Source organism: Acinonyx jubatus, chromosome E2, assembly GCF_027475565.1.
Source record: "Acinonyx jubatus isolate Ajub_Pintada_27869175 chromosome E2, VMU_Ajub_asm_v1.0, whole genome shotgun sequence".
Classification (NCBI taxonomy): domain Eukaryota; kingdom Metazoa; phylum Chordata; class Mammalia; order Carnivora; family Felidae; genus Acinonyx; species Acinonyx jubatus.
This window is the reverse complement of record NC_069396.1, coordinates 18,334,002-18,608,056: the sequence shown is the minus strand read 5'-3', so window position 1 is coordinate 18,608,056 and position 274,055 is coordinate 18,334,002. Positions and strand designations below refer to the sequence as shown.

Sequence of the window (274,055 nt, the reverse complement as noted above, 5' to 3'; positions counted from 1 at the left end):
AAACATTAGAAATTCTTGGTTTTCAATTCACTTTGTCCTAAGAGAAATGGATCCTGCTTTCCTTCTCTCATTAATTGTTGTTTTACTTACCTATCTGTGCTGCCAGACTATATTTTTCATAGCGAGAACTCTATCCTTCACTCCTACATCCTTAGTGGTACTAAAGAAGCAAACTGAGCACGTGAACATTCATTGGAATTTCTTGGAATTTTTCATTACTGTCATACTTTAATCACACTTCCTCTTGTGGGTTCTCTCAATCTCAGAATCATTTCTGCAGGTGGGTAGTCCTATTCTTTGCATTGTAATTCTTCTTAATACCACTCTCAGGGGAAGTCTTCCTTTAGTTTTGGTGTTTGGGGTTACCTTGTTGTCACCCCTTACCTGCAGTGCATAATTACAAATGGTTCCTAGTTTTTGAGTAGTGGTTTATGAAAACAGCACTGTTTTCTGCTGTCAGCTTATCTCTTTATTGTCATTATTACCTGGGCATATTTCCAATGCTATATTTAGAATATAAAGTGACTAGAAAAGATCCATTAAAGTAATCATTCAGTTATGTTATGGGTCTACTATGTGAGAACATATTAAAAACAGTAAGAGTCTTCCTTAAAAAAAAAAAAAGTAAGGGGCACCTCGGTGGCTCAGTCAGTTAAGCATCTAACTTGACTTCAGCTCAGATCATGATCTTACAGTTCATGTGGTCAAGTCCCATGTCAGGCTCTGTGCTGACAGCGTGGAGCCTGCTTGGGATTTCCCCCCCCCCCCCCCGGCTCATGTGCACACATGCCTTCTCTCTCTCCCTCCCTCCCTCCCTCCCTCTCTCTCTCTCTCTCTCTCTCTCTCTCTCAAAAATAAACATTAAAAAATTAAGAAATGTAAGTTTCCTTCAGTAAAAGGAAAAGAGAAAAAAATGTATTTATTAGTTTGTAAAAATGTTTAAATATTCTACGAATTGACATTCAGATCACATAGTATTAGACATTGGTTGTTGGAAAGTGATCTGTTCAGGGGTGTCAGGCTGGCTCAGTCAGTAGAGCATGTTACTCTTGGTCCTGGGTTGTGAGTTCAAGCCCCATGTTGGGCATAGAGCCTTCTAAAAAATAAATAAATGATCTATTTAAATCACATAAAAGGCAGTACTGCTTTTTAAAGCCTTTGATAAATTTCTAGATTTGTCAAAACAAATTTATATAGAAAACAAGCTATTACATATGTGAGGTATTTTGTTTTTTAAGAAAAAAGTATCAATATGCACAGCCCTTTGGCCCTGTGTATAGTCACAATATAGTAAGATTTGATATGCAAAGGAATCTTGCTTGGGTCAAGTAACTATTAATTCTGTGGCCTGTACTTGACAGAACATTGAAGTTTATTTATTTAATTTTCTAATGTTTATTTTTGAGGGACCGAGCACAAGAGGGGGTGGGACAGAGAGAGATGGAGACACAGAATCCAAGCTGTCAGCACAGAGCATGACGCGGGGCTCAAACTCACTAACCATGAGATCATGACCTGAGCCAAAGTCAGACACTCAACTGACCGAGCCACCCTGGCTCCCCACAGCATTGAAGTTTAAAAGATGTTCTGTATTTTTTTTTTTTTTTACACCAAGAGTTGAAGCAGACTTGTGTTTTTATTAACTTTTGATCCATAGTGATCAGAATTTATAAACTAGGGATAAAAAAGAATTTGTATTCAAAAGAATCACTCACATGGGTAATTAAGAGAAACTAAATGTTTGGCACATGTTTCCAGTATTCTGGGGTTACTGTTAGAAAGTCGACCAGGCCCTCCCATAGCTTTTGGAGCTACTCTCAGGCTGGTACAAGATTGTTGAGATGACCAGAGTTCAGCATCATGCAGTTTTGTGTCACATGTTGAACTGTCATTAATTGTGCCCTTGATCTTGTCTTCCTTTTATAAATTACTTTCCCTAGGTACTCGTCCTCACAAGTGCCCAGACTGTGACATGGCCTTTGTGACTAGTGGAGAATTGGTGCGGCATCGTCGTTATAAACACACCCATGAGAAGCCATTTAAGTGTTCCATGTGCGATTACGCCAGTGTAGAAGTAAGTGTTCAGCTCCTTGTTGGTTCCTGTCTTAAGACCATGATTCTAGTATAAGGATAAAAACTAACCAAACTGACTTAAGATGAGATGGAAAATCTTACCAGATTATTAACACTCCCACTCCCTTTCCCTGGCACCAAAAACAAAAAAACTGTCATGAGTGTGAAAGATTTACCCATTTTTTAAAAAAAGCACTAGTTCCACATGTTATTAACAGATACGTTCTACCAAACATCAAAGAAATAAATAACTGTACCTAGAGTATTTAAAAATAGAAAATTTTATCTCCTTTACTATTTGAGGTTATACTGTTACCAAAACTGAGTAAGAATGCTACCAAAAACAAAAGGGTATCTTTTTCTCACAGAAAAATTAAAATTACTAAGTAAAATTATTAACCAAATTTAGTAATATATTATGAAAATAAGTGATTATGAGATAGACTATATCTAAAATGCCAGGATAGTTGAACATGAAGAAATTACTGGATTGTGCTATATTGAGAGGTTAAAGAAAACCATATGATCATTTCTATAGATGACTGAAAAACTAAAATTCATTATTTATTACCATTTAAAGTCCTAGCAAGTTAAGAGTAGAAGAAAATGGCTTTACTATAAGGAGTGTATACCAGAAACCTGTAGTCAATCCATCCTAGTTAACTCTGAAACTTTGGGAGTATTCCCATTAAAATTTGGAACAAGACATCTCTTACCATTACTGTATCAAAATTGTATTGGAAATCCTAGCTAAATAAGAAATGAATTATAAATGGAAAAACAAAAAATGGTATTTGTGGCAGACATATTTGCTTACATAGAACATCCAAGAATATTAGCTGAAAAACTTAAAACAGAGTCCATTTGGATGGCCAGATATAAGACAAATACACAGAAGTCAGTAACTTTATACGATCGATAGTAGGAAACAGGTTTACATTCTAATAGCAATAAAATCATTTAGGGATAAACTGAACAAAAAAAATCTGATACCTCTGTATCTGGAAGGAAATTACCTGTAAATAAGCATATATTATTTATTTAAGTTCCTTAAATAAACTATTAAGGAAAATTTCAAAAGTGGAAACATATATAGAAATAGATAAAATAGGGTAATACACCCCCCATGAATCTGTCCCCCAGCTTAAATAGTTACATAATAACCAATCTTGACTCATCTGTGCCCCAACCATTTGTTTACCCTCTTCCTTTGGACTATGATAAGGATTTGAGAAACAAAGGTTACAAGTAATGAGGAAGAAATATTATATTTTAGACTTTTTCTGTATTGTGAGCTTCAGTGCCCAAAAGCTAAGCTTTTGTGCCTAACCCACAGCACTCACATTACAATCAATGTTAACAGAAGTAAGAAGTTTGATTGCTCTCGTGTTTCAGGTCAGCAAATTAAAACGTCACATTCGCTCTCATACTGGAGAGCGTCCATTCCAATGCAGCTTGTGCAGTTATGCCAGCAGGGACACATACAAGCTGAAGAGGCACATGAGAACCCATTCAGGTAGGACATCTTCCCTTGTTGTGTTAATGAGCTGCTTTTCAGTGGATTCCATGGGACCCTGTGAACCACCTCACGCCCCTATTGTTTACCTGAATGGAAGCTAGCATGAAAGTAATGGGATTAACAGATGCTTTTCTGGAATATCTTCTGAATTCATTGCTCTGAATATACATTGGAGAATGGAAAGTTTCACTATTAGGAGTCGTCTGGGTCGAATCCCTAATGAGCTCATTCAGTTTTCCCCGTACTATCTTTTTCTAAAAAAGAAAATCTTGTAGGGGCGCCTGGCTGGCTCAGGTGATAGAGCACATGATTCTTGATCTCGGGGGTTGTGAGTTCAAGCCCCACATCGGGTGTAGAGATAATTTAGAAAGTAAAGAAGGAAAAAGAAAAGAACTTGTAGGTCCTCCTGTCCTCCATCTCCTGCCCCCCAAAGGCAAGCCTTGTCATAGGAACTGCTCTCTTTCTCATGTGAATGACTCTGGTAGGGCTGGCAGAGCAGGGGTGGCGGCAGCAGTTTAGGACTTTTCCATCTCTCAAGACAGGCGCAAGCCATGCAGTGGGCCTGAGCCCTCTGGGTAATACCCAGAGAGTCTCTGTAGCTTAGCTTTACTGCCTCCTGAATTACCCTCCAATTAAATGGTAATATTCATTTCATCTAATTTGTTCATTCTGTATTTCCTTTTAAGGGGAAAAGCCTTATGAATGTTATATTTGTCATGCTCGGTTTACCCAAAGTGGTACCATGAAGATGCACATTTTACAGAAGCACACAGAAAATGTGGCCAAATTTCACTGTCCCCACTGTGACACTGTCATAGCCCGAAAAAGTGATTTGGGTAAGTAAATGAAAACTATTTTTGAGGATGTGTGAAAATACGAAGATCATAAATAACTTCCTTTTCTGATTCATATAAGCTTTGTGTATATGAATGGCCTGCCGCTTAATAAAAGCCATTGCTGGGGCTCCTGCATGGCTCAGTTAGTTAAGCATCTGACTTCGGCTCAGGTTGTGATCTCATGGTTTGGGAGTTCGAGCCCCACATCGAGCTCTGCGCTGATGGTAGATGTATTGCTCCTTGAATATTATTCTTCTAAATGTTTTTATATTTAGGTAAAATGCTATACTTTACAAAATATCTTTTACTTTAACTTTTCTTTTTGAGAGAGAGAGACCAAGTGTGAGTGGGGGGAGGGGCAGAGACAGAGGGAGACACAGAGTCCAAGGCAGGCTCCAGGCTCTCAACTGTTAGCATAGAGCCTAACACAGGGCTCTAACCCAGGAACTGTGAGATCACGACCTGAGCCGAAGTCGGACGCTTAACTGACTGAGCCACCCAGGTGCCCCAGCTTTGTTTTACTTTTTAACTCATTTGATCTTCACAACAACCATATGAAGTTACCAAGGCATGTGTATTTTAGTATTATAGGTGATAAATTTGATGCTCCAACAGGTATCTTGACCAGAGCTGCTACACTACACAGCTTATAATGGCAAGCTGCTCTTGAGTGCTGTTAAGAGCCTCTAGCTCTACTGAGGAACATAGAAGTACTTGGGTCATATGAGGAGCATACTGAGCCATAGCATAAACATGCCCTATCTTTCTGCAACATTGGTTTTACTCAAAGATTTTATGTAAAGTTCTATAATTTAGCTGGTGTCTTAAATCATTTTTATATTAACATGACCATATTAAGCAAAATGCAGACTAGCGCACATTTTTTCAAGTTGTAAGATTTTTAATTTTTTTAACATCTAACATTCATTTTTAAGATGAAACCACAGGTTTGAAGCAGAGGACTTTGGGCTCCACATAAGACCCATGTGTCATGTGTTCGTCCTACTCTGCTGTTAAGAGGACTTTGTTGGAAAGATTTAAGAGACACTGTCCTCTGATAAATGAGTGAGTTTTTCTATTCTTACGGTACAGAAACCAAAATCTAAATTAATAATATCTCATGGCAATGTGTGTGAGCTACTAGACCACTGTCTGGATTATTCAAAAAACATTTTAATGTTTATTTTTGAGAGAGAAAGACAGCATGAGTTGGGGAGGGGCAGAGAGAGAGGGAGACACAGAATCTGAAGTAGGCTTCAGGCTCTGAGCTGTCAGCACAGAGCCCAACGTGGGGCTCAAACCCAGGAACTGTGAGATCATGATCTGAGCCGAAGTCAGAAGTTCCACTGACTGAGCTACCCAGGCACCCCTAGATTATTCAATTTTTTAAAATTATTCACTTTTATGATATAAATAAATATCTTGGATGTTTTATATTTGCATGATACCCCTTAGGCCCTACATAATTGCCTAGGAGCTGTCAAATAATAGTTATTTCCCAAAACCAGTTCCAAAGAAGTTTGTGTTCCCTCTTCAAAGCAGGCCTGATTTCACACTAATATGCCATAATTAAAATTTATCACTTTGTAGGGCACCTAGGTGGCTCAATCGGTTAAGCATCCAACTCTTGATTTTGGCTCAGGTCAGGATCTCACAGTTCATGGGTTCACGCCCTGAAAAAGTAAGGATCGAAACTCCCAAATTCCTGTTATCAAATCTGTAAGCCAGTTTGCATTCATCTTCTCGTTCCTCATTTGCTGCAAGAGAGTTGGCATCACTCCTCTTGTTGGTGGCCTGTCCTTTGCCTTAGTCTTGATCCTACTGTCTTGTCTTCTTTGCATCTTTTATACCATCCTGTACCACCTCCTTACCCTCATCTTCACACTTTCTTTCCTGTCTTTCCCCTCAACTCTAAACACGCTTACATTTCTCCTGTCTTAAAAAAAAAGAAAAAGTATTGGGGGTGCCTGGGTGGCTCATTCGGTTGGGTATCCAACTCTTGGTTTCGACTCAGGTCATGATCTCACGGTTTATGAGTTCAAGCCCTGTGTTGGGCTCTGCACTGACTGGAGCCTGCTTGGGATTCTCGCTCTCTCCCTCTCTCAAAATAAGTAAATTAAAAAAAATTTTTTTTGAAGATTAAAAGAAAAGAAAAAGTCTTAGGGTGCCTGGGTGGTTCAGTTGGTTAAGTTACTGACTCTTGATTTTGGCTCAAGTCATGATCTCAGTGGTCATGGGATTGAGCCCCACGTTTTGAAGCCCGCTTGGGATTCTCTCTCCCTCTCTCCTTTGCCCCCTTCCCTGCTCACATCCTCTCTCACTCAAAATAAATAAATAAACATTGAATAAGGAAAAGAACAGGTTTTCCCCCGCTAGGTTTGACTTTTTTTTTATAGTCTCTAGTTTTTCCTGTTAGAACATAATTTGGGGGTGGGGCGCCTGGGTGGTTCAGTTGGTTGAGCGACTGACTTCGGCTCAGGTCATGATCTCACAGTTTGTGAGTTCGAGCCCCGTGTCGGGCTCTGTGCTGATAGCTCAGAGCCTGGAGCCTGCTTCTGATTCTGTGTCTCCCTCTCTCTCTGCCGCTCCCCCACTCATGCTCTGTCTCTCTCTGTCTCAGAAATAAGTAAACATTAAAAAAATAATTAAAAAAAAACATAATTTGGGGGTGACTGGGTTGCTCAGTCGGTTAAGTGACCGACTTTGGCTCAGGTCATGATCTCACTGGTTTGTGGGTTCAAGCCCCACATCAGGCTCTGTGCTGACAGCTCACAGAGCCTGGAGCCTGTTTCAGAGTCTGTATTTCCCTCTCTCTCTGACCCTCCCCCACTCACGCTCTGTCTCTTTCTCTCTCTCTGTCTCAAAAATAAACATTAAAAAAAATTTTTTTTAACCAAATTTGGAAATTTTTGTACACAGAAACTTCCTTTTTTTTATTTAATTTTTGTGATAAGAACACTTAAATAAGATCTACCTTCTTAGAAAATTTTTTTTCCTTCTTAGAAAATGTTTAATATGTAATAGCAGTATTATATACTGGGAATTCAGGGCACCTGGCGGGCTCAGTCAGTAGAGTATGCAACTTGATCTCAGGGTTGTTAAGTTCGAGCCCCATGTTAGGTGTAGAGATTACTTAAAAATACAGTCTTTAAAAAAATTTAACTATGGGAATTACGCTGTACAGTAGATCTCTAGGAGTCATCTTTGGTTCATTTATTTTATTTTTTTATGTTACTTGGGTGTTTAGGTTTGACTCTTGTCTCTTTCTCTGCCAGCCCTCATAAAGAATTCTGTCCCTCACAGTATTCCCTTCCTCAGCTCTTAATTTCCGTCCCATCTGACTTATACCCTATTGTGTAAAGTGACTCTTCCTAAGATCAATAAGAACACCACATTGCTGAATGCAGGGAGCATTCTACTTCCCATGTCTCTTGATCTCTTAAGAGTGTTCTTCATAGTGGACTGTGCCATCCTCCTTAAAACACTTTGTTCCTTGGCTTCAATAGCACTATAGCTTGTTATCTGTCTTCTCTATTCCTTCTCAGCCTTCCCTTGTTTTAACCTCTTTTCCTCCCACTAGCATTACCTGTTAGATTTTTTTTTTAAGTTTATTCATTTGTTTTGAGAGAGAGAACCAGCAGAGGAGGGGAAAAGAGAGGGAGACAGAAGATCCAAACGAGGCTCTGCGCTGACAGCAGAGAGCCCAACGTGGGGCTTGAACCCACGAACCATGAGATCATGACCTGAGCCAAAGTCAGATGCTCAACCAACTGAGCCACCCAGGCACCCCTTACCTATTAGATTTTTTTTTTTTAACCTAATAGATTTCTTAAAGCAAGACCCTAACTCTTCTTTTTCATTCTTTTTGCCTTAGTGATTTCATCAGCTCCCATGGTCTAACTCAAATCCTAACAACTCCAGTTCATACTCTGAATCTTTCCTTTGAGCTAGGCTTATCTAGCCCTTGCCATACCTATCCTTACTTGGATATCATTGGCATCTGAAATTTGACATATCTAGAACTGAAGGTCTGAAAGTCCCCCCAACCCCCTTTCCCCAAAATAAACAAAGGGCTTCAGCCCTTTTCCACTGTTCCTTGTCTCAGCAAATGGTTATACCACCTACTTGATTTTCGAAGCCAGGAACCTGGAGATCGTCTCTGACACCTACCTTCTTCCTTGCTCTGTATTTGGTCACTAAATCCTGTTGATTTCACTTCCTGAGTCTCTCATCAGTTCTCCCTGCTCCTTCCAGGCCACCATCTTCTCTCACCTGTCTCTCTTCTCCTTTTAATTCATTTTCAGTACAGCAGCCAGAGTAATTATTTTAAAGAAGGAGAAAAAATGTTGTTTGTGGTTTCACAAGTTAGACTGGGCTTTGTGTTTTGTTTTCAGGTGTCCACTTGCGAAAGCAGCATTCCTATATTGAGCAAGGCAAGAAATGTCGATACTGCGATGCTGTGTTTCATGAGCGCTATGCCCTCATCCAGCATCAGAAGTCACACAAGAACGAGAAGCGCTTTAAGTGTGATCAGTGTGATTACGCTTGCAGACAGGTAGAGACCTTCATAGTTAGAAAGCAGTTGATTCCCTGTCAGTGTCAGGTTTTATCAGAGGGTTTTTATATTCCTTGTATGGTGGCTCTTTTTAAGGATGGTATTTTCAGACTGATGTATGAGGAATGTCACCACAGGTTTCACTCATCAATTTTATCATCTCAGTCCCCACCTGATGTTTTATTCGGTCACAGCTTACCTCCCCCTCAGGCCAAATACTGGCTGCTTTCTCAGAACTGAGGGAATTAAGTCCAGGACTTGAGAAAAGAGAAGAATCTGTTCCTGGGGCCTATTGGTTGGGGGAGATCAAGACAAGCAGCCTAGGAGCGGGGAGCATATTTATACTAGAATTGATGGAAGCAGTTTTATACCCCAGTAGAGACAACTTTATCCCCTGGACAGGTAGTTTTGAGCCTAGATCCTTCAGAGGGAAAGGCCTGTCAACCACATGCATGTAGGTTGTGGCTAGTGTAGCAGCCCTGTGACAGGCTCTGAGGCCTCCCTCCCCTCCCCCCCCCCACCTTCTTTCAGGAGAGGCACATGATCATGCACAAGCGCACCCACACCGGGGAGAAGCCTTATGCCTGCAGCCACTGCGACAAGACCTTCCGCCAGAAGCAACTCCTTGACATGCACTTCAAACGTTATCATGACCCCAACTTTGTCCCTGCAGCCTTTGTCTGTTCTAAGTGTGGGAAAACATTTACACGCCGGGTAAGAGTCAGAACTTTATTTCCCTTGTTGTGGTTCTTAATACCATGTTCTTGATTTTCCACTGAGGTTGTTATAAGCACAGGGATGCCTTATCATTTGGAAAGGGCCACTCATCCCCACCTCAAGGTTCTCTGTGCATGTGTGAACCCTTCTGCTGAAGGGGAACTCAGTATCTGTGAATAGATCTGTCCTGGATCTTCCCTTAGAGCCATTCTGCACAGGACAGGGAGCTGGTCTGATCTCCCATGTTCCTCTTGTCTGCAGGCTGCTGAGCCCCTGTTCAGAGGATGCAGCCTCCTCTTCTGATGGACTTTGCTTTGTCTCCCTCTCGCTCCCTTCCTTTCCCCCCTCTGTCTCCCCCCTCCAGAGGGAGGCCATTTCCCCTGAATGAGGAGAATATGTTCAGAATGTGCTTATTAACACATACTAGAACATTGGACTTAATATGGTTACCCCAAATTTTTATTTATTAAGCTAAAATAAGAGAACGTCTAATTCTGATATCAACTTTTTTAGTAATATGAATGAAGGTTTTATTTCTTTTGTTAGAATACCATGGCAAGACATGCTGATAATTGTGCTGGTCCAGATGGCGTAGAAGGGGAAAATGGAGGGGAAACAAAGAAGAGTAAACGTGGAAGAAAAAGAAAGATGCGTTCTAAAAAAGAAGACTCCTCTGACAGTGGTGAGTACCTTGTTTCTTGATTTAGTTACACAGATTTTGGTGCCCAGCTGCCAGTACATTTATGTAGGATGTGCTGGGATATAGAGATAGACCAATCACTCTTAATTTCTGTAACCTCTAGTCTTCCTAATGTGTGTATGGTTTTTTGTGGGGGTTTTTTTTGTTTTGTTTGTTTTTGTTTTTTTGTTTTGTTTGTTTGTTTTTGAGGGAAAGAGAGCCGGGGAGGGGCAGAGAGAGGAGAGAGAAAATCCCAAACAGACTCCACACTGTCAGCGCAGAGCCTGATGCGGGGCTTGATCCCATGAAACTTGAGATCATGACCTGAGTTGAAACCGAGAGCGGACGCTTAACCAACTGAGCCACCTAGGCGCCGCCCTAATGTGTATATTTTTACAGCAGCAGTTAGTATGTTTCTGGGGCCATTTTTTTTTTCTCCTGGTATTCCATTGCTTGATAATGTCTTATATGTTACATGTTCAGTTAAAGCCAAAGCAAAATTAATATCTTGACTCAGTTTACTCAGATTAGTAATATTCTAAGGCCAGCAGAGTTTCTTTTCTATGTTCATAACTTTTACATTTAGGAAGCTGGTCTAGATTTGAGCAATGAATCTAATGGACGTGAAGAAGGTTGCTTAAGCATCTTGACCAACTTCTGGTTTGACTGCCTGTGTCAGCCTAGCCTTGAGATGTGTTGATCAGATCCATGAAGGTCAGCCTTTCTCTTCCTACCTTAATCTCTGAATTTTAAAATGTAACACTTTGCCTATTTTCCTACCGTTGATGCTTTCTGGGGTGTTTTTGCCTTTCTAGTCATGAAATCCAGGTGCTCTGGTATGGTTTTGAGGTGCTAGAGTCATGAAGAGGGAGGGAGAACAAGAGTGTCGGTAACATAGGAGTCACATTTGATTGTACACACTTTTTCATGGTGGTAGGCTTTTTCAATGTGGATACTTGGACTACTGGCCAAGTAGTTGAGAAAGCACATTTGTGACTAAAGATTTAAGTTTTTTATGGTAAAAGATGTATGTAAAGGGGTTTTGTTTTGGGGAATACACTACCCCAGAAGCACCATCGGACTGGAAAGATTATAGATGGCGCCTTATGTGTTTCTAAGGCTCTTCATTTTGTCTTTTGCATGCTTGTTAGAAGTAATGGGGAGCGGGGGCAGCTGGGTGGCTCAGTTAATCATCTGACTTTTGGTTTTGGCTCAGGTTGTGATCTCACAGTTTGTGGGTTCATACTCCACATCGGGCTCCACACTGACAGTGCAGAGCCTGCTTGCTTGGGATTCTCTCTCCGCCCCTTCCCCACTCAGTGTGCACGCACATGCGTGCGCTCTCAAAATAAACAAACTTGGGGGGGAGAAGCTTCAGTAATAATGGGGAGGGATTGAAATTTTTGAAGGTTGAACATGTTTGAGAACTTCAGTGACTTTATTGATTTTATCTAAAACTTGCTTATGAAAGTACTGATTTTTTATATTTAGATCTGTAACAAGGTCCTTTTTAGTATTTGTGTATTTTGTATATTTTAATAAAGGCTTTACTTTTCTATTTAGAACTTTTCTGAGAGATTATTCATCCAGTAAGCATAAGAGTAATTTATTTTTTGCTGTCTTTTCTAGAAATCTATTTTAAGCATTATCTTCATCACTGGGTTTTAAGTAAACAAACCAAAAAATGTTGGTTTGCTTTAATCTTTATAAAAGCATACCACCCTTGGGGCACCTGGATGGCTCAGTCAGTTGAATGTCCAACTCTTGATTTCGGCTCAGGTCATGCTATAACAGTTTGTGAGTTTGAGCTCCGCATTGGGCTCTACGCTGACAGTGTGGCGATTCTCTCTTTCCCTCTCTCACTTCCCCTCCTCTGCTCACACACTCTCTCTCTCTAAAATAAATAAATAAACATTGGGGCGCCTGGATGGCTTAGTTGGTTAGGCATCGGACTTCGGCTTAGGTCACGATCTCACCGTTTCCGAGTTCCAGCCCCGCATCGGGCTCTGTGCTGACAGCTCTGAGCCTGGAACCTGATTCAGATTCTGTCTCCCTCTCTCTTTCTCTCTGCCCCTCCCCTCTTCCCCCACAGTCTCTCTCTCTCAAAAATAAAATAAACATTAAAAAAAAAAATTACAAATTAATAAACATGAAAAAACAAAAACCCCACACCACTCTTTACTGAGAATCTTTGTGGGACCCCTTTGTTTGGCTAAGAAATGAATGAATGGACTGTTGGGAGAAGCCAGGGGAAGTCACAGGCTCCAAATGCCACCAGAGATCCATGGGTAACCTTGAGCTCAAGGATGTCTGTAAGTGCTTCTAGTTACAGAGCCTCCTCCTGCCACAGACGTTGGCTCTTAGTTTTCTTGGTGATGTGCACCATCAGCCTCACTCCCTAATTATGTTTCACCAGAGCATCTTTCAGCTAAAGATTTTACTGATGGTTCCCAGTAGATTTCTGCCATTCCTCCTTTGGCTTCTGCACTGCTGGCTTGTAGAGCACAGTTTGGGTCTGGGCCTTGTACCCAGTGTCTTTGTATCCACCCCCCCCCCCCCGAAAGTCAGGGCCTTCCATCCCTTTGCTGACCAAGGCCACACAGTCATATTTGTTCTCTCCCAGAAGTTCTGCCTGCAGAGATTAACCAGCAGAGTCTACTGCTATTTTCAAGGCTTTTTGCCAAAATCTCTCCAAGCCAGTAAGCCTTTGACCCTATTAACCTTCTTTGTGTGGCTTTTTCCCCCAATTCTGACTGAATTTGTTTGGTTTTCTAGGCATTATGCCAACTTAGGCAATAGGGGGCTTGAATAAGTTCAACAGGGAAGCATCTTGTTCTTGACACACTGCCACATACCAATGTATTCTTCACATTTTCACTTAGGATTTGACAAATAAGGCATTTTGTCCTGAAGATAAAGCATTTAGTCTTTGATATCTAAATTTAAATGTCTGGACCCAGGGGAAGACTGTATAACCTGTGCTTCTGAGAGGAAGGCAGGGAAGGCGCTTTGTGTGCTGTGGTGAGCAGGGAGGGGCAGCAGGACAGCCCCAGACAGAGGCCAGAGGTGAATTCTGTCTGCTGCAGTTCACCCGTGCCTTACAAATCACTTGGCTTTTCACTTTTTCTATAAAATAAGGGTAACCCCTCTTATTAAATGAAGTAATGAAGCCTGAATGGAATAATGGAGAATTTAAAAACTGTGATCTGTGGTGTAAATAAGAGCTATGTCTGTGCTAGAAAGTGTAAGTTATAAAGCATGATTATATGTGTTGTTAGTTCAGTCCTTTTGATCCTCAAATCAGCAGTAAGTGTAGAGATCATACAAGGAAACTGGGATTCACTGTGGTAATTGTCCCTAGTAAGGGACACCTTACATACACCTAGTAAGATATGTGGGATTCAAAGCCATATCATCGGGCTCCTTGTCAGTATTCTTTCTACAATAGTCCTGTCTCCCTATATGTGATCATGGCATCAGAGAGAAAATTAGAGAGTTGAGAATGACCCATTGAATCTGACATAGCTGGGAATTAAGTCCAAAAACTTGGCTTTAAAAAAAAAAAAAAACATCAATAATAGTCCTAAAAGAACTCTTCACTGCTTATCCTAGTAATAGGATGTCACAGTGCAATAGAAAGTTATGTCTTGCTCTCTGACACACACACACACACCTTCCTCTCAGAGATAAGCAGGAGCACATCTTCAAGGGTCTGTCTCAGGCTAGGTGTCCTGCTTTGTCCTTGTATAATAGAGGGAACGTATGTTTTCAGCTTAAATACTGTTTTTTTTGTCTATCTAGCATATGATGGAGTTGCCTGTTAAGAATTTGAAACTCAATATTCTGATGTCTACAGCTAAAAGAAAAAAGTAATATCCAGTCCATATAAAGTATGAATAGTAGTCTTCAAGCTGATTTGCTTATTAATTCTACCACAATACCAGTTTACTCTGTCAGTGTTGATAGCAAAAATTCTAGCAAAAGCATTTTTACATGGATTTCTATTAAAATAAATACGTAACTAGACATAACAGAATATGTGATATGTGTGTGTCATATTTTTCTTCCACCATACTTCTTCTTGCCCCACCACCTGTTATTCCTGATTTCGTGAGAAGAAAATGCTGAGCCAGATCTGGATGACAATGAGGATGAGGAGGAGCCTGCTGTGGAAATTGAACCCGAGCCAGAGCCTCAGCCTGTGACCCCAGCCCCACCACCTGCCAAGAAGCGGAGAGGACGCCCCCCTGGCAGAACCAACCAGCCCAAACAGACCCAGCGTAAGTTACTTGTCTCAGTTCAGTAGGCTGGCATCCTCTCCCAGCATGTGGAGGAGCCAGATGGGTCCTTGTTTTGGGGAAAGATAGGAACTAAGCCATGAGAACAAGTTAAGGTCACACCCTGAACAAACTCTCGGGAAGCAGTTGTTTAGTTTTTACTGGGTAACACCTGAGGAAGATGCTAGAGGCCTCTTCTTCCGTGAGAAGTCCAGAGTAGAAGGGTACTCGTGCTGTACAAGATAGGTACTGCTAATGTGGTAGGGGTTACAAGACCATCACAGTTAGAGTCAGCTGGCAAAATTGATGTGGCAGTGAATATAAAAGAGCTAAATTTTAAAGGATGGAGGGATAAAGCAATTTCTGTGCTGAGATTGTTCTTAGGAAGAACAATGTTTGGATTCAACCTTTGGATTCAAGTGCTCGCCTTCTGATTTAAGAGCGGACACAGAAGAGGTATTTAGCCTGTACCCCACATCACAGGTGGCAGTGGGCAGCAGTCCTGTATTGGACACTGCCCCCATGACAGCAGGCTCTGGGGGACTCAGGTCTCTATTCTACTCATTGTCTGGATACCTGAAAGCCGGTGGGGTTTTTTTCCTTAACAAATGCAAGATTTAAGAAGTTGTTTTTAACGTACTTCCTGAACCCCATGTATAGATGTCTGTCACAGGAGAGTGTGAGGTTGGTTAACTATAGGTCCTGGGAACCTCTTTGCCTACACATACTTGAGTGAAAAAACTGGTGGAGGGCCCTGGGTGTGGGAGACCTTCAGAATCAGGAATGGCATGTTCTCGCTAGAGGCGGGTCGCCTCTAACACAGTCCTGCATCACACAGTGTGAGGTATTCTTCGTCATGTGCTGTCTGCATCTTTTGTCTATCTTGCATTGGTGTAAAGCTCAACTTTATGATATAAAGGAAATCTAAGGCTTATAATATGTAATTTGGGAGGCCTATAAAGATGAATGTCTGCCTTTTGTTCACTGATGGTTTCTAGAGTATTGGGGATTTTTGAATGGCCACATTTTAGGTCATTGAGCGTTTTTTTTTTTTTTTTAATTGGTTTTCTCTGTGTTCTTACTGAGGCTTTCCTGCATTGCTGACATCCATTTAGTGTCAAGTCTGAAAGGACCCTTGCAATCCTCAGGGGCTTTAATGGAGCATTTGTTTTGTTCATGCTCTTTCTTGCCAGCAACAGCCATCATCCAGGTGGAAGACCAGAATACAGGTGCAATTGAGAACATTATAGTTGAAGTAAAAAAAGAGCCAGACGCCGAGCCCGTGGAAGGGGAGGAGGAGGAGGCCCAGCCAGCCGCCGCAGACGCCCCCAACGGAGACCTCACGCCTGAGATGATCCTCAGCATGATGGACCGGTGATGGCAGGGCGTTGCTCATCGCCAGGACTGCTCTGGGCTGTGTTTAAACGGCCTGCATCTTAATTTTTCTCCCTCTTTCTTCTTTTGGCTTTGGGAAAAGCATCATTTTACACCATTTTACCAAACATACTGAGAACTAAAACTTCAAGGATGATGTTAGAAAAATGTGATTTAACTAGAACTTGCTGTTTGATGTTAGCAAATCATGGAATGTTCTGAGTCCCTGAGGGTTTACTGTGAAGTGCTGAGGACAGTGTTGATGCCTGACTGGTTTTCTTAGACGGAAACAGAGACATTGAACCCTCTCTCTTGGCTATGGTAAACCACTCCAGAATGGCCACCAGGTTTCCCAGAGTTCTAGGTCTTCTTCCCAGGAGAGTTTTTAATTGTAAATGCAGACTTGGGAAGGACTTACACTTTTAAACTGGTTTTTGCTTCTGCTTCTTCCTGACTCCCTTTGCTCGGAGCCAGCTGCACACCAGTAGTACGGCATGCTGCGATCGGTTTCTGTCCTGAAGGCTTTGCCTCTTTCTTGGCAGAGTTTCTGGTATGGTCAAGCTTGTAAATAACTTTTTTTACATTTTAATCTTTTCCATTAATTAAGAGGTTGAAAAGAAGTGCAGTGTAAGAAAACCCAGCATTTTAATTACTTGCAAATTAAGTCACCACAGACTCTGTAGTGTGTAAATGTTGACGAGGAATTGGATCACAATCATGTAGCAGAACGGCACCCAGACTACTGCCGCTAGTGATGGACACCCACGTGGAAGATCGGATTTCCAGCCCATGGAGCCAGCATTTGAACCTTGTACAATTAACTTTCAGTTATGATTTCCCATCCACATTTTCTTTGCTCTGTTTGTAGCTGAATTTTGTGTTTCATAACTCCTCTGTTCAAGCAGAAGGATGATTATGAGTGGGTCACAGCAGCCCTTAAAAGCTGGGCCAGAAAATTTCACTAGGTCAGTAATTTAAACTTTGGATCTGCAAAAAAAAAAAAAAAAAAAAAAAAGTAATAATAATGTGAAACAAAACCAACTAAAAAGTGATTCTTGCACATGAACTGTCACATGTTTAAAATGTGTTTTTTAGAGAGCCTCAGTCTTGCTGATTTCAAACACTTTTTTCTTCTGTGTATTGCTTTTAAAAGAGCCATCAGTTAGCTATCAAACTCTAGGTTGATGCATTTTGTACTTAGCTGTACTGTGTGATATTTTTCATTATTTTAGGACGCCAACATGAGACCTGTAATAAAATATGTAATGGGGTTGAAAGCTGGGGAGGAGGACCTACTGCTGTACAGCTAATAAATCATAACGGATTAACAAGTGCTCCAGATACTCCGTCGTGTGTGATCTCTGCCTGATGGGGGCCCCAGAGGGCCCACACTCATGGCCTCAGGCAGTGCAGGCCTGGTCACCTTTCAGAGGCAAGCTCTGTACCACAGGATGGCCACTTCCTCCCTAGCACTTAGGAGATGATCTTCGTAAATGGTTGGATCGAGTGCATCCTGTCACAGGTTTTAACTCCCCAAAGGTGTGTGTGAGTAGTGAAGTGTGGATGGACTGCTATCAGCCCCCATGGTCCACCTTAGGAGTGGGTTCCTACAGCAGGGGTAACCACAGATGTTAGAGAAGGGGCTCATGGGAAGTTCTGCACTCTGGATCTCCGCTCACTGAGGGCTGGGCTCACTTGAGCCCAAGTGCAGGACAACAGAAGCTGGGCCCAGTTTGCTCTAGAGAGGCTAATTTAGGAGGGGGAGACACATGTAGTCTAGTCACCAGGCTGCAGGGAGAGAGACTCAGATGGCGTAGCTTGTTAAGCACTGCAGGAGAGACAGGGTGGAAAGGGAGTTGGAATAGGAAGTTGATGCATTAGTGAAACATCTTGATGCTGCTGGCCGTTTCTGGGCAGATAGCTTTGGCAAACCCATTTTAGGTAAAATCTTCAGCCACTAATTATAGGGCTTTTAAACCAGAATCCGAAATTAGCGGTTTTCAGTGAGAAGTAACAAAAGTTGAGATGTGTGTGGCCTTTGGCTGCTCATACTGTCTACATAGACCCGTCTCCCAGGAAAACAGGTAGCTGAGGCCTCAAACTCTGAGCCTTGCAGTCAGTTCCTTGGGTCGAAAGTTGTCAGAATATTGGGTCTCTGTCATCCATGGGCCAACCCTCGTGAGGGCCAGAGTACCTCCTTCCAGAATTGTTCCAGTGGCCATAGAGTTTTGTAAACTTTCTTGGTGTTTATGACAAAATCTCTGCAGAACAGTGAGGCCTTTATCTGTATTTTCAGCATAGCTTTTTCTCATTGTGTACAAATTGAAAGTGTAAAGTATGTTTGGGATGGGGAGGGGGCAAGAAATGTCACATTCTGATGGAAGAGACGCTGAAAAGTGATTCCTCATTGCATAGCCCATGATGTATCCTGTGTGAGTCCATTATATACATACAGCCTTATACTTAAAATATAAATCGGGACACCTGGGTGGCTCAGTTGGTTAAACTTCCAACTTTGGCTCAGGTCGTGACCTCACAGTTGATGAGTTTTGAGCCCCTCGTCAGGCTCTGAGCTGACATCTCAGAGCCTCTGCTTCAGATTCTCGGTCTCCCTCTCTGCCCTGCCCTGCTTGCTCTCTCTCAAAAATAAACATTTAAAAATAAATACAGGGGCGCCTGGGTGTCTCAGTCGGTTAAGCGTCCAACTTTGGCCCAGGTCACGATCTCATAGTTCATGAGTTCGAGCCCCACGTCAGGCTCTGTGCTGACACCTTGGAATCTGGAACCTGCTTCAGATTCTGTGTCTCCCTCTCTGCCCCTCCCCAGCTCATGCTTGCACACTTGTCTGTCAAAAATAAATTTAAAAAAAATTAAAAATATATTTTCATTATATTTATATATAAACAAAGTACAGAAGCCAATTCTCATGGTTAGTCCTCACCAGAGAACTTTTGATGCAGAAGTTCTCTGACCTGTCTGCTCTTCCCCATTATTAAGCCAATAGCAAGTACTGGAGTAAAATATTCTCTTTCCACACCTGGATTGGTACCACCCTCTCCTGCTGCCCGGCAAGGTGCCCAGCAAGCACCTGAGTCCTCTTGCCTTTGGTCAGGACCTAGCTGGTTTTTTTTTGTTTTTTTAACCATTTGTTTTTGGGAGAGTGCAAACAAGGGAGGAGCAGAATGAGGGGAACAGAGGCTCTGAAGCGGGCTCTGCGCTGACAGGCTGAGAGCAGTGAGCCCGATGTGGGGCTCAAACTCATGAAACCACGAGATCATCACCTGAGCCGAAGTTGGAAGCTCAACCCGCTGAACCACACAGGCGCCCCAGGATCTAGTCTTTTAAAACCATCTGAAGGGAGCCTTGTGGCAAACCTGGGAGGTGCAGCCTGGCCTGGCCTCATCCTGTGCTGCTGGAGCAGGCGGGGCTTATGCTTCCTTGTGAGCTTTAGCATTTCCTGAGCGCCCACGGAGTGTCACACCATCTAGAACACAGACAAGCTGAAGGGCCTGTCCCCTTCTCACTGAGTCACTCAACATGTTAGGAGCTGAGTCCCATGTGTTCACTTGGTTTCTGATAGCAGTGTGGTAGTTTTGTCACTGCCGCCCTGATCTCCATGCTGATTCTGGTTTCAGCAGCCTGTACCCACCCCAACAGCACTCATCAGACTGGGGTAGATGCCACCAATGTGTTGCTGGCCTTGCAAGTCCCTTTTGGCAGACATTCCCTCTTGTATTTCTTATCCTAGTCCATTCTAAACAGAGAAGTCCCACTGAGGTGGGTTTTCTATTACGGAGTCCTGGGGTTGCCATGGCAGACTTGGCAGATGTGGGTATTCACTGAGTGCCAGGCACTGTTGTGAGCACTTAAAAAGCATTTAATCCTTATAGCAACACTTTGAGGCAAGTTAATAGCTCCAGCTTATGAAACAGGAAAGGAAGTCCGAAAAGGTTAAGTAACTTAGTGTGGAACAGCTGGAAAGAGTTGGGAGTCAGGACTTAAATTCAGGCAGTCGGCCTTTAGAAGCAGCATTCTTGTACCACTTGGTCACGCTTCAAGTGCAAGAGACCTACTGAGTTCTCACCCTAAAAGTAGCTTGTGGGTTCTATGTGGTTTTAGAAGGAATCCTAGATCTTAAACCAAACTCTTCTTTCAAACTGGGAGACGGCAGAGTAGGACTATCTCTTGCCTCTGTTTGCAGAAACTCTCAGCAACTTCTCCCGCTGTATCCTCCCATCAACCCTAGTCAGCCCTGTGCTTTCACACCATTGGCCTTTTGCTTGAGGGTAGGCTTTGCCCAAGCTGCTACTGTTCAGTTTCTACTGCCACTTTGTGTCAATCTTTGGTAGAGATGAGATTTTGTTAGGTGAGGGGGTGGAGGTGGGGGTGGGGTGGCGGGATGATCAGGTGACTGGAGGATGTTTCCACTTATCTCCAAGCCCTGAAGTGGGGAGGGATAGCTACATGAGAATGAGACCAAGGCACCCTGCTCAGCATCCCTCATCTACTTTCAAGATTATGTCTTTCACCTCTGCCTGGCTGAGCTGTGGGCAGGGCAGAGGGCTGTTCCTAATAAGTGGAGTTTAATTGGATTGTAATGGAAGAAAAAAACAGTAATTCTTTTCCTGTGAACACTCCAGAATCTAGGTCCCTGGTCTTTTATCTGGCAGCATGCTCTGGTTAGCAGGACCTCACCCCATGACCTACTGACCCCTCCCAGCCCTGGAGACACTAACTTTTTCCTTCAGTGGTTCCCCCCTCCCTAAACTCTAGCAGAGGTAAGGGCGTGCAGGAGGGAGAAGACACAGACACAGGAGAGGACTCCCATGTACCTAGCCTTTGCTCACCCCTGCCTGAAACACTTGGGGTTCAGGCCTTAGCCCAAGGCTACCCCATGAAGGTACTCCCCACCTTCCAGCCCAAACCTGATGAAAGCTGGGGACTCTGTGCTCTAGAAAAGGGTATCTGAGCCCATCTGGCATTTTTTCGGCCTTTCAAAAGTTAGTGGATCTCGGGGGCACCTGGCTGGCTCAGTTGGTAAAGCAGGTGACTCTTGATCTGGGGGTTGTAAGTTCTATCCCCCCCCATGCAGATTGCTAAAAAAAAAAAAAAAAAAAAAAAAAAAAGTTGGTGGCTATCCCACGGGGTCACATACTCCAGGTTAGGAGCAACAGATTAGGCCCTTCAGGCTAGGACCCAGGTGTTGGGAGAGCTACTGAGAGAGATTCGTTGCTCCTTGCTGAATAGGCACTCCTCCCGGCCCGCCCCTTGTCCACCTCCCCAGCTAGGTTTTGGAGGGGACCAACGCGGGTGGGCCGCAGGGATCCCCGAGCGGGCAGCGCCCCCTGGTGCTCGCGACAGGCACTGCGGTGAGGGGTGGAAGTAGGGGGCTAGAAATGGCAAGAGGCGCGCGCCACACGCACGACCCTCCCGGCCACACCACTCCTACCCGGTGTCTGTCTTGCCAGAGTAGCTCCTGCGCGACTGGGTGGGCGGACAGCTGGGACTCTGCCCCGCTCCTACATCTCCTGTCCCGCGGAGGCCGGGGCGGGGAGGAGCCGGGCTGGGGGCGGCCCGGCAGGAAGCAGCGCGTACCTTCCGCTGCAGGAGGAGCAGGTGGCTACAGTGAGGGCCAGGGCCCCCAGGCTTCCTGTGTGTGCGCCCGCCCGCTACTGTTTCTTGTCGGAGCTCGTTGGGCCATCCGGCGGCCCGGCCCGGCCCCATGGCCCAGACCCCCGACGGCATATCCTGTGAGCTGCGAGGTAAGCGCTGGCCCTTCCCGCGTACTTGGCTCCAAAGCCAGAAGCCCATCCAGCGTCCCGGAGCACCTGCAAACAGTTCTCTCTGCTTCTCGGAAGAGTTTGGTGCCCCCACATCCACTCCACTCCTTCCTTACTGGCCCATAGATGAGCCCAGGCCAGAAGCCTGGTGCAGACCATGGGCCTGAGTTGACCTTCCCAGGAGGACCAAAGTCACCCAGCAGGCTGCCATTCCACAGGCGAGATCACCAGATTCCTGTGGCCCAAGGAGGCTGAGCTGCTGCTGAAAACCTGGCTACCAGAAAGGGAGGGTGCTGAGCGAGGTCATGTCTTGGTATGGCAGGGGGCAGAGCTCGGGAGGGCCACTGGGGCCCAGGAAAATAGAGTCTCTTGCCCTGCCCAGGGGGTGAGACACTCTCTTCCCCCAGGCACTGCTACGATGGAGAGCCTACCTGCTCCACACCTGCCTTCCCCTGAGGGTGAGTGCCAGGGGCTGACCACCACCCCACACCCCTTGCCCTCCAGCAGCTTTTTTGATGAGGGCTGCCTCCGCTGAGTTGTCTGTGCTCTGTGGGCTCTGCCCTGCCAATAGCACTGGGCTCCCCACAGCAAGCAGGGCGGGCTCTGAACTCTGGACTGCACGGACTGGGGTCCCAGAAGGGCAGGGCTAAGGCCTTGGTTCCAGCTGATTCAGGCACTCCACAGGTGGACTGCACATTCAGCTACCTGGAGGTCCAGGCCATGGCACTGCAGGAGACACCCCCTCAGGTGAGACACCTGGTACCCCACCACAGCCTGCAGCCTGGTCTTTGCCTCCTTTTCCACCTGCCCCCACACATGCCCAACCCAGCAGCCCTCCCTCCCCAGGTCACTTTTGAGCTAGAGTCTCTGCCTGAGCTGGTCCTGGAGTTTGCTGGTGTAGCTGCCCTGGAACAGCTGGCCCAGCACATTGCTGCAGCCATCAAGAAGGTCTTCCCTCGCTCGAACCTTGGGTGAGGCCAGACAACTACAAGGGACCAGCAGGAAAGGAGGGCAGCAGGGGGTGCTCTGAATGACGCAAGTGGGTTGCCTCCCATCCTAGGGGCTACAAGTCCCCTGCCTCCTTTTCCCTTATCCCCTCCCCAGGAAGCTATTCCGGAAGCCCACATCCTCCTCCATGCTGGCTCGGCTGGAGAGAAGCAGCCCCTCCGAAGACACCTTGCCCAGCAGCCCCTGTGGTAAGGACCAAGAAAAGGGCACACAGAACTTTCAGCCTCCCCCCATCCTGCAGCCCCAGACCCCTGGATTGGGCGTCCCCCAAACTGAACAGTCACTCGAGGCACAGCCACCACCCAACTCGAGTCTGATCTTCCTCCATCTCTGACCTTTTGTCTCTCTCCTCTTCCTCATCCATTTCACCCCTGGCACCTCCCCCAGGTGGCTTCTTGGAGACGTATGAGGCTCTGTGTGACTACAATGGCTTCCCTTTCCGAGAGGAGATTCAGTGGGTGAGAGTAGGGCCCTCCTTGTGGAGCTCTGGAGACATCTGACCCCCCACATGCATTGGGTCCCCTCTACCCTTTATGGCCCAAAGCCAGTTGCAGACACCTTCTTCCCATCCAGGATGTGGACACCATCTACCATCGTCAGGGCTGCCGCCACTTCAGCCTAGGCGACTTCAGCCATCTGGGCAGTCGGTGTGTGGCCTTCCAGGACTGGGAAGGGAAGGAGATCCCATGACCCACATTCCTGGGCCTCAGCCTCTCCATGGAGGGGGGTGGTGGGCCTAGGAGGACCCTGAGCCCTGCCCCTTCCCCTTCTCTCACCCAGCGACCTGGCGTTGAGTGTGGCTGCCCTGTCCTACAACCTGTGGTTCCAGTGCCTCTCCTGTGTGGACATGAAGCTGGTGAGAGTGTAGGGGCAGGAAGGAGCCAAGGGTGTGGTGGCCAGGGTGCAGCTCATTGAGCCTCCACTCTGGTTCTCAGAGCCTTGAGGTCTCGGAACAGATTCTGCACATGATGAGTCAATCGTCCCACCTGGAGGAGCTAGTGCTAGAGAACTGTGGCCTGAGGGGGTAAGGGGGAAAGGGTAGGGCTTGGAGACAGGAGTCTGGGGGCTTGGGTTTGGGCTTGGGAGGCTAGTGGCCTGGGGAGGAGATGGGAATCCAGGGTCAGAGTCTCACACCTGGGGTCTCGTCCCCAGAGACTTTGTCCGGCGACTGGCCCAGGCACTGGCAGGGCACTCGAGCTCTGCCCTCCGGGAGCTTAGCCTGGCAGGGAACCTGCTGGATGATCGAGGTACGGATGAACCTAGGGACCCCCAGGAGGCTGGTGCTAGAGGAGGTGAGAGCCACACAGCTGCCCCCATTCCCCAGGCATGGCCGCTCTCAGCAGACACCTAGAGTATCGTCCTGGAGCCCTGAGGAAACTCAGCCTAGCGCAGACAGGGTTGACAGCTCGAGGTAGGTGGGGTGGTCAGAGCGGGGAGGGGAGGTGAATCCGCCTGATTGCTGAGCCACTCTCTCCACCACAGGAATGAGGTCTCTGGGCCGGGCACTGGCTTCCAATGTGGCCTTTGACTCTGCCCTGACCCACTTGGATCTTTCCGGGAACCCTGGGGCGCTGGGGTCCTCGGAGGACAGTGGGGTGAGTGGCTGTCTTTAGGGCCAATGATTGGGGGCGCTGCAGACAGTGGGATGTCAGGAAGCTCTTGGTGAAGTGATCCCTGACTCCCTCCCTCCCACGCCCATCCTCCCACCAGGGCCTCTATAGTTTCCTGAGCCGTCCTAATGTTCTGATGTTCCTGAATCTCGCGGGCACCGACACCGCCCTGGACACTGTGAGAGGGTGGTCAGTGGGGGGATGATCGGTAGGGCCGGTGGCCGGGCCCGAGACCTGAGGGTAGACCCGTGGGGGGGAGGCGGGGGGCTCAATCTATCGCCGGTGTAGCCTACACACTCTTCCCGCAGCTCTTCGCAGCGCTGGCCGGCGGCTGCAGCGCTAGCCTCAGCCACCTGGACGCCTCGAGGAACGTCTTCTCCCGCACGTAAGGGGGGCGGGTCCGGGCGGGGTAGGGGGAGACGGCGGGGAGCCGCCTCCTTGCGCCCGGAAGCCCACTCCTCCCGCTCGCCCACCCCAGGAAGTCCCGGGCTGCGCCCGACGCGCTCCAACTCTTCCTCAGCCGGGCGGAGACGCTTCGGCACCTGGGCCTGGCGGGCTGTAAGCTGCCGCCCGACGCGCTCAGGTCAGTGTCGCTGCCTACGGTTACGCCCCGGTGTGTGCGGCCACCACCCAGGCCGGGGCCCCAGAGCTTCACCCCGCTCCTATCGCCCCCTCGACCTTCCGGTATCCTGCCCCTTCCTTCTTGGTATTCGTTCGCGCCCTGGGGCCCCCTTTCCCGGCTCCCGCCACCCCCTGTGACATCCTCTCCCAGGGCCCTTTTGGAAGGCCTTGCGCTAAACACGCACACGGGCGACCTGCACCTGGACCTCAGCGCTTGTGAGGTGAGCGCCCGGCCCGAGACGTGATCAGGCAGTGGGCGCACGCGGAGTGGGGCCGCGAGGCGGTGAGCGCCGGCCATTGGGCGCCTGAGCCTCTGCACCTGTGGCCTGTCGGTCTGAGCTTGTTTCACTTTCCACCTTCAGCTGCGTTCAGCGGGCGCTCAGGTGATACAGGACTTAGTGTGCGACGCCGGCGCAGTGAGCTCCCTGGATCTGGCGGATAATGGTGAGGCTGCCCGGAAACCCACCCTCCCACTGCCCAACCAGTTCCCACCTCATCCCCAGCCTCGCCGTATGCGTGATCCGAGCCACCCCTAGGCTTCGGCTCAGACATGGTGACTCTGGTGCTGGCCATCGGGAGGAGTCGGTCCCTGCGACATGTGGCACTTGGAAGGAACTTCAACGTCCGGTGCAAGTGAGTCCCCATCCCACTCACTCCCGGGCCTCCCAGACAGCACCCCACCACCCCACCACCCCACCCAGGTCCTTCCAAACCGCGGCCCCTGCCCCACAGGGAGACCCTGGACGACGTCCTGCACCGGATTGTCCAGCTCATGCAGGATGATGACTGTGTGAGTTCTTGGGACAATGTGGGATCCTCAGGCAATGGACCCCTGTGACTCCTGCTCCCTCAGACTCTGTAACTTGCCCTCCTTGCTGACCGCTTTTCTTAACTGCAGCCCCTACAGTCTCTGTCGGTGGCTGAGTCGCGGCTGAAGCTGGCCTCCAGCGTCCTGCTCCGGGCCCTGGGCACGAATCCTAACCTGACGGCGCTGGATATCAGCGGCAACGCCATGGGGGATACCGGCGCCAAGATGCTGGCCAAGGCACTTCGGGTCAACACTAGGCTCCGGTGGGCGGGGTCGGAGGGGGGAGGAGTGCGTGGTACGGGGTGGGGTGGGGGGCTTACTGGGCTAAGGGGCGGGGCTGAATGTGAAGGAACAAATGCTGCGGCCTCCGCCTGTGTGCGAGGCGAATGGACGAGGCCAGCGGGTTGGGTGCAGCTTGTGGAGCTCCGCCCTTGACTGAAGCCGGGCCTGGCCCAGGTCTGTCGTCTGGGACCGGAACCACACGTCTGCTCTGGGCCTGCTGGACGTAGCGCAGGCCCTGGAGCAGAACCGCAGCCTAAAGGCCATGCCTCTGCCACTGAACGACGTGGCCCAGGCACATCGCAGCCGCCCGGAAATGACCACACGTGCAGTGCATCAGGTGTGGGTCCCTCTCCTCCCTTGCCCTGCTCTGCTTGGTAGCCCCGCTTCCTACCACTTCTCAATATCCCTTGTCCCCAGATCCAAGCCTGTCTTTTGAGGAATAACCGTGCGGACCATGCCTCTTCTGACCGCACTTCCTGTCCGCAGCCACCGGGTCTGGTCTCCCACCCTTCAGAGCAGGTTAGTGTCCCCTCCCTCAACCTTGAGTAGGCACAGGAGATAGGGGATGGGATGAGCTTTGGCCCTCGAGATCCTCTGTGAGTTTGAGGGTCTGACTTTCTTGGGGCTAGGGTGCCTGAATTATGCTGTCCCGGACAAGTCCCTCTTCTTAGTAGCTCCCCCAAATAATACCCCTGGATGCCTTTTAAAAGCATTTAAATAGGGTCTCCTGTTCAAGATGGGAGCTATTTTGAAATCCTCCCTTAATCCTACCGGCCCCTTACCCGCCACCCCAGGTGATTATAGCCTCATGTATGACTTCCTGCTCACAGGGCTCTTCTGCCCTCTCCACCCACCTCTTCTGGGGCCAAACTCAGCGGCACTTTTTCTGGTTTCATCTCCCTCTGCTACCTTGGCTTTGTGAGATCGTCCACCCATCTGTTCTCAAATCCCAGGCTTTAGAGCTCAGGCATCTCAACCCAGACATCCTTCAGGGGCTTCACATTCTAGATTTTCAAGTGATCTCATCACCTTGCACAAACTCTTCTCTCTATCCTGGAACCCAATCTCAATGGTGCCCATACTCACCAAGTGTTGTGGACAGAGGTTTGGACCAGGTCTCTCCAGGCCACGTTAGAGCCCCCACAGACCTCCTTAGTCCTCCCTCTGCTAACTCTCACACACACTGATCCTTACCCCCACCCCAACTATCTCTTGCTCCCCCTGATCTTTCATCTATGGCTCCTCACAACCATTTCTTTTTTTTAATGTTTATTTTTGAGAGAGAGAGAACAGGGGAGGTGCAGAGAGAGAGAGAGAGAGAGGAAGAGAGAAAGAATCCCAAGAGAAAGAATCTGACGATGCAGAGCCTGACTAGGGTTGTGATCCCACAAACCATGAGATCATGACCTGAACCAAAATCAAGAGTTGGATGCTTAACCGACTGAGCCACACAGGCACCCCACCTCACTCCCGTTTCTGCTCATCACTAAGTCTGTCTTCTATGTGGATGATAAGCAGATCAAGCTTCTGGAATACAGACACGACTAACAGCTCCTTTTTTTCCTATTCAGGACAATTAGGGAGTATATATAAAGTCTCTAAAATGAACCAAAGGAGACACTGCTTGCCCTCCTTGAACAGATAGGTTTCCTAAGTGACTGGCCTGATGGGATTGGCTTCAGGACCTTACCACCCTGTTGGAGACACTGGGAAGGAGGTGGGGGCTGGGAGGGACTAAGATGGGACTGATTCTTGATGCATTCCCCCCCCCCCCCCCAGGAAGTGAACGAACTGTGTCAGTCAGTGCAGGAGCATGTGGAGCTACTAGGCTGTGGGGCTGGACCCCAGGGTGAAGCTGCTGTGCACCAGGCTGAGGATGCCATCCAAAATGCCAACTTCTCTCTCAGCGTGAGTACTCCCCTCCCCACCACTGCAAAAAGACCCTCCCCCACTTAATCAGGTGTCAACTTGCAACTCCTTCTCCTCCTTGGCCTCCAGATTCTCCCAATTCTGTATGAGGCTGGAAGCTCCCCAAGTCATCAGTGGCAGCTGCGGCAAAAGCTAGAGGGCCTCCTGGGACAGGTGGGCGAGGTCTGCCGTAAAGATATTCAAGTAAGATGGTATCCTAGCCCCAACCCCATCTCCACCTCCATAATAGGCTTGACCCCTATCCCATAGGTTTGACTGTGATATTCCTTGAATCACTGGTCTGTGAGGGTTGGAGCTTTAGGCCACACCCTCCATGTTCTGATCTTTACCCAGGATTTCACTCAGGCTACATTGGACACAACAAGGAGCCTCTGCCCACAGATGCTACAGGGACCCAGGTGGAGGGAGCAGCTAGAGGGGGTTCTGGTGGGCTCAAGGGGCCTCCCAGAACTGCTCCCAGAGCACCTGCTGCAAGATGCCTTCACTAGGCTCCGGTAAGCTGGATGGGACTGGGCTAAACTGGACTAGACAGGACTGGGCATAGATAGCACACTAATCTTTGCTCTCTCTTGCTCTCAGGGATATGCGGTTGTCAGTCACGGGGACCTTGGCAGAGAGCATTGTGGCTCAGGCCTTGGAGGGGCTGAATGCAGCCCGTGATCGGCTGGTGAGGGAGAATTGTGCACGCAGGCATGTGCATGCGTGCACAGGCACACATACACAGCGACCTGGCCACTGCCTTGCAGGGGTTCTTTAATGTCTTCTGGGGTCATATAGCCCAGGGTTATTTCAGGGTTTCCTTAGGACTGATGGGACTATGGCTGAGGCCCTACCTGCCCATCTTTAGGGTGCCTTATTGCAGGTGGAGAGTCTGGCTCAGCAGGCAACAGTGACAATGCCTCCTGCCATACCAGCACTGGATGGAGGTGAGCCCAGCCCCCTTGGGCCTGGGGAATTGGAAGGTCTTTTCTTCTCTGAGGAGGTGAGGGAAAAGCAGAAGGATGAAGAGGAACAGAAGGTAGGTGGTCCCAGAAGTTTGGAAGGCAGGGAGGCAGCTCCCCTGGTTCCCAGGCTGAGTTTCTGCCCTCCCCACCCAGCATGACAGTCCTCCACAGAAATGGCCTGAGTCCAGCCAATGTTTTCACCTGGTCCTCTCCACTCACAGTAAGTCGGTCTGGGGGAAAGGGAGTTAACCAGGTTGAGCTGAAGGTCCTCCATTAGATCTGGGGACCTAGACACATGGTCACATTCATTTAGTCTTGTCCTAGGAACTACCTGACCCTTGACTGAGCCAGGCCAGGTTCCCCAGGCAGACTTGCAGGTTGGGGTCTACTGTGGTCAGCATGGAGCAGGACCTGAGCATACCAGGATCTACTCTCTTTTCGTCTCCCCCGCCCCTTTCCCTACCCCCAGGATGCGCATGCTTGGCGGCAGCGCAGAGCCGCGCCGCTCGGGGCCGCGCTCAGCACCACGGACAGCGGCGACGGGGGGAGGGGCGGGTGTGGGGGGGTGGGGGTGGCGTAGTCGGGCCCCTCCCCGCGCCCTGGGCGGGTCCCCCGCCGCCCCAGCGCCGCTGCTGCCGCCACCACCTCCCCAGGCTTGCTCCTCGGTACTCCTCTGGTGCTCTCCCTTTAGGTGCTGCTGAGGAACCGGAGCCCGAGCTGGCGGCTCCGGGGGAAGATGCAGAGCCGCAGGCGGGGCCTTCTGCCCGTGGCTCTCCGAGCCCTGCCACCCCAGGTCCCCAGGCCGGCCCACTGCCTTGCATGGACCTGCCACCCTCTGGGGAGCCCCTACGCCATCCGACCCGGGCCCGGCCGCGGCCGCGGCGCCAGTACCACCACCGTCCGCCACCGGGGGGCCCCCAGGTGAGTGCCCTTCCCCCATTCCAGAGCTCGTGGAACTAGGGGGTCACGGGTGCCTCATTTGTTTCTCAGGAGAGAAGCAGCTAGGGAGGTGGGTTGTCGGGACTCAAGAGTACCTGGTCGTGCTGCCTAATCTTGGCTTATTCCTGGCCACCCCTTCCCCAGGCCATTCCCATGCAGGGTCATGAGCTTGTGGATTTAATTTGGGGTACATCTCAGTTTAGAACTGCATCTTAGGTTGGCCCTTTGCATGAATGGATGTGCAAGAGAGGGTGTCCATCTTATCCTCCCTCTCCCAGGGTTACTGAAAGATCCTGGGCCCCCTGGCTGCGGGGACAATCCTGCATCTACTGCACGTCCAGTAGTTGTTTATGTGGGGAGATGTTCTGTGTGGGCTGGGTACTGGTGGGGACAGTGGACACAGGGCAGAAGGCAGGCAGGAGTTGGCTTGAGGCCCCCCAGAGGGTCTGACGCAGCAGCAGGAGCCGCTGAGCTGCCAGCAGGCTGGGTGGGGTGGGGGTGGAAGGTACTGCAGGGAACTGTTTGGAGCAGAGAGGGTAGCAAATGGGAACGTGTGACCCAGGAGCCTGTAGGTTTTAGCCTGCTGGTGACCAGATGGTTCCGGGTGTCGATACTCCATGGGACAAGAACAGGTGTGGGCTGAGTGTGTGTGTCCAGGGCCAGCTTCTGATTAGAGGATATGTGAAACCATCTCTGCCCACCAGTTGGACAGCAGGAATGTTTGTCAGTAGCCCCCTAAGATCACTGCAGCTCTCAGGTACAGAAGTTGCCCAGGCTAGGCTGCTTATCAAGGGGTGGAGAGAATATATGGTTGTGCTCAGTCCTTACCCTATGGTGTCCCCCAGGTGCTCCCAGCCCTGCCGCAGGAAGGGAATGGACTCAGTGCCCGCGTGGACGAAGGCGTGGAGGAATTCTTCTCCAAAAGGCTGATCCAGCAGGATAGCCTGTGAGTGAGGGGCAGTTGTATGGGGTGGGAGAAGGTGGGATGGTCTGTCTGCTTTGCCACTCACTGCCAGCTGTTCCCACAGCTGGGTTCCTGAAGAGGATTCAGCCAATGAAGGGGGTACCACCCCTGTCCCCCGTACACTGAGAAAGAAGCTGGGTACCCTGTTTGCCTTTAAGAAGCCTCGTTCAACCCGGGGGTCACGGCCTGATCTAGAGACCAGCCCTGGGGCAGCTCCCCGTACTCGAAAGACCACACTGGGAGACCTGTTGCGGCCACCATCCCGCCCCGGTCGTGGGGAGGAGCCTGGTGGAGCTGAGGGGGGCACCAGCAGCCCAGACCTGGCCCATAGGAGCCGGCCTCGTTATACCCGGGAAAGCAAGGCCTATTCAATGATACTACTACCTGCTGAGGAGGAGGAAACACTGGGCACCAGACCTGACAAGGTAGGCCTGGTGACAAGGGGTGAGGGCTCTGCTAGGACGGAGGCAATGGGCTCTCTCCTACTTGGGCTTCTGTGTTCTCAGCGGCGGCCCCTGGAGCGGGGAGACACAGAGCTGGCCCCATCCTTTGAACAGCGGGTACAAGTGATGCTGCAGAGGATTGGTGTGAGCAGAAGCAGCGGGAGTGCTGAAGGCAAGAGGAAGCAAGTAAGTTGGGAGGGACACAAGTGCAAAGTGAGGGGGCAGGCGACATGTAGCTTGTGGCAATCTGTGGGTGACATATGTGACCAGAAGGAGGCTCATGACACACAGACGGCTCTGTCAGTTCCACCCCCTCCCCCTCAGAACAGTCATCAGAGTCCACCTTTTTTCCTTCTTGGCTTCTGCCCTGGCCATTGGACTGGGGTGGTCCTTTTTCTGTAGATCTAACAGAACTCTGACCTTGTCACCTGCATTTGAAACAGCAAGTCTTCCAGGTACTTCCTCTCAAGACACTGCCCTGCCTCCTAATCCTGCCCCAAGGCCTCAGCCCTTGTCACTTCTTTCATCTCATCACCCTGCCACGTGTTCCTGTGTCAGGAACTCCTCCCTGGCTGCTTCTAGCCTCTCATCGCCATCTGTAGGTTACATGAGCTTCCTCTTCATCCATCCCTGCATCTCCTGGTGGGCATTTAGTAGTGGTTACAAGAACAAGGCTAGAGTGAAGACAGGACAGGACTGAGCTCGATTTCCCTGTTTCTTACAGAGCAAGGATGGAGAGATCAAGAAGGCTGGCTCGGATGGTAAGTGGGATCCTGTGCTATGGCAGTACATTTTTGGTGAAGGAGCTGTCCTTAGATATAGTCCCCAAGGTACTTGCTGTTCTGGGGGAAGAGGGGAAGAGGCCAGGTTTTTCTTCCCCTCACTCCCAAAGGCTGGTGCCTGAACCCCCAGCCCCTTGCAGGTGACATTATGGACAGTTCCACAGAGGCCCCTCCCATCTCAATCAAGTCCCGCACCCACTCCGTGTCGGCTGGTGAGTAAGGGCCACTGTGTGTGTTGGGGGACATGCAAAGATAGGAGGGGGTCAGACGACTGGTTAGGCTCACACCCTTCTCCCTGTAGACCCCTCATGCAGACCTGGTCCAGGGAGCCAAGGTCCGGAGTCCACCACCTGGAAGACACTAGGACAGCAGCTGAATGCAGAGCTCAGGGGCCGTGGTTGGGGCCAACAGGATGGTCCAGGCCCCCCCTCCCCTTGTCCCAGCCCCAGTCCACGAAGAACCAGCCCCTCCCCTGACAGCCTGGTCCTCCCAGAGGACCCTTGCTTGGGCCCTAGGAACGAAGGTAAGCAGGCACCTAGCCCCCACCCCAATACTGGGCTGGGGACCCTGACGGTGGAGGGGGAAGCAAGGGCTGGAGTGGGGAAAGCTGTTGAGACCATACCCTGATACCCTGGCCTTCCCCAGATGGCCAGCTGAGGCCGAGGCCTCTCTCGGCAGGGCGACGAGCAGTGTCTGTGCATGAGGACCAGCTCCAGACCCCTGCTGGTGAGGGGGAACACCTCCCTGTGTGCTTGAGTGCAGGAGGAGATGGGGAGGGTAGATTCCATGGCTCCCTTTGTGGTTTTGGTCCTTGGAGGAGGCCATCAATGGTGTAAGGGGTTGAGAAGTTAGGGGGCCAGGAGCACGGGTCTGACAAGCCCTTCCCACTAGTCCTGGCTCCACCTCCAGGAGAACAGCTTTTGCCAGGGGTGGGAGGATGCAGGGGAAGGAGGCGGCTCTGAAGCCAACAGTGTGTGTTCACACACGCACTGGAGGTGGGAGAGAACGCTTGGGGACAGGCAGTAAGCCCCTAGCAACCTCCTCCCCTGCCAAGTGTTTCTGTGTCTTTCAGAACGGCCCCTGCGGCTGCAGCGCTCCCCTGTTCTCAAGCGGAGGCCAAAGCCTGAGGCACCCTCATCTCCAGGCCTAGGTGAGAGGAAGCTAGGGCCAGTTGGGAGGGTGGCAGGACTGCTCAGTCCAGTCCTGACCCCTCCTCTCCCTTCCTCCTTCCCTTGCAGGATCTGGCCTTGGAGCCCAACCTCTGCCCCCACAGCCCACAGAGCCCTCTAGTCCTGAGCAGAAGCCACCCTCCCCAGCCACAGACCAAAGAGGCGGCGGCCCCAACCCCTGACCCTCTCCTTTTCCTGCCGCATGAGATTATTTTATTAAAAAACTCGAAGCAGAGTGGGGAGTACTTTTGGTTTATCCCCAGCCATGGACCTGTGTGCACACATCTTCCCACATGTTCACATGACCCCTCACACCTGGGTGAGCTGAGACTCCAGCTGTGGCTCCATCAGAAGGTGCAAGGCCCAGGCCACAAGCTGGGGAGGAAGCCTGGGAAAAGAACCATGGCTGTAGGTCAATGGAGACTGGGCCTGGTGACCCAAAGAATAGGGGCAGCCCCAGGCACTCACCTGACAGCTTGCACCTGGGCACAGAGGGAGGTGCAGGGTGGCTCATACTCATATTGGAAGGCAGAACCATCACGATGCTTCTTTGGAGGGTCCTGAAGGTGGTGTGGTATCTGGAGAGGGACCTACAAGGACCCCTAACCCCATCTGATGCTACTCCCCACTCCCAGCTCCACCCAAGACCCATCCCATTCTACTATCCAGTTGTAGAGAGGCTATACTCACCCCAACAGGGCTGGACCCCAGGGCTCCTGTGATCATTTTTGTCCTTGGAGAGTGTTGCCGGTTCTTGGGGGGCAATCCTAGCTCCTTGAACTCCAAGCTAGGTTTTTGGGCCCTGGTCACAATGGCCTGACGTGGACTGGGTACATGACCAAGGGGTGAGAGACTTGGGGTGCAGCTCAGGAGTGGGGATCTGGGTCCATGGCTAGGGTGTATGGAACTGGGGGGCAGGGGGCCAGGGGCTGAACAGATGGCTGGCACAGGCCGGAAGCTGCCCTTCTGCACTGGGTCTGAAGCAGCCAAGGACAGGGCAGGCAGAAGGCTGATGCTGGCACCGCTTTCCTCATGGGACATGTGGCTGGGTAAAGCAGGGGTTCCTGGAGAGGAGGGCACCGACTGTGGGCACAGCCCTCTCAGTGGCTCATTAGCTTAGGCAGGCAGACAGGGATTGTGTTCATCCCCCCACGTGGCTGATAGCAGTGAATGCCTGTGGCCTGCGCACCACCTTACCTGAGGACGTAGGTGAGGAAGGAGAGATCAGGGTCAGCGATAGGTCTTCCAGAGCTGGGTCTGGTGGGGGCAGCTCACGGTCTGAGGGTCAGGGGGAGCTTATTAGCACCGTGGGCACTAGGTCCCCAGGTACTCCCATCTTGACCTCTCCAGTCCTTCTTACCCTGTGTCCTCTGACCTGGACCCAGAGAGCTCAGAACTCGCTGGTCATTCTCAGAGATGTGCAGCCATGAGCTGGGGACAGTGTACACAGCTTCTCCCTGTGGGGCATAAACTCTCAGCCTAGCCCTTGTTCAACTCCTCTGACATTTCCCAAAGGGAGCCCCAGACTGACCGTGGTCGTATGGTGGGAGGAGGCCCAGCGGGTAAGAGGGGGTGCTGTGTAAGGGCCTGCCAGCATCAGACAGCTCTCAGCCAGGTGCACTAACGCCCCCCGATGCTCCTGGTCCTCCTGCACCTCATCCAGAAGTTGGGACAGTGAAAGGCCTGAGGGCAGGGGACCAGAGGATGGGCCAAAACTTAAAAAAGAAGAAAGGCAGGGTGGGTAGGAAGAAAAGCTTACTAAAGAAGCAAGAGGTGATGGCTGGGGAGGTCACTCTACAGGGAGTTAGGGTCATTGGCCAACCCCTATAAATACCTGCACTGGGGGAGATGGACTCTGAAAGGTGCTCCCTATAGAAACAGAGAGGACAAGCCTGAGGAACAATCCTGAGGCCTGTCTGCACAAATTTGCCCTTGACAGAGCCACACTTGGCCCCAGAGCCCAACCCTCTACTCACTCCAAACAGTCATAGAGCTTTTTCTGCACATCCGGGTCTTGGTTGCTGGGGGAAAAAAAAGGGAGGTAGTTGGCAATGTTGTTTCCAGCGGCCTAAGCCCTCCCACCCAAAAGACCTACACCAAAGTCAGCGAGGCCTGAGTAGAGAGAACAGCCGGTGGGGGGAGGCATCATTTACCAACCAATCACCCGTTCCCGGGGCTGCTCAGTGGGCAGCAGGCTGAAGCGGTTCACCTGGAGGTAGAACTCCGCGGGCTGAAGGATTGAATTAAGGGACGGGTCTTAGGAGTTGTCACGAAGAGGCTCATTAACCCACCCAAACCAGCCTCACCACTCACCGCGCCGCCTTCGGCGACTTGGACGCGGACCCCACAATCCTGCAGCAGCAGCAGCCGGCCTTCTGCCCCTCGGAAGCCGAACTCCTTCTCCTCCCTGCGGCAAGCACGACTCTTACGGCCACGGCCCGCTGGAACACAGCCCGGCCCGCCTGCGGCCCTCCCACCTCCGCCTCGCGCACTCCCACTAGACTCCGATTTCCCCAGACCCCGCGGCTCCTCTCTCACCAATCCGAGGCGTCCAGGGTCCCCCACGTCACTAGGCATCGGACACTGTGGGTCCCATCAGACACAAGCAGTGTGGCCGCGACATCAGACGAGTCAGGGGCGCGGGACGGGCCCGGAGCCTCGGCCTCTCGTAGCACCTGACGGCGTCGACCGGCGTCAATCCCACCGCCCTCGGGCCCTGCCCTGGTCTCTGAGAAGGGTGGCGGGACTCACCTCTAGCAGCTGCCCCGCCTGCGGACTTGAGAGTGTATCTGACCCCAGGACCAGCTCTCGAATCCAGGGCCGCAGTACCAAGCTCCCCGAGCCTGCCATTCCCGGTATGCACCTAGTGGAGCACCACCAGCCTGGTTTTCCCGCGGACGCCGCGGCCCCGCCTCTCGTCGGAAGAGGAAACGCACCGCGGCTGGGCGGAACCTAAGGTCGAGGCCACGCCCAAATGCGTGTCCGCGCGTGCGCACGAGCCCGTGTTGTTCGGATATTTGCGGGCAGATTCTTGTTGGGAAGATTGGATGCCAACCTGCTTGGTCTTACCAGGGTATCTCCGAGCAGGGGCCCGGCGTTTGGGCCATTCGTCAAGACTTCTGTGGCACCGGCCGGGATGGCTCGAATGGAGAGGGAGGGATCTAGGGCTTCAGGCTGCCGCCAGGAGTGGTCAAGCGAGTTGGCCCAAAGCCACTTCACCTTGTGAACCGAAGAGTTGAGCAAATATTTATTATGGCTCAGTTTCTCATCTAAAACGTGCAGTCTTATAAGGCCAGTAGAAGTAACAGTACACAGACTACACTCAGTAAATGTCACTTCCCCCACCCCTTCCCTCTGATTGGCCACGCCCCGCCCCCAGACTCCAGAGACTTGCGCACCGCAGCGTAATGACGTAAGAGCAAAAGAAGACGCCTCCATCCCCATCTCCGTTTCCTAGGAAACGTAGACTCCACGTTCCACTCTCTGTCGCTGCCCCCTTGACGTCATGGTCAGGATGGGAGGGCGGGGCGAGTGCTACCGCCAGGGGCGGGGCAGCACGGGCCGGCCGGCCGGGTCTGTGCACCTGCGCCTCCGCGGGCCGCCTGGGGCACCGTCCCCAGCCCGCCCGGCCCCACCATGGCCAGGCCGCAGAGGACTCCGGCGCGCAGTCCAGACAACATCGTCGAGGTGAAGAGCAAAGTAAGGGCCCCTCTGGCCCCGGCTCCGGCCTCGGCCCTAGGCGCTTCCAATTCCCTTATTCTCCCTTTTCCTGGCTCCTTAGTCCCCACCACCTTTTTCTCGCCTCCATCATTCATGTCCCATTCTCTGGCTTTTCCTCTCGCTTTCCTCCATCTATCCTCCTTTCCACTGCCGGCCACTAGAGTCCTGTGGCCTTGGTACCTGGAGGGCGGGGAGAAGACCTTGGACAGCGTCCCTTGTACTGGAACTGAGGTCTGGGCGCAAGGCTGCAGCTGTTGCGACAGCCCTTTCCGACCTCTAACACCCTCGGACCTGTGGTGGGAAAGGGCACGGGCTCCGTGCTGACCTCTCCTCTCACCCACCCCCTGCCTCCAGTTTGATGCTGAGTTCCGACGCTTCGCGCTGCCCCGCGCTTCGGTGAGTGGCTTCCAAGAATTTTCGCGGTTGCTGCGTGCAGTGCACCAGATCCCGGGCCTGGACGTGCTGCTTGGCTATACAGATGCTCACGGCGACCTACTGCCCCTCACCAACGACGACAGCCTGCACCGGGCCCTGGCCAGCGGGCCCTCACCGCTGCGCCTGCTAGTACAGAAGCGGGGTGAGGAGGATGGGGTACAGTGGGCAGCCTCTGTGGGGTAGGACAGCAGGGCAGGTCTGCAAGGGTTAGTCCATGCCCAGGGCGTCCAGGCTTCACCCTCTGCAGTCCCTGCCCTTGCCCTGACCTCCAAGTGGTAGGAAATAGCTACAGTGCCCTTTTCCCCAGGCCTGGGCCTGATGGAAAAGGGTTCAAGTGGGAGAGCAGAGTCTCTGATCTCAGCGCCCCCCTCCCCCTCTCCTGCAGCAGAAGCCGACTCCAGTGGCCTGGCCTTTGCCTCCAACTCTCTGCAACGGCGCAAGAAAGGGCTTCTACTTCGGCCAGTGGCACCCCTGCGCACCCGGCCACCCCTGCTAATTAGCCTGCCCCAAGATTTCCGCCAGGTTTCTTCAGTCATAGATGTGGACCTACTGCCTGAAACACACCGAAGGGTGCGGCTGCACAAGCATGGCTCTGACCGTCCCCTTGGTTTCTACATCCGAGATGGCATGAGTGTACGTGTAGCTCCCCAGGGCCTGGAACGGGTTCCAGGCATCTTCATCTCCCGCCTGGTACGAGGGGGCCTGGCTGAGAGTACAGGGCTGCTGGCAGTCAGTGATGAGATCCTCGAGGTCAATGGTATTGAGGTCGCTGGGAAGACCTTGGACCAAGTGACGGACATGATGGTCGCCAACAGCCACAACCTCATTGTCACTGTCAAGCCAGCCAATCAGCACAATAATGTGGTGCGTGGGGCTTCTGGTCGTCTGACAGGGCCTCCCTCTGCTGGGCCTGGGCCTGCTGAGGCCGAAAGTGACGATGACAGCAGTGATCTGGTCATTGAGAACCGCCGGCCTCCCTGTTCCAATGGGCTGTCTCAAGGGCCTCCATGCTGGGACCTGCGCCAGGGCCCCCTACTTCCCAGTGCCCGCAGCTCTCTGCCCTCCCTGGATCAAGAGCAGGCCAGCGCTGGCTGGGGAAGTAGCATGAGAGGAGATGGTAGTGGCTTTAGCCTCTGACAGGCAAGGATGCAGCCCCTTGCCACTCCAGGCTGCTGAGACATGGCAGGGACTTCCTCAGTGGGGGTTTTTAGCTTGCTCGCAGGGGCCTCTTCGTCTGGGGAACATTAAAAGTTTTCTACAAATGCAGTCATGGTCTTTCTGTGTCCCAGCCCTAACAACTTCCATGGTCTAACAATTTTGCCTCCTGCCCTGGACCTGAGGCAGGAGTGATAAGGACAACAGAGAGACCTCCCTGCAGTTGAGCAGCAGGAGGGACATCAGGCTTTGCATTTCTAGGGTAAGAAAAGCTCTTATGGAAACAAACCCCATTGTGTACAAAAGGTTTAATTTTGACAAAGGGATTAAGAGGCTGGGCTGGCCCTTCTACAGCCACTGGTGGCTGGGAAGAGTGCTCTGGGGATACTGCCCACACCACTGCTCCTGTCTTTGGACCCCCATTCTCTGATGGGGCTTGATCCTGCCCTCTGCAACTGTGTGGCAATCTTCACTGAGGACCCCCATAAGTGCCCCCACAAAAGGGCTCAGACATCCATCTTCACAAAGACCTTGGGGCGGGAAAAGATCTTGATGGCCTCCTCTACCTGCACCAGCTTCTGGTCCAGCTCAGCATGGTGGCCCTGGGCCCTCAGTGAGTCTGCCCCAGCAGGCAGCAGCACCAGCTCACGTAGCAACTGGCTCTGGCCTATGAGGGATCCAGGAAGAGTGAGTGTTGGGCAGGGGTGTGTGGTCCCCAGTGGGTTCCTCATCTACACCCCCCTACCTCTTGCCTATGGACTCACTCTGGAGCAGATTGCTCAGTGTCTCCAGCCGCTGGTTCTCAGGCATGCAAGTGTGACCAGGGGGCATGGCAGGGTCCGGCTGGCTATGCTGGCGGGCCTCAGCCTCCCGCCGCCACAGATCCCTGCGTTGCAACAAGCTGTGGATGCACAGGCTCAGAGTTGATGGTCCCAGGGCGTAGGTTTTCTCCCACCCTCCACAGGAACCCCTCACCCTGGGTGTTGGGCAGTGGGACCTACTAATGGGGTACGTGGCCCTTCTGCGTGGTGTTGTAGTGCTCTTGGGCTTGCCGTTGCTGCTCCAGCACTTGTGCCAGGACCTGCAGGGAGCGGGAATGCCGCCGGGGGGCCCTCTTGGCAGTGCGGGCATTGTGGCTAATGAAGTCCACATCCAGGCCTGGCCCCTGCAGGACATGGCAAGCCTGATGGGGCAGACAGTACTGTGTTGTGCTCCTGAACCCCTCAAGATCCCTGCCCCACCTCCCGACCCCCACACATCGTCTCACCTTAGCATTGGGGCCTGGTGGGTTTAGCTGAGGACTGGGGGCACGGGGTGGTGGGATCCCAGGGCCACAGCGGGAGTGTGCCCGAAGGAAGTGGGTGGGCTCTGTTCCAGAGGCTGGGCTGGGCTCCTGGAGGGTAGGGCATAGCAGAGGAATCAGCCAGGCTGAGGTCAGAGTCTTAAGCTGGCCGTACAGCTGAGCTTCTGTTCCTTCTGCCTGTGAGGATATTTCTCTGTATCTAGCCCTATGGGCCTCCTCCCTCTTGAAGAAGCACTTCTATCCATGAGCATTTAAATATGTGTGTCTCTCACATCTTTAAGAAAACAACAAACCATTCCTCCTTCTACCTCAGTCCTGGCTTTTGACTACCATTCTCTTTTTCTCTTTCCCTGCCAAGCCTCCTGGCTCTGTCCCCACCAAGGTCACTCACAGCTGGCTTCCAAGCCATTAAATCCAGGGTCACTTCCCTGGTATCATTGTCCTCAGCCCAATGCTCAATAACTCCTGGGTCTCACTCCTCAGATCCAGACCTGACTCTCCATCTGCTTCCTGGACACACTCCTACCCCCTGGGAATCCCACAAATGCTTCAGCTTCAACAAATTCACATATGACCTTATTGTCTCTTTTCTCAATTCTGCTCCTCCTTCTGAGAACCCTGGACAGAGAAATGGTACTACTATCTACCCAAGACAATCCCACCACCATACTCCTGCACTTGCCCTTCTCACTGCCCTTAGAAATAAAGGTTGAAAAAAAAATTTTTTTTTTAAATGATGTGGGTCCAGCTGACTTCTTAGCCTAACCTCATGCTCTTCTCCCTTCACAATGATCTGAACATAACACCCCACTGCGCATACTCCCTCTGGTCTTAGGACTTCTATCTGTGAGGTTCCATCTCACTAGAATGGTTCTCTTCAATTCTCCCCTTGCCTAATACCTATTTGTCCCTCAGGATGACCCAAGCCATCACCACTCCTGAGGAAGCCCCCAGCCCGACTCTGCAGCAGGCCGGCTATCTCTTAGCCCCTGTTTCCCTAGTCCCCTGTGATTTTCATCTCCATAACTCAGATCAGAGTATAACTGCTTGTTGGTCAACAAGATGAACAATGCTTCTGGCTCTCCAAGGCAGGTACCTGCAGCTGGGCCTTGACCCGGGACTCCACCTTGTCATATTTGGGTGAACGCCACAGAGCCTTCAGGGGCCTGGGCTGGCCCTGCTCCCGGCTGCGCTCCTGCTCACGGAAGCGCTTCTGGATCTCTCTGATCCGCTTCAGGTTCTCCTTCTCATAGTCTTTAGGGTCCTTCCCTGGGAAAAAGATGTTGCCAGACTCTGCCCTACATACAGCCCATGAGATCCAACTCCCATCAGTTCACACAAAGGCCCACACCTTGCCTCCTACAGAAAGATCTCCATGACCTCTCCATCTAAAACAGTATACACATACTCTGCCTCATCACTTTGTTCCCTTCCTGACATAGTCATTACCTTCTTCTGTCCCTGATTATTTTCTACATTTTTATTGTGAAGTAGACCATTAATCATTTTGTCTATCATAGCCATCTCTTTACTTGTTTACTGTTTTTCTAGCACCTATAAAGAGGGCACACAGTAGGCACTCAACAGACCACGTTTTGCTGATGCATGAATTCATTAAGCTGAGCTTGGGTTTCCCAGGGACTACTGCATTCAGTCCTCTTCTTTGAGGAAGTAGCGCATTTCCCCCTCCTTTCATAGTTGGGGAAACTGACACTCAGAGAGGCAAACCCTGAGCCCAGAATCTAGCAAGGAGAAGCAACGCTTTTGATCTCAGCGTTTGACCTCATCGTACTAGCTTCATTGCCTCTTGTATCCGAACTTACTCTTGGAAGAGGCCTCTGGGCTTAGGGAGATGCCCCCAAATTGCAGCAGCACTCCTCCGACGCCATGCCTGCCACGGTCCAGGATCTGTCTGGCTCCAGGACCGCGCGGAGGGGTGGCGTCCAAGTCGAGGTCCGAAGTGACCAGGTCCAGCTTCAGCGCGTTTCCCTCAAGGCGTCCTTGGGCTGAGAAGCCAGATGGGGCCGAGCGCGGGGCTCAGTGGTGGATCAGAGCCAGACCCTCACTCGGGCCTCACCCAGCCGTGCCACCCCCTAACTCACCCGAGGCCGGCCGCCGGTAGTAGTCAGGAAAGAGTGTAGGGTCTGGGGGGATTGGCCCCGAGATACGGGACGGGCCCTCGCACATGCCGCCTTCGTCACCCTGCAACGGTGTACCGAGGCCTGCTGGGCTGCACATTTCCGGCCCCTGGCCCCTTTTTCAGCCCCGTGCCTCCTCCCGGATTCTGGACCCAGACCCTGACCCCAACGGTGCCCCTCCATTCCCTGCCTCTGCCCCGCCGTCTCACCCCGCAAAGCGCTCGCCGCCTCAGCTCCTAACCCACTTCCCTGCTTCGTTCGCGACCCCTTCCCCGCAACACTCTGACAAGGAGCTCACCGGAGCAGTTTTGCCGCCGACTGCTGCGACCCGACGGGCTTGCTGTTGCCGGGCAACAATAATTTCCGTCCCTGAGGTCAGGGGCCAAGGCCCCCTGGCGCAAAGCCTTCTGGGGCTTGTAGTTCCAGCTTTGGGGAGTGAGGCACAGAGCCACGGTCAGGCACCCTTTCCACCCGCCTGCCCTCGCCGCCCGGCCGGTCTCTGGGGTCAGCGCCAGGTCCACAGGTCCGGCCCCTCGCTCCGCTCCCCGAAAGCAACCGTCGAGGAGGTACTGACCCTGAGCAGCCGTAGCTTCAGCAGGGGTCGAGAGGCGGCCAGGGTCCCAGGAGAGGACGGCCGCGGGGCAGGCACAGCTCGTAGAGTCGCCTGGCGGCCACGCTTAGACCTCCGAGGTGACCGTCAGGCTGTGGTCTCCAAGCGACTGTCCGCGGCGCTCTGGGAGGCCAAACTCTGTGCGAGGCCCCCCTAAATGCCAGGACAAGCTCCTCCTCGGGTGTCTAATTACTGATCCCTGTGTCCTTTGCCTGGTGACCAGTTACCTATGTGTCACCCTTAGTGTCCAGTGATGGCAGACCAGTGCCTGGTACCACACTATGAGGCTTGCCAGACCCTGGGTGAAGACAAGTGCCCAACAGTCCATGTCTCAGAGCCAGAGCTCCAGGAGGAACGACTCAAGCTGAAGGAAGAGAGGCTCAAGCCAGAGGTGGAGTCACTAGAGGAGAGAGGCCCTCCCAGGCCTATGGCCTCCATTGTGAGGCCCAGTCCTGGTCCGAAGAGGAAGCCAGTCAAGTGAGGGGGCTTTCAGAGGGAAGGAGCTATAGGGCTGGTGGGGAGGGTGGGCTCACACTCCAGCAGGATCCCTAAATCCTGCACTCTTACATAGTGCATCCTTATCTCCTGCTACCACCATCAACTCCTCACTCCTTCTGTCCCTGAGGAACCCTGGCATGGGGAGCATCCAGAGGAGGGGGTCTCAGGCCTTGTAGGGTACTAAGCTCACATGAGCTTTAGTTCCCTGTCCAGCCCAGAGCCTCGCTGACCAGGAAAGGGACAAGAATCTGGGCCGGGGGTGGTGAATAGGCAGGGTTATTCCCTATGGTCAGGGCACAGGAGCCAAAGCTGGAGGCTGGCTCCTTAGGCCTCCTGTCCCCCAGCCTCCCAGGGCCTAGCCACCAAGTCCATCCCAAAGCTGAAGCTGAGATGCCACAGGGGCTGCCACCGCAGAGGGAGGAGCCAGAGGGTAGCCAGACTGAGCCCTCACCATCTGCCAAACAGCACAAAAAAGCCAAGAAGCGCAAGAGTCTGGGAGCTCCAGTGCTCCCAGCTGTGGCCAGCACAGTGTCTGCACCTCCAGAGACCTTGGGGCTGGAGCGTGAGTGGCAGCCCCTGGGCCCTCCCTTTTTCTCCTGCCTGATGGACCCCTGTCATGGCACAGCTTGGTGCTCCAGCCCCTGCCTTGCCCTGGCTGTTTGCAGGAAAGGCCCACCGCCTGCGGCCCCTGTACCAGTACATCAACTATTGTAATCCTGAGCTGAATCAGGCAGGGGAGGGGGACAGGGAGGCTGAGGTGGACGTGGAGCCTGAGTTGGAGTTGGCCCTGGTCCCCGAGGAGGCAGGTGTGGAGCAACTGCAGGCTTTGCTGCCCGTGACAGGTGAGCTGGGGTCAGGCCTCACTCTGCCCTGCCCCAATACATTCGTGTCCCCCACCCATGCACTGGCTCCCCTGGGAGAGGAGGTTGGAGAAGAGCCAGGGTGTTTGCCCAAGTTGGGGATCAGTGGCCGCCTCAAGGCTGAGGTGGATAAGTCAACCCAGGTGGACATCGATAAGATGCTGAGTGTTTGTGCCGCCCCACTTGTACCTCCACTCTCTCCTCAGTACAAGTGACTTTCCCGCCTCCACTGGAGTCTCCCCTTCTCCCAAGCCCAAACCAGAGCAGCAGCCTAGGCCTCAGGAGGAAGGGAAAATTTGGCCCTTCTCCCTACTTGGGGCCTTGGACTTACTGAAAATAAACATTTTTCCTTTTCTCAGACTTCATGATTTCCCAAAATAGATGGCTGAAGAGAGGCTGGGAAGGTGGGGGCAGGGTGTGAAGCCTGACTGGTCACCTGGATCATCCAAGAACTTGACAAACATACAGGTTCTTGGGCACTATCCCAGACATAACTGAATCAGAATCTGCAGGGGTGGGGCCTAGTTCTGTGCATTTAAAGGCTCTTCACATGAACCTGAAGGTCAGATAGGGTAACAGTGGGGATGCAGAGAGAGGTGATAAGGGAGAAACGAGGCAGAAAAAGGAAAGGGACTGTCAGGTCACAGCAATCAGGTGCTTGGCTTTGCTCCTTGTCTTCCAGGGAAGGGGCCTGCATTTGGTCTGACCTCAGGGGATCAATACTTGGGATCTCCCACCGAGGTGTCAGAGTTCATTTGCCTGCCCCAAAAGTGGTGTCTTTGGAATGTTTTCCACATACTGGGGACTACACCTGGACCAGACTTTGCCCCCAGAGTGGCCCTGCCAACAGAGGCATCTGTGACTTTTTCCTAGCAGCCAGGGGGTGGTGGTGGATGTGAATGTTCTCCTGGAGCCCTGCAGCCAAGCCACTGGATAACTGAAATTATCCAGTTTGGCCACTTTGGAAACCCTCATATCGTGCCACCTCCTCATCCTCCTGAACGTACCTCAGATACCTTAAACATAAAGAATTTAAAATTAAATGAGTAACTTCTCCCTCCAATCTGCTTTCCCTCCTGTGTCTCATCTACACAATTGTTCAAGCCAAAATCCTGGGTGTCACCCCAAACCCCATCCTGTTCTTTGCTCATTGACTCCTACAAGCTAATCAGGCATCAAGGCTGGTGAATGTGCCCTCTAGATTGAGAACCTTTCGTATCTCATAGTCAGCACTTTTGCCTTGGGACACTGTTATTCCCCGGTGAGAGCTCACTAGTTTTTCTGCCTGTGGTTCCTTCCCCAACCAATCCACCCCACTGATCCTGGTACACACACACCTGAACCTGATGGTGTTGCTTCTCCCTGGCATGTTGCTCCTCTTGCTCCAAGTGCCTTAAAAACTTTCCAGTGGTGGGGCGCCTGGGTGACTCAGTCAGTTAAGCATCTGACTCTTGATTTCAGCTCAGGTTATGATCTTGTGGTTGATCTTGCGGTTTGGGAGTTCGAGCCCCACATCGGGCTCCAGGCTGATAGTGTGGAGCCTGCTGGGAATTCTACCTCTCTCTTTGCCCCTCCCCTGCTCTCGCTCTCAAAATATATAAACTTAAAAAACAAAACAAAACATAACTTTTCAGTGGCTTCTATAAGTCCCTGACCAGCCACAACTTTCTTACTTTCACTCTGCACATGGGCCTTCTCCTGCCTAAAGTGCCTTCATTCCTTTACCCCTCCACCTGACTAGTGCACTCTTACCTTGAAGACTCGGGCACTTTACTCCGTGCTGAGCCAGGCAGCACCCAGTGTTGCCCTACGTCATAGCATTTACATATTACTGCCGTTGTGGGTTAGAAATGTTCTTGGAACTAGGTTGTGAACTCCCCAAGGGCATACATCATTGCATTGCACCCATCTAGTGGAGAGCCCCCATAAAAGACACAAAGATAAGGAGACCGAGGTGGGGAGCTGAGGAAGTCGCAGAGGGCAGGTCAGGATCTGAAAGGCTGAGGGCATCCAAAGTCCAGAACCATGTGCAGGGCCCCTCGAATACTGGTTTGGCAAGGTCATTGGAAGGGATAGGGTGGGCAAGCCCAGAAAGAAGTAGGAAGAAAATGCGCATCATCCCAGGCTGCTTCTATGTTTAGGAATCACTTGGAAGCTCACTGGCCTGGTGGCAAGACTACAGGGCAAGTCATGGGGTCAGGACATTTTTGCCCATACGTTTCCCTGGTTAGTGACTGAACCACCCCAGAAGATACTGTCCACAGGGACCATGCAGACCAAATCTTGTCCATAGGGATGAGCATGGATTCTTTGGAATTTCTCAGAGGTAAAGGACTCTTCACATAACTGAGTTGACTGCCTCACTTTATGGCTGAGGGAGGAGAGACCTGGAGAGAAGTGGCCTTGCATGAAATCACACCCTGGGCACCAGGGAGGCAGCACTCTTTCCTGAACCTTGTAGATTTGTGGACCTGAAAACTCTGGCTAAGGCCTGACCCAGGCCAGCACTGACAAGGAAACTCTGTTCCTCTCTTCCAACAAGTGGCACAGGAAATACTCAGTAACCAGCAAAGAACTGATCTATATTTGCAGGTCTATTACCTGATAGGTTTTCCTAAAGCAGGGTGGGTGACAATAGCCACAGAAAGGAACAAGTAACTACTATTGTTCCTAGAAGCTCAATCTAAGGGGGAAATGCTGAGTAGGATGCAAGGAGACAGGTATCACAGAAGAGCAGAGGACCAAGGCTGTGGGACCTTGAGGTGGGTGTGGGTGTTGGGACTGCTGTTTTGCCTAGGGAAGCAATGAAGAGGCAGCCCTTCAGCTGACTCTTGAAGGAGATTTGGGTGGCCTTCCAAGCAGGGGATACACCAGACACAAAGCCTTGCTAATATAGAAGTCAGCCTCACTCAGGAGGGCCATTTAGCATGGCTGAAGCAGAGGCATGGACATCAGGAGACCAGGTTAGACAAGTCTGGGAGTGATGAGAAAGGGTGCAGGCAAGGAGGGATCTTGGCCTGATATTTTGGAGAGGTCATGTGGGCAGCAGTGAGAAGGGTAGAATGAGGAAGGGAGACTGGGAACAGGGAGGTGAGGAGACTGCTGATTGTCTGAGTGAGTATGAGGCCTACAGTTGGTTGGGGGGTTGAGAAATAAGCAAAAAGTATTTTGAAAGTTCTTTTCTGGCTCTTCCTGTAAGCGGCCTGAGGTGATCTCTGAAAATGGTTCGCTATTCACTTGACCTGGAAAACCTGACAAAATCATGCCAACAAAAGTTTCAAATCTTTGTGTTCACTTTAAGAACACATGTGAAACTTCCCAGGTAATCAAGGGTATATACATCCGAAAAGCCACCAAGTATCTGAAAGATGTCACTTTGCAGAAGCAGTGTGTGCCATTCTGTCGCTACAATGGTGGAGTTGGTAGCTGTACCCAGGCCAAACAGTGGGGCTGGACACAGGGTTGGTGGCCAAAAAGAGTGCTGAATTTTTATTGCACATGCTTAAAAATGCAGAGAGTAATGCTGAACTTAAGGGTTTAGATGTAGATTCTCTGGTCATTGAGCACATCCAGGTGAACAAAGCCCCCAAGATGTGGCATAGAACTTACAGGGCTCGTGGTCAGATTAATCCATACATGAGCTCTCCGTGCCACATTGAGATGATCCTTACTGAAAAACAAAAACAAAAAACAGATTGTTCCTAAACCAGAAGAGGAAGTTGCACAGAAAAAAAAGGTACCCCAGAAGAAACTGAAGAAACAAAACTTATGGCCTGGGAGTAAATTCTGCATAAAATAAATGCAAATAAAAGCAAAAAAAAAAAAAAAAAAGTAAGTTATTTTCTGGTTGTTGTTAGAGAGAGGAAAAACAAACTCCATTTTCAGAAGCCTGGAAAAACTTCATTCACTCTGACTCCAGGAAGATCCTGAAATTTAGGAAACGGGACCTGGGAGGTGATGCTGCTTTCCTCCAGGAGGGGGCGGTGCAGGACAAGCCTGAACCCACGTGCAGGCACAGTCCATCCTGAGGGCCAGAACCCTGCTGACTTCCTAGGCCACAGGCACTTGGGCCATTTTAAGGTACATCTCCTCCCCAGGACCAACCCAAGAAATTTATAATGGTAAAGATGTCTGAAGGATGGCCATGGACCTAGGCTCTAGCGAGTACCAACAGAGGACCCCAGGGCCCTCACAAAAGTAGCTGTGCACCAAGCCCACTGCACTCTGCCCTAGGACTTCTGGGAACCTGTCTTTGTCAACAAGGGATTTGTTGTAGAGCCCTATAAAACCTAAGAAATGCCACTGTGGGGCAGTAAACCTGAGTCAGGTACAATTGGGAAAGGTGCATGAGCTTTCTTAGTAAATCCCCCAATTTAGGAGGGATCCCATCTTCCTAGTAACACACAGAGGGACTGACCTGGAGTCAGGAGGAAGGGAACAGCCTCTCTGAACTCTACCAGCATCCTGCCTCGCAGGGCTCTCTGTAGTCCTTCCTTCTCCTAGTTGAGGGCAGACAGATTTCTGCTGCACAGAGAAGGCAGTAACCTGGAGGGCAGGACCTGAGCGGGGAGGGGCAATGTCTGGGCACTCAGTCTCTAAGATCTTTAAGTGCTGGGGAAAGAGTAGGTCAGGGTCAGTCTCTGTAGTCAGATGACCCTGACCATGCTCCTCCTTGGCTCCATCACTTTTAACTTATAGGAGGCAAGTAACTTTGCCCCTCTCTGGCTCAGTTTCATGATCTGAATAATGAGAATATTAATAGTAGGACCTCACAGAGTGGTTTGGATATCAAATGAAATATGTGTGAAGTGTCTCCGGGGGAGGAGCATTCAGTAAGCACACTCCCCAGCACTAGTCACTGTTATTTTAGCTCACAAGGACAAAGTTTTAAATCAGGACCACACACAGGAAAATAGGCCTACTGACTTCTAGAAAGGGTGCCAAGAAGAGGGAGATTTCCCTGAGCCTTTCTCTCTCTGGCAAGGAGCCCAGGGCAAGGCAGAGAGAGTGAAGTTTAGAGAAGGGAAGAGTTCAGTCTAGGCTTAATCCTGGCAGGCTGGCAGAGGAAACGAAGGGGGTGTATGTGTCCACTTCCCCGAACCCCCGACCCACCTCACCTCTGATTGACTTCGTTAAAAGGCAGTCCCAGTGTAGAATAGTTAATAAAAAGCATGGTTGGTGACTGGCTATCTAGGTCAGGCAGCGTTAGGCTGTACCTACTCCAAGGGCAGTGCATCCAGGCTCCCTGGGACCACTTCTCACCTCCCCTCTCCCAGGGTTTCCCGGAGCCAAATCCATGGTTGTAGGAACAGAACTCTTCCTGACCTCCAGCCCGGGAAGGTCTTAAACTCTCCCTATCTCCCTGACCTGCCTACCAGGTCAGGGAAGTCTTGAGGTTAAGGAAGTCTTGAGTCTTGTTCCCTGAGAAAAGACTTTTCCTTGGAGGACTCCTGGGATTCTGTCACAAGGGAATATGCCCACCAGACCATGATGGATCCAGGGCAGGCCAGATCTGCTGTGGCCACAAGGAGAGAGAAAAATATAAACAAACTACAATAAACAAGCCTCTCATTATTAAAGAAACAGAACTTACCAAACAACCAATTGCCATAGTGTCAGACTTTCTGATTTATTAATATTTATCAGATATTCCAGACTCTCCCCGTCTCCTCTCCACCAAATCAGGGACCCTTTGCCCCAGGTCAATAGCCCCTGAGAGCTCACCCAATGAAGAACCCACTCCTCCCTGCCAGGGAAGGGGCAGCCTGGAGGCTGGAAAGGCCTGGGCATATGGGAAGGAGGGCAGGTACGGATCCCTGAGGGATGGCTTGCTGCCCTCACCATTCCTGAGATGCTCTAGCCCAGGAAGGGCATGAAAACAAGGCTTCTTGTCGTTTTCCCTCAGGCCTGAGGAATCAGCCAAGCTGGGTCCTTGCTGTGCTTTCTCACCTAGTTACAGCCACAAATAGGCTGAAGCAGCCTCCAAGTCAAGCTTTTGCTGGCTCTGCTCACCAGCATGACTATGCAGAGACCTGGGGGCAGCTCTACTTGGCTACACTGTGGGAGCTGCTAGCCCTCAGCTATACCACCACCCTCCAAGTCTTGAGCATTGGAGGGGGTGTTTTCCCAAGGCCACCTTGGGCTTCACCTGGACCCTGCCCAAGTTGACTCATGAAATGAAATACACTATGTATGCAATGGCCAAGACCTCCTGTCTCATCCTTCTGGTCCCTTCCCATCCCTTCTGCCCCATGGCAGGGAGCCCACGTGCAGGCTCACAGGTTATTTCGTTGGAGAGCTTCGCATAGGTTCTGGTTGGCGTCAGGTTCTTCCGTCATCACCTCCACGGCCTCCCACTCCCCAGATCTGCTCGACCTTTTGATGGCATCCACCACACTCTGCATGTACAGCCCATCCTCGAACGAGGCGGCCATGGAAACAGGGATGTGGTCCCATGTGCGGCGGTCCCCCTGCCCCTGGAAGGACTGGCGCAGGGCCTGCACCATGTAGACCATGCCCTTCAGGTAGAGCAGTGGAACATCCTGGGGCCCCTGCTCAGGCAGCCCTGCACCCACAGCCAGTGAGTCCCTCAGGAGCAGCTCCTCTTGTGTGGCAGAGTTCTTTTGCCCATACAGGTCAGCTCCTCTGGCAACAAGACGTCCTGCAGAGCCCACCACCATGACCTCGTGCACAAAGGCACCTGGCATGTTGAAGTTAAGTGTTACCGTGCTGCACACGCCTCCATCCATGAGCATCTGGAAGAAGCAGAAGTCATCACTGGTGACATGTCGGATGCCACGGATGGCTGCATTCTGCCTCACAAAGGTCTTGAGCAGCCCATGCACCTTCTCAGCTCTCCGGCCAGTCAGGTGGGTCAGCAGGTCCACGATGTAGGTGCCCATGGTGTGCAGGCCCCCACCACCCATAAGCTCGTCGCAGATCCAGCCATAGTTGGGGCTGAGCAGGCTGCCTGAGTAGATGCGCGCATCGCAGATCATTACCGCGCCCACGTAGTGCTCCGCGATCAGCTGCTTCATGCGCACAAAGGCAGGCAGAAAGCGCAGCACATTCCCCACCAGACTCATCAGCTGTGGGTAGTAGCGCGAGGCTGTCACCATCCGGAATGCATCCACCGAAGTTGCTGCCTTCTCACAAACCACATTCTTCCCAATACCTGAGAATAAAACACACCAAAAAGTCTCAAAGTTCCAAGGGATTTACAATGAAGGAAAAAATATTTTCTTGAAGGCAAATGAACTCGGAAAAGCCTCCTGTATCAGATGATGGCCTGGGACAAGAGGAAAGGCAACAGCTTGGATAAAAATGGTACCTGGTGACTGGGACTGGAGAACAAGCTATAGACTGCAGAATGAAGAGTAAATTCTTAAGGGGAAATGAAAGGAGTAGAGGTAGAAGGTGCAAACCAGGAATGGCAAGTAAAGAGAGGAGGTATAATATGTAATTTTATGGGGTGCCTGGATGGCTCAGTCGGTTGAGCGACCAACTTCCGCTCAGGTCATGATCTCACAGCTGGTGAGTTTGAGTCCCGTGTCAGGCTCTGTGCTGACAGCTTGGAGCCTGGAGCCTGCTTCAGATTCTGTGTCTCCCTCTCTCTCTGCCCCTCCCCCACTCACGCTCTCTCTCTCAAAAATGAATAAACATTAAAATTTTTTAAAAAAATCTGTAATTTTATGTGCCAACCCAGCTAGGCTGTGGTGTCCATCAAATACCAGTCTGGACATTGCTATGAAGGTATTTTTTAGATGTGAATAGCATTTATTTTAAAACTTCTTTAATGTTTATTTTTTGAGAGAAAGAGAGAGAGAGGCAGAGAGTGAGAGGGAGACACAGAATCCGAAGCAGGCTCCAGGTTTGGAACCGTCAGCACAGAGCCCGACGCGGGGCTCCAATTTATGAATTGTGAGATCATGACCTGAGCGAAAGCCAGATGCTCAACTAACTGAGCCACGCAGGTGCCCCTATTTTATTTTTTTTTTTAATTGAGAGAGAGAGATGGCACGAGTGAAGGTGGAGAAAGAAGGAGAGAGAGAAAAACCCACAAGGGGGAGAGGGAGGGAGGGAGGGAGAGAGAGAGAGAGAGAAGCAGGGCTTGTGTTCACCCAAAGCAGGGCTTGAGCTCACCCGATGCAGGACTCAAACTCACGAACCATAAGATCATGAACTGAGCTGAAGTCAGATGCTTAACCAAATGAACCACCCAGGAGCCCCTAGATGTGATTAGCATTTAAACCAGTATATTTTGAGTACATCAGATCACCTTCCACAATTTTATCTAATCAGTTGAAGGCCTCAAGAAAAAAGACTGGGGTTCCATGGAGAGGAAGGAATTCTGCCTTCAGACTCAAGTTTGCAACATCAACTCTTGTTGGAATTTCCATCCTGTTGTCCTACCATGTGGATTTCAAATTTGTCAACTCCTACAATCACGAGAGGATTCTTTAAAATAAATTCCTTTCTCTCTATATATACGCTCATTGGTTCTGTTTCTCTGAAGAACACCGCCTAATACACATGGGCTGGAGAGAGGACATGCTTGTGTACCTTCATACATTTAGTAGATCACCAGCTTTGGGCAAAAGTATTTAATCTATACTCTAGGGGATGGGCTCTGTACTCTCAGTTGCAATTGCAGAAAGGGCTCTAAGATTTCCCAAAGATTGTTCTCTAAAAACACTGATCCAACAATTTAGTGTAGTCAAAAGGCCAGAAAATGTTTGGCTCTGGTAGGAAGGGAAAGAAAGTAAAATTAACCCTTATGCTCTCATGCCTGTTCCGAGTATACTATAGGTGGGATGGACTAAGAGAGCAAAAAAAGCCTTAGAAAAAGCCCCGAAGAGAGCTAGAACTGGGCAGCTTCTGTTTTAGGAAGCAGAAAGGATCACTATTTTTAAGATGTTTTAAGATGAAAGCTCATGAGGGTATGAGCAGTCCACAAGACAACAATACCTGGGATACTCCTGAGAGCTTGGGGTGGTTCCCTATGTTAATACCTCCAAAGAAGTAGTGGGTGCCAAACCAAGGAAAGAGGTCCTTACACTGGGGTCTTGCAGGAGGGGGCCCTTCGGGGAGAATAGCCCCTGACTGTTATCATGATCTGCTCTCGGAGAATCTCTAATGCTTCCTTACACATGTGAGATTTTAGGATTAGGGACTGGAGAATCACCATACTGGGTGACAATTTGGCCACCTGAGTGCAGAACACATATTGCTGACCAGGAAAGTAATGAGGAAATTAGATTCTCAGACACAAACACCTCATCTGAGGGCTGTAGCTCTGGCCAACCCAGAAACTACCTGCTGTAACTATTCACTGTAGGAACTGGGGTGGACACTGCAGCATGGGGCAGAAAGGAGGTGGGCAGGGGGGAAAAGGACTTTTGTGGCTCCTGGGAGTTTGGTGACGGTAAAACCAGGATAAGGAAATTTCAGTTCCATGTCATGAGAGGTCAGGGAAAGGGGAGAGACCTCCCATTTTGAGCCCAAACAACAGGGATGCTTTTTAACTTAAGACTCAGTAGTATCATCAGTAGGGGAGCTAAAGGCCATCTTAAACAGGCTCCTGCAAGGCCAGCCGCACAGGGTCTTTAACTTTAGGAGGACCTGGGTTATCTTGAAAGACATATTTAAGTTATCTAGCATTCCCGGGGTACCTGGGTGGCTCAGCCGGTTATGTCCAACTTCAGCTCAGGTCATGATCTCACAGCTCGTGAGTTCGAGCCCCGTGTCGGGCTCTGTGCTAACAGCTCGGAGCCTGGAGCCTGCTTCGGATTCTGTGTCTTTCTCTCTCTCTGCCCCTAACCCCCTCACATTCTGTCTCTGTCTCCTCAGAAATAAATAAACATTAAAAAAAAAATTTTTTTTTTAAAGTTATCTAGCATTCCTGCTAGGAAGCCAAAGGAGAGATCAGAGAAGCTGGGAACTGATTTTTGTCTCCAGGGAGTGGGAAAAGCATGAATGCTGAGTGCTTATTAGCTCAGATTTTTTGGAGGGTGAACAAATTTCAAGCTGCAATCTTTTCTCCAGCTCATATTCTCCAGATTACCCAGGAGTGAAGTGCCCCAGAGCACCTCTTTGTTCACAGGAAGTAAACTTCATGGTCACAATATGCTCAGTGACTCCTTTGGGGTTTGAGTGGGCAGTGCCTCAAGGCAGGTCCAGCTGACATGGCTCTCCCAGTCCCACCAACTTGACCCTGGGACTGTGTGTCTATAAGAACAGACCAAGGACTCATTCACACCCTCTTCCTCCTGACAGTGAGAAGACAGATGACCCTGCTTCACTGAGGGCTGGGACATAAGATTCCAGAAGCCTCTGGTCATTCCTGTCCTTCCTATTTGTATTAAAAGATCCAAAGTCTGGTGCTTTCCTATACCAGGAACCAGAAAACAGCAGGCTTGTAGCCAAAGAACTTGGGATTTCCTCTTTCTTCCTACACAGCTTGGCAATGGTCTCTGTGAGAACCCTAATATATAAGCAGACTGAGAGCCTCTAGAACTCTGCCTCTGGATACACCTGGCATCACCAGCCTGTATTCATGTCACAGGGATGGCAGGAAGTCAAGTGACCACAATAGCTTGATCCCCCTGAATTAGCTTTCTGTTAAAGTGTTGGCATAGGCCTACTTCTAAACTCAATCTGAAAGCCATTACTTGCCCTCCTAAGAATCTAGTGTCCAGTGAATAGCTCCAGTGTCACACATCCTTAGAGTGCTCTCTGGAAAAGACAAACCATCTACAATTTTTGGCCAAAATGTACATGCATGCCCCCAAATCAACAACCAGACACTCATGTTCTTACTCACTCCAATGAACGTTTGTCCTTACCAATGCATTAGGCAAGAGGTGACAGACATTCTCTTCTCAGAACAAGGGAAGCAAGTAGCAATGGCTTGGACTCTCCATCATGGTAGTGTCCAGGAGGAGTGGTCAAGCCTAGTGGCATACCAGTTTCTGGGCCCAGAGATCTCTGACTGCATCAGAGAAATATTTTGCTCCTATCACCTTCATTAAATAATTTCTCTGTCGGGGCGCCTGGGTGGCGCAGTCGGTTGAGCGTCCGACTTCAGCCAGGTCACTATCTCGCGGTCCGGGAGTTCGAGCCCCGCGTCGGGCTCTGGGCTGATGGCTCAGAGCCTGGAGCCTGTTTCTGATTCTGTGTCTCCCTCTCTCTCTGCCCCTCCCCCGTTCATGCTCTGTCTCTCTCTGTCCCAAAAATAAATACACGTTGAAAAAAAAAATTAATTTCTCTGTCAATTAATTATATGCTACCTGAATTGTCTCATTTACTTTGTAATGTGTGTTATCTCTAGTCTCTCCAACTGAACTGTGAAATCTGAAGGCAGGGAGGGCTCTGATCCAACACTGCTTTGAATGTCCTGAATGACATCAGGACAGTGCCTGGCACCTAGAAGGCATTAAAAAAACAAACACCAAACAACAACAACAACAACAAACATGCTGGATGACTATTTACTGGCTTGTTTTCCTACTAAATTAGATTCTGATTTACATTAGAAAAAGAGAAAAGGTCGCCCAGAGTTGACTGGGAAGAGATGCCCAACAGGATTTGCAGGAGAACAGCTCAGCAAGCCCTATACTGCCTTGTGCTTCCCAAGGGGGCAGACATGTGAGCTGGCTGTCCTGTGGATCCTGTCAGGGAAGCCCAGCACTGTCCGAGGGCCTTCCTGACTTCTGGAACACAAGATTGCAAAATGTGGCAGGAAGGGTGTGCACTCAATCTAGTGAAGGACTGACAAAACATGGGAAATGGCAGCCTCGTTACACCCTCCTCTCCATCCTTTCTGAGGTGCTACGTGCCACGGAAATGGAAGAACAAATACATCAGTCACAATTTCCCATTGCCCAAGTCTTTGAACTCCGACTTCAAACAGGCCAACTTTACATTGCATGAAGTGTAATGATCTCTGGTCCCTGTGACAAGACAACTCTTGGCATATGCTTAATTTTTGCTCAGGGAGTTACTTATGGGAGGCAGGCAAGCCTGGAGCATTTCTTTCCACAGCTGTAACACCCCCAGTGTGCCCTCCCCAGGACGGCTCTAAGGGTGAGTGTTGTCCCAGAGTACCATTACCTGCAGACCAAAGCCCAAGAAGGACCACAGAGGCCCAAGAGGAGAACAGTGACACACAAGACACCACCCAGAGGGAGATATATCCTACCCTTGCTATCGTCTGACTATCCGTACCTAGAGCCTTCACAGATATTTGCCGGGTGAGTGGAGGGGGGATATTGATGCACACAAGATCCACGTCTTGATGCAGCAAGACATCATCGGTCCGGCTGGTGTAGAAGGTGATGTTCATCTCCTCGGCAAGCTGCTTTGCTTCCTCCTCAGTCTTCCCCCACAGGGCCTCCACGGTGAACCCTTCTGCCCTCAGCAGTGGGACCAGAACCCGGGCAGAGCTGCCGGTCCCAAACACGCCCACTCCTGGGAGCATCTTCATGCCGGCTTCTCTGTTCACCAACTCATCTCCTCACAAGAGCCTCCAGCATGAATACGACCTTCCCACAGTCCTGGTCAAACATGGCTCCTGGAACAGCAAGCATTATACTGGCTATTAGTGGATGGCATACTCAGCCGAGGCTATCTTCTGGACTTATTTGGAAGCAACAAGTTCTCTGCCACAAAAGCACAAATGAAATACTGCTCCAAAATGAAAAGCTGCAAAAGCTTTTCCCATGGAGACTTAAGGATATTAGCAATATACATCTACTGAAAGGAAGAAAAATGAAAAATGAGTAAAGCTGGGTTAAATCTCTGTTCTGTTACTTAATGTTTTGTGTGACTCTGGTCCAATCATTTAACCATCAGGGCCTTAACTGTAAAAGTTCATGATTTTATGATATTAGATTATAAAAAGGAAAAGAGGAGTGGGAAACAAAAACCAATACAAGTTGGAAGAGAACTACCTAAGTGCTGTACAGATTATAATTTAAAAGTTTATGGTACCAAGCATAGAGAATGTTCACTAGAAACAAACAAAAATTTTTTTTCAACTACCAAACTGGCAATAATAGTAACAGGAAGTTTAAAATGGTATTTTTTGTATAAGGATATTCACTCCAACATTGGCTATGATAGGTGAAAAACTGGGAAACAATCTAGATGCTGAATAACAGTAATGGGTAAGATAAATAACATTATGCAGTCACTGAAAACCAAGGGGATAGAAAGCCCTCAATGACCTGCAAGACATCACCATATGTTCACTGAAGAGGGAAAACAAAACAATATGTGAAGTATATCCATTTTTTTAAAGCACAGAAAAAAATAAATATATATGAATGAAAACATATAAGGATATCTATAATATTATCTGTAAATATATTTCACACCTGATACTAGAAGGACCAGAATACACCTGAATTTAATAATGATTACTCAAATTATGAGATTATGGATGAATCTTGCTTTTCAAACATTGCCAAATTTTATACAATGAATATGTCTTACTGTGGAATTTTTCCTTCTGATCACAAGGGTTATTAAATGAAATAACAAACAAACAAAAGTCTTCTTGGAAACCAAGATGAGATTTAGGTGTGCTTAGGGTATCAGGTTTCCCCATACAGCAGCCCCTCTGCTAAACCAGTGGTACCCACTCTGGCTGTGTGTTAGGTCAATGGTAACTCCATACCCACTGAGTCATATAAAGGGATGAAGCTGTGTCACTGTCATTTTCTTTTCATAGTAAATTAAATTCTTTTTTTTATGTGTGGTAAAATACACATAAAATTTACCATCTTAAACTTTTTTTTTTTTTTTTTTTTTTTAGAGAGAGAGAGAGAGAGCGAGCACAAGTTGGGGAGTGGAGTAGGGCCAGGGGGGAGAGAGAATCTTAAGCAGGCTCCATGCTCAGTGGGGAGCCCCACAAGGGGCTCGATCTCATGACTATGAGATCATGACCTGAGCTGAAATCAAGTCGGATGCTAACCCAACTAAGCCACCCAGGCACCCCTTAACACATTTTTTAAATTTTAACTTTTTATATGTTTATTTATTTTGACACAGAGAGAGAGAGGAAGAATACGAGAGACGGAGAACGAGCAGGGGAGGGACAGAGATGGAGAGAGAATCCCAAGCAGGTTCCGCTCTGTCAGTGCAGAGCCCAACATGGGGCTCAAACCAACAAACTGCACGATCATGACCTGAGACAAAATCAAGAGTTGGATGTTCAACTGACTGAGCCACCCAGGTGCCCCAAATTTTAATTTAAGTAGGCTCCACACCCAGTGCAGAGCCCAACACGGGGCTTGAACTCACAACCCTGAGATCATAACCTGAGCTGAGATCAAGAGTCAGACACTTAATTTACTGAGCCCCCCAGGTGTCCCATCTTAACTATTTTTAAGTGTACACGTTCAGTGATACATTCATATTGTGCAACCATCACCACCACCTACCTCCAAAACTTTTCATCTTGCAAAACTGAAACTCTATACTCATTAAACAGTAACTCCTCCTTCCAGTCCCTCTCCCTAGTCACTGTATATATGTGTGTGTGTGTGTGTATATATATATATATATATATATATTTTTTTTTTTTTTAAAGTAATCTGTACACCCAACATGGGCTTCAAACCCAAGACCCTATTACCTCAAGATCAAGAGTCATATGCTCTACTGACAGCAGCCAGGTGCTCTAACCATTCTACTTTCTGTCTCTATGACTCTGACTATGCTAGGTACCTCATAGAAGGGGAGTCATAGTGTTTGTTTTTTTGTGATTGGCTTATTTCACTTAGCATAATGTCCTCAAAGTTCACCCATGTTTTAGCATGTGTCAGAACTTCCTCCCCTTTTAAATTCAAATAATATTCCATTCCATATGTATATACCACATTTTACTTATCCATTCATCTGTTCAGACACTTGGGTTGCTTCTGTATTTTAGCTACAACAGATAACGCGTCTATGAACATGGATGTTCAAATACCTCTTCAAGATCCTGCTTTCAATTCTTTTGCATTTATACCCCGAAGTAGAATTGCTAGATCATACGGTAGATTTTTAAGTTTTTGAGGAACCACCATACTGTTTCCTATTGGGGCTGTACCATTTTAACTTTTTTTTTTTTTTTTTTTTTTTTTTTTAATTTTTGAGACAGAGAGAGACAGAGCATGAACAGGGGAGGGTCAGAGAGAGGGAGACACAGAATCTGAAACAGGCTCCAGGCTCTGAGCTGTCAGCACAGAGCCCGACGCGGGGCTCGAACTCACGGACTGCGAGATCGTGACCTGAGCCGAAGTCGGCCACTTAACCGACTGAGCCATCCAGGCGCCCTATTTTAAATAATAATTTTATAAACACTTTACATTCCCTTAGTCTTCCAACTATCTTTTAAAAACCTTACCACTGATCTTGCTCACCACAAATCCTAAATTTTAAGAAGTTTTATCCAAACACACAACTTTGCTGTTCTACTTTAATCCACAATAACACTGCTTCATTTGCATCTCCTCACAGATCAGAGTCCACCTATTTTCAGTTTTTTTTAAGTTTATTTATTTTGAGAGAGAGAGAGAGAGAGAGAGAGAGCAAGCGGGGAGTGGCAGAGAGAATCCCAAGCAGACTCTGTACTGTCAGCGCAGAGCCCAATGGGGGGCTCAAACCCATGAACCAAGAGATCATGACCCAAGCCCAAACCAAGAGTCAGACGCTTAACTGACTGAGCTACCCAGATGCCCCAACCTATTTACAGTTTAAAGGAGACATGGTGTTCCTTTAGTAACTCCAAGTACTAGGGATATACATCTCTTCCCTCCCTATCCACAACATCCTCCCACCTTTCTGGTCATTTCTGAGTGCCACTTTTGGGGTTCCCAGCTCCTTCAATGCTGAGGTTTTTGAGGTTCAAGTCATAGGTGTCTTCTTTTCTTCTTGTTCCACATACTCTTTCCACTCATGTCCAAAGTTTTATCAGTATACCAGGGACTCCCAAATCTGCAGAATAAGCCCAGATTTCCCTCCAGAGTTTCACACCCACATATTCTACTCCTGAATATACACTGATGTTCTATAGTTTCCATAACCCACACAACCACATGACTAAATCTGAACAGAAAGAGTAAAGTGAGATGGTGAGAGCACCTGAAGTGAAGGCTTCAGAGATACCTGAGTTCAATTTCTGGCTTCACCAGTTCTTATGCAACTCTTTTCATGGGTAAAACAGGCCTAATGCTATTTAGCTCCCAGGGTCTTCTGAAGATTAAATGAGGTCAAGTTTTTTTTTTTTTAATTGTTTTTAAACATTTATTCATTTTTGAGAGACAGAGTGTTGAGTGGGGGAGGGGCAGAGAGCGGGAGACATAGAATCCAAAGCAGGCTCCAGGCTCTGAGCTATCAGCACAGAGCCCGACGTGGGGCTCAAATCCACCAACTATGAGATCACACTCTGAGCCAAAGACAGACGCTCAACTGACTGAGCCACTCAGGTGCCCCAAATGAGGTCCAGTTTTAAGTGCCTAGCCAAGTATATATGGTCAGCATTTAATAATTATCATAAACCCTCACTCAAACATTTTCTTTCCATATTCTCTCTCTTATGGAATGTTACTATCATCAACTCAATTCTTTAGCCCAGAAAGCTGGCCATCATCCATAACTTCTCTATTCTCTTACCCGTACAAGTAACTCATCAAGTCTTATTGATTCTATCTCTTTATTATCTCTTAAATCCATCCCTTCATTGTTATCCCCTCTGTCACTGCCCTAGTCTAGCCCCGAGTACCACTCACCTGGATGACTGCAACAACGTTCTACTTTATCTCTCTTCCTTCCATCCTTTCCTTCCTTCATCTAATCCTCATATTGTAAAGAGATCTTTCTAAAATGCAAATGGGATCACATCACTTCCTTCCTTTTTAAACCTTTTTTGACTTCTCACTGGACTCACTATAAAGTCCGGGTTCTTTAAAAAGATTTTTTTGTTTATTTACTTTTGAGAGAGAGAGAGAGAGAGAGAGAGAGAGAGAGAGAGAGAGAGAGAGAGAGAGAGAAGCTGAAGCGGGCTCCAGGCTCTGAGCTGTCAGCACAGAGCCGGACGTGGGGCTCGAACTCACGAACCGTGAGATCATGACCTGAGCCGAAGTCGGAAGCTTAACCGACTGAGCCACCCAAGCGCCTCTATAAAGTCCAGATTCTTAAACAGCACCTGCCTGGGTAGCTCAGTTGGTTGAGTGTCCGACTCTTGATTTTGGCTCAGGTCATGATCCCAGGGTTGTGGGATTGAGCCCCTCGTCAGGCTCCAAGCTCAGTGTGGAGCCTGCTTAAGATTCTCTCTGTCTCCCTCTGTCCCTCTCACCCATTTGCATTCTCTAAATAATAATAATAATAATAATAATAATAATAATAATAATAATAATATAAAATGGATCCTTAAAACAAACAAACAAACAAACAAACAAACAAACAAACAAACAAACCACTTCACAAAGTCCAGATTCTTCAGTATGACTTATAAGGTCCTGCATGATCCAGAAATCTTCAGACAGGTCTAGCTTTGTACAGGGTCACTTTCAAAGATTATCTCAAAGAGAAATGGGTTTCAAAACACATACTTAAATAACAGAGTAAGAAGAACACTCTGCAAAATTGTCAGGTATAAATCAACTAAAAGTTGGGGAGACAGTTACTCAAAATCACAAAAATGGCTTCAGAGTAACTGATGAAGAGTATGTTTTTTCTTTCTGAGAAAATTAAATAGTGGAGAACAGTTGTTTATTTGGACCCTTTTATATCATATTAAAAGCATATCATCTCACAAAAACTTGTACATGAATGTTCATAGGACAATCTTTCTTAATAGCCAAAAAGTTGACACCTAATGTCTATCAACTGCTGAATGGGTAAACAAAATGTGGTATATCCATGCAATGTAGTATTCTTCAACCACAAAAAGTAATGAAGTACTGATACAAATTACAACAAGGATGAACCTTCATTATGCTAAGTGAAAGATGCTAGTCACAGAAGGCCATTTATTGTATGATTCCATTTATAGAAAATGTTCAGAACAGGCAATCCATGAAGACAGAAAGTAAATTAGTGGCAGGGGATAGTGGGGATGGAGGATTTGGGAGGTATGGGGGGGGGGGGTGTCCAACTTTATTCTTCCTCATGAGGTTATTCAGTACCACTTGTTGAAGAGACTATTCTTTCCCCTGGATGACTCTGATATCTTTGTTGAAAAACAGTTGACCATAAATGTATGGGTTTATACACAGACTCTCAATTTTATTTCACTGCTCAATTTGTCTGTCCTTATGCTAGTACCACCCTGTCTTGATTACTTTAGCTTTACAGTAAGTTCTGAAGTCAGTGTGAGTCTTCCAACTTTGTTCTTTTTCAATATTGTTCTTGCTATTCTGGGTCCTTTGCATTTTCCTATAAAATCTAGGTTCAATCTGGGATTTTGGTAGAGATTGTTTTGAATCTGTAGATCAATTTGGGGAACGCTGTCATCATAATATTAGGTTTTCTGATCCATGAACACGGTATGCTTTTCCATTTACTTAGGTCTTTAATTTCTTTCAATGATATTCTATAGTTTTTAGAGAGTAACACACTTTTTGGTTAAATTTTTTTCTAAGTATTTAATTTTGTTTGATGCTATTGTAAATGGAATTGTTTTCTTAATTTCATTTCAGTTCTTTTGCTTCTAGTATAGATACAAATGTACTATGTAAACTACATGTCTATCTTAGGGGTTGGTTGGCTGGTATTGCCTAATACAGAATCCTATACTGCTTGACCCTACCTGAAGGACACCTGTGCCTCTGTGAACCACTGAAACAAGCATGACTGGGGCTAACTCCAGACCCCAGTCAGCTTCCTGTGCTCCTGTCTCTATCCTCTGGGGCTGTGGATCTTGGCTTGCCTCCTGTACTCTACCATTGGGTTTTATCTTAATCATCTTTCTTTCTAATAATGATGAATAATGTCTGTGGACTCTCAGCTATGTCTCTTTCCTCTTTGCTGATTAATTCTGCCCTTAGAGGCTTCCTTTCTAGTTAGAAACAGGTAAGTCACATAGTGTTTTCTATAATTATCATGTCCTGGACTTCTCCTCTTCAGCTATTTTGGTCACCTTCTGCATTTGCAGTTTGTTATTGTTTTTGTTGTTGTTGTTTTTCTACTTTCAGATCATGGATATTCTGGGAGCCTGAGTGTCAAATCTGTAGCACTAGACAAGTAAGGTTCTGCATAAATTTTATGGGTCATTAATTACCAACAGCTATAAGGGCCAGAGGAGTGAAACACAGCCACTATAAGCAAAGACGTCCACGTTCTGTCACAATTCATGCCCAGGGCACACTTACTCCTCTCTCCCACTTCATTCCTTCATGCTGTAGTTATATGTGGATGTATGTTTGCATGGGTGGTTTAAAAGAACAGAATGGATTAGAAGACATTTTAATAACCTCTGTTTTACTACAATGACTTAAAGGGCAGCTTCATCAACACCCATAAAGGGGCATCAGCTGGCCTCTGAGGAAGCCAGATGGCATGAAGCTAGGCAGGCTTGATACTAGGTATTTCCTGTTCAAGCAGGCAGAGCTGGTTTCCCTTTTTTATTTCAGTGACTACCCTTTTCTAACCCCTAAAATTTCCCTACTCCCAGCCCCTAACTTTCTTGTATATATGTAGACCTTTTGCATTCTCCAAAGATCTCAATAAACTCAACCCTACCTAGCTCACATGCATTCCAATCACCACACACTGGTTGGGACAGGACTGGCTATATACACCTTCACAAGGCTATGGGGAAGATAGCACAGAGGTTAGAGGCATGGAATCTAAAGCCACCTTGCCTGGCTCAAGTTTTGACTCTACCACTTACCAGCTAGGTAACCTCAGATAGGTTTCTTAATTCTTAATCATTCTATGCTTCTGTTTCCTCATCTGTAAAATGGGGATAATTGTATCTACCTCATAGGGGAGTTAAGGATTAAACGAGTTAATATTTGTAAAGCATTTCTTACAGGGCTTACTATTATAGATAGTAAGTCACTGTACACACCATTTTTAAAAATTTAATTTAATTAAAAAATTTTTTAACGTTTACTTATCGAGAGAGAGAGAGAGAGAGAGAGAGAGAGAGAGAAAGAACAGGTGGGAGAGGGGCAGAGAGAAAGGGAGACACAGAATCTGAAGCAGGCTCCAAGCTCCAGGCTCCAAGCTGTCAGCCCAGAGCCCAATGCGGGGTTCAGACTCAGGAACTGCGAGATCATGACCTGAGCTGAAGTCAGACGCTCAATCGACTGAACCACCCAGGTGCCCCTAATTTAATTTTTAAAAGTGTGTCAATTTTGTTGATCTTTTCAAAGAACCAACTTTTCTTTTTTTTTTTTTTTCAACGTTTATTTATTTTTGGGACAGAGAGAGACACAGCATGAGCGGGGGAGGGTCAGAGAGAGAGGGAGACACAGAATCGGAAACAGGCTCCAGGCTCTGAGCCATCAGCCCAGAGCCTGACGTGGGGCTTGAACTCACGGACCGCGAGATCGTGACCTGGCTGAAGTCGGACGCTTAACCAACTGCGCCACCCAGGCGCCCCCTAACTTTTCTTTTTTAAGTAATCTCTACACCCAACGTGGGGTTTGAACTCACAACCCTGTGATCAAGGGTCACATGCTCTTCCAACTGAGCCAGCCAGGAAGCCCCATACATCCATAATTTTTAAAAAGATTTCTATGACTGACTTAGATGTCTCCTTTTCAAAAGCTGTGTAGGAATACGAAGATAATATTCTGAACTAATATGCAGTGAAATGCAATAGGCCAAACAATGTTTAGTATAACATATAGTACATCTAAGTCCACACAATCCCATTTTGCAGATGAGGATACAGAAGCTCAAAGAGGCTAGACAACTTTTCCAAGGTTCTGCAGCTGGCTGTGTATGTTAGAGCTGCCACAACCAGCTGTGAAGCCCTGGGCAGATTACTTAGCTTCTCTGAGCCTCTGTAAAAACAGAGGTTTTATATGTGTGGAATAAATCTTTCATTCTTTTGTGAGAAGTACGAGCCAGGAAAGTTCATTCTGTTGCCTGGATCGGCAAGTACTTGCCTCAGATCCACCACTCAAACCAATGTTGATCTGTTCATACATCACACCTTTACTGAGGGCCTAACAGGTAGGCTGTAGAGATAAAAAGATTAAAAAAAACAACAACAAAACACCCCAATTTGGGGGCCAATAAGTCAGAAAAGTGTGTAGGAGCCAGAGCTGGTGGCACCAAGCACTAACCTGAGTTTGGACTTTCTGGGTCCAGCCAACGGGAAGTACCTCAAGGAGATCAGAGTCTTAGCATGACTAAGAGAATTTAATCCCAGGAATGTATGGCTGGTTCAACATTCTAAAATCAATTACTATAATCCACCATATCAATAGTAGTTAGTTATTAGACTGCATTAATTAGAAATGCAAATTAGGGGCTCCTGGGTGGCTTGGTCAGTTAAGTGTCCGACTTCGGCTCAGGTCATGATCTCGCCATCTGTGAGTTTGAGCCCCATGTTGTGCTCTGTGCTGATAGCTCAGAGCTTGGAGTTTGAGCTTTGGATTCTGTGTCTCCTTCTCTCTCTGCTCCTCCCCCGCTCACACTCTGTCTCTGTCTCTCTGTCAAAAGTGAGTAAACGTTAAAAATTTTTGTGTAAAAAGAAGAAATGCAAATTAAAACTTATTTAATACAACTACGCACCTACTAAAATGTCTAAAAATCAGAAAACCTGGTATCAAATACTGGCAAGGCCATAAAGCAACTGTTCATTCTTGGTGAAAATGAAAAATGGTAGAGCCACTTTGGAAACAGTTTGTCATCTTACAAAGTTAAATATACACTTATCATATAATCTAGTAGCCCCACTTCTGGGTTTTTACCAAGAAAAACAAAACTGATTTTTACACAAAAACCCGTATGTGAATGTCTATCTTCTAATGTTTAACACTAGTTTCATTTGTAACTGCCTAAACTTAGAACCAGCAAAAATGTCCTTCAACTGGTGGTTAATGGATAAACAAATAGTAGTGTATCATGCAATGGAATACTACTCAGTAATGCAAAAGAGCAAACTACTAATGGACTCAATGACAAAATGAATCTCCAGTGCATTATGCTAACTAAAAGATGCCAGACTCAAGAGGCTCTATACTGTGTGATTCCATTTACATGACATTACAGAAAAAGCAAACAGGGACAGAAAATAGTGATTGCCAAAGGTAATGAGTCAACTGCAAAGGGCTACAGGGAATTTTGGGGGGTAGGTGGTAAAGGAACTGTTCTCTATCTGCATGTCAAAACTCATAGAACTGTATACTTAAAAGGAGTAAATTTACTGATATGTAAACTATATTTAAATAAATAAATAAATAAATAAATAAATAAATAAATAAATAAATGTGACACCCTAAAAATGACACCGAAGTTCTAAGCATAAAATGACAAGTTGTAGTGTCATTTAGAGAAACAGGGAACCCAAAAGGCCTGGCTTGTTGAAACTTGTGCAGAAGCTGGGATTTGTGGATTCTGCTCTTCCCAGACTGGTGGGATATCATCTTACCTTCTGTATGCCTGGTCCATGGAGCCACAGCTTCTGCAAAATCATAGGAAGAGACCCATTCCCCACCATAGGGGTAGGCCAAATCCAGTCTTACCCGTTTTTATAAATTCTGGAACACAGGTCATATCCATTCCTTTATCTATGGCTACTTTTGTAATATAACAGCAAAGTAGGTGCAACAGTGAGCATATGGCCCACAAAATTGAAAATATTTACCATCTGGCGCTTAATAGAAAAGATTTGCTGACCCCTGCCCTATTCCATGAGTTATGAAGCTAGGAGCTTCAAATGACAGAATTTAATCATGAAGGTAGTCAGGATTATGATTAAAAACCATTCTACCTCATTGTTTGAGGAGTCACAGATTCTGGGAATTCTGGTGTTAACTGAATAATGTCAGAGAGGTCATTCAATCCTAGGCAGCTTGAGTAGGAGTCAGACCCTGGGCAGAAGGTGCCTATGAATACTTTACTACTAGATGCGACATGCAGAACTAAAACCTGTATTTCCCAGCCTCTCCTGCAAAAAAGACGCATCAAAGAAGATAAATATAGGATGAAGATACAGTTTGGTTGAGCTTCTGAGAACATTCTTTAAGGGAGGTAAGGAGGTAATCTCCATTGACAGGCACTTTCCCCCCTCCTTCTCCTTCCTTTTAGCTTTAAGTGCAAGATTCTATGGCTGGAGTTGCCACAGTCAAATGACCACCAGGAGGCAACCTGAGGATGGAACACAATTTCCCACAGACATTGGTACTAAAATGGTGAATCACCCTAAGGAACTCCATTTCATGGACTAGACAGGCATGTAAACACATTTGTTATTCACTACAACAGGTAGAGCAACAAATCTGTGTGTCACATGGAGAACAGCCATCATTAACAACAGGGGCCACAGGTGGTATGCAAGCAGGAAAGGCTTCTTGGAAGAGATGATGTAACAGGTCCAAGTTGGTCAGAAAGACAAGAGGTCACACAGCCTGTCCAACCCATCCAATGACAAAACCTTCCCTTTATTAATGGCCTGATTCTGTTCTGTGGCCATTTCAGTCCGAAAACTCTTCTGTGGATGGACTTGAAGTCCTTGGTCTTCTACACTGTGGAACTATCTGTGATGTTTCTAATGAAACTGTCATGTTTCCTCTAAACTTCATAGGTGGTGGTAGGCTGTTTGCAAAATGGCCACAATAACTCCCTTTTCTGTTTTCATGCCATCAGATAGTCAATCACCTCCCACAGTGACTCTGGACTTAGCCATGCCATTTGCTCTGGCCAATGGGAAGTTAGCAAAATGACACAAGATGTTTGAAAAGTACTTGTGCATGGAGGCTTGCTCTCTCACACTGCTCGTGGGTTCTCTGGGACCATCACCATGTGAACAAGCCTAGGCCATCCTGCTAGATCACAAGAGACATGCAACCAAAGTCATCCTCACTGCCCCACCTGGCACTGAGCCAAACGCCAGTTATATGAGTGAAATCATCTCATGTCATCCAGTTCCAGCTGAGACCACCTAACCCAGAACCATCCAGATCTCCCCCAAAATCATAAGAAAACCGGATTAATACACTGTAAACCTTTACCTTACCCAATGTTATATGTCAATTATATTTCAATAAAGCTGGGGAGGAAAAAGAATCATGAGACATAATATTTGTCTTAAGCTACTGAATTTTGAGGTTGTTTGTTATATAGCAAAAGCTTACTGATACACTCCTTTACAGACAGAACTCTAATTCCCTCGGGCCTTCCTCATACTCTCTATCAAAAGAATAGCCAAGGTCGCTCTGGCTTGCCCAATCTCTGGTTTGCCAAAATCCCCCTGAAATGGGGCCCCCAGAACTAAATGCCATATCCTGAGCATACTGTCTGACCTTCTTCCTTTAGATATTATACTCCTATTAAGCAGCTTACATTCATTATAGAATTTAGACAGCCTTGTCATCCTAATACACAGTAGGAATCACATGTCCTAAGAACTATTCTGTACTTATATCGTTAGGTTTTAAAAATGTTTAATTGTGGCAAAATACACATCAACATAAAATTTGCCATCTTAACCATTTTTAAACATATGGGTCAGCTGCATTAATAACATTCACATTGTTGCACAACCATCACCACCAACCACCACCCACAGAACTCTTTTTACATTGTAAAAGTGAAAATCTAGATCCATTACACAAGAACATCCTATCCCCTCCAACCTTCAGCAACCATCATTCTACTTTATCTCTATGAGTTTGATTCTCTATAAGTGCAATCATATAATACTTGTACCTTTGTGACTGGCTTATTTCACTTAGTATCATGTCCTCAAGGTTCACCCATGTTGTAGGGTGTGTCAGAATTTCCTTCCTTATTTAAGGCTGAATAATATTCCATTTTATGTATACGCTACATTTTTTGTTTATCCATTCATCTGACCAGGGACACTTGGGTTGCTTCCACATTTTACCTTTCTACTTTTCAGCACGAGGCTTCAAAAAGAGTCATTAGGGATTTCTATAGACAAAGTTACTGCCTTGTAATACTATATTTACCCTGCAAGCCACACAAATGCAGTCAACTGATCTTCAACTGAAGTATTAAATCAATTCAATGGGGAAAAGAAACTATTTAAAAAAAAATTTTTAAGTTTATTTAGTTTGAAAGAGAGCACGAGCAGGGGAGGGGCAGAGAGGCACCCAGGTGCCCTAAAAAGAAACTCTTAAAGAAATAGTGTTGGGAGGTGCCCAGGTGGCTTGTTTGAGCATCTGACTCTTGATTTCAGCTCATGATCTCATAGTTTCATGCGTTTGAGCCCTATGTCAGGCTCCGTGCTGACAGCTGACTCTTGATTTTGGCTCAGGTCATAATCTCCATCTCTTGAGATCAAGCCCCGGGTCCAGATCTGTGCTGACAGTGCAGAGCCTGCTTGGGATTCTCTTTCCCGCTCCCTCTCTCTGCCCTTTCCCTACTCTCAAAGATAAATAAATAAACATTAAAACAACCCTGCATATATTAACCCAGTAACATAGCAATTCCACTTGTAGATATTTGCCCAAGAAAACAAAAACGTATGTCCACAAAAACTTACATAAAATGTTCACAGTAAGGGCACCTCGGTGGCTCAGTAGGTTGAGCATCTGACTTCGGCTCAGGTCATGATCTCATGGTTCGTGAATTCAGGCCCTGCATCAGGCTCCCAGTTGTCAGCACAGAGCCCGCTTTGGATCCTCTGTACCCCCTGTCTCTGCACCTCCCCCACTCATGCTCGCTGTCTCTCAAAAATAAATAAACATTAAAAAATAAAATAAAATAAAAATAAAATGTTCACAGTAGCATTATTCATTATAGCCCCAAACTGGAAACAAATCCAAATGTTTATCAATAGGAGACTGGATAAACAAGTTACGGTAGAATCATTCAATACAATATAGTAAAGCAATAAAAATGAATGGACTATGAATACATGCAACAACAGGTATGAATCTAAAAAATACGTTTAGTGAAAGATTCCAGACACACACACCAAAAGAAAAAAAACAACAAACCACCCCATACTGTAGCATTCCACTAATCTGAAGTATAGGAACAGGTGAACTTTATTTATAGTGATAGCAGAAGGTATTGGTGGTGGTAGGGGTATGGGACTGACTGGAAAGGGGCACAAGGAAACATTTTCGAGTGATGGAAATATTCTACATTCTTGTTGCACTGTACTTACATGGTGATGCAACTGTTAACAACTCATCAAACTGAATACTTAAGATCTGTGCATTACTTCTAAGTAAATTATACCTCAATTTTTAATCAGAAGTTGTTGTTTCTAAGAGCACAGAACAACCTGTTCACATCTTGAAGATTCAGGTTCATAATCAAACAAAATGGATACATGTGAACTAAAAGTCTCTTTCCTTAAAAACAACATAAAACCTTGTCAGCTTACTTTTGGAGATATCAACAGTACAGAGACAACGGCTGGAGCCAAGAGAGTTAAGTTTTCTGATGAATTAACTTCAAGGCCCAATGATCTAGTCAGTCTCAGCACTTGCTGAGGGTATCTGAAGATGGCACTTTCCACTAACCAATGCCAAACTGGACAAGCTATTGAGCTTCAGGTATTAGGTAAGTAAGTCCTTACCACTCACGAACAACTCATACTAAGGAAGGGAGGGTTCAAAATGAATTCTTGTGTATTGCTTTAGGCAAATAAAGCTAATGATGGTTCTAAGTGAGAAATGATGTGTAACAGTTTGTGGCTGTAGCTGTACAGGTTGGGCAACAAGACCTGGAACACCACAAGAGTGAGAAGCCTTCACTCAGTGCCCACCTCCATCTTTCCCCGGAACCAGCCTTACACCTGCAGTTCCCCAGTGCAAGCAGCCATCCCAAGCTGTGCATCCTTAGGGCACTCCTTCTTCCTCTGAGATGCCTCTACAGACTGCCACAGATCTCTGACCCTTCAAACATTCCAAAGGGCCAGTATCAAGAGGCCAGCTTTTTCTGTGGATGAGTTTTTCTAGTAATTATATCTTCATATAAAATATGCTAAAATAAAGTACTGTGGCCAGAGGTGAGGCCAGGACCCTAGTTATTAAGTGAGATGGGCCCTCAACCTAGTTTTAAAACAGATTATGACATTATCTTAGCTAATCACAGTCTGTGTTTCAGATGCTCATGTATAAAATGACACCTGTAATTTATGCACATTGATTCATTAATAAATACTTATTTTAATTACGTACTATTGGCCAGGCCAAGGCAACGCACAGGTTATATTGGTGAGCAAAGCAGATAGTTTCTGTTTGCATAGAGTTTACAGTTTAGCAGGAATGAGAAGACAAATCATCGCATAAATACGTCATTATAATTTGAGAAAAGCATTATAAAGGCAAAGAGGGTACTATAAGAGCATTCAACAGGATATGAATTAACTTTATATTTAAAAAAACGTTAGGGGCATCTGGGTGGCTCCATTGGTTAAGTGTCCGGTTTCGGCTCATGTCACGATCTCACAGTTGGGTGAGTTCGAGCCCCACATCGGGCTCTGCACTGATGGTGTAGACCCTACTTGGGATTCTCTCTCTCCCTCTCTCTCTCTCCCCAACCCCCACTCTCACACGCATGCTCTCTCTCTCTCAAAATAAATAAACTTTAAAAAAAAGTTAAATGACATATCTGTAATGCACTCCGAGTTCCACATGAGGAAGGCATTACTCACACTGCAGGATTGACATATGAAAAAACACTGACATACTGGTAGTTCAGTAAAGAGCACAGCAGTCCAAGCACATTAAAAAGTCAATTTGTAATTGGCAGACACTCCCGTCTCCTAGAATAGTGTTCAAGCCTCTACCTAACAGTATTTCCTCAGTATGAAATGGGTCCGGGGCGCCCAATAGCTCAGTCAGTAGAGCATGCGACTCTTGATCTCGGGGTCATGCATTCAAGTCCCACACTGGGCAAAGAGTTTACTTAAAAAACAAAAAAATAAATAAAAGGTAAAATAAAATGGGCCAAAGGAAGTAGGAGAAGAATGAAATGTTCAGAACTTCAAACTGTAATTGTGTATCTTATGTATTCAAGGCATCATGGCTGACAACCCCATAGGAATGGTCATAAATACTTCAGCTACCCGATATTTGTCAAATACAATTAAAATGTTGTAAAATCCAAAATCCAAAATCCCAAAATCCAAGGGCCAATTCTCATCTTCATTCCACTTTGTGCTGACACAGCAGTAGCATCTGATATAGCATGTTCCACCCTCTTTGCAACACTCTTAATTTCCAGAACACAAATTTCTCCTGCTATTCTCCTATCTCTCTGGCTACTTCCCAATCTCCCGTGGTAACCATGATGATCCTATTCAGTCTCATGGCTTAAATACACACTATTTTCTGAGGACTCCCAAAGATTTTAGCTAGGTCCTCTTTCTTCAGCTCCAGACTAGTATAAACAACAACTCCCTATCCGATATCTCTACTTGGATGCTTATTTTAATAGCATCCCAAACTTTAAATGTCCAGAATTAAACTCCTGGAATTCCCATGCCACCCCCTGCCAATCCTCCATCCCCCGACCCGCCAAACTTGTGCACAATGGCTTCATCTCTGAAATTGGTAACAAACTTTCCAACAGCTCAAGTCAAAATCTTGGAGTAATCCTTGATTATTATTTTTCTCTCACACTTCACATTTGATGTGTTAACAAATCTTGCTGGCTTTCTACCTTCAAGATACATCCACTACACCTACTGCTATCTCAGTTCAAGTCACAACCACCTTTCATGACCTCCCAGGTTCTACCCTGCTCCTCCACCCCATACTGCACCCCAATCTAGTCTCAACATAGCACTGAGAATGACTCAAATTAAGTTAGAGTAAAAAGTCATTCCTCTGTTCAAGCTCTCCACAGGCTTCCCATCTCTCTTGGAATAAAAGGCCAAGCTCTTCCACTGACCTACAAGGTCCTACATAGTCTGCACTCATTCCCTTCCTCCTTTTACATCTCTCACCTTATGTCCTATCTCTCTTTCCCTTGCTTATTCTGCCTCCGCAACAGTGGCTCAGTACTAAATATATCTCAAACATGCCAGGTATGCTCCTGTCTCAGGGCCTTTGCACTTGCAGTTCCCTTTTCTGTACAGATATTCACTTGGCTTACTCTCTCCCTCACTTGCCTCATTGTTTGATTCCCCCAATCACCCCTGCTAGAATGTATGCTTCTTTAAGACAGGAGATTTTTTTGTCTGTTTATTCATTGTGGCATCCCCAGTGCCTAGAACAAGCCCTGATATATAGTGGGTATTCAATGCATACTGCTGAAAAAATAAAGATTGCAGATCTTGTTCCTGCACAGTTAGTTAATAAACCAAGATGCATATACTGAACTCATCAAAACTGCATATAATTTAGTAGGGTCTTGGGATATGTTCATCAATATAAGAGAGATTACTTATGTCACGAATTTAAGTAGTTTGGGGCAAAATCTGATTTAATAGTTCAGGAAAGAAAACAAGCATGATATGATAATAGAATAGCTCTGCCTGCCACTTGGGATTAGGAAAACGAGCTGCTACTTTCAGTCTTAAGCTACAATTTGACCTGCTAAGAGGGCACCCTCATCTAGAGCTGTCCCTTCAACTAACCTCCCTCCTCCACATGACATGACTCATGATTACTCGTTAGCTCAATCCCCTTGCAGTCAAGCTTCCTCCATCTAACAGAAGTGTACTGTATGTTAAGGGCCTTACAAGACCACAATGACCCAGTGACTATGTTCAGTCAAACACCAACAGATAATTGTGAAGGGAAGGCAAGTGAGAGTAGCTCAAACAGGTGACAGTGATTCAGTCCTAACCAGTTCATAAGAAACCACTCTGGCTGCAATGAAGCCATTTGCCCCACAGCCAGTCACTACATCTCACCAACTGGATTCAATGCCCCTGGAATTCATCCACTGTTCTGGTCCCCTAACAGACACCTAACGTTTTTCCTTGTCCTGACCATTTCCTTCCCTAGACTTTAAGTGCCCCCAGGATAAACCCTAAATTCCTTGATGAGGTCCACAAAGCATCTCTCAGTATGAGCCGGACCCCTCCCCACCTCTCCACCTTACCACTTTCCCCTTACACTGTACCTGACATGCTAGCAGCTACTACATCTCTTTCAGTCTTGCTCTGAGATTTTGGTCCAAGCTCTTTGCTCTGCTTGGAACAATCTTTTCTTACTTTGGCAGGCTAATTCTCAGGAGATTTGTCAGGTCTCCACTTAAACACTACTTCTTTACATCTTAACCCAGCATGGCCTAGGCTGGGTTAAGTGATTCAGCTTACAGTTCCCAGCAGCCTGGGCTTTGGTTTTCACAGTGCCCATCATGATTCACTGGGATCACCTATTTAGCATCTGTCATGATAGCAGGATCTTGCCTACCTCACACACTGCTGTCACCAGGACAAAAGAGTGCTGACAGAGTAGGTGCTGAGTAATCATTGAAGAATGAATGTACAAATAAGTGTGAGAATGAATAGATCGGGAAGTAGGGTTAAACCTGTATAGATGGTGCACTGGCTAGAGGACAATAGCTTTTTGTGTCTAATTCCTTCTTTGCCTTCCCTGCCTCCCTCCCTCTCTTCAAGTTTATTTATTTATTTTTGAGAGAGAGACAGAGAGAGTAAGCAGAGGAGAGGCAGACAGAGGAGGGGAGAGAGAATCCCAAGCAGAGGATCCCGATGCAGTTCAAACCCACAAACTGTGAGATCAGGACATGAGCTGAAATCAAGAATCAGACGCTTAACCAACTGAGCCATCCAGGCATCAAGCTTAATTTTTGAGCATGATAAAGGAGATAAAATAAAACCATGAAGGTCAATTTTAATTGTTGTTTTGCAAAACTTAGGACCTATTGGGGAAATAAGCAGGAATGCCTTCTATCAGGCCTTCAACGCCAGTCATGTACCAAGAATTAATTAGAAAGAGGTGTCTAATTGTCCCCCAGCCTTCCTTTTGGCCCCTCCTAACACCTGGAATTGAGCCAGTATGGCAGACAGGCGGTCAGTGCCTGAGTACAAGAGCCAGACCCAAAGAGAAAGACAACCACACCCCATCATCAGAGCATAAACATGAGGGGGAGTGGGGATATGCAGCCTGAGTTCTAAACTTCAAGTTCATAGCAGAGGGACTACCTACAGCATGTACTTAAGAGTGTGATATGGTAACATGAATGCTTTCGGCAGGACTGCTTTCAGATAGATGTGTGAAAGTGTTTCTTTACTTGCATTTATGTTCCCATTAAAAAATAAAAGCCAAACTAAAGAAACAGGTGTTGAGTTTTACAAATTAGTTATGATAAATGTTTTGGTCCCTGGGTTTCAAAAATCCAGAGGCTCTCTGGAGAAGGTTTCATTTTCCTATGATTTGTTTTTTAACAGTGCCCACACTGACTCAGTGACATGGTCACAGATTCCTACCTTCTCATTGTCAGCAAAAACACAAACAGGACAAAGGACAGATGTGCTATTCCCTCAGGTCCACAAGCTGATATGATGGTAAACTGTTAGGCAGCTACCACGTGATGGGGCACACCCAGAGCTGGCCAAAGACGACAGTTCCTTGCCCCCCTGCTCCAGTCCACAAAGTGTCCTACGAGGGCACTAATGAAAGACCTAATGACCTGTTCAATGAGGCATAACTACCCAAGCTACAAAAGGGTCAGCTAAATTGGGTCATAAAGAAAAAATTTAACACCCACAGAAATATCTGGATTGCTATCAGGTCTAAAAGTTAGCTTCAGCTGATGATTACAGTAGGAAAAAGTACTTATTTACTGGCTACATTAAGTTTTTTTTTTTTTTTTAAGATTTTATTTTATTACTGAGGGAGAGAGAGAGAGCGCGCGCACATGGGGCGGGAGGTGGGACAGAAGGAGAGGGGGAGAGAGAGAATCCCAAGCAGGCTCCATGCCCAGCATGGAGCCCAACATGGGGATCGATCTCATGAACCATGAGATCATGACCTGAGCCAAAATCAAGAGTTGGACAATTAACAGACTGAGCCACTCAGGCACCAACCCCTCCATATTAGTTCTTTATTGCTTTTGAACATCTGGCAAGAACAAGATTATTTTTTTGCTAAGACTACTTTAACAGTGAGTTCCAGGTTGACATCTACCTGAAAATTCCATCCTCAGTCCTCTCTCTTTTGAAGCAACATAATCTAATCCTTCAATTTCACTATAACCTTCATGCAAATATTAACTTCCAATTCCCAGCCTCAACAACTTGTTCCAGCTCTATCTCTACTAAATGTCTAAGTGTCGACTGGAAATCCCCACATAAGTGACCTACCAGCTGCTCCCATCCCAAATTTGTCTTTCCTCTCAAACACAAACCTCCTTCTGCGCACCCCCACCCATTTCAGTGGCACACTATCCAGTCACCAGAGTCCTCTTCTCATTTATTCCCCAATATTTATAAGCACCACAATGAGTCAGGCATTATGCCAGGAGGTGGGACACAGAGCAGTGATCTAGACAGGCAGGCTAGGTTCCTGGAGCTTAGTTTCTATTTCTTGCTACACCCATAGCCGAATACCAAGGACTGATCTGACACAGAAACACAATGAGTGTTCAGAGATCTTTCACTGTAGCAGGCATGTGAACAAAGACTCTGCCTTTACTTTTAAATCACTTAGGTAAAGCATATTTGGCCGTGATGCATGTGAAACAGCCCACTGTAGAGAGGTGTATTACATACTTTGGTTTTACCTAGGGACCAAGAATGCACACTTAATTTACTGAAGTTTTCTAAGTGTTTTCCACCTTCAACATGGAGAAAAGTACTCTTCTCCTGGGAAAACTGGTTTATCTATGACAGTAATAGACACTGGATTTCAGTTTGGGACTTTTTTTTTTTTTTTAAGATTTAAAATAATCTCCATACCCAATGTGGGGCTCAAATTCGCAACCCAGAGATCAAGAGGTGCACACTCCACCAACTGAGCCAGCCAGGAGTCCCTTGGGTATAGGACGTTTGTAGGGCACCCTGGAGCATAGCAACTCAGACTGTCATTCTCTAACTCTGTGTTACATGGCTTCTGGTCACCAAACAGTTTAAATATGAAGTGGTTCTCTGGTGACTGGAAATGCCCAAAGCCCTTCACAAACATCTCCTTTTTTTTTTTTTTTTTAAGTTTATCTATGTATCTATCTATCTACCTACCTACCTACCTACCTACCTAACCCCAAGAAGGCTCCACACTGTCGGCACAGAGCCCAACTTGGGGCTCAATCTCACAATCAATGAGATCATGAATTCAGCCGAAATCAAAAGTTGGACATTAACTGACTAAGCCACCTAGGTGCCCCACGTATCTCCTTCTTATATGCAAGAAAACTGCTTATCAACTAGGCCATGACCACACTCAGCTGTGTTTTCATTTAACGATCATCTAGCTATTATATGTGAAATCTAAAATAATCTAATCTCAGGACAGTCTTTGTCATACCACCTTTTCTTCTTTTTACCTTTTTTTTTGGGGGGGGACAGGGGAGAGGGGAGATGTTTAATGTGTAATGGAGAAGACCAGTTATAAAACACAGCATGTATATGGGATATGCATTCCTGAAAACAGCCATTCATTTTATATTTTAGGATTTTTTGGTTATTATTTAAATGATACACACAATGTCTTGTCTCACTATTGAGACTATAAGCTCTTTTGGGACCAAGACTGGGTTTTATACGGTTTTAAGAAGAAAACAGGTTCCTCACACTTCAAGGTATTTTGGTAACAATCCCAGAACACTTTGGAAATTACTTAAAGACATTTAAGTGTTCTTTGAATAACAACCTTAGTATATTAGGGTTATTAGTCATTAAAGGAAAAGAGAAACAGAGATAGTTTTAAAAGAATAACCACCATGACCAGAAGCAAGCTCAGGCCTGGAGGAACCAAAACAAGCCATTTAAGCATACTGATTTAATTTTGAAAATAACATCGGATAAGGAATACTATGCTCAATCATTCTCTCCATTGTTCCAAAACATAAGCCACTGGCACAGGATTGTCAACCAATGCAAAAGGCTGAAAAGTAACAGGAAATATGGCTGTCTCTACCACCCCCCCCCCTTCTCCCGGACAAACAAAGGATGCCTGAGAAGACAAACATTCTATCTCACATGCTCCCAGAGCTACTCCCAAAGAGGTCTCCCAGAGATGATAACCATTTCCTAGCAGGAACCACCACACCACCAGGCAGAAAACATTAACCACATGGAACATCCTCTAATATACTTTGGAACACTGTGCTACTAAAGCATCCATCAAAACACACTGAAGAGACCCTCAGGCTCAAGACTATCTATTAACAAGCACCAAAAACAACAACAATGAAACAGTCTTAGGCGGTGCCTAATTGGCTCAGAAGGAAGAGCATTTAACCCTTCATCTCAGGGTTGTGAGTCGGAGCCCATGTTGGGTATAGAGATTACTTACAAGTAAAAAATCTGAAAACAACAAAAAAAGTCTTAGAGAACACATAAGATGTACAGTGTACCCTTCATTTATACACATGAAAATTCATTATCTAGGTAACCACACTACTGTTTGGTTCCCTGACACCTGAGACAGGAAACAATAGTGCTGTCCTCTGCCAGTCCTCCTCCCCAGAACTTTAATACAGTCAGAGAGTATGAAGGGATGAAGGCTTGCAAAAAGAAAGTTCCAAATCATCTTTTACATCAGCAAGAAACTCTTAGGAAGGTTTGTATTTTATTTATTTTTTTTTTTAATTTTTAAATGTTTATTTATTATTGACAGAGAGAGACAGAGTATGAGCATGGGAGGGGCAGAAAGAGGAGGAGACAGACTCTGAAGGAGGCTCCAGGCTCTGAGCTGTTAGCACAGAGCCCAACACGGGGCTCGAACTCACAAACTGTGAGATCATGACGTGAGCTGAAGTCAGACGCTTAACTGACTGAGCCACCCAGGCGCCCCAGGAAGGTTTGTATTTTAAAATATATACTCATCATAGACAATTATTCTGTGTTCTTCTGTTTTTTGGTTTTTTTTTTTTAGATTTGTTTAATATATTGTGATTAAACTGTATTCATAACTTTGTATCCTGATTTTTTCACGTACCCATTCTGACATAAGCATTTTTTATGTTACCACAGTTTTTAAGGGTTGCGTATTTCACTGACTCCATGAACCAGCTTTTTATTTCTCTAGTGTTAGACAACTGTACTATTTTCAATTTATTTTGCTACAAATTATACACATTATGAAATTAATGGTCCACAGGTTGTAAGATTTGCCTAACATTATTTTTTTTTTTAAGATTTTTTAAGAACCATTTTTTTAAATCTACTTATTTTGAAAGACAGAGAGGGAGTGAGGTGAGGAGGGGCAGAGAGAGACAGAGAGAGTGAATTCCAAGCAGGCTCTTGCACTGTCAGGGCAGAGCCTGATGCGGGGCTTGATCCCCCAAGCTGTGAGATCATGACCTGAGCTGGATGCTTAACTGAATGAACCACCCAGTCATCCTAAGATTTTATTTTTAAGTAACCTCTCCACCCAATGTGGGGCTGGAACTCACAACCCCGAGATCAAGAGTCACATGCTCTACTACCAAAAGAACCAGGCAGGTGCCCCAGCATTCTAAGCAAAATGTAATTGTGAAAGTAAATAACAAAAGATTCTGACGTTGCAAAGTGATATGGTAAATCTCAAAGCCAAGTAGAAGTGTTGCAGGTTCTATTTTGGGGTTATCTGTTCTCATGAGAAATTGAGAGCTGACAGTGTGAGAGTACCAGTTATCTCCAGCTAGGAAAAAGGACTGCATTCGATACTCCATTCCCATTCCTCACAGCCTTCATTCCTAATCTTTCATGGTAGAGGACGGGTAGAAACCCTTATGGAATAGCTGTGAGAAGTGGCAGGGGAGAGCTATCTCTCCCGCAATTCCTGTCTATCCTGGGTCCCAAAGAATGTGGCATTTTGTCAATGGCTACTCTGAAAACTGTGAGTATCTAGGACAAAGGCACTACTTGCAACTTTCCTTCTAAGAGAAGGATCTAAAGAACAAGTGCTTAAGGACAGAGTTTGAGTGTATTTAAGTAATGCAGGAATTTTCATTTCTTCCTTCTGAATGTTCATTTAAACTGTATTATCTAAGTGTTTATTCCCATCCCGTGAGACAGAAATATTTACTTCATTTCTCATTTCTTTTGTCTCAGTTTATACAGATAATACTCGAGTGAGCTCATTCCTGACCTAATGGCTAATTCATAGTAAGTGTTAATGTCGGAAGTCTTAATGCTTTCACATTTTCCTCAGTATCTCTTATCATTCTGATTTTCATGAGCCCACTTTTTAAAAACACCCAACATTTAAATTTTTCAGGTAACTTGGATATTTGGACTCTCTTGGAATACAAAGTTGCCACTTTTTAATTTAAGAAAAATAATGTTCCATTGCTATGTTGTACATGAATTCTCAAAAATAGCAAAATCTGAAATGTTTTCCTAGAGACTGTCCTATTCCAACAGTGAATTTATCCAGGAATTGGACCTCCTACTATAAATATGCCTGAGTGACTTGTCAGACATCAGAAAGCCTCTTCTCCTACTTCTAAGTTAGTGGTCTCCGATTCCTGTGTTTTCTGAACACCAACGTCTGTGTTACAACTTCTTTTATCAGATGGCACTGCATCTCTACTGCATTTCTCCTCTTACTGTATAACCAGAAAATCAGTTCAGTGAAAGTAGATCCTGTTAACATTACTGGTTTATCTGGTATGTTGGCCTGTTAAATACTGCTGATTACTTTATTACAGGTCAGATTTGATAACTGCCCTCAGCTGCCCCAGAAAACAGAGCTGATATTAAGCAATTATTTGTCCGAAGTTTCATTGCTATAGCAACGCAGAAACACTTGAAGAGTCTGTAAGTCCGTCTTTTCGTTTGAAAATCGAAAAGAAAATCAGTGTCTTTCTGATTATACAGAGGAGCTCAAAAAATGTACACCAATCAATGGGGCACACTCACCACATTTACGCAATATCTTCTTCAACTGCGCATTCAAGAAAGTATTTGCACTTACATTCAAAGCATCCCACACAGCATCCAGCTCCACAGATGGCAATTACTCCCTTCCATCTTACCTTGATTTTGGCCTATTAGCCTGTCTTCTACCTGGGCCAGCGCTAAAGTAATTTGAGTTTCTACAAAGAATACAATGATTTTCATAAAGCTTTTCTGACAGGATCTGATTAACAGTGCCAATTTTCCGCACAGATTACAAACCCTTCTAATAACACCACATTACATCTCTTGCTATATTTTATACAAAATATTTCCACAGATGAAAGAAAAATCAATAAAATGCACAGCCACAACATCACAGATAAGGTCTGGCAGTGATTTATGAACCTAAGACAAACTTTTGTTTCTTAAACTAATCTGACCTATTAACACCATCATACTTTAAATGTATCTCATCGCTCTGAGGGGGAAAGAAAACATACTGCAAAATCGAATATACGTTGATAATTAGTTTCATCAAGCTAGTAAGAAATTGATTTTGATGATTAGAATCAGGGACCATCTTCTAAAAATCACACACTTCTTTTACCATATTACAAATCTTTATGTCTTTGAAGGGGGAGAAGGGGTGTTATTGCTAATCTTACTACTAGTGGATTCTAGTAATACTTAAAGAAATCATATATCTGAATTTCCCCCTCAAATAAATATAAGTGATCAGACTCAGACCAATCATTCCATAGGAAAAGTAGGACAACCGGGTGCTAAAAGAAAGCCTGACAACAGAATTTTTACCTGTAAAAATGGGGAGTCCAACAGAGCTGTCTGCTGAAAATTTTCATCTCTTGGTCCAGTCTCCATATTCCAAGTCAAAACCCAGTACTTTTTTACATTTTCTGTAAAATGGATGGCCTTAATTAAAAAAACTCTTTTGTTTGGGGTGCCTGGGTGGCTCAGTTGGTTAAGTGTCCAACTTCAGCTTAGGTCTTGATCTCGCAGTTTGTGGGTTGGAGCCCCGAGTCAGCTCTGTGCTGACAGCTCAGATCCTGGAGCCTGCTTTGGTTTCTGTGTCTCCCTCTCTCTCTGCCCCTCCCCCACTCCTGCTCTGTCTCTCAAAAATAAACGTTAAAAAAAAAAGTCTTTTGTTCCCTGGTGCACATAGCTTTTCAGAAGAAAAGGAGTTCACTTATCAAGAATGAATCTAGCTTCCCCAACACAAAGACAACTGTCTTCTCCATATCTCAATAATGTGTTAAGTGTCTTTTCTAACTTAAATAGCGTTCCCTTCAAATGAAGGGTCATACTCTACAGGCTCTTCCTTCTGAGACCTTTATGCCCCACAGCCTACAAAAGTCTTCTGGGCAGTGCCCCAACTTGGTTCTGGATACTCACAGGGCACCCACTTTCTTCTATAAGATGGTTTATAACCTTTCCTGCTGTCTAGCTAATGCAACTTTAAACTTTTCTATTCTTGTCCCGTTCTTTACCTTTGGCAGCAGAGGGAAGGTAAACTTTTCACACAACCATTCACAAGTCCTGATCTCCCCCCCCCCCCCCATTTCCTTCCACCTCATTCGTGTGATAACATCTTGATGGGAACACCTTACCTCACCTTTTGTCTCCGCTAGTCTATTTGCTTCCTTCCTGGGCTTCAAAGCTAGGCCAGGGCCATTGAGACCTGGCCAGTGGGCATTTTGTAACTGGCAGAGCCACCTGCACTTTCTGGAGTGTCCTTTCTCCCATCTGCCACCTGAACTCTCTTTCCTTAAAGTATTTACCTTCTACAAGTCCCATCTCACTCTGAAAGACGATGTACCAGCTACCCTATGCGCCCTTTGTCTGAGGCTTCCACACCTCACATCCTCGTCCACAAAGCGTCAGTCCTCACACAGGTAGGGTCTGTTCGGCACGAGGCAGGGGATCCTAGGTTTCCGCGTCCGGTAAAGGGATGGGTCATGGCCGAGGTCCTTTCAGGACACAAAATTCTACAATTCTATGACCAAATTTGTAGGTCCTATTTCTGCGGTGGGGAGGACAAACTCCGGGGCGACCCCCGAACTCGGCGATCGCGGTGGCAGTTAGAACTGCCCCCTCCAGCCCAGGCAATGAGCAGCCCCGCCTCCGACCTCGGGCGCCGGGCCGCGGAGGCCCGGTCGACGCCCGCTGGCTGCCGCGCCATGCCCGCGCTCTCCTTCATCCTCACCCGCCGCCGCGGGCCCGCCTCTCACCTGGCATGCTGGCATCGCCCGTCCCGCGCTGTACCAGAGACCATGGGTCCGGACCGGTCTCGACCACCACCCGCCCGCCAAGAGGTAGGCTGGCGGGGACGCGCGGGCCCCGGAATCTAAAGCGCAGCCACCGAGAACGCGCCGCCTGGTTTCTAAGGAACCGGGAGCTCTGGAAAGGGAGGGGCGGGACGGCGAGTAGTCTGCGCATGCTCCTTGACGGGGGTGGGCCTGCGCTGGGAGGGGCCGTGATTGAGGGCTGCGCATGCGCGCATGCTCGCACTTTAGGGGCGGAGGTTAAGTGTCTTAGCCGAAGGGCTAGGTCCTTTATTTCCGGCGGTGGTGGCTGGTGGGCGAGTGTGTTACTGCGTCTTACTTGTTTCGGGCCTCCGTCCGGCATCACAAACAACCAGGTTCTGGGAACTGTGGTGGGCCTTGGTTGTTCTGGAATGAAGGAAGGTCTGGTGTTGGACACAACGACCTGTCGTTGCAAGCGGTAGTTCTCTTGAACTCGCCGTACTTCCTGGCCTCCTGACTCCTACTAATGACTGTCTTTTCTGTTCTCTGGTTCCTGTTTTCTTTCCTTTCTCTTCCTTTGCGTGTTCTTCGGTTGTTACTTACATGTTAGTGGTCCTACAGTGACCTCAGTGCCCCTGATATCTTTACTGGAGCCTGTGTCCTCCCAAGTCAATACCGTTTTGTAACAAGACTTCTCTTTAGTTCACCATATTGTCCGCTGGAGTAGTGAAACCTGTAAGCCTTACTGTAAAACAGGCTATGTTGGAAATGTAGGATTAGGGGTTGTTCCTACATGGGGAGCCCCTCCCCTGCTTTTCTGACTCCTGGTGAGTCTGGACCCCCACTCAGGTGGTATTAGGAAGGTGTCCCAGCCATGGTTCCAGAGCAACCTGTGACAATAGAATATGTCAGTTGAGCTGAGGCAGTTATTCTCAGAACTGCTGACCAACCGGGTCCAACTGCTTTAGGAGACAGGACTTCCTGCCACTGCTGCCACCTTATGAGCATGGAAGACTCCCAGAGTGATGAGAAATTGTAACCTCTAACCTCCCTCTTCTGATAGGGTTTTATCCCCTTAATCTTTTCCCCTGGATCCTGAACAGCCATGCAGAATCAAAATGTGCTTGTGCTTGATATTTCTGTTTCTGTCCCAATATTCACCCTAGAACAGGGTTTCTCAACAGTGGCACTGTTGACATTTTGAGCCTGATAATTCTTTGTTGTTGGGAGCTGTCTATACATTGTAGGATGTTTATAGCATCCCTGGCCTCTACCCAGTAGATGCCACTAGCCTAGCACTCCACCCAAGTTGTGACTACCAACAATATCTCCAGTCACTGCCAAGTGTTCCCTGGGGGGGGGGGGGGGGTGGGGGGGTGGATAAAATCACTCCCTGTAGAGAACCACTGGAGAGAAATTAATCTACTCTGGCTTTATGGAACCAGGACTTTTGTTCTTAATCTAACATTCCATTCTTCCCTCCACAGTAACTTTTCCCTAAGAGAGTTCTGTTGAGTAAGAGTCTTCTAAAATAACCGAGTGAAGCACGCATGTACTGTTTCCCTCTCTGTCAAGCCTGCCCTACATGTGCTATAATCCCCTACCTCCGTGGGGTAGGATTAATCACATTTTAAGGGTGGGGAAACTGAAGCTGAGAAAGGTTAATTTTCCAGAGTTAGTAAACAGAACTAGGATTTGGAGTATGAGTGCTTTCTCCTCAAACTGCCTGGAAGCTAATTCAACCCTCAGAAGAGCTCTGACTACCCAGTGTTTGGGATTAGTGTATTTGGAGTCCATTAAAATCTTACCCTGTGGACAGGAGGACCTGTGGCCACCTTTTGGAAGCTGAATTTGCTCCTTGTTTGTCTTAGATGAAAGCTGTCTGGGGGGAGAAAGCTGAAGCCTAAGTTCCTATCCTCCTTGGGTTCTCGCAAACACCTGAAGTCTTGAAGGTTCCTGAAGGGCACCAGGGGCCTGGCAACCTAAGAGGTGGGCTGAGAAGGGGCCAAACTGTCAAAACAGACTGTGCCACACATAGGGTACAAACCCCAATAAGACTCAAAACAGAGATTAGACACTCGTGACTGCTCATGGATGTATATTTTAATAAAAATAATTCTGTCAAAATACAACGGGAGTTTTTTCATTTCTCAAGTACAATTTAATAGGATGTTTTGTGTTAGAATTCTCTCTAAACCCTCCCACAAGTTTCATGCTAATGCCAAGTATCAACTCGCAAGGACAAAGGCAGAACCAGTGTGCACAATGTGGAGGACATCTGTTTCAGCTGTAGTTACTAATGGAGGAAAACCCTATGCAAAGAGGTGGCACCTGAGGCAGCCAGAGTCCATGAACTGGCCACAGGTCCGGTGCACGGGACTGGCAGTCAAGTGGGGGCTCTGCTGCCTGGCTGCCACATGCATGCATACCTGAGTTGTGAGCAACCAAAGGAACTTTCAGCGCTGACAATTCTCTGCCTCATCTTCTTTGTGCTTGCTTAAGGGGTAGGAAGGTGCTGGGTGGCTGGGCAGTCCCCATTTCCCCATCTCTTAGTGTCCCTGTTCTGGCAGCCTACCCCCCAGCCACAGACCCATGTGGGTGAGGATCAGAGGTTCTGGCTTTCTTTGCATCATCTGCCAGTGTCCGCTCTGGAAGGTAACATCTGGTGGCACAAGGGAAAAAGGTAAACAGGGAAGGCTGCTCCCCCAGGGCTGGATGACCCAACAGAGCCAGGTCTTCTTCCTGTCCTCTTGGGTCAGGTCCAGCCCTTCACTGGGGCTCCTCCCAGGTGCCTTCCCCACTGTTGGCTCCCAGACAACAGGCTGGTAGGACTGGGTGTGCATAAGGGGCTCCTCTGGCTGGCAGGCAGCCCTGGACTATCAGCAAGATAGTGGACTCAAGCAGCTTGGTTTTGATCCTCTCCATGGCTTGTGGGGCAAAGGCTTATGTCCCAAAGGTAAGCTGTCCAATTGGGACAGAGAGCCCCTCTGGAGAGGAACAGAGTAAACAACTTGGACTCAGCTGAAACAGAGAGATAAGGCACAGAAAATGGGGAGATGGCCATGGGAACTGAGCGCGAGCCAGGTGGACACTCAACCCCAAGCAGCACACAGCTGTCCCGGGCCCTCTTGGGCCCTCTCTCAGCTGCTCCACAATTCAAGCCCAGCCACCCATCCCCATCCCTGACACACCCCTGAAGATACCAGCTGCTTAGACACTGCTGGGGGCCTCACCAGCCTAAGCCTTTCACTCACCATTTGGCTTCAAGACTAAACAGTGTCGTACAGCCCATGGGGATGAGGTTAGTCCCAGCTCTGCCACTAACCTGCTCTGTGACTTTGGCTAAGTCATTTAATCTCCCAGGCCTGTTTCCTTATTAAACGAGAGGACTGGTGGAGTAGATGGTCTCTGAACCCCATTCCAGCTAAAAAAAGCCTCTGGTTTTAATGCCCAATCCTGCTCAGCTCTGATCATTTTAACACCTTGATGTTTTTAACCTCTGCATTTGGGAGCTAGCCATCCCCAGCCTCGCACAGGATGAGTTTTCCTTTACAGACATGACAACACCTCTCCAACAGGCCATGGTCTGTGGGGTGCCAGCCAAGGCCCAGGTGGGGACCAAGAAAAAGCAGCAGCTTATAGGATCATGCCCCAAGGCAGAATTCGGGGAAAGCACAGGGTCAGGGCCCTTACCCCCATCACGAGTAGTTGGTCCAACTGAGTCACATTTCTTGTCCAGCTATGGGCGTGACAGGCAATGAATCTCAGGCTGTACCAACCATCCCTATGTCTGCTGCCAGAGAGCAGGAGTTTATCTAGCCTTTTCCCAGGCAGGGACTCAAAGTTCAATTTCTGGCCTTGCCCCTTGGCAAGGGCTACCTGTGCACTCCCTCTCACTATGAAGCAGGTAGGGAAAGCCCAGCCCCTCTTGGTGCTCCTCTGGGTAGGCCTCCTCCTTTTCTTCCTCCTAGGCAGTCAGTCCTCTCCACTGATGGCTTGCTCAAGTCCCAACAGTCATCTCAGCCCTTCCTCTCCTGATTCCCTGATGGCAGTACCGGGACTGTTTCTACACCACCAGCTGTGAAGATCCATCTGAAACGGCTGGTGGGACATTTGTAGAGCCCATGAGGTCCCTTCCTCTGGCCAACAAATACTCATAATAGTCTTTTCTAAGAGTGGCTGGGACCAAGCTGCAGGGAGCTGCCTGGCACAGCTGCAGTGAAGCCTGGCTTAGTAGGTCAAGAGTTCCATCCACTCCAGCAACTGGTGGCCCAAGTATCTGCCTCCACAAGGTCCTAGCTTCACAACAGAAAGCATGGATTCCATCAGAGCTGTGCAGAGATGGTGAAGATCCAGGCAGAAAGAAGGCAGTCCCTGTACTCAAGGGCCTCTGTCCTGGAATGGAGACATCCTCCCCGCAGCCTGACACACAGCAGCACTCGAGTCAAAGGCAGGTAGTTTCCAGGCAATCAATTTAGAGTAAATGAATTATTTGGCCATCTTAACAAGGGAAAACAGGATGCTGAGTGGGGGGAGAAAGGGAGGGGCAAGGTAGGCAGTGAGAGGCAGGGTGGAACGGTAGATAGCGTGCTGGCCAAGGACCCTCTACTCCCTTGCTTTGCTGTGTAGCCCTGGCCAACCAACTCATTCCTTCTCTGAAGCCTCAGCCCTATAGTTGTCCACCCAGCCCAACTCTCAGGGGCCTAGGGACCCACACCTTTCAGATGCTGCAAACCTGCCCACTAAGTGGCCCCCCAAAGCCTACTGGGCTTCCAGGAGCTGCAGCTGGGCCTGTGGCTCAACAAAGGGGAAGCCTGAAATAAACAAATCACTTGGCTGAGGTGACAGAGATGATTCTTTTTTAATGAGTTGGTCTCAAATAAAAACATATGGTGTCCGGACAGCCTCACCCAAGAGGTGCTGGATCACTAACACTACGATAAATACTGTGTCTTTTTTTAATATATATATTTATATATATAATCTCATTTTTTTTTTTTTTTACTTATGAAAATAGTAAGCTATCACCAACTTGGATAGGCTTCATCACTAAATGAGCAGAAACCAGCTCAGCACAAGCTCTCCAGAGATAAATACTGGTGGCTCAGTCAGGAGGAAAAAAACAAAAAGATTTAAAAAACCCCAACCCCTCCTCAAAACAAAACCCCCCTTTCAAACTAGAAGGCGCTACATGAGAGTAACCAGCCAATACTGTGTCAGAGGCCGCTGCACGCGAAGACAGAGACTGAGGGCTGGCGGGGGGGGGGGGGGGCGGGAAGGGAGGAAGGAAGAAAGGGAAGAGAAGAAAGAGAAGAAATGAAAGAGAAGAGAAAACAAGAAGAGAAAAGAGAAGAGAAGAGAAAAGAGAAGAGAAGAGAAAAGAGAAGAGAAAAAAGAGAAGAGAAAAGAGAAGAGAAGAGAAAAGAAGAGAAAAGAAGAGAAAAGAAAAGAAAAGAAAAGAAAAGAAAAGAAAAGAAAAGAAAAGAAAAGAAAAGAAAAGAAAAGAAAAGAAAACGGAGTTGGGGAGGCCAGGCAGGAGGAATGGACTCTGCCCATGGCTTCCAGGTCCCTGCGCCAGATGCCTATGGAGGGCAGGGCTGCTCCAGCCCTGGGGCTGAGGAAGGGCCAGGTGGGGCCAGCCAGCGTGGTCAGCTAGTGCAAGTAGTCGTCGACTCTGGCAAAGGAGCAAGATCCCAGGCCCGCTCTGGCCATGAGCCGTAGACATTCAGATGCCTGACCCAGGGCGAGCATCAGAGGGGGCTGCTTTGGCAGGTTCTGAGACTCTGTGAAGGAGAGACAGGCCTGGTAAATGCTCTGCCCAGGAACTGGGCTCACGTCAAAGTTCCCTTGGAAGCACAAAGTAGGGGTAGTGGACAGAATCTCTTAGAACATGGTGTTCACATATCTCTGTGTGAGTATGTCCCAGCCACCAGCCCATGGCCATGCAGCCATGCTAGGAACCTGAGGACCTTAACTTTCTTTAGAGCAATGTGTTGGCCCAGGCCTATAGACACAGGCCAGAGTCTATCATGATCTAGCCAGCCAATTCAGCTGGGCAGAGAGAGGTCAAGATTTAGGTTCAGCCATGGAAGCCCAAGTCCTGTGGGCTACCAGAGAGTGCCTGGGCAGAGCACACTGCCCTAATTTGGACAAATACCAGCAATCCCCAGGGAGAGAGGGAGGAGCCACTCTAGGCATTCATGGACCAGCTTCTGTTTTTGTTAGATCTGCTTACCTAAAATGGCGCTGTTGAGGGCAGCACACACAGGCTCCCTCTGGATGGGGTCAAGCTGCTGGCCAACTGGGCAGCTCCAGGGATCTGAGTATGCCAGCAGGCTAAATGCATCCTAAGGGACAGGACATTCTTGAGAGGACTGTGGCACACGCCATACACATACACACCTCCATGACTCCAGGGGCATACAGAGCCCTGCATGGTGCCCTGTGAGCATAGGGTCAGAAAGGACTGTGCCTTCCCCAGAGCCTAGAGAGAGTAGCATATACCCCCAAAGTCCTGCTTCCCATTGTGGACTTCACTAGAACCCACTCTATCCTGCTGCTGCTGCCCCCACAGCCCTCCCAGAGTCACCCTGCTCCCTCCCCAACAATGGAGGCCTGCTCTGTATGAAGGTCAGGTTGTTCTATACCTGCAGCATCTCCGTGTGGGCCAAATTCTTGCCATACTCCCGGCCCAGCTGCTCACTCAGTGCTTGCAACTCGCGACCAAACAGGATAATCCTTTCTGTGGCAGCCTGGTTGCCCCCACAGAGCTGCCGCCGAGGATGCCCATCATCTGCACCCAGAGCCCAGCAGAGAACAAATCAGGAAGAGTAAGGAGAGAAGGAGAGAACTGGGGTGGGGACCCCAAAAGGAACATGGCGAGAAGGACCTTGGGGAGACTGCCAGAGGCAAGTTAGGGCTGGGAGGAACAGGTGGATCATCTGTAGCTAAGGTGCTTTTAGTTCACCAAGCACATCATCTAGGGGTCTGGACTTAGAACCTTTCCCTTCTCCCACCCCGTACAGATGCACGGGTGTTCATAAGAGTGCCCACCCTCACCAACTGCCTCTAGCCTCAGACACAGGGGCCCTGATCTTGGCAGCAGGCCAGGGGCCTTCCCGTTTCAACCACCCATTCATGATCGGCTAAGGCGGCAGTGGACCAGGTCTGGTTAGAGTTTCTCAGGCTGTCAAAGCCTGCCCTTCCCAATCCCTTCCTGGGGGACAGAAGACATCTGGATAGAGCCATTACCACCCAGGGATCACCATGCTGAGCCATCATTCTTACCCATGCTGGACTCATCTGTCTGCAGGTCCTCATGCTTGTAGGCGCCATTGACAATGTGTGTGGACACACTCTCCAGCACACCATTGGGGTAATGCTCTGCTTCCATCTCCATCTCACTGTCACTGTGGAGAAGGGTTGAGGTGGGAGTTGGCCAGAGGGATGTGGCTGGAGCAACCTGGTTGGGCTTCCATTCAGGCTTTAGCCACAGATTGCTGTGGGTAAACCAAAGGACCCTAGGAGCATGAAAGGCTTCCCAGGCTCCAACACTCGGACCCTAGTGTGACACCAGCTATCCCCAGAGGCCTGTCATTTGCTTCTCACTCTTGTCTCAAAGCTGCCTCTGCGGCTCTCCCCTTCCTGGACTTTCTCTGAGTTGGTGCACCCCTTCTACACATTCCTCCCCTACCCCCCAGTGACCAGAGACCCCTGATAAGAATCTCTAGGTGTCAAACCCAGGTCAAACCTGAGGCATGCCTGGGGGCTGCTGAAAGTCACCTGTAGTCTATAGCCTAATACCTCTGCTGCCCAACCTACCTGACCTCAAGCCCCACCCAGCAAAAGCTTCTTTAGTGTAGACCCTAGGAGTTCTGCCAGGTCTGCTCCCAGGAGACCACATTCTCAGCCTGGCAGTACCAGTGCCTCTGGAAAAAGTCAGGGCCAAGGAAAGTGGCAGCTGGATCATGGGTAGGGCCAGAAGCTGGAGCCAATGCCTGATCTCGCAGGTCAGCAGCCACTACTCCAGGCACAGACTTGGGATGGAGGTGGGGGTGAAAGACAGGGGGTGGCACTTAAAGGACAGGCTGCAGTGAGCCCAGCTGGTGCAGAGCAGAAAGCAGGAGGAAGAAGCAGAGCAGGACAGGCACCTGGTCTCCTGGTTACTGGTGCTGCTGTGGGGCTGGGACTTGGTGGAATCTGTTGAGTTGGACTCGGAGTAATTGACGGAGGATGGGGATGAGGAGGACGAGGAGGATGAGGAGGAGGAGGAGGAGCTGGGTGCAGGGTATTTACTGTGGTTCTGTTTGCTCTTCGTAGATGCGACGCCATTGCTGCAGCTGGGACTGTCTGCTCCTAGAAACCAGGGGGTAGTCAGAAGAAGAGGGGCAGTTTGCCATCAAATGGGGTCTCAGGAATAACCACAGTGGTCCCATTTCCCTTCCCCCAAATCCAGCAGCGAGCCCTGAGCCCAGCCCAGGGAAGGGCATATGGGTGGCCTTTCTTCTCCACACCAGTTCTTCCCCGAGCCCTCTGGAGAGTGGCTGACCTGTGTTGTGCATGTGGGAACTACTAGGGCCGTGTCGGGGGCTGAGGCTGGGGGAGCCAGGGTAGCTGTCCTGGGACTTGGGGCTTCGGGAGCTCAAGCTGCGGACCTCACTGTCAGTCCCATTCACCATCTCCACAAATTGTCGGCACCTGCAGAGGGAGCAGAGCGGCAATGCTCTGGGCTTGGTCTGGGCTATATGTTCCGACCACCAGCTGGGAGGGGCTGGGCTATGGGGCAGCTGGTGGTGCCCAAAACTTACTTGAGCATGAAGAGCAGGTTAGGGTTATGCTCCAGCAGTCCTGGATAGAAGCGTTGTGTGGTCTCAATGGCCTCACCCACACGGCCCTCCAGCACCAGCTTCTGGATCTCTGCAGAGAGCAAAAGTATGGCAGTGAGTGAGGGGCTGTAGAGCTCCTTCATAGTCACATGCCTACAATACTACCAGCCCCGAGCATGGACTAGCCAATGGTCAGGTGGGCCAGCTCAGAGTAGCATGATGGTTGAGATGCTCACAGAAGAGGCTGAAGAAAGAAACTGGCCTCCCAGCCCCAAAATAGACCCTGGTTTCTGTCAAGTGTCGGGAGTCTTCAAAGAATAACAGGGGAAAACAAGTGGGACTCAGTGCAGAGGCAGGAGAGCAAATTTGGAGGCTTGCTCCTGTGGAGGTCAGTTCGCCAGGGACCTGGGCATGGGGAGGGGCTCTGGCTGTGGGAACATGATCTGGGGTTGGGCACCCAGGCAGCTTGGTGGCCCTAGGGGCTCCTCTTCAGATAGACTTCTCTCCTGTCAGGCTTCACAGGGGGGTGGCAAAGGGAGCACAATGGTTTCTGGGCCAGGACCCAAGTCCTGGCAGTCTTCAGGGGCTGCAGAATGCTCCCTGCTGGGAGAGGAGGTCATCCTCCTCACACTGGCATCTCTGACGTTGACACCTTTCAGGCCATCAGCATCTTGCTCTTGCTCTGGGGCCTGGTGCATCTTGCTGGGAGCGACTTCTGGGTCTGAGGCTCTCATTCGTAGATCCCAAGTCTGGGATCCCTTTCCGTCTGTCTGGCTGGGCGTAGCTTCTCTGGGAGACACAGACACATGCACATACACAGAGACGACAGGCTCAGAGAGACGCAAGCAGGCACACACAGACACACATCCACACACACCCATTCTCCCTCACTCTCCTCTCCTCTTCCTATCTCCTTACTGGGCTCTGTTTCCTCTTTCCCAACACCCTCCTTCCACAAAAGAGCCCCAAACACACAGTATGCAGGCCAGTATGTACACTGGGAAAGTTTCCTTTGACTCCTTCCTTCGGTTGTCTGCAAAAGGCAGGACCAGAGGTGGGAGCAGAGAGAGGTGCCACCGCAGCAGCCACTGAGAACCAGCCTTCACCCTGTCTGACTACTTCAGTCCTTTTTCTGGCCAGGAACAAGCAGAACTACTAAAGCTGAGTAAATGGGAAAGGCAGGACATTGGTCTGGTAAGATGCAAACACACTCTTCCAAAAGACCATGAACAGGAGGCTGAGTAGAGGCCAGGATTTGGGGGAAGGAAACAAGCATGGAGGAGTGGGATCCAGCCATACCAGGCCCCAGCCTGTGCTGGGCCATCAGAGTGTGTAGTGAAGAGGCTTCACTGAGAAATTCATTCCCATGCTGCTGTGCTGGGGCTGTGGGCTAGTCTCCTGGTGGTAAGGACCAGAGCTGAATGGACTCCTGACAGGTTACCCAAGGCTGGCATGAGCCAGAGAGCAGAGTTAGGGATAGGTGAGGGAGGGAGGGAGGGAGAGAGGAAAGGAGAATCAACCTTACTTTGTCTGTTCTTTATGGATGCTTGTTCTTCCTGAATCGGGGTTTCAGTCATTCGGGCAAAAGCTGTGGCCGTGGCACAATACCCATGATGCACCAGGTAAGATGAGACCATGCTAGAAGAAAGGAAATGCTCAAGGTGACACTTTAGAACTGCATTTCTCACTGACCACCTGAAGGGACAAACTATCTCCCTGTCTGGGTTTCCTTACACACACCATGGAGGTCCAACCTCCACAGAATAAGAATAAAGAGGCTGAAACAAAATGAAAACTTCCCCCAGTGCTCATGCAGTCAGGCTGGAGAAGGGCTGGTCACCAGAGCTGTCCTGGTAGCTTGGAGGAGGGGATGCAGTTTCTCTGCAATATGCTGCCCACAAGTGGGCAAATATGATAACAAAAATACACACACAGGCACATACCATCTCCTTACAGAAACAGGTGCCTCCTGTGAACTGCAGCAAGCCCAGAGCTGGCTGATAGGCTCTCTGAGGGCTTCCTGGAATGGCAGCTGGCCAATCAGCCCGGGAGCTGCCCAGACAGAGACGATGTGTGCCATGTGCGTACCCTCTGTAGACACAGAAACTCCTCTGCAGGCTGACCCGTGTGCCCAGCATAAGCACTGCAGCTCACCCAGTGAACTTAGCCCTCAGGAGTGCTGGCTCTAGCGGGTGATGGGAAGCTAACCCATGACCCAAATTATTCCACAATATGCCACAAGTCAGGGGCTCAGGAAGCCAAGATATAGGCATCGATGCAGCCAACAGGAACACAATTTTTGGGAAATGGCCTGGAGAAGCCCAACACCCAGTAGCCATTTAATCCCACCACAGCTGGCTGAGTGGTGGCACATGTGCGTATATGTGTATGCACACACGCAGAGCAGAAGGATGAGCCCTCACATCTGATGTGTACGGAAGTGAATACCTTGGTGTAAATATGTGTCTGATGTCCTTATTGTAATTGCCAAACACAAATGTGAAAGGCACAGAAGTTCAGGTGTGTGTCCCCTCATGTTTTAAAGGGTAAATGAGATGATACATATAAAGTGCCCAGCACAAAGTAAGAAGTCAATGAAATAAACCTCCTAAATAATAATTATAATAACTATGTTGTTATTATTATTATTATTATTATTATTATAAACACAAGAGCAAACATTTCTGACAAAACATGGTTCAGATGAATGGTCCACATGCACATCAGATGCCACTAATATGATGGTCCAGTGACTCAATAATTCCACTTCTTGAAAGGACACCAAGAAAGTAATCTTAAATATGAAAAACTCTTTATCTACAAAAATGTTGCCTATACAAGCAAAAGAGAGGAAATAACCTGAACCACCAAGGAGCTCACCAAGCTCACCAAGGAGCTTGTGGTAAATTTGTCTCCAAGATAATACAGCCATTAACAATGTTCATAAAATGAAGTCATATGAAATCACAGGATACAGCTTATATGTAGGTCGTGGCAAACACTCCATATGAACACCCACCGGCACACATATACACACATATAAACAAACACACTGTAAGCTGAGACTATCATTCCCTCCCCCAAATAGCTGGAGCAGCTCCACCTCTCCCCTTGCCTGTCCCAGCAAGCCTGTGTCAGGGACTGGCATATACTGGCTAGTCCTCCAAGGAAGGGCTTCTCAATAGTTCTGAGGGCTGAAAACAAGACAGTGCTGCTCCTCCTGAGAAGGGTCTGGCCACATAGCCCCTGCCTCAGCCCTCCCCTATAACCTGCCTCAACATTAATCCTTTAAGAAAGGAAGACTGCACAAAGAGCCCAGTGTGCAACCCAGCCCCACCTGAGAGACTCTGCTACCTGGGTGCCTCTGTGGGACAATAACCAGGGCTAGCGGAAGCCCAGATCTTCCCTGATCACCCTTGGGAGCCAAGCTAATAAGCTAACCCACCTCCTGGAAGAGAAGGTACTGGTTACTGCCTCACTCAGGCCTGCAGCTGGCAAGTAGAAGGGAGACCCAAACCTCGCCTCCCTTGGGATGCAGCAAGACTGGTTTCCAGGACAGTTTAGCAATTAATCATCCAAGAGCCAGATAGGCTGGCCTCAGGATGATTCTCTTCCCACCACCACTGCCAGGAATGTGTGGAACTTAGCTAGATGATGACCCTGAGAGGTGATCTCAGGCAACAGTCACAGCATGATGGATATTCCCTATGGTGGAAAAAAGTCCACAAATGAAGAGACCACAGGGCATCCTAGTACATCCTCTGCATCCTCTGCAAAATAACGTGGGGAAGGAAAACAGCTCTGCTGGTGATAACTATATGGCAGAGCCTTCCAATCCAGTTGAGGGGGCAAAGGTTTAGTTAGGAACAGATCTGGAGAACTGAGCGGAAGCTGTCTATTCACTAAGAGGGAAGCAAGAGAGCAGCAGGCAGAGTCACCCTGGGAGTGCTTTCCAGAAGGAACAGCTACCCACTAGAGTTCATAGGTGTAGTTTGAAGCAGTACAGGGGCCTATAGGAGGAGAATGAGGCCCTTGGGTTGGGCCAGGGCTGGGTAAGGGTGGGAGTGGGGCACTCACTTCTGCAGCACTGCCTGCCACTCTCCAAGCCGGGCACTGATGGGGAAGCAATGGACAGTGCCTTGGACCTTGGCACGCCACTCCCGCATGTAGTCCTCAATGTCAAACAGGAAGGGCTGCTGCCCAAAGTTGGCGTCCACAATCTCCCCAGGTGTCTGCAGGCCTACGGTGGGGTAGAGGTTGGCCTGAGGAGGAGAATGAAATGTCAGTTGGGCCCTGAGTGCAAAGGGGCAGCAGGACCTCGCCTTACCTCTGGTGCAGAGAGGGAAGGCGCTGGGTCCTGCAGGCCACTACTCCGGCTTTGAGAGAATTGCAGTAAGGCTGGAGGAGGCAGGGCTAAGCCACATTCTGCCCACCTGCCTACCAGAGACGCTATTCCCCAAAGCTTCAGGAGAGAAAGCAAAAGAAAATCAAGCCAGGCTCGAAGTGGAGTCTCCTGCCCTGCATCAGAGGTTATGGTGTCCCCAAAGCCCAAGGTCCCCCTTTGGGGCTCATCCAGGACACATGGGAGGAAGGCCAGACTCCACAACCCTGCAGGTGTACCCATGAAGATCTGCTACATGGGCGGATAATGGCTCCTTTCAGAATGATCTAAGACCAAGGATCCCTTTGCCACAAAAAAAAGGAGTATATGACAGGGCAGGAAGGGATGCGGGAGACAGGAAAGGAAGGCGGGGAGGAGGAGAGCATGGCAAAAGGGGGTAGGTGGTTTGGACCCCCAGATGCTGGCAAAGGGTAAAGAGAGGCCACTGCCCTTCCTGTCAAAGGCTCACTAAGAGGAGGATCTTCTGGCCAGTGAGGTTTGGTCATGTCCCTCTGTGGGTGTGGGGCTCCCTGTTTTCCATTATATGCTGCCATGGCCAGTTTTTGCCAGATCACTCCCTCACTCAGTGCTTCCTGTGGCTCCCCATTGCTAGTCAAGTGTCTCGCCAGCCTCCTCCTCATTGTCACTGGGCCCCAGTCCTCTCTCCCACCTTCCATCCTCTGGCCATTTGTCTGTCATTCCTCAGTATCACGTGCTTTACTTTACTGAACACTGGGTTTACTGAATACTGGGTTCAGCCCACCACAACCTTGAATCCTAAGATCTCTAGCTTCCTTCCTTTCCCCTCCCAACCTCCATGCCATAGGCAAAGCCCACCCTCTCCAGCAAATCTTACCTATCAATGCCCTCAGTGACGCCCCCTACCTTGAAGCAGCCATACACTTTCTAGCACCTGATGACTGCCCACATTCATAGCTCTAAAACTAGACCATTCCCTAGCCAAGGTCAGAATTCTCCGTCTGTTCTCTTTGCCTGAGACCACAGCCCCTCTCTGGTGCTTCCAGGTAAGGAGAGAAGGATTCTGATCTACAGATAAGAGTTTCTAACAGGATCTTGGGAGCTGTAGTCTGGGCTTCAGAAGGCCTCGCAGATACAAGGGCATTGCTAGGGCATCACAGGGGTGCTCAGGATCCCAAGGCTACCACTGGAGTCAGCAAACCTCTCCTCCTTCCAGAACCCAACCAGGGTACACAGAGCCAGTCCAGACTCCCAGAAGTCTGGGTGGAGGCCTTGCATGTGACGAGGCCTGTGATGACTCATAATAATGAAGGACTAGGGTGCAAGAGATGGGGATGAGTCCTGAACTCAGCCAACAAGAAACCTCACCCTTTTCTAAGAAAAGAAAACCTGACAAAGCTCACCTCTCTGGTTTGGGTGAACCTTGTACAGTAGCAGGCCTAGTCCCCCAGGGTAGTGGCCTTCCTCAGGGATCTCTGATGAGTAGGCACTGGGACTGGGCTCCAAGACAGTTCAAGAACAATTCTCTATACACCCCAGTCCACTGGCTGTAAGCCACACAGAACTGGCCCAGACTAGCTAAACCATGGAGCCACCCTCATCTCCACCCATGCCATCCCCCAGCTGCCTTTGGAAATGCCACAAATCACTGTCACCTGCTAAAAGTCATGGAGGAAGACCAGGCCTTGCTGCTGGAGAGAGAGGAAGGCCAAGAGGTACCCCTACTGGTACTCTCAAGCTGAGAGCATAGCATACATCCCTGTTTGGGGAAAGAGCCAGACTCCACACCCTGTACTTGCAGGTTCCACCATACTCCAACCCAGTTAGCCCCAAAGAGCCCAGAGGGAGAAGACCCAATAATAGTACTTACCGGGAGGTCTGTGAAGGCTATACCTGAGAAGGGAAAGAACAGAAATGAGGCTACTTGGTCTCCTACCCCTCTGTGCAACCACAGAGGGTCCATCACGATGGCTGGGGAGGGGCTGGTCACCACATCTCCCTATGATGGAAGCCAAGCATGTGCTAGGGCCTGGTAGGTTTAGACCTTGGCCTTCCATTTGCTGGGTCTGACTGGAAGTAAAGTCAAATACTTGAATATTCACTCACAGTTCTTCCACCCACTCAGGGAAAGCCCACTAGGAAGGACTAAACTCAAATGATCTACCCTAAGGCCTCTTCAAGTCTGATCCTTCTTTTGATCCAACATGTATTTATGGAGACTTACTGTGTATGCCAAGCCCTTTTCCATCCATCATCTCATCTGATCTGCATAACAGCTCTGGGGAGCAGGCTTTCTTATCCCCATTTTACAAATGAGGAAAGTAAGCCTCAGAGGTTGAAAGATTTCCCAACAGTCATAAAGCTAGCTGAAGTGTTTGGCCTGGACTCATTCCTAGTCTAACACTCCAACATCCTAAGTTGACAGAGACAGCTGACAGAGACAGCTCTAGGTGGAGACAGGGAGGGTGGCAGCTGCCGATCTCCATCCCACACCCATCCAGAGTCTCCAGAGGTTTCAAGTTGACAAATGACCTGTGTAATCTCTGAACCCTTCTGCAAAGAGAAGGGGCTGTTCCCAGGTACCTCAGCCTTGAGCTGGAAGTGAGAATGGAGGGAAGTGGGATCTCAAATAAATGAGCAGGGCAGGAACCTCAGAATATCCACCAGAACACTCATGTTCTTTAGAGTGAGAAATGACTCACGGCCAAAGGAGACTCTTCCAAGGACTCACAGCCCTCCCATTTTTAGAAAATTTCTTATGTCTTCTAGAAGCTCCTGAGCTTTTGGACTGAGAAGTTTCTAAACCACTCCTTAGAGGTCCCAGTCTGCTCCCCTAACTCCTACCTAGAAGAGAAACCGAAACCCAGCAAGACAGAAGAACAGGTGAGGGTTTGATAATAGGTCTCCTAGTAAACCTGGCGTCAGAATCCTGACAGCCAACCAGTGTATACCACACGCTTCCACTGAGCTGGGCCCTGGGCTCACTGCCCTACAAGGAACCATTTAATCCTCAGAACAACCTTGGAAGGTGTATACCATCTCTAACACTAGTTTACAGATTAAAAAACCAAGGTGCAGAGAAACTGTTTACATTCTTTGCCAGGTTATTATGCTCCTTAGGGAGGGAAGCTCATAAATTCCATGATCTACCTGCCTGAGGCCACTTCTCAGGCCCACATGCAGAGTGGCAGTCACAGAGCTGGCAGAATGGAATCTGTAAGCCCCTCTGCACCCATGAGAAGACCTCATGTCCACCCTCCAGGTCTGCACAGGAGCTGCCTTTGTAGATCTCAGTGTGGTCAGGCTGCTGCTGCTGCTACACTCCAGTTCAGGGAGAAGGCCTACAGACCCTGGAAGGAGGTCGAGGCTCCATCAGTTATTTGCAGTGTGACCCTGATCATTTACCCCATCTTTCTGAGCCCATCTGAAAAAAGGAGGGAACATTAATCCTAACACTTAAAGAAAGAAAGGAGAAACTGAGATACTTGGTGAAAGCTGCTTCAAAAACTATGAGGTCTTGGTACAAGCTGGCTTCAATTGTGCCACAGGGTAAGGCAATTGCCACATTTCTGGGCAGGGGATGACCTACCCTTGCTTGCCCAGATCTACCTCACAATGGCACTCAGGAAGGACAAGGCCTTGAGGTGCTTCCAGGAAAATGAGGAAAGAGGCCACTCCACCCCCTATTGCACTGGACAAGGGCAACCCTGCTCCCCCAGTCTTGCAGATCTCTGGGAGCCTCTGCAAGGCCAATGTAGTGGCAAGATCTGGGGAAAAGGTCAGGCAAAGATCCAGGATGCAAACAGAACATTCAAACTTGCTGATAAGAAGTGCTCTGAACCAAAGAGTCATAGGTCAGGGGTCAGTGAGGCTGAGGGTATAAAGCCTATAAGCACACAGAACTGTATAAAAATGCAAGTTCATGGACCACTTGTAGGTGAGACATCAGTTTCCTGTCTCCATTCATTTGCTCATTCATCCTTCTATCAAGTATCTGCTGAGACCTCCCAGGAGCCATGCCCTGAAAGTGCTACTGGCTCCATGCAACTAATAATTACACAGGCAACTGACCATTGACACAAAGGGCAAGTGCTATGACAGAGGAACGATGGAGCAAAGCAAAGGAGTGGGGAGGCCAGAGGCAGGAAACATAATTCTGCTTCTCTAAAGGGGAAAGGGTTAGGGTTCTGAGGTTAAGAGCAGTGACTGATTCCAGGTGAGGCTCTGAAGCACAATATTGATAAGCTGGCTTGTGGAAAAGAAACAAGGTCATTAAAAGATTCACCAAGTTGGGAAAACTGGATGGCAACACATAGAAGAATGAAACTGGGCCATTCTCTTACACCATAGACAAAAATAAGTGCAAAAATGGATGAAAGACCCAAATGTGAGACAGGAAACCATCAAAATCCTAGAGGAGAACACAGGGAGCAACCTCTTTGACCTCGGTTTGAGCAACTTCTTTTTAGATATATCACCGAAGGCAAGGGAAACCAAAGCAAACATGAACTATTGGGACTTGATCAAGATAAAACACTTCTGGGCATCTGAGTGACTCAGTTGGTTGAGCATATGACTCTTGATTTCAGCTCAGGTCATGATCCTGGGGTCTTGGGACTGAGCCCCAAGTAGGGCTTCATGCTGAACATGGAGCCTGCTTAAGATTCCCTCCGCCCACCCCACCCCGCTCACACATGTATGTGCACACACTTTCTCTTTCTCTCTGGAGAAAAAAAAAAAAAGATAAAAAGCTTCTGCACAGCAAAGGAAACAGTCAACAAAACTAAAAAGCAACCTACAGAATGGTAGAAGATACCTGCAAACGATATATCCAATAAAGATTTAGTATCCAAAATGTGTAAAAAACTTATCAAACTCAAAACCCAAAAAACAACCCAGGGGTGCCTGGGTGGCTCAATCAGTTAAGCATCCGACTTCAGCTCAGGTCACAGTCTCACAGTTTGTGAGATCAAGCCCCGCATCAGACTCTGCACTGACAGCGCACAGCCTGCTTTGGATCCTCTGTCTCCCTCTCTCTGCCTCTCTCTCTCAAAAATAAACAAACATTAAAAAAAAAAATTAACTCATGGGAATGTAAGCTGGTGTAGCCACTCTGGAAAACAGTATGGAGGTTCCTCAAAAAACTAAAAATAGAACTAGCCTACGACCCAGCAATTGTACTACTAGTATTTATCCAAAGGATACAGGTGTGCTGTTTCGAAGGGACACATGCACCCCCATGTTTATTACAGCACTATCAACAACAGCCAAAGTATGGAAAGAGCCCAAATGTCCAACAATGGATGAATGGATAAAGAAAATGTGGTACATATATACAATGGAGTATTACTCGGCAATCAAAAAGAATGAAATCTTGCTATTTGCACTACATGGATAGAACTGGAGGGTATTATGCTAAGTGAAATTAGTCAGAGAAAGACAAATATCATATGACTTCACTCATATGAGGACTTTAAGAGACAAAACAGACGAACATAAGGGAAAGGAAACAAAAACAATATAAAAACAGGGAGGGGGACAAAACAGAAGAGACTCTTAAATATAGAGAACAAACAGAGGGTTACTGGAGGGATTGTGGCAGGGGGGATGGGCTAAATGGGGAAGGGGCATTAAGGAATCTACTCCTGAAATCACTGTTGCACTATAGGCTAACTAATTTGTATGTAAATTAAAAAAAAATAAAATTAATAAAAAAAAATTAACTCGGTTAAGAAATGGGCAAAAGACATGAATAGACAATTTTCCAAAGAACACATCCAGATGGCTAACAGACACATGAAAAGACGCTCAACATCACTTATCATCAGGCAAATACAAATCAAAACCATGATGAGACACCACCTCACACCTGTCAGAACGGCTAAAATTAACAACACAAGAAACAACAGTTATTGGTGACTTTTTAAAATTATTTTTATATTATTTTTTTAATGTTTATTTTTTGAGAGAGAGAGAGCAGGAGAGGGGCAGAGAGAGAGGGACACAGAGAATCCAAAGCAGGCTCCAGGTTCTGAGCTGTCAGCACAGAGTCCAACGTGGGGCTTGAACTCATGAGCTGTGAGACCATTACCTGAGCTGAAGTTGGATGCTTAACTGACTGAGCCACCCAGGCGCCCTCGTTTTTATTATTATGATCTTTGAGAGAGAGAGAGTATAAGAGAGCAGGGGAGAGGGACAGAGAGAGAATCCCAAACAAGCTCTGTACTGTCAGTATGGAGCCCAATGCAGGGCTTGAACTCACAAACCACAAGCTCATGACCTGAGCCAAAGTTGAACACTCAACTGACTGAGCCATTCAGTCACTCCACAATACAAGAAACAACAAGTGTTGGCAAAGATATGGAGAAAGGAGAACCCTCTTGCACTGCTGATGGGAATGCAAACTGGTGCAGCCACTCTGGAGAACAGTATGAAGGTTCCTCAGAAAACTAACAATAGAACTATCCTACAACCGAGCAACTGCACTATTAAGTATTTACCCAAATGATACAAAAATACAGAGTCAAAGGGGTACATGCACCCCTATGTTTATAGCAGCATTACCAATAATAGCCAAACTATGGAGAGAGCCCAAATGTCCATCAACTGATGATTGCATAAAGATGTGCTATATATATAGAATATTACTCAACCATCAAAAAAAAAAAAAAGCAAGAAATCTTACCATTTGCAACAACATGGATGCAGCTAGAATATACTCTGCTAAGTGAAATAAATCAGTCAGAGAAAGGCAAATACCATATGATTTCACTCATATGTGGAATTTAAGAAACAAAACAGATGAACACATGGAAATCAGGGGGAAGAAGAGAGAGGGAAACAAACCAAAAGAGACTCTTAACAATAGAGAACAAACTGAGGGTTGATAGAGGGAGCTGGGTAGGGGATAGGCTAGATGGGTGATGGGTATTAGGAGGGGACTTGTAATGAGCACTGGGTGTTGTATGTGAGTAATAAATCAATCACAATGAGTTCTACTCCTGAAACCAATATTGCATTGTACATTAACTAAAATTTAAATAAGTAAATAATTAAATAAATAAGGATTCACCAAGTAGTCTATTACTCCAAGTTCACTGCCTTTCTATTAGATTTTGTGATCTAGAAAATGCAGGGGACAGGCCAGATACATTTTTTTTTAATCTTTATTTATTTTTAAGAGACAGACAGACAGACAGCAAGCATGGGAGGGACACAAAGAGAGGGAGACACAGAATCTGAAGCAGGCTCCAGGCTCTGAGCTGTTGGCACAGAGCCCGACGTGGGGCTCGAACTCACAGACCATAAGATCATGACCAGAGCCAAAGTCAGACGCCCAACCAACTAAGCCACCGAGGCGCCCCAGGCCAGATACATTTTTTTAATAAGTTCTCTGATATCCTCATGGACAAGACAGAAAACACAAGTTTCAAACTAACACAATAGAGTGATTCTTAATATATCCTGAAGGGCTCAAATCTCAGCCTGTCCTCCTCCATTATTTTTTATCAAGACCTTAATGAAAACATACATAAACATATTTATCAAATTTTAGGTTAACACAATGCTGACAAGGCTATCAAATATTTGGGAAAGAACAAGGAAGATCATAGAAGATCCTGACAGGCCAGAAAAATAGGCAACAGACTCCTACATGAAGTTTAAATATAAGCAGAGTGAGGTCTTGAAGGAGGTCTATACAACACATGAAATAGGGAGAAAAGTTTAAAAAGAATGAGAGGGTTTGGGCTGACATTAAGGTGGCTGTGTTCCTTATAGAACTAGGGACCCAACTGACAAAGAGCTGAGAGGCTTGGCATGCATGTAGGGCCCAGATGAAGGAGCTGAAGGTGCAGAGAGGACAGCAGGGTATGTCCCAAACTTTTCATCCCATGGCAGGTGCCATGCTCCAAGTAAAGTGCGGACAACCTGGAGGGATGTGATGAGGGCAGGTATCCAGAGCAGAGGGGAAGGACCGAGACTGGGACAGGTACAGGGGGGCGTGGGTAAAGAATAAGAACCCACAACAGAGGCCCCTGGGACAGCAGAAAGAGAGCCAGGAAATAGCTGTAGTAAGAGAGCAGGGTGGGGATCAAGAAGACATCTTGAGACCTTGCCCCTAAATGCTTGCTCACCATCTGGATGCCAGCTGGATGCAATTACAGCTAGGTGGCTATGGATTTCAGAGGAGGGTTTCTCTGGATATGCACCTGGGTCCCCTCTACAGTGTCTGTGCTATGCTCTTGGCTGCCCACTCTGGCATCTATCTGTCCTGCTGAGGAATGCTGACTCCTGGACACCCAGCCTCCAGCAAACCCAACTTCCACTCAGGTTCCCTAATTCAGCCCAGTTTCATCTCATGGAGAACCCACACAGAAGTTGTCTCTGTGGGGACTGACAGCCATCTTTTTACTGCCCCTCAGGCCAGGGATGCAGGCCTCCTAGAATTTAGGCTTCTAAGTAAAATGTCCAATTCTCTTTTTAGACAAGGCCTGTGGCCAGCTTGGCTGGTACGGTTCTGCCAGATCAGACCTCTGCAAACCCAAGCAGGCAAGCCCAGCAGTTAGGCACTACCTCAGGGCCACCGTGGCCAAAGGCTCCTCTCACTACTCAAGGACCATATACCAGTCAGCCTCAGTAGGACAAGGCATCACAATAGCCAATGTCCCTCTATCTCCCAGGCTTTTATCCTAAATCTCTTCACATATACAGGGTTGCTCTTCCAAGAGATCCTCCAGGGCCCCCTCTCCCTCCACTGACTGCTACTCCTCCTGGGTTCTGATCCTGTTCGAAAGCACCATATCCAGCCACTTTCTCATCCTCCTTTCTTGCTAGTGCACTGCATCTGTCACTAAAACCTGCTGGGTCACCCTGGACTTTATCAAGTTTGTTCCCCATGCCCTGCACACATCACAACCTCTTCCCCAGGCCCTCCCTCCAGTCAGTCCATCTTTTGCAGTTATACCAAAGGACCTTTTAAAATATAACTCTGTCCAGGTTGCTATCTGTTAACCAGTGAAAAGGCCAGAAGAGACCTGGCTCCACCTGATTCCAGCCTGTCTGTTTACCTCCTGTACTAGAGCAGACCTCCTATTGCTCGCTCCATAGCAACCAGCATCTTGCATGTCGGAAGGGCCAGGCAAAGTCAGGGCCCAGGCCACGCACAGGCAAACCCCGACCACTGTCAGGTATGTACTCGGGCCCCTCACACTTCTTATGAATGCCAAAACCTGTTCCAACAAGTGTCACACAGGCCAGGAGCATGACCATGACATTGCTACTTTCTCAGCACTGACCTTGGGCTTGATAAATGCTGCTAAATGGATGGATTAACAAAGGAAGCACCACTGCTACCTTCCCTTCACACCTGGCAGGGCTCCAATGCCTGGAAATGGCTGCAGTTCCCCAGAGCTCAGGAGAGCATCAGTGGCATTGCTTTGGCTTTAAAGCCTCCCCTTAGGCCTCTCACCAACCAAAGTGGCTCTACAGGGCAGACCCTCTAAGGTCTCCTGTGCACCCACCAAGGCTGTGGCCATTCTTGGTGTAGAAGCAGGTGCTGTTGATGAGGTTGACACAGCAGCCAATCACGTCTCCTGTGGTGAATGTGGGACCGTAGGGCTGGCCAGTCCCAGAGGAGCAGAACGAATGCCCATCATCGCCGTGGTAACCATAGGAATGTTTATCCCAACCTGTTGGGGAAGAGAATAGCAACAGCTGAGTGGAGGTGCCTGAGACAGCCACAGAAGCCTGCCTGGGTCTGAGCCCTTCTCCCCAGCCTGCCAACACCTCAGTCAGTACTCTTGGACTCTCAAAGCTGGCTGTGGACAGGTTCTGGCTACACCAAAGGAGCAGTGACTCCAGCAGGTCACCACCCCTGAGTAGATGAAGCAGTCAAGGGGGCCAACCTGTGGTTAACAAGAACCAAAACCATGACTAACCTGGAAAAGACTTACCAGAAGGCCATGCACGCGGCAAGGAAGCGGTCAGAGAAAGTCTCATGATGGAGAGGGGGCTTCAACTGACCTTTCACGGTTTTTTTTTTTTGCTTTTAACATTTTTAGTTTTATTTTTTAAAGTAGACTTCACACCCAGGGAAGACCCCAATGCAGGGTTTGAACTCACAATCCTGAGATCAAGATCTGAGCTGAGACAGGATGCTTGAGTGGCTCAGTAGTTAAGCGACCATCTCTTGACTTTGGCTGAGGTCATGATCTCATGGTTCGTGAGCTGGAGGCCCACATTGGCCTCTGTGCTGACAGTGCAGAGCCTGCTTGGGATTCTCTGTCTCCCCCTGTCTCTCTGCTCCTCCCCTGCCCGCTCTCTAGCTCTCTCTCAAATATAAGTAAATAAACATTTTTTAAAAATTTAAAAAAAAAAAAAAAGATCTGAGCTGAGGTCAGGATTCAGACACTTAACCAACTGAGCCACCCAGGGGCCCATGATTTATACACTTTAGATGGGTGGTTTTTACGGCATAAAATCTTATCTCAATAAAGCTATTAAGCACACACACACATATGTATTTGACTTTGTATATATTCACCTGGTGTCCTGAAACCTTGTAAAACTCACCAATTAGTTCTAGTAGCTTTTTTGAAGATTCTTTGGGATTTCTAAACATACTGTCTGAGAAATAAAAACAATTGTATTTTTGCTTTCTACTCTGCATGTCTTTTATTTCTTTTTCCTGCCTGAATAGAAATAGAGCAAAAGTGACACCTCTGAAGTGCACCACACTTTGGTACAGGGAAAAGAGTGAAAAAGGTCATTCCAGGAAGAAGTACAGTAAAGTCATGAGCACAGGTAGGACCAGAGGGTGTGAGCTACAGAGGGACCTGCCTGCCTGCCTGCTTGGCTAAGGAATAGGAGTAGAGCTCATAGAGCCATGGCAAGCCAGGACCCACACAGGGTAGGCAAGCCTGACTGGCTGACAAGCAGGTCTGCTCCCTAAAGTAGCCGCTCCAAATAGCTTTCCTAGCCTCTGCTGCCTTCTTGGGGTCTGAGCAGCATGCCCATGTCAACATACTTAAGCACATCCTTCCCTTCCCGCCACCCCCAAGTGGCATGGGTAGATGTTCTCCTCTGGTAGGGAAGCTCTTTCCAGAGGGGCAGAGTGCTTAAGTATCTGAGTACCTCACAAAGAAAGGCAGGTTTCAAACATTCTCAGTGTGTTTAAGTATGTGTGTGGTGAGGAAAGGCAGGTAGGGAGAGGGTAGGGAGGTATGAGCAGGCTGTAAGCAAAGGTATGTGGGTGAAAACGGATGGATGACAGGGCCAGTGGTTGGCATGGGAGATACAGGACAAGGCTGGAGAGGTAGAACTAACCAGACCCTGGAACCCACACTCTGCCCTGCATTTGGACTGGTGAGCTCAAGGGCAAGGTGTCCTTCATAATCACAGTATCCATCCCAAGCCTTGTATACCCTGAGCTTTCATGTCTTTTCAGCCAGGAACCCTGGTTCCTGGTTAAATGAAGCTTCCCCAGAACCATAGTGGGCAACAGGCCAAAGCTGAATGGCTCTCACTAGCGGGTACAGGACCTAGAGACCTGCTGCTCCCCTCCTAATAGCTTTCCACCAATCAGAAGGAAACTATTGTGAGAACTGCCCAGAGCTGGCTTTAGAAAGCCCAAGGCCTGGAGCCAGGCTCTGTTCTCACCTTTCCCATTCTCCAGAGACACTGGGACTGCCTGGCTCAGGGGATAAGGTGCTGCTCTGGGCACCAACCCAACTTCTAAGCTCCTTAACCCCAAGAGTGGGTGGGGCCTTTCTACTGCTGGTGAGTACACAGATCATTTGGCCTCAGGGAAGCAGCTCTCCTCGGGCACAGGGATGCCCACTGCTGCCCTGAGAGGTAGGATGATGAAGCTACAATAGGCAATGCCTCTCCTCAGGCTTCAACACAGGAGGCTCTATGGCTCCTGGCAGCAGCAGCTGCAGTAGCAGCCGCTCCTCTGGGCCACAGAAGGCTACAAATGAAGGGGTGCCAGCTGAACAGCAGTGAGGACCAAAGTGACAATCATCCCTCTAGGTCTGGCTCAGATTGTACTTGGTGACCCTGGGCATGCCCACCAGCTTCCCCTGCCTCAGGATCCACATCCACATGCCACACCAATCACAGTAGGCCTCCCCCGGCTCCTCCTAGATCCTCCAGACGGAGCACAAGGGCTTCCCACATGCAACACAGTCACTGACCACAACATGACAACCTGTTAAGAGAGCAGCACAGCAATAACCCTGTGTGTGTGGCACAACAGTTACTGCCACTTCCACCTCATCAAGAGACTGGGGGCCTTGGTCACCAGCCCGCAAAGCTGAGAAATGGTTGAAATGGGATTTGACATCTTTCCTGTCATGTGTCTTGTCTCATTTGAGGTGGTAACCACTCAGGCAGTAAAACTGTCCCCAAGCCCCTATCCCATCACCAGAAGACAGTGGTCAGATGCACTGGTTTTAAGGAGCTGTGGACCTGGGATTTCTGACTTGCAGTGAATCAGGCCAGAAATGGGGCAAGGCCCAGACCCCAGCCCTAGAGGAAGACAAAGGTACTGGTGCCTCCTGTCTGAGGGCTACAGCTGGCAGTCTCTGCTCTCCAGGGAGCCCCTACCTTCCCACCTCACAAGGCAGCCACAGCCAGCTGACCAGAACTGATACTTCCACCCAGTGCCCACTGAAGAAAGGCTTCCTAAGCACAAAGCCCCGCTTCTCACATATAAAGAACATACATATGATTTAGCCAAAGATAGCAGCACTTGACTTTAGGCCACAGGCCGGAATTCTCAGCATGGAACCCCCCAGGATGGGCTGCTCTGCTATAGAGCCCTACAGCTACTAGAGACCAAACTTTGCTCCAGGGGCCTGGGATGCCAGGGGCAGAGGTGTGGCTCTCCTCAATGCTGCTTGAGCAGAAAAGATTTCCCTAAAGACAAGCCCACCACTCACCACCTCCTGAGGCCATGTGGCTGTGGGAGAACACTGCCCAGGAAAGCCACTGCCCATTCTAGCCCTCCCCAAAGAATCCTTAGGGAGAGCTGCTTGCTGTCCTATGCGCCCTCTCAGAACCATGCCCACAGCTGCTCATGCCCACTGGGTCCTCCCTTTGTGCCAGTGCATCATGATCCAACCCCGACGCTTGCTCCTTTAAGTTTTCCATAACATTGTTTGGTTCCCCCCTCCCCCTAGCCCTGGCACACTGCTCACATCCCTGATCAATCCTGAATCCTACTGAACCTTTCCAGTCACCAGTAGTTACTTGTCCTGGGACTGTCCCTGTCTATCTTCCTTGGCCAAGACAGGAGTTCCCTGACGCAGGGTCTACATGATCTCATCACAAGTTCCTCCAGTGCCCAGGATGTCAGGAGTCTGAGAGGTGGTACACATGCATATACACATGTCTGTGTGTTTGTGTGTAGTGACCAGTCCTAGCCCATTTCTCTCTCACACAAGGATGACCGACCCTGCATGACAGATTTTGTATACAGATTTTACTGGCTAGAAGGTACAAGACTTGAACTAGAAAATTTTCCTTGTTTTAGCTTTCTCAGATTGAAGCGGTAGTTACTCTAACAATTTTAATAAAAATGTAGCCATGTGATCCATCAAAAATAGTGAAATTGCCCAAAAGAACCAGTTCCTACTTAAGTCAATGACTCAAGGATATCTGGAAGCTATTTTTGTTGCCATGTATAGGAGCTCAATAACTATCACCAAAACAACAGAGGTTTACATTTCCAAAGACCTAATACAGAAATTTAAGTATTTTGAATACTTTTCTTCAAAAATAAACTATGTAATTATTTTGACAAAAACTACCATAGAACTATAAATATGGATTTTAAATTAAAAAAAAAAAAAAAACTGAAGAGCTTCATAAAAAAAAAAAAAAGTATTTACTTAGAATTGATTTAAGATTCACCATCATCTTGGTTTGTATGGAAAATAGGTTAAGTTTTCCTGTTTTTGTTTTCAATTCCCAAATCACTTACCATTTATATAGATTTACCCAGAGGAAGAAAATGCATAGTCCCTGTCATACACTGAGTAAGGCTTCCCAAAGATGTCCAAGTCCTAATCCCAGAACCTGTGAATATACTATCTTAATGGTACAAAAGATTTTGCAGAAGTGATTAAGGCTCTTGAAATGGGAGAGTGGATTGTCCTGGATTATCTGGATGGAGAAGCAATGCAATCACAAGGGTCTTTGTAAGAGGGAGGCAAGAGGGTCTAGTCAGAAAAGGTGATGTGAAGGCAGAGAGAGACTGGAAGATGCTACACTGTTGGCTTTGAAGATGGAGAGATGGGGACACAAGTGAAGAAATGTAGGTGGACACTAGAAGCCAGAAAAGGCAAGGAAGCAGATTCTCCCCACAGAGTCTCTAAAAAGAATGCCAGCCTGCTGACATCTTGGTTTTAGGACTTCTGTCCTTCAGAACTGTAAAATGATTATTTTATTTATTTATTTAAAGATTTTGTTTTTAAGTAATCTCTACACCCAACGTGGGGCTTGAACTCACAACTCCAAGATCAAGAGTCCAATGTTCTATCATCTGAACCAGCCAGATGCCCCTAAAACAATTACTTTAGGTCACTATTATTATTACAGCAGCAATAGAAAACCAATATGGTCCCTTATAGCTATAGAAGAACCTACTGAGCATCTGAAACGATCAATGTAAAACAATCAACACCTCAAGCTCCTTGTCTCTTGCTCCTCAAAGTGCCATGAAGTTAAAAGCTTTTCCAAGAAAATCACAGGCCTATGATGTATCTTCATTCGGAGCTATCATTTTTATAACCGATATTTTTTCCAAACACAATTAAATACAGAAAGTATGTACAGAAAGTGTTTATGTATGCATATGAAAGGCAGCCTGGGGTGAAAAACGGAATGTTATACACCTCATTCAGTAATAACAGCTGTGGCAGCAATTTGGTTTAGGGACACTGTGCTACCTTCTCATTCTCTGGAAAGGAAGAGCAACCAACCCACTTGCCACCAATTAGTTAACAAAGCCCTGCCTATTCCATGGAGCTGACAAACGGGGTGCTGGGAGGTGGAAAAGCAGCAGAGAACACAAAATATATAAGTAAACCAATAAGCAAACAAGAAAACACCTGGTAGATAAAACATGCTCTGAAGGAAACAAAGCAAGGTGATGGGCTAGAAAAGGGAGTGGGGATAGGGACTAACTGGGATGGAGTAGTCAAGTTAGTCTTTGCTGAGGCGTGATCCCTAAGCAAAGGCATGCTTGATGAGAAAATCAGAAACAAGAACTTCAGGGCACCTGGGTGGCTCAGTCGGTTAAGCATCTGACTTCAGCTCAGGTCATGACCTCAAGGTTCGTGAGTTCAAGCCCTGCATCGGGCTCTGTGCTGACAGCTCAGAGCCTGCTTGGGGTTCTCAATCTCCCTCTCTCTGCCTTTCCCCTGCATCTGTGCGCATGCACTTCCTCACTCTCTCGCTCTCTCTCTCTCAAAATAAACAAACATTTAAAACAAAAAAGAAGGGGCGCCTGGGTGGCGCAGTCGGTTAAGCGTCCGACTTCAGCCAGGTCACGATCTCGCGGTCCGTGAGTTCGAGCCCCGTGTCGGGCTCTGGGCTGATGGCTCAGAGCCTGGAGCCTGTTTCCGATTCTGTGTCTCCCTCTCTCTCTGCCCCTCCCCCGTTCATGCTCTGTCTCTCTCTGTCCCAAAAATAAATAAAAAACGTTGAAAAAAATTTAAAAAAAAATAAAACAAAAAAAGAAAAAAGAACTTGAGGGGTAAAGTGAATGAGCTCAGCATGTCTGAAAAACGGGAAAAGGCGGCCAGTTGGGCTGGAGCGGAGAGAGATTTAAGAAGACTGGTGGCAGAGCTGACAGGACTCCCTGGATGTGTGTGCTGCTGGTCTGAAAGCGAACAAGGATGCCTCCCAGGTTTCTGTCCTGGACAAAAGGGTGAATGGTAGCACCACCTACTAACAGAAGGAGCAGGCCTTTTGGACATGTTAAGTTTGAGTAGGTGGGTGGCTATACAAGGCCAGTGAAATGACTGTGGCTTATCCCAGACACTCAAAATTGTGATGGGGAACACTCATGAAACAAACAGTAGCATAAACAGAAAATTTTAAATGAAGTCAATGGAGGATTTTCCTACTGTGTTGTCTTGATACAATGGCTTCCTGTTTTTCCTTTTGGTGAAAAATTCAGACCAAAGACTAGAAAGGGCAGAGCAAACACAGAGCAAGGCACTAGATGCTCAAAATAGAAGAAGAGATGTTAAAGGGCACGAAGTTACTCTAAACGGATTAAGTTACCCCGCTCTCAATGAAACTTCTCCCCAGGCCTTGAGAAGCTGTACAGCAGAAAGGAGCAGGTCCTTCTCCTGCCATTCTTGAGGAATCAGGCAGACAGGAGACAAACCAATAAGGCCAAGGTCAAATTGCCATTGCACATTCTGTAGACAATCTGTGGTTGTCAGTCTCAATCTAGGGTACTGCAGAGGGCGGTCTGGCCTCTATTAGAAAGAGACACTATCACCCTTGGTGGTAGGGCAGCAGTATGGCCTGAAAGCCTTCTGCAGTCTGGTCTTGGATACAGTCCTGTCCCTCCAAGATGGCAGTTCCTCGGCAGTCACTCACTTCCTTGGACCTAGGTTCCCTTCTCTACCAAGTGAGGTGGGAGCAATTAGCGTGGTCAAAGAGCCCTAAGATCTACTTAGAAGAAACACTGAGTCTCTAACCAATCAGCAGGTACAATAATCCCCATCTGAAGGTTGAGAAAACTGAGTCACTGCGAGGCTACGTGAAGGCTTGTGGTCTGGTAGATAACATTCTCAGAAGCTCAATTCTCCTTTCCTCTGAGGGACATTCAGGTGTGTACCAAGCAGGTACCCACAAGGGTGAAGCTACCACCTCCTCCTTCTTGAGGTGGCCCACAATTCAATCTCAGGAAAAAGGAAGATGCTCTGAAAGTGGAACAGTGTGAGTTCCTCAAAGACTGGGCTCCATTAGAAAACACTTCACATAACCCCTACAAGGTTTCTGAACTCCAGATTTGGCTGACCTGTCCAACACTACTCCCTACTGGTATCTGGATCAGTTCCATCCTGGGCACAAAGCCTCCTGTCACCCCTCCCCCAAGGCTGCAAGAACAAGCAGTAGGGTAGGTGAACAAGGAGTGCTAGGATTTGCCAGCCAGCCCCCTTTCTTTAAGGGATAGTACTCACCTTCTCTTAAGAAGTACCCCCCCCCCACCCCCACACCAATTCTGTCTCCAGGGTGGACTACTAATCCTAGTAATTCCTCCTCCCTGACCCAAACTGGATCAATAAGAGATCTTCCTGATTTTTCTACAAGGATGCTGGGAGGAGAGTGGGTCTCAAAGCTCTGTGCTGCCATTGCTCCAATCTTATGTTGAATGCCAGTTTGACAGAGTAAAACTAGTAAGCACAAAGCAGGTGAAAGAGACAGAGAAAGAAAGTCCAAGACAGCATTTGAATCCCTGAGACCTCACTCCTCTGTTTGCCCTGCCTGAATTCTGGCTGACCAGCTGGTTAGAGATGGGTTTCTCTCCTTTTTGTTTTTTTTCTATTTTTTAAATCATTTTATTTATTTAAGAGAGTGGGAGAGAGGGAGGCAGGAAGAGAGGGAGAGGGAGGAAGAGCAAGCTGGGGAGAGGGAGAGGGAGAATCTTAAGCAGGCTCCAGGCTCAGCACAGAGCCTGATGCAGGGCTCGATCCCATGACCCCGGCATCATAACGTGAGCCGAAATCAAGAATCAGACACTCAACCAAGTGAGCCACCCAGGCGCCCTGGGTTTCTCTCCCTTGAAGCAACCAAAGTTCTCTGGCTATCGGGGCCACATCTAAGCATCTTTTTGTTCACCTTGCATAACACCTGGCCCAGAGTACATGCTCAAGAAATGTTTGTTGAAATAAAAAGGGAAATGTAGTCAAGGGCTGGCAAGAAGCCTGAAGTATAAGACTGTCAATGATCAGACCATATTGTGACACACTGCCTGTGGGCAATCCTAGGCTTGAGTGTAAGGAGTTTTGTTGTCATTTTTCTTTGTAAGAAAAGCAAAGCAATTAGAGCTGTCTGACTGCATCATGCCCCCACTTACACAGACTAATGATGAAGCTACTTCTGGGTCCTGGCAAGAGGACTACAGATAGGCTGGAGACCTGGCTCTACACCTGGGTAAGTCATTTAACTTCTTTCAGTTTTCTCATCTATGAAACAAGGAAGCAGATATAAATACCTCTGCCAGCTCTAGAAGAGTCCATGGTTCTAAGTCCCCTTTCCCATTAAGAGTGTCCAGCAGCTATGGTCACTCCCACACCTCTGGGTAAGCCTCCCCTCCAGTCCCACCACCCTCTGCTTCAGAAGAGAGCCCCAAACAGAACTTCTGGACCCAAAGTCAGCAGCTTTCTAAGTTGGCAGCAGGAGCAATCACCCTCTTTGGATGGGCTTGGTGTGAAGCTGGGGTGATAGGCCCGGGAATGAGAGTTGTCACATTTATCACAGGGCTGGAACCAGCTGTCTGAGAGGACAATGAGAGGTGAGGGCCAGAAGAAAACAAGGGGGCACAGCTGCCTGGACCACCACACCCTCCTGTAGGAAGTCAGGTCCAGGTGTCTCTGAGTCAGAGGATAGCTGAGACCATACAATGGGGAAAACACTCCGACAGAAGAGCCACCCAACTAATCATTCTTCCCTCTCCAAAGAGAACAAGCCTTGACACTCCCAGAGAGAACGAATGGGTAGCCAGCCTATGGGTGCCCACACAGAAAAGCCTACCCCTTGCCATGTCAGACACCTATTAGATGCCAGTGATGCAAGGGGAAGCCAAGCCACATTTGGGCCAGAGAGCCCTAGGTGCCCACTTCCGATGTTCTGGCACCACCCACTTCCCCTTCCATGATCACTCAGAGGGGAAGTCTCTATCACAGAAGTGTGGGGGCGGCTGAGGAAAGGAAATGGTTCATCATCTTGGCACTCCCAGACGCCATCCCTGGTTACAATGCCCTGGAGGTAGAAGACTCCCATGGGGGTGCCAGGGACTCCAACACAATTGCTCCAGGAGCCCAACCACTGCAACTTCCATCTGCCAGGACTGTCAGGGGCCTTAGTCCCAAGGAGCTAGCAATTGGAGAGGACTCCCACTGCCAAGTAGAAAGACTTCTTTCTGCATCTTCAGCACATTAACACAGAATCTTGGAAGGGGGCTGGTGCTGTGCCTGCCCAGGAGGTTCTAGTCCTGGCCTGTGGCTAGCCAGCACACAGAGTCCAGCCCACGCCTCACAAAGTAAACCTGAGCCTTGGCCTCCATGCCACCACGGCAGCCATCTCTCCCCAAGAAATGGGTCCCAGTCACCATTGGGCTTTGGGACTAGACAGACTTGGGTTTGAATCCCAGTTCTATCACTTGGCCTACTGAATTCTCTTGACTGAACTCTTTCAGGGTTGGTGAGAGAATTAAACAAGAATGGCTAGGGAATACCAGCCCAAAGGAGGCACTCACCCTCAAATTTCTCTTCCCTCTCCATTTCTAATACCAGTTCCATGGTGAATCCTAGGCACTTCAGACTTCGTACTTCCTTCTTCCCTGAGGGAGCAAGCAGGGATGGAACTGGTCACCACCCACCTCTCCTAACTAACACCCAGCAATGGCAGCCCCAGGCCTGCTCCACTCTTGCTTGTCCCCGGTTTCCCGGGGAGGCCATCTGGCCTTCAGAGCACTTGACAGAGCTCAACAACCATCCCCGGTGGCTCTCAAAATGTCACTTATGAGACTGGCTATAGAGGAAAGGTGCTGGACTAGCTTGGCCAGGGTGCTTATTGAGCCTGGGATTGCTGTAGAGAGAGCACATGTGCCCTGGGAGACCTCCTGGCAGGGCTGCTTCTCAAGGATGGTCACTTCCTCAGAGGCATCCCTCCCTGGAATCCATCAGATAAATGCTTTTCCCCAAACCTCAAGTATCTTAAAAAAATCTGATAGGATCCACTGCCTGGAGCAGCTCAGCAATGGACAATGGGAAAGCAAAAGAGATCTTTTCACTCAGCAGACAGTGCAGTGACATTACAGAGGGTCCATTTTGGTACTCACATGGCTGTTACCCCAAGCTCTCAGAACCATGGAACCAAGGAACAGGATCCACACAACCCTAGGGCTATGCCTCTGGCGGCTCCAGGCTAGAGGGGTCAGGGGTACCCTGGGGGTCTGCTCAGCATGGAAGTCAAGGTAAGGAGAGCAGGAGAAAAAGGTTATCTGCAGGTAGGTAGCTGGTGACACCAGGGACTGATACCAGGTAGAGCTTGCCCTCGCAGGGGTACCCAGGCCCTATACTGAGATAGGGGCAGGTGTCAGCTCAAAACCATGGGCAAGGTGAGAGGCTACATAGCCAGCACCTGCATAAAAGCAGCCTTCCATGAGTCATACCTTTTCTCTACCCCAAAAGAAACAGATACCTGATGGCCAGGGGAGGCCCAGGGAAGCCAGGATGGGTATAGCTGGGTCTGGCTAGAACATGGCTCAAGTAGTATCTGCCATATCTAACAGAGCTACCGGCCTGTATCTCAGGATCCCACAGGACAGGCTAGGTCTGTCATCTACTATGCTGAATCAGGCTATGGAAAGGCATAGCACTGTCCCACAAGACTGAGGAGCAAGCTCAGCTCTGAGACCTTGGTATCTTTCCTCTGGAGCCAGGTTTGGCTTCTCCTTGTCTCCACTGAACTTCTTTTGAACCTCAGGGGAAAGTCAGTGGATGGGTGAGCCTTGGTAGTGTAGGAGCCTGTGACTTTGCACACATTGCCAGATCCTGAGAGATGGCATGTGCAAAACCCTTCCCAAAAGGAGACTCAGGCATAGTAGTACAGTATTTCCAGGACCCCTAGATACAGATTCCTGCCCAACACTAGTAAGGCAAGGGATTGAGCAGTAACTAGTCTACACTCAGCTCCACCCTGATGTGGCCCCAGCCTCCAACCACACCAGAGGACACTTGAGAATCTCTGTTTTCAGAGACTGACAAACTCAGGTTTCAGAGCTGGCCCTTCTGCTGTCAATGAAACCTGTTACCTCAAAGAACTTAATACAGGTCTTCCTGTGAGTGAGAAAAGAGGCCCACAGAAAAGGACCATGATTCAACTGGCCATGGGGCCAAGGCCACTGCTGGCTCAGGAAGGAGTAGCAGGGAAGCAGAGAGCCTCTTACATGAAAGCAGCTCTGCAGTAGGGACTACGTTGGGTCTTAAAGCACTGGCACCATTAACATCTACGGAAACCACCAGGGATTTTGTACAGCTACATGGCCCTTGGGCCCCAACTGCCAAACCACCCTCTGCTCTGGACTTCCCAGTGGAACGTGGGTATCTACCCCTCCACTCCCCTCCAGGTCACTTTCCAAGGATATCTCAGACAGAGACAAAACAAAATGATCAAGGCAGTGAGGGGCTGGGCAGCACCATGCACACAAACCCCAACCTATTCTTCCCACAGCTGCGGTCCTGAGCAGCTGTTCCCCTGGTTTCAGAGAATCTCCTGGCTGCCTGCCTTTTCTAGGCAGGGCTACTTTGAGGCGCCTTATAGGCCTGAACTGCAAGGCCGTCACCAGTCAGCCTCTTCCCTTTACCAGCCTCAGCTGGTACTCACTTGGGAGGCTTGTATGGTACCTACAATCATGCCAGTGTTGCAGAGGACTATTCCCAGGTGCTCTACCAGGTTTAGGAGAAGGCACACCCAGATTTCCAGTGGGGCTCTGATGGTTCAATTCACCCAACTGGACTCACGGAGGGACTGAGCAAAGCCACTGCTATTGATATTTGCTCTGAATAGGCACCTTATGCTACAAGATACGAGGGCAGAAAGAAAGGATATTGAACACCTTGTTACTTATTGTCAGTGCCTGTCACACTGACAGGGGCTAGCCTCTGTACTTGTGAACCTGGCACAAACACCCACGTTCTGCCCTGTTCTCTGCTATCTGCTGTTCCTCTCCCATGACACGTGCAAATGTGAAATATCAGCTGTTTGCAGAAAGTGTTCCACCCAGTAGAAGCAGGCCCCAGCCACAGAGATCAGGACACAAACAGTCCCAGGGACATGCTCCTAACAGACCATTCAGGGCAGGCTTAGGCAAGGCATGCTCTAGGTTGGGGAAAAGATGCTTACTTGAACATGACCATCCTGTGGGAGCAAGGCACACAGTCCCCTTACTACCCTCCAACCCCCCTACCAGGGCCTCATTGCAAGGTGCCATCTGCTTCAGGAGACATGCTCCCCCACCCCCAGTCCCCAGCTGTGGTTCTTCTAGCTGCTTCTTTTACAACAGTTCGAAGAAAGTGTGCCCCAAGGGTTCTCCTTTGTAGGATTGCAGTAATTAAGGTAATATATGCCACACCAAGAGAACACCTGCCTCCTCCACAGAAATGGCAAGGAGGAAATTATCAGCTGCCCAGCTATGAGGCAGATGGGGCTACCGAACAACACAGCCTAAGTCTCCTTGGCCCTCTCTGAGGTACAAGGCACAAAAGGAAGATCTATCCCATCCTCACCCCCCTCAAAGCACCCAAGATTAGAAGCAGCCCAAAACTCTATCCACAACGCTGACTTTTTCTCCTTGCTTCTTCAATCCAGGGATCCCAGTCTATGCTGCTTGCTGCCAGCTCAATGATGGGAGGGTTGGGCTGCAGGTACTCACCTGCCTGTAGATAGATCATCATCATCCTGCCCTGCTTTCAAGGCATTTGGCCAAGGATTCTGACATTCTTATTTTGGACCACAACTGTTCCTTGGTTTCACACTTAACAGAGGCCAAAAAGTCTTACAAAAGGTAAACATCAAAAGTTCCACATCTTCCAACAGAAACTTCTAACCATGCAAGCTAAGGCATGTCCATATGCTCCTGGGAAAGTCCGACCACCACAGTCTCATACAAGAGGTACTCTCTGTTATCATCTGCCCCAGGGCTAAATGAGACCCCTAGAGTGGCTATTCTCTACTCGTGACAGCCCTAGAGGCAAAGATGTCCTGGCTGAGCCAGTAAAGTAAAGCCTACAAGAAAATACTTGAAATACCAACTTCCTGACTTTGTTTGCTGTACCATCTTCACCCTCCATAATTCAAGTCCAGCTAGCAGGTACTAAACATGGTTACTCAAATACAGAAAACACAAGCACTGACAGAAAATACTGTTTCAATTACATCTAACTGTACTCTGATATACAAACATTTGAAAACTTTATTTAAAAAAAAACTTTTAAATGTTTATTTTTGAGAGAAAAAGAGAAACAAAGCATGATTGGGGGAGGGGCAGACAGGGAGACAGAGAATCCAAAACAGGCTCTGAGCTGTCAGCACAGAGTCTGACACAGGGCTCGAACCCACAAACCATGAGATCATGACCTGAGCCAAAGTCGGATGCTTAACTGACTGAGACACCCAGGCACTCCTGTAAAAAAAATTTTAAATGTATAGATACTTTCTTCCTCAGGTAGAAAAAAATACTTTTTTTCAATTACAACAAAAGCTAACATGCATGCCCCCCCTTTTTTTTTTGAGGGGGGGAAAGCGGGGGAACTAGAAAGCCCCCCCTCCCCCCACCCCGTGCATATGGGATAGGGAAAGAGGGACAGGAAGGAAACTTAGGCAGGTTCCACACTCGGGACAGAGCCCAAAGCAGGGTGAGATTATGACCTGAGCTGAAATCAAGAGTCAGACACTTCACTGATGGAACCACCCAGGTGCCCCAGCACCCCTCTTTTTATCAGGCACTATTCTAAGCACATTATGGGAATTAACTCACTAAATTCTCATAATCATTCCATATAAGAGTTAAGTACTAATATCACTCCCATTTTACAGATAAGGAAAACTGAGCACAGAGAAGTTAAGTAACTTATCTCGGGATGCCAGGATACAAATGCAGAGGGTGGCTCCAGAGTCCATGCTCTTAACCACTGAGCTACATACTGCTCCACAAGCTGACCACAACCCTAAAGGTCTGTTTCCTCACATGACTAAATGTGAGCCTATAGTTGGTTCAACAACACTGAGCCCTAACATACAGAGAAGATGTAGTGTGTGTGTGTGTGTGTGTGTGTGTGTGTGTGTGTGTACATACATACGTATATGTATGCATATATACATACACACACATATACACACACAGATGTAGTGTACGTGTGTATGTGTATATATACACATACAGTACATACACACAATGGAATATTACTCAGCCATCAAAAATGAAATCTTGCCATTTTTAATGATGTGGACAGAACTAGAATGTATTATGCTAAGCAGAGTAAGTCAGAGAAAGACAAATATATGATTTCACTCATATGTGGAATTACCCACTCATATGGGAAGGGGGAGAGAAGAAAGGAAAAGAAGCCACAAGAGACTTTTTAATGTTTATTTATTTTTGAGGTGGGGGGGGAGAGGGGCAGACTGAGAGGGAGACACAGAATCCAAAGCAGGCTCTAGGCTCTGAGCTGTCAGCACACAGCAGGGCTCGAACCCACGAACCACGAGATCATGACTTCAGCCAAAGTCAGATGCTTAACTGACTGACCACCCAGGTGCCCTGACCACAAGAGACTCTTAACAATAGAGAACAAGCTGAGGGTTGATGGAGGGTGGGAAATGGGCCAGGTGGGTGATGGGTATTAAGTAGGGCATCTGTTGTGATGAGCACTGAATGTTATATATAAGTAATGAAACAATGAATTCTACTTCTGAAACTAATATTGCACTGTATATTAACTAAAATATTAAAAAGTTAAAATTAAAAATACTTCTTGGACATCAAACAAAAAGAAAATAACAAGTATTGGCAAGGATATAGAAAAGTCAGAATCGCGGTGCCTGGGTGGCTCACATAAGCATCCGACTGTTGGTTTAGGCTCAGGTCACGATCTCACAGTTTCACTGAGTTCAAGCCCCAAGTTGGGCTCTGTGCTGGCAGCATGGAGCCTGCTTGGAATTCTCCCTCTCTTCCTCTCTCACGGTTCGTGGGATCGAGCCTCATATCTAGCTCCGCGCTGAGAGTGTGGAGCCTGCTTGGGATTCTGTCTCCCACTCTCCCTGCCCCTCTTCCACTCACGCGCTCTCTCTCTCTCTCGAAAAATAAACAAGGGGTGCTGAGTGGCTCAGTCAGTTAAGCGTCTGACTTTGGCTCAGGTTATGATCTCACAGTTCATGAGTTCGAGCATCACAATGGGCTCTGTGCTGACAGCTCAGAGCCTGGACCCTGCTTTGGATTCTGTGTCTCCCTCTCTCTCTGCCCCTTCCTTGCTTGCACTCTCTCTCTCTCTCTCAAAAATAAACATTAAAAAAAATTTATTAACAAAATGGATTCAATTAATCTAAAAGATAATGGAGATTTTTTATAGGTTTTGATAATTAATCAAAATCATAGCCATTTTCCTATAAAGAGAATTACAGATGGCCAAAGCACAATATACTGAAAGTGATGCCACAAGAAAGTTACGTGAACAAGCTAACAAGACAGGAAGGGAGTTTTTCAAAAAACGTCCTCCCCCAAAGATCACTCAGCCCTGACGGATTCACTGATAAATTTTTCTAAACTTACAAATTGAAAGTAATCTACATATAGCCATGAAAATAAGGAACCCCTCCCAATGACCTAGTAGGAGTCTTCTTAACTAAACATGATATACTGTGTTATCTCAAAATACACACTTAAGGCATTTATAAATATAACTGTTCACTTCTGATTAAATGCTTCCAGTTAAATATTTCAGAATAAGGGAAAGGAATCCTTTTTTTTTTTTTTTTAAACCATCATCTAGCACCTCCTGAAGTCCCATCACATGCTTAAGCTCTTAACAGTTCTTACTGCCCAGGAGGCCAAGCTCAGCCTCTACCCCTCTAGAAGGTCTCCTGTACAATTAGCAAATCTGATCACATTTGTCTATGCTCAAAATACTCCTGCAGCCCGCACTCCTTAAATAAAGATGTCCAGTCCCCTTGACAAAGAACATAAGACTCTTCCCTCAACGGGTTCATCCTGACTGTGACCAGGAAGCCATCTCATTGCACTAGACAACTTATAGATCTACTCACAGGCCTTACTGTACCCAGACCCACCTGGCAAACTCCTATTTGTCTCTCAACACCACTGTGAAGCTGCAGTAACCACCCCAACCACTACCCTCCACCAAATACACCTGTATCTACCAAGAAGGTACATATACTCTCAAACATCTCATCTGAAGTTAACACCAAAGTCTCAAATTCCAGACCCAGCCTAGACCATCATCATCACTCCCCTCCTACCATCCATACATCCAAACAGTCTAAAAAGCCTTCACTGCAACCAAGGGTCTCTTGGAAATCAGAAGTAACTGGCAGAAAGGCCTCAGTTACTGTCATCCTCCATATCATGTCCCTGCTGGAATACATGCTAGTAGTTTCAGGTCCAACTGTTCATGAATGATGATACTTTCAGTTATGGAGGATGTATGCTCATTAACACCCCCCATCAAAAAAGAAAAAAGTGATCCCAGAAAATGGCAAGTGCCAAAGGGGATTCTCATCTTCCAAATCCAGCAATGAGATGAACAATGGCAGGCCCACCATCATTCCTAAGAGTGCCACCCCTCTATCCCTACATCTGTCCAGTACTAGCTCTGCCCAGCCATTTAGCCAGCCCTGTAACCTGGGAAAGCCAGAGGTATCCATCCTTCCCAGGAAGAATCCCTATCTAGCTGCAATCTGATTCTTACTTTCCACCTTAAGGAATAATCAGGGAGATTATCAGGACAGGAAGGAAAGCCCTCAGGCGCTGGCAGGCAGAGTGAAATGAAAACAGAAGCAATACCCACAGAGGCCCCTTTCTCTTGCCAAACAAGACATCCACCAGAGAGGGATGCTAAAAAAGGTGCCAACTCTCCTGATGTGTTAGTGCGGGGATTAACACCTCATCCACTGTCTCTAAGCCCCTTCTCCCTACTGGCCCACACCCTGTGCCTGGACAGGGTCTGACTTCACAAGGGCCCAAAATGGATTTCCCTACAATGTTGTATTAACAACACCAAGGGGTTCCTGGGTGGCTCTGTCAGTTAAGCATCCAACTTTCAGTCAGTTGGCTCAGTCAGTTTGCGAGTTCAAGCCCCACGTCAGGTTCTGTGCTGATGGCTCAGAGCCTGGAGCCTACTTCGGATCCTCTGTCTCGCTATCTCTTTGCCCCTCCTCTGCTCATTCTCTCTCTCTCTTTCACACACACAAAAATAAATAAACATTAAAAAACAAAACAAAACAAGAAAAACCAATGTCAAAGCACATGATCAGCAGCTGGCCTCCAACAGGCCCAGAGGGAGTCAAAAACCCCATCATATGAACAAGGCAAACAGACCAAGCCAGCTCCATATGGCTCCAACTCAAAAGAGATTCAGATCAGCCCAGGTAGACCTTGAAGCACTCCCCACCCCCAATCTGCTCCACTCCATGGATCCCAAACCCAATGAGCCATGCAAAAACGGTTCTTACTAAAGAAGGATGCGAATGTGGAACTTACAATACCATGCCTAGCACATGGTAAAAGACTGTCTCCAAAACCACCTGAAAGACAGACTTCAAGATTTCTTGATAGAAACGCATTTGCTTTTGTTCATTTTGCTTTATTTCTATTTAAACAGATAATATACTCACAAGAAAGAAAATGTGAAAACTTTGAAAGTGGAAAATTTCCTTCCCAGTCCTATCTCTAGCCACCCTGTCCCTTCCCAAGGGACAGCCAATACTACAAGTTTTCCTGTAACTTTCCAAAGGTATCTTACGCATGTACAAGCAGGTACAAGTACAGGCAGGTATAGGTATGGTCATTTTGCCTTTTTTATTTTTACATATCTGGTAGCATATTATATTCTGTTCTATGCCTTATATTTTCAACTTAACAATACATTCTAGAGATTGCTCCAAATAAGTACCTAAAAAGCCTCCTCATTCTCTTCATGGCTGCATTGTATTCTTTTCTGTGGATTAACAAAAATTCATTTAACCAGTCAGTGTTCATGGTTGCTTAAGTGCCATGTAATAACAGATTATAATAGTTACTTCTGTATGAAAGCCTATAAAAGCCTCTTTTCTCTGCCACTAAAGCAGTGCAGAAGTTCAAAGAGCACATCTGGAATACGAAAAAGATTAACAATCAGTTTACCCTTGATGGTGAATTATTTTTCTAAGCTCCTTGGTTACTAAGAGGCAGAGCTACAAACACTATAGACACATGTAGTCAGCCCAGGCCAGTGGCTTACATAACAAAGATCACAGCTGCATGCTACACAAAAGCCAAACATGCCACACGCACTCTGGTTAATAACTCAAGGACAGTTTTTACTCAGATCAAAGCTAAAAAAATGTCAGACTCCTGACAATTAGCTGAATCCTGAATAAGTGTAGATTTCAAGTATTTGAAATTAGTCAATGAGAAAAAAAATCTGTGAGTGATATTAAACATAGACGGGAAAAGATGAAACGTTTAAGTGCTGCTCTCTCTTTGGAAAAAAACAGTTGCCTTCTTGTGTCCAAGGCACAAACACTAGAGAGGGCCAGGGCCAAAACATAGGGACTTTGCCTGTCTCCATGCTGGTGTTGGGGCAGCTTGTACCATGTCACTTATGCCACTGAAGGGACAAATGGACTTAGGACCATCTTCTGGAACTCATCAGCTTCTGGGAGAGGTTTCTATCACCTCAACTAGACACATCCCAGGACTAGGCATGAGCCACTGGGCAGAAAATAGCTGAAAGGGTGCTTAGGTAGTAAAGAAGGACCATCTGTGGGGCCCAGAGCATTCCTCAAATCTGAGGTTGCTGACTGCCAACCTAAGTCTTGCACAAATCCTCTTATTTATTAAGAAATTGTCTCGGGGCGCCAGGGTGGCTCAGTCGGTTAAGTGTCCAACTCTTGATTTCAGCTCAGGTCATGATCTCACAGTTCATGAGTTCAAGCCTTGCATCGGGCTCTGTGCTGACAGTAAGAAGCCAGCTTGGGATTCTGTGTGTGTGTGTGTGTGTGTGTGTGTGTGTGTGTGTCTCTCTCTGCCCCTCTCTGTTCACATGCTCTCTCTCCCTCTCTCAAAATAAATAAGCATTTAAAAAAAAAGGAAAAAAACTGCCTCAACTGTAACCCAAGTGGGAGGTCACTTGAAGATTCTGATCATTAATATGGTAAAGTAACAAAAAAGCCAGTGTTGGCAACAGCCTTCCTCTCCATATATGCTGCCAGAGTCCCAGGCTGGTCAAAGGTCAATGGGAGGAAGAGCTACTAAGGCATATCCCCACTAGGAGCAAGCTCAGGTTGCTTGGTTTTGACTGCAAATTCCATGAATGACAATCACTTGCCAATTAATTTTTTGGAATGGAAGCCCATACCATCCCAGCCATGGCCAACTTTCAGGATCTTCCACCCAATGGCCTAGCTTTGAGTGGGCAGCCAGAAAAGCTCTCTCTAGCTTCTTGGCTGCCACCATGATTCTCATCACAGATTGGATAAGGAGAGCAAAACAAATATTCTCTTAACCAGTGACTCACCAGGAAGTCTGTTCATGTTGACGCCTTGAGCTGAGAGTCCTATTCCCATGTACCTTCAAAAAAATCACACACATAAAAGTTTTTGTTAGCAAATGATTATGTATCTCCCTTCTAAAATATTTCTTGGGAAAAGAAAAATAGGACAAGCAATGAATATAGTGACTCTTAACACACTAGTGGTTCTTAACCTTCACATTTTGATTCCTTCTTTTTTTTTTAATTTGAGAGAAAGACAGAGAGACAGAGAGAGAGACAGAGAGAACAATCAGGCCAGGAGCAGATGAAGAGGGAGAGAGAGAATCTTAAGCAGGCTCCACACTCAGCATGGAGCTTGACATGGGGCTCGATCCCACGACCCTGGGATCATGACTCCAAGCCAAAATCAAGAGTCAGATGTTCAACTGACTAAGCCACCCAGGGGGCCCACATTTTGATTTTCTAATGAAAATCATCTCAATGCCTTAAGTAGCTGGAGAAACAAGAGGTGGTATCTGTAGCCAGGAACCACTGCCTTCAGTTTCAGAGGAAAGTTCCCTGAAATCACTGCTTCCAGTCCCTTGGTTTCTGGCTCCGGCTAAGGTGGTGGAATCTGTCCCTAAGAAGTGCCTAAGGTAAGTAGTTCAATCCTGTATGTGGCAGAGCAATACAAGATCAAGCCCATGGGGACATGCCACTCTTCAACAAGGACCAAGACATGGAAAAAGTACAGCCATGTAATGTACTTTCACACAGGATTGTCAGGACCCCTCCCACGGGGCTTCTTCTCTGGGTATCTCCAAACTCATTACCCTCACTGCATACATTCACTGCTGACCTCCTTGATCATCCAATGTTAGGGGGAGGGTGTTTTAAGTCCCTGAGAGACACCCCCACACACACTCCTCCTACCCAGGTACCTAAACAACTAAGCTACCCACAGCAAGGCAGGGCCCATGCTGCACACCTCTGTCAAAGATGTCTCAGTGGCACTCATGAGTGGGCAGGCCAGAAAAGGAAATGAACAGGGGCACCTGGGTGGTTCAGTCGGTTAACCGTCCGACTTCGGCTCAGGTCATGATCTCATGGTTTGTGAGTTCAAGCTCTGGGTCGGGCTCTGTGCTGACAGCTCGGAGCCTGGAGCCTGCTTCGGATTCTGTGTCTCCTTCTCTCTCTGCCCCTCCCCCACTTGTGCTCTGTCTCTATCAAAAATAAATAAATGTAAAAAAAAAAAGAAAAGGAAATGAACAGGGTTTTCTAGCCTGTTTATAGTGTACAAGGAAACAGGTATTTCCCCAAGAACTTAAATATGAGAAACAACTCATTACCTTCTAAGAGTAAAATAGTAGAAACTCACACATGATGCCTGATATCAACTACATGTGAGTGCCAACAGGTAGTTGAGAAGCTTAGAATACTAAAAACACCAACCAAGAGGGCTGAGGTTTAACTTTACGGTTAAAGGTCATGTCACTGAACTTACACTTTAAAACGGTTAAAATGGTCAATATTGTTATGTATATTTTACCACACACACAAAAAAATGTTTAAAGCAATTACACAGGGTTGTCTTATTTTGACCACTTCCAAGTGGCTATACATTTACATTCCAACTGTTCCCTACTGTAAATGATTCTGCAAGGAACACTTCCACATACATTTCCCCATCTTGGACTATTTCTTTTTTACCCCTGACATGCTCCATGCACCTATGTACCTGTTTCTACCACTACCAGAGTTCCCACAACATGGTGCTACTGTCTCTGCAAGTCCTTCATCTACAGTAATGCCCCTTTGCCCTTCTCTGGCTGGCTGTGCCACTGGGTTTTGGGGCAGCAGCCTCTACCATCCAAATAAAGGATCGGATCAGGCAAGGAAGGAAGGCTGTGACCCACATATCTTCCTCTGCTACCCCATCATGCTGGCAGGAACCAGGAAAGGATACCAACCAACACATGACCCTGATAACTTGGCCTGCAGAAGTTAGGGGAAAGAGGAGGGAAGGGAAAGGAACAGCACTTCAAAGAGGGACTTGCACAGTTCAAAGGACCCAGGCTCTCAAACTGCCTGCTACCTCCTGCCAAAAAAGGACCTTGAAGAACCACTGGGAGAAGCTGTATAAGACTGCTGGCAGGATTCCCATTAGATTAAAACCTGTACTTTTTCCTAGAAAAACAGCAGCCCAAATAATCAGCTTCCTTACTTTATATGGTAGAGGCCACCCAAAGGCTGGTCTCTATTCTCTTAATGCCTCAGCTGACCAAGCAGCAAATGACCTCAACTGCCCTGAAGTCATTAATCAACATAATCATGTACAACATAACCAGGGATTTCCCTGCCTTGGATGTCGGCCCACTTACCCTGCCCTGTTTGGAGGGGCCTGAGCCTCTGCTCAATACTACATGTGATCCCATCCCTGGCATGCAGGCTTCCTGACACTACGATGAGGGTTTGTGTTTGGAGCACATGTTTCCTAGATGACCCTTGACCACTTAAGGTCAATGCAAATAGGGAAGGTCAAACAGCTTGGCCACAGCAACAAGAGTTTAAATCCACAAGCTTCCATGGGAATGAGGAACTACTAAGGCACAAGTATTCAAACACAACTTGCTTAGGCTTCTGCACTGTGGAAGCTTTTTCCACCTCCAGAAGCTAGCCCTCAACACCCTCCTATAAACTCTCTGCCCCATAGATGGGACAGTGGTTATCAGTGGATGGCCTGGAAGCCTTTACATAAACTCTAGGGTCAACTTGCAAATCCAAGTGGATGAACTAAGGGTAAAGCACCCAGAGGATCCATTACCCACACTTGGGAGCTATGTCACCTGCAGGTGTCAATGACACTGGGAGCAGCCCCACAGGAGCCTAAGTTGCATATTCATATGAAGTCAGCACTGAGTCAGTGTTCAAAAGAAATGAGTCCCGACTCTTCAAACAATGGGTGACATTATTCCAAAAGCATGATGTTCTAAAATTACAAAAAGATGCAGCTTTCTACCTTCCAGCAAGTCTTCATGCACATGAAAACTATTATCCAACCAGTCTGAGATAAGCAGAGGGTAAAAAAGGTGTAAGGACCCTGTGAATATACTAAAAAAACACTGTATTGTATACTTTAAGTGGATGAATTATATGGTATGTTAAGTTACATCTCAGTCATACGCAACAAACTAAGAATAAAAGACATCTGTCTCAACATAATAAAGGCCATATATGATAGGCCCACAGCTAACAGCATATGTAATGGTGAAAGATCGAAAAATGTACCCTAAGATCAGGAACAAAACAAAGATGCCTGCATTTGCCATTCTATCCAACAGAGTATTACAAGTTCTAGCCAAAGCAGTTAGACAAGAAAAAGAAATAAAAGGAGCTCAAATTGGAAAAGAATAAGTAAAGCCATCTCTGTTCACAGATGACATGATTCTATATGTAGAAAACCCTAAAGATTCCACAAAAATACTGTTAGAACTAATAAACATATTCAGCAAAGTTGGAAGGATACAAAATCAACACATGAAAAGCAGTTATTTTTCTACACGCTAACAATGAACAATCAAAAAAGGAAATTAAGAAGATAATTCCATTTATAATAGCATTATAGAGGATCAAATACTTAGGAACAGACTTTACCAAGGAGGCAAAAGACTTGTAAACTAAAAACTATAAATGTTGCTGAAAGAAATTAAAGAAGACACAAATAAATGGAAAGGCATCTGTGTTCATGAATTGGAAGACAATATTGTTAAAATGCCAATACTACCTACCCAATGTGATACACAGATTTAATGCCATTCATATGGAATCTCAAGGAACACTGATTAGTCAAAACAATCTAGAAAAAGACAAAAAAAGTTAGAGGACTTACACTTCCTGATTTTAAAACGTACCACAAAGCTATGATAATCAAAACAGTGGTGGAGACAGACATAAAGACCATAGTAATAGAATAGAGAGCACAGAAATAGACCTTCCCATATATGGTCAATTGATTTTGACAAAGATGCTAAGACCATTCAATTGGAAAATGACAGTTTTTTCAACAAATGATGCTGGGGCAATGGGATAGCCTCATGCAGAAGAATGATGTTGAAGACTTACTATACACCATGTGCAAAATTAACTTAAAACAGATCAAATACAAAGACCTAAACCTAAAAACTTTTAGCAGGAAACATAGGAGAAAAAGTTTACATTAGAACTGGCAATGATTTCTTGGATATTACACCCAAAGCACAGTCAACAAAAGAAAAAAAGTAAACCACATCAAAATTTTAAACTTTTATACCTCAAAAGACACCATCAACACAGTGAAAAGCAACCGATGAGAAAGGAGAAAATATTTGCAAGTCATCTATCTGACGAGGGTTTAATATCCAGGATATTCAAAGCACTCATACAACTCAAAAAACAGGGGTGCCTGGTTAGCTCAGTGGGTAGAGCATGTGACTCTTGTGTGGAGCCTACTTAAAATTTTTTTTAATTAAACAAAACAAAACAAAAAACACGGCTCAGTAGGTTAAGCATCTGACTCTTGTTTTCGTCTCAGGTCATGATCTCATAGTCGTGAGATTGAGCTCTGTGTTGGGCTCTACACTGACCGTGGAGCCTGCTTAAGATTCCTTCCCTCTGCCCCTCCCCTGCTTGTGGGTGTGCAAGCTTTCTAAAAAAAAAATTTAATTTAATTTAATTTAATTTAATTTAAATTTAAAAATGGGGTGCCTGGGTGGTTCAAATGATTAAGCATCCAACTTCAGCTCACATCATGAATTCACAGTTGGTGGGTTGGAGCTCCACATCAGGCTCTCTGCTGACAGCACAGAGCCCACTTCAGATCCCCTCTCTCTCTCTCTGCCCCTCCCCTGCTTACACTCTCTTCCTCTCTCTCTCAAGAATAAATAAACATTCGGGGCACTTGCATGGCTCAGTCAGTCGGCTGAGTGTCCGACTTAGGCTCAAGTCATGATTTCGCAGTTTGGGAGTTCAAGCCGCTGGTTGGGCTCTGTGCTGACAGCTCAGAGCCTGCAGCCCACTTCAGATTCTGTATCTCCCGCTCTCTGCCCCTCCCCCACTCACGCACTGTCTCCCTCTCTTTCTTCTCTCTCTCAAAAATGAATAAACATTAAAAAAAAATTTTAATAGTGAAATAAATATTAAAAAATTTTTAAGTTTATTTATTTATTTCGAGAGAGAAACAGCGTGAGCAGGGGAGAGGCAGAGAGAGAGGGAGAGAAAGAAAATCCCAAGCAGGCTCTGCACTGTGAGCACAGAGCCCAACGCAGGGCTCGAACCCACAAACCGTTAAGATCATGACCTGAACTGAAACAGTTGGATGCTTAACCCACTGAGCCACCCAGGTGCCTCTCAAAAATAAACAAACATTAAGAGGCACCTAGGAGGCTCAGTCAGTTAAGTGGCTAACTTCGACTCTGTCGTGATCTCACAGTTGGTGAGTTCAAGCCTCACATAGGGCTCTGCGCTGCCGATTCAGAGCTTGGAGCCTGCTTGGGATTCTGTATCTCCCTCTATTCTGCCCCTCCCCCCCCCCACACACGCACACACTCTCTCTCTCTCCTTCAAAAATAAACAAACATTAAATAAATAAATAAAACTGCTTTAAAAAAAAGGGCAAGGACTTGAATAGATATTTCTCCAAAGAAGAGATAAACGGCTAATAAAACACATGAAAAGATTCTCAACATCACTAATCATTATGGAAAAGTAAATCAAAACCACAAGGAGATACCACTTCATACTCTTTGGGAAAGCTATTATTATTAAAAACAAAAATAAAAACAAAACCCAAACCAAAACAAAAAGTCAGAAAATAACAAGTGTTGGTGAGGATGTGAAGATTAGAACCCTTGTGCATTGATGATGCAGCAGCTGTGGAAATCAGTATGGTGGTTAATTATATGGTAATTTTAAGTTTAAAAAATTAAACTGTATTTTTAGAGGCGCCTAGCAGGCTCAGTCAGAAGAGCATGAGACTCTTGATCTGGGGTTCATGAATTCAAGTCCCATGTTGGGTGTGGAGATTGCTTAAATAAATAAAAAACTTTAAAAAATGTAAATACTCTTCAAACCAATATTACACTATAGGTTAACTAGAATTTAAATAAAAATATGAAAATAAAATAGATTAACTTGGAAAAAATTTTTAATTGACTATGTTTTTAATTAATTTTGGGGGCACCTGGGTGGCTCAGTCAGTTGGGCGACTGACTTCACCTCGGGTCATGATCTCACAGTTCGTGAATTTGAGCCCCGCATCAGGCTCCATGCTGACAGCTCAGAGCCCGGAGCCTGCTTCCGATCCTGTGTCTCCCTCTCACTGCACCTCCCCTGCTCATGCTCAGTCTCTCTCTGACTCTCAAAAACTAAATAAATGTTAATAAAAAAATTTTTTTTAATGTTTAATTTTTAACATAGAATTATCATATGATCCAGCAATTCCACTTCTGGGTACATGCCCAAAAGAATTGAAAACAGGGACTTGAACAGGTATCTTTACACGTGTATTCATAGCATTATTCACAACAGCCAAAAGGTGGAAGCAAACCAATCAAAGTGTCTACTGCTGAATGAATGAAATGGATAAACAGAATGTGACACATATACATAATGGAGTATTACTCGGCCTTATAAAGGAAGAAAATTCCGGGGCTCCTGGCTGGCTCAGATGGAATAGCATGCAACTCTTGACCTTGGGGTTGTGAATTTGAGACCCACATTGGGCATAAAGATCACTTAAAAAATAAAACTTTAAAAAAAAAAAAGGAAGGAAATTTTGATGTATACTACAACATGGAGGAACCCTGAAGACATCACATGAAGTGAAATAAATTAGTCACAAAAAGACTAATTCTGTATGATTCCACTTATACAAGGTATCTAGAGCAGTCAAATTCATAAAGAACGTAGAATGGTGGTTACCAGGGCCTAAAGGGTGGTAAGAATCAGGAGTTATTGTTTAATGGGGACAGAATTTCAGTTTGGGTCTCTTTTTGTCAAATAATAAGCTTAACAAAACCCAGGTGTGGTAAGTTTCTTTTTACAGAGGCTCTTGAGATCATTCACCCATTCCATAAAGATTCTCTGTGCCCAATATGGTGCTAGGGATACAAGGGTAGGGCCTAGATTCAGTCCCTGCACTCTGACAGTTTCCACTGGCACGTCAGGGGCAAACCAGAGACTCAGGGTGCACTGACTTGGGAATTCCCAGAGGAAATAAAGGCTGAGCCAAGCCCTGGTAAAGGAGATGAAGGGAAATAAGAGGAGGACATTCCATGCAGAAGCAGCAGAATGTGCTGAGGCATAAAGGCAAAAAAGCAGCGCACAGTCAAGGAACTGAGAGAAATCAATGTGGCTCATCATAGCTTGGGTAGACCTAAAAAGAGTCAAAGCTGCAGCAGGAAACAGGCTATGCACGCACAGCTTGCGTGCTAGCTTAAAGAGTTTGAACTTCATAGAAGGTCAATAGGAAGATGCAGAAAGGGTTTAGAAACGGGCATCACTGATCAAGCCACTGATATTTGTAAAATGGATTGAAAAGGCAAAAAAGCTAAGGGTACCTGGGTGGCTCAGGTTAAGCGCCCAACTTCGGCTCAGGGCATGATCTTAAGGTTTGTGAGTTTGAGCCCTGCATCGGGCTCTGTGCTGATAGCTCAGAACCTGGAGCCTGCTTTGGATTCTTTGTCTTCCTCTCTCTCTGCCCCTCCCCCACGCACGTGGGCTGGTGTTCTCTCTCTCTCCCAAAAATAAAAATAAAAACATTTAAAAAAGAAAAAAAGAGGGGCGCCTGGGTGGCTCAGGCAGTTAAGCGTCCGACTTCAGCTCAGGTCACGATCTCGCGGTCCGTGAGTTCGAGCTCCGCGTTGGGCTCTGGGCTGATGACTCAGAGCCTGGAGCCTGCTTCCGATTCTGTGTCTCCCTCTCTCTCTGCCCCTCCCCCACTCATGCTCTGTCTCTCTCTGTCTCAAAAATAAATAAACGTTAAAAAATTTTTTTTTTTTTTTTTTTTAAAGAAAAGAAAAGGCAAAGCTAGAGGCTACCAAAATGTCCCAGTGGAAGATGACAGGGCTGCACAGGACAGAAGCAATGAGGATGGCAAGACATGGAGAGAGCCAAGTGCTCTTTATTTTTTTAAAGATTTTATTTTCAAGTAATCTCTACCCAATGTGGGGTTCAAACTTATAACCCCAATATCAAGAGTCCCATGCTCTACTGACTGAGCCAGTCAGACAACCCTAAGCCAAGTGTTCTTTAGAACACAGTAAACTTATGCATGGGGGAGGAGCTGCCCAGGACACAGCCAAGCACAACCAGTCACCAAAGAAAGGGCAATTCTCTGAGACCCACTTGCAAACTTTGGAGCCTGGGTGCTTGGCCTGTCAGTAGTAGTCCTTTACCAGCTCTGTTCCAGCCCTGGAGTTTACACTGTGCTCAAGCACCCAAACAAAAAACATACCTGCATCAGCGCAAACGTATCAGACAAACCCAGATTCAAATCTCACCTCTGCCACTGGGTTCATCATACACCCCAGTCAGCTTGTCAGAGACTATTCTTCAGCTATCTCCATCAGTCCAGACAACCTTTAATGTAGCCACTGAACTGGATGGATCCTGGGCACGGTGCTGGAAGAGCTGCTGGTGGACACTGGACAAACCCACTGTGCTTCAGTTCAGGCACTAGAGGCTTTTCTAGCATTGGAATCTAGTAAAGTAGGCCATTTTCAAAGGCCTAGATCTTGGGACATTAAAAAACAATTGCCAAGGAAAAAAGGAGGTGAGCATTTGCTTCCTTTTTGGTAATGGGTCAGACAATGGTAGGAACACTAACAGATACAAGCTGACTTCGTCACGGGAGAGAGGCAACAAGGGGTTTTCATTCCCTAAGCAGATAACTGAAATAGACAGCACTTAGCTCCCCTATATTTAGCATCTTCACTAGGGCTTTCTTTTCAAGCAGCAGGATATATCTGAGGAGCTTGGAGGCAAAGTTATTACCCCATATCATGACTGAAAGTAGGGTAAACCCATTTGATTTACTCCTTTCTTCCAAAGGGCAGCAAAATGGAAAATACCATTTGTCAGAGATGTGAGACAGCCAGTAAATGTAGAGGAGGGAGAACAGAGGATAAGCTCTTCATGGCAGTGAGACCATGAGTTGGCCTCTACCTTCTCAGTTTCTATCCTTCACTGCTAACAACACAACACAAGCTAGAGCTAGAAGAGTAACTCTGTCTCTCGTGGACTCCAGAGAGAAGAGGACAGCAAGTGAGCATGGCCTCAGCTGAGCTGGAGAGCAGCAGCTGTGGCAAGGCCCTCAGCTGACCACAGAGCCATGTCTGCCCTGAAGACATGGAGGCAGGCAGTAGGGGCAAACTGGGGCCCTGGAAAATGACCTGCAATGAAAATGGACTGGCGGTTTCTGGGGCCTGTGCTGCCCTTCACCCCCCACCTCCCACCTCTGCTGACTCTCCCATAAAAGCAACTGTCTGCAAAACCCTGCAGTCACGCGGAGATGCAAGCACACTCCGATCAGCTTGGATTCTTCTTTTTTCTCTTTGGTCTTCCAGATTTTCTACAAATAACATGAATTACTTTGATAGAGAAAAATCATTTTCGAGACAGTTGATGGTCACATATTGTGAAGGTCATTGGCTCTCACCCATTAGACTCTCCCTGGATTGTCCCAAGGCAACATTTCAGTGCCAGAGGGACACAGTGGAGGACCTGGCCTTCATGGTCAGCTCCTCAGTACACCCACTTCCCTGAGCCTTGACAGGAGGACAGAGGCTACCTCAGAAAAGCACATCTTCAGAAACAACAGGAAATGGTCAAAATCCCTGCTCAGTGGAGAAGCTGGGACTCTGGCTCATGTAGCACCCTGTGCGTCCCAAGCACAACCCAGAGCACACACCCAGGAGACCCTCCTACAGTGACACTGGCTCAGCACAGCTCCAACTGACTAGAGTTTCTTCCATGACCCAAACTGGTCTAGTGGTGAACAGACAACAGGACCTTAGAAACCAGGCCTCTGGAATCTCACACTCTCCAGAGATATACAACAACATGTGGAGGGAAGGAGACCACTACTTTGCTGTTATCACCCAACCAGTCCTGAGAGACAGCCTGGAGCACTCTACCGGAGGAACCTCTGTGGCAACAAGTCTGACACTTCTTTCCTGCCTCCTGATGAGAAGCACCTGAAGAGTTTTAAAGTAACTGGAACACTTTGCAGCCGGGCTCCAGAGATAATACCCCAGACTCTGAAGCCCGGTCTCAGACACTCGAGTCTAATTCAGGACTGTGGGTCTTGGATTTCACCCCACATCTCAAGTTCCCTATAAGAAGAGGAGAGGTTGGACTAAAGGGCTCCTAAGCTCCTTCCTGGCTCTGACCTAGAGACTTTAATTCTTGGCAGAATAATGTCTGGATACTGTTACAAATGTGCTGTGCCCAGATGAAAGCCCAAGATGGGGTAGACCCTGAAACAGCAATCAAAGAGCCACCAAGAGAACATCAAAAGTAAAGGAAATTACAGACCAATATATTTCATAAGTACAGATGCAAAAATTTTCAAGAAAACTGTAGGAAACCAAATCCAACAATGTATTAAAAGGATTACATACCATGACCAAGTAGGATTTATCCCATGAAGGCAAGGGTGGTTTAACATAAGAAAATCAACCAATATAATAAAACACGTTAATAGAACAAAGGAAAAACACAACTATATGATCATCTAAATTGACGTAGAAAAAAAAACTTTACAAAATCCAACACTCCCTCATGATAAAAGCACTCAGAAAACTAGGAATAAAAGGAACTTTCTCAAGACAATGAAGGGTATTTATGAAAACCCAATGGTAAGAGACTGAAAGCTTTTCCTCTAAGATTACAATAAGACAAGGATGGCCACCTTTCATCACTGCTATTCAACACTGTAGTGGAAGTCCAAGCCAGAGCAATCAAACAAGAAAAAAAAAGTCATCCAAACAGGAAAGAGATATATAAAACTATCTCTATTTGCAGATGACATGATCTTATAAAAAAAATCCCATCAGTACACAGAAAGCTCACTAGAGCTAAAAGAAATGAATTCAGCAAAGTTGCAGGACACAAGATAAACATACAAAAAGCAGTTGTGTTTCTATGTATTACCAATGAACAATCTAAAAAGTAAATTAAGGAGTACCTAGGTGGCTCAGTTAGTTGAGCATCCGACTTCGGCTCAGGTCATGATCTCATGGCTCGTGGGTTCAAGCCCTGTGTCAAGTTCTTTGCTGACAGCTCAGAGCCTGGAGCCTGCTTTGGATTCTGTGTCTCCATCTCTTTCTGCCCCTCCCCCACTCACACTCTGTCTGTCTCTCTCTGTCAAAAATAAACATTAAAAAAAATAAATAAAGGGGCGCCTGGGTGGCTCAGTCGGTTGAGCATCCGACTTCGGCTCAGGTCATGATCTCACAGTCTGTGAGTTCGAGCCCCACGTTGGGCTCTGTGCCGACAGCTGAGAGCCTGGAGCCTGTCTCGGATTCTGTGTCTCCCTCTCTCTCTGACCCTCCCTCGTTTATGCTCTGTCTCTCTCTGTCTCAAAAAAAAATTAAATAAACGTTAAAAAATTTTTAATAAATGAATAATAAAAAATAAATAAAAAGGAAATTAAGAAAATAACTCAATTTATAATATAGCATCAAAAAAATAAAATACTTAGGAACAAATTTAGCCAAGGAAACAAAAGTCATACACTAAAAACTTTAAAACACTGCTGAAAAAAATTAAATTAGACACAAATAAATGGAAAGACATCCTGTGTTCATGGATTGGAAGACTTAGTATTGTTAAGATGGAGAGTATTGTTAATATTCTCCAAACTGATCCACAAAAATCAACTCAATCCCTACCAAAATTTCAACAGTGTTTTTTGCAGAATTGGAGAAGTCAATCCTCAAAATCATATGGACATGCAAGGGACCCCAAGTAGCTAAAATAATCTTGAAAAAAGAAAAGCAAAGTTAAAGGATTCACACTTCCTGATTTTAGAACGTACTAGAAAACTACAGTAATCAAAACAGTGTGGTACTGACATAAGGTAGGAACATAGACAAATGGAATAGAATTTAAAGTCCAGAAATAAACCCATATCTATGGTCAAATTACTTTCAACAAGGGTGCCAAGTCCATTCAATGGGGCAAGAATAGTCTCTTCCACAATTGGTGCTGGGACAACTGGACTTCTACATGCAAAAGGATGAAGTTGAACCCCTCCTCCATATCATTTATAAAAATTAACACAAAATGAAGTAGCAATCTAAATATAAGAACCAAAACTATAAAATGCTTATTATAAAACAGGGAAAAGCTTCATGACCTTGGATTTGGCAATGGATTCTTAGATGAGACACCAAAATCATGATTAACAAAATAAAAAATTAGATAAACTGGATTTCATCAAAATTACAATTTTGGGGGCATCTGGCTGGCTCAGTCAGTAGAATTCACAATCTTGATCTCAGGGTTGTGAGTTCAAGCTCCACGGCATGGAACCTACTTAAAAATTATTTTAGGGGGCGCCTGGGTGGCTCAGTCAGTTGAGCATCTGACTTCGGCTCAGGTCACGATCTCACTGTCCGTGAGTTCAAGCCCCATGTCGGGCTCTGTGCTGACAGCTCAGAGCCTGGAGCCTGCTTTGGATTCTCCATCTCCCTCTCTCTCTGCCCCTCCCCTGCTCATGCTCTGCCTCTCTCTCTCTCTCCCTCTCTCTCTCTCAAATTTAAATAAAGATTAAAAAAAAATTATTTTAGGTAGGACACCTGGGTGGCTCAGTCGGTTAAGCCTCTGACTCCTGATTTCGGCTCAGGTCATGATCTCACGTTTCAGGAGATAAGTATAAATCCTGAAAACATTATGTTAAGTGAAATAAACAAGACATAAAAGGACAACTTTGTCTGATTCCATCAATATGAAATACCTAGAATAGGCAAATTCATAGAAACAGAAAGGTTACAGGTGCTGGGAGGGGGGTGGGAATAGGGAATTATTGCTTAATGGGTACAGAGTTTTGTTTGGGGTGATGAAAAAGTTTTGGAAAATGGTGGTGAAGATTGCATAAGACTGTGAATGCAATTAATACCACTGAATTGTACACTTAAAAATGGTTAAAATGATTTTTTTTTGTTACCAATATTTTACCACACACACACACACACACACACACACACACACACACACACAGTCACCAAGAACACTCCTAGGGCCCTGCATGTCAGCATTAGCCTCATCTGGCTTTTCCAGATGAGACAAGGAGGCCTTGGCACAGAGTACAGTGGAAAGCATCAGAGGATTCTGGCCTTATACCAGGGCCAAAAGAAGTCCCTCACCATAAGCAAATAACAGATGACAAAAGTAAAGAACACAGACCTAGCTCTTTTTATTTTCTATCAATTTCTTCTTATAGAAAATGTGGATTTTATGGGCTGGCAAGCCCACAGGCACTTTTAATAAATGCTGTTTAAAATATATGAACCAAGGATCACGGGACCTAAACATTTTAAATTTAAGCTCCATCAACTGAATGTCTCCAGGCCCACAGAACTCTGGCAGGAAGCGACAAAGAGGAGAGAAAAGAGACAAGCTCCTCAGCCTTAGGGCTAAGACAGCTCTTGGAAGCTAAGGAAGGTATCGGCTCTGTCTGTCACCACTGCTCCTCTCCCTTGCCCCAGACCCCTGAAGAGCTACTAGAATCTTACCTGATAGTTTCATCTTGACATCTGACACCTTAGCCACAGCTCAGAGGCTGGCAATCTTGTTCCTATCAGAACCTGCCCTAGATAAAGAAATCAACAGCCTCCCTAACAAGAGATCTCTAGGACCACGGTTACAAATGGCCCCTGGGAGACATTTCAGGAAAAACACCAACTGGCATTTAGGTCTGAAATAAGGGCTAATATTTATTTCATAGTCTGATGGGCTTGCTTAAAGCCACAGTCCATCAGGACACTGGCTGCTGTATACAAGTTGCTCCTCTAGCAGCCACAGCCCCACTTTGCCCCTCTGCTAAGGAGCCATCCAATTACCTGCTGAGCCCAATTCTGTGCAGGTCCCCCACTGAGAGACGGGGCATTACAGAGATGAATGGACTGAACCCAGCACCATCCAAGGAAGAACATGCCTGAGGCAAAAGGGCCTTGAGTCAGGATGTGCTTCTTGGGAAGAAGGTTTTTCTGAACGTGGGTCTGGAGTGCCTCATGCATCCACTGCCAAGGGCACTGTCAAAACACCCACAGAGCCCACAAGACAGAAAGGGGGACAACAGTCCCCATGGGTGGCCCCAGACAGGTTACTCACACTCCGGGTTCTGGCTTCTTCCCTAAGAATCTTGGGAATCTCAAGTACCAAGCCTTGCCTTTCCAGAGCCTGTCACATTCAGAAACCAAATACACTGCCCTTAACCAGAGTGTATAGGTAGTTGGTACCTTAACTTAATATGAAAGAGTTCCCACCAGACCCCATATCCAGTAGGCTCCGGGCCCTAACCTCTACTTCTCTGGCCCTATGTAACTATAGAGCTAAAGCATAGCTGAGTGTGGACACAGCAAATGCCCTTAGTTACTCAGACATTACCCTTAATGTTCTAATTATAGGTATTCATCCAAAAACTGGCCTTGAGTTTGCTGGTTTGTAACTGAGCATCTTTCATTATTTTCAGGAGGGCGTCTTATTTAAGTAACCTCACCCACCATTACCTGGAAGCTCTAAGTTTCAATGAGTTTGAAAACATCAAATTCCAGATATTAAACCATTTTCTGCTTAAACTATCTGGAATGGTATCTGCTTTCTGCACTGTCCTCAAGTGACAGAACATACATAACGGCAATAACCTAGATTTGTTTAAAACTGCATCTCTCTGTCCTTCTGCCGTTTTTAAAATGTACATGGAGTCAGGGGCACCTGGCTGACTCAGTCAGTGGAGTGTACAGCTCTTGATTTCAGGGTTGTGAGTTGGGGCCCCACACTGGGTGTAGAAAGTACTTAAAGATAAAATCTTTTTGAACAATTTAGTTTAAATAAATAAATATGTACACTGTGTCAGATGTTGATAAATTCTATGTATTATTTACATTTTGGTTTCTTAAAAAAAGCAAATATAACTACCAACAAACTCCTGGCACAACAGTTGTTATTAAAAGAGAGCATTCTAGGGGTGCCTGGGTGGCTCACTTGTTGAGCAGCTAACTCTGGCTCAGGTCATGATCTCTTGGTTCATGAGTTCGAACACCACATCTGGCTCTCTGCTGTCAGTGCATAGCCTGCTTGGATCCTCTGTTCCTCTCTCTGTATGTCCCCTGTTTGCACTCTCTCTCAAAAATAAATAAACATTTAAAAAAAAATAAAAAATAGGGGTGCCTGGGTGGCTCAATAGGTTAAGTGTCCAACCCTTGATTTTGGCTCAGGTCATGATCTCACAGTTTGTGAGTTCGAGCCTCGCATCGGGCTCTGTGCTGGCAGCATGGAGCCTTCTTGGGATTCTCTCTCTCTGCTCCTCTTTCTCTGCCCCATTCCTGCTCGCTCGCTCTCTCTCTCAAAATAAATAAACATTAAAAAATTGAAGATAAAATAAAAATATGATTACACAGATACATATATACATACATAAGAGCATTCTAGGGGCACCGGGGTGGCTCGGTCAGTTGCGTGTCCAGCTCTTGATTTTGGCTTGGGTCATGATCTCCTAGTTCATGGATTCCAGTCCCACATAGGGCTCCGTGCTGACAGTGTGAAGCCTGCTTGGGATTTTCTCCCTGTCCCGTTCTCTCTGTCCCTCCCCCACACTCTCTCTCAAAATAAATAAACAATAAATAAATAAATAAAGCATTCTACCCCAATTTTTATAGCAGTATTATCAACAATAGCCAAACTATGGAGAGAGCCCAAATGTCCATAGACTGATGAATGGATAAAGATGTGGTATATATACACACAATGGAATATTATTCAGCCACCAAAAAGAATGAAATCTTACCATTTGTAATGATGTGGATTGAACTAGAGTATACTATGCTAATACCATGTACTATGAAATAAGTCAATCAGAGAAAGACAAATACCATATGATTTCACTCATATGTGGAATTTAAGAAACAAAACAGATGAACATATGGGAAAGGGGAAAAAAAAGAGAGAGAGGGAAACAAACCATAAGAGACTCATAATGATAGAGAACTAACAGGGTTGATGGAGGCAGGTGGATGAGGGATGGGCTACATGGGTGATGGGTATTAAGGAGGGCAATGGTGATGAACACCTGGTGTTGTATGTAAGTGATAATCACTGATTTCTACTACTGAAACCAATATTGCATTGTATGTTAACTAACTAGAATTTAAATAAAAGTTTAAAAATACTAAAAATTTTAAAATTTAAAATTAAAAAATAAAAGAGCATTCTATAAAACAACCCACGCAAATTACAGATATATGGCTTTGCAAATTGGATTATAACCAGTTCTACTCAGCAAACCATCCCCTCTGCTTCTTTCCTTCCGGTTCAGCTCCACCTCAGCAATGTCCTCCGGAAGAGATGAGCTGAGCCCTTTCACCATCTGGGCACAACTGCCTTTCTCCTCTCTCCACTGGTTCTCATCTTCCAACTGCCTCTACCCCCGGAGCTAGTAGGTTTTGTCTCATGATGAAACTCTGACCAAAAATATAGCAGCTGCCTGGTACACTGCCCATTAGGAAAACTTCTGGGGCTCTGACTAAGGACGAGCACTGTTATCAGTCAGTAACATTTGTTACCGAAGCTGAGTGAGCAGTTGGGGTATCTGAGCCTTGACACTTGCCATCTCTATAATCTAAGGTAAACTTCCCTGAAATACCAGGTCATCTCTAAGGTCCAAGAGGTAGAAGAGGAAGAGAACATTAAGAGGCGTGCAAAAGACTTACCCCCCCTCCCCACTTCCCTACAATCCAGAGCTGTGCTTTCCGGCCCCTTCATGACAGAGAGGCTGAGCTCTGTTCTATCACTAAGTTCCCCAGCCTCATTTCTAGCAGTAGAGCCATGACCTCACATTTCAATTACAACAAAACACCAGGATCCTGGAGCTACAAAGATATTTCATGTGGATTTTGAGCAGAATTTCTGGAGAAGCAGAGGAACATTCTTGCATTTAGACATGAGTGTTATTCATCCCTCTCCCAGTGATCAGTCCTTTCTTTCCAATTTGACCCCTGACCACAGAGACCCATTCGGGGACCCTTGATTCTTTCCTAATAGCCCCAGAATAGGATAGCACAACACGCTTGCCATGCAGAGCTGTTGAGTCCATCCTCCTGTGCTCTAGCACAATGAGCTCCTGCTTCTCCTCTAACAGGGAATCTCCCTTGCGTGGTGACCCATCTAGGGAAAAGAACAAACATTCCAGAAAACAAAAAACAATGAGGACAGGAACTGGGGAGGAGGGATACGCAGTGAATTTTAGGAATTTCTCTAGAGGCTGATGCTTGACTAAGGAAGTCCCCAGTTATAAAGAAAGAAGCCATACTGCCCACTCTCAGCTCACAACTTGGAGCCTGGGTGACGATGTACAGTGAGCAGGGAAGCCCAGATGTGCTCAGTGCAGGAACAAGTCCTACCAGAAAAGTGGACACCATGTGGACTCCAGTCCTCTGACCCTGTACCAGAGTTTCACCTCAGTATGCCCAGCTAGACCTGGGCTTTAACCCCCAACACAGGTAAGCAATACCACACTCCATGACGTTCCAGAACCCAAATACTCCATGTCTCCAGAAACACTGCAATGTGTTACTGGGGAGCGATGCAACCCAAAGCTCAGCATCTGCCCATGAGGCCACCAGAATTGCAGGGCAGTCAGGAAGAACAGGGCACAACAACCATCTGTACCTGCCTTGGGCAAGGACAGACCCTACTCCTGAGGGCAGGTAGGACAAAGCCTTCCCCAAGTCCACAGATGAACACCTACTTCTCAATGGCTCTGTACAATGTACAGAGACTAGAGTGAAGGAACTCAGGGTGAGGGACCAGCCACATGCTGTCTCTAGGTTGGAGGGCCCGATCTCAAGTTGCTCTCTGGACCAGGAACATGGCAGGTGAGATCTTGATTGAGTGAGTGGCTGAGTCTCCATGGAAAATTATGGACAGTGTTGTCTTTCAGATGGGACTTGGCAAAAACCAAAAAAACCAAAGAGTAAGCACATGCAGAGTCTTTCACCCCCAGAAAGCCTCTCTGCCCACCAGTTTTCTACATCCCTCTTCTATATATCTCACCATACAGAAGAAAGACCAGCCAAGAGAGAGAGAAGACATCTGCTTTTGGAAAACCATGCCTGGAGTGTAGGACCTAAAGCTACTGGCCCACACTGGACAGGGCTCTCACCAAGAGGGGCCTGGCTGCACCGGAGCAGCAGTCTCTTCTACTCTATCCACTCTCAAAAGTATGGGCAGATCAAAAGTCCTCAAACACTGCTACTTCCCTCAGAATAAAGCCCATACTCCCTTGCCAAGGCATACAAGGTATTTCCAATCTGGCCCTTGCCTACCTCATGCTCTGTGTTCCTCACAGAGCACTATACACTATTCCTTCTACCTACAGCATGTTTCTCAACAAAGTGAGAACCTGAAATCTTCTAATTCATCCTTCCAGATTTAGCATCATCACCTCTTCTATGAAGGTTTCCCCAAACTCTCAGGTACAGGAGGAAGCCCAACCTCTGGGCCACTCCTGGGTATAGCGTACACTATAGAATGGACTTTTCTACACCACCCCATGAGGTCATGTGCATAGGCATATCTGCCTCCTCTCTGGATGGGCCTCATGCCTGTGCTCATGGGTCCCAGCCTGGGACTAAGACTAAACAATGGGTGCCTCATTGTGGTGTACAGAATTAATGATGAATGCTTTGCTGCCTGGCCAAAGGAAGTCAGCTGCAAGTTCAAGCAGAGGCAGGCTGACTGTGGCCAGGGCCTGGGCCTGGGCCTGGGCCTGGGCCCCAGCTGCAAAGAAGAGCCCCACCTCAACTCCATCCAGTGCTCCAGCCCAGGCTTACTGTTCTTGGGTAGAGCCACCCATCACATGTCAGAAGACTGCTCCTGCTGGGATGATGTTACAGTCTATTTTGAGGGTCACACTGGAGCATCTGTCAGCCTGGCCAGCCACACCCTCCATGTGTCATCACTAAGAGCCAGGGACACCCACAGGTCCACAAACTCTGCTTAAACAATCATTTCCCCTAGGGATCCTCAGCTTCAGGGCCTTATTGGCTTTCTAACGAGATCAACCCAGATGCCCTTATCTCCTGGCACCATTGGCAGGGCTCTGATGTCTCCTCACCCCACCAGACCCACTCCTGAGGTTCCTAGTATTGGTGACTCAGCAAAATGCAGCTAAAGCCCATCAATTTGTGCCAAGTTCTTAGCTGAAACATAGCCCCTCCTTCTTCAGCTCTTTCTTACATTTAAGGAGTGCCCAGAATGCCTAGCACTCTGACTCCATGCCAGTTACCAACCAGACTCATTGTAGGTCCAACAGGTCTCACCTGCTAAGAAATTCCTGCTCATCCCTCAAAACCAAGCCCACATTCTGCCACCTCTTTCAGAGAACATTTCAGTCCACTCTCTGCTGAGTAGGCCACAAGTGCCCTGAGGACAAAGCTGGCCTGTGCTGGCTTTACCTTTATTCTCTCTATACCCAGCATGGGCCTAGCACATAGTAGGTATGAATAAATACTCCTTGAACTCCCAGAATAAAACTTTATAACTAGACTAGATTAGTATGTTCTTCTACAAAAGGCATCATCAGAACAAAGCCTTTCTAGAAAATGACACCGATAACTGGGTTCAAACACCTTTTACAAATGTACTCAAATCTAGAGAAAAATAGGTTTATAGATTAAGTCAATCAAGCCCAGTAAAGAGCATGCCACATTTCTCTAGCCCCACTGAACAGTAAACACTTTGTGATCCCCTAAGAATCCAACTAGAGGGGCGCCTGGTGGCGCAGTCGGTTAAGCGTCTGACTTCGGCCAGGTCACGATCTCGCGGTCTGTGAGTTCGAGCCCCGCGTCAGGCTCTGCGCTGATGGCTCAGAGCCTGGAGCCTGTTTCCGATTCTGTGTCTCCCTCTCTCTCTGCCCCTCCCCCGTTCATGCTCTGTCTCTCTCTGTCCCAAAAATAAATAAACGTTGAAAAAACCATTTTTTTAAAAATTAAAAAAAAGAATCCAACTAGACATTCCTTCACTCTACCCAGGGAATGGATTCAATGGGGAATGTCAGCAACAGCATGGACACCCATGTCTGGGATCAGGCAAGGGCATCTAACAAGTTAGGCTATTCCACTGCACACCCAAAGCAGTGCCACCAATGGCACCAATGTTTGGGTAGGCTGCCAAACATTCTAGGGATCAGGGCTCACTGACAAAACAGGTAAATTATCATCTGCTCCAGCCACTTTCCAGAGATGCTGTGAGGCTTGAACTAGATAATACAGGAAAGCTATACAACCGGTTAACACGTGAGTCATGGACCAAAGCCAGGTAAGAAGCACACCTCCGATATCAACAGGAAACAAAAAACAAGCTGATCACTTTGTCTTGTAACTGCCCTTGGACTCCTCAAAACCACTCCTGGGCCATACCAATATCTGGCTACATCCTAACCATGAGAAGGCTTTCAGGGATTCCGTAAAGAAGCCATGAAGAGACATTTACATACTTGCCATCTGACAGTGGTCAATTAACACAGGCCACTAACAGGGGCACCTGGGTGGCTCAGTCGGTTAGGCATCCAACTTCAGCTCAGGTCATGGTCTCGAAGTGTGTGAGTTCAGACCCCACAACAGGCTCTGTGCTGACAGCTCAGAGCCTGAAGCCTGCTTCAGATTCTGTGTCTCCCTCTGTCTCTGCCCCTACCCCACTCACACTCAAGATCCATTTAACAACTGAAATTTGAAAAGCCACTTGAAGGAATCCAGGTCTCTACATGTAAACACTCCCCTTTTGAAAAACTGTTCTTTTCTCTCTAGCTCAGCTGTTATCATGATACAGACTACAGAGAAAACAAGTCATTTTCCTCCCTGCAGGTTTAAGAAATGCCCCTCAATTTCTGGCAATATGAGACTCCTGCCACTGCCATTTCAGTCTATACTAAAATTATTTTTGTAGTGTTTGTTTTAAGAGATCATTCTCATTCACACTAGTGTTCAAACACATTATAGGTATATATGTGTTTTTATCAGATGGTGGAAAGGGAAAATGGAAACTTTAAGACCCTCCAATAGGATGTTTCCTACCAGTAAATCCACTAGATGGGAATAAAAGTGAAAAGATGCAACAGCTTGCCATGACCAGAATTTCAGAATCATAGAGTTATGGGGTTAAAGGCAGCTTAGACACTGGCCTAGCTCCCCACAGTATAGACAAGGAGATGGAAGCCCCACCATCTACCCACGACCACACAGCCGTCCCAGGAAAGGACGTTACAACTTCACTGAGGAAGCAGGCAATCCTCCCCCAGCACAGCCCGTTGGCTGGGCATTTTGCATGCACCATAAGAGGGGCAGTCCCTAAGAGAGAGGAAGTATTCTGAATGCTCAAGAACACACATTCAGGGTTGGCACGAAGGTCACTGGTGTAGTTGGCAAACTTCCCACATCAGATTTAAGGTCTGATGAGGAAAGCCTTTCCAAGACAGCTGAAATCATGTTCTTTTATAAGTTAAACACCTGCTTTGTCACAGTCAATGGTAAAAAAGGTTGACTAGAAGGAAGAAAAAAAGAAAACTGAAAAATCTCCCCTCTGATTTCCTGTGTCTGCTTAGATCACCCTAAAATGGGGAGGCTCCCTAATGCGGACTTTAATGAGGACCTTCCTAAAGCTGGTCCAACTGGTGTTCAAATCCCTAGACTGAAAAACAAGTTTATGAGCAGCAAGGTCACCTGATTCTGACCATGTGCATGATGTTTACCCTGAGATGACAGGCCAGTGACTGCCACAGCTGTGATGAATGCTGTGAAGACTCTACTATCCCTTTGAAGCCTATAAGGGCCTCTACATGACTAAATGCCATAAAAAGGAACCCTGAATACAGCAAGAATGTGAAAGGAGGGAAGTCACAAACACCATATAGCAGTAGGGGAAATCCTATTCTGGACAATGAATTGTTAATGTAAACTTGTTACTTGTTTCCCTGACCTGTGATGTATTTCATTACATCATCACTGAAGAGAAGTCCCCTCCTCTACCCCCAATGCTTGCTACCAAGGGCTTCTGCTTACACCAGGCCATGCTCACAGTCAGGAAACAGAGGCAGCCCACTATTCAACCCTCTGCAGCCCAGACCCGTGAGGCTCAGCAGCTCACATCAGTCACAAGTGTCGGCCAGGAGTCATCAAACTCTGACCACAGGAAACAGGTCAGTGCTGGGGGAAAAAGGTGGTAAGAAGGGGCTTACCCATCTCTTCCTTTGCTGACAATCTTCACCTCAAAGTAATAAATGCCACAGGCAGCAGGTATGGGGTGCGTGGCACGCACTGAGGCAGCATCTTTGTGATTTTTGCCATGACCTAATAGGAGAGAGCAAGGAAGAAATTTCAGAAGAAATGTAAATAGAAACCTCATTCTTTACTGCTCCATGGCAACGAAGGGGTGAACCCTTCGTGGCTAGAGGAAGCCCTTACATTGTTCAAGGAACAACTAAACAACAACTGAGCAAACACATAAACCTCCCACCTTTGGCTCACCTCCTCCTGTGAACAGCAGCCCTGCCAGAGACACTGTCTCCCATACAAACTAAACGAGGGTACGGGCAATATGCATACATGTGAGAGATTTCCAAGTGCTGCTGGCGGTCTCTCCAGAATACAGGCAGTCCACCTGGGAGAGGAGAGGAGGTGGAGGAGCTCTGGAAGACCACCCCCCTCAACTTTAGTAGAAAACTCCAAGACCTGTCTGTGATGTCTGGCAGATGAGCAAACCCACAGGCTTCTGGCTAATGGAGGGGATGTGACCACCCCTTTCTTCAGACACTCCAAAAACTAAGCCGTGGTGAAGGGTTCAGCTGGAGTTGGGAGCTATCCCAGGACAAGCAGGAAGGCCCCCAGGGGTGGAAGCTCCAGCCCAGCACTGGGTATGGACACCTGTTGCAGTTCTCTTGACATTAGGTGTCTCAGAGAAGAGCAGTCTAGGCAGTCGACCCTCGGCCTGGTCAGCCTCAACACCCTGGACACCCCACAGGGGCTAAGGCCTAACCCGAAGCACCCAGGCCCGGGAAGGGACGTGATGGGGCAGGGGCGGGCAGCATCGCCACCCCACAGATGCTCTGGCCTTCCGCCCGACCCCAGCGGGCCAAACAGGCCGATACCTTTGTAGTGGACGCGGAGGTTGCCCTGGGAGAGGCCGATGTAGTTGTACTTGTCCTTGGGGCTCCAGGAGCGCGGCAGCGGCGTTTCGTGCTGGTTGACCGCGGGGTACAGGCGCTGCAGGCGCCGACTCAGCTCCTGCTCCCCTGGGGACGGCAGCCCGCCCCCAGCGCCCCCGCCAGAGGAATCTCCAGCCTGCGGGCTCCCAGCTCCCGGGTCAGCCGTCGCCGCCGCCATCTTGGAGGGAGCTGCTATTGTGTCACTGGGGGCGGGGAGGAGCGGGACAAGATCCTCCCCGCTCAGCCAATGGCCCGCGAGCCTACTGAGGTCGCAGGGAAACCGAGTCCGAGTCTGGCATCTCTCTTTGGACACTGCCACGCCTCGCCACATTTCGGACTCCATATCCCACAATGCAGAGCTCTCCAGAGGCGGGCCAACCCGGGATCGTAAAGAACTTAGGGAGATGTAGTACAAATCTGCTCAGTCATAAGCCTGCCCGGCAGAGACGTCAAGAAACCAAAAACTACAATTCCCGCTGGCAACGTAGCTCCAGGCCCTCAGTTTCCCTCTCTCCCCCACTGCCTCTGTTTATCCCCTCGCCTCAGTTGTGATAGCTAGGGTCAAGTCCGCTGTAGTGATTGACTGAGGGAACCCTGCTCCCGGGTCCGAGTCCACCTTTGCTAACTGGCTTTCCTCCTAGCCTTCGGCCTTGGGGTGAGGGGGCGTGGCAAATCTTGACCCCGCCCCCGCCTCTGGGATGCTGGGGCCTGGTCGCCATAGCGACCGGCTGTACACTACCACAACTTCACAGGCAGTGGATGCTGGCTGTCCGGCTGCCCGAGGGTCATGGCCTCCCCGAAGCCGCGGTGCTCCAGCTTCGCGACCACTTCGAGGTAGGCGCTGGCCAGACTGAGGGCGGAGAGGAGGGTTTGGAGAACTTGCAGAAAGAGAAAAGCTTCTGTCCATTGATTCGGGGCTTCAGCCCCACCGGATCGCTGGGGCAGAAACAGAATGCGGACATTACGTGCTAGCAAAAGAGCTGGCGCACTTTAACATTAGTAAGAGCCAGCCTCTTTATATTGAGTGTATATGATGTGCCAAGTGCTTTATATATAGCATATTTAACTCACAACTCTATGAAGTAGTAATATCTTCTGGATACTTCTATTACAAATAGAAGTCTGGAGAAATCATGTGTTTTACACGTTTACAAGTGGAGGAGCTAGGATTTGAACCCAGCCATGTGAGACTTCTTAGCTCTTAGCCACAGAGATAAATGGCCTCTTCACCCATTGGTTTATGGCAAAGATGCTTATCGAATTGCTGTCTATTCAGAGGTTGCACCCTCTGGGCATTGCAAAATTTGACAAGTTCTATTAGCCAGGAAAGACACAAAATGTACATAATAAGACAAAATTTGGGGATAAATGTCTTTCTAGCTTTGGGAACCCAAGAAGTCTCTTAAGTTCTGGGCTTCTGCTTCTGTATCTCAAACGTGGGGATGTTACAGCCCACCTCACAAACATTGCTGGGAAAATTTAGGCAGAATATGCGAAGCTCTCATCACAGTTCTTGCATATACTAAACATTCGGTTGTTTAATGAACGTAGTTTCTCCCTTCTACTCATTTCCAACGCAAAAACTTGATCTCACCTAAACTCTAATCCTTCAGGGTTTGCTACCTCAACAGAGAAAGCCTACAAAAGTCAGGAAATTGTTTGCCAATTTGATTATTTTATCCAGAGTTAGAATGAAACTATAAGAACCAGGCAGCAGGCTTGAGAAAGAGTGTTGTTACCCAGCACAGGAATGATTTAGGAAACTGCAGTCATGTTTGAAAGGGATATGAAATGGATTCAGAAGGAGAATCCCCATCTATTTTAAGAAGGAAGCATAGGGGGTCACCTGGGTGGCTCAGTTGGTTAAGACACCAACTTCAGCTCGGGTCATGATCTCGCGGTTTGTGAGTTCGAGCCCCGCATGGGGCTCTGTGCCAGCAGCTCGGATTCTGTGTCTCCCTCCCTCTCTCTGTGCCCCTCCCCCACTCAAGCTTTGTTTCTCCCTCCCTCTCTCTCTCTCTCTCTCTCTCTCTCTCTCAAAAATAAACATTAAAGAGAAGAAGAAGAAGGAGAAGAAGAAGAAGAAGAAGAAGAAGAAGAAGAAGAAGAAGAAGAAGAAGAAGGAGAAGAAGGAGAAGGAGAAGAAGGAGAAGGAGAAGAAGGGGAAGAAGAAGAAAGCATAGGGGTGCCTGGGTGGCTCAGTTGCTTCAGCATCTGACTCTGGCTCAGGTCATGATCTTGCAGTTTGTGAGTTCAAGCCCAGCACTGTTCAAGCTGACAGTGCAGAGCCTGCTTCGGATCCTCTGTCCTCCTTTTTCTCTGCCCCTCCCTGGCTTGAATTTTCTCCCCCAAAATAAATAAACTGTAAAAAAAAAGTATCAAAAGGAAGAAAGGAAGGAAGAGAAGAGAAGAAATATAGGGGCAGTCCCCTACTGGCTCAGTCAGTAGAGCATGTGACTATTTTTTTTTAATGTTTATTTATTTTTGAGAGATGGAGAGAGTGCACGAATGCAAAAACCCTTCCTTTTCTTTTTTTTTTTTATTTTAAAAAAAAATTTTTTTTCAACATTTATTTATTTTTGGGACAGAGAGAGACAGAGCATGAACGGGGGAGGGGCAGAGAGAGAGGGAGACACAGAATCGGAAACAGGCTCCAGGCTCTGAGCCATCAGCCCAGAGCCTGACGCGGGGCTCGAACTCACGGACCACGAGATCGTGACCTGGCTGAAGTCGGATGCTTAACCGACTGCGCCACCCAGGCGCCCCAAAACCCTTCCTTTTCTATAGCTGCTGTTTATTTGATATGGTTTGTTCATACTTGTCCCATTGAGAGATAAGAGAGGACTAGCGTTTGGGGTGTCACCGCTCTATGGAGTAGGACTAAGGAACCAAGTCCTTAGGTTCCCAACTAGATTCACATTTACTGCTCTCAGCTTCTCTGGAATACAGGTAGTCCCAGTCTCACTTTTGTAAACAAAGACACTGAGGTTCAGAGAGGTTAAACAGTATGCCCAAGGTCATTGGCTAGCAAAGGGAACGAAGACACAGGTCTGTCTGGCAGCATAAATGACCCCCACCCACTGCCACCATGGATTTCTGGAATTACTTTTCCCTTTTCTTCACCTGGATCTGCCTTCCCAGGGCAGCCCTCCCTGTTGATCCCCAAATGCCTTCCTAGCTTGAGGAAGGATGGCACTCCCTCCCAAGAGGTCTAGGAGCTAAAGACCTTCTTAGAATCAACTTTTCTCCCATCTTACTGTCATCATTAACATCTGCACAGCTCCTTGCAGCTTACAGGCTGTTTTTGCATATCTCTTTTCCTCGTATTAAACTTCACAACAACTTTATAAGATAGGAAAAGCAAGAATTGTCTCCATTTCCTTATGAGCATACTAGGCTGAGAGAGGTCAAATGGCTTGCCTGGGGGTTCCTGTTGGAACCCCAAATGTCAACCCCCAGGCCTTTCAGCCAGTAAGTGCAGGATGGGGACTCACACAGCAGCTCTTGGACCTCAGACCTTGTGCTTCTTGTCCTAACACCTGTCTTTGGTATCACACCCCCAGAATGTGCCAGTCACAAACATGAAACTCTTCTCAACACTGAATGAAAGTTTAAGTCCACAGAGTTCTCTGGGCTCATGAAGGGCACTCATGAAGTTATCCTGTCACTGTAGGGATTGATGAGATCCTCAGCATGAGAAGGTTTCCAGGAATGTAGGAAAATGTTTTGGGCCCATGGCCAGGAACTTATTGGCAACATCTCTGGGAATCTATAGGCACTGCTGGGAAGACCCAGAGCCTAGCTCTGCAGGGAAAAGAAGCCATGTCCTGTTGATCTGGGAAGGTTGGAGGTGCTCTCCCCACTCAGAGCTCTGTCATCTACCACTGTCTTCCCCTTCTCTGTGCAGAACACACATACAGCCTTCAGGAGTGACCGTAGATGACTCCTACCTCACAGAAACCAAGAGCTCCCAGAACCGAAAGTTTTCCCAGAGACAGAAGACGCTGGTTAGTGGCAATGTCTTGCTGGAAACCCAAATGTCAGCTCCCAGACCCTAGCTGCCTCCCTCTCTGCAACCCAAAAGCACCACCCACCTGAAACATGCCCCCCCCCCCCCCAGAAGCCAGCAGCTTCTCTCCAGTCAGGGAAGCGTGGCTTACACTGGTCAGATCCATCAGGCTTTAGGGTAGAGGTGTGCAAACTGGTTGCACCTCATCTGAAAAGCCTTTCCAGACCTCCCCTGGCAGAGAGAGACTCAGCTCCTTCCCGACACCCTTCCCCTGCAGCTCAATGTTCTGGAGTGGACCTCATTTTTTCATTCAGCCTGCCATATGCCAGGCACTGTGCTAGATGCTGGGATGGTCACACCAGATCTACCAAGGTCCTTCAGGGCTGTGACTATATATATATATATATATATATATATATATATATATTTTTTTTTTTTTTTTTTTTTTTTTTTTTTTTTTTTTTTTTTTTTTCTGTATGGCCCTGATCCCTGATAGGGTACTTGAGTGTTTGGCATATGTTGAGAGCTCCATAATGTTGTGAGTAAATGTGTGAAGGCAGGAGTAAAAAGATGTTATTACCCCCTTGTGTTGCTGGCTCTGGGTTGGCGGCAAGAGACTCTACTAGCCTCAGGAAACTGCCCTTCCACCATTCCTGTTCTTTTAATTTTTTTATATAAAAATGAATTCTGTCTTGGGGCACCTGGCTGGCTCAATCCGTAGAGTGTGAGACTCTTGATCTCTGGGTTTTGAGTTCAAGTCCCATGTTGGGCGTACAGCTTACTTTAAAAAAAAATAATGAATGCTGTCTTATTAAGTACTTTTGAACTTTTGTTGATACAGTCATAGGGTTGTAATTATTTAATTAGCAAACCGACTTTAAGAAAAACACACACACAGTTTAGCAAACTTATAACTCCAGTTCACAGTGGAGCATTATGGGCTGTGTGGTGGTTTTCTTTGTGTGTGTCCCCTATGGGGAATTTAAGGACACATGGGACCCACACTTTATGAAGCTGGAGATTCCCAATGTGGGGACCCAGACTCCAGAGAGGGAAAGGGAATCAGTGTGGACTCTTCGCAGAGACCAAGCGCAGCCAGGGCCTCGGAAGACGGATAATGGGGCACATGATCCCCCCTCCACCCAGCTGCCATCCTACCGTGTACCTGGGCGTAAGCACTTTCTTCCTGCGAGGGCACCACCATTCTTAACCACCAGAGGGCATTACTCCCTCACGCCGCCCCCTGACCACGCCCCTTCCCATTTTCACCCTCAGGAGGAAGCAGAGAGGTAGGAGCCCCAGCGAAACATTTGCACCCGTTGGCTGGTGGAGGCCAGCTGGTAATGATAACAACGACCTGGAAGCCGCACTTGCCCCAGAATCAATGTAGGATGACCATGTTTTCTCCCCACACAAACGGCAGACAGAACACAAGTCCTGGCCTTTTGAAAGTCTGAAAAACTTATCAGTTCACTAGGGTTAGATGCTTCTTTGACAAATTCCCAGATGTCTTTCAGAATTACTTGGCACAAAATCACAATTTTGATAAAATTTCAAAAAAAAATTGTTTTTCTGGCTTGGTTTTTAGCAGTTTTAATTCTCTCATTTTTCCAGTTTGCCTATTTATACTTTATTTACTCTCTTTTTAACTATTTAAAAATTTTATTCTTGATAGTTCTTCTCAAACTCAAACAAAAAGAAATCTTAAGGCTTTCTTTCTTTTTTTTTTTTTTAACTTTTTTAATGTTTATTCATTTTTGAGAGATGGAGAGAGACAGAGCATGAGCAGGAGAGGGGCAGAGAGAGAGAGAAGGAGACACAGAATCCAAAGCAGGCTCCAGGCTCTGAGCTGTCAGCACAGAGCCTGATGTGGGCTTGAACTCACAGACCAGGAGATCATGACCTGAGCCCAAGTCGGACACTCAACTGACTGAGCCCCTCCACCGCGCCCCGCCCCCCCGGGATCCCAGAAATTTTTGAAAAATGTACAATTGTAGAAAAATAAGCATCCAATGACCTATCATTAGAGAATAATAATTGTTGATAACTTTTTACATTATTTCTTGTTTTTTTCTAGACTTCCATTTTTACCTAGTTGTGCTTATTCCTTAATTTCAGGCTTTACTTAACCCTTAGAGCTGTAGGGTTAGCATATTTCCACATTAAATCTTTTTGTAAACATTTCATGACTGCTTTTATTTTTTAGACATTTAGGAGTTTTCTAATTTCTGGGTATTTAGGAATTTATTAATTTTTCCACAGTCATAAGTAAGGCTTTGAGGACAGCCCTTCTGCATAAAGCTGCTCTGACTCCCTCTACACTGGCCACCCCAGGCCTCAGCCTCAACCAGCCTGCTCTCCTTGGACATTGGCCCCTTATTCATTGCTCTTTAAAATTCTTTTTTTTTTTTTCGTATTTTTTTATTATTTTTTTTTTTTGAAGGAGAGACAGAGCATGAGCGGTGGAGGAGCAGAGAGAGAGAGGGAGACACAGAATTTGAAGCAGGCTCCAGGCTCTAAGCTGTCAGCACAGAGCCCGACATGGGGCTCGAACTCATGAACTGTGAGATCGTGACCCGAGCCGAAGTCGGATGCTTAACCGACTGAGCCACCCAGGTGCCCCTAAAATTCTTTTTTTTTTTAATTGTTTTTTGATGTTTATTTCTGAGAGAGAGAGAGTACATGAGTAGGAGAGGGACAGAAAGAGAGGGAGCCACAGAATCTGAAGTAGGCTCCAGGCTCTGAGCTGTCAGCACAGAGCCCAACGCAGGGCTCGAACCCACCAACTGTGAGATCATGACCTGAACCGAAGTCAGACTTTCAACCGACTGAGCCACCCAATCGCCCCCGTAGCTCTTTAAAATTCTTGCTTTGGGGTGCCTAGGTGGCTCAGTTGGTTGAGTGTCTGATTTTGGCCTGGGTCATGATCTTGTGGTTCATGAATTTGAGCCCTGCGTCAGGCTCTGTGCTGAGAGCTCAGAACCTGGAGCTTGCTTCGGATTCTGTATCCCCCTTGCTCTCTCGTCTCTCTCTCTCGTCTCTCTCTCTCAAAAATAAATGAAAATGTTAAAAAAAAATTCTTGCTGTTTCCCTGAGGTGTTAGTGCTACCCAGGCAGTCTGTGTGCCCCACCTTTAAACGTGAGATACACCCCCTCTCCCAGAGTGGCCTCAGTTCCTCTCATATACGTATTCAAGTTTTACTGAATGAACATCACAGATATTATCACCTCCTCCTCCAACATGTTAGCCTTTTCTGGTCCCCTCCAGTCAGGGCCCATCCCTACCTGGTAATCTGCATTGGCTTTAGTCACTACCTGGTGCTAGAGCCCACATTCTTAATTATGAACCATATTAAGAGATGTTGGGGGGTGCCTGGGTGGCTCAGTCGGTTAAGCATCTGACTTTGGCTCAGGTCATGATCTCACCGCTCGTGAGTTTGAGCCCCACGTTGGGTTCTGTGCTTACAGCTCAGAGTCTAGAGCCTGCTTTGGATTCTGTCTCCATCTGTCTCTGCCCCTCCCCTGCCTGCTCGCTCTCGCTCTCTCTCTCAAAAATAAATAAGCATTTAAAAAGACAGAGAGAGATGTTAGGGAGGGGCGCCTGGCTGGCTCAGTTGCTATAGCATGTGACTCTTCATCTTGGGGTCATGAGTTCAAGCACTATGTTGGGCATGGAGCCTACTTAAAAAAGAGAGAAAGAGATGTTGGGGGGGGCGGAATTAAGAATAGAAGGAGGATGGGGGCGCCTGGGTGGCTCAGTCGGTTGGGTGTCTGACTTCGGCTCAGGTCACGATCTCGCGGTGTGTGAGTTCGAGCCCCGCGTCGGGCTCTGTGCTGACTGCTCAGAGCCTGGAGCATGTTTCAGATTCTGTGTCTCCCTCTCTCTCTGACCCTCCCCCGTTCATGCTCTGTCTCTCTCTGTCTCAAAAATAAATAAACGTTAAAAAAAATTTTTTTTTTTAAAAGAATAGGAGGAGGAAGATGGAGAGGAGCATCAGGAATGGGAGCAATGTTGCCTTGGTAACCTCACCTGTCTCTTCCTGCAGTCCTGTCAGTTCTCCATTGGTGGGCACCTGTCCCCATGGCCCACATACACCAGTGGTCAGACCATTCTGCATAATCGAAAGCCCTGTTCATATGATTACCGGAAACGAGCAGGGTAAGCCAGGGTCAGCACTGTGGTGGATGGGCTGGTACAGACCCAGCATTGGGCCCAGAGACAGCACAGGGGTGTGTGCTGCCCCAGACCAAGGATGCAAGAGCCCCATGGTGTGCCCATCACATCTCATCCCACCATACCCTGCAGTAGTTGGCAGCAGCAGCCCCTGGGCACTACTAAGCCGAGATACCTGGAGCAGCTAGAGAACTACCTACGCAAGGAGCTTCTCCTGCTGGACCTGAGCACAGATTCTGCCCAGGAGCTGAGGTTGCAGGTCAGAGCCACAGAATAACTGTGGGGAGGGCAGGAGGACAGGTGGGAGGAAATTTTACTCACTAGGACTCAGCATTCAGACTTCAGGAGAGACTATCCTCTCCCTTCTCTTTTGGGTCCCTATTCCTGGTAAGGGAAACAGGTTCTATGACAAAGTCAGTGAGCAGGCAAAGCTGGAACCAAAACTCTCCTGAGGCTTGAGTTTCACACCTGAGTCAGGTGAACTGGATGCTGTCTCCAGTTCCTTCAGCTTTGTGACCCCCAGTGCCTAGTTTGGGTTGTTGGACATCAGTGAATGGAGCCTGAATCCTGGCAATTGGGCAAGCAAGGGTCATATGGTGTTCACCAGCCCAGAGATGACAGACTCAAGCTTGAGGAACTTAGCCCAGACACATAGAGAAACTTAGATGCAGATTAGATTCTGGTACATACTAAGGAGGGAATCACCAAATCCCTGTTCTAACAGGGATGATGACAGGAAATCCCTTACTTCTGACTTAGTCACAGATAGAAACACTTGCTGAGCACCATCTGTGTGCCAGGCCCTGAATGAGGCCTTGTATACAATCTCATAGGCTGAAGGTACCTCATCAACAAGGAAGCAGAAGTTCAGAGAAGGCATACATACAGCTATGAAGTGGTAGGGCTGGGATATGAACTCAGGACTGATTCTAGAGCCTGTGCTAATTCCAGGACATAATGCTGTGCCCCAAAACTTGTGTCCAAATTGGACAGGAAACCACACCTTTACTTGGAGGTGAGAATACAAAGCTAGAGGCTTGAATGTCCTCCTGTCCTCACAGGTCTGTAAGATGGCAAGGGGATGATGGTGAGAGGCTAACTAAGGCACAGTGCTTGGAGGCTGGCTGCCTGGAGAGCCAAAGTGGGGCTCAGATACAGAAGGGACAGCCCTGACCCAAGTCATCTGCTAGCCTTCAGAGATAGCACCAGGAGAACAGCCTCCAGAGAACAGTTGAGAGGGACATAGCTACCCTTCAGCTTCCTGGCAATGAGCGACCCATGTGGTGCCCAGGGGTATTTATTTGAATGTGGGTCACCAGGTAACTTCATGCTACAATATTTCTAAACTTAAGAGAGTGGCAGCTATAGGCCAGGAGGTGACAGGTCCCCTTTTCTTGCCAGCCTTACAGAGAAATCTTTGAGTTCTTCATAGAGGACTTTAAAACGTACAAGCCATTGCTATCTTCCATCAAGAATGCATATGAGGTGATGCTGGGTAAGACTGCAGCCTCTGTGCCTGGGTCCAGTCTGGAAGGCATGGAGAGGATCCAACTCTTACCTTCTGGGGTTATGCAGCCATGTTGGGCAGCTACTAATTAGGCCTTGAAGTCACCAAGCTTTGCTCAGCCTTTTTGCTTACACTGTCCTGTGATAGAGCACCTAATCACCTCCTGTCCTTGGGAAGTATGGTAAGAGAGCAACTTCGCTATTGAGAGTGAAGCCCAGGAGTAAGTGAGTACCTTTGGGAAGTAGAGGCTCCCAACCAGGCTTAGGAGGTGCCGGGCATGGTACAACTACAGGACTAAAGGCTATAGAGAGAAAGGGCATAGATGAAACCCCAGTCCTCAACTAGACTGTGTCTCTGGTTTAAAAGCCAATGCAGGAAGGCCTTAAGCAGGAGCCATGTTTTGAACAAGGCAGTGATAGACTCCTGGAGTTTGCAAGGGACATAGCCACTCACTGTTACCTTCGATCAGTGTCTCCTGGCTGTTTGTTCTCCATGGTCCCAAAGGTAGTCTCCCACCTGTCCCTGCTTAGCCCACCAGAGGGAGAAGATTCGGGCTCTGGAGCCCTTGAAGGCCAAACTTGTCACTATGAATGAGGACTGCAACGAGAGGATCCTGGCCATGCGGGCTGAGGAGAGATATGAAATCTCCATGCTGAAGAAAGAGAAGATGAATTTGCTAAAACTCATTGACAAAAAGAACGAGGAGAAGATCTCATTGCAGAGCGAGGTGAATGGGAGTAGTGTGGTGACCAGCTCCCTGAATTACTGCTACCTCCAGCCCAGGGGTGACCTGAAGCCTTGGGCACTAAGGTGACCCCTAACTCTCTACCCTTCTGCCTGGAATGATATACTGTGCCACCACCTACCTCCAGAGGCCCTACTTCCACATTCTGTCTTCCTTCTTGGCTTAGCACTGGTTCCATGTGGCCCCAAATGATAGCAGTCCTGCTTCTTGGCTCCCAGACTTTCTCCACAGGAGGAAGCATTGGCACTTTGTTGGATTCTCAGGAATGGCCAGCCTCCTTCTTTTACCTTTTCTCTTCCCAGGCCCTGATGTGGCCACCCAGCACCCATCCCATCCCCTTTGATGGCTCGCTAAGTACAGTCCCATGACCACACAGCCACCTTCCCAACAGGTGTCCAAACTGAGGAAGAATTTGGCTGAGGAGTACCTGCACTACCTCAGTGAGCGAGATGCCCGCAAGATCCTCATTGCAGACTTGAATGAGCTGCGGTACCAGCGGGAAGACATGTCACTAGCCCAGTCCCCAGGTAAGCCTGAGGTGGGTTTCTTTCCCCTGAGGAGGCACTAGAGGAGTCTCGCCACTTGTCCCCATTCAACTCTCCTACATCTGTTCATTCCATGCCCATTCACAATGCTGGGGGGTGGGGTGGGGTGGGTGAGGTGGGGATATTCTTGCTGCTGCCTGGGTCTGTGGATCTTCTGAGCTGGACTGAGAATCATAGACTCCTTGTTTAAGTAGGAAACAATTGTTGGCCGCTGAGGCAACTGAGACTCCCTGAGAGCAGGACAGGCCTGGTACTTTGTGTCCTGGACTTCTCTGTTTAAGCTCGAAGTTGTAAGATATTAGTGCTGTAGGAAAGACCCAGGGCTTCCCAAGCAGCAAGAGAAGGACCTGGAACAAGCCCTGAGGAACATTCTAACCCTGCCCTGGGCTACAGGCCTTAGAGTCAGGGTGATGCAAGCTGGCTGGTACCCTGACAGGCATCTGGGGCGAGGACCCCGTTAAGTTAACACTGGCTCTGAAGATGACCCGGCAAGACCTGACCCGCACACAGATGGAACTCAACACCATGAAAGCCAACTTTGGAGATGTGGTGCCCAGGAGGGACTTTGAAATGCAGGAGAAGACCAACAAGGATCTGCAGGAGCAGGTGCTGGTGGGCAGGCAGGTGAGGCAGGGTAGGGAAGGGTCATGCAGGTGGGTAGCGAGGATCAATCACCTTGTCCGTAGTTGGACAGCCTGAGAGATGACTATGAAGAGGTCTGCAAGGAGCACGAGTTACTGCTACAGTTGCACATGACCACACTGAAGGAGCGGGACCAGTTTTATTCTGAGCTCCAGGAGATCCAGCGTACCTCTACACCACGGCCTGACTGGACCAAGTGTGAAGGTAATGATGGCCATTGGACTCCCAGGGAGTGCTCAACGATGTGGTTTGGACTCCAGCTCCCTCTTCCCACCTGCAGGTGTGGTGGCTGGGGGCCCAGATCGCTGGCAAATGCTGGCCGAGGGCAAAAACAGTGACCAGCTGGTGGATGTGCTCTTGGAGGAGATTGGCGAGGGCCTGCTCCGGGAGAAAGACTTCTTTCCTGGTCTGGTAGGGGTCCCTGGGCTTGGGAGGCTTGGGGCCAGAGTCAGAACAGCCAGGCCTTGCTGCTAAGACTTGAGATTCTGGGGAACCATCTTGGGCTCTGCCTGGGCCCAGAGATGAGCTGACATTCTACCTTGCAGGGCTATGGGGAAGCCATCCCCTCTTTCCTTCGATTTGATGGCATTGTGGAGAACAAGAAGCCAACCAAGAAGGATGTGGTAAACCTACTCAAAGATGCCTGGAAGGAACGTCTTGTTGAGGAGCAGGTCAGATCTTATGGGCCATTTGGGCCTGGTGTGGCCTTGAGAATCCTCCCGGGAATTCCATCAAGGTGTTAGGGGGGAGGGCTAACCCACCATGGGGCAGGGTTACTAAGCAGTCGTCCCCAACCCTGCAGAAAGAGAAATTCCCAGATTTCTTCTTCAATTTCCTGGAGAATCGCTTTGGACCTGGTGATGCCATGGCCTGGGCTTACACCATTTTTGAAAATATCAAGCTCTTCCGTTCTAATGAGGTCATGAGCCAGTTCTATGCACTCTTGATGGGAAAGGTGAGGTTGGACCTGGCCCTCCACCCTTTGTCCCCACCATAGGCCAGGTCTATCCCTATCACTTCAGGAAGCAGCAAGTTAGTCAATGCTTCCTTCCCTGTAGAGGAGCGAGAGTGTGTACATCAAGCAGAAGGAGACCGTAGTACAGTTGCTGAAGGAGATGACAAATGCTGACAGTCAGAATGAGGGGCTGATAACCATGGAAAACTTAAGGTGAGAGGCCAGTCCAGCCACCACAAACTCCTGCCCAACATTTCCTCTGGCCAGGCTCCCAGGTGTGCAGGGGAAAGGGGAGCCTGACAGGAAGGGCTCACAGCCCCAACACTTGTTGTCCCTTTTGAGCAGTAGTGGGGCTGGCAGAGTGGTACAGGAAGATAAGTGGGTAGGCCTGAGCCAGGCCTGTTGGCCCTTGTGTCTCCCCATAGCACTGCCCTTAAGAGCACCTTCCCCTTCAAGAGGGAAGAGAGAATCCAGCAGCTGATGGAGGCAGGGGGCTGGCATTCCAACAGTAGCAATGCAGACTTGCTCAACTACCACTCATTGTTTATAGAGGTAGGTATGGGTGTGTGTTGGGGAGTGGGAGTTGTCCAGGAACTTGCCCAGCCCTGCCCTGGCCTCTGCTGGACCCCAACCAATGTGTCCTCACCCTGCCTTACGGACCCTCCCAGGATGAGGAGGGCCAGAGTATGCCCTTTGTGCAAAAGCTGTGGGAACAGTACATGGATGAAAAGGATGAGTACTTACAGGAGCTAAAGCAGGAGCTGGGCCTGGAACTGTGAGTAACTCCTGAGGTCCTCAGGCCCACTTAGCCATAGGCATATCCTGCAGGTTGGGCCACAGGGTGGCATCTCATTGCCTTGGATCTCCCTGTGCACTGAGTTTGTTCCTGGGCACTATATACTGCTCAAGCTCAGCAGAGGACATCTTGGGGTCTGGGGTACAGAAGGGTCAAAGCCTATCTCTCTTTCTTTGTGGGGTAGCCATGATAAAGTAACCCTACCCAAGGTACGTGAAGCCCTGATGAACATTGATCCCGGCCTGGACAAACAGACCCTGAATAGCTATTTGAGCCAGGCCTTCCAGCTCCCCATGACAGAACTGCCTGAGGAGGGTGAAGAGAAGGAAGAAGGCATTGTGGAACAGCTCCAGATTGCCCTGGAACAGCTTCAGATGATTGACCTCAGGCGCATGGGGCCTCGAGAGCAGGAGCCTGCAAGCTAGGGCTGCTATGGGCAGCCTCAGTGCTCCAGTGCTCTAGTGCTCCTAACCCCTAACTTTTAGTATAAAATTATTTGTCTGAACCTATTTCCCAGGTTGTGCTGAGGAATTGAGAAGAGGGATGAGTATTGGTCCCGGCCTGGCTGGCCCCAGGATATGCACCAAAACACAGCACATTCTGTTTGTGACACTTTATTGATGGTGAGGAGGGATGGGAGGAGACCTGGAAGAATATGTGGGGCCAAGTGGCCCTAGGTAGGGACTGGGTGAGTGTTGAGGCCTGGCCACTACTGAGCAGGAAAGACAGAGTTACCACTGAATGCACAAGGGATGAGCAGCTGCCGGTATTCCAGGGGCAGGTGCCGCTCCACAAGCACATGCAAAGAGACTTGGTCGTTGACCAGGCCCTGCCTGTAGCAGAGGATAGATATAGAATCAGTGTCAGCACTCCCACATCCAGCACCTCCCTGCTTCTGCCCACTTACCGACGCATCAGCAGTTCCAGGTCCTCTGGTCTCACAGTCTTGCGGCCAGCATGAGCAGCAAACACCTCCAGGTCGTCACAAAGATGCTGGAAATACTTGTCCAGGCTGCCAAAGAGGGTTGGGGTAGAAAAGACTGAACTGGCTGTTCATGATCTGAGGGGCTCCTCTCCCCACCCCGAGTGTCCAGGACTCACCACTTCTCCACCATTTCAAGAGCCTTCTTCTCCATGGGCATCTTAGCATAGAAGCTGAAGAGTTTCACATAGTGGTTCAATCCAGTCTTGTGGGGATCTTGACGGGGCCTGGGGCCAAGGGTTCTGACCCTGGGAGGAAGCCTGGTCGGTAGAGGCTCCAGAGGCTCTGAGGATAAGCTGGGGGCAAGAGTGGATAGTTAGCTAAAATGCTACGTGAAGAGGCCCCTAGTCAAAAACAAGTGTTGGGGTGCCTGGGTGACTCAGTTGGTTGAGCATCCGACTCTTGATCTTGGCTCAGGTCATGATCTCCTGGTTCATGAGTTCAAGCCCTGAATCAGGCTCTGTGCTGACAGTGTGGAGACTGCTTGGGGTTCTCTCTCTTGCTCTCAAAATAAACAAATAAATTTAAAAACAAAACAAAAACAAAACAAAACAAAAGTCTTATTGGCTCCTGCCAAGACTAGGGCCCATTTACTCCTTGGCTAACCTGAACCAATAACTCCAACTATGTGCTGAGGGGTAGTGGGGACAGAGGACCACACTGAGGCCTGGTCTTTCCCTGCAGCCCTGATCCTCCAGTCTGGACCCAATGTCCTAGTCTAGACTTATTACATAAATTGGTACTTGCTCAGGCCCATGACCCTCAGGCCTCTGTATGGACAGACATTCCTTCCCCTCAGCCCATTTCTGCCTATTTGATTCTGCTAATCGTCCTCCAGGAAGCCTTCTCTGACTATATACTAACTTAGAAACATCCCCCTACCCAGTTTCCTCTCAGAATGTGGAAGCATGCACCAGGATGACAGATGTACTCAGTGAGCCTCACTGAGCCCACCTCAGGGTGCTCTCCTGGGTGATCATCTGCATACTAATGAGAAGGGGGATAATCCTGTGGTACTCAATGCCAAGCTCAAAAGCCTGCTCCCTCCCCGAGAAGCCCATGCAAAACAAGGTCATAGAATCTTACATGGCAGTGCTAGGCGGTGGGGCTGACTCAAGAAACTGAAGTTGCCTGGCCTGAAGAAACTCAGTGGTGCTGGAGGCCAATTCTGGACTTGCTGTAGAGGAAGGGCAGGATTATAGGGGGCTCACCCAAATCTGAAGACCCACAGCCTCCTTGTCCTGTTCCTCAAGGGCCCCATTTACATCTGGCCCGCCAAGCAACGGGCCCCTCAGAGTCTCCCTGACCCAAGACTACTTGTGCCCAGAAACACAACCCAGATATACAACTCCTCAGATTAGGGACTGAATGTAGCTGTCACCAAGTCACTCCCCCATCCCTGCACTGGGACCCTTACCTGTCCTACCAGAGATGTTCTCATCTCCTGAAGATCCCTCTGGCTCCTTGGCCTCAACAGCTTCTGATGTTTCATTTCTGTCAGACTTGTCTGTCCTAACAGATCCTTGTGTTCCTGTTGTGTCCTTCACTTCACTCACACTCAAACTTTCCTCCATCCTCTCTTCTGCATTCTCACCAACTCCACCCTGTAAGGGCTCTACTTCATCTTCTCCAGCAATAGCACTGCTGGTGTTTGGGAAGCTCATAGCAAGGGCATCAACCTTCTTTGACTTTCCTGCCAGAAGTTGGGCTGGTTTTCCAGGACCTGAATCAAGGGAGAGAATACAAGTTAGAGAAGGATGTAGCTCAAGGATAAAGTAATAAAATCCACTCTAGCTCACTGAGGAGAAAAGCCCAGAGGGAGACCCAGGGTACTTGTTTGTGGAGTATCCTGGCCCAACACTAACTCTGCTCTGAGATGTAAGAGGGACCAACAGCCAGGGGACTCTGCAGGACACACAAATGGGCCCGAGGAAGGAAAAGCCCACATACTCACTGTGGTTCTGCAGCTTAGGCCCACTCCTCTGTGTCCTGTGACTGACAGCCTTCTCAGCATCTTTAGCCTCAGTGTAAGAGAGACAGGGCAGGGAGTGGTACACACTGGGGGAATGGCCAACCAAGGGCTGGGAGAAGGGCTGAGTGTCCTCCAACACGGTGTCGGTTGGCAGGGTAGCAACAGGGGTTCTGAGGCTGTTACCTGGAGATCAAAGGCAGTTGACACTCTGTCACCAGGGCCTGGGCAGTAGGCTCCATGAGTCTGCCCCAAGTGACCTTTAGAGAAAACCTCCTAGTATTCTAAGAGAGCTTCCACAGTGATCTTCCTGCTTCTAGGCCTAATATTCCCACCCACCACAGCTTGTCCCATCCAAACTGCTCACCCATGCCTCCACTTCTCACTCTGCTCCCTCTACCTGGAATCCTCCTACTCTAGTAAACTTGACTTGTCTTCTGGAAGCAGGCTCCCCAGTCAGTTCTGATTGGCCAGCTGATCCTTAAACCTGAGCCCTATCAATCAATCTCCCCAAAAGCTCCAGTCACCATACCACACCTTTCCTACCCTCAGCCCTCTAGCTTCTCAAGAATGTGGGGCTAAGACTGGGGCTCCATTTAGACAAGGGACATCATGTAGAAAGGAAGCAGAAACTCTTCATAGACCTACTAGTCAGGCTTGCTCACTGTCCTTGACCTGACAGAGGAGTAATCCTGAACTCAGCATACTTCCCATGGGAGTGGGGGAGCTTTCCCCACAGGGCAGAAGGAAATCTCAACCCTACCTGGAGAAGCCAAGGCCAGGGAAGTATCTTGCAAATCCTGCAAAAATGCACCCACATCTACAGCTCGACGGGTGGGAGGTCTGCGAGCCAAACCAGGCCTGTGCACTGACTGTGGCTGAAGAGGTGTGGCAAAGGTCAAGTTGAGGGAACTGGTGGGAGGGAGGAGCCATGAAGGAAAGTCAGGTACCTGAAGCCCAATTTTTGGGAGAATACTCCCATCTGCCCTAGGGCTCTCATCTCTAAGAACACAGCCATTATGCTATGAAGCTAATACTGGCAGGGACCAATATGGTCAGATTCCATCCCAATCAATACCTCCCTCCCCAAGCCTCTCCACCAACCCCCAAACAGACAACAGCACCTGGTGAGAGAAGAGGCACTGGCATTCCCACAAGGCTCTGCAAGAGAATTTAAAAAGAAACCATGATAAGTTCTAGGCTCATGACAGCCCTGTCTCAGGCCTCTTCAGCCTCTCCAGAGGACAAAAGAGGGTGGCCACAAGTGTTGTCCAGGGTCTTACCTTGGGAGAGAGGCAGCCCCTGGTCTATTCCTTGCTGAAAGACTGACAATCTCAGCCTCCGCTTCCTCCTGCCAGGAGCCAGCAGACCGAGAGCCAGGGTTGTAGGGGGCTCAAGCTCAGGAAGTTGCAGCTCCAGGCTACAAGGATGAAACTTATCTCAGGCCAGGAAGCCCAATATTGGCTTCTGGGACCCTCAAGAGGCTCCCTGATCAGAGCTACCCAACAGCCCAGTGCAAGGGGGAGAATTCATTGTGCACCTGCCCCGAATGCTTTCCTGTCTAGAGGATTGGACCACCTGCGGTGTTGGCACTGGCTTGACCACTGACTCTGGCATCATGATGGAAGATTCTGGGGCTGCCAAAATAGCAAGAAGAAAGTAAGGTTGGCAGGGCAGGCTGCCCTGAATGAGAGATACCATGGGACTGGTATCTAACTCCGACCAGCAAGCCAGTGTTCACTCACCAGTTAGAAGGATGTTCTTCAGCAGAGTCCGGGGTGTCTGTTCCTCCAGGTGTCCACTGGTTTGAACATGGGCCAATCTGCCAATAGACTTTGGGTGAAAGCATCAAGTAATCAGTCTGTTTGTTTGCCTTGAGATTCCCTCAAGGTGGGCTCCAGAGCAGAGCTAGACCTCAGGGTCCCCTGAATGCAGCAAGAGCCCTGTAGGGGTCAATGGGCTGGGGCACTTACCCTGGCTCTTTGGGAACGCCGCCTTGCATTTGTCTTTGTTGAGCTGCTCAACCTCCTGGAGGAAGGTGTTTCAAGTAGGGATTTCTGGGCACTGTGTAAAGACCAATTGCTCTGAGAATTAAGTAGGGACGAAACTAGAGGATGCGGAGATGTGCTTTCATCAGGAATCTTGGCCTAAAGCCCTTTTCCCTCAAGGCCAAGGAACCAGAAACCACTTGCCCCTCCCCTAGCGCCTGTTCTCAGCTCTGTATCAACAAGGTTGTGGATGAAGGGGAACCTGAGGGATATGGGAATAGAGAAGGACCATAATGACCTACCTAGAGAGAGGGACTGAAGAAACCTTTACAGAACTGACTTTCTTAGAAGCAGAAGTTAGCCACACAGACAAGAGAAGCAAATGGAACAGTATCCATTCCTGACATTAAAATAACAACCCAAGGGAGCACCTGGGTGGCTCAGTCGGTTGAGCATCGCACTCTGTGCTGACAGTGCGGAGCCTGCTTGGGATTCCCTGTCTCCTTCTCTGCCCCTCTCCCTCTAGTGCACATGCTCTCTCTCTCTCTAAATAAATAAACATTAAAAAAAATAAAAACCCAAGAAGGATTTTAAATATTTTGAAGGCTTTTAAATGCCTGTCAGGGTTTGACAGCAACTTCTACATGGGTCACGCCAGTCCTAGTCTCTTCTTTCCAGTCTCCCTCAAATTCCCAAGGGATAGCTCCCACCTCATCACTTATAGGTCTAAAACCTACAACGAACAGCTTCCCAGCGCCTATAAAAGAACTGTACTGCCCCTGTCTGGCTGATGCCAAATTCCACACCCTCTGCACCATGAGCTCACCACAGACCTCATCCACTGTCACTGCCACTACGTCAAGCCAATTCCCTACTCCCTAGCAAAACGTCTTTCTAGTTCCTGCCTCCTGAATTCTACGTAGGCTGTTCTCTATAGCTCCTTTCCCATCTTTCAGAAGGACCCTCCAGGAAAAGGGGAGTGAATGTGCAGGGAAAGGTGGAGGACACATAGGAGGCAGGGCAGATGCTTGGACACACTCTGGGCTGATGTCGGGGAAGATGGCCCGTAGAACGGGCCAAAAGGCCAGATTCTGAGCGCCTATCCTTCACCAGAGGCCGAAACCCAAAGACCCGAACGTGATTTGAGGTCCGTGGTCCCGAGACTTGTCAGCCTGGAGTCCCTGGGCGGCGGGCACCAACAGCTGACCTGAGCCTAGCTAGAAGGGTGGAGCCAGTTCTCAGAACCCTGAGTCCTGCGCCTCTCCGAGACTCAGTTCCCCTTTCCCTTTCCAAACGGGGTCTCCCACGGAAACCTAACCCCCTAATCCTTCTGGTTGCTCATATGCTCGCGCAGCGCCCTCACATACCCAATTCCAGCACTTCGGCGTCGCTGCGGGGTGCGCGTGTCCGCGGTATCCAGCACGCGCCGCAGCAACGTGCGTGTGGTAGGCTCGCTGTCCTGGCTGTAGCTATCCGCCATTGCCTCAGCCATTCGCTCTCCCACCCAACTGCTCAGGTGGGCCGCTCCACCGCCTTCCCGCCGCCGCGTTTGAGCCAACTCTCGCGAGTCGGCAGGCCGCGAGGCTGCCGCACAGCCTCACGGGAGTTGCGGTTCCAACCCTACCCGCTCAGAGGACCCTGGCGCGGTCGTTGTAAACTCTGGATTGGAGGCACTGTTACCAGGGAGTGAACCTGGGCAAATGTGTGCCATCAGTCGAAGACTTGATTTCTTCATCTGTAAATTGAGGATGATACCCACCTAATAGGGGCTTGTACTGATCCAATGGGATAATTTTTTAAAGTTTGTTTAGGTAATTTCTACATCAACATGGGGCTCAACTTCAGGATCCTGGGATCAAGAGTCACATGCTCTACTTACTGAGCAAGCCAGGCGCCCCTCATTGAGATAATGTTTAGCTCAGTGTCTGATATATAGTAAGCCAGGCCCTTAATAAATAGCAGTCACTATTAGAATGTCTCTTATTCCCATCTCCCTCTCCTAGTTGAGTAGGCACACTTGGGCCAGGAAAAAATAATTTTATCCTATATGTGATCTGGTCAGATTTGCATTTGTGAAAACTACTCAGCCTCAGAAGAGACCAGGCTGCAGGCTCAAAAGCTAGTGGGCTGTTTGTGATGCAGCAGAAATGTTATGATCTCCAAACACGTGCAATTTTGAGACGAAATTTGGCTTTCAAAGTTCTGTTAATGCTAGAGACTCTATTAGCACATTTTTCACCAAGACAGCCTTTCTTAAATTTTCATGGAAATTTAATCAGAACTTGAGTTCTGAGTTATGGACTTATCCTTTTGCTCCTAGATCAGGTGTCTATGTGTTTTACATAATTGATTAAACTTTATATTTGCTACTTTTAAAAAAGAAAATACTGAGTGCATGAAGCAAGGGAGGGAGGAGTAAGACAGGCAAGGAGCAGACCATGTGGGGTCTTACAGGCTTGGGAAAGGAGTTTGGACATTATTCTTAATGCAATAGGCCACTGGAAGGATTTAAGCAGAGGAATTACATAACCATATTTTTTTGGTATCCATGTGAACAACAGATTTTGTAGAGGAGGCAAGATTGGCAGCAGGGAGACTTGTGACAAGGTTGTAGCCTTTTTCCAGAGGTGACAAGATAGAGGTTGGGCAGGGCAGTAGGGGTGGGGAGAGAGCTATGCATTCTAGATATGTTTTAAGTATAAAAGATTATGTGTAGATTAGAGGTGATTTTATATACTGGAAGGTACGATTTTATTGAGCATCTTCAATGTTCTGTGCATGAAGAAACGATATAAATTTGATCTCATTAATATTTTTTGAGGAAGGTACGTCTTGAGACAAGAATAGAATTCTATCAGTAATAGTATGACAATGAAAATACAAAACAATGTAACAATGATCTTTTGCTTTATCTCTACTGCATACATTTCATAAACATGTAATCATTTAACAAAGTGTGTATTCATGTTTTTACTGTTGTATATTCATCCAAATGAATGCACATTTTTCAACATGGACTGCATTTCTAAGTTTGAAGGGGGTTCAAGCTGTGGACCTCAGCTGCATAGGCCAGGAGGAATGGAACTTCTTTCTGGTATGGGTCTGTGAAACCCATGCCAATAACCATGGAGCATGTTGATTGTGAACACAAAGTGCAAGGGTGATGTTTGCATGTTGGACCAGAGAAATAGTTCATTTCCATTGTCCCGTATTTTTCCAAAACATTAAAAAAAATTTTTTTTAATGTTTATTTTTGAGAGAGAGAAAGAGCACGAATGGGGGAGGTGCAGAGAGAGAGGGAGACACTGAATCTGAAGCAGGCTCCAAGCTGTGAGCTCTCAGCACAGAGCCCAACACGGGGCTGGAACTCATAAAAGCACAAGATCATGACCTGAGCTGAAGTTGGATGTTTAACCGACTGAGCCACCCAGGCACCCCATTTAAAAAAATTTTTTTGTAATGTTTACAAAATATTTTAAGAATGGGTTCCTCTTATAATAAAACACTTTAAAAAATGTAACAGTTAACTTGCGGTGTTCCTTTTTCTTTCACATGCTTGTAAAGCCGAATCTTTCTTGTTTTTATATCAAATACTTAGAAGTAGTTTATACTAGGCTCCAATTTCACACCCATGGTTTGTAATCAGGAGGGAAAAAAAATTAGGAGGGAGAATCAGGAAAAAGGGTGAAGAAAGGCAAGAAGCGGAGAAAGGGGGAACTCAGCAAAGGAGGGCTGTTTGCAAGTAACTTCCCTAAAGACTTCCCAGCCTCCTCCCTGGTTTTCCACAGCCTCTCTGGTCCTTTAGAACGTTTTCTCCTTAGAAGTAGAGGAGTGGGGAGAGGTCTTGTTACAATACAAAGCCTGTCCATCCTCTGGTTCAACACACTTCAACAGTTCCCAGTCCTCTGCAGAATTAAATCCCAAATCTTTTAACTTAGCCCAGTTTGGTATCTTGTGACGCTCCAGCTACCCAGCCTGGCATCTTCCAAGTTTTGAAGGGCGGAGCCTAGTTCTTTCTTGCCTCAGGGCCAGCTACTCCTCCCCCCTCCAGCTTTTCACCGTTTTTTTTCTTCCTGGGACTCCGCCTCCCATTTTTTCCTCTGTCCTGTTCATTATTTTGTAGCACTTATTTCTGTGATTAGAAATCCATTCAGGTGCATTCACATCTATTATCCAAAAGTTGGATCCTCATCCCTCGCAGCAGTCAGGCCTGGTCAGTCAGCTCCTGCAAGGTTCCCAACGCACTGCCCTGTGCCCGCCACACAGTAAGCATCAATTGGTGACTGATGTTTAGGTCAGTAAGTGAGTCATCGCAAACAGCGGCTGAATTAGGAGAGTGCTCAACGCAGAGAAAGGGGCTCCTGAGGTCCTTCTGGGCACTGAAGCCCCGGTCGCCCACCCAAGCCCCACAGGAATGCTGTAGACTCACAACCGCCAGTGATTGGGGAACCGCTTCCGGCAAGGTTGTCCGCTGGCACAACCTCACCCAACTCCTAGTCCCCTGTAACCCGGCCTCTCCTTTAGGCGGCGCTGCAGGCCACAGCAGCCGAGTTCAGCGCAAGGCATTGCGGGATTTGTGGTTTTTGTGGGCAAATACCCAGGGCGCTTGCGCACTACAGAGGCGCGCGCCTCCCGCCTCCCCACCCCTCCTCTCCCCGGCCGCCGTATCAGGATTCCAGGTCCTTGCGAAGGGCGGTCAGGAGACGGCGTTGCAACCGAATACGCCTCTATAGTCGGCCGGGGATTAGCCGAGTGGGAGTAAGAATCTGTTCTGCGTGGGCCATAGCGGCGCCCAGGAAAGCGGCTGGAATTATCACGCCCCCGCTCCGGAAGTGAGCAGCTTCTGGCGTGGTGCATTGTGGGGGGCGTAGTCCTCCTTCCCGGGCGGTCCTTCGCGGCGTCCCCGGGGCCGACTCTGGAGCGCAGGCGGGCGGCCGGGTGGGTGGCGCGGCGCGGGCCGGCGGGAAGCGTATTCTGGGCACGGGGCGCCGGGCCAGGCCGGCTGCGCCGGGCGGCATTAGTGGGAAGCCGCCTAAAGACCCGCCCGGCGCCGCCCGTCGAGGGGGCGGGCGGCGGCAGACCGACCGGGCCGTCGAAGGGCTTAGGAGGCCGGTGGGCAGGGCCGAGGCGGGCCGCGCGGCGCAGCCATGCCAGGCTTTACGTGCTGCGTGCCGGGCTGCTACAACAACTCACACCGGGACAAGGCGCTGCACTTCTATACGTTTCCCAAGGACGCTGAACTGCGGCGTCTCTGGCTCAAGAACGTGTCCCGCGCTGGCGTCAGTGGGTGCTTCTCCACCTTTCAGCCCACCACGGGCCACCGTCTCTGCAGCGTCCACTTCCAAGGCGGCCGCAAGACCTACACGGTGCGCGTCCCTACCATCTTCCCGCTGCGTGGCGTCAACGAGCGCAAAGTAGCACGCAGACCCGCCGGGGCTGCAGCAGCTCGCCGCAGGCAGCAGCAACAACAGCAGCAGCAACAACAACAGCAGCAGCAACAGCCACCGCCGCAGCAGCAGTCGTCGCCGTCAGCCTCCACTGCCCAGGCCTCCCAGCTGCAGCCGAACCTGGTGTCTGCCTCTGCTGCTGTGCTTCTCACCCTTCAGGCCGCTGTAGACAGCAGCCAGGCTCCGGGGTCCGTGCCCCCAGCTCCCACCACTCCCACAGGCGAAGACGTGAAACCCATCGACCTGACCGTGCAAGTGGAGTTCGCCGCCGCCGAGGGCGCAGCCGCCGCCGCCGCCGCGTCGGAGCTAGAGGCTGCTACAGCAGGGCTGGAGGCCGCAGAGTGCCCTATGGGTCCCCAGTTGGTGGTGGTGGGTGAAGAGGGCTTCCCTGACACTGGCTCCGACCACTCATACTCGTTGTCGTCAGGCACCACGGAGGAGGAGCTCCTGCGCAAGCTGAACGAGCAGCGGGACATCCTGGCGCTGATGGAGGTGAAGATGAAGGAAATGAAAGGCAGCATCCGCCACCTGCGTCTCACTGAGGCCAAGCTACGAGAAGAACTCCGCGAGAAGGATCGGCTGCTGGCCATGGCTGTCATCCGAAAGAAGCACGGAATGTGAACGCCCCCCCCCCCCCCCTTGGCTTGCTGGACTTCCGGACCTAGAGGGACCTTAGGCCGCTGCTGGTGAACTCCCCTATATTCCTGGGACACTGGTTGACAGTACTGAAGCTTAGGGCAGCTGGACTCTTTTGCTGGTGACCTGACACCCTCTCTTGTTTTCTCCTGAAGCAAGGTCCTGAAGTTTGGGACCTCAGACTCTGCACGGGTGACACCAGCATTTATGACTTTGTCCCCCATTCTTCACCTCACCCCCTGTTTATGTTGCAGGTTCTGGTTAAGCAGAGGCTTCAGAACCACTGAACTTGAAACTTAACCCCTCAGAATGCAGGTCGGCTGCCCAAGGACTATGGGTTTAGGAAGACAACACCTTGAGGTTGGCCAGCATTGGGACAACTCTTCCGTGTGTAGTGATAAGAGATCCAAGTATAACATCAGTTCTCCTTTTCCTGCTTTTCCTTCCCAGGTGCAGACTGTGATTCTGATGGGAACTGTGCCTCTGCCTATTTAGGACCTCTCTCCCCAGGAGGCCATCTACAAGGGGATCTAGGTGACCTGATGTTGAAGATCCAGCTTGCCAGGGACTTAGGTTTATCTTGTTATGTTTGCTACTGGTTACAAATTCTATTTTCTGTACAATTAGTCAGACTAAAGTTTTCACTGTGTTTGTTTGGCAAAACGAATTAAACAGAAAGTAAGGTTTTAATTTGGGTTTCGCCATTTTATTTTTATAAAGACTCATTTAAGTATTCCTGAAACATGGGGAAATAGGCCTCCCAACAGGCCGCTGCCCTAGGTCTCAAGGACCAGGCTGATCCTGAGAGTAGAAATGCTTCACTGACCATGTTTCTCCATAAAGGGGCCCTGAGCACATGGACCCTGGCCTCGTAAGGTTCTTACAGAGTTCCTGGCCCAGCTCACTCCAGAGTTTGGAAACTGCACCAAATGGTCCCAGTTTGTCAGTGGATTGGGAGAAGGAGCAACTGAGAACTAAACCGACTGTGACCCCTCCCTTCTCTTGAGGGTTTTGAATCCTTCATGATTTTAAGCTGGGGTTGAATTTCACTCACCATTTTAGCCCTGACACTTAGTACAGCATCTGGCACACATGGGCTTGCAGTCACTTAAGTCAGTGAAGACCACAGCTGGAGCCAGCCATGGCTCCTGCAGGCATAACTCTTGTACAGATACCTTGGCCCTGGTACACTTTGAGTGTGGAGGAATTGGGATTTGTGACCCGGTGATTGATTTTCTTGGCTGTTTTTATTCTTCTTTAGATGAGAGATTACAGGAGTGAGGTGATGTTTTTATCCATAGGTCCAAGTAATTTAGCTCAAAGCCAATAGGGAAAGGCAAATTATCTTTAAAGCTTGCCTTATCTACTGTAAGTATTTGGGCACAAATGGACACTTCTTGGGCTCCATAAAACATGACCCCCTTCTCTGTTACTTTAGAAAAAGCCACTTCCCTGGGGACTTCCGTTTATCTGTGAACTGCAATGACAAATGTTTCTCTAGTCTCTGCTCTCGGCCCCTTGGCACTGACTTGAGAAACAAACAAGTCTCGTGGGGAGGAGGGGTGGAATACAGGTTGTGCAGGTGCCTGGTTGGGGAAGGAACTGGTTCTCTGCCTTCCTAGGGTTAGTTCCAGCTAATCATAAATAAGGTGGTAGAAGCACAGCATTCCCCTTCGTGCACGGCTACTGAACCAGTCTCTCACATGTCCCCACTCTCCACTAGGATTGAGAGCTTTCCTAGGCTCAGTCTATGTCCTTTAGTGTATCTTAGCTCCTGTTTGTTGAAGGGACTTAACAGTTTCTACTTTGGCTGACTTGGACCTCTCAGCAGCACTCCCAGGATAGGTGAGGGCCAGGCTCTGGCCAGGACTGTGGTGTCTGGAGGTTATGTGCACACAGCCTATCCAGTGTTTTAGCTTTTAGGGGGAGGGGGCCTGACAGCTTAACAAGGGAGGCCCCAGATGCACACAAGCAGGACAATGCAGAGTTTTCACTGGATGAGTAAGAAGCACCTAGTCAGGCAAATTAGTACAGACCTGGGATTTAATAAACAGAAGCTCGGCCTGGGTTTACCAGCCATCCCCAAGAATCGAATATGTGTGTGTGGGGGGGGGAGGGGTATTGGTGAAGGTGCAAAACTTATGGAAGAATAGGAATACTGAGTCTTGGCAGGAGGGAAGGCATGGAACTGCCAGGAAAATATTTTCCTTACCTGTGGTTCACCTGGGTTAGCTGCACAGCATTTACCCAACAGCCCTGACTTAGAAACAGGCCTTACTTTAAATGTTTGTATTGCCCAGGAAACGACGAAAATAAGTGATGAAAGGGCAATGGGTGGGAAGGAAATTATTGACAATCTGGTCACTTAAATCCTGGGGAAAGTTTGGGTGAGTTCTTTTCTCGTTAATAAAAATTAAACCCTTCGGGGCTCCGCCTGCTGCAAAAAGTAAAATAAAACGAACAACAGCAACAACAACAAAAAAACCACCGTATGACTAGGTTTTGAAGACCCGAACTGTACAAGATTACTCTTTGTCTCCAGCTGAGCCCCACTTGAGCATTTGAGTCTCCAGCCGAAGGAAAAGCCTCGACTGCTCGAAACCAGCTTTGGGCCGGGCTGGGCGCATGAACATTGGGACAGCAGAAACTATGGCTTTTGCCCTGGCTAGCTTTAGAGAACCGCTCCGAAGAGTCGAAGTGGTGGCCAGAGCACCGAAGAGGAGGGGAGTTCGGGAGCGGAAACAGCCCAGGGGCCCAGGGAGGGGCGGCTAGGCCTGCTTGGGGCCTGGCCAGGCACGGAGGCGGGGCCCACTCCAAAAGACCGCGCAACTTGGGCGGGGCCAGACCAGCTGGGACCTGGCGACAACTGAGCCCTGACCCTTGCCTGGCGCCAACCTCGGGTGTTCCAGAGGCTTCCGCTAGACCACAATTCTCAGGGGCTCGCCCTGGCAGCCTCCCTCCCTGGCTTAGCCTCACCTCCCGCGCTGAGGGCTGTGGCTGGTCCCCAGCGCATAGCACACTGGGAACTGTAGTTTTCTCCTGGCGCACCTACGCCAGAAAGGAGGTCGGGGGAACTGCGTTTCCCAGAGTGCAGCGGGGTGGCGAGGGAAGGCAGGGGGGAAGGGACAGTCGGTCGCAGACCGCGCTGGGTTGCCGCCGCCGCCGCCGCCGCTGCCGCCATCGTGCCAGCCCCTCGGGTGAGTGTCGGGGCTAGCGCGCCGGGGCGGGGGCTAGGCCGCTAGAGCCGCGCTCTGGGCCGCCTGGAGCCTCCGCTACCAGTCTCCGGGCGCCCCCCCACCCCCACCGGCGGCCCAAAGCCGCGCGGGGACGGGGCCATGTGTCGCGCGCGGCTCCGCCTCCCGCCGGTCCTTTGAGGCGGCGGCCGAGGGGAACACAGAGACAGGCGCCTATCCGGCAGTGTGGTGCCTATAGCGGGTGCAGCGGACTGCGCTGTGGCCAGGCTTTTTTTTCTCTGGTCCAGACCACCCGGATGGGGCTCTCCGGGCCCCGCCCCGTCTGGCCTAGCCCGGCCTGCCCGAGTCGCGCAAGCTCTGCAGGCAGGCTAGCGGGACGACCCCAGCCCCACGTCCTGCCACCCGCCAGCGAAGGATCCGGGGATGGGCAAGCGCCACCCGGCCCGCTCCGGAGTCAGCATTGGGTAAGGGCGCTTTCCTGCCGCAGCCCGGGATTAGGACTCTCATCCGTTTCCCAACCATAGCAAGGCTAGGATATAGGTGAATGCTTCTCCCCTGCTTGTCTGCACGTTGGGAGTGCACAAAACCTAACTCCCACTCTGTGGAACTCATGCGTAGGTTCCTGCGTGGAGAGTAGGGTCAGGGAATCTGGAGCGAGAGGGTTCCATGTGGGACTTAACCCTCCTCCAGCCTTGGAGGATCTGGCCTGATGCGAGGAAGCGGCTCTGGACTGGTAGGCTCAGACCCCGCCCTTCTATCAGAGACCAGGCCTCAGCTGTGGTTGGGTTGGCCGGCTGTATTAGTGGAGGAGGGGAGGAAAAAGCCTAGGAGGTGAGGTTGGATATGAGAGCCCCCAACATGTTATTAGACCTGCTCCAGTGCATTCTAATCCTCACATCTGCCCTTTCCAGTCATTTGCCCTCTTCCCCAGAGGAGAATGATTCCGTAAGATTGGTGGTGATAAGGTTGGATTTAATGGAGGGGAAAGTAGGATTCAGACCTGAAGTCCATAAGCCCAGTGCCAAATAAGAGACTGGGCTTGAGGTGACATTGGCGGTGAGCACATTTGGGCCGCGGGGCTCAGATTCAGATTCTGGGGCTCTTCTGAAGCGTGGGTGGGAGAACTAGAGTTGAAAGTTGCAGAAAGTCAGGCTTCTCTCACATGCTTGCTCACTTCTCACCAGGTGGAGTAACCTGTTTACAGGCAGGAGGCTGGTTGAACCTTGAGAAATTGCCTTCATTGATGAATCCAATGACCCCCTTGAGTCCTGGGAGAAGAGGAGTATCTAGCCTTAGAGTAGTCTTCTGACAGGCTTTGTAAAGGTATTTCTGATTGAGTGATGATATATTAAGAGACCAGTCCAGAGAGGACCATGGGATTTTGGGAAGAGACAGCTTGTCGAGTCTTGATTCCTCTGACCCAGTATAGCTTCTGAGCTATAGTTTTTGTGAGGATTAAAGAAGCAGCTAAGTCTCCGTAGGTCTGGCTTCAGCAGCAAGCAGATCTCTTAAGAAAGTTGAGTTAGGCCCATGATGCAGGAAGCCACCACCGCTGGACTTTTTTTTTTCCCTTGAGTATTTCCCCGGGTGATATTTTTCTGGTCATTGGGCTCTAGCTTTGGCAGTTTTTCTGCAGTTGAATTGCTTTGTCTAGTCATTCTCCCTGATTAAGGAGAACAGGCAAAGATCTGTCCTGATCTCCTGATTCCCTTCCCTGTGTACTCAAACCTCCTAGTCCACATGCTGGCCCATAAACATGTGGAAGTCAGGTTCATTCAGCAAGCTCAGGAGAGGTCTGGTTTGCTAGTGGACATGGGCAAGAAGAAGGGACTGCCCTAAGAACATACACAGGATCCCTGTGATAGAATCTCTTAGTACTAGAGACAGCTGTTTCAAGACCCTCTGAAGATTGTCAGGATTCCTTTTGTCTAGGACACAGGTTTCACGTGAGGTAGGCTTACTGCTATGGATCAGTTTGCACATTCCAAGGCCCTAAGTGACTTTATGATAATGGTTTTCTTCAGGGTCAAAAAGATACCATTCCTTCTTGAAGATTACCCAGGAGGAGGAAGAATTCCGGTTTCTCCCTCATTCCAATCCTAGAAGTTTTCTATAACTTCTGTGTCTGGGCTTAACTAGCCATTACCCGGCATCCTGACCCCCAGAAGTCCTTGATCTTTCTGGAATTTGGCAGGCCATCTGTATCTCAGAGATAAGAAGAGAGTCCTGAGATTCTCCAGAATCTGTCTGCACCTTCTATTCACATAGGGCTGACTTGGAAGTGGAGTTTGGCATGAAGCAGTCGAGATGTGGCTGCATAAGCATGGGGGCAGGGTGTGAGGATGCCTAGGTTATCAACTCTAAACTAGGTCCTTTAGTGACATAGAGTGCACTTCTTTTTTTTTTTTTAAGTTTTTATTTATTTTGAGAGAGAAAGAGCACGCATGTGTGCTGGCGGAGGGGCAGAGAGAGAGGGAGAGAAAGAATCCCAAGCAGGTTCCACTCTCAGCATGACTCAAAGCTGTATCTCATGACTGCAAGATCATGACCTGAGCTGATGTCAAGAATCGGATGCCTAGCCAACTGAACTATCCAGGAGCCCCTGCACCTCTCCTCTCTGAGCCACATCTCACTTTAAAAAAAAAAAAAAATTATTGTTTATTTTTGAGAGAGAGACAGTGCATGCAAGTACAAGTGGGGGAGGGGCAGAGAGAGAGGGAGACACAGACTCTGAAGCAGGCTCCAGGCTCTGGGCTGTCAGCACAGACCCTGATGCAGGGCTTGAACCCATGAACCGTGAGATCATGACCTGAGCCAAAGTTGGACACTTAACCGACTGAGCCACCCAGGTGCCCCTGAGCCATATCTCACTTTATTCTGCTGTCTAATTTTAGAACTGGAAGACACCTTATATTAAAATATTCTAGGATTCCTCTACTGGAACATTAGTATCTTTCTTGGAACTTTCTTTTCCTTTCTTACCAATGATTAGTATTATTCAACAACCATTCTTTGGCCCTTTTTGTGTAATAGGCTCTGAGCTGAAACTGAAGGTAGCAAAATGAGCCCTACCCAGTCCTGGTGCTGGGGAAAGGAGGAAATGTTACTATTACATACTTAGGGCTAATGTTACTATTATGTACTTAGGGTCGTTTGGCACAGAAGAAGGGGCTAGAGCACAGATGAAGAAAGGCTGTTAGTGAGCCTACTCTCCTCTCTGCTTCCAGCAGGAACCGTAGAGCAAGGCATTCTTCCACTGGTGTGTGCAGGAAGGTCTGGGGTCCCTTGAGCAATGCTGTCACCACTCCAGATTGCTGTGGCTTTTGGGTCTAGCTGCTGTCTTCTACAGCCTGCTTCTCTGTCCCAGGGGTCTCTGCTGGGCATTCTCCCACTGTCTGGGACTCTCACCAGCATTTTGTGGTCTTCCCATTCCCTGAGTGGAGCCTGGGTGTGTGGCTTCTGCCCCTTTCAGTAAGACCCTCTCAGGTCACTTTTTTTCAAATGCCCAGTGCTCCTGAATGGTACCCATGAGGACATCTGCCCAGAGTGAGAAACAGAGCTGCCCACCCCCCAGAGATAAAAGGGAATAGTCCTTTTGGAGAGAGGGGATCCAAAAACGTTTCCGCAGGATGGACATTGAAAGTTGAGCAGGATTTCTAAAGAGCAGGGGTTGTTGAACTGAACCTCCTCATGGAGATTTTTTTTTTTTAATTTAATTTTTGCTGATGGGTCCTCTGAGAATGTTTGTGTATTTGAGGTTGGATTTGAATTGGCTACCCCTTCCCTGGCTTTGAGACTTTCTTGCTTTGACCATATGTGATAAGAATTCCTGAATTGCTCCCTGAGGGAGTCAGCAGTGTGTGGGTTATCCCTGGAGTGACTTCCAGGCCCACGTGATATGATCATTTTGGTCAGCATCCTGGGCACCAGGTTTGTGTGGAATCATCCTCCTTCTCATCCTGTCAGCTAGAATGTGTCTTCCTGGGAAGAATCCTTTGTGCAGGTCTGGCTGTGACTGTGGAAGTGTCTTAGTGGCCACCTGACCTGCTATGGCTTTCTTTTACTGCCCTGGGTCTTACTCCTTACCTATTTGTGGTACCTGCTATGTGCCGACTCCCTAAGTCCCTAGAGTGGAGAGGAGCTACCCCTGAGAAGGAGAACCTCCCCGTCATGAGAGTGGTATTTTTGAGGTGCCTGGGAACTCAGGACTGTTTGCTTCAGTAAACTGAGGAAATTCTGGGATGTTTTTTCTTTTTTCTTTCTCTTTCCTTCTTTCTTTCTCTCTTTCTTTAATGTTTATTTATTTTTGAGAGAAAGAGTGAGAGAGAAAGAGAGAGGGAAACAGAGGATCCAAAGCAGGCTCCACGCTCACAGCATAGAGCCCGATGTGGGGCTCGAACTCATGAACTGAGAGATCATGGCCTGAGCTTAAGTTGAACCCTCAACCGACTGTGCCACCCAGGCACCCCTGGAATGTGTTTCTTAAAGCCTCTGATACTTCAGAGCCACTGGGTCTCACCAGGGCAGAGACTGCTGCCCCCTGGAGTGATGTCTGTGTGTAGAGACATTGGTTCCATTTGCAGAGGTAGTTTTACACCCAGGCGAACGCAAGTACTCACTTGTCCCTATGGTATAGTCCTACTTTGACCAGTTGAGCATGCACTGAGGGTCTTTCTGTACTGAGGGGAATGGAATTTGTTGATTTCAGAGGGCAAGAAAAGGCCTGGGCTCCATTCCTCAGCACTTCATTTGTTACCTCTACACTTTATGCTACTTGACATTGGCTCACAGCTGTTCTAGTCCAAGCCAGTTTTGTGGATATCTTAATGCTGGCTATGCCAGTGGCCCTATGTAGTCTTGAATTTTTTCTTAACCTCTTGGAGTCCTGGTTTCTGCATCTATAAAATGATGGTAATCATACTAGGTTTGCAGCTGTGAGGCTCAAATGAGAGAACACATGTAACTGTTTTTTTTTACGTTTATTTTTTTTATTTTTGAGAGAGAGAGACAGACCGTGAGTGGGGGAGGGGCAGAGAGCTAGAGAGACACAGAATCCGAAGCAGGCTCCAGGCTCTGAGCTGTCAGCACAGAGCCTGACATGGAGCTCAAACCTACAAACTGTGAGACCATGACCTGAGCTGAAGTCGGACGCTCAACTGACTGAGACACCCAGGCGCCCTCATATGTAACTGTTTTGCTTACAGAAGAAGTCATTCCATTCAGCACTCCGGAGACTCCGTGTGCATCCCTTTATTCCTCTGCTCACCTCAGTCTCAGAGTGTCATGGCAGTATTAGCCAGGCATGGTGGTAGCAGACCATGGGGGTGGTCACTTAGGGGCTTTAGGCCCAACTGGGGAGCCAAGTCCATGTATACCTGACCAGTAAGTTCATGGCCTGGGGTTCAGTTCATGGATGGGAGCTGTCTAGGACAGGGTCCCTAGAAATCTCTGGGTCATGTGGGAAAGGGAGGCTACTTAGGGTCTGAGTAAGTACAGAGCAGAGGGACCAGAATGCAGATCTCAGGAATTAGCTTCTGGGCTGGCCAGGGTGTCCTGAAGGTTCTGGATCCCTCCTCCAGGCCAAAGAGGAGGAAAAGGCCCTCACTGGAGGCACTTAGGCCTCAGGGGTCTGCCCCAGGAAAGGGTTCTGTCCTGGCCAGCCATGCCGGCACTAGACCTTGGCTGATTTCTCTCCAGACTTCAGGCAGGGGAATGGTGGACTAGGCAGTTGGGAGTCCTGGATTGAGGCTGTTCCATGGTGTGGTATCCTTGTAGGAGGCTGAGGTAACCACCTTCTTTCTAGTTCTTGACCTCGGTGTTCACTTAGGACCTGACTGACTCCTTGCAGCTGGGTCTTCCTTTATACCCTCAGTTGATTACCCCTAACATCCCCAATTACTGGTGAGGAAACAGGGTCAAAGGGTCATACAACAAGGGAGAGGAGGAATAGGCTAGAGGCCAAGCCTTTGAGGGTGTGGTTGTGTGCCTGCTGTTGAGCCACAGCTGACCTTCTTTCAGGTGACCAGGGCTTTGGGAATAAGTGAGGGGGTTGGACCAAGCCCTCCAATAGACAGATGACTGGGTAGTTGACAAAGGACTGTTTCCTGATGACTTAGACAGAAGGTGCAGGTAGAGAGGAGGTGGGTCACTTAAATTCGGCAGGGTTCACCCAGAATTTGCTCCTCCTCCAGAGAAGGAGAGCTGGGCCAGGCACCATGGCAACAGGGATGCCCAGGTCAGGGAGACAGAGCATAAACAAATATGTTAAGTGTGACAATCTCATTCAGTGATAAGTGCTAAGAAAACAATACAAGATGGTGAAATGAGTGGCCAGTTACTTTAGACTGAACGGACAGAGAAGGTGTCTGTGAGGAGGTGACATTTGAGCTGACACATATGTGACAAGGAGCAGACAAATGAAGATCCAGAGAGAATAGTGATCTGGGTAGAAGGATCAACAGTTGCAAAGCTCTTGGGTGAGAACAGGCTCAGCATGTTCCAGGAACAGGGACATGCCCAGACTGGCAGTAGAGGAGGGGCGAGGGGTGGGTTGGGTGGCAGATGAGGTTGGACAGCCAGGAGGGCAGGTCACCCAGGGGCCTTGAAGGCAGTCTAAGTGGTTGAGACTGTCAGTGGAGAATGGGAGGGAAGTCACTGGAGGGCCATAGGATGTATGAGAGTAATGGCCATGGTTGATGCTGACTTCAAGGATCCCCCTAGAAGCTTGGTGTATCTGCTGACATGCCCTGCAGGCCTTGGTGATGGGTGCTCAAAAAAAGACAAACATGGGTCTTTCTCTGTATCAGTCTGGAGTTTGGAACATCCTCTTCCCCATCACTCTCCTGCCCCCAGCCCTGCCCCAGGTCCAGCTAGGCCAGGATCTCTGACTTGCTGAGATGGTAGAACTGGGCTGTGACTTCGCACGTTTGGGAAAACTGTGAGATCATCCCCCATGAAAACGCCTTTTGTTTGGGTTTGGTGTGGAAGTCTGCCTGGTGCCTTTGTTTGGAGGCAGAAGCCCTGGTTCAGGCCTGTCTTGCCCCTCTCTGAGAAAGTCAAGGTTAGAGGTTAGGGCTTCAGTGCTATGTGCCCAGGAGCACCTGTCTCACTGGGTGGTCTACTCATTTTTACCTCCAACCTGTTGTCTCTGGGAGTCCTGGCTCTGGAGTCCACTAAACCTGGTTCCATCTAGTTAGACCACCCATTAGGCTTATGGCCTTGAACAAGTTAGCTAACCTTTCTGAGCTTCATTTTGCTCGTCTCTAATGTGGGAATCGAGTGACAGGGTGTTAGGACCAAATGCATGTAAAGCCTTTAGCACATGTCTATACCTAATACGTATTAGTAAAAATGAGATGTTATCAGGTAGACACTGCTATTTAAGTTTTGTCACTGGAGGGGCATCTGGGTGGCTCAGTCGGTTGAGCGTCCGACTTCGGCTCAGGTCATGATCTCACAGTTCATGGGTTCGAGCCCCGCGTCTGGCTCTGTGCTGACAGCTCAGAGCCCGGAGCCTGCTTCCGATTCTGTGTCTCCCTCTCTCTCTGCCCCTCCTCCACTCACACTCTGTCTCTCTCTCCTTCAAAAAAAAAAAAAAAAAAAATTAAAAAAAATTTTTTTAAAGTTTTGTCACTGGAAACACTGACCCAGAATTTGAGGATAGAAATGAAAATTTTCTGTTGTCTAATGGGGTCTTCTGGACAAAAGATTTTTTTTTTTTTTTTTTTTTTTTTTTTTTTGGGCAAAAGATTTACCCTGGGATCCTTGACAGCCTCAGGGAGTCTGAACAATCTGAAATTATTCGCAAGGCTGGGACATCCCTACCTCTGTGCAAATTTATTGGGAGAGGGTCACAGTTTTTGAGACATTCTTAGAGGGTCTTTGCACCCACAGAGACCTAAAGGTCAGTGAAGGCTGATGCTCAGTGAGCGAGAGGTCATCGAGGTCATTTCTGCTCCTTGAGGAGCCTGGCCTCACTCAGCCTGCGGACTGTTGGGGTGAAGCAGGAGATGGCGTGGTCAGCGGTCCTCTTGGAAGAACTGTAGGAGAAGCCGTCACGAAGGTCAGTCCCCATCCTGATATGAGGCTGCTTCTGAGCCTTGGCATTTTTCTTTTTAGACTGTTCTTTCTGCAGTATATGTATTAGAATCAAGGTCAGGGCTTGCTGGCCATCCTGGGGAACATCCTCCCAGCCTGGCCCAGACCCATCCCTGTGTTGCTTGGGATGGGGGGGGGGGGGGGGACTTTGCTCCCTGCTTCTTTTTCTGGATGCAGGAATGCTGCCTCCCAGCCAAGAGTTGAAAGCTTTATGGGAGATTTGGAGTCAAACTGTAAATCCTGTAGTTTGCTGAGCCACACTCTGTGCTAAGGGATTGGGGTGGGATGGAGTGGGTGTGGCAGGAACCACACTGGAACCCTCCCAGACCAGAGCCACAATGTTTAGGCAGAGGAGTGAGCCCTGGCTGTGTTAATATGGTTTTGCACATGGGGTTGGGGTCAACATATGAGTCTGGGAAGGAGGACCCAAATAGATGGAATCTGAGGGAAGAGTAGGAACTTGACCAGACAGATGAGAGGAGGGAGGACATCCCAGTAGGGGGACTCATAGGGTGAGGGTGGGGCAAAAATCAGTGAGCAAGCACTGAGTGAGTTCTGTTCTATTTGTGTGTGAGCTGGATGGAGGTAGGACAGAATGCTAGGGAGACAGGGACAGGTATGGATGCATATCTGTGGAGTTTCAAGATTTAATCCAAAGGTGAGGCTGTTGTACAGAAGAGACATGGCCAGCTTTGTGGTTTAGAGCTCAGGGGCACATATTTAGCAGAAAGAAAGTGCTGACTTCAACCAGAGGACCCAGTGTAAGCCCTGATGTACTAGATGGACTTGGGGCAAGACATATCACTAAACCTCAGTTTTCCCACCTGTAAAGTGGGATGACAATGGAATCTGACCACATGGCTACCATGATCAGTACCTGGAAATAAACATATCAGGGTCAAACAGGCCAATAACAAGGTTGGTATTGGCTTCAGGGACCCTATTTGGAAAAGGCCTCAGTCTACATAGTTTTGAAGGTTCCTTCTCACACTTTCTGGTGCCCCCAAGCAGTCTCATTCCTTAGGAAAACACACTTTGCCCTGCCCCACTGGACCAAAGTGTCTTTCTGTCCCTTTATCTGTCCTCCCTCTTCACTCCACCACTACTTCTGCCAAGTAGTTTTTGTATTGGCAAGTTAACATACCTTAAGAACAATATTGAAAAAGGAGACCCCCCCCCATACTTCCTCTGCATCACTGTCCTACCACATGGCACCACTTTTCTTGTCTTTGGGTCAGCTTTTATTTAGCCTTATTTTCCCTTACCCTCCATCTCCAGCTTCCTGTTCCCTGCCCTTATCTCTTTTCTTGTGCCCAGACACATACTTATGCTTTTTCTTCTGATCGGCATACTCTTTCTCCAAGACCTTCCCTGAGGACTGCCCAACCTTGCCAAGGACAGAGGGAGAGATGGCCCTTACCCATTCTTCTAGCTTTCCCTCTGCCCCAGAGCTCTTGGGGTAGGATACCATGGGGCTGGGCCACAGTGAATGAGCCAAACATAGTGAATATTAGGTTGGAAGAGGCAGAGATTTGAGATGCAGTAGAGATGGCTGGGAGTGGGAGGGGGGGGGGTAGCTACAGTCTGACCCCTTGGAAATGTGACCATGACAGCAGCTGAGACTAGCTTTTGACCCTATGCTTTTCCTACAAGTTGATTTGTTTCTTGGCAGAGTATAAACTGGGACACACCTTGTATTCCTGTGTAGCAGGCGTGCCTGGGTCCAGTCTTTCTCTTCTGCTTGTTTTAGACTTTTCTTGGACATTTCTTAGTCATCTTAGCACTGAGCTCCTATTTTTAGTGCCACCACCTCCTATGGGACCTAAAATAAAGCTGGCTCATCTTCCTGGCCCCTCATTGGCTGAAGTATTGGTCATAGGCTGGGAGATTGGCTGGATTGGGACTAAGCCACTGGCCCTCTACATTATCTATCCCGGCTGGCTCCTCTGGCCTTGGGTGAGGTCATAGGGACTAGAGTGAACTAGCAGGTTCCCTTGGTGAGGCTTCACAACCACTGGCAACATCAGGGTTCCACCCCCTTACAGAGGAGGGAGCTGAGGCCCTTCTTGGGGCAATGACTTGCATCAGGTCCCACCACTGTTAATGGTTGTCTGCCATTAACAGACACAACGCAACTCCTCACTGCTTTGGTTCAGAGTCCTGTTGTCAGAAGATGGGGAGGTAGTCAGACACAACTGTGGAACAAAATACAAGTCTGCCATTGTGGTATCCTTCAGTGAGATGTGGGCTTCCTATCTGGGAGGGGCCTAGCAAAGCCAGAGTGGCTCTCGTCTACGGCTTGAGTTTCCTTCTAGCAAGCCTTGGAGCTGTGATGTCTATAGCTGGGAGGGGGTCTCCCCGCCTACCCCCCCAAAGACCAGAGAAGGGCAGCCCCTTCCAACGGAGGCAGTGCTGGGATGGGGAGTGTGAAGAGATAACCGCCTCTGTTTCCCTTCCCAGACCCCCTCAGTATTACTCTCTGATTCTTTGAATTCATGTTCCCATCTCTGAAGTGGGTAGGGGTAACACTGTCATGAAGAAATGAATAGATATTACCTGTGCTCAAAGAAGTAAACTGCTCCCTTAAGACTAAAATGGAGGATCACTTGCTGTTTTATTGCAAGTGAGGACTTGAGGAGACATCTCCCCCTACTCTCACTGGGTCTTCCTCCACCTCTTGATATAGCCCTGGGGCAATGTTGATGGGACTAAGGACATTACACAGATATCTGTAATTTCTGACTTGCAAAGTGGGAAGAACAGATTGTTGAGAGAATTAAAACATGTGGGGAGAGTGTGTGTCGTTAGCTCCTTCTTAAAGCCCCACCCCCCATTGGGCTTGCTCTGACTGTCCTGGCTCCACCCTCAGCACCTATCCTATGTGCTCCACATCCTGGGAGCCCCTTTGTTTCATTAGCCAGAGCTCCTCAAAGGAGAATCTGAGTCTGGTCCACCTCTGGGCTCCCTGCACTGGTCTGTATTGGGAGGGGCCTCCTACCAATTCTCCAGGACCTCTCTATAACAGACCTCACCAAAAGACTCCCTCCTCGAGGAGGCCAGGAGGGGTAGGGGTCAGTGAAGAAACCGCAGCTGGCTACCTCGTGTTCCCTTGGTACCAACACTTCCCTCCATGTCTTGCTGATCTTGCAGGTCTCAGTGAGGCCGGGTGACGCTCCAGAATGGGAGACAAGCCAATTTGGGAGCAGATTGGATCCAGCTTCATTCAACATTACTACCAGTTATTTGATAACGACAGAACCCAACTAGGCGCAATTTATGTAAGTCTCCAGCTCTAGGGCCTGAACAGGGTCCCCAAGGGATCCATTCAGATGTTGGGCCAGTGTGTCCAGTTCACAAGTTCTAGCAGCCCTTACCGGATTTGGCTATACTCTTCTATCTAAGCTTCTGTCTGTGGCAGAAGGGGCCTGAGGCTTAGCCCAACTACCTGGTCTACACGTTCCCTTCTGTCATCTTCCATAAGAGTAGGGATCCTGTATCCTTGGCGGGTTGTTACGGGCTTGCCATTCCATGGTCCTGAGAGTGCCTCTGGTTCCAGATTGGGCAGCAGCAGACAGATGCTAAGGCTCATGGTGCTTTCTGGAAGTGGCAGGTATGAGCATCATCAATGCAAAACTGAGTTCTCCTGGAGGTCTTAGGTCCAAGTTTCCTTTTGAGGGCCAAACACCCCGGAATGCTCATGGTAAACAAATGGGGTTAGCCCAGGGAGACTGGTGTGTCTTTAACTCTTCTAGGCAGGCACTTGCTATTTTAACGTTTTTTTGTGTGTGTTTTTTTTTTTTTTTTTTTTTTTTTTATTTTTGGGACAGAGAGAGACAGAGCATGAATGGGGGAGGGGCAGAGAGAGAGAGGGAGACACAGAATCGGAAACAGGCTCCAGGCTCCGAGCCATCAGCCCAGAGCCCGACGCGGGGCTCGAACTCACGGACCGCGAGATCGTGACCTGGCTGAAGTCGGACGCTTAACCGACTGCGCCACCCAGGCGCCCCGTCACTTGCTATTTTAATGATCATGTATACCAAGAGCTACTTGTATTTGACCCTGCCAGGACTCAGTCACAGTAATGTGATTGATCAGGCCATTTCTAGCAGGTCTGTCCAGAATGGAAATGATAGGAGTCATCCAGCATAGCCTGAGAACCTGACTGGGCTGTGGGGCAAAGCTCTCTCTGTGTCTCCAGAAACTCGGGGTCAAGTCTGAAGAAAAGAAAGGGATCTTACCAGTGGAAAGCCAAATCCAGTAAATGCATTATTTGGTTGTCATCATAGAGAGTTTTAAAAACTTGAACTGATATGACTCTGGGATCCTGGCATTTCTGTTTTATTTGCTTCTTAAAATCAATGAAAGCAGCCCCGACCCAGAGAAGAGAGCATGGTCCTAAAAGAATGCTTTATGTATGTCATTTTGTATAATCCTCAGCATATGTCTCTTTTAAAGATCAGAAAATAGAGGGGCGCCTGGGTAGCTCAGTCGGTTAAGCGGCCGACTTCGGCTCAGGTCATGATCTCGCGGTCCGTGAGTTCGAGCCCCGCGTTGGGCTCTATGCTGACAGCTCAGAGCCTGGAGCCTGTTTCAGATTCTGTGTCTCCCTCTCTCTGACCCTCCCCCGTTCATGCTCTGTCTCTCTCTGTCTCAAAAATAAATAAACGTTTAAAAAAAAAAATTTTTTTTTAAAAAATAAAAAAAATAAAGATCAGAAAATAGAAAAATATGTAACTTGCCAAATATTATAGCTGGTAAGTAGCAAAGGCAGTTTTGAGTTCTGCCCCTGAAGTCTATGGCAGGAAAAATATGGAGGGGAGGGGATGAAACTAGTGGGTTGCATGTTGATGTAGGTAGGGTCCCAGGCTAGGCCTTGGGAGGCCTTGTCAGCCTCCATTCTTCCCTCACCTCATGGGTGTCCTTATGGGAGTGGCCTCAGTAGAATTCAGCCTGAGCTCTAGAGATGGTAATTGAACATAGAATGTTTCCAAGTTATTTCTCATGGGCTTCTCTAGTACTGGTGCTGACTGACCACATAGCAGGATGACTTTTGGCTGAGCCTTGACCACATAATAGGCAGCCTAGGGCTCATGCATATCAGAGGCCATATAACTTCTTTGTTTTTGTTTTTGTTTTTTAGTTTATTTATTTATTTTCAGAGAGAGAGAGAGCGGGGGAGGGACAGAGAGAATCCCAAGCAGGCTCCATGCTATCAGCTCAAAGCCCGACACAGGGGTCTAGCTTATGAATTGTGAGATCATGACCTGACCTGAAATCAAGAGTCAGACACCTGACCAACTGAGCCACCCAGATGCCCCCAGGGGGCATATAACTTCTTGAATAAAAACCAGGAAATGAACTTACTAAATAGGTTTGTATTTTGTTAGCTTTTCAGAGCCTGGGCTCTGGGAAGATAGGGTGTAATTAAAGAGGTTGTTAGTAGTGTAAAGTATGGAAACTACCTTCAGTTCCCTTCTTTACAGATAGGGTAATTGAGTTTTGGACTCATTTTTCCAAACAAGGTCCTTTTCAGGGACTCAGAGATAAATTCCTTTTTCTCTGAGGCCCTGACCCCATGTTTTCTGGTTTTCAGATTGACGCATCATGCCTTACGTGGGAAGGACAGCAATTCCAGGGGAAAGCTGCCATTGTGGAGAAGTTGTCTGTAAGTAAAGGCCAGGGTCATGCTGCAAGCAGCTACTTCCCTGCCTTGCTGGCCACAGCCCATCACCCCCTCTTTCTTTTGCAGAGCCTTCCGTTCCAGAAAATCCAGCACAGCATCACGGCGCAGGACCATCAGCCCACGCCAGATAGCTGCATCATCAGCATGGTTGTGGGCCAGCTCAAGGTAATAGTGCTGGTAGGGAGGAGTGGGCAGGCAGAGGAGAGCCCTGCGCACCTGCCTTCCCTGTCATGTGACCTGCTTATCAAGGGACACTCGGTGTCTAGAGCTGTATAATTCAATACAATAACCACTAGTCACATTTTTATATTATGTTTCAATTTTAATGGCAATTTTTAAATTGCATTAATTAAAATGAAAGTTAAAATGGAGTTCCTCAGCCGAACTAAGTATATTTCAAGTGCTTATAGTCAGTCACTGTGACTGCCTATTGGACAGTGCAGACACAGACTGATTCTGTTGTTACAGAAAGTACTATTGGAGAGTACAGGTTTAGAGCCTTTCTGGAAAAGGGACAAGAGGTATAGGAGCAGGGTGGGGTTGTGGTGCTAAGATACTGGGCCTTCATACTGCCCTGAGGTATAGGTGGGCTTTCTGTCGGCAGCTGGTCCTAGATGGGCCAGCTGGGTGCTGAGTTGCAGTCCCTTGCTGGAGTCCATGTTGCCACTTCCTGAGCTGGCTACTGGCTCCGCCACCTGCTGAGCAAAGCAGATTCCTGGAACTCCTGCTTCTGTTTGCATTCTCCTTTCCTCTTCCAAGACCTATCCTCTTCAAAGCCTTCAGCTCCTCAGTCCCCAAGAACTCTCATGGGAACTCCTACCTGTTGTGCTCCAGCAGACTGAAGCCAGATTTTTAATTTCCAAAAAGCTTCTCCTCCTTTCCAAAGCAGGACAAGTTGGCTGCCCGTCGACCAGGTCCCAGTCTCCTGGACCCGTGTCACGGTGGGACTCTGAATAATAGGCCCCATGGCCTTCTCCGTAGGTTAGGTGGGGCCTTCTGGGTTAAATAAAAGGGCAGAAAGAGGGGCCCCATAGGCCTCTGCCATGGACCCAGAAGGACCTGCCTTGTGGCCTGGACTTCCCTGTCAGTTTTTCCTGCCTGTCCAACATGCCCTGCCCAGAGTTTGTGTTCAGATAGGCCGTTGGGAGTGAAGAGGTCTTTTCAGGGGGCTCGGTGCCTATTTTCCAGGATAGGGTCAGTAAGCATGGCCCATTTCCCACTTGGCTTCAGGTTCATTCTGCTGCTTCTGTCCCAACTCAGAGTCCCTGAAAGACTGATTTGCCTAATTGCTGATGAAAAATCCCAGAAACCCCAGCAATGTTAGAGATAGCACTGGTTAACTGGGCTCCTGCCTTAACTATGCTTCATCCTGATCTTCTGCAGTTTGGCTGGAGGTGTCTTGCCTTTTTTTTTTTTTTTCATTGCAAATGTTATATATGACACGACAGGAAACATCACCAGGTGACATTGCTTCGTTTTTGCTCTTTGTTTTGCTCTTTGTTAGAGCTTTGATTACAGTGTGAACTCCGTTTTGAGTCTTTTCTCACCTACTTGGCCACAGTCAGTATTAACAGTAGTTTCTCTGAATTGGACTAACTGGTGTAATCAGACGCTAAGATTATTTAGGTTTTAGGTACTGTAAGTTATGCGGTGAGCACTACAGAACTCTTTCAAATTGATCACTGCTTAGAGACATGGGCTCAGAAGCAGGTGTGTTTTCTGCTCTCTTACGGTGGCTAATTGGTGATGCATTCTACAGTTTAAGTGCATGTAGCAGTGAGAACTGCCATCTGTAGCCCCTATGTGTCCAGTGCCATGTTTTGTACATTATATCAATTCACATTCATAAATACACTTTGGCTATACTGGGATTTGAGTCCAAGACCATAGGGCCTGATCTCAAAGTCAGCATTCTTTGTCCTGTTCCCTTGCCACTAAACTCCCTTCCTGTTCCTTGGCCTACTTAATCATTTTTTTTCTCCTCACAGGCTGATGAAGACCCCATCATGGGGTTCCACCAGATGTTCCTATTAAAGAACATCAACGATGCTTGGGTTTGCACCAATGACATGTTCAGGCTTGCCCTGCACAACTTCGGCTGACCTCCTCCCAGCCAGGCACTCATGCTGTTTCCTCCTCCCTCCTCTCCCCAATATTATTCACACTCCTCCAGATGCTCCAAATATCATACACAAATGAGCAGGGCCGCGGTGGGAGCGGGCGCAGTGCGCTGCTGCTACTGGGGTATTGTGCATGATGTTTGGACGCTAGACTAGTTGCATCTGACAGGAGAAGTTTGTGTTGTACCAGCGCATGCCTTGGAAAGACTTAAGTAATGCAAAAGGTTGTTTTTTTTTGTTTTGTTTTGTTTTTGTTTTTTAATCTACTGACAAGTTGCTCTAGTAACCCAAAGAAGTGAAGGAGAAAGCAGCTGCCTCACCGCCCAGATATTGATTTGTTCGGATGTTTCAATGCCTCATGATACAATAAAACCACAAAAATTTTCTTAACAGTTTAAATTGTTTTAATGAGTTTAATAGTTGGCTGGGCATCAATAACTACCCTGCCCCATTGTCTCTCTCATGTCTCACCTTCCCACCTCTCCCCCCAACTCAGCAATACATGTTACAAAGAGAAACTGCTGAAGCAGCACTCCCAGATAGCTTCTCTCAGAAGCCTTTAGGGCATAGTATGCCCCACCTCAGCCCACCTGGTCCTGGAAAACTGAGCTGCAGACAGAGCTTGGGTCTGGCCTGAAGCTTCCCTTGCACTGAAGCCTTTGCAGTCACTTCTGACAACTTCTACATTGGGTAGGTCAGGGCTCTGGTAATAGAGATGATCTAGAATCCCACTGAAAATGACTCATTAAGCTCAGGTGCTCTGGGCTGAGGGCTCAGCAAAACTACCCTGTATAAAATGAGCAAAGGTTTGAGGGAGAATATCCTGTTCTACCCCCAGAACAGTCAGGATCACATCCAGGGGGCCCCATAAACCCCAAGCCAAGCAGAGGGCAGCTCCAGTTTTGTATCCAGTTTTGGATATCCTTGCCCAGAGGTGAGTGCCCAGAACAGTCAGCCTCCATTTGCCTGCAGAGTGCAGAGCAAGGCCCAGTTGGGCTGGGGTACAGATCTAGAGCTATGAAAGTAGGCAGTCTGAGACTGAGGGATTTGTGCTTTGGGACTTCATACCCCTCAGACCTTTGCAAGGCATCTCTAGGCCTTCTGTTTCCTGCCTCACCACATACCTTCACGTTTTCTTCAAGTCCCAGGAAATATTATCATCAGGGCAGTTTCTGCTCAGTTTGGGGGACAGAGGCCTTGCCCATTACAAATCTAGCCCTTAGCCCTAAGACCTCTGGTGTTATAAAGTCTGGTGGCAAGATCGCAACCAAAAACTAGAACCAAACCCAAGTCTTGGGCTGGTGCCCTGCTAGGGGTTTTAAGATTGGTGAGGGCTCCACAGTTAAGCCTGACCTGTACTCCCCTTTCCCCCTGCACTATGGATGGAGGCCAAGGACTTCCTCAGACCCCTCACAAGTTGCCTGGCTACCCTCGGTAGAGGGTTGGATGATGAACTGTGTTTAGAAGACCACACTTAGAGATTTCAGTGGGACTGATTTAGGATGCTATGTGTTTGGGGAATGGGGGTCCGGAGAGAGGTAGATGCCTGCTGCCTCTTAAACCACCCTGTATAAAATCTGCAATACAGCTTCTTCCATGTACCTGTGCCTGAAATTTCTGCAATAAAGAGGTGTTTGTAAACTCTGGTTTCTTTCTTCCTGCCTGAGGTTGTCAGGCCTGGGCGGGCAGGGGATGCTGGGGGATATTAAGTAACAATGCAATGTTTGTGATTTGACTATCCTCCCCTTACAATTCCTGGGTTTACAATCCCCCTGAGGCCTTGGGTCGCCCTGCCCCATTTCGCAAAGGGGAGGCCTACCAATTCACCTTTTTCCTGGATAGGGTCTGAGGGACTAACCTGGGTGGCTAAGTTGATCCAGTTCTGGACTCAATGAGTTCATGTTCTGGTAATGGACATAAACTGGACGGGATGTCCCAAGGTGCACAGGGATTTGGGTAGTCCAGTACATAGATATTTGCTCTGCCTTAGCCCTGAAGAAGGTTGATTTGCCTCACCCGTTGACCAAAGGGTCCGGGAGGGGTGAAGCTTCCGCCCCCAGCCCGGAACCTTTCTTCTTCACCCTGCGCAGGTTCCGGGAGCCAGGGCTCTGGCGGGCCGGAAGTGGAGGCGGTTGGTGGTGCTGGTGGGGCACAGGGACGCGGCGCGGGCGGCGGTTTGAGGGCGGCGGGTGGATCGAGTTTAGTGACCGGTGTCTTGCTGTCTGGTCCTGGCAGGGCTGTGCGCGGCTGCACTCTGCGCGGAGGTAGCGAAACGAACGCGGCGTGGACAAGGCGCCTGAGCCTGGGCCCATGGCCTCCTCCTGCGCGAGCATCGACATCGAGGACGCCACGCAGCACCTGCGGGACATCCTCAAGCTGGACCGGCCCGCGGGGGGTGAGCCACTACACCGGGGGTGGGCTCTCGGCGAGCGGGCATAAGGGCGGCGCGGGTCTGGGCCGTCCTCAGGGCTCACAGGTCTCTCAGGACCAATTCCGCATCCTCCTGGCTGGTGAGGCAAGATGGGGGTTGGAGCGGTAAATTGCTGACCGTGCCCGTCAAGGGTGCAAATCCCTTCCCATTCCCGAGCCGGGCCGTTCTGCCTCGCGTCCTTCAGCGTCTCTGCTGAAGGTGAGACTCCTTCTCTGAATCCGCAGGGCTCGGTTCGTGTCCTGGCCCCAAGGTCTGTAGTGTTACCGGTAGCTCAGGTTCCCTATCCTTGTGCCATAGTTCTGAGGCCTGGTCTGGCCTCGGTGTGCGGAGTTCTGGGTCTAGACCTAGGCGCTGGGCTGAGGAGCCACTGGTCCCCCTCTGCAATTTACCCTTCACTCTGGAATACAGACTCCAGGTCTGCTATTCTAAAACTGATTTTCAGGAGAAAGATGACCAGCCCCAATTCCGTGTCCTTTCTGGGATTAAAGCAAATCACAGATTGCATGACACTGATTGGATTAGGCTACAAACATTTGCAAGCCCTAGTTTATTTCTATTTACTTAAACTTTACCTGGGCTTGTAGTGATAGAGCTGCTCCTGCCCTCAAGGAGCCTTGAGAACATAGAGAGCTAATGAGGTTGTAACATCATGGAATTGTCATTGAAAAAAAGGAGTATTTTGGTACTGTGATGGAGATATGGTAGATGGGGTTGGGGCTGGAGAGTGCCTGAGAACAGATCTGAGACCGAAGACAGTGTTTAGGTTAGGTGTTATAATATGAACAGGTGATTGAGTGTCAAGAATGGCATTCTGCAAAGAACAAATAGCATGTGTGAAGGCACCAAATTTTCCTGGCTGGTTCAGGAACCTGTGAAAAGTTGTAGTGGTTGAAAGATTGGCTGGTGATGGTGTGGGTATGGTGTGGGTATGCAGTGACCACAGCTGAGAATTGGTGTTTCCTGGGACCCTGTTCTTAAACCTGCTGGGAGGCCCAAACTGGCTGCTTTTGGAAGCAGGCACTGGTGCTCACCCTGGGTGGGTTTAGGTGCCCCTTACCCCCTGAGGAAAATCCATCTGCTGCCTGAAACCACTAAGCACTTCATCCCAGACCTGGAATGTGTGCTCCCTTTACTTGTGAGCTTGGCTTGGACCTCTCCTGCTCATCCCCTCTGTGCAGACTAGACTGCACAAAGCTTTGGTAGAGTCTGACGTGGCCAGTATTTTGTAGCTTGTTTGTCTTCATGGTAGCCTGCCTGGGAGGAAGAGTGGCCAGCCTCTCCCTGAACAGCTGAAGTGGCTCTGATCCAAGTGAAGTGGCTTGCAGGCTTTCCACTTAATTCCTTATTTGTTGATTGGTACCTAATTGCCCAGTTTTCCAAGTAGCTCTTGTTGGTCTCCTCTCAACGGAACACCATGTCAAACTCCATACTGTCTTGTGACTAGAAACTTACCATGTTTTTCAATGTGGAGCCCTAGTCTCTTTGTCACCTGGGAGTTTTAGGGTGGTGTCTGAGCCTGTGAGGGTGCTTGAAACAGCCAATGGCAAACAACTGAAATGCTGTCTTTCCCAACTACAGTTTCTCTTTACTTTGTCCCAACTCCTTCATGTCCATTCTTTCTGAGTTTACATGCCCAAGGTGGTTCGTCTTCTGAGCCATTTCTGTGAGGGGCAGGTTCCTTTCTTTCTTACTTCCTTATTGATGTCCTTTCATGTGTTAGGAGTCCATCTTGCTTGTCTATCTTCTACCACTATCTTGGTCTAGGACCTAGTATCTCTTACTTGGATTCTCAACTATGCTACATGCCGACTTAAAGCAGTCAGTCTTTTGGCCATAGCAGACCATGTCACCTTCCCATTTAAAACTCTTTTGTGGCTCTCTAGGGGCACCTGGATGGCTCAGTCGATTGTGCTTCTGAATCTTGATTTCAACTCAGGTCATGATCCCATAGTAGTGGGATTGAGCTCCTTGTCCTCTCAGCATAGATCCTATTTGGGATTCTCTCTCTCCTCCTCCACCCCTCCCCTGCTCATGTGCACACATGTGCTCTTTCACTCTCCCTCTCAAAAAAAAAAAAAAAAAGATATATGTGTGTGTATGCATATATGTATATGTGTGTATATATATATATAGAGAGAGAGACACACACACACTCTCACTCTTCTGTGGCTCTCACATTGCTACAGGGAGAATTTAAGCACCCAAGATTCATACCTGAGACCTCTGTAGCTTGTTTTCCCTCCATCTTTCCTGTTTGTGTGTTCCAGCCACACAGGCTGTGATGGCATCTCCTCTGTGAAGTCTGTCCTGACCCTTCCCATGCCTTCCCTCAAGTACACAGAGCCCCTCTGTGCCGACCCGAGCCTGAGTATTAATTGACTTCACCAGATTCTTGATAGCTTTACTCCTCCTTCAGGTAGAAGAGCCCCATGCACATCCTTGGTCCTGGCAGAGACTGAATTAACTATCAGAGTTTATGAAACAAAAGATGAACCAAGGGCCCTCCTCCCCACTGACATGGCTCCCTCAGTGCAATGTTCCTAGAGCACCTCATGGTTCTTGAATGAAATTCTACAGGAGGAGAGGCCAGTGAGCAGGTGGAACAACCTTTAGAGCAGCCCTTTCTATCCCCAGGTCCCAGTGCAGACAGCCAGCGGCCATCTAATGCCTACAATGGAGATCTCAATGGGCTTCTGGTCCCAGACCCCCTCTGCTCAGGTGATGGTACTTCAACAAACAAGTCTGGTATCCGGGCCATGCCACCTATTAATCTTCAGGAAAAGCAGGTCATGTGAGTGTCTGGGAAATGGCAGTGGTGGTGCTGGGTCTTTGGGATGATGCACTTAATCATGTTATATTTGTGCTAGAGTGAGAGGAAAGGACAAGCTAAAGAGCTTGGCCTGGATCTGAAGTTTGAGCTTCCATTTTAGCATGGAAATAGGCCCATTACCAAGGAGGGAGGTGAGCAAAGGGAACTGTGGGTTTGGGGACCAGTAGACTAGGCATAGCTGAGCACCTGAGACTTGACACCTTTACTAGAGTGGTTGTATTCTCTCCCCCTCCCGACCATGCCCATTGAGACTTTGTTGGAACAGGAGTCAAGCTTGTTCATCCCTTCCCATAGCTGCCTCTCAGGAGATGACAGCTCTACGTGCATTGGGATTTTGGCCAAGGAGGTGGAGATTGTGGCCAGCAGTGACTCTAGCATCTCAAGCAAGGCACGGGGCAGCAACAAGGTGGGAGCCAGGATGTTGTGGCATGTATGGTGGATGGGGACATGTTCAGCCTTTCCCTCCCCTAACCCATGTTGCCAATTCCTATGGGAACCAACTTGACAGGTAGTGTGCCTCAGTCTCAGAAAGCCAGGGTTAGCTGCCAATCTCTGTGGGAATCTGGCCTCAAGAGTTGTGAATGTGTGGCTGGGCTCACACATAGGGCATCTTCTGTCCCCAGGGATGCTGGGGACCAACTGGGCTCTGGCAGAATTAACGTAGCCCTCAGCCTCTGCAACCTTCCTCACCCTTGTTTCTCAGGTGAAAATCCAGCCTGTGGCCAAGTATGACTGGGAGCAGAAATACTACTACGGCAACCTGATTGCTGTGTCCAACTCCTTCTTGGCCTATGCCATTCGGGGTGAGTAGGGGCAGGGGAAAGGAGGGAGCTGTTCTGCTAGAAGCCTCAGAGATGCAAATCCACTGTCAGGCCATTCAGCCCACTCAGCCTTTAGGGTACAATAGAAGGCTTATCTGTGCTGCCCCCACCTCAGACAGGCCTTGGGGAGCCAATTGGGAAAACTGAGCTTGAGACTGGTAGTGACAATGAGGCAGGCAAGGGCAGGGCTTCTCTGCCACTGTCTGGGCCTTGCTCAGTGGCCTACTGCTCTTCTGATTCCAGCCGCCAACAATGGTTCAGCGATGGTGCGGGTGATCAGTGTAAGCACTTCGGAGCGGACCCTGCTCAAGGGCTTCACAGGCAGCGTGGCTGATCTGGCCTTTGCACACCTGAATTCCTCACAGCTGGCCTGCCTAGATGAGGCAGGCAACCTGTTTGTGTGGCGCTTGGCTCTAGTTAATGGCAAAATTCAGTATCCTTTCCCTGGGGTGGGATGGGGGACTGAAGAAAGGCGGGTGGGACTGGGGCTACCAGACACACCTCATCATCCACCTGTTTAGCCCTTAACACCCTGCTCAGAGAAGAGATCTTGGTCCACATCCAGCAGCCAGAGGGTACACCACTGAACCACTTCCGTAGGATCATCTGGTGCCCCTTCATCCCTGAGGAGAGTGAGGACTGCTGTGAGGAGGGCAGCCCAACGGTGGCCCTGTTGCATGAGGACCGGGTGAGGGAACCATGCATGAGGGGAGAGGAGGGGACAGAGCGTCCATGGTGTGGGCATGGGCTGAACACTCATCTTGTACCCTGCAGGCTGAGGTGTGGGACCTGGACATGCTCCGCTCCAACCACAGCACCTGGCCTGTGCGTGTCAGCCAGATCAAGCAAGGCTTCATCGTGGTCAAAGGCCATAGCACGGTAAGCCTGCAACTGACTGCCTCCTTGCTCTCCCCACTTTCCTTATGTTCCTCATCTGTCCCCTGAACACACCTGCCCAGGCAGCTTTACTGGCACTCTGCCCGTGGGAACTCTGAACACAAAGTGACCCTTACCTATGGAATGCCTGCCTAACCTGGCTTCAGCCTAGGGGTCTGATCTTCTGTACAGTCATCCATTTAATCGGTCTTTCATAAAAACGTACGCACCCACTGTGGGTCAGCTCAGCTCACTACCATCCTCACCTGAGAAGGGCTTGCTCCCACCACTAGGCAGGTGGCAAAGCAAGGCTCTTTGGGTTCTTCCCAGTGTCTAAGTGAAGGGGCCCTCTCACCCGATGGGACTGTCCTGGCTACTGCAAGCCATGATGGCTTTGTCAAGTTCTGGCAGATCTACATTGAGGGGCAGGATGAACCAAGGTAAGGCAGAGCCTGAGGGATCCAGACACCCCTCCCCCGCCAAGGTGAGGACCAGATCATTCACTCAGGCCCATCATCTGCCTTCTTGCAGGTGTCTGCACGAATGGAAGCCTCATGATGGGAGGTCCCTTTCCTGCCTCCTGTTCTGTGACAACCATAAGAAACAGGACCCTGAGTGAGTGAGTGGGCAGGCAGGTGGGTAGTGGGCTGGACCTTAATTCTCCAGTAGGGGGCCCAGCCAGCTATTCGATGCCTTGGTGCTTTGCAGAGTCCCTTTCTGGAGGTTCCTTATTACTGGCGCTGACCAGAATCGAGAGCTAAAGATGTGGTGCACAGTGTCCTGGACCTGTCTGCAGACAATTCGGTAAGCAGAGGCTGGCTAGGGGCAGCAGAGTTATGGATGTGGGTTATTTCCACTCTCTGTCTCATTAATCCTGCCTCCCCGGCCCCTCAGTTTCTCCCCAGATATCTTTAGCTCAGTGAGTGTGCCCCCCAGCCTCAAGGTTTGTCTGGACCTCTCAGCTGAATACCTTATTCTCAGCGATGTGCAACGGAAGGTAACCTATAGTGGGGCACCCTGGGCAGAGCCGGTATCTTCAGAGCAGCAGGGGTGTTGGGCACATCCACAACCCTCACAGCCACTGGGCTCAGCTGTGAGTTTACTCTCTGTGCAGGTCCTCTACGTGATGGAGCTGCTGCAGAACCAGGAGGAGGGCCGTGCCTGCTTCAGCTCCATCTCTGAGTTCCTGCTCACCCATCCTGTGCTGAGCTTCGGCATCCAGGTTGTGAGTCGCTGCCGGCTGCGGCACACTGAAGTGCTACCTGCTGAGGAAGAGAATGACAGCCTAGGGGCTGGTGAGCTGGTCAGGGTCAGGGTATATGTATGTAGGGAAGTGTGGAGTCAGAGAGGGCCAGGCTTAGTTGCCCACACTGTCTTTGTAGATGGAACCCACGGAGCTGGTGCCGTGGAGTCTGCAGCTGGTGTGCTCATCAAACTCTTCTGTGTGCATACTAAGTGAGTACGTTGGGAAGTCTCACCTGTGCCCTGTCTGTGCCCCTCCCCACCCTACTGCTCTGGCCCCTTTGAGTCCTCTCCTACTCTCTTCTCTGCCTATAGGGCATTGCAAGACGTACAGATCCGCTTCCAGCCGCAGCTGAACCCTGATGTGGTGGCCCCGCACCCCACCCACACTGCCCATGAGGACTTCGGTGAGTGAGGAGTAAGAGGGAAGCAGGTTAGACTGACCAGGTTCTGAGATCTGACTCAAGTGGCAGCTTTCCCCACAGCATTTGGAGAGTCTCGGCCCGAACTGGGCTCTGAGGGCCTGGGGTCAGCTACCCAAGGCTCCCAGCCTGACCTCCGACGCATAGTGGAGCTACCTGCACCTGCTGACTTCCTCAGTCTGAGCAGTGAGACCAAGCCCAAGCTGATGACACCTGACGCCTTCATGACACCTAGCACCTCCCTGCAGCAGGTATGCTGGTGGAGGAGTGTGGGGCTCAGGGCAAGGGGACCCGGGAATGTCCCACCTGCAGGCCATATAGTGCTGATCCCCTGCCTCTCCCCAGATTGCTGCCTCCCCCAGCAACAGCAACAGCAACAGCAGCAGCAGCAGCTCCAGCTCCAGCTCCTCCTCTCTTACAGCTGTGTCTGCCATGAGCAGTACCTCAGCTGTGGACCCCTCCCTGCCCAGGTGAAGCGAGGCTCAGGGTTGGGGGATGGCAGGGGCTGGTGCCAGGTGATACCAAACTCTGGCTGCTATACCTTAGCCTTCCTGCCACCAGGCCACCCGAGGAGCTGACTTTGAGCCCCAAGTTGCAGCTGGATGGCAGTTTGACAATGAGCAGCAGCAGCAGCCTGCAGGCAAGCCCGCGTAGCCTCTTGCCTAGCCTGCTCCCAGGTCCAGCTGACAAACTGACTCCCAAAGCACCTGGACAGGTGTGTGTGTAGGAGTGTGTATGAAGTGCAGGGTGGCAGGTATCTGGTTGTGGGAAGTTTGGTGGCACTCTACTCCCATAGCACCTGAGGCCTTTCCCTGAGGTCATTCCAGCCTTCCCTGTTCCCTGGAGGGCAACTTCTCAACCTATATCCTATATTTCTACCTCCCATAGCCTATTTTCCTATCTCCTCCCCTCCCGGGCTGTGGGATTTTTGATCTGCATCCCCCACTGCAGTGTCTCATCTCTACAAACGTCAGGGCCTCATCTCTGTGCTCTCCCATCCCCACGTCCCACCACCTAAGTCCCATCTTTGCTCCACCTCAGGTGCCTACTGCTGCTTCTGCACTATCACTGGAGCTGCAGGAAGTGGAGCCCCTGGGGCTACCCCAGGCTTCCCCTAGCCGTACCCGCTCCCCTGATGTTATCTCCTCAGCTTCCACTGCCCTGTCCCAGGACATCCCTGAGATTGCATCTGAGGCCCTCTCCCGTGGTTTTGTCTCCTCTGCTCCTGAGGGTCTTGAACCAGATAGTATGGCCTCGGCTGCCTCAGCGCTACACCTGCTGTCCCCACGGCCCCGGCCAGCGTCTGAGCTTGGCTCTCAGCTAGGCCTGGATGGAGGCCCTGGGGATGGGGATCGGCATAGTACCCCTTCCCTTTTGGAGGCAGCCTTGACCCAGGAAGCCACAGCCCCTGACAATCAGGTCTGGCCTACGGCACCAGACATTACTCGTGAGACCTGCAGCAGCCTGGCAGAGAGGTGAGGAGCCTGGCAGGACAAAGTGTGCTGGTGGTAGGGGTTTCAGATAGAGTCATGCACTGTTGAGTCGGCCTGTTCCTTCAGTCCCAGGAATGGCCTCCAGGAGAAGCACAAGAGCCTGGCCTTCCATCGACCACCTTATCACCTCCTGCAGCAACATGATAGCCAGGATGCCAGTGCTGAGCAAAGGTAGGTGCCACCCTACACTATTCCTCTCATAGGGAGAGCCAGCAAGTGGGTAGGTGCTTATCTTTCTCTTTCCCTTTCCTACAGTGACCATGATGATGAAGTGGCCAGCCTTGCCTCTGCTGCAGGGGGCTTTGGCACCAAAGTTCCCACTCCACGGCTGCCAGCCAAGGACTGGAAGACCAAGGGATCTCCTCGAGCCTCACCCAAGCTTAAGAGAAAGGGCAAGAAAGATGACGGGTAGGGGGTGGGGTCCTGGGGCCAGGGAGAGGGGTGGTCCCCAGGCTGCCGTGCCTGACGTAGCCTGAGGTGCTTCTTGCCCATGGCAGGGATTCAGCCGTAGGATCCCGGCTCATGGAGCACCAGGTAAGTGAAGTAACACCTTTTCCATTTCTGAGCATCCTCCATGTGAGGGTGGGAAGGGCTCTGGGCCATTCCCTGGTCTGGTGGGTGAGAATGTATGGGGCGGCATCACCTGATTGTCAGTGCTCCTGGCAGGTGGCAGAACCTCCTGAAGACTGGCCAGCACTAATTTGGCAACAGCAGAGAGAGCTGGCAGAGCTGCGGCACAGCCAGGAAGAATTGCTGCAGCGTCTTTGCACCCAACTTGAAGGCTTGCAGAGCACAGTCACGGGCCACGTAGAACGCGCCCTGGAGTCACGGCATGAGCAAGACCGTATCCTTATGGGTTGTGGCATGGCACAGGGGTCGGTTGAAGCAGCAGCATTCTTGGCCCCAGGAAGGGATGTAGGAACCGCTTCAGGCCTATTCCTTAGCTACAACGCAGAGCGGCGGCTGGAGCGGGCACTGGCTGAGGGGCAGCAGCGGGGTGGGCAGCTGCAGGAGCAGCTGACGCAACAGCTGTCCCAGGCACTGTCTTCAGCTATAGCTGGTCGGCTAGAGCGCAGCATACGGGATGAGATCAAGAAGACGGTGCCTCCATGTGAGTTTTGTGTGGAGACTCTGGGTGGGCCAGGTGGGAGTGGGGCTTCCTATCTGTCAAGCTGCCTTTCATGGCTCTACCTATTCCTCCTCACCCTGCCCCAGGTGTCTCCAGGAGTTTGGAGCCAGTGGCAGGCCAACTGAGCAATTCAGTGGCCACCAAGCTCACAGCTGTGGAGGGTAGCATGAAAGAGAATATCTCCAAGCTACTAAAGTCCAAGGTGCTGTAGGGCCCCAGATGACAGGTTGGTGGTTGGTGGGCCAGGTCAGGCCAACTTGGGCTCAGCCTTTCAACTCAGCCTTCCCTCTTCCCCCAGAACTTGACAGATGCCATTGCCCGAGCAGCTGCAGACACATTACAGGGGCCAATGCAGGCTGCCTACCGTGAAGCCTTCCAGAGCGTGGTACTGCCAGCCTTTGAGAAGAGCTGCCAGGCCATGTTCCAGCAGATCAATGATAGCTTCCGACTGGGCACGCAAGAATGTGAGTGGGGTCATATGCTTCAAGGTGGGAGGGGCTGGCCCCCTCTCCCCCGCTATCCCTCTCATGGCCCCTATGGTGACCTCTCAGACTTGCAGCAGCTAGAGAGCCACATGAAGAGCCGGAAGGCACGAGAACAGGAAGCACGGGAGCCCGTGTTGGCCCAGCTGCGAGGCCTGGTCAGCACACTGCAGGGTGCCACTGAGCAGATGGCAGCCACTGTATCCAGCAGCGTTCGGGCTGAGGTGCAGCACCAGCTGCACGTGGCTGTGGGCAGGTATGTGGGCAGGGTGCTGGGCAAGGTGGTGTGTTTTGAAAGTGCCAGACGGGACTTCTTATCTACCTCATCTCCCTCACTTCCCTTTGCAGCCTGCAGGAGTCAATTTTAGCACAGGTACAGCGCATCGTTAAAGGTGAGGTGAGTGTAGCACTTAAGGAGCAACAGGCCGCCGTCACGTCTAGCATCATGCAGGCCATGCGTTCAGCAGCTGGCACACCTGTCCCCGCTGCCCACCTCGACTGCCAGGCCCAGCAAGCCCATATTCTACAGCTGCTGCAGCAGGGCCACCTCAATCAGGCCTTCCAGCAGGTACGCCAGGCATTAGGTCCAGGTAGGGGTTAGGTGTTTCCTGACAAGGCCCACACACCATACTCTACCTGTCAGGCTCTGGGTAGTCTGACCCTAACAGGCTGTTCTTGGTTCTCTTTGGCCTTTCTGGCCATTTCCCCCTACTTCTCTGCCTGGTTCCAGGGTCTTTTTACCTCAGTCTACCTTGCTTCATGACCACCCTTCTTAGGAAACCTCTCCTGATCTCTTAAAGTAACAACACACCCCTATATTACTGTCTTTGGGCCCCTGAGCATCCCCCTCTGGAGCCCTCGGTACCCTACCCTGGTCATTGTTTCCCTGGCCACACAGCCAGACAAGTAGGTATTCCATTCTGACATTAGCTATAAATACTGTTCTTACCCTAGGCCCTGACGGCTGCTGACCTGAACCTGGTGCTGTATGTATGTGAAACTGTGGACCCAGGGCAGGTTTTTGGGCAGCCACCCTGCCCACTCTCCCAGCCTGTGCTCCTTTCCCTCATCCAGCAGCTGGCCTCTGACCTTGGTACTCGAACTGACCTCAAGCTCAGGTGAGTGGACTCAGGTCAGGAGACAGGCTGGGGTGAAGGTGGGGGAGCAGTTCAAAGCAGAGACTTCTGCCCGACTCTGCTTCCTAATTTTCTCCACCTCTGTTCCCACCCATCTCAGGCTTTGAGGACCCTCCCCACCCCCCCCCCCCCCCCCCCCCGCCGTCAGCCATCCCTCTGGGCCTCAGTGCCACTAGGGGGCACTCCCATTTGCTGGAACCCATCTGTATCTTGTCCCTTTCTTCCACCACAGCTACCTGGAAGAGGCTGTGATGCACCTGGACCACAGTGACCCCATCACTCGGGACCACATGGGCTCCGTCATGGCCCAGGTGCGCCAGAAGCTCTTTCAGTTCCTGCAGGCTGAGCCGCACAACTCACTAGGCAAAGTGGCCCGGCGTCTCAGCCTCATGCTGCACGGCCTTGTAACCCCTAGCCTCCCTTAGCTAAGCCTGCCTTGCCCAGCGGTGGGGAGGCACTGAAGGCCAGCACACAGGCTTAGGCTAGTGTCTGTCCTTTTACCTGCTTAGGCTCCCACCTCTGGGGTGTTTGAGGGGAGAGCACTGGATGTGGTCTACAGGTTGTGGTAGCCAGCAGGTTTTGGCTGGGCCCAGGGTGGGTATTGTGCCTTCTTGGGTTCTGCCATGCCTGGAGCATGACCCCTGAGATCGTGACACCACTTGAGTTGAATTTTCCATATTCCTTTTTACCTCCGATTTGGATCTTTTTGTTTTTGAAAAATGTTGAGAAATTCAATTAAATGCTTTTGGAATAAAATGGAGCATGTGTGTGCATTTGGTGTAATTTTGATAAGGGCCTCTGTTCTCTTTTCCGTCTCCTCCCTGTGTGGAGTTCTGTCTAGGCTAACCCAGGTGCCTGGACACCCACCCTCATCTGCGCAACTTTCTTCCCAGAAACCCCTCTCCATCTCTGAGAGAGGGCCCTGGGGTCAGCTTTGCAATGCCTGTGTCCCCAGCTCTTCTCTCTTTGGTCCCTACCCGCCTTTGCCTATCTCCCTACTGGGGTGGGGCCGCCAGCTGGCTTTGGGCCCCGCCCCCGACTCCCATCCAATCACAGGCCCTTCTTCCGGAGGCTGGGCCGAAGGGCTGCGCTTCCAAGCTGCTAGCTCAGGCACTAGGCTCCCAGCCGGGGATGATGCGCAGCTACTCCTCCTGTCACCACCGCCAGCGACTACCCCAACCATCCGGTGTGCTGGGGCTGTTGCTGCTGCTGCTACCACTTGGTGAGTGCGGGAGTGCCAGACCCAGCTTGGCAACCGGGCGGCACACTCTCCCCAGTCTGGGTATAGGGTGTGTGGGAGCAGAGGCACAGCCTTGAGTGCTGAGAACCAGGCTGGAGAGGAGGTGCAAGGGCTCCAGCGAAGGAATAACGTGTTCCAGTGGTTTCAGGATGCAAAATGGGCATGAACTGAGGCCTAGTCGTGGGGAAAGGACCCTGAAATTCCACAGCCCCCTTTCCGATAAATGGAGACATAGGCTGTGATGGGACTCTTAGACCAGCTGTGGGACCCCTGAGGTCCTCTGTTAGGGTCTCACCTAGATCCTGACCCCTGTATCCTGTTCTACCTGGCTGAAAACACCTGTCTTTGGGGATGGGGTGGGAAGGCCAGGCGAAGCTTATCTAGGCTGCAGGACAGTTCAGGAAGCCCAATAGCCCTGGACTCTGCCCCTCTTCTCTGTGTCCTGACTCCTGCATTTGGAACATCCTCACCTGGCCTGCAGCCCTAGAAGCTCAGAGGAAGAGTCAGCCCCTTGGGATGGGACACCTTCTTCCCCCTCTCTACGTATCCTGTCCCCATTGCATCTGGGGGGGGCGGTCAATGCAGGTGATCACCAGACATGCCCCTTGGTTCTCTTGGGTGCCTCTGTTTCACGCTGAGTCACTCACGTCCCCAGAGCATACTCAGGTAAACAAGCCCCTGGGGGCTTAGCGGGGAAGGGGAGCCAGGCGACTCATGCTATCAACCATTCTCCACCCCCACCCCTAGTCCTTGTATCTCCTCTGGCAGCAGCTGCAACAGGCCCAGGGGGCTGTGACACCATATACCAGGGCTTTGCTGAATGTCTCATCCGCTTGGGGGACAGCATGGGCCTGGAAGGCGAACTGGAGACTGTCTGCAGGTAAGGGTAGGTGTGACAACAGCCACCTGATCACCAGACCCCCACCACCAGGCCCTTGGGGCCTGAACCTTTTCCTTCCCATTAGAAAAGTCTCTTTGCCCCACCTAATTACCCTAACCCCAAGCCTTTAACAGGTCTTGGAATGACTTCCACATCTGTGCCTCCCGAGTCCTATTGCGCTGTCCGGAGGAGGCTGCCGCCGTGTGGGAGTCACTACAGCAAGAAGCTCGCCGCGCCCCACACCCAGATAACTTGCATGCTCTGTGTGGCACCCCTGTGCGCATTAGGGAGCATGGCAAGGGCCCTGAGACCAACCAGGAGACACTGCAGGCAACAGGGTCTGCACATAGCCCAGCCCCTGCACCCCCACTGCTGGCAGCTGCTCTGGCACTTGCCTGCCTCCTAGGGCCTCTGGCCTAGCCAGTCTAGTGGAGTAGCGGCACCCCTGCCTCCTACCCTGCTCTGGTGGCTGCTGCTGGGGCTCTGCAGAGTGCCCTTGGCTTTCATTAAAGGCATTTATATTTGTACTAAGCTCCTTCCTTTCTTCTGGCTATAGCCTGCTTGGCTGGGGCGGAGGCCTCCAGAAGCTGATCCCTAGGACTGGATGGGTGGGGCCCATGGCTGCCACAGGGGACTCAATCTTTCTACTTACAGACACTCATTTCCCAGGGCTGGCTGTGCAAAGCTTTCCATTGTGTGCAGGTTCCAAGAGCTCTGGTGGTGACCTGAAATCTACCGGAATGCACAGCCTTCCTCTGTTCTCCCAGGCTGGCATTCCTACCCCTGCCTGCCCTTCATATCCTGGCCTTTACAGGCAAGGTGAGAGCGTGGAGTGTACCACCTCACCCCCGAGCTCCTCAAGCCAGTCCACCCCCATCCCCACATTCCAGCCTCCACATTCCTGCCATGCCACCACCTCATCCTCCCTCTGCTAACTACCACCTTAGCCTTCAAGACAGATTAAGTGCTCTGTCCTCTCCCTCTCCGGGGTCCTGATCTACTTGAGGGGAGCCTGTTCCAGAAAGTGGGGAGTCCCTGTTGGGGTCTGTATTCAAGTCCCTGAGGTGACCTGGAGCTGCAGAAACTGCGGTCATAATGAGGATTCCTCTGGACTCTACTCAAGCTTGTTCTTTGAGAAGAGGTATGCATTGTGAAGTCAACAATCCCAGAAGACTTTCTGGAAGCATGGAATGAGCATGCGTGTGAGGAGCCCCGGTCCACTCTGGCGAAGAGAAAGAATCTGCATGGGCAGAATCCTGAGGGAAGGAGGGGTCCTCAGAGAGGGTGAGACCCTCTCTCAGTCACTCTTCCACCACCACCGCATGACTTGTGTGGGCAGTGCCGTGAACTCACTGACTTCTGCTCACACTCCCTCTGCCTTATTTGCCATTTTTGAAAATTGAGAACTGATTCTGATGTTAAGCTCTTTTTCATTCTATGAGGCCCTCATTCTGCGAGGCCCTGCATAAACCAGCTCTGCCCACAGTTGCTTCAGTCCACTCCTGCAACTCCCTTCTACCTGAGCATGGAGCAGTGATCTGCCTACCTAGTCCTTGACATCAGGGGAGCCTTCAGGGAAGGCATGTGATGAGGGTGATAGAAGAGGTCAGAATGGATGGGGCTGAATTGGACAGGGCTTTACAAGAGGGGCCCAAAGGAATCAGGGTTGGCATTTAGAGCTTGGCAGACTAGGTATACACTAGAGCCCATGCCGGGGAGCTATTGTTCCCAGGACAGAATCGGGCCTAATTGAACCATTGTTTGGCTCCAGGTGATAGGTGCCTCCAGAGACTTCCATCCTCACATGTAGGAGCCCTACTTCATCCATGCTTCCCAAACACCTTCCCATTCCAGTTAGCTCAGATACCTCAATCAGCAATCTCTGCCCTACCTTGACTTCTGTGCTTCATTCACCTGTACTTTTATCTCCACTTCTATCTCCCAACCAGTCATTACCCATCTTCTCACATGACTTGAAGGGGAAAAATCAGGAGAAAACTCCTCCCACAACTACCCCCCTTTGACCAGAATTTTCCAGAAGGAAATGCCAGCCTTTTATTCCCTTGGGTCTTTGTACATTTATTCTCTGTACTCAGAATACCCTTCCCCATATCCTCCTGGTGAACTCCTTTTCTTGTTCAGCATCACCTCCTTCATAACCCTGACTCCAAGCTGAATCAGAAGCCTCCTGCAGATCCACACAGCTCCCCGGCTGTCTTCTGTCTCAATACTGATAACAGCGACTTGCTACTATTTGGGTCTGGGTGAGAATTCTTCATTCTTTACGTCTCTAGCACCCACTTTTGGGCTGGGTATAAAGGCTGCACTTGTAGAAGTGTGTGGAATGAAAGAATCTCTAAGCCTAGCATAGAAAGTGTTATATCAATAAGAGCTTGGACCAAGAACGACCTCAGCATGGAGGATATGTCATTTGGGGCAGCCCCTTTACCTAGCCTGGGCATACTTTGGGCAGGATGATGCTGGGGATCCAAATCCCAAAAGTTTTCTCAAAGCCACTGTTGATTGGTGGCTCGGAGCAGGGGCCCAACTGTGATGGCCAGCCATCAGAGGGATTACTATCCTCCTGCTGTGCCCTACTTTCCCCTGGTTTTTGCTCTCTAAGTCCCTGCTCTTCCCTGGAAGTGAGTGACCTGGAGTGTGTGCATGGGGGTGGGGATAGAATCTGCTTTCTGGCCAAGGGCTTAAGAGCTTTGTATGTTTCATCCCAGAGCTGGAGGAGAGGGGTGGGCTGATAGGCAGACTGGGCCCCAGACACATCTGCCCAGCCCAGAGCATCATGGTGATGATGTGTCTTACATTTACAGCTCTGTGGCTATGGAAAAGCTTATTGTTCAGGGTAGAGCCTGGGGGCTGAATGTCCAGAGCTGAGTCCCTCTGCATTAACATGCCTCTTCATCTCAAGGCCCTTTGATCTTTACCAGAGCCCAGACCAGCACCTGCCAGTAGCAAGGGCTCAATAAATACTTGTTGAATTAAGTTGCTGAATGTCTGTAAAACTGGGGTGTTGTGTGGATTTCTACGCCTTATCAACCCTAGAATTCCTTATTATTTTTTAAGTTTATTTATTTATTTTTGAGAGAGAGAGAAAGAGCAAGGAGAGGGGCAGAGAGAGGGGAAAAAATAGAATCCCAAGCAGGCTCCTCGCTGTCAGTGCAGAGCCTGATGTGGGGCTCCATTCACAAATCGTGAGATCATGACCTGAGCGGAAATTAAGAGACACTTATTTTAATTAAAAATTTTTTTAATGTTTACTTATTTTTGAGAGAGACAGAGAGAGAGAGAGAGAGAGAGAGCGAGCCCAAGTGGGGTAGGGGCAGAGAGAGAGAGGGAGAATCCAAAGCAGGCTCCAGGCACCCAGTCAGGGCAGAACCTGATGCAGGGCTCAAACCCATAAACCACGAGATCATGACCTGAGCCAAAGTCTGATGTTTAACCAACTGAGCCACCCAGGTGCCCCATTGAATTCCATATTACTTTTAACCTTTCACAACAATGATGTGGGGTCAGGATTATGATCCCCATAAAACATAAGAAAAATGAGGCTTAAGGAGGGGAGATGTCTTGCCCAAGGTCACACAGCTGTGGAAGTATCTGGGATATGATCCCAGGTTTGTTTGGCCCCAAGTCCATGCCCTTAATTATCACACTAGACTTTTGGAAGTGATTCTTTGTAGGGGCGGGGGAGAGGAGTGATTTTTAAAGGTTTTTTTTTTTTAATTGAAACATGTTTTTATAGCTTAAAAAATGTTTGTTTATTTTAAGAGAGAGAGAGAGAGAGAGAGAGAGCTCTAGCAGGGGAGGGGCAGAGAAAGAATCCCAAGCAGGCTCTGTGCTGTCAGCACAGAGCCCCACTTGGGGCTCCATCTTATGAACTGTGAGATCATGACCTGAGCCAAAATCAAAAGTCAGGCGCTTAATGGACTGAGCCACCCAGGTGCCCCTTTAATTTTTTTAAAAAGTAATCTCTACACCCAGTATGGGGCTCGAACCCACAACCCTGAGATCAAGAGTCATCCACTCCACTGAGCTAGTCAGGCACCCCTAAAGGTGTTTTTTAAATAAAATCTTTTTATTTAATGTTTAATTTTTTAAAGCTTTTCTTTATTTATTTTGAGAGACAGTGTGAGTGGGGAGGCACAGAGAGATGGAGAAAGAATCCCAAGCAGGCTCTGCACTGCCAGCACAGAGCCCGAAGTGGGGCTCAAACCCACCAACCACAAGATCATGACCTGAGCCAAATCGATGGCTCAACCGATTGAGCCACCCAGGAGCCCTTTTAATGTTTATTTTTGAGAGAGAGAGAGTGCAAGCAGAGGAGGGCCGGGGGAGTTGGGGGACAGAGGATCCCAAGCAGGCTCTGCTCTGACAGCAGCAAACCTGATGTGGGGCCGGAACTCATGATCAAGATCATGACCTGAGCTGAAATTGGACAGTCAACCAAGTAAGCCCCCCGGGTGTCCCTTAAATAAAATCTTTTATGAAACTCTACTGCATAAAACAAACCATGATGTTTTATTGATGTTAATGTATTTTTTAGCTTTAAAGTATAACATTGGCTTATACAGTCAAAGACAATTGCACGTACGAAATAAATACTCAATATTTTAACAAATGAACAGACTGAAATGAGGAAGATGGATGGAGGTTACAATGCCCTTATCACCTGTGTCATCTACTTTTTACCCCTGCAATTTGAGTTTATTGTAAAGTAGTGAGATAATTCTGATCTTATAGAGGTCTTTAAAAAATTTTTTTAATGTTTACTTTTTAAGAGAGAGAGACAGACAGACAGAATGCGAGCGGAGGAGGTGCAGAGAGAGAGGGAGACACCGAATCCGAAGCAGGCTCCAGGCTCTGAGCTGTTAGAACAGAGCTCCACGTGGGGCTCGAACTTACGGACTAGGAGATCATGACCTGAGTTGGACACTTAACCGACTGAGCCACCCAGGCGCCCCTTATAGAGAAGTCTTAATGGTAGCATTTTTTTTTTAATCTACTTGATTTGCAAAGTCTCAGGATACACTTAAATTCAATAACAATAACAAAAATTTTAAAACTCATTACTCCGAAGCTAGCGCAAGATTGACTTAACCTTCACCAATCCTCAACCATTTGCAACTCCACCGTGATGACAGCCAAATTAACACTTCTGAATGCCTAAATTACTTCAATTGCAGTTACAAATTTTTGATTTGTTAATGAACTTTAAAACGATCCTTAGCAGAGTTCCAGAGGCACCTCAGAAACCTCTGTTGAAACGCACTATGTCCCCACCCTCGCACTACAGAGCACCCTCTGCCCTAACAAGAAATTTTGACACTTCTGTCTCTACCTTCCGCGGTTCCTCTCGGTGCCTAAGGTCGAGCTACTTTAAGGGTTAACTTGATTCACCCGGCCAGTAGAGAGTAAGTTCCGGCCCCGAAGGAGTTGATTGGCAGGCCACGCTGGGAGAGGCGCTAAACGCGTAGCCGGGCTCTCCCGAGTGTCCGCCCCTCCCCGCCCCAGGGGCGGCCTGGGTTTGTTTTGGCGTAAAGCGCGCGCTGTGATGATGTCACGACGCTGACGCCTGAGGATGGCGGCGGCGGCGACCCTGTCCGCGGTCCGGAGAGGGTCAGCACAGCCGCCGAGACGCCGAAGACCTTGCCGCCCGTGCGAGGTGAGGCGGCACGGCGCAGGGCGACGGCCCGACGGGCGGGAGGGACTGACGACCTGCGGCCACGGTCGCTTCCTGGCGCACTGGGCCTATCCCTGCCCAGGGAGCCCCGCAGGAGCCCAGTGTGCAGGGGCCTGCGGGACTGGGGAACAGGCCAGGTGGCTGCTTGGGATCCCCGGTGTACGAGGCTGGACTGGTCTCAAAACGTGCTCCTGTGCTGGGTGGCCCCGATGTCTGGGGCTGTGTGGGCCTGGTGGACGTGGTCAGCTGCCCTGCCCGCTGTTCAACCAGCCGGCGTCGGTCACGGTGAACTAAGCAGGTTGTCCTCACTGCGTTTGCGTGTCCGGCACCTACTTCACACCTCGCCTTTTCGACTGAACGCTAGGAGCTGTCGGGGCAGCTGGTCGCTTCCGTGTTCAGCCTGGGAAAAAGCAGGCCTGAGCCTAGCCGGGTTGCCTGCTCCGCAAGCCATCATCCTTCAGTTTATAAGGGGACACTCAGCTCCCCACGCCCACTCTCCCTCCACGAAGCTGCTGAAGCGATAATTTCCACCTGAAAATTTGAATAAGTCCTTCACTGCATGAAACTGGATCCCTGGTGCCTATAGGATGAGGTCCAAGCTTCACTAGTAAGGCATTCAGGGTTCTTCATAATCTGGTAGAGGCATGACCCGGAAGTCAATACCTGGGCACTTCTACCTTCTGAGCTCAGTGTTTTAATACTTTTATACTTTTTCATTTTTGTACTTGTAATACATATTGAAATACTCTTCTTTACCCCACCCCTAACCACCAGAATGGAAAATTTACATCTATCCTTTAAAATCCATCTTAGATTACCTTTCCTTGGAAAAGCCTCTCTTGCTTTACAAGTAACCATTGGCTCCTCGGTCATTTTATTCATGTGACTACTGTTGAGTATATCATGTTGTGTCGCGTGATGGTGGGAGTGAGTCTCCTGTCTGCATCTGAGTGTCTGGCTGGCTCTGTGCCTGCTATAAAGTAGGAGCTGAATGGACTGGGATGGGTTGTTGGTTTTAGAACCAGATTCAGCTATATTACTGAGCTCCTATTAGGGGCCGCGATCAGAAATGAGCACAGCAAATGTGTATCTCTTGTTTGCACATGCACATGTATGCATGTGGTAGGTGGTGCAGCCTTGTCAACTTTGATGGTCTAAAATCTCATGGGGTAAATTTTCAAGATACAAATTCAAGAGTCTCACTCTCTGATATTTTGATTTAGAATATCTGGAATCTGGTAGGAAACTGTATTTTGGAAAAAAAAAAAAACACTTCAGGTGACTTTGCTCCCTAGTTGAACATCTTTGTCATTGCACTAGGAAACTGTTGGGTCTTCTTTGTCCATTGGGAAGGGCTTAGCTGTGCCATATGGACTCCTGTTAGAGTCTCATTGCCCATACTTTGGGGAGGCAGTATGATTCTCTTGAGTAGTTTGTGGTAGTAGTTTGAGCTTTGGAATCAGAAAGACTTGGATTCATTTCTTGGTGTTTGTGAGATCTTGAGGTCCTTGAAGTCCCACTTTGCTCATCCCAAAATAGCAGTAATCATGGCTACTGTGTGTAGTTACATAGAAGAGTGGGAGTGCATATAAGATACTTAACACAGTTGGAACTCAGGAAATGGAAGACATTGTTATCATTAATGGCTGTTCTCCCAGAGTGTGTCCCTTATCAAAAGGAGATCTCAGGAAGCCTGTTGGCTCTTCAAATGGAGTCTCATGTAGGAAGCTGCCTTATGTAATTTCCTCAAGGTAATTTCTGCTTATCAAGGAAAGCTATGACAAAACTGTGCTTCTCCTCAGGGCAGTTGCAGTTGGTCTTTCCCCTGGAAGAAATTTGGAATGCTGACTCATTAGAGGGTAGGTTTGTTGTATAAGTGCTTTCTCCCCGTTTAATTGCAATTCCTGAACTTCTTAGGTTGTATAGATGAGCTAGAGAAAGTACAACTGTCAGGAAACCTGTTTGCCCCTGACACCGAGCTAGAGTTGCACCTCACTTGGAATGGGATACCCCTGAAGATCCTACTGTCTCTGGAATCTGAAATAGATACTGGGGATCTCTGTCAGTCACAAGTTCATAGTTAAATGAGTGAGACTTTGGTTTGGCCTTCTGTTTTACTTTACAAGTGTTCACATGTTATGTGGGCAATTTTGCCCTTTTCAGAGCTTCCCGACTGTGTGATATGAATGAGCTGTAGGTATGCCAAAGTACTGACCCTTGAGTTTCCAGATAGCTGAGAACAGCTGTCCCCCTCAATACCAGGGTGCATAGAGAAAATTTTGAGAAGTACAGCCCTGGAAGAATGGAAGTAATTCTGCTTGTTGAGAGCTAGAAGGAGATTTATTTATTTGAAATCCCTTTCCTTCCAAGAATCTTACTCAGTGAATACTAAGCGGATTTGTATTGGCTAGGTCATCACTGAGCTAATTCTTGGGACAGCCTTCTATTGTCATGGTGTCTGATATGATGCTAAAGTAAAAAAATGTCGTGTTTTCATTTTGCGGAGGAAAATTATCTCAGAGGGTCCCTTTCCAGGCTACCAGTCTTGAAGTGGCCTCAAAGGGCATCATAAGAGAGACTCTTGATGTGGGACCATCTGTACTGTAAGTTCCTTGAGAGTAGAGTTTATGGCAACCTTCTTTTTGCCTGTCACAGCCCCTGGCAGGGTTCCTGGCCCACAGCAGGAGTTCAGTAAATATTTGTGGGTTGAACTTTGGGATTTTGGAAGGAGAACTCCAGGTACGTTGCCAGAGTCTGTATTTCTGATGGTGGGATGGCCAGTGGTGGGATGTGTTAGATGGAGCTGGGGTCATGATTAAATGAGGACACAGCAAACTTTTGAACTTTCTCCTCTCAGCCCTAAGGCAGGAGTCTCTGCCCACCAATTATTACCATGTGAAGCAGTGCTAACTGGAGTCCTTGGGAAGTGGTGTCCTGAGTTACTATATTCTAAAAAGAAATCAGGGTGCCTGGGTGGCTCAGTTGGTTAAGCGTCTGACTCTTGATCTTAGCTCAGGTCTTGATCTCAGGGTTGTGAGTTCAAACCTTGTGTGGGCTGGGCATGGAGCTGTTTTAAAACAAACAAAAAAGGAAGTCATAACAATTTTTATTATGAAATAATGTTAAAAGTTAAAACTGGGCCGCCTGGCTGGCCCAGTCTATAGTGCATGCTACTCTGGGATGTCAGGGTCTGGAGTTCAAGCCCCATGTTGGGCATGGAGCCTACTTAAAAAAAAAAAAAAGTTAAAACATAGGAGTGAATAATGCACAGTGTCTTTAGACAAACACTGTAATAATTTGGTGTATATTCCTCTGGCACTTTACAAAATTTGTATAATAGTCTGTACATTTCTACAGTATATATTTTTGTTAACTTTAAAAACGTAATATGTAGTGATGATTTTAAAAAATAGCTGGGGCACCTGGCTGGCTCAGTCAGTAGAGCGTAGGACTCTTGATTTCAGGGTCATGAGTTCAAGCCCCACATTGGGTGTAGAGCTTACTTAAAAAAAAAAAAAATAGCATTGCAGAAATCACAGAAATATGTAAAGTGAGAAGTCAAAGCCTGCTTGCCTTCCTCCTTCCCTCCCTTTCTCCCTCCCTCCCTTTCTCCCTTCCTTCCTTCCTATCTCCCTCCCTCCCTTCCTTCCTTCCTTCCTTCCTTCCTTCCTTCCTTCCTTCCTTCCTTCCTTCCTTCCTCCACTCCTTCCTTCCTTCCTTCCTTCCTTCTGTTCCCTTCACCCTAGAAGCAATCACCATCAAGTTTCTCTTTTACCTTTCTAGGATATTTTTTCTACATATATGTCTGTATCTTTTTTTAACCCCCTCATTGGATGTATACTTCAGATGCTATTTTAAACGACTTACTATATCACGGATATGGATCCTGGCACGAAGCCATTCAATAAAATTGACTGGTCTCTTTCTTTGTCAGTATATATGGATTTACCTCATTCATTTCAACAGCTTCAGAGTATTCCATTGAATGAATGGATCTTTATTTAATTATTCTCTTACTGATGGATATTTGGGTAATGTCCATTATTATTATAAAGAACTTTGCCATGAACTTCCTTGTACAAATACACCTTTGCATACTCATGAAAGTGGTTTTATAGCATTATTTCTGAAAGTGGAATTGCTAGATGCAGTGTCAGTTTCCCAGTTTGAAAAAGCAGAATCACATACTCTCCCTAAGGTTGCAGAGGTCCTTGTTTAGGAGTTTTCATCTAAAGTGACAAGCTCTTTTGCCTGGTATCTCTGTTGCCCCATGATGGTTAGAAGTATTGTTTAGTAGTTCCTTATTTCTGGGATTACTGGGCGATTACTGTCTACTTCATTTTGATAGATAGTCTTTCAAAACATAGAGCATAACCTTTTACAGGTGAAAGGTTATGAAGCTTTTCTGTGGAGAACAATCTTAGGGGGTGTTACTGGAGAGGGCTGGGTGCCTATGGGCCCCTGCCTTGGATAGAGCCACACAGTTGGCTTCCATGGCCAGGAAATTGTTTCAAGATCCATTATAGGTCCCGCCCCCTCTCTCCCATGGGTCTGGCAGCTTGTGGACAAATTTGATTTGGAGTTCAATTAACAATCTGTAAGACTCAAACAGACCTGAGAGCTCCAGCTTCCTTTGTCACTGAGTACATTTACACAGGCACTGAAAGAGCACAGCTCTGTTTTAACCACCAGTCTGGTCTCTTCCTGACACTTGAAAATTTTTGAGGTTCTGAAATTGGTGCCTTGCAGCAGGTAGAAATCCAAGAGCCAGTCCACCTTTCAGTCATTGTTAGCAAACACGGATCACTGCTCTGAGCTCAGGACTTTGCTGGGTGCCAGAGAGTTCTAGAAACCCAAGAAGTGGCCTCTTCCTTCAAGGGGGCTGACAGTTCTAGTGTTCTAAGGCAATCTAGAGTACAGCAGTGAGCAGTGTGACCCAGAGTGTACTTGGAATGGAGGTTTCATAATACAGATCCTTCAGAAAAGGTCCTCAGTAAAGGTTTGTTAATTCATTAGCAGAGTGGTATAAGGAAGGGTAGAGGCCTTGACCTGGCGACCTCTGCTGAGATCCAGGCACTTGTGGAGTCTCCCTTGTGATGGAAGGAGCTCTGGATGGAGAACCAGGAGATTTAGGTCCTTCCTTGGCAGTCACTATCTTAAGTGGCTGTGGACAAGTTTATGTTTTTCTCGGCCTTTCGTTTCTGTGGAGTATTAGGACAGTAGTGCTGAATGCTCATGCCCACTACCACACTCTATCCAACATGCTGGCACTCTTTGAGGAGTGCTTGGCAGGAGGTTGGGAGTTGAGGGTATGGAGGCCGACTTTAGAGAGTTCAGTTCTTTCTGAAAGATGTGTTAGGATTGGTGTCGCGAAAGGGAATAGTGACTTGTGATAGCTGGCGAGGTGTGACCTCCTGAGTCTTGTCTCACACCCTGGTCACTGTGCTGGGGGCTACACAGGAGAGCTGGGGGCAGGAAAACACTCTGCCCTTATTCCCAGAAGTTTTGTCAGATGCCTTCCCTGTCCCCGTTTGCCTTTTCACCTGACCTCTGCCGAATGAGACTTTTACAGATGTGATTAGAGTGTGGAGCAGCTGTGATCACCTGGGGGCTGTCGGCTGTTGCCCTCCCCTGAGCTAGCAGCCTCTGTCCTCTACTCTTCATCTGTAGTTGGGAAGGTGGAGTACCAGCATCAGCTTATCTTTGAAGAGTTTCTAATTGAAATAGATGTGGGAGAAACTGTGTCCCAGAAAGGAAGAAGGAAGGTCAGAGAGGGATACTCCTTGGCTGTCTTAGTGCTGACTTGAGATCCCTGCCCATACTTTATTTGTTTAAAGTGAGAAATCAGGCCTTTTCTTTTGTAAACCTTAGTTTTTCTCAGCAAGACCAGACTAGATGTGCACATTTAAACAAAAAGACCCAGTGCATATGCCTGGAAACAATTATTTATTTTGCGAATCTAGGATTCTGCCTCACCAGGGAAAAGACATCTGAGTGGCCGTGCTGGGTCACCTGTGCCATTTGTCTTCTCTCTGAATGGTGATAGATGTTGCTTACCAGTGGTCTTGGGGATCAGGGCCCTGTATTGTGCCTCAGGAAACCTGGCCCAAGAACTATCCTCTTCCTGAGCTGCAGCCCTTGACTACGTTGAGAGTATTGTGTTTTCCCTGAAAGAAGAGATGAATCTGCAGAATTCCTGTCCACGGTTCTAATCTTTAGCCTCTGTGAAAAAGAAGCTTGTTTCTAAATGCCTTTGTTTAAACATGATTTCCTAAGCTACTGTGTGGGATCTCCTCGACATTTGGGTGAGAATTGCAGCAAATGTGGATGAGTTGATGGAGGAATCTTCCCTCGTGTGAGGAAAGATATACCTCATTCGACTGACAGTCATATCCACATGTTGATTAAAATCTGAGCCCTTAATCTGTGGTCTCCAGATTCTTCCTTTTTATCTGATGGATCGATTGATAATCGAGCTCTTGGGTATGTTTCAGTGATGAGCTTGTTCCTTGAAAGAATTAGCCACATTAGGCAGTATCACCACCTTAGAAGCAGGCCCTTGACTCACTGGAATCTGGTGGCCTCTATGGGTTCTCTGTGATGCCCAAGTTGCCACAGCAAAACCTGCCTGTGTCTCCCTCCGCTGCCTTTGATGGGATGGCCTGCTGGCTTCTCCCGGGGGTGAGGGTGGGGGTGGGTTAGGCGTCGCCCCTTAGCTCAAAGCACCACCCGTGGTTAGCCATGGAATCTCTGACGCTGATTCTTTTCAAATGTCAGATTCTACTTCCAGTGATCCACAGTGAATGTCATATGGATGTTGCACGTGCCCTGCAACACACCCAACACTGATCTTTTCCCACCGTTTCCCAAACCTGTCCCTCCTGGTATGCTGCTGACTGTTTTGCCCAGGAGCCCAAGCAAAGGACTAGCATGTCACCCTCTCTCCTTCCTTTCACTCTTTATATCTAGCTTTTAGTCCTTGTCCATTCTTCTGCTGACACCCCTCTGTTCCACCCTGCTATCTGGGCCACCACCCTCCTCCCTGGCCCTTTTAATCTACTTTGACCCTCCTCCAGTTCACTTCTTTCTAAACACAGATTGATTGCCTCTCTTTGTAAACTCTTTGGTAGTTCCAGTCACCTCCCTGGAAGGTCTTGGTTCCTCAACCTAACTTGTGCTGCTCTCCACAACCTGGTTCCTGCTGCTTCAAGAACTTGAAGCCACCCCACCCCCAGTCCTGTCTTCATACCACCAAACTGCCCATTCCTGGACACAGGGTATTATTCTGGGGCTCTGAATCTTTGAGTATATTGTGCTCTCTGCCTGAAACACCATTCCCACGTTTCCTCACCTGACTCATCCTTACTCGAAATTCACTGTGGGGTCACCTCCTCCAGGAAGCTTTCCTTAACTCCTGTGTCTCTCCTTATGTCTACTGTTGTTTCTCAAGCTTAACACTTAACATGCTATATTGAAATGATCTGTTTTTATGATGTTTTCTTCATTTGCACTGTGACCTTAGTGACCAGGTTTTGCTTTTGTGTCTGTGTGTGTTAAAATATAATCTACACAGGACCATGTCTTACTCATTCCTGAATCCCTAGCACCTAGTAGATGTTTCTGAGGTAAACAAAAATATATATGGGTGTCTGCCCTCAGTTCCTGGCACATGGCTTCTGAAACCCTTGTAATTTCTTAACTGATAAGAGCATAAAGAGCATCAGTTATTCTAATATTTGGTCTTTGACTCTAGTTCCTGATACAGGTTCCTGAAACCCTTGAAATTTCTTGGGTGATAGGAGTGTTTTTTATTCTAATGAGGTGACTTTGAGTGGGCCCCCAGGTGACTCCTAGATGGGAGCTAGTCACCAGAAAGACTCATGCCATGATAAGAAGCTTGGAATTTTCAGCCCTGCCTCCTATTCTCTTGAGAAGGAAGAAGAGTTGAAATTGGAGTTAATGATTGATTGTGCCCACATGATGAAGCCTCCATAAAATCCCAATAGTAGGGTGTTCGGGGAGCTTCTGAGTGAACACGTAGATGTGCTGGGAGAGTGGTGCACCCAGAGGGGGCGTGGAAGCTCCATGCCCCTTCCCACGTGCCTTGCCCTGTGCATCTCCTCCATCGGGATGTTTACTTGTATCCTTTATCATATCCTTTAATGAACTGTAAATGTAAGTAAGTTTCTGGGAGTTCTGTGAATCTCTCTAGTAAATTGATTGAACCCAAGGAGGAGGTTGTTGGGACCCCTGTCTGTGATCGGTTGGTCAGAAACACAGGTGATAACCTAGACTTGTAACTGGTACCTGAAGTGTGTGTAAGGGCGAGGGCAGTCTTAGGGAGCCTGAGCCCTTAACCTGTGGGATCTGACGCTACCTTTGGGTAGGCAGTGTCAGAATTGAGTTAAATTGTAGGACATCTGGCTGGTGTTACAAGAATTGCTTGGGGTGGGGACTCCACACATGTGATCAGAGGTGTCAAAATGAAGTGTTCTCTGTGAAGGTAGAGGAGACACACAGAGTGAAGAAAAATACACAGTAGGGAAGAACTGTTTATTTCCTTACATAGGAAGGGGGAATAGCTGTTTTTTTCCTTTACAATGTTTAATAAATGTTTGTTCTGATTTGATAATTTTACTCCTAATTCTGTATGGCATCATCAATAGGAAATTCTCATCCCTCTTCTTTCACCCATGGGGCCCTCAAGATAGAGAAGGATGGCCAGGGTAGAAGTGACTTCTGGAAAGCATTACTTCAACACTTTACCTTATCCAGGCCCTACCAGCCACAGGGTGTTAATGGTTGCAACATCTCTGTCTGGGAAGCAAATGGAGAAGCTCTTGGATCCTCATCCCAAGGAAGCAGAGTACTCTGATCCACAGCCTGAGTCACATCTAGATGAAACTCTTAGTGTCGTTTCTGAGTTCATGGTCTCCTTTGTCTCTTAAATGAAGCCCAAGATAGTTTGGTGGCTACCTGGTGGCAGCGTGCTAAGGTTTATAGTCCTAAGTTCACAGGGTTTGATTTCAGCCAGCCTTGGGTTGTGTGGCATTGTATGGTGAACTGGGGAAGTGAAAGACCCTGGAACAAGATGTTAAACTGCCAGGTGAAGATGGTGCATTAGCAAAGTAATGAGAACCATCTAGAAAAGAGTAAGGTTAGGGCAGAGAACCAGGGTAGTGATGGTAGTGGTGGCAGCAGTTGTAGGAAGGAATCAACCCCTGCAGGAGGCTAGAGGATGAGGAAAGATATCCATGAGGGACACCTTGGAGAAGCTGCTTTCTGAGCCCTGCTGGGTGATAGTGTTGGAGAGTCGGCTTCCAACATTCCACACCCCCGTTTCAGGAAAGATGAGTCAGAGTAATAAGAGGAATGATTTTAACATTTAAAAAAACAGAATTTCAACTAGGATAAGGGGCCCAGACAGAGTAGGGAGGAGGGTGGGGGCAGTGACAGCTGAGCCCCATGCATGTTCCTGCCCTTCATTTGGTGTTGGAAAGCAGCATGAGAATCAGATCCAGGGAGATATAAGTCAAGACCATGGAGCTCAGACCCAACCTTTCATCTGGACCCTTCACTGAGCACTCAGGGGCCAACACCATCCTCCCTTCCAGGGAACCATATTAGAGTCAGGTCTTCAGCCTACATTTATTGAGGGGCAAGGGAGAATAGGTGAGGAGGGTGGCTGCTATCCTTTCAGAGCTATCTCTGGCTATGTTGACTTGCCCTTTCTTCTGTCTGCGTAGGTGTAGACGGGGCACTGCCTGCAGAGCAGGTCCTGCCGGCCTCGTTGGAGAGGATGCCCCCGTGTCCGTGATGGGCTGTGGGACAAGCAAGGTCCTTCCTGAGCCGCCAAAGGATGTCCAGCTGGATCTCGTCAAGAAGGTGGAGCCCTTCAGTGGCACTAAGAGTGATGTGTACAAGCACTTCATCACAGAGGTGGACAGTGTTGGTGCTCTCAAAGCTGGGTTCCCAGCAGCCAGTCAGTGTGCAAACCCCTGCCCTGGTGCCCCCACTGTCGGCCACACAGAGCCTCCCTCAGAACCACCACGCAGGGCCAGGGTGGCTAAGTATAGGGCTAAGTTTGACCCACGTGTGACAGCCAAGTACGACATCAAAGCCCTGATTGGCCGAGGCAGCTTCAGCCGGGTAGTACGCGTGGAGCACCGTGCAACCCGGCAGCCGTATGCCATCAAGATGATTGAGACCAAGTACCGGGAAGGGCGAGAGGTATGTGAGTCAGAGCTGCGTGTGCTGCGCCGGGTGCGTCATGCCAACATCATCCAGCTGGTGGAGGTGTTTGAGACGCAGGAGCGTGTGTACATGGTGATGGAGCTGGCCACTGGTGGAGAGCTCTTTGATCGCATCATCGCCAAGGGTTCTTTCACTGAGCGTGATGCCACACGGGTGCTGCAGATGGTGCTGGACGGTGTCCGATATCTGCATGCGCTGGGCATCACACACCGAGACCTCAAGCCCGAGAATCTGCTTTACTACCACCCAGGCACTGACTCCAAGATCATCATCACTGACTTCGGCCTGGCCAGTGCCCGCAAGAAGGGTGATGACTGCCTGATGAAGACCACTTGTGGCACACCCGAGTACATTGCTCCCGAGGTCCTGGTCCGCAAGCCCTACACCAATTCAGTTGACATGTGGGCACTGGGTGTCATTGCCTACATCCTGCTCAGTGGCACCATGCCCTTTGAGGATGACAACCGCACCAGGCTGTACCGGCAAATCCTCAGGGGCAAGTACAGTTACTCGGGGGAGGTGAGTCTGCCCTGTCTCAGGGATGTTGGGAGGCCCCTGGGTGGGGGGATATCTTGCAGCTCTTGATCAGAAGGATGTGCTCTGAGGACCATGTTCATGGGGCCAGGCAGGTAGAGAATAGTAGGATGTCTCAGTTTGGGTTTCCCCAAAAGTGAGCTCTGAGACTTGGGAGCAGATCATTTAATTGGGATATGATTCCAGTAAGCACAGATGAAGGGTGGGGAAGGTAAGGCAGAAAGGGAAGAAGCCACTAAAGGGCATATGAAGAAGTAGACTTCCTGGGGGCCACTGGAACTCCCACTGGGAGCCCTGTGAATAATCACATGGGACATGCCTCAGAATTGTACCACTGAGGGACAAGAAGGTGGGTGGGTGTTAATACACTGACTCCTGTATGAGTCGAGAATTTATCAGGGGGTGGGGCATTAAGTCCCTGGCACTTCTGGGCTGTCCTGAATGCCAGCTAGTGCTGGAGAAAATCTTCAGGCAAAGAAGCAGGGAGATGCAGGCATTGGCACTGGGAGCTGTCCACATGCACAGGAGCAGCACCGTAGGTGCGGGCTGGAGCACGTGGGACAGGGCAGCCACAACATCTGCTCCACAGGAACCTGGGACAAGCTAGCGTGACCACGCCCTGTCTACAGGAGCCGCTGCTGCTCATCTTTTCCCAGTTTTGCCACACAGCCCAGAGGATTCTGTGCACCCAGACATTCCAGTTTTCTAAAGAGAAGCCAGAAAATTTGATTGTAAAATGTTGGAATCCATTCACATGTTTACGTACTATCTTCTGTGCCAACAAATACTAACCTGCAGGCCAGATTCAACCAGGAGTTTGTGTCTTTGGATCCACGGATTTCCCTGATATCTGAAAAAATCTTTTAGGTTTCAGTACTGGTGGGAGCTGAAGGAAGGTGCACAAAAAGAAAGAGTTGGTTGGTTCTTAGGCAGGATGCTGACCATAGGCACCACCAGGTGCTACAAGCATAATGGTGGGCTTGGGAAGGTTGTGAATAAAAGAATATGTGATGGCTTAAATAGGAGGTGAATTAAGCTTTGTAGGAGAACAGGATTCTGCCAAGGCAGTGAGGGCCCCTCCCCAAGTTTCCCTGCAGAGTGCTCCCCATGGTTTTCCTCTCAGGCTTGGGCCTGCTGACTGCTGTCCATGCCTCCTGAACTACCCATGTGGAGGGGAAGGAGCTCTGGGACCAGCTTCCTCCTGAAACCTAGCTTTCCTTCCAAGGACTTTGGACTGGGTCCTCTCTGGCCCCAGCCAACTGGCCCAGAGCAGCATTTCCTGCAGAAGTTACCCCAAAGCCTCTTGCCACTTTGTCTTCAGTGCTTAATGTCCTGTGCTCCATCAATTCCCTATCAGCTTCCAGATGTGGTCGTGGGGTCAGTCAAGGACTTCCTGTGAGGTTGGGGGCTGGCATTCCCTAGGGGGATTTCCAGGTCACGTGTCAGAGTTGTATGAGGAAGGGAGGGAAACCTTTATCTTTAAAATATACATCTATTTTTAAAGTATTTATTTATTTATTTATTTATAGACAGAGAGAGTGAGTGGGGGAGGGGCAGAAAGAGGGAGAGAGAGAATCCCAAGCAGGCTCCACACTGTCAGTGCAAAGCCTGATGCAGGGCTCGAACTCATGAACCACAAGACCATGACCTGAGCCGAAACCAAGAATTGGATGCTTAAACAACTGAGCCACCCAGACGCCCCTAGTAGCCTTCATCTTTAGACCAGCTCTGTGCTGGCCACAGGTGAAGAAGAAACTGGGGCTTTCTCTAGCTCTCTCTTAAAGTTTCTCACATCTTCTTTGCACCAAATGGATTCAACAAAACAAACCCTGACTGGCTGGGAAGCGCAGGCTGTGATGGTGTGGTTGCAGAGGACACCTCATTGCTCACCCTCTGGGCCAGGTTTCATCACTGGCCAGAAGACCCAGCATCCACCTGCCAGAGACAGTGTTGTGCCAAGGCCTGACCTAGCTGCTGTGCACTAGGAGCTCTGTGTGATGCCAGGCTGTTAGGGTTCTTCCTGGCAGAGGGAGTAGTGGACTTAGCTATAGCAGAGAGGGAGGTTTCCCAAGAGATGTTGACAAAGGTGTTGACTCTTTCAAAAGCCTGTAGGTTTGCCCAAGAGTTCCTAATTCTGGCAGTTATTGATCAAGCAGTTTATCTAATTGGAGCTTGCAGTCTTGCTAACTGGCTATTGATTATCCGTGTCTGGGAGAATGACAAATGAATATAGTGAGGAATAGACTCAGGCTTCCTGCTCCTTCTGTAGCCACAGGACTGGGTCCTGAGCCTGCTTCCTGCTCTGTTGGAATCACAGTCTGGGGCTCCAGTGTGTGTGTGGCAAGGGGAATGGGGCACTGTCCAACCTCTGCCTCCCAACCCCTCAGTTGAAGCTGAAAGCATGAGTTCCCAGTTCCAGAGTCAAATTCATGGCCAACCCTGATGGCACCTGTCTATTACAGTAGACAGATGCCATCTGACTCCAAAAACTGGTTCTACCACCATCTACAGAGAGTTGTGGTTTGGGTGGGATTTGTCTGGGGTATTTCCTGGGTGGGGAGGTCTCATCATTAGATCAGGTGCTCTGAGGTGGGGACCAAGCATCTCTCTGTTCCGCTGGCCATTGCCTTACCCATAAGTGCACCTGGGGAAGATGCATAGAGACATGAAGTCATGTTCTCCATCCCCATGAAGATTGAGATTGCCTGGGGAGAAAGGACTAGGAGTAGGAAATGGCCACAGAACAAATCCTTGTTGGCAGGCACATGCCAACACAGGGCTTGGGCAGTCTGGAACGTGAGCTGTGTGGCTCAGATCAGGTGGCTGGACTGGTCCCCTTTCTTTGGGCTGGGCCCTGCTCCCACCCTCAGTCCAGTCATCTGTCTTTTGTGTGATGGTCATTTGCCCTTCTGAAGGCCATCTAAGTGAGCAAGGCCCTGTGAGAAAACCTATCTGAGACCATGTCATGTTAAGGGGGTGTTTTAATCTATCTGCTTCTGCAAATGAAGGACCACCCACTTTGAGCTCAGCAAGGTTTGGAGATGTGCATTCCTCACCTGACAGTAAGCTGCATGGTAGTGCCTTTCTAGGGGCATTTTTCCTGCCCCCCGCCTTCTAGTAGTGGTGTTGTATGTGCCTACCCAATGTGCTTATTTCCTGAAGCCTATGTCTTTGCAGCCCCCTGTCAGGCTCAGTGGTTTCTGTGGACTTTCTACAGGAGGTGAGCTTTGAGAAGGAGGAGGCTCAGAGAAAGGGACATTGCTGACTGTGCTCAGAATAAATACGAGATTGTTTGGAGGTAATGGAGTACAGGTTGATGAGGCTGGGCCAGGCCTGCCGTTTGCTGTTGGGAGCTCCATAATTGCAGAGGCTACTTGGGGATTGGAAGCATTAGGTGTGAGGGAGTCCTCTGTGTTCTTGGTAGTAAAGGGGGAATGCAGCAGAAAGTATTGTGAGAGACCCGCAGGAGAAAGGCTGACTGGGGGCTGTTGGAGTAATCCCCGTTGGGGATGGGGGAACCTGGTGTCCTGGGGTAATTGGGGCAGATCAGCGATTCCAGAAAATGAGCTCCACTATGGTGTGAACCATAGTGAGATGAGAGAATCCTCCTGCAGCTCTGTAGGAGCATCATCTTACAGGGGCAGATTGAGAGACACCTGACTGCCCTATGGTCCAAAGAGTATGTAGGCTTCTGCCTTGACATCCCTGGGTGGGGCCCAGTGGTGGAGGGAAATACACCAAGTGTCTGGCTCCTACCCCACAACGCTGACACTCTAGATACTCAGGCCATAGCCCTGGCCCCACTCTCTGCCCCATTTCCTACACACCATAGGCCCAAGATGTTTGCTCCACTCACTCCACGTACTAAGCTCAGGCTTTTCACTTTGCTCCCACTGTTGGCCGTAGAAACTTGACCAGCTCTAAAAGGTTCAATTCAAAGATTGCTTCCATCAAGAATGGTGCTGTGTAGTGCCTACTGAGTACCAGACACAGGGCTAGGGGTTCTGTATCCAACATGTTTAATCACAACAGTGCTGCCAGGTGGGTGTAATGCCCCATTTTACAGATGAGGAAATTGAAGCTAGCGAGGTTAAGTAACTTGTCCATGGCCTCACAGCTAGAGGGTGGAAGGCCTGGGATTTGAAACCAGGCCATCTTGGTGTCAGAGTTCTTGGCTTTTCCATCCCCACAGTCTATGTTCTTTGACATACATGTCTCAGCATGTTGCTGGAGTCTTTGTTTCAGCACTTTCTTGGGCTGTTGTCTGTGGATATCTCTTAGGCCTGTAAGGTCCTTGAAGACAGCATGTGTATCAATACTTATGTTCCCGGTACTTTTCTCCTGGCTTCTCCTGAGGGAAGCACTGGTGGTCGGTGATTCCCTGGGAAAGGACCCAAAAGTGGCTGGCAGGCAGACGGGGCAGCCCCCTCTTCTGGGGGCTGGACTCCAGTAAAAAGTGAAGAGCCTGCTGGAGATGTGTCTAGTAGTCTGTGACCAGACTTGCTTAGAAGCAGCTGCAGGAATCTTGGAAGAGGAGGGAATGCTGGGAAGGAGACAGCTATGACAGATAATTTTGAGAAGAGAAATCTGCATTTTCTCTGGGGACCAGAGGTGCCAGAGTGGAGAGGGCCAAGCCAGGGTCATGTGGGAAGTGATGGGAGACACATGTTGGCCAGATGTGAAGAAGGCCTGTGTTGAGTGTGTGAGCAGTCTGAAGACACAAAGAGCCACCTCGAAAGAGGGAGCTTCTTGTCATGAGAGATTCCAGAAGGACTGGAGCAGTTATTTCTAAAGGAGTGACACAGAAGGTGAGTCATCGTCTGTTAAGACCCATACAGAGGACTGTTACGGTCCCACTGACTTGGAGATTCTATGATTGACTTGATGTGAGATGTGATGTTGCCGGCCTAATGTTACTGCTTTTCTCAAGAGTTCTATTCCTAGAGTAAGGACAGACGAAGAGGCTCTTGTGGGATTGATGGCAAAGTGGTACCGTCAGCAGCTTTGCTGTCTGCCTCATTTGGCAGCCTTTAATTGTTGCCCTCTGCTTGGGCAGTCTTTGAGCTGTGGGCAAGCCCAAGTGACTGCCCCACGAACAGCTGGGCTGGGGCAGAGGTTCTTACAGTGCCTTGTTCAGAGAGAGAGTGCTGCCAGGAAAGGGACAGAATCTTGGTGGGAGAGGAAGGCCACTTGCAGACCCAGCGTGCTACTCCGTGGGGGATTTTGTTGGAGGGAGGCGGCTTTTCAGGGATGGCCTCTGGGCTGCAGTCTGACTACCCATCCACGTGGCACCAAGGGGCAGGCGCTCAGGGGCGTGAGTTGGACCATCTTGTAGTTCTGAGAGCCCTACTTCTTTAAATGACCTTAACGCTTGTCATTCAACCCTGGGATGTTGAAGATAAAAGGTGGTACGGGAATGTGCCATGTCCTGTTGCTCTGTAGATGAAGGGCATCGGCGCCTGTGAGGGGGCTGATCATGCGCCTGTGAGGGGGCTGATCATTCATATGCCCTGATAGATAGCAGCCAGCTGAGTAGGGATAGGACCTTGGCCCAGAACCATGGAGAGGACTTCTCCAGGGGTGTGGGAGAGCTGGAGACTGGACGTTGTGTGCAGGCAGCAGATGAAATGCAAAGAGGCAGGTAGCATGTTTCCAGGCTTGTGCTTGGATTCTGCTGGCTGTCTTTAACTGCCTCACATTCCCACCTCCAGTGTGGATGGGGGCTGTGACGGGCCATCAGTTCATCACTCTTCTCTTGCTGCCTCCTGCTCCCGGAGTAAGTGGATGGCTTTCCCATGTCTGTCTCAATAGCTGACAGCACAAGGAAACACAAATTGATTTAGAATTCTTTGCTGTGAGGTATCTCTAAGCCCTTGCTCCTTGCCTCTCTGCTGGTGGCTGTTGGGTGCCAAGAGCTGAGTGATGGTGCTGGCTCTATGCCAGGATCCCATGATGCCCCCATACCTGTCCAGGAGGGATCCCTCTGGAAGGGCTGTCCCTACTTCACCACACCTCCTGGTACGCAGTAAGTATTCAACCGACAAGTCTCCCTCCTTAACTGTAGGAGCAGACGCTGGCAGTCCAGATCCCTGACTGGTCACTGGAAGGTGATATGATTTGGTCTACTAGGTGAGGGCCTTACTGGACCCTCACTGGTCGCTGTACTTGGAGACCTCTTGGAGGAAGGCAGGGGTAGCTTCCTCCTGGTGGGGGCAGGAGGCAGGCTTGGAGCGGAGAGGGGCAATATCCCCTTCCTGTGCCACCTCTGGTCCACCGCTCAGCTCCCTGGAGCTCTCTCCTCTAGGCTTCCCTCTGCCGCTGCTGCCTTGGTTACACAGTCCCCAGAGAGCAGTTCTCTCCTGTGGTGGCAGAAACAGAGGCCCATCTCCTACATTGCTGCATTCAGCCATTCCTACCAAAATTCCTGGCCCTGACCACCTCCAGCTTCTCATTAACTCAGGGTCAGATCCTCCTTTCATCACTGCTGTTTCCCACCCCCGGCCCCACCGAGGCCTCTCCAACAAAGGGGTGTTATCGTGGGTTGTGTTGGAGCAGTGCCTGGTGTGTGCCATCCATCCCCTCCCTCTCCTGCTCTTCTCATTGTCTGTCTCCACCTGGATAGCTCTGCCTGCTCACAGGCCCTGTCACTTCTAGGCTCTTGAGTTCCTCTGGGAGCTGCCACGGCTGTTGTCTCTCCCACGATCTGACCTCTTTAAATCCGCTGACGGCCTCCCACACTCATCCCCTCCTGCCCCCACTGAGGTGGAAGCATACTTGCAGGTGGATGGGATGGCTAAAGATGACCTGGTCCAACCACTCCCCACCGGTCTCTCCAGACTCTCCTTCCTTGGTCAGTTTTCCATCTCACAAGGTCACTCTTCTCGTGCATGCCTGCCTGGCCTCAGTTCATCTGTCTCCCAGAGCAAGTATGGTGCCCAGACCTGAGCTTTGCTTCAGTATGGCCTGGCCAGCTTGGAGCAGAAGTCTCCTTCATCTCTTCACTCATCCCGTCGTTCCATGTTGTCCAAGTCCTGTGTACCCAGGGTTCAGGGACAGAGTCTCAGTGTGCGTTACATACTAATAGCCACCAGGGCTCCAAACTGTCTCAGAAATTAGAATGGGAGGAAGTTTTTTTGTTTTGTTTTCATGTGTGTGTATTTTTGTTTTGTTCAGAGCCCAAAAGGGGTCTCAAACTCACAGGACTCTCGAGATTGAGACTTGAGTTGAGATCGAGTCAGACACTTACCCAACTGAGCCACCCGGGTGCCCTATGTTTTTTATTTTTTAAATGCTTATTTTATTATTTTTGAGACAGAGTGTGAGCAGGGGAGGGGCAGAGAGCGGAGGGCGACATAGAATTTGAAACAGGCTCCAGGCTCTGAGCTGTCAGCCCAGAGCCCGATGCGGGGCTTGAACTCGGGAACAGTGAGATTATGACCTGAGCTGAAGTTGGATGAAGTTGGACACTTAACCGACTGAGCCACCCAGACGCCCCCCCACCTTGTTTTTTCTTTTCTTACTTTTTTTTTTTTTTAAAGAGCCAGGTTGGCCTCAGCAAAATCTGTGAGTGGAATTAAAAGAGACCACTCAGCAGCATGCTCTAAAATCCAGAACCTTCCAGGACTGCTCCAAGACATTATTAAAAGCAGACAGCACTTGGTTGCTGGCACAGGTTGCTAGCATCCCCCTGATTCCAAAGCGAGCACGTAGCATCCTTACGGATTCTTGAGTTGTACCCTGTCTCCCTCCTGTCCCTGTCCTTCACTTTGTGGACTCTGGGCAGGGACAGGTGGGGGTGCAGAATTTCACTTTTTTTTTTTTTAAGTTTGTTTATTTTGAGAGAGACAGAGACAGCATGAGCGGGGGTGGGGCAGAGACAGAGGGAGACAGAGAATCCCAAGCAGCCTCCAGGCTACCAGCTCAGAGCCCGATGTGACGCTCGATTACGAACCATGAGATCGTGACCTGAGCCGAAACCAAGAGTCAGGATACTTAACTGACTGAGCCACCCAGGCGCCCCCAGGATTACATTTTGTTACTCATTTCAAGTTTCAGAACACAGCTTTGCTAACCTTTAAGTTGTCACGCCTTTTCTTGTTTTATTTTTATCTTCATTCTCTGCGTCTTTTTAAAATTCTATTATCTTCCTTCTTTTTCTCCCTTCAGGCTCTCTCCCCTAAGGTCCTCTTTCCTGCTGCTCAGCCCCCACCCATCCCCTGCCAGGTCCTAGGGTGGTGGATTCTGTTTGGTGTGGAAGCCCAGGCACCAGGATGGTGAGTGTCTTGACCAGAGGAAGGGATTGCTGGCTCCACTGCCACACTGTGTCTAGCTCTGCTGAATTTTTCAAAACACTTTGCCTCATGGGCAATGTCAGAGTGTGCTGTTTTTGTCGTACTAATAGTTCTCTTCTCCTGTGTAAACCCAAAGCTCCATTTCCCAGAAACGTGCTCTTTTCTCTGCTCTCGTTCAGGCCCACGTAAGTACAGGAAGGAGGCCTTTGGGGGTGGGAATACTGGGTCTGAAAATACATCTTGAGACAAAGCTGAGGGAAGATTGAGTCATGGGAGCAAAGCCCAGGCTTCTTTCCTCCCTTCATTCCCCTAACAGCTCTAGCAGCTCTTGCAGCTCTTTGGTGAGGCTACCTTCTCTGCCAGGGAACCTTCCTGAGTCATCATGGCCTGGAAAAGAACCCATAGAGGTCAAGAGGTCAAGGCCATTTAAATGTTAGATGCTATGCTTCTGTTTCTCACATGCAGCCAAGTGAGGAAGAAAGCTGGGAAGCCGTGTTCTTAGAATCCAGGACTTTAGCAACTGGAAGACACTTAAAATCCATTGCATTTGGCTCCTTCATATATTTTTTTTAAGTTTATTTATTCTGAGGGACGCCTGGGTGGCTCAGTCGGTTGAGCGTCTGACTTCAGCTCCGGTCACGATCTCACATCTGTGAGTTCCAGCCCCATGTTGGTCTCTGTGCTGACAGCTCAGAGCCTGGAGCCTGCTTCGGATTCTGTGTCTCCCTCTCTCTCTGCCCCTCCCCCACTCATGCTCTGTCTCTCTCTGTCAAAAATAAACATTAAAAAAAAAATTTAAGTTTATTTATTTTGAGAGAGAGACAGCACAAGTGGGGGGAGGCGGTGGGCGGGGGGGGGGGGGCAGTGAGAGAATCCCAAACAGGCTTTGTGCTGCCAGTGCAGAGCCTGACATGGGGCTCAAACTCATGAACTGTGAGATTCTGACCTGAGCCAAAACCAAGAGTCAGATGTTTACTGACTGAGCCACCCAGGCGCCCCTGGCTCCTTCATATTAAAAGTGAGGAGGCTTCTTTTCTCTAAGGTTGCACAGAGAAAGTAGACCTAGAATGTCTAGAAGCTCTAGAAGTCTCTGGGCTTTCAGCCTAATGCTTTAATTTGTCACCCAGATGCCATCCAGAAAAGCCAGGTCTTTCTTTGCCCTCACTTAAGAGTGGTCAGACCTGCCTGCCAGAGGGAGTCTAGGGCAAGGCCTGTGAGCTAGGTTTGCTTCTGGAGGGAAGCAGCTTCCTCCTCTCTCGGCAGTCTAGGCCAGAGAGCTGCCTTCATCCTTTGTTCCTTTAGCCCTTGGGCTTAAGGTGAAACCATTGGTAGTGTGGCCTGGGCAGTGTTCTTCCCAGGCCCTGTGACATTAGAGCTAGAGCAAGTAAAAGGGGCTGGGGAGGAGGGAAGTTCATCCTCTGAGCTGGAGTGGAAAGTCCTTTCTGATTTTGTGCTTCCCTTTAAAGGGAATGTTGGATTCTGCTGCTGAGGAGTGACTGGTCCCTCAGAAACAGGGGATGAGGAAGGTGAAGTTGGTAAGGAAGTGCTCTGGGAGAGTTCCATCTATCCCTTTTTGGTTTCTCTGCTGTTACAGTATCAAGAGTTGATACCCTAGAGGTGCCTGGCTGACTCAGTAGAACACGTGACTCTTGATCTTGGGGTCATGAGTTTAAGCTCCAGGTTGGGCCCAGAGCTTACTTGGAAAAAAAGAAAAAAGGTAGGTACCCTAACTGCAAGGGGAGGAGGACTCAAGAGCCACAGACTAGGGAAAAGGACAACCAGCTTGATGGTCAGGAACAGGGTGGAGGTGATGTCCCTCCTCCTATAGTCTCCCTTATCTTTTCAGGACAGGGCCCAGCCCTTCACACACACAGCTCATAAAAGGCTCATGGAAAGGACAGTGTAGGCTCTCACCCTGGGTATTGAAGCTGCCCTAGGCTCCCACAGCAGAGGGAGACCTGAATCTGGAGGCATGGCAGACTGACATTTAACATTCCCTTCCATGCCCCATACTCTAAGTCAGTCCAGAAACAGGTGGAAGCCTCTGGGAGACTGGCCAGGTGGTACCTGGGGCCTGTCCCTTCTGTCAGCCACCTGAGCCTCACATGTGTCCCTGACTTGACTCCAAGTTTACTGAGGTGAGAGTTCTGTTCTTTACCCAGAGCCAGCAGTTAGAGCTATGGAAAGTCAAAGGCATGACTGTTTATCACTATTCTCTTTTTCATGCCCACAGTGCTACCCAGTCATGGGCTGACAGACATACTCATGGAGCTCTAGAGGCCCAAGTATGTTGCGGAAACAAGTGGGTTGGTCTGTGGGTATTGAAAGCTTTCTTAGGAGGTACTGAATTGGACTTGACCAGAAGCATGGCCCTGGGTGAGTGTGGAGTCTTGCTTTTCCTTGCTGAGTACTGTTGGAGGCCTCAGCAGTGCTCCCAGGGGCCACTGTTCTGAAGGGCAGCCTGAGCCCCTGTCTCACTGTAGTGGGGTGGGTTGAGGACCACTTACCTGCTTTTGGCCTGCCTGACTTCCTGCCGCAAGCCTCTCAGGGTATGAGGGTTAGGCTGGGTGCCATTGGCACAGCCTGATTCTCAGGTCAGGATGGCTTAAGTCACATTGGCTTGGGGGACCCACCTGGTCCAGCTGCTTATAGCTCCTGAAAGATGGGGAGAGCCAGGGCCTGCTGAAGAGGGCCGGGCTGGCCCTTAGATAAATGAGTTCATTAGCATTCTGCACACGGCTGCGTGTACACAGTAATTGGGGAGGCAAGCATCTGCCATTGGGGAGCAGAAGGCACAGATCAATCTGGCTCACTTTTGTCACTAACAGGCTGGCCGCTCGGCGAGCAGCAGGGGTCGATGCCTGGTGTGAGCATGTGTCACTCTGGAGATGAAAATGCTTAAGCTCACAGGATGGGTCTGGTGAGAGGCCAGTCTCGGACTGCACTGGACTTGTGTGGAACTGCAGGGGTCTGGCTTGGTCTGGCTGGGTATGGATGTGAAGTGGGGGTGTCTCTGACCCATCTATGTTTAGGTTCCTGGCTTGTGAGTCCAGCTTCACCACTGTTTCTTTTGTCATCAGAGGAGTTGTCCCTCTTCTCTCTTGGCTGGACCAAGGGGGCATGGGCAGAATCCATGTCCCAGCTCTGTTTGGCTAGCCTGGGCTGCCAGTTCTGTCTTTGGGCTGTCCCACCAGTAGGCCCTGCTGAGCCACAGTGTATTCCTCAGTGATTTTCTTTCTCTTGAAGACCAGAAAGGCTGGTAGGGCAGCACAGGTATTCCCATGACCCAGTCTGTTCAGCTTCTAGGTTTTGCTCTGTCCGTTGGGGGCCCCATTATGCCTTTCTTTCCATTACTTAAGTGAGTGATCGGGGCTGCAGCGAGTGTCGGTGGTTTCGACTGGCTGGCCCCTCACAGTGGCTTCTTGTGTTCAGATGGCAGGAGCAAGACATGGGGCTTTCTTGAACCGTGAGCCAAAAGCTACTGTGGCAGCTGTGTAGTCTAGTCCCCCTGCATGTCAGCCTCTGTAGCGGAGCCCTGAGCTGCGCGGGCCTGCAGGGAAACTTGGACCAGACTGTGTGTGTGGGAGGGCTGTCACTCTGCGCCCCCTCACTGCTCTCAGCAAGGTATTTATGGGCTCCCCTGCCTGCATATCCTGAGGCCCTGTCTTCCTCCTGAGGGCTCTTGTCTCCCCAGGAATTGCTGGGAGCTAGCACATTGGTGAGGAGGACCCTGTTAAGTGATTGTTCGGTAATGTGATCTGTCATTTTCCACCAGTTCAGTTTAGTAAAAGCTGAGATTTGCCTTCCAAAAACCAGGTTAGGGTAGCAACTGCAAGTAGTCCCCACCCCTTCTTCAGGACTTCAGAAGAGTGTTCTCCTTGGTGCTCCCCCTCCACGTCCTGTATGTAAGTGGGGAAGGGTATGGGGGAAGAATTGGAGGTCAAGGAAGTTGAACTGGGGGAAGCAATAGTCAGTGTGTAAGTGTATCTGCTGAATGGGCATACAGTTGCCCTGAATGTGGGCTCTTAGATTTTCCTGAACCCCCTGGAGATTGAGTTCAGTTGTGCCCCAGGGCAAAGGGCACCATAGAGTGGAACAGGCAGACCTCATTTGTCAGGAAGGAGGGTGACGGTGCCCTTAATATCCCGGCCAAACCTGCCGTAGGCTCAGCAAAGCTCCTACTTGCCTACTCTTTGGGAATATCAGAACCCATGCCAAAGTGCTCGCAGAAGACTCAGGCACTCAGAACAGTTCTGTGTCTACCCTCCTCCAGTAGAGGGGCTTGAGGGCCTTGAGGGCCTCTGTATGCCTAGCACCAGGCACTAGGGCTCATCCAGCTTAGCTTGGTCTAATGGGAATGAACAATGAACTTGAAATCACTGGAATAATTGCTTAGCTCTGGGGGCTAAGAGGAAGCCTGAGAAAGTGTCCTTTACCCTGAGAACCTGAGGATTCAGCCGGGTGAAGACAAGCCGTACAGGCTGAGTCCCTGAGACAGACAGCTGCTTGGTGTATGGCTGAGGTGAGGCAGCCACGGGTGTTTGTAGGAGATTAGGCTTTGTGCAATTTCTCTGAGGACAGACTGTACTAAAATGAGGCTGGTCTAGAGCACTGCCAGGCATCCCCTGTGTGGTTTAAAGAGGTCATGAAGACTGGAAAGAAGGGCCCTGTTCCCACCTATCCCCCAAGAGCTCCCTGCCCTCTCAGCAGATGGAGAAATCTAGTTGCCTTGAATTGTTTCCTTGTCTCCCCATGGCTGAGGGGTGGAGGCTGATGCAGGGAATGCAGTGGTTGCCCACCATCACTCTGTCAGATGGAGAGAGGTGGGTCACCTCTTAAAAGACAAGGAAGTTCCCTGCTAAGTGGCCTGATATGGACATCCAGAGTTTGGAGCTTAAGTCTGGCTCAGGATATAGTGGAAGGTATGGGTCATTCTCTTTAAATCTTCCTGAGTTATAGTGATTTGGGGGTAGCTGGGGGATCTTGACGGGGACCACCTTCCTGAGCCAGGCTTCGAGTCCAGATACCTTAGAAGTTTGCTGCTTGGGGGAACGGGGGAGAACAGGTCTTTCTCCTACTTGTCAGATGGACTCCTTACCCAGAGAACAGCCTCTGCTTGGTGGCCTGGGCCAGTGTTGGGTAGGAAGGGGAGGTCCAGAAAGAATGCTGTACTTGGGAGGAGCTGGGCAGTGCCTCTCTCTAGGGGGAGAGTGCTGGAATGCTGCATAATGCTAAGTGCTATGGTGATGGCATCATCAGGATGGGGAGAGCAGTGTTGAGTGCTCCCTCTCTAATGCTTGTTCTTGGCCTCTAGCCCTGGCCCAGTGTGTCTAACTTGGCCAAGGACTTCATTGATCGCCTGTTGACGGTGGATCCTGGCGCCCGTATGACTGCACTGCAGGCCTTAAGGCACCCGTGGGTGGTAAGCATGGCAGCCTCTTCATCCATGAAGAATCTGCACCGCTCCATCTCCCAGAACCTCCTCAAACGTGCTTCCTCCCGCTGCCAGAGCACCAAGTCGGCCCAGTCCACGCGTTCTAGCCGCTCTACACGCTCCAACAAGTCACGCCGTGTGCGTGAGCGGGAACTGCGGGAGCTCAACCTGCGATACCAGCAGCAGTACAATGGCTGAGCTGCTGGCTACGGCCCAGACATGCCATGGTCCCAGCTTGGTCATGCATCACTGTGCCATCTGGCCCTGATGCCCTCTCTGGAGATAGGCCTGTATGGCCGGCAGCAGGTGAATGGCCCTACCCACTTCTCTTCAGCAGCCCCCATCCTCATCCTGGGCCTGAGCCTGGTGTGACCAAGTGGAGGGAGCCTGGGGACATGTGAGCCCTCTGAACTGGCACCGGTGCTCCTTTTGGTGAGCAACTGCTCTGCTACCAGTTGGGAAAGGGTCAGGACCTGGCCTCGGGCTCTTTCACCCCTTGGCTCTTCCCCAAGACCAAAGAGGCAAGCTGTGCCAGGTAGAGGGTGTCCTGTTGTCCCAGGACTCTTTGGGACAGTTACTTCTGAAACCCTCTTTTCTCCACTGAACCTTCATCTCTGGCCTCCCACATTCCATTGCATCCTGATCTGTAACACAGAGAGAGGCCCAGGTAGGCCCAAAGCTTGTGTCTTGGCTGGACTCCCAGCTAAGTCTAAACAGTCTCCCACCTCTCACCCAAGATCTGTCTTCCTTCGTGGTACCCCCAGAGGCCCCTCCTGGACTCAGGACTGGCTAGAACCTCTGGTGGTAGGGCCATGGCATAGTCCTTGGCCCTTTTGGACTGTGTGGCCATGTTGGTAGCAGGCTTGCTCCAGGCTCTAACCTCTCTCTGACAGTGGGAGGGAGAGCTCCTGCCCACCAGCCCATTGCTCTCAGTGCCTTCTTTGCAGAGCCCACTATCACTTCTTTCTCCCCCTTGGATGCCCATTCTATTCCCTAGGTGCCTCCTTCCCAACTGTGGGGGATTAAAGGGAGCCCCACTGCTGCTACCTGGGGAATGGGGGCACCTGGGCCAAGGCACAGGCCAGGGGCTTCCCAGGGAGAGCCCCATCAATATTCCAGTGTCAGCCCTAGTTCTACCCTTGGTACTGCCCAATGTCCCTTCCCTTCAGGCTCTGCAGTGGCATAAAGGCGCCATCTAGTGTCTGGCATGAGTATGGGCAGCCTGGGAATGACCACTGTGCTCACCCTTCATCTTCTAGAGGAAGTGGGAAGGAAGGAGCTGCTGTGTTGAGGAAAGGTCCCAGGCTGCTCAGCCCTCCCCTTCTGCTGAGCTTCTGCACAGCTTCAGTTGGAACTTAGCCATACTGTGTGACCTGCCTCTGAACCCTGAGTGCCTGGGGCCCTGGCCTTCTCACAACTGGCCTTGCTTGGGCCAGCCTGTCCTTGCTTCCTTTCACAGCATTACCTGTCCATCCTGGGCCCTGCCGAATCTTAGGTTGGAGGGAACTCCTGCAGGAGGTGGGTGGAATTGGGTGGCTGCTCTCCCGGAGGCCTGAGCCAGACCATTCCTGTGTTAGTCAAGGTGCCTCCCCACCACCACAAACAAGGCTGGAACCCAAGTCCCCTTCTTCCTCAGCTGCTTTCAGTGGCAGGAAAGGAGGTGTGGCCCAGCTTTAGCTGTAGCTAGATTGCAGGGCCTCTGCCAGCTGGGAGAGACTGGCCCTCACTCAGTTTTTCCCAGTGGGTAGCCTTGGGCGAGGCCCTCCTCTTTCTGCATGTGCCCACCTCCAGTGGGAAACAAGGCCAAAGAGAACACTCTGGGCCAAGTCGACTGCCTTAAACATTCCCTCCTATCCTCAGTGCTCCTGGCACAAGGCAGCAGAGAGCCCAAGCCCTGTGGCCTCAGAATTCCCCTCACTTCCCCAAGTGCCTCTGGAGGCCTGAACCCTGGGGATTTATTTCCTCTCTTGTCCAAGATAGGCCTGACCCTAAGGGTAGGACAGAGGGAGGTTGGAGACATGGGCCTTTATGCCATGGACCGTAGATGGAGAGTGTGCAGTTATTTATTTTGTGTACTCAGTTTGTAAATGTATCCTCTGTACTCAATAAACATGCTGCCCTCCCCAGGGAAGGCTGCCCATCCATTCTCACAGCCCAGGCTCCTTGCTGTGGACCAGGGGAGGAGATACCCTGCCATGCCAGAAGTCAAAGTCCCAGGAGGGGAAGGGGACTCCCAGGAGCCTCTCCCTTCCCTTATAAGGACAGACAAGAATACACAAGAGGACAGAGCATGGCGTCTTTATTGGATTGAGATGGGGAGAGGGCCTGTGGTAGTCTCAGTTGTAGGCTATGATCTGGTTGATCCAGGTGCTGAACTTGCTAACCCGAGTGTATATGGCAGGCTTGTGCACGTTGCAGTTGCTGGTGCCCCAGGAGACAACGCCAATAAGCACCCACGTGTTCCCTTTCTGGCAGACAAGAGGCCCTCCAGAGTCTCCCTGAGGGAAGGAGAGGGGAGAAGTCAGCTCGGCGATTAGGGGGTGTCACAGGACAGTGAGAGGATAAGACAGGGTGCTGTTGCTCACCTGGCACGAGGAGGCCCCTGAGCCGCCTGCACAGATCATGGAGTCAGTGATACGTGAGCCCCAGTACTGCCTGCACTGACTCACAGTGACCAGGGGCAAAGCCACCTGCTGCAAGCGTGCTGGGGTCACATTGCCTGTGGGCCAGAAGGGGGTGGTTAGGCCCGGGATGACTTGTTCCCATCCTAGCCCTCTCACCCAGATTTTTGGCCCAAGTTCCTACCCACGCCGCTGAGGCGTCCCCAGCCAGTGGTGGCACATGTGAGGCCTGCAGGCAGTGCCTCATTTGGAGAAGCCAGGCAGACTGGTGTGATTCGTTTTGTGTACTGGGCCGGGGAGGCGAGCTTCAGTAGTGTCAGGTCATTGTTTAGGGTGGTAGGGTTCCAGAAAGGGTGCGTGATGGCCTGTGGAACCAGGAAGGGGCCACGTAGAATGGGGGGTGGGCACAGGCCTCCAGTGTTGATAGGTGCTGAGGGGCTAGCCTAGGGCATGCCTTGAATTCCTCATCCCCAGAGCCCACCCACCTGCCCCATCCACTCTTCCTTTCCGTGTCTGTAGCCCAGACACTCACCTTTGAGATGGACAGAACCTGCAAAGGCTCAGCATTGGATGATCGGTCATATTCGCCCAGGACAACAAAGTGGCGGCCAGGGCTGCAGTGAGAGTGGGGTTGGGCAGCCGCAGGGAGAGCAGAGCAACAAAAGAAGGGCATCCAGGGAAAGGAGGTTGGAGAGGAGGGCTAGGGGGCAGAGTGGGAGTACTCACATGACTTTGCAATGGGCAGCAGTGACCACCCAGGACTGGCTGATGAGGGAACCACCGCAAAAGTGGAAGCCACTGCTATCCTGGGGTCAGGAGTCAGAAGTGGGAGTGGGCTCAGGCTATGCCTAGGCAGGAAGCACCTGGTACCCTGCCCCACACCTAGGGTGCATGTACCTGCAGGGACACCTGCCAGGGCCAGGAGCCTGGCACTGCATTCTCCCCGTTGACAATCCTCTGGCTGAAGCTCAGTACCGGCTTGATGGCAGGAATGCCGCAGCCTGCTCTGCCATTGGACTGGTGAGGACCTGCTTCTCACACCAGCCTGCCCACCTCTCCCCACCTCCTCCTGGGTGCCCCCGGCTCTGCCCCAGAGGTCCAAATCAGAGGGCTCGTCACTACCCCTTCTCACCCACAGCACTTTTAGGTATCTCAATTACCCATGTCCAACTGGCCCCCAATTCTGTCCATTCTCTGACAGCTCTCTCCAACTTACTCCCCATTGTTCCCCAACTTCACCACCACCCACCATTTTTCTCCCTGACCCCTGGGATAGTCTCCTCTCTAGCCTCGCACCTGCTCCAGGCCTCCACAGCCAGAGGTTTCTCCCTGAACTACATGTCCAACCTTCATTTCTCAGTTTCCTAAACCCTCCCTGGCTCCTAGCTCTGGCCTTACCTCCTGTCCCATTTTGAGGCCAGCCCCTGTGCACCTCTTGCCCCCCTCCAGCCCTGGCACATCCTTTTCTGCTTTACCCATTCTGTCCACCTGGTTCCCTTCCCGGCAGCCCAGCTGAGCCCCTGGGCAGAAAGCCTGGGCTGGCTTTGGGGGCTAGGTTGCTTGAGGGCTGGTCAGTCAGGGCTGGTCCAGGCCCACTCACCCCAGGAGGAGCCAAGGAGGCCCAGGCTAAGGGTCAGGCTGAGCAGCAGCATTGTGGCAGATGTGAGGTTGAGAACTGGGCCTGGTTTTATGGATCTCCTCGTCCTTGGGCCAAAGTCCCAGGCCTGAGGCAAGCCATGCTCTGGTCAGGAGGAGGGTCTCTAGGCCAAGGTCCTGGACTCAGGCCTGGACTTATCAGAGCCCAGGTGTGAGGCTCTCACTTCCACCCTCCAAAACCTGGTCTCTGATTGGCTCCCTGAACTACCTCGCATCCCAAGTGTTGAGCACTGGGTAGCAAGGACCTATGGTGAAATTAGGCTTATGGTAACCACTTGGTGGCTGGGATCAGGGAAGTTTCCCAGGGCTGTCAGGGGCATCAGACTTAGAAGCCTGCTCTGCACCCGGGGGTGATCCTGACAGGTGGAGGGAAGGTCCAGCTGTACCAGCCCTGCTGAGGAAGGCCAGGGCCATGTGGCCAGCACAGGGGTTCTGGCAGGTCACAAATCCTAACAGATAGCATCTCTGTGACCCCTCACCAACTTGAACAGGAGTCCGTTTGCTCAGAGAGATGGTGACTCTCCCACCAGCACATGGTGCATTTGGTTCCAAACCTTCATCTGTCTGGCTCTGAAGCCCATATTCTTGTTGATGAAATGATATCTGGGAGGGGCCTAGCACACAGGAGGGTAAGGTGTGAGTCCTTGGTGATTGGCTGACCTTGGATGGAGGTTACAGATACAAGGGTGACGGCCATCAATCTCTGACAGCCTCCAGGCCTTGGGGCTTCTGTGGGCAAGCTCTTAGTGTCTGCAGCCCATTTGTTGTAGAGCTCCAGGCTGAGCCTGCACTGAGGAAGAGAAGACGACCCTGTGTGCAAAGCTGTAGTGGGTAAGTTGGCTGGGCTCCTAGAGGTGTGGGGGCTCTGACTGATTCAAAAACATCAGTCAGACAAATAAGATGAGTTAGTGGTTGAACAGAGGGATGGAGGGACAGAAATGTGATCAAGCAGTTATAACACAATACTAATTGCAAAGTTGATTGTGGGTGTATAGGTGTTTGGTGTACAATTCTTTCAACCTCTGTGTTTTAAAATCTTCATAGTAAAATACTGGGGGGAAAAGCATAATCAGGGTCCTAAGGATGTCCATCCCAGAGTAGACCCTCCCCAGAGGTTGGGCAGACGCTCACCGTTCCGGAGGTCCATTTCAGTCAGCCGTTCTGAGGGCAGGATGCTCCTGCCAGCACACAGCACCTAGGCTGGCCCGCAGTGGGTACTCAGCAGTGGGTTTGCTGGATAAATGTGTCATGTCATCTCTCTCGGCATGAGCCCTGACCCCAGTCAGCCCAGCAAAGTTGGGAGTCAGTTCCCCTGTTCACAGCTCAGCATGTGCAAATAGAAGCCCTGTTTGGTGTCAGCACCTCAGGTGTGCCTGGTCACGGGAGGGGTTTCACAGGTAAAAGTGTTGCAGGGGTGAGGAGTGTTTTGTGAAAACGTACTCTTGGAGTCAGGGAGCAGTTCCTCGGTCAGCACTTTAGCCCTCAGTGGGGTCCATGGGGGCCTCCTTGACTGAGAGCTGTGGGCTTTGTCCTGGGACACTGATGACCCACGGAAAGACTAGGTAGGGGCAGCACATGTGGCCCATCTGGGTTTTACAACAGTCCCCAGTGGACCAGAGGCCAAGAGCAGTGCATGGGAGTGGTAGGGGGGCCTCTGCAGTGTGGAGAGTCAGGAGGGGGCTTTCCAGCTGGAGCTGTAATGCTTGCCTGGGGGACTGGAGGAGTAGATGCCTGAGGCGATGGGTGGTCACCTCTTAGGCCAAGCCCTGAAACCTTGGCAGGGAGTGGCTTCTTCAGATGTAACTTGGCCACAGAGTTCTCATGGCTGCTTTTCCCCCTCCACCCAGGAAGAACATAGCCATCTGTTTAAATATATATATATATTTTTATTTCCTGGGTTTATTCCCTCTTGTTCCAAGCTCTGAGCACCATCCTACTTCACTCCACTTCCATGGCCTGCACAGTTTCTTCCAGCAGCTCCAGGGTCAGTGGCTTCACTGTCTGGGACAGGACAGCTGTGGTCCCAGGAGCAAAGCGGTACTGGCTAGGCCTGGGAGAGGGAAGGGATGGCCTCTCAACTTGGGCCCATCATGTGGCCCATCTGTTTCTTGCACCCCCTGTCTCCCCTGCTACTGCCCCATCCTCCCTAGTGGTCCCCCATCTCCCATGCTCTCACCTTTTTAAGGGCCTTGTGGGTGAGCTCAATGTTCGCAGAAGCTTGGCGCCAGTCCCCATTATCACACATGCATCCACACTGCCCCCAGAGCCCAGGTCACCTAGGATCCCTGCAGTGATGGCTTCCACTAGCAGCTCCTGCGCGGCCTCCAGCTGTGATGATACAGGTATGTGATGCCTGATGGACCCTTTTGGTATCACCTTCAGGCTACAGCCTAGAGGTTTTGTTCGTCTCGAAGCCCAGACTATTTACCATTTGCTCATACCCAAACCCCTCTCTTTCCCTACTCCCATCTCCAGCCCAAGCTCCCCTGCCCTGGTCTCTGCCTCCCTCTCTCAGAAGACCCTGTGTTCCTATTGCCCCCCATCTTCATAAACCTCTTTGAGTCACTTACACTTGTGGTTCTGCTTCCAGGGCTGTCCACCCAACCAATATGGTCTTGATCCCCAATCTACTGTTTCACTGCGTTTTCCCTTCTGGTCCTTAGGCACCTCTGAAGCAACACATGTCACCCACTTCCATCCCACCCCAAACAAAATCCAGACCCCACTTGCTGTTCCCTCCTCCTTGAGCTTCAAACGGTCCTCTCTGAGCTTTGACTTCTCCAGGAGTACAAACTTTGGCACTAACGGTGGTCTGCTGGAATAGCACTTCTTCACTCTAACTCCACTGGCCCCTCAGTCTTGACTCAGTCGTCACCTCCTCCAAGAAGCCTTTCCTGACCTCTAGACTAGGTCAGGATATCTCTGTGTTATCCCAGCTCCAACGTGCACTTCCCATCAATGAACGCGTAGTGGGCGACAGGTGTTGCTCACCCCCATGTTGGGCTGGAACCGATCCTCCAGTACCGCCAGGGCTGCGTCCTGGCCCGAACCTGCAGGCAGGAGAGCATCTGAGGTAAGTCCCTGCCATCCCATTGCCGGATGAAGGTGAGGCCAGGGTCGCAGGGGCGGGATTCGTGGGGAAGGGGCGGAAGTGTTCACCCAGGGCTGTGAAGGGCAGACGGCTGTAGGAGCCGTGGGGGTGCACGCTGTAGAGTTGCGGTCCGGTCAGGTCTACTCCGCCCACTATCAGCGACGCGCCCACGTAGCCCCGGTACCTTTCGCAGAATGGGCGTGGTGAGCCGCAAGCACCCGGCTTCAGGTCCCGCTCCTCCGTGACACCGCCCCGAACCCACCCCTCCCCCACTCTTTTCTGTTGTTTGGCGTCCCTGGACCAACATTGCTCCTTCCTGTTGCCCAGCTCCACTTAGGCCTGCCTTTTCCGGTCTCCGGGGCTTTCTCAGTCCCGCCTTTCATCCCGTCCCACTTCCTCTCAGCCCCACCCTCCCTGCAACATCCCTTCCCCAGGGTCATCTTAGCCCCGCCCAGCACCGGAAGAGCGTTTGGCGCAGAACGCGCGTAACCGTGGCCACACGGGGCTCGCGGCCCGTGGACAGGGCGTGTAGCTCCATGTTGGACGCCGCCATTCGCGTGGTCATCTCGGCGTCCGCGGCTACTCCAGCCCCACAGCAGCTGAGAACGAAGGGAGGGTGGGTGTGGGCGGGGCTGAGATGGATGTGCTGTGTCGGGGATGCGTGGGGGAACGGGGTCGGGGATTTCTCACTAGATTTTGGGGGCGATGAAGTGGATCTTCTTACAGCTTTTGTCCATCACTATGGAATCTCTGGTGGCCCGCGTATCCGCGCCCAGGAGGACTCCGTCCTGGGGAGGGGGAGGGGCCTCTAGCTCAGTGTTTGTCGGATCCCCCCAGCAGCCCCTCTAAACACTCCAGTCCCAACTCCCTGCTCACTCGGAACACAAGGCCCGCGATGGTGGTACCAGTCTTGTGTGCTTGAGGGCTCCGGAACCCCGGGAGGACGCGTTCTAAGGATAAGTTTCTGGAAACAGAGTGTTAAGGCCCAGGTTGAGGCTCTTCTGGGACTCCATCACATCCTCCAACTCTGTCCCAGCCTCCCTCACTTCTCAGGGTGAGCTTGGGAATACAAGTCGCCCAACACATGTTGCCGTCCCTTTGCCCCCTCCAGAAATAAAGGTCCTGGGGCTTCTGGGAGTAGAAACTGCAGAGCCAGCTCACCCCCACATACCTCTGGCAGTTCTCGAAAGAGAAGCCCCCTCGGGGCTCTAGCGCTGGCTTCAGCATCTTGAGGTGGGCAGGCTGGTCCAGGGGTTGGGGGTCGATGTGGGGGACCAGCCCAGAGTGAGAAAGACCAAAGCCTTGGTCCTCTGTCAGCGTCTTCCCCACGCCCCCCTTGGCGTCTGACTCTTCCTGCTTTCGCTTTCACCTTTCCTCAGAGCCTGGCTGTCACCTTTGTGCATCTTCTCCTTTACTTCTGGCCCTAAGCAGCTTGGCAAAGGGGAGGTTTCCTTGCTTGGCTCTCCATCATGCTCCCTAGTCCTCCGTCTTAACAGAGGGACAGATCCCTCCCTCTGACCGTTGTTCAGCAGCTTCTGCCTCTTCCAGCCTGAGCCCCAAGCCTTGCCTGTCCTGACCCCAACTCTAACCTCAAGTCCCTCAGCCCTATGGCTGTCATATTGGCCAGGCTTCTGTTACTGCCCTCCCAACATTATCAGGCATGGCTGCCTTTTGTCCTTCAGCATCCACTTTCTCTCAGTTCCTCTCTTTTGTTGCCTTTGCCTCCTCCCTGAAACTTGAAACCCCAAAGCTCAGTCCTCCATCATGGTGACACTGATCCTTCCAGCTTCCCGGTCTCAGATGGTGTCTTCTATCTAACAGAACAGGTGCCATGGGGCTGCCCATCTAGTGGCCCGGAAGCATGCTGGGCTCTACCCATGGACAAGCCTTATTTCACATCCCAAATTACCCTTTATTTATCCACATCTTTCTCCTACCGCTTTAGCCTCAGCTAGCATCCTCTCTCTCCTGGGTACTGCACTGTCCTCCCTGCCTTCCCCAAGTTTCTGCCCCTACCCACCACCCCCAGGCTCCCCTTTACTTTTCAGAGAAGGGACTCTTTCTAGATTGGAAATCTGGTTACACTCTTTCCCTAGTTAACCCCTTCAGCAACTGCATATTGCCCTTAGGCTCAAACTCAAGTCTTTTCAGTGGCCCACATTACCCTTCTCATCCCATCTGATCTCAGAATAGCCATCACTTCCTCTGGGAAGCTTTCCCTGACCCACACACAAGATTCTGCCCCTTGGTGCTCCCTAAACTTTTCTCTCAGACCACTTAGCTCCAATAATTAATCTTTCATTAGAAGAATGATCTGATTAGCGACTGAATCTCCCTCAGATTCTAAACTCTTGTGCTTCTGTCACAGGCTTAGCACTCACAAGTCCATGTCCACAGGTGGGTTCTGCCTTCCCTTGGGGGTGTGGGTGGGACAGCTCACATCTTCCCTGCCTTGTACCCTTAGCTCCACGTGCCTCCATCCCACAGCTATGTGTGCAATTATCTCCAGTCGCCCACCCCCAGAGCAGAGGCAGGCACAAGGCAGGCTATGTGCTACATAAACAGCTCAACCGGGAGAGTGGGAAGCTATCATCCTGGTGCTCAGTTCAATCTCAGGCTTCATCAAAGCCCATCTTGCCCTTATGCTCCACAAAGCACCAGGCCTATGGCTATTGCTTGGTGGATACTGGTGCCTGGATGCCACTGCCTCCTCTGCAACCCACAACACACATGTCAAAAGTTAAAGAGCAAAAGAGGGTCTTTATTCAGGGGGTCGGGGCCCTGGGCTGGCAGCTGGGGGTGCAGGGGTACGACGTCGGTAGGCACCCAGCAGGATGGCATTGATGTGCTCCAACGTCTGGTTGCTGAAGACCATGTTGAGGTGCTGTGTCCCATGCAGAGGCAGCAGATGCACAGGCTGTGGCTGGCGGCTCTGCCAGCGGGCACAGAGCTCAGTGCTGCGTGTGGCCACAGTGTCGTCACCGTCCTCATAGAGTACCCCCACGGGGTCTGTGTAGGGGAAGCCGTGGTCAAAGATGTAGGTGTTGGGTGTGGGCAGGCCCACGCCATACAGACAGTATACTTCCACTCCAGGTGCTGGGAGGCCTGCCAGTAGGTCACGTGACTGTAGCCACATGTACCAGCCTTCCTCAAAGTGCAAGTCTGCAAAGAAGCGCTGGAAGTCACGGCCTGTGTAGTTGAAGCTGGGCGTGGAAATGAACACATGGTCTTCAGGCCATACCTCTCTGGAAGGAAACATCCAAGGGGAGGTCGTTGTTATGCGCTGTTCCTCTCTCAGCTTGATGCTGGACACGATCGGGATGCCCTGGTTGTCACCTGTGAACACGAAGCAAGGTGGGTCAGGGAGCCAGGTCTGGGTCCCTTGGGCCCACAACTTGCCCCCAACCCAAGTTCAGCTGGATGCTAAATCTTGTCCCTACCCAATCCAAATCGAGCCTCTGAGCAGGCCTCTGAGCAGTAGGTGTTCAATGTGTGCTTTTTAAATGAGAAGCCCTGATGGCATGTCTGTGGGGCACAGCTGTAGAGCCTCAGGAGGAGGCCAGGGAAGGAGGGGCCTCCTGAGGACGGGTGTACATGTGTGAATGTGGGAGGATGGTGCTGGTGGTTCTCCCTCAGCTAATTGGCCCCTGTGGCCTGCGCTGCACAGGGGTCAGAGCTCCCTTCTGGGAAGGATGATATTAGACTGTCTGTGTTTGGCACTTACTGACGTAGTCTGATGAGTGTTTCCCTCAGCAGACTGTGAGCTACTAGGGGGCAAGCTGAGTATGGCTATACCCTGCATACAGTGCGTGCTCAACAAGTGATAGCTATGCCACTTCTCAGAGAAGGGCATAAGGGTTTCTAGGGTCTGGCCCTGGCTTTGGCAGATCTGTCCTTAATAGACAGATCCCTGGGAAAATGGGCTCCTGGAAGCAGAGGCAGCTGAAAGCTGAGTGGGCAGGACCTGAAACCACAAGAAACAGACCTAGGTCCATGAGTCAGATTGTTGGGGTTCACTTCCTTTCTGTTTACTCTCCTTTTGTCACTGAAGCACCAAATCACCCAGACTTCTGGCAGGAGCTACTCTAATGTCTAGGCTAGGGGGCCAGTGACAAGGGCCATGCCTCAGGGGTGGTAAATTACGCACTTAGCCTGACATGGTGAGCACAAGCAGGAGTGAGGGCAGGCCCATGGTCAGCTTCATCCCTCTCACTCCAACCCCCTCATTGACACAGGTGGTCCAAGGCCTCACCTGAAGCCAAGACCAGCATGGGCTTGACGGAGCCCCCCCAAGGAGCCCCAAGAGAGATGAATCCATCAATGAAGCGGTCCTTCCAGGCCTGGGGCTGGCGCAGCAAGAAATAGAGCAAGTGTAGGCAACCAAGGCTATGACCAATGAGGAAGACAGGCTTTCCATAGGCAGCATGCATCTCCTCCACCAGCCCAGCAAGCTTCCGGTAGTATTGCTCCTGCTGGCCTGAAGTAGGGTGGATGGGGTCAGGGCAACGGATGGGGTCAAGGCCCATCTGCCCTGCCCCAAGCCTTCAGAGACACTCACTCGGCTCCAGCCGCCAGTCGTAGGGGGCGGCCCTCACTGTCTCATCGCGCACATACCCGTTGTTGACCAGATTCTGCACTAGTGTGTGCATGTAACCTGTAGGGGAGGCAGCAGCATTGGAGGCTCTGGTCATGGCTCCTGTGGGCTGACCACAGCTGGAGCCCTGCCCTTTCCCCAGTAAACACACCTGCCAGCTTGTTGTTGTCCAGGTACTCAACAGAGTAGGTCTTCCCAAAGCCAGGGACACGGATCTGTACACCAGGGGCATTGGACACGCGCCCAGAGCTGCGGTTGTAGACAACCCTGAGGGCAGTGGGACATTCAGCAGCCCAGTAGCCAAGGGGCAGAGTGTGGGGGCTGGGGCAGAGGGGGTGGCACACACCTGGTGTTATCTATCCAGCAGTCCACTCCAAGGGGTAGGAACATATTGAGATCCAGCCAGATGGTGAAGAAGTCCTCTGTCTTGCGGTAGCACATCCAGTTCACCACATCTGGTTTATCCAGCTTGGCTTCCAGTTGATTCCCCAGGCAGCCAGGCACTGTGGGCACTAGCCTTCATTCTGAATTCCTTGCATTCCTCCCCACCCTTCTGCCTGTCCCCCCAGCTCCACCCCTTCATCTCCCATGCCCTCAACCCCCAGGAACTAAGGATGTGATCCTTTCTGATAACATCCCCCCCCACCCCATTCCCCCGGCAGCCCAAAGCCCTGGTTCCCCTCAGGCAGGGGAGGTGCAGGGGCCAAGGCCACTGACCCATGTCCCCATAAGGAAAACACCTAGCTTGGCTCTCCATTAATGCCAAAGTCCAAGGTGAAAACAAATAAGTATGGGAGAATGGGGGCTGGAGACCTGTTTTCCAAGGGCCGGGCACCTTGTCCTTGCTGGGGTGGGGGCTGAGTGGCTGCAGCTGACCACAGTTTGTAACGCCCTGGCTAAGCCCTCAGGCATACCCGCCCCCAACTCCACCCCCCTAGGGAAATCAGCTCAGAGACAGGAACAGGTGGTGGGGGAAGGGGTGGATTTCTCTGCAGGACAAGCCTTTGGACCCTCAAACACTGAGGCAGGTATCAGGGCTAATGCAGGGGCAGAAGGGCCATGGCAGGGTCTGCTACCAGGGGCTGGGGTCCAAGCTCCCTGAGGTCTGGCCTGGTGCATCAGGGGCCTGTGGGGGCTTACCGAGGATGACGGGCCGTGTGTGGTTACTGAGCTCAGCCTTGGGCGTGGTATGCGGGGGGAAGAGCACATTGAAAAGCCAGAAGGGGGTGGCAGAGGGGAGCAGCAGCCCCAGCAGCAGGAGCCCCCATTGCCATGGGGAGCCCGACGGCCCCATTCCAGCCCTAGTGCCTACTGCCCAGTGAAGCAGTCCCGGGCTGGCCTTATCTGGAGTGGGGATGGGAGGGGCCCTAAGGCCAGTGGGAGGGACAGCCCAGCCAATGGGGGTGGCCAGACATTGCCGGAAAGGGACATAGCCTCAGGGAGCCAGCTCTGGGCCTGGTTTCAGTTCCGCCTTCTTCCCTTGGTGCCAGGGGAAACAGAGACGGGGCAGTAGGAGGCCCAGAAGTACACAATGTTTTATTGAAAAAAGTCAGGCCTCAGCTGGACAGTTCCATTGCGCTTTGCTCCGTGGGGGTCCCTGCCCACAGTAGCCTGAGCCAGATCTTCCTGCAGGTGGGCTGGGCCAGACCCCCCTCCCTCACCACCCCTTCCCCTCCTCTCTGATGGTGACATCCAAACAATAAATATGCAATAAATAGCATTCCTGGGCAGGCTGCCTTCAAATCCCACATCAGCTCCCACCAGTCCTCTCCTGGGGTGCTGGATGGGAAAGTCCCCAAACCTCTCAGGGTCCGTCAGTACCTTGGATCCTTCTCCATTGCCAGGCCCAGTCCCAGTCTCCAAGGAGACCTAGCAAAGCTGGGTCCGGGGCAGGGCCAGGCAAAGCAGGACTGGTGGGTGGGTGCTGGGAGGGGGCTGCTACCCTGGACACCTCCACTCTAAGCCACAAGTGTATATGAGGCTCAGGAGTAGATGGTGATCACTTCACGGCCACCGCCACGCACCAACAGCACACGCTCAAGGCCTTCGGTCAGCACCTCCAGGAACTCCATGTCTGTAGAGCATCAGGTCAAGGAGGCAGCACCAGGACCAAGGGCACCCAGGGAAATCTGGCCTACTAATCAGGGCTGGGGTAAGCTCTCACCCCCTCATCTAGAGAGAAGAGCTCCTGGCCTGACCTCCTGTGTGTCCACCTCCCCACTGCCTGCCTCTCCACAAAAGGATACAGTTCTCATCACCTTCGCTGTTCTTGGGTGGGCCAGGCATGTTCAGTAGGACCAGGCGGGCATCGTGGGAGCGAGTGACAATGACTTCATTGAGCTTCACAGCGGTGTGCATGCGCCGCACATTGGACTGGTCCCTGCAGGTAATGCAGCTGATCGTGGGCCCCACCTCTGGCCCCCCCAAAGACTGTGTACGGCCCCATCCCACCCCCACACTCCAGTGTGGTTGGGTCCATTCTTGCTGCACTCACGGTTTAATATGCACTAGCTCCCGGAAATTGTCAGGGGCGTGGCTGGGGTCCCAGGACTCAGCTGCCATGTACTTGTCCCGAGTCCATGTCATCTGGATCTTGTCAGCCCCAGCTGCAGAGTCATCTTCCTCGTCCGAGTACAGGCTCTCCAGGCGCAGGGCTGAGTGCCGGTCCTTGACCAGCTGGGCCTGAGGAAAATCAGAGGAGGTGGCCTCAGTTCCATGGGAAAAGGGGGGCCTCATTCTGATGTCCCAAACTAATGGTGTCTCCAAAGGCCTGACCTGCCACCCACCCCTACCCCAAACAAGAAAGCCACTGACTTCTCGCTCCCGCTCTGTCTTGGTCAGCCTCATCTGCCGCAGCATCTGGGACCGCTGTTCCATCATTAGTGTCCGCTCATAGGTATATGCAGAGATGTCGCTGTTATGCTAGGGAGAGAGTGGGCCATGAAGAATGGGCTGCATGGGACAGGGTATCCACAGGGCCACAGGGGCAGGTGACTCACCATCTCTACCACCTCCACCTCTGCCTCAAGGCGTAGGTGGTACAGGAAGATGGCCAGATCCTTCTTCATCTGGATGCTGTTGTCATCCATCTGGGCCACCGTAAAGATGCGCATCCGGCACTTCCTCCACACCTGTGGCACGGGAGCAGGTGGGTGGTTTAGTCACATTCCACCCCTCCAAGGGCCCAGCGCTTGCCACCAGGGCCCACCCACCAGGCCCACCTTGTGCTGGCGCAGCAGAAAGGGCAAAAGCATAAGCATGCCACCGTCGTGCACAATCCACCACACGTCAATGTGGCCCTCTAGGTAGCGTTCATGGTTGCTGGGGTAGAAGGCGATGTTCTTGGGCACGAGCAGGGCCAAGTGCGCTGCTGTGGTGCAGCGCACGGTGTCTGGGGAAGAAGGCCACTGCTGACTGCCAGCCCATGGCCCTCTGGCCTCTGCCCTCACCTGATCCCCAGCCCCTCTCCCACACAGCCGAGCCCAGGACCTATCTTTCCCATCACAAACCAATAAAGGTCTTCCAGGCACGTGGGTCCTCGCTCTGTCGCCAGCCATAGGGCCAGCCCAGCACCACAGAGTTATGCCTCATGCCACCCAGGCCACAAGACTGGATGAGGTGGGCCAGCCCCTCTCGCACCTTGCTGGCTACCACCACCTGGCAGAAGCCCTTCACCTTCTCAATCTCCATCATATTCTTGATTGTCTGTAGGAAACATACCAGGGTCAGAAGGCGAGGCCATTAGCGTTCCCTCTCCTGGGTTCCCTCCCAACAGAATGACTTGGAGGTGCGGGTGGGGGAGGAGAAGGAGGTAAGCTGCCCACCCAGAGGCCGTGTTTTTAAGATGGGACAGCCATACCCCCTTGCTCCAGCTCTCACGTGGCAGCAGTGCGGTCCACCTGGCTGGTCAGGATTAGTCCCCTTCTCCTAGGAGCCAGCTGCAGCCCAGACACCTCTAGTCAGCTCCCCACCCCCTACAGCAGGCACCTGCTCAGCAGCCTGGGCCTCGCCATAGCTCTCCAAGAAGCTGCCCTGGATGACAGAACCGACGATGGTCAGGCCCTTGCCAGCCTTAAGCTGGGAGGCGAAAGTGAGGAGCCGTGGGTACTTCACGTGAAGGTCCTCGTCTAGCTTCAGCAGCACCAGCAGCTGAGGCCTGCAGTGGCCAGATGGGGAGCCTGAGACCTGGGCCAGAGGTTTCCAGGAAGCCCCTCTTCTTCCCTTCTCAGCTCACATGCCCCCACCAGTGTGAGTAGCAGGGATCCAAGGGCACCACTGACAACCCCAGGACAGGGAACATGGACTAGGGAGGGAGAACCAGCACCTCTTGACCCTCCCACCCTCACAGCAACCCCCTGAGTACCTTGAGTGGCTCCTATCAGTCTGGATGTGAACTCACCGCCAGTTCTTCGTGTGAGGAGGCCCCTCCTCTAGCCGTAACAGTGCATAGCGGGCAGCACTCAAGGACAGCCCTCGGATCCCATCACCCCACTCCTTCTCGGCCCTGCAGGGGCCAACCACAAGCTGATGAGCCCCGGGCCCACCCATGGGATTCTGTCCATGTGTATGTGAGATGGAAGGCAGCCAGCCCCCCGAGTCACAGACCCCCAGCCCCGCACCCATGGTGGCTAGTGAAAGATGGCTCAGCTCCCCCAAACCCAGCATACAGACTACCCCACTTGTCCCAGCCAGGTGGCAGCCCCGCACTCACCCTTGGTATTCAATGTACTTGTAGATCATGCCCGCAATGAGCATGGCGACCAGGGCATAGTACCAGGAGGAGACAAACATAAGGGCCAGGCAGAGGCTCATGCCCAGGAAGGATAGCGCCCTGGGCCAGAGTGGGGAAGGGCCAGAATCAGGAAAGATCAGTAGGGCCCCAAGCCAAGCCTCCAACCCCCCAATCTCTCACCAATAGCAAACACTGTCCCCGAAATTCAAACTCCATCCTGGATGGGGCTCCTAGCTTCCCTCAAAGTTCTTGTGTCAGAGGACTTGGCTCTGAGGTCCAGCTGGCACTTACCAGTGATAGTACTTGAACCGTGGCCGCCAATTGGGTGTCCTTAGGAGTGTCTGCACAGCGCAGGCCAGGTTCACAAACAGGTAACACATCAGAAAGAACCTGCAGCACAGGGAATAGTTGGTACAGAGCGGCCTCCTTGGGATCCAGGTGCCTGATATACATGATCTTCCCCAGGCTGGAGCTGAACTAGGAACTGAGTGTCAAGGCCCTGCCCTATGTGGGCTCAGCCAGGTCTCCTCAGCCTCACAGCCTGAGGCAGATGGGACTTCTGTAAGGGCATCCACAGAGCCAGGTCTTAGAGGACGGGCAAGTGTCCACAGGTTGACAAGGTGGGAAGGTGGGCTGCAGGCAGGGGGAACAGCGGAAAGGATGGTGCTGAGGACTGCTCAGTGTCTGGAGATGGCTGGACAATATTCAGGCCTCTGGCCTGGGTGACCAGTTGGATGAGGGGCTGTCATGAGTGTGGAGAAGAGAACCTCAAGGGAATACAAAAGGGTCATTTGGCATACACTGAACTAGAGATGCTTGAGGGATACCGTGGTGGGTGTAGGAGACTGGGACATGGGTGAGGCCTGCTGCGTGAGCCCTTCAGCTGGCTGGAAAGAAAGGGCAGACAAGAAGGCAGGAAGTCTTACTAGAGAGGGCAGGTCAGGGGCAGAAACCCCCAGAAGGGGGAAATGGTCAGTCCCATTAGGGCTGCAAGGAAGAGCCACCTGATAAAGGCTGAGATACATGCTCTGGCTTGGGCAGTGAGGGGTCACCACCCTATGACGGTGGCAAGAACAGTTTCAGGTGTGCATTTATGCACTGGTGGAGCTGGGCTGCAGTGGGGAATAAGAGAAGACTGACTTTGGCAGGCCTGGCTGAGGCTGGGGGGGCTACCTCCAGGGGGAAGGAGGACCTTTCAGGCCTATAGGTTGACTGGGGCAGTGAGTAGTAGTCCTGTGATAACCGAGCAAGCAAGAGGGAACATGGGCAATAGAATGAGATGTGTGAGGAGAAATAGAGTAGCCACTGGCAGAGGTGAACACAGTAACCACATGAGCTCTGCCTCAGGGATCCCCAGAAATTGCCACCTGCTGATCACCTCCCACAGGGCACTGGGGATCTCAAATGCCTAGCCGACTACAGAACTTTTAAAAGCAAACAACTTCTGGGGCACCTGGGTGGCTCAGTCGGTTGAGCGTCTGACTTCGGCTCAGGTCATGATCTCACAGTTCGTGGATTCGAGCCCCGCATCAGGCTCTGTGCTGACCGCTCAGAGCCTGGAGCCTGTTTCAGATTCTGTGTCTCCCTCTCTATCTCTGCCCCTCCCCTGCTCACGTTCTGTCTCTGTCTCAAATATAAACATTAAAAAAAAATTAAAAATAACAAAGTAAAAGCAAACAACTTCTAAAACAGATGGGTGGAGCAGTGGTGGCTTCAAGGCACTAGGCACTAGATGCTTGCTGTGTCCGGGAGGGGAGGGCTCTGGCTGTTCGCTCTGGGAGTCTCCCATGGAGGAGTGTGGGACCTGTTGGTCTCTGTAAAACTCCTGCATAAGTGCCAGGCTCACTCCTGCATGTAGAGGTAGGCTGCGTTCTGCCATGCACACTTCTCCCCATACAGCCTGACACGTCTCCCAGCTGCATCCTCAACACGAGACAGAGTCATAGGGAGGTGCTAGGGCCCTTGGCTGAGGGGTGCTGAGGGTGCGTGGAGCCCTTCCCAAGACCATTCCCCTGTCCTGCCCCCCAGCTCACATGGATAGAATGGGGGCCACCATGTCAAGGGAAGCGATGAGGATGCCCAGCTCAGCAATGAGTGCCGTCAGGAGGAGTGCCCACGTTGGTTCACCATTTGCCTTTCCATGGCCAAATACCTGCATACACCAGAGTGAGCAGGGTCAGTGAGGGAAGAAGCTGGTCCCATCACCCCCATCCCACACCTTGGGCCATAAGCCACAGCCTGGCCTCCATCATCCCCAAGTTCCCCCTCTGGGGCTCAGGTCACACCCACACCTGTCCCGATAGGTACCACAAGTTTCTCTCCCCTCCCATCTCTCCGGGCCTCTCTGTTATGGATGAGCCATAGACAGGCCCTGAGGATTGTGGCCACAAGGAGCTCTGCCAACATCAGGGCAGGGCCAGGGCAGCCCTCAGCAACTTCCCATGGAAGGTTACGTGGCCCTGGGGCCACCAGAGGCCCCACCACAGGCCCCAGCAGGATGCAATGCATCCATATCCACTACCCCTCTACCCCAGCCAGTGTGAGAGACCCGCAGTACCCAGACTATGGGGGAGTGCAGATGGGCTCACCCTGAGGAAGGGAATGATGTTGTCCTTGGCGATGGCCTGCAATAGGCGTGGTGCCCCAGTGAGGCTTTGTAGGCCGGCACCACAAGTTGAGAAGAAGGAGCCGATGACGATGACCCAGGGCGAAGGCCAGGCCAATGTGCCCACCACCAGGTTCCTGCTGACGCCATCACCGTACCTGCAGGGGCCAGGCTCAGGCCATGCTCCAGGCAAGGAGCCCCCAAGCCCTGGGTGGGGCTGCCCAGAGCGAGGGATGTCAGCAGTCAGGAAGGATGGCTATGGTGGGCAGAGCTCTGGCCCCTCAGCAGAGAAGGCTAGTCCACCAGCCCCTATCCTCTCCCTCAGCCCAGCCCTGGTCCTGATGTCACCATCCTCTCAGAAGAAAAAGTCCTGGTGGGGCCGGACTCACCTGGTGGCACAGACCACCATTGGCAACCAGCAGCCTGAGGACATGTGTGGGACCACGCGCACGAGGGGAGCTGGTGTCAGGGCAGGCAAAAGCTGAGCCCCCTTCCACAGGGAGGGGCCCAGGTCACTCACTTGTCCCGGAGTACCACACCCTCGATGCAGGCGCCAAAGAGAACCACGCTGCTGAAGTCTGCAGCTGTGTCAAGGAAAGCTAGGCCTCTGCTGCCACTGTTGTCCCCACTCATTCCCCACACAGAACCCACACGCCCCTTGTCCTAGCCTTAGCCAGTAGACGCAGCTGAGGATTTTGTGTTGTGCACACACCCCTCAAGCGCATGCACGTGAAGAGTAAGGTGTGTATGTGTCCACACGTGTGTGGTATGTCTGTGAGTGCCAGCTGGTAACTTACACGTAGGTGAGTGCCTCCCGCCCCCCTCCCCGCCCACTCCAGGCCCGGGAAAGGATACACACAAGGGAGGTCGTAACAATGGCCAGAATGGTCCCCACAGGAATGGACTTCTGGGCATCCCGGAGGTCCCCGGAGCGGTTTGAGCCAGCCATAATGCCTCCAAAAACAAGACATCCTCAGGGGCTCCCCTGGGAGACAGGGCAGGGCTGGGTGGGTGGGCAAGAAGTACTCACCTGTTACGGAGGGAAAGAAGATGCCGACCAGCACGGTGAAGGATGTGGCGATGTCAGCCACCACGTACAGGGGCAGGCTGTCCTTCAGGCCAAGGGCATCTGTGGAAGGCAGTCCGTGCTTCTCCACGACCTCGCCCTTCTCCAGGTAGGCACTCCACAGGTTTTCTGTGGGGGCAGCAGTATCACTACCGCAGCCCCACTTACTTCCCAGGGGCAGTTTGGGGCAGCCCAGCCAGAGGCTGCAGATGTGAGAGGCTCTGGGGGTTCAGGATGGGGTGGGGTAGCATCAGCCACAGGGAAGGAGCTCTTCTGGCTAGAGGTCTGACAGGCAAAGGTGGCTGAACCACCATCGGCCAGAGCGTCACCACTGCCTGCCTCCTAGACAGAGGCCCTTTATGGCTCTTGTGAGAACAATCCCAGGCAGCGTCAGGGGCTGGTGACTGGGGAGAGGGGCTGCCAGAACTTTCTGGGGGCTGCTGCATGCCTGGGATACTGGCCAAACAGGCTCTTTTCACTCAAAACCTAGCTGCCAGGAGCCAGGCTGAGAGGACACTGCTGGGCTGGGAAGGCAGCCAGACCTGCCCCCCTTCCTGAGCTGGCCACACAAGGACAGCTCTGTGCTCTACTGCCTGCCTCCTGCTCAGCCTGTGGGTTAGAAGCAGGAGGATGGGAGGGAGGACGCACCCTGGAGCACACCAGCAGCCGCACCAGGGATGCCAGGGATCTCGGTCACATTGTTGACCAGGAAGTAGGGGTCACAGGAATCAGTGGTAAGGTTGGGGCTGTGGCAGAAGAGTTTCCATAGCTGGGTGGCCACTGTCTCATTGTTCACCATGGCCGTCTTGGCACAGACGTCAAACTGGTCCCGGGACAGGGTCCTGTTGCCCAGCATGCACACTCTGTGTGGGGGGGGTGGGTAGCAGAAGCATCAGCACCTCCTCAGCTAGAGGCCCATCCTGCAGTCTCGGGACTCATGGCATCAAAGGCCACTACTTGGGAGGAATGTCAGTGCAATGTCTGGAGGTATTCCCAGGTTACTTACGGAAACACAGGAGGGTCAAAAATTGACTTGATGCCCCCGGCATAGATGGACAGGATGGAGATGATCACACAGGCCAGGAAGAGTGAGGCAAATTTGTTCACATACTTGACACCAACAAACACCACTAGGGTCATGAAGGTCAGAAAAATGGTCCCATATACCCGCATATTATTCAAGGTGGCACTTGATGTATCATGAGCACCCGCTGGGTAAAAAATGGCAGCTGGTGGGGCAATGTAGGTCTGAAACAAGACAGATAAAGAAAGTTCGATCTTCCTATTTAGAAAGTGAGTCCTGTCATTTTGGTTTTCTTTTTCCTTTAATATTCAGAAAAAGACACAAAAAAAACATAGTATATGAGTCCATTTATATGAAATGTCCACCATGTATAAATGTGATCAATGACAGAAAGCAAATTAATGGTTGCCTAGGGCTGGGGGGAATGGGGAGTGACTACCAACAAGTATGGGGTTTCTTCTTCTTGGGGGGATGACAATGTTCCAAATTCGATTGTGGTGATGGTTGCACAACTGTGAATATACTAAAAACCATTAACTTGTATACTTTAAATAGGTAGTGAATCATATGGTATGTGAATTATATCTTAATAAAGCTATTACTTAAAAAAAAAAGAATTCAGGGGCGCCTGGGTGGCTTGGTAGGTTGAGCGTCTGACTGGCTCAGGTCATGATCTCGCGGCCTGTGGGTTCGAGCCCCGCGTCGGGCTCTGTGCTGACCGCTCAGAGCCTGCAGCCTGTTTCAGATTCTGTGTCTCCCTCTCTCTCTGCCCCTCCCCTGTTCATGCTCTGTCTCTCTCTGTCTCAAAAATAAAATAAACGTTGAAAAAAAATTTTTTTAAATAAAATAAAATAAAATAAAATAAAATAAAATAAAATAAAATTAATTCAGACACAGGAGACAACCTGAATAGCTAAACAACCAACAAATAAACAGCCAACAATAATAAATGATAGTATTGGGTTGTGAGCCAAAGAATAAAATAAATATCCAGGAGTCCACACTGATATAAATACACGGTTAAATAAGTAAATGGGAGAGAGGACACATTTTCCTTAGAGAAAAAATCCAAATAATAAATGCAGGAATGTGGGAAATAGAAAAACAAAAAACAACCCCCCTCCCCTACCCCAGAAGAGATCCAGGAGCAGAGCCATTCTACAGGCAAAGAACCTGGAGGTGGGAGTAGCCAGGCAGTTCCTCTAAACATCTACTGTCTGGATCTCCAGGGGTGGGCACTGGTTACCCTGCACTCCCCACTACCCCTCCATCTCTTCTTCACCAGCTGGGGAAGTCCAGTGGGGAGGGGGAAGCTGAGTCAGAGCACACATGGGGCTCATGGAAGGGGCACTGGCCTCCAGACAAGGTCCTGTTCACCCTGGTTTAGGGATGAGGACAACATAGATCCTTGGCATAGAGCCCTGGGGGAGACAGACCTGGCCAGAGTCTACACAAGCCCAGGAAGTAGGCTCTGTATGATCACCAAGATCACTCAGTTAAATCCAACAGTTTACAGACCACCTGCTATGGCTGAAATATGCCCAGATGGGTGAAACACTTAGGGCCAAGGTGAAGGCAGCTAGGCCCCTTCCCTGCCTGGCCCAAACTGGTAAGGGTTGAAGGGAAGACTGGCGTGAGCACAGATCTTTCTCCCTCGAGAAGGTCTTTCATATTAGAAGCCCCAGACCTTGGCCAGAGGTGAGGGGAGCATGAGCAGCCTGAACCAATAGGAAAGGGACTACATGAAGAAGACCAGAATTGGCCAGAGCTTAGCCTAACTCACCAGCAAGATCTCAATGGCACCTAGGATGTACATGGCTGCAGCAAATGTTGTTCCCAGGTAGAAGCACAGGCCCACAGCGCCTCCAAATTCTGGCCCCAGCGAGCGGGAAATCATGAAATAGGAGCCCCCGGCTACAACAGAGAAAGTCAAGGCTGGTTCTTCTGTAAGGGGGTTTCCCCCAAGACAACCCCTCACAACCACCCAGTGTGACAGGGACTGTTTTTCCCACTTACAGATGAACAGAGGGTTGGGAGGTTTGCCCAAGGCTGTGTGGTTAGTAAGTGGCCAGGCTGGGGCTGAACCCCTCTCCCATCTGACTCCAACACCCAGCATGGGCCAGTAAAATGACTGCTTTGCTAGGGCAGCTCTAATCCACAGCAGTGCTCCAGTGCTGGCCCACTGTCCTCCAACTCCCTGCACTCGGGCCAGTCCCTACAGCCTCCTCTAGCTAAGTATGTCCCATCTCAGCCTGCCTTACCCTTCCCTAGGGCTGTGTCTGTTAGTCTGACCCCTCCAGACAAAGGCAAGGGCTGTGTTGTCATTTTTTTGTTCCCAGGGCCCAGCACAGGGCCTGCCACCATGCTGTAATCCTAACTCTAGGATCTTCTCCTTAAGGGACTGACAGGGTTGTGAACAGAGATCTGTGTGCAAAGCTGCTAATGACAGTGTTTACAACAGTGGAGAATAGATCCCAAGAGCAGGAGAAAAATCCATATATATTAGGTACAGCTATAGGTATCCTATCAATCCTGTTTAAATAACCAAATAAACTGTTTCTAACTCAGGATGGTGGGATTATGGATTCTTTCAATTTTCTTTTAAATATTTTTCTTCATTTTCAAATCTTTTTATGGTAATCATATATTCCCTTTTTCCCCCTATTACTTTTACACGACTACTAATAAAGCTGTTATTAAAAAAAAAAAATCCAGACACAGAAGCCCACCTGAATAGCGAAGCAGCCAAAGTGAAACAGTTTGAAGACATTATTCTTCAATATTCATTTGCAACAAAATAAATAATGATAGTGCTAGATTATGATCCAAAAAATAAAATACATATTCAGAAATCCACATCAGTGTAAAAAATAGTTGAATAGGGGCACCTGGGTGGCTCAGTTGGTTAAGCATCTGGCTCTTGATTTCTGCTGAGGTCATGATCTCAAGGTCCATGGATTCAAGCCCCAAGTTGGGCTCTGCACTGACACCATGGAGCCTGCTTGGGATTCTCTCTCTCCCTCTCTCTCTGCCCCTTCCCCGCTCATGCTCTCACCCTCTCTCTCAAAATAACAAATAAATTAAAACTTTTGAAAAAATGGTTAAATAGGGGTTCCTGGGTGGCTCAATCAGTGAATCGTCTGACTTCAGCTCAGGTTATGACCTCACGGCTCATGAGTTTGAGCCACACATTGGGCTCTCTGCTCTCAGCACAGAGCCCGCTTCAGATCCTCTGTCTCACAATCTCTGCCCCTCCCCCTATCATTCTCTCTCCCTTTCTCTCAAAAGTAAACATTAAAAAAAATTGTTTTTAATGGTTGAATAAGTAAATAAATGGGGTCTCTGAGAACTAAGTGCAATCTCATTATCCCTGCTGAAATTGAAAACCTTCTATATTGTCTATCCTATAATCCATAGTGTCCAGACTTTTGGTTTGGGCCACGCTATGTGTTCCATCATCTTTTTTGTCAGTCCCAGTACGCTTTAAAAAAATTACTTTTAAACTAAACAAACAAAACATAAAACATAACAGCAATCTCAAACTCTGTCAAGCAAGGATGCTCCTAAGTGTTGGCACCGTCAGAGTCAGCAAATACGCCCTCACCAGAGAACTATTTGGGGGGAAGGAGGGCGTGGCTTGGCAATGAGGGTTCCTGGGCATGTCAAGGCAGATCCTGGGCCCCTTCTTCCCATCAGGCTTGGGTGGCGCTTACCCACCTGGAACCACACCGTTGGTGGCGATGGCACTCATGGAGATGGCCGTCAGCAAAGTCTGTGGGAAGGAGGGCTTAGGTGAGCAGCTCAGCCGGGTGGGCTCTGTGAAGGGGCTGTGGCCCGCACCCCGGTGAGGATACTCACACAGCAGCAGCAGATGAGCACGACGAGGAGAGCCTGCAACACACCGGCCGTGCCCACCATCCAGGTCAGCCGCAAGAACAGGATAACCCCGAAGATATTCTGTAGGCAGGGCAGGTACACCCCCATTAGGGTGCCCATACTGGGTGCCTGTGAAGCAAAAAGGGAGGGGGGGAACAAAGAACATCAGGGGGTCTCAGGTGCACCATGGAAGGTCAGCCTCTGATCACTCAGAATCCCCTTATTCCCAGGGTGTTCTATCAGAGAATAGGTTGGAGAGGGAAATCCCAAGTGTAAGTCCTGGGGAGCACAGGGTGGGTGGGTGACAGCTGGGGTATCTATGTTGATTTCCATATATGAAGGTGTTTGGGACTGGAAAGGTACAAAACCTGCTTCTTTTCAAAACCCCACCTGTGAGCTTTTGAGCCTCACCTCCCCTTCAAGGTACTGCTCCCTTCCCTTCCTCTTTTCTGCTAAACTTCTGGAAAGAAAGGTCTGTCCTGATGCCCACCATCTCACCCAGCAGGTGTCATGTCACCCATGTCAGAGTCCAAGAAGTTGTCCCTGGGACTCCCTCTCCAGCCCTCAACTCCAGTCAACTCCAGTCCAGGTGGATACTAAGTCCTGCCCAGTCTGCCTCCCAAGCTGCCCTAAATCAGCCTGCCTTACTTCAGCCTCAGCCCCTTGAACCTGGGGCACTATACCTGTGGCACCCGGATGGTGCCTTCCGGTGCCTGTCGACCTCTCTACACTCCAGCCCACTCTGCGGCCATAGAGGGTCACTGAATACCAAGTCCAATCTCATCATCCCTGTTGAAAACCCTCTGCATTGTCTCTCCTATAATCCACAGTGTGCGCCAGACTCCCCAGTTTGGGCCACCAGGTATGCCCCATCACCTTCTTTGACAGCTTCGGCCCCTGATGACAACGTGTGCTCATCTCTGCCTGGAAGGGTCAGTCCTGCCTCATTGCCTGGCAAACTCTTCAGTTACACCTTCAGGGGGCTTTAACTGTTACCCCTTCTGGGAACTTCTCCTGGGTTGCCTTAGGTTGAGTTGGTACTTCCTCTTGCATCCCCTCAACACATCTGATACACTTTTCTAGCACAGTAGTCACTATAGGTCATGGTAACAGTTCACTCGAATGTCTCATGACCATAGCGGGTTATACTTGGTTTGTTTACTTTTCTATCATGAGTAGGCCCCAAAGGTACCCAGAAGGTGGTCCTGAGCCCAGTGAGTGGTGTCTTGGAAGGCCCCTGGGATAACCTGCTAGGAAAATCCTGCATAAACAATAAAAACTCAAGGTGAAGATCAGGTAAGGAAGGTCCAGTGGGCAAATCCAGGCAGGATTTCTCAACTTTCTAAGGGCAGAGTAGGGGCCAGCCAGGAGGCCAGGGCAGAAGCTGACACAAGAGGCAAGGCTAGCATCTTTTGAAAAACTGAGCCCCCACGAATGCAGCCTAGGGTAGCAGGGCCCTAAGAGCTTCCACCACAGACCCAGCAAGCTGGAGTGGGGTGGGAAAGAGAACTATGTGGCCACAGGAACTTTTCTGAAGGGTCCAGGCCTGGGGCAGGATCTCTGTGCAGTCTAAAGGGACCTCAGAAGAGCCTGGAAGGGCACAAGTAAAAACAAATGGTCCCTTGAACTGGTGACACCTTATCTGGGCTCTGAGCCCTTCACTGAGGCCCTGGACCACACACTGGATAGTGGCAGCTCCCAGCCCCACCCCCATTCTAAGCTGAGTCACTCTGGGGAAAGGGCAGTGTGGGAAAGGGCAGGGCCGGAAATGCTTTCTGCATCCCCAAATAACCTCTGGCAGCCTGCGAAGGTCATCAGGCCAGAGCCAGAGCAGCTGCCATGGAGAGGCTGCCTTGGGTCTGGTTGGGGGCCCACCCTTCCTGCTTTATGCCTCCTTTCATGATTGCCCTGCTCGGACCCATCCTGGGTGAGGACCACAGCTCAGTAGCTCCAACTCCCTAGATACCTGCTGACTCACTAGGGACTGGACCAGCCTTCTCCTTCCTCCATAGGAAAAGCCACTGGAACTGAGACAGTCTTGCTATCCTCCCACATCCTAACCCTAGGGCCAATAAGCTGGGCAGGTAAGCTGAAACTGAGCCCCAACATCCTGAAAGCCTCCTCATAAAGCTAAGGGACCATGACCCTTTACCAACCCAGACTTCCTTGTGACAGTCCTGTTGGGATGTGCACTAGCCTTTCTCAGGGACCTTTTTACTCCTCGTCACCAGCTCCCTGGACTTGGCCCTAAGGAACAAAGAGAGGCTCTTATCAAGGATTCTACCTCTCTCTCTCTCTCTCTCAATACATACATACATACATACATACATACATACATACATACATACATAAAATTTTAAAAAGAGGACACCTGAGTGACTCTGTTGGATAAGCATCTGACCCTTGATTTCGGCTCACATTATGGGATCAAGCCCGTTTTGGGATTCTGTCCCTCTCTCCCCCTCTGCCCTTGCCTTGCTCATGAGCTCTCTCCTTCTCTCTCTCTTTCAAAATAAAAAATAAAAAAAAAAAATTTTTTTTTTTTAAAGGATTCTACCATCCACTGCAGGCAACACTCTCAGAGGCTACCCCCGGCAGGGCTAAATAAGGATAGCCAGGGATACTCAGGGTTCTCTGCCATGTGCAGTACAGAAAATGACAGCAAAATCACAACCAGCAGGATAGGGTGGGGGTCCAGTCTGTGTGACCTCAAGATCTCAGCTGCCCTCCCTGAAGTGGGGGCTTGTTTGCCTCCTGGAGGAGTAAAGTGAGGGGTGCACAACGGCCTCATCTACCCTCTCCTTGGGCCACCCCTTCAAGGTCCACATTTCATGACCAGGTCTGAGGCTGGGTCCCCAGTTTATCCCAACCAAGAACTTCTTTGGTCTGTGCTGAACTCCAGCAAGAACACTACAGCTGGTACCAGCCAAACCCAACCTCCTAAGCCACAGCTATTTCCCAAACCTCAGGGAGTCAGTAAGGGAGAGGGAGGGCTCCTTGCCTCCAAATTGAAAATGTAAAAAAAAAAAACAAAACCCTCCAGTCTTCAGTTAAACTGAGCCCCACCTATAGGGGAGCTGAGCAAAGACATGTAAAGTCATTCTGAAGAGAGAGGAGGGCTGGAGGGCCAGAGGCCTGGATAGCAATGGGGGATGGGGCCAGGAGAGGGATAGGGAAGCCCCAAGAGGCAGTGTTTTGTTCCAATCACCCCCCTAACCCTGGCACTCAAGGAACACAGGGGCTGTTGGAGAAGTCTGCCAATGGAGGCAACACAGTGATGGGTAGGTTTTGGTCACCTGGTTACACAGTCCCAATGGACAACCAGGTTCCTGATTCCCAGGGTAACACCCTTATCTATCCTGACGGATGGAGCCAGAGCTCTGGCCTTCTACGGTAGTATAGCTCACGGTGAATTCACAAATCTGCCTTCTAGTGTACACAATTATCTTGTCTGGCTGAGTCACCTTAGGTGAGTCACTTAACACCCCTGACACTCAATTTCCTTATCTGTAAACTAAGGGTGAAAGTAGCACGTTTCATAGCTTTGTCGTAAAGATGACAATGCAAGAACCCAAGTCCACTGCTGAGCATGATGTCACACACAGAGGTCAGAGAAAAAGCAGCTGTCACTCTCACTATCATTGCTGAGGGCCTACCCGGCCCTCTGTCCCCTTCAGGGTCTCCTCTTTAGCCCACCCCTTAAAGCTTTCTTGAGCCCAAGGCACTCAGTGCCCATCATCCATGCTCACCATACCTGGTACCCACTTCCCCTGGGTTGCTCACAACTGCCAATTCCAGAGTGTTGAGTCAGTCTTCCTGGCAATGGCCCCTCTGCTGCCCCTGACCAGCTTACCTTGGCTGCTCTCCGGCGGGTGCCCTCCCCACTCTCAGCTTCCTCATGTTCCTTGGCGCCCTGTGTGAGGTTGGTGTAGCTGACGAGCTTGCCCAGGAGAGATGATACCTTTGGGCGGATGTCCAGCTCTTCCTGTAAACAGAGCCACAGGGTAATCTGGCAATGGGCCTGGCCAGTGCCAGGCTACCTGTGGTGGCCAGCAGCCTGGCCTCTGTCCCCTTGTAAGCCCTCAGGCAGGCCCGGGCCTGATGCCACTCTTGCCTGGGGAAGCCCAAGCCAGCCTACTGGGCAGGTGTGGGTGCCACACCCCAGCACGTGCCACTCAAAGACTCAGCCCAGTGACTGCTTCTCTCTGCCTCATCTTGGCTACAATCACTACCAGCGCATTTATGAAAAAGACCTGCCTCAGGGGTGAGGGCAGGGCAGGGCAGGCCTGGCAGACAGGCGAATGGCACACTTCATCCTGCCTGTTCCGCCTGGCTCCCTTCCAGCTATAAGTGGGCCTCTGGGACTCACGTCTGCCTTCAACTCTCCCATAAAAAAGTCATCACAATGATCAAGGAAGCCAAAAGGGGGATGCCTGGAACAAGTGAAGTCTTTCTTATTTGCCCAAACCCTGAGCTGAACAGATGGTCTTACCCCCAGGCCCCAGGCCTTGTAACACACCTCAATCCCCAAGGTAGGATCCTGGCCCATCTTGGGGTGGAGCCAGGTCAAAGCCTTTGCTGCAGAAATTTGCTGCTTTCTAGGCCAGGAGGCCTTCCAGGGCTCAGGCTCCCCAACCGCCACCTGAGTCTAGGCTTTCCCTGTTCCTGCACCCTCCCCAGCACCGTAGGGCTACCTACATCTTGCCCACATTTAGTTTTTCCCTGTCAGCTCCCTTATGACCCTACACACAAGGAGAAACCGGTTTGGAGTGAGAAGTGAAGATGGAAGTCTTTTGGGGCATGTAGAGATTGAGAAGCCCAGGAGATTCTCATGGGACAGTTAGCTGAATGTGTGTCAGAGTTTAGAGGCCTAAACCATGTCTTAAAAATCTCCATCCAACTTCTGAGTTTGAGTCTGAAAAGGATAAAACTCAAGTTCAGAGGCATAAAACTGGGAATGTTTCCAGACAGGTGTCCAATGAGGCTGCAGGTGTGGAGAGAGAAAGTAGATCCAGTAAGAAGGACCAGGCCTCTGTAAACACGAGGACAGGGTCAGCGGAGCCAACCAGAGAGGACAAGGAAGAGTTCACAGGAGAGGGAAGAAAGAGAAATACTGTGAGTAAAGGGGAAAAAAAGAAATCCTGAGGGGAGAAATCCTGACAGATGGTTACCTTGCTGAGGGGCTACGTGGAAATCACCCATGGAGGCGGTGATGGTGTGGGATTGTGAGTGGCCTCTGGGAGAGCAGTTTCAGTTCAAAGGGCCAAGGGAAACAGACAAAGGGAGATTGAAGGAGGAGCCGAGACATTAGGTGACATAACTGTCCAGACTGCCTGCTTAGCTAAGGTCTGAGTTGTGAAAGGCTCCTGCCCCCACTCCCACCTGCGGCCCAGAATGGCTCTTCAGCTACCTCAAACAGTGCCAGGTTCCTGTCGTAGTAGTCACTTCCTCTGGAAGCCTCCAAGGGACAAAGGAAAGGGCTGCTCTCTCTGTGGTTGCCATGTCCTGTGAAGAGACAGGGGCAGAATCCCAGTTAGGGAATGCCTCCTGAGCCCCTAGCACACCAGCCCAACAAGCCAGCCCACAAAACATCATCTCTGTGGAGCACTTCAGGGGCCAGTGTTACCAGGCTGGGCCTCAGGCTCACGAGCATACCCTGACAGCCTCCGTGAAGGGCCGGAAAGGCCAGGGCGGTAAACCATCAAAAGAGTGCGCATCATTTGCCCTAGGGCATGGGTGGGAAGGCCCGAGGCATACTGGCACAACCACGTGTTAACGCTGAGGGGAGGAGCCAGCTTGGGGGGGCGTGGCCAGACTCTAGCCTGCCCTCAGACCACCCCCACCCCTGTGCCCCAACTTCTCTTTCCCAGGCCTATCTGGAATACCCAGCGTGCTAGGCGCCAAGGGCTCGGCGTCCTCAGGGCCTGACTGGGTGCTGCCTTCCAGATAAATGAAGCTACACGGGGCGCCTTCAGCTGCCATGGCCAGCGGGCCCCCTGCTAGCTATCCCACCATGCACCACGCGGAGGCGTCCTGGAGGGCAACCCGGGGCATGCTGGGAGGAGGGGCAAGGGCTGTCCAGCGGGCGGAAGTAGTTGCAAGAAGCCATCAAGGGTCTCCTAAGAAAGCCCTACCAAAGCCGGATTAGGTGGCTCTTGCACTGAGCAAGGGCTACTAGCGGGAGCCCTGTTGGTCTCCCTGTCCCCAGATCTCAGGGACTTGCCCCAGACTAGGTGCACGGCCATTACCAGCTTCCATGCACCCACCCTGGGGCTGGTCAGAGTGTCTCCTGCCAAGGAAACCTCCCAGAAAGGAGCCAGATGAGCTTTTTTTTTTTTTTCTTTTAATAAACCTGACTCAAGTCTCAAAGCTTGTCTGTTTTTTCTGATTGCCCTGTTTTCCAAACTTTATCCTTTGTTAGTTTCGGTGGGTGACATTCCCAGTTTTCCACTGAGCAGGCAGAAGACATGAAGGGCTCCTTTTCTAATCGTTAAATGCTTCCCCCCCACCCCCTCCTCAAGACGGTATGGCAACTGCTGTAGTGCCTAGAGGCCTCATAGCAAATGGAAATCTCTCATCTTAGTTCAAAAGAGCCATGTTGGTGTTGGATGGCAATAACTATGGCAGCAGTGTTAGCCTGGTGTCCATTGATGGAGGTGGCAACAGAATTGTCATCACCGACTCAGACTAGTGGAATGTTCCAGCCACGCACTGGCCATGCCTTGTTCTGTGAGAGCTATCTGTCAGCCTTCTCTGGTTAAATGCCCAAAAGTCACTTCTCTTGTTTGGAGCTAAGAATGCTGAATGATTCATCGTTCATCTGATATATCCTCTCGCCATTGGTATAAGGTTTAACTTGCCTTCTCTGAGGCAACAAAACTCAGTAGGTGCTGTACTATGGATTCTTTATGACCCAGAGACTGAGAAGTAAAGTGTGTCGATGACAATTTTCAGGGCAAAGTCAGCTCTTCCTTCCCACAGCATGTGAAAACAGTACGTTGCCTCATTCAGTAACCTGGAGTAGCTAAGTGAGCCAAGCTGCTCAGTCTCATGAGCTACACGATTGTGTGTAGGTCAACGTCAACAACACAGTGACAAAGGCAGCGGGAGGTCAAGCCAGCCCACCAAGTCATGTTAAAGCCTCAGGGGGTCACTTAGCTCCTCAGATGCCCTCTGACATTTGCCGTGCCCTTGATATTTGTTCAAGATCAGGATAAAGAGCCGCAAGAAAAATCAGAAAACCTAGTAACAGTGCTCGTTATATTACCAGCCCTTCAGTGAGAAGCCCTCTGAAACATACTCTTGGGCTTTGTGACCAAAAAACCAAACCAAAACAAAAAAAGTGTCTGCCCTAAATGAATCAGATGCTTCATTTTGTCAGAAAATGGCAACTATAGAGCCCATCTTATTTCCCTTCATGCACTGACTGCCAGGAATCTCTAAGCTAAATTTACTCTTTAGATGCAGTCACCATCTGTCTCATCTCATCCTTGCCCTCTTCCTCTTCATGGTTATGATCTGACAGTGACAGTCCTTTGGGGAATCACTTTTGTTGCATTTATCTCTTCTGACCCTTTTGTGGAAGTAGGTTGGAAATAAATGATAAATTATGCTAAACTCATGCACTTCAGTCTATCCCACCACTGTTGCCGGTCTGTCTGAGGAAAACCGCACTAGTATCCAAAAACTGCAGAGTTCAGCATGTAGCAGTCCTCCCAAAGTGCCTGTGAATACTCCTCCAAGATCTAGCCAATCCCTTGTCCTTTCAGCCATGACTCCAGAGTGGCTGAGAGCCCATCTAAGAGTTGTGTTTAGTCCTCACAGCAACACTTCAGTAGATACCATTTGCCCCCTTTTAGTAACAACGAAATAAGGCTCAGAGAGAGTCAGAGACAAGGTCACCCAGTGAGAGGGCCCAAATCTGGGTCCCAGGATCCACTAGAACCAGGTGAGTGCTAACCTTCAGGTTTCCTACTCCTACTCTGGGTCCCAGTTCATCCCAGGGTGCGCTACAAGCCTTTAACTAGAGAAGAGTGACTGGGGATTGCAATTTGCCTGGCTTCGATTCCAGAACCTCCTTCTGTGTGACCCCAGGGCAATCTGCTTACCCTCTCTGTGCTGCTTTGGTTTCCTCTTCTATGAAGTAGAGATAAGTAACAGCCACTCTTCCAACTACCCAGATGCATCAGAAAAGGGACAATCTGGCGCCAGTCATTCCTTGGATTTTCCCAAAGACTTGTTTAATGACAGCTCCAACAGAACTGTGGGAATGTGCAGGGACCTAAGCAGTGCCTGGATGTCTGTACGGCCTTCAGCTATTCCAAAAATTCCAGGGCAGGTCTGGGCATGCCTGCCAGGCCAAAGCTGCTCAAATACCAACCTGAGACCCCCAGTGAATCAGAGCATGGTGTGGGCCTTGGGGACTACCTGTGAGGTACACATATATGTGTGTCCTTACCAGCGGCTGTGAACACACCAGCTATAACCGGGGACCCAGGTGAGATTCCTCATCCCCGTGCTCACAGGCATCTGCCAGAAGTACCCCTCTGGAAGCTCCCCACCCCTGCCCACAGGCCATAGTGGGCTGGATGAGAGGCCCATCTGCACCCCTTGGAGCAGAAGTAGGGGCCTTGAGAGATTCAGCTACCAGGTTGGTGTGGCCCCACGAGATGGATCTGAGGCTGTTTTGTGCCCTTTGACCTTTTGCAGTACCCACCAAGAAGGATCGTAAGCACTCACCAGGGCGCATTGTGTCCCCCATACCGCAGACACAGCCAAGTTCTGGCTGCAAAGGAGCAAGAGAAGAAGGAAGGGGATAGTGGGAGGAGCTCGTCCGGCTTGGAGGGACCTAGTAGGACGCAGCCAATGTGGCTCCAGGTCCCTCCAGACACCCTGAGAGGCCAAGGCGGGGCCAGAGGCTAGGCTCATTCTGCTGGCCAGCAGCTGCAAGGCTGATCCTAGGCTGATCCTAGGGATGCAGGCTGGCCCAGCCTCTGGGGGAGAAGAGCCTTCCAGAGCTAACAGGGAAGCAGGGGATGCTGGCTCTTGCTGACCACTGGAACAAGGCTCGGGGCAGGGGGTGGAGGTGGGGTGTGTGCATGCACACACCATCAAGCCTGTAAAACCTACATGTCCAGCAGCCCACACCACTGTCCGGTGCCATCTCCACACATAGCAGTCAGGTGTGAGAGCCACAGCTACACACTTGCACAAGCACATACATATGCTGCTGCTATATGTACAGACACATTTTCCAAGAGTGAGTCTCGGCAATGAAAGCTCCCCCACCCCCACCCCTGGCCTCTCGTGGTGGGAGGTGGAGAAAGGGGTCTGGAGGGAGGCAGGAACCTGGGAGAAGGGGGGGGTGTGGATATACCTTTAAGCTCAGTTCTAACACCTAGGTTAAGAGGGTGCTGGAGTTTCTTAAGCCTGGGTTTGAATCCCTTGAGGCAAATTATATAACTGCTCCACTCTTCAGTTCACTCCTTCCTAAGTGTGAGTAACAGGACCCATCCCATGAGAGAAATTGGGAGGATTAAACGAGTTAATTCACGTGAAGCGCCTAGACAAGCCTGGTTCTGTGGAGTGCTCTACAGATGCCCACTGTACCTACAGCCCCAAGGTGGGATCAACACGAGTGCGCTCACAGGCAGTTAGCCACAGACCCCCTCAGGCAGGCAAAGCCTGGCGCCATACGGCTGGGGGAGGAGAGAGGGTAGGTTAGTCTCTGGGAAAGAGTCACTGAAGCGCAAATGGACAGGCGAGGCGAGAGGAGGCTGGAGGAGGTTCACAGAAGGTGGAGGAACTGGGGTCCGAGACGTGGCTGTGCTCCCATCCGGGAAGGGCCAGAGATGGGGGTGCTCGGCGGTATTCACTATCCGGGCGGCCCCACTGGCCTGGCCTCCTTAGTCGGCCACGTCTGCAGCCCCCGCCCGCGGCCCGCATGGGAGGAGCTGGGGTGGGGAGGGCAGCCCAGCCGCGGGCGCCGGGGGCCCAGGGAAATAGTGTCCGCGCCCGCGAAGCGAGGGAGGTGGCGGCGGCGCAGGCTAACAAAAGTTGGGCCCGCATCGACGTGTGCTCTCACGGTTCGGATGTATGTGCGAGCGCGGGCCACGCGTGGCCCGCTCCCCTGCCCCCGCCAAGGCCCCCACCCCGCGCGCCCTCACCGTCCGAGTCCTCCCGCTCCGCGCGCTCCCCGTAGTCCACCCAACTGAGACCCTCGAGGTTGTCATAGTCGCCACGCCTCGGCCCGTCCACCGGCACCACGGTGAAGTGAGGCATCGCGCGCGCTCGGCCCCGCCGCCCCGGCTGCCTGCCGGGCAGTCCCCGCCGCTCCCGGCCGCCGCGCCCCGCCCGCTCGCATTCCTCCCCGCTGCGCTCACTTCCTCCGCCCGCCCCCCGGGCCGCCCCTCGGGGGCGGGGAGCAGGAGGGGCTCTGGCCGGCTCCTCCCCGAGGGGGGGTCTAGGGGTCGCGAAGCAACCCCACCCCCACCCCCCCGGGGGCAGTGCTGCTGGCGGCTCCACGCCCTGGGTAGAGCCCGGTTCCTGTGTGACCCTGGGTTAGGGGCCGCCC

At 49.4% G+C, this 274,055-nt stretch overlaps 19 protein-coding genes, 1 long non-coding RNA gene and 1 other non-coding gene across 60 annotated transcripts in view; 11 read left to right on the top strand and 10 right to left on the bottom strand.

Annotated features, from left to right (window-relative positions):
• CTCF (CCCTC-binding factor) overlaps positions 1-17,055 on the top strand; it is a 46,599-nt gene extending 29,544 nt beyond the window's left edge. For 2 of the 4 annotated variants that reach the window (XM_027076002.2, XM_027076001.2), the window contains 8 exons: positions 1,941-2,074; positions 3,469-3,589; positions 4,279-4,428; positions 8,823-8,983; positions 9,515-9,697; positions 10,247-10,382; positions 14,498-14,659; positions 15,850-17,055. In XM_027076002.2, the coding sequence (XP_026931803.1) occupies positions 1,941-2,074; positions 3,469-3,589; positions 4,279-4,428; positions 8,823-8,983; positions 9,515-9,697; positions 10,247-10,382; positions 14,498-14,659; positions 15,850-16,034 (1,232 nt within the window). In that variant the 3' untranslated portion in view covers positions 16,035-17,055. Of the gene's footprint in view, positions 1-1,940; positions 2,075-3,468; positions 3,590-4,278; positions 4,429-8,822; positions 8,984-9,514; positions 9,698-10,246; positions 10,383-10,965; positions 14,475-14,497; positions 14,660-15,849 lie in introns of those variants that run through there. The other 2 variants (XM_027076003.2, XM_053210580.1) reach the window with 2 other exon arrangements.
• On the bottom strand, positions 8,129-8,213 carry TRNAQ-UUG (transfer RNA glutamine (anticodon UUG)). Its single transcript has one exon. It is a non-coding gene; the product is annotated as a tRNA-Gln (tRNA).
• A 4,362-nt stretch (positions 17,056-21,417) lies between the features above and the next one.
• Positions 21,418-33,544, top strand: CARMIL2 (capping protein regulator and myosin 1 linker 2). Of its 8 annotated transcripts, XM_053210067.1 has the most exons (39): positions 21,425-21,792; positions 22,029-22,123; positions 22,218-22,268; positions 22,495-22,557; positions 22,657-22,781; positions 22,915-23,006; positions 23,206-23,276; positions 23,392-23,465; positions 23,599-23,674; positions 23,754-23,842; positions 23,971-24,065; positions 24,143-24,229; positions 24,301-24,413; positions 24,529-24,606; positions 24,737-24,813; positions 24,907-25,011; positions 25,201-25,270; positions 25,412-25,493; positions 25,586-25,682; positions 25,782-25,839; positions 25,948-26,120; positions 26,314-26,476; positions 26,557-26,658; positions 27,919-28,047; positions 28,138-28,251; positions 28,402-28,562; positions 28,648-28,735; positions 28,916-29,086; positions 29,166-29,232; positions 29,704-29,933; positions 30,797-30,897; positions 30,980-31,340; positions 31,422-31,544; positions 32,083-32,119; positions 32,281-32,352; positions 32,442-32,663; positions 32,786-32,866; positions 33,213-33,290; positions 33,379-33,544. In XM_053210067.1, the coding sequence occupies exons 1-39, from the start codon at positions 21,753-21,755 to the stop codon at positions 33,489-33,491; spliced, it is 4,224 nt and encodes a 1,407-aa protein (XP_053066042.1). In that variant the 5' UTR covers positions 21,425-21,752; the 3' UTR covers positions 33,492-33,544. The 8 variants fall into 8 exon arrangements, 7 of the variants coding, with proteins under 7 accessions (XP_053066040.1, XP_053066041.1, XP_053066039.1 ...); XM_053210065.1 differs by having other exon boundaries at positions 21,422-21,792; positions 24,907-25,270; positions 32,819-32,866; XM_053210064.1 differs by having other exon boundaries at positions 21,423-21,792; positions 24,907-25,270; positions 28,138-28,221.
• Positions 32,236-36,841, bottom strand: ACD (ACD shelterin complex subunit and telomerase recruitment factor). Of its 4 annotated transcripts, XM_053210069.1 has the most exons (14): positions 36,708-36,841; positions 36,379-36,528; positions 36,061-36,172; positions 35,848-35,984; positions 35,623-35,716; positions 35,463-35,539; positions 35,286-35,330; positions 35,144-35,178; positions 34,841-34,992; positions 34,670-34,766; positions 34,507-34,587; positions 34,000-34,373; positions 33,778-33,899; positions 32,236-33,697 (listed from the first exon to the last, which is right to left on the bottom strand). In XM_053210069.1, the coding sequence occupies exons 2-14, from the start codon at positions 36,414-36,416 to the stop codon at positions 33,619-33,621; spliced, it is 1,443 nt and encodes a 480-aa protein (XP_053066044.1). In that variant the 5' UTR covers positions 36,417-36,528; positions 36,708-36,841; the 3' UTR covers positions 32,236-33,618. The 4 variants fall into 4 exon arrangements, with proteins under 4 accessions (XP_053066044.1, XP_014924078.2, XP_014924084.2 ...); XM_015068592.3 differs by lacking the exon at positions 36,708-36,841 and having other exon boundaries at positions 36,379-36,679; XM_015068598.3 differs by lacking the exon at positions 36,708-36,841 and having other exon boundaries at positions 33,778-33,869; positions 36,379-36,679.
• Positions 36,842-36,874: 33 nt separating this feature from the next.
• PARD6A (par-6 family cell polarity regulator alpha) lies at positions 36,875-38,730 on the top strand. 2 transcript variants are annotated; one of them, XM_027076008.2, is made up of 3 exons: positions 36,875-37,008; positions 37,384-37,606; positions 37,853-38,730. In XM_027076008.2, the coding sequence occupies exons 1-3, from the start codon at positions 36,946-36,948 to the stop codon at positions 38,599-38,601; spliced, it is 1,035 nt and encodes a 344-aa protein (XP_026931809.1). In that variant the 5' UTR covers positions 36,875-36,945; the 3' UTR covers positions 38,602-38,730. The 2 variants fall into 2 exon arrangements, with proteins under 2 accessions (XP_026931809.1, XP_014924776.2); XM_015069290.3 differs by having other exon boundaries at positions 37,850-38,730.
• A 387-nt stretch (positions 38,731-39,117) lies between these two features.
• ENKD1 (enkurin domain containing 1) lies at positions 39,118-42,997 on the bottom strand. Of its 2 annotated transcripts, none has more exons than XM_053210074.1 (8): positions 42,270-42,997; positions 42,025-42,124; positions 41,746-41,928; positions 41,019-41,191; positions 39,887-40,012; positions 39,621-39,784; positions 39,384-39,520; positions 39,118-39,286 (listed from the first exon to the last, which is right to left on the bottom strand). In XM_053210074.1, the coding sequence occupies exons 2-8, from the start codon at positions 42,107-42,109 to the stop codon at positions 39,126-39,128; spliced, it is 1,029 nt and encodes a 342-aa protein (XP_053066049.1). In that variant the 5' UTR covers positions 42,110-42,124; positions 42,270-42,997; the 3' UTR covers positions 39,118-39,125. The 2 variants fall into 2 exon arrangements, with proteins under 2 accessions (XP_053066049.1, XP_026931810.1); XM_027076009.2 differs by having other exon boundaries at positions 42,359-42,997.
• CE2H16orf86 (chromosome E2 C16orf86 homolog) lies at positions 42,093-44,388 on the top strand. 3 transcript variants are annotated; one of them, XM_053210072.1, is made up of 5 exons: positions 42,093-42,626; positions 42,915-43,147; positions 43,513-43,730; positions 43,807-44,010; positions 44,235-44,388. In XM_053210072.1, exons 1-5 carry the CDS (start codon positions 42,108-42,110, stop codon positions 44,360-44,362), a joined length of 1,302 nt encoding a protein of 433 aa, XP_053066047.1. In that variant the 5' UTR covers positions 42,093-42,107; the 3' UTR covers positions 44,363-44,388. The 3 variants fall into 3 exon arrangements, with proteins under 3 accessions (XP_053066047.1, XP_053066046.1, XP_053066045.1); XM_053210071.1 differs by having other exon boundaries at positions 43,834-44,388; XM_053210070.1 differs by having other exon boundaries at positions 43,807-44,388.
• Positions 44,389-49,638: 5,250 nt separating this feature from the next.
• GFOD2 (glucose-fructose oxidoreductase domain containing 2) lies at positions 49,639-83,608 on the bottom strand. Of its 2 annotated transcripts, XM_027076007.2 has the most exons (3): positions 83,386-83,545; positions 56,254-56,599; positions 49,639-51,202 (listed from the first exon to the last, which is right to left on the bottom strand). In XM_027076007.2, the coding sequence occupies exons 2-3, from the start codon at positions 56,510-56,512 to the stop codon at positions 50,304-50,306; spliced, it is 1,158 nt and encodes a 385-aa protein (XP_026931808.2). In that variant the 5' UTR covers positions 56,513-56,599; positions 83,386-83,545; the 3' UTR covers positions 49,639-50,303. The 2 variants fall into 2 exon arrangements, with proteins under 2 accessions (XP_026931808.2, XP_026931807.2); XM_027076006.2 differs by lacking the exon at positions 56,254-56,599 and having other exon boundaries at positions 83,386-83,608.
• Positions 83,609-85,485: 1,877 nt separating this feature from the next.
• On the bottom strand, positions 85,486-150,164 carry RANBP10 (RAN binding protein 10). Of its 3 annotated transcripts, XM_053210764.1 has the most exons (15): positions 149,482-150,164; positions 148,573-148,684; positions 126,126-126,178; positions 116,087-116,170; positions 106,107-106,274; positions 98,456-98,478; positions 96,303-96,487; positions 93,751-93,863; positions 92,208-92,316; positions 91,949-92,097; positions 91,551-91,755; positions 90,688-90,809; positions 90,048-90,193; positions 89,636-89,747; positions 85,486-89,183 (listed from the first exon to the last, which is right to left on the bottom strand). In XM_053210764.1, exons 1-15 carry the CDS (start codon positions 149,879-149,881, stop codon positions 89,053-89,055), a joined length of 2,112 nt encoding a protein of 703 aa, XP_053066739.1. In that variant the 5' UTR covers positions 149,882-150,164; the 3' UTR covers positions 85,486-89,052. The 3 variants fall into 3 exon arrangements, with proteins under 3 accessions (XP_053066739.1, XP_014924795.3, XP_026931822.2); XM_015069309.3 differs by lacking the exon at positions 116,087-116,170 and having other exon boundaries at positions 149,482-150,157; XM_027076021.2 differs by lacking the exons at positions 106,107-106,274; positions 116,087-116,170 and having other exon boundaries at positions 149,482-150,162.
• TSNAXIP1 (translin associated factor X interacting protein 1) lies at positions 148,364-163,420 on the top strand. Of its 5 annotated transcripts, XM_015068629.3 has the most exons (17): positions 148,364-148,533; positions 150,291-150,372; positions 153,446-153,545; positions 157,594-157,706; positions 157,854-157,980; positions 159,123-159,216; positions 159,759-159,955; positions 160,365-160,500; positions 160,955-161,124; positions 161,205-161,364; positions 161,441-161,571; positions 161,706-161,831; positions 161,963-162,115; positions 162,219-162,328; positions 162,541-162,667; positions 162,784-162,890; positions 163,096-163,420. In XM_015068629.3, exons 2-17 carry the CDS (start codon positions 150,326-150,328, stop codon positions 163,334-163,336), a joined length of 2,139 nt encoding a protein of 712 aa, XP_014924115.1. In that variant the 5' UTR covers positions 148,364-148,533; positions 150,291-150,325; the 3' UTR covers positions 163,337-163,420. The 5 variants fall into 5 exon arrangements, with proteins under 5 accessions (XP_014924115.1, XP_026931817.2, XP_026931820.2 ...); XM_027076016.2 differs by lacking the exon at positions 153,446-153,545 and having other exon boundaries at positions 150,180-150,372; XM_027076019.2 differs by lacking the exons at positions 153,446-153,545; positions 162,784-162,890 and having other exon boundaries at positions 150,180-150,372; positions 163,096-163,232.
• Positions 163,421-163,509: 89 nt separating this feature from the next.
• On the bottom strand, positions 163,510-169,420 carry CENPT (centromere protein T). The gene is made up of 13 exons (XM_015068671.3): positions 169,218-169,420; positions 167,836-167,926; positions 167,608-167,695; positions 167,403-167,499; positions 167,146-167,282; positions 166,987-167,023; positions 166,626-166,774; positions 165,848-166,048; positions 165,311-165,616; positions 164,980-165,070; positions 164,013-164,189; positions 163,819-163,923; positions 163,510-163,744 (listed from the first exon to the last, which is right to left on the bottom strand). Exons 1-13 carry the CDS (start codon positions 169,340-169,342, stop codon positions 163,621-163,623), a joined length of 1,728 nt encoding a protein of 575 aa, XP_014924157.1. The 5' UTR covers positions 169,343-169,420; the 3' UTR covers positions 163,510-163,620.
• LOC128313256 (uncharacterized) lies at positions 169,363-174,623 on the top strand. Its single transcript, XR_008293699.1, has 2 exons — positions 169,363-169,587; positions 174,384-174,623. It is a non-coding gene; the product is annotated as an uncharacterized LOC128313256 (long non-coding RNA).
• Positions 172,531-174,623, top strand: THAP11 (THAP domain containing 11). Its single transcript, XM_027076022.2, has one exon. It carries the CDS (start codon positions 172,998-173,000, stop codon positions 173,916-173,918), a length of 921 nt encoding a protein of 306 aa, XP_026931823.1. The 5' UTR covers positions 172,531-172,997; the 3' UTR covers positions 173,919-174,623.
• A 2,355-nt stretch (positions 174,624-176,978) lies between these two features.
• NUTF2 (nuclear transport factor 2) lies at positions 176,979-193,419 on the top strand. Of its 4 annotated transcripts, none has more exons than XM_027076025.2 (6): positions 177,010-177,130; positions 185,021-185,189; positions 188,375-188,502; positions 190,818-190,889; positions 190,974-191,072; positions 192,896-193,419. In XM_027076025.2, exons 3-6 carry the CDS (start codon positions 188,404-188,406, stop codon positions 193,007-193,009), a joined length of 384 nt encoding a protein of 127 aa, XP_026931826.1. In that variant the 5' UTR covers positions 177,010-177,130; positions 185,021-185,189; positions 188,375-188,403; the 3' UTR covers positions 193,010-193,419. The 4 variants fall into 4 exon arrangements, with proteins under 4 accessions (XP_026931825.1, XP_026931826.1, XP_014924186.1 ...); XM_053210765.1 differs by lacking the exon at positions 177,010-177,130 and adding an exon at positions 178,312-178,450; XM_027076024.2 differs by lacking the exon at positions 185,021-185,189 and having other exon boundaries at positions 176,979-177,130.
• Positions 193,420-195,113: 1,694 nt separating this feature from the next.
• On the top strand, positions 195,114-206,649 carry EDC4 (enhancer of mRNA decapping 4). 7 transcript variants are annotated; one of them, XM_027076011.2, is made up of 30 exons: positions 195,114-195,171; positions 195,263-195,422; positions 198,093-198,249; positions 198,583-198,694; positions 198,992-199,091; positions 199,353-199,542; positions 199,650-199,797; positions 199,884-199,988; positions 200,316-200,425; positions 200,517-200,600; positions 200,694-200,789; positions 200,880-200,982; positions 201,100-201,280; positions 201,368-201,440; positions 201,543-201,634; positions 201,701-201,900; positions 201,995-202,119; positions 202,196-202,364; positions 202,691-203,124; positions 203,209-203,313; positions 203,398-203,550; positions 203,640-203,676; positions 203,809-203,986; positions 204,098-204,253; positions 204,358-204,473; positions 204,570-204,735; positions 204,823-205,009; positions 205,102-205,321; positions 205,708-205,871; positions 206,122-206,649. In XM_027076011.2, exons 2-30 carry the CDS (start codon positions 195,338-195,340, stop codon positions 206,312-206,314), a joined length of 4,239 nt encoding a protein of 1,412 aa, XP_026931812.1. In that variant the 5' UTR covers positions 195,114-195,171; positions 195,263-195,337; the 3' UTR covers positions 206,315-206,649. The 7 variants fall into 7 exon arrangements, with proteins under 7 accessions (XP_026931812.1, XP_053066736.1, XP_053066735.1 ...); XM_053210761.1 differs by having other exon boundaries at positions 195,115-195,171; positions 201,713-201,900; positions 202,211-202,364; XM_053210760.1 differs by having other exon boundaries at positions 195,125-195,158.
• A 146-nt stretch (positions 206,650-206,795) lies between these two features.
• On the top strand, positions 206,796-211,728 carry NRN1L (neuritin 1 like). The gene is made up of 3 exons (XM_015068684.3): positions 206,796-207,111; positions 207,877-208,009; positions 208,144-211,728. Exons 1-3 carry the CDS (start codon positions 206,829-206,831, stop codon positions 208,427-208,429), a joined length of 702 nt encoding a protein of 233 aa, XP_014924170.3. The 5' UTR covers positions 206,796-206,828; the 3' UTR covers positions 208,430-211,728.
• A 1,800-nt stretch (positions 211,729-213,528) lies between these two features.
• PSKH1 (protein serine kinase H1) lies at positions 213,529-253,571 on the top strand. 3 transcript variants are annotated; one of them, XM_027076035.2, is made up of 4 exons: positions 213,529-213,686; positions 223,451-224,477; positions 232,659-232,765; positions 238,098-238,297. In XM_027076035.2, exons 2-4 carry the CDS (start codon positions 223,521-223,523, stop codon positions 238,147-238,149), a joined length of 1,116 nt encoding a protein of 371 aa, XP_026931836.1. In that variant the 5' UTR covers positions 213,529-213,686; positions 223,451-223,520; the 3' UTR covers positions 238,150-238,297. The 3 variants fall into 3 exon arrangements, with proteins under 3 accessions (XP_026931836.1, XP_026931835.1, XP_053067026.1); XM_027076034.2 differs by lacking the exon at positions 232,659-232,765 and having other exon boundaries at positions 238,098-253,571; XM_053211051.1 differs by lacking the exons at positions 213,529-213,686; positions 232,659-232,765 and adding an exon at positions 214,383-215,563 and having other exon boundaries at positions 238,098-253,571.
• Positions 240,500-242,595, bottom strand: CTRL (chymotrypsin like). The gene is made up of 7 exons (XM_015068748.3): positions 242,439-242,595; positions 241,736-241,839; positions 241,565-241,644; positions 241,371-241,452; positions 241,023-241,203; positions 240,803-240,936; positions 240,500-240,715 (listed from the first exon to the last, which is right to left on the bottom strand). Exons 1-7 carry the CDS (start codon positions 242,488-242,490, stop codon positions 240,554-240,556), a joined length of 795 nt encoding a protein of 264 aa, XP_014924234.2. The 5' UTR covers positions 242,491-242,595; the 3' UTR covers positions 240,500-240,553.
• On the bottom strand, positions 244,407-246,892 carry PSMB10 (proteasome 20S subunit beta 10). The gene is made up of 8 exons (XM_027076036.2): positions 246,757-246,892; positions 246,462-246,549; positions 246,276-246,373; positions 246,044-246,184; positions 245,654-245,769; positions 245,486-245,544; positions 244,671-244,822; positions 244,407-244,544 (listed from the first exon to the last, which is right to left on the bottom strand). The coding sequence occupies exons 1-8, from the start codon at positions 246,810-246,812 to the stop codon at positions 244,433-244,435; spliced, it is 822 nt and encodes a 273-aa protein (XP_026931837.1). The 5' UTR covers positions 246,813-246,892; the 3' UTR covers positions 244,407-244,432.
• LCAT (lecithin-cholesterol acyltransferase) lies at positions 248,304-251,544 on the bottom strand. Of its 2 annotated transcripts, XM_053211050.1 has the most exons (7): positions 251,320-251,544; positions 250,526-250,682; positions 250,331-250,446; positions 250,144-250,239; positions 249,838-250,062; positions 248,827-248,921; positions 248,304-248,747 (listed from the first exon to the last, which is right to left on the bottom strand). In XM_053211050.1, the coding sequence occupies exons 1-7, from the start codon at positions 251,471-251,473 to the stop codon at positions 248,319-248,321; spliced, it is 1,272 nt and encodes a 423-aa protein (XP_053067025.1). In that variant the 5' UTR covers positions 251,474-251,544; the 3' UTR covers positions 248,304-248,318. The 2 variants fall into 2 exon arrangements, with proteins under 2 accessions (XP_053067025.1, XP_014924304.1); XM_015068818.3 differs by having other exon boundaries at positions 248,326-248,921.
• On the bottom strand, positions 251,695-273,838 carry SLC12A4 (solute carrier family 12 member 4). Of its 4 annotated transcripts, none has more exons than XM_027076027.2 (24): positions 273,649-273,838; positions 268,893-268,987; positions 267,336-267,467; positions 263,465-263,611; positions 263,324-263,378; positions 261,390-261,520; positions 259,589-259,830; positions 259,231-259,445; positions 258,547-258,711; positions 258,372-258,470; positions 258,037-258,094; positions 257,500-257,674; positions 256,945-257,063; positions 255,203-255,301; positions 254,891-255,010; positions 254,579-254,683; positions 254,167-254,335; positions 253,689-253,884; positions 253,401-253,570; positions 253,179-253,310; positions 252,994-253,101; positions 252,674-252,861; positions 252,426-252,559; positions 251,695-252,253 (listed from the first exon to the last, which is right to left on the bottom strand). In XM_027076027.2, the coding sequence occupies exons 1-24, from the start codon at positions 273,761-273,763 to the stop codon at positions 252,162-252,164; spliced, it is 3,261 nt and encodes a 1,086-aa protein (XP_026931828.1). In that variant the 5' UTR covers positions 273,764-273,838; the 3' UTR covers positions 251,695-252,161. The 4 variants fall into 4 exon arrangements, with proteins under 4 accessions (XP_026931828.1, XP_053067020.1, XP_053067019.1 ...); XM_053211045.1 differs by lacking the exon at positions 273,649-273,838 and adding an exon at positions 272,222-272,258; XM_053211044.1 differs by lacking the exon at positions 273,649-273,838 and adding an exon at positions 269,368-269,479.
• Positions 273,839-274,055: the final 217 nt, after the last annotated feature.

Coding starts and splice junctions, on each gene's coding strand:
- ENKD1 (XM_053210074.1), bottom strand. CDS start 42,109: ATGTGCGAGGGCCCGTCCCGTATCTCGGGGCCAATCCCCCCAGACCCT. Junction 39,785..39,886: donor CACCAGGCCCCAATGCTAAG/GTGAGACGATGT, acceptor CATGTCCTGCAG/GGGCCAGGCCTGGATGTGGA. Junction 39,287..39,383: donor ACTGAGCAATCTGCTCCAGA/GTGAGTCCATAG, acceptor GATCCCTCATAG/GCCAGAGCCAGTTGCTACGT.
- RANBP10 (XM_053210764.1), bottom strand. CDS start 149,881: ATGGAGTCCGAAATGTGGCGAGGCGTGGCAGTGTCCAAAGAGAGATGC. Junction 116,171..126,125: donor CAACATGAACAGACTTCCTG/GTGAGTCACTGG, acceptor TTGCTCCCTCAG/GGAAGAAGGAAGTACGAAGT. Junction 98,479..106,106: donor CAAGAATGGCCACAGCCTTG/GTGGGTGCACAG, acceptor TTCCCTTCTCAG/GTATAGCCTTCACAGACCTC.
- SLC12A4 (XM_027076027.2), bottom strand. CDS start 273,763: ATGCCTCACTTCACCGTGGTGCCGGTGGACGGGCCGAGGCGTGGCGAC. Junction 255,302..256,944: donor GTGGCCCCCATTCTATCCAT/GTGAGCTGGGGG, acceptor CCTGTGCTGCAG/GTTCTTTCTGATGTGTTACC. Junction 254,336..254,578: donor CCTCACACGAAGAACTGGCG/GTGAGTTCACAT, acceptor TGGCCACTGCAG/GCCTCAGCTGCTGGTGCTGC.
- CTRL (XM_015068748.3), bottom strand. CDS start 242,490: ATGCTGCTGCTCAGCCTGACCCTTAGCCTGGGCCTCCTTGGCTCCTCC. Junction 241,840..242,438: donor CCTCCTTGGCTCCTCCTGGG/GTGAGTGGGCCT, acceptor ATGGCAGAGCAG/GCTGCGGCATTCCTGCCATC. Junction 241,204..241,370: donor AGGTTCTGTCCATCTCAAAG/GTGAGTGTCTGG, acceptor CTGGTTCCACAG/GCCATCACGCACCCTTTCTG.
- PSKH1 (XM_027076034.2), top strand. CDS start 223,521: ATGGGCTGTGGGACAAGCAAGGTCCTTCCTGAGCCGCCAAAGGATGTC. Junction 224,478..238,097: donor AGTACAGTTACTCGGGGGAG/GTGAGTCTGCCC, acceptor CTTGGCCTCTAG/CCCTGGCCCAGTGTGTCTAA.
- TSNAXIP1 (XM_015068629.3), top strand. CDS start 150,326: ATGGCCTCCCCGAAGCCGCGGTGCTCCAGCTTCGCGACCACTTCGAG. Junction 150,373..153,445: donor AGCTTCGCGACCACTTCGAG/GTAGGCGCTGGC, acceptor TTCTCTGTGCAG/AACACACATACAGCCTTCAG. Junction 157,981..159,122: donor CCCAGGAGCTGAGGTTGCAG/GTCAGAGCCACA, acceptor TTTTCTTGCCAG/CCTTACAGAGAAATCTTTGA.
- EDC4 (XM_027076011.2), top strand. CDS start 195,338: ATGGCCTCCTCCTGCGCGAGCATCGACATCGAGGACGCCACGCAGCAC. Junction 199,092..199,352: donor CTTGGCCTATGCCATTCGGG/GTGAGTAGGGGC, acceptor TTCTGATTCCAG/CCGCCAACAATGGTTCAGCG. Junction 205,010..205,101: donor CTGCACGTGGCTGTGGGCAG/GTATGTGGGCAG, acceptor TTCCCTTTGCAG/CCTGCAGGAGTCAATTTTAG.
- ACD (XM_053210069.1), bottom strand. CDS start 36,416: ATGGCCCAAACGCCGGGCCCCTGCTCGGAGATACCCTG. Junction 35,540..35,622: donor AAGTCGCCGAAGGCGGCGCG/GTGAGTGGTGAG, acceptor TCAATCCTTCAG/CCCGCGGAGTTCTACCTCCA. Junction 34,767..34,840: donor CCTCCCACCATACGACCACG/GTCAGTCTGGGG, acceptor TATGCCCCACAG/GGAGAAGCTGTGTACACTGT.
- CENPT (XM_015068671.3), bottom strand. CDS start 169,342: ATGGCTGAGGCAATGGCGGATAGCTACAGCCAGGACAGCGAGCCTACC. Junction 167,696..167,835: donor GGCGTTCCCAAAGAGCCAGG/GTAAGTGCCCCA, acceptor TTTCACCCAAAG/TCTATTGGCAGATTGGCCCA. Junction 165,071..165,310: donor GAACATCTCTGGTAGGACAG/GTAAGGGTCCCA, acceptor CTTCCTCTACAG/CAAGTCCAGAATTGGCCTCC.
- PSMB10 (XM_027076036.2), bottom strand. CDS start 246,812: ATGCTGAAGCCAGCGCTAGAGCCCCGAGGGGGCTTCTCTTTCGAGAAC. Junction 246,550..246,756: donor TCTTTCGAGAACTGCCAGAG/GTATGTGGGGGT, acceptor CTCTGTTTCCAG/AAACTTATCCTTAGAACGCG. Junction 244,545..244,670: donor CCCACAAGGCCCTTAAAAAG/GTGAGAGCATGG, acceptor TCCCTCTCCCAG/GCCTAGCCAGTACCGCTTTG.
- PARD6A (XM_015069290.3), top strand. CDS start 36,946: ATGGCCAGGCCGCAGAGGACTCCGGCGCGCAGTCCAGACAACATCGTC. Junction 37,009..37,383: donor TCGTCGAGGTGAAGAGCAAA/GTAAGGGCCCCT, acceptor CCCTGCCTCCAG/TTTGATGCTGAGTTCCGACG. Junction 37,607..37,849: donor CCTGCTAGTACAGAAGCGGG/GTGAGGAGGATG, acceptor CCTCTCCTGCAG/CAGAAGCCGACTCCAGTGGC.
- THAP11 (XM_027076022.2), top strand. CDS start 172,998: ATGCCAGGCTTTACGTGCTGCGTGCCGGGCTGCTACAACAACTCACAC.
- CE2H16orf86 (XM_053210070.1), top strand. CDS start 42,108: ATGCCGCCTTCGTCACCCTGCAACGGTGTACCGAGGCCTGCTGGGCTG. Junction 42,627..42,914: donor CGAAAGCAACCGTCGAGGAG/GTACTGACCCTG, acceptor TGTCACCCTTAG/TGTCCAGTGATGGCAGACCA. Junction 43,148..43,512: donor CCGAAGAGGAAGCCAGTCAA/GTGAGGGGGCTT, acceptor CCTGTCCCCCAG/CCTCCCAGGGCCTAGCCACC.
- NRN1L (XM_015068684.3), top strand. CDS start 206,829: ATGCCTGTGTCCCCAGCTCTTCTCTCTTTGGTCCCTACCCGCCTTTGC. Junction 207,112..207,876: donor GCTGCTGCTGCTACCACTTG/GTGAGTGCGGGA, acceptor CCCCACCCCTAG/TCCTTGTATCTCCTCTGGCA. Junction 208,010..208,143: donor GAACTGGAGACTGTCTGCAG/GTAAGGGTAGGT, acceptor AGCCTTTAACAG/GTCTTGGAATGACTTCCACA.
- GFOD2 (XM_027076007.2), bottom strand. CDS start 56,512: ATGAAGATGCTCCCAGGAGTGGGCGTGTTTGGGACCGGCAGCTCTGCC. Junction 51,203..56,253: donor AATATCTGTGAAGGCTCTAG/GTACGGATAGTC, acceptor TTTTATTCTCAG/GTATTGGGAAGAATGTGGTT.
- LCAT (XM_015068818.3), bottom strand. CDS start 251,473: ATGGGGCCGTCGGGCTCCCCATGGCAATGGGGGCTCCTGCTGCTGGGG. Junction 250,683..251,319: donor CACACGGCCCGTCATCCTCG/GTAAGCCCCCAC, acceptor TAGTGCCCACAG/TGCCTGGCTGCCTGGGGAAT. Junction 250,063..250,143: donor CGACTGGCGGCTGGAGCCGA/GTGAGTGTCTCT, acceptor ACCCTACTTCAG/GCCAGCAGGAGCAATACTAC.
- CARMIL2 (XM_053210062.1), top strand. CDS start 21,753: ATGGCCCAGACCCCCGACGGCATATCCTGTGAGCTGCGAG. Junction 26,477..26,556: donor CCACACGTGCAGTGCATCAG/GTGTGGGTCCCT, acceptor CCTTGTCCCCAG/ATCCAAGCCTGTCTTTTGAG. Junction 28,736..28,915: donor ATGCAGCCCGTGATCGGCTG/GTGAGGGAGAAT, acceptor GCCCATCTTTAG/GGTGCCTTATTGCAGGTGGA.
- NUTF2 (XM_027076024.2), top strand. CDS start 188,404: ATGGGAGACAAGCCAATTTGGGAGCAGATTGGATCCAGCTTCATTCAA. Junction 188,503..190,817: donor CCCAACTAGGCGCAATTTAT/GTAAGTCTCCAG, acceptor TCTGGTTTTCAG/ATTGACGCATCATGCCTTAC. Junction 191,073..192,895: donor TGGTTGTGGGCCAGCTCAAG/GTAATAGTGCTG, acceptor TTCTCCTCACAG/GCTGATGAAGACCCCATCAT.